General features: G+C 39.2%; 3 protein-coding genes across 4 annotated transcripts; 1 reads left to right on the top strand and 2 right to left on the bottom strand.

The window, feature by feature from the left end:
* Positions 1-7,583: 7,583 nt before the first annotated feature.
* POGLUT3 (protein O-glucosyltransferase 3) lies at positions 7,584-28,115 on the bottom strand. The gene is made up of 8 exons (XM_058858953.1): positions 27,655-28,115; positions 22,717-22,914; positions 22,060-22,346; positions 21,081-21,297; positions 19,524-19,720; positions 18,377-18,571; positions 17,283-17,387; positions 7,584-16,455 (listed from the first exon to the last, which is right to left on the bottom strand). Exons 1-8 carry the CDS (start codon positions 27,863-27,865, stop codon positions 16,330-16,332), a joined length of 1,536 nt encoding a protein of 511 aa, XP_058714936.1. The 5' UTR covers positions 27,866-28,115; the 3' UTR covers positions 7,584-16,329.
* Positions 28,116-30,868: 2,753 nt separating this feature from the next.
* EXPH5 (exophilin 5) lies at positions 30,869-68,122 on the bottom strand. Of its 2 annotated transcripts, XM_058829535.1 has the most exons (7): positions 67,783-68,122; positions 50,864-51,021; positions 46,866-46,937; positions 46,618-46,762; positions 41,999-42,047; positions 40,338-40,464; positions 30,869-38,727 (listed from the first exon to the last, which is right to left on the bottom strand). In XM_058829535.1, exons 1-7 carry the CDS (start codon positions 67,899-67,901, stop codon positions 33,419-33,421), a joined length of 5,979 nt encoding a protein of 1,992 aa, XP_058685518.1. In that variant the 5' UTR covers positions 67,902-68,122; the 3' UTR covers positions 30,869-33,418. The 2 variants fall into 2 exon arrangements, with proteins under 2 accessions (XP_058685518.1, XP_058685519.1); XM_058829536.1 differs by lacking the exon at positions 46,866-46,937.
* A 30,707-nt stretch (positions 68,123-98,829) lies between these two features.
* Positions 98,830-258,863, top strand: DDX10 (DEAD-box helicase 10). The gene is made up of 18 exons (XM_058864478.1): positions 98,830-99,043; positions 103,363-103,423; positions 103,672-103,802; positions 105,426-105,584; positions 106,019-106,139; positions 107,269-107,458; positions 109,486-109,612; positions 110,810-110,972; positions 112,267-112,351; positions 124,915-125,016; positions 131,713-131,800; positions 137,421-137,509; positions 145,414-145,879; positions 196,570-196,683; positions 198,879-199,040; positions 212,953-213,009; positions 247,532-247,689; positions 257,052-258,863. The coding sequence occupies exons 1-18, from the start codon at positions 98,858-98,860 to the stop codon at positions 257,236-257,238; spliced, it is 2,646 nt and encodes an 881-aa protein (XP_058720461.1). The 5' UTR covers positions 98,830-98,857; the 3' UTR covers positions 257,239-258,863.
* The last annotated feature ends 28,163 nt before the right edge of the window (positions 258,864-287,026 follow it).

Here is a 287,026-nt window from a genome sequence, read left to right as displayed (position 1 = left end):
CAGAGAAAATGATGGCTTTGGAAACTCTGTCCAAGAAGTGTTTGGACATACAGAGTTCAGACTTGATAAAATAAACAACTAATAAGGCACTTGTGCTTCTCATGACTCACCTGGAATTTCCAGACACCTTTCAGTCGCTGCACCCCTGAGCTTTCTTTGCCTGGACACTACTGTTGGATTTTGGCCCATCAAGCCAAAGGAAAAGCTGAAATTACACAGTTGTACAGTAGGTGAAGTTTGTGTGCATGTTCCTCTGCACACCTTCCCAGCCCACTGTACTGTTCTTGAAGGGAATTTAACTTCTTACTAGCAAGGTCACACGTTTTGTCAGCGCAATCAGTCGTTGCTGGACAGAGTTACATCTTTTTCTTCAAGTCTCCATCTCTGCTTTCAAGCCCTTAAACATGCCATGGAACTTCTGATAACACCATAATCAAGTTGTTATGCTTAAATGAGTACTCCTCATGGGCATCTCCTTAAACAAATGCTTTCATGGAGGAGAGACTCTTGGAGTGTCCTGACCTGTGTTCAGGCAGCTGGCATGTCAGGACTAGACCAGTACTCCTTGGTTAAGGTTTTCATTCCACAAAGTTTGCCAAGATACCTGAAATAGCTCACACATTCTACAAGTCTTTAATTAAAAGTTAAGTCAGTTACTCTAATCAGACATAAAAAAAGGAAGTAATGGCTAACCAACCTCGCTTAGTATCTCTTACTCTCTTTGTCTTCACGGAGAAAATTTCCTTTTTCTGACTGTACCCACAGACCAATGCAAATGAACACCCCATGCAGTGCTATCCACTGTCCCTTTTGCACCATGTTTCTGAAACGAGCTCTCTGACAATCTAAAGCTGAGAGAAAGCCAAGTGGTGCTGCCCGAGGCTGAGCCCATGAAGTGGGTGATGACTGAGCAGTGCAGAGCATCGGGGATCCAGCTTGCTTGACCCATGGCCCTCGGGCTCCCTAACCCCTTGATTATTTTAGCAATAAAGGCAAAGACTTTAGTTAAGCAAAATCCAAGGTGAATTCCATGGTTCTGTAGGGCTTAGAGCCGATGCTGCAGACACACCCTGTGGTTTGGCTCCATCTTTCCTAAAAGCAACGCTGACTGTGAGAAAACATCCCCTCATCCTCTCCTGAGAAACAACTCTGTGCTGTCAGCTGTGAGAAGAACAGCAGACAGCCTCAGACAGAGAGAGTCAATCAACCGTTTAGAGGGGATTACATTATTTAAGTAAATGTTACTGAAACAGTTAAAGATTAAAACAGGTTAAAGATTAAAAACACTGGTAATAAGAGCTACAAATAAAGGATCACTTTGTAACAACTTTTTCAGCCTTCAGTATAAAATTTGAACATGAACTCAGCAATATACTGAGCAGAAGTTTTGTGCTGTGGTCAGAAGAAATGCATTCTGTAAAACTAAATTATTGCAAATGCGTTTGAGCAGAACATTGACATTGGTGTTTATAAACAGCAGAGTCCACTATTAAAGCAGCTGCTACTTGCTTTTTCAGTCGGGCAGTGCTTGTTTAGTCAGCTTTTCTGCTGAAATTACAGCTCCACATCACAATGGAGTAGAGAAAACATGAACAAATTCTAGTAAAATGACCACTGAGGACTTGTATCCATTGAAAAAAGGTTTTCTCAGAGAAAGTGAACTTACTGATGTCACATCTGCTCCTCATATGAAATCCATTTCTCTTTCTTGAAAGGGAGTAGAAGCCTCTGTTCCACTGAAGTTACAGTGTGGATATGGATTATGTTGTGACCTAATAAACTGAAAGTCTAAAGAGTGGAAACTCAAGTAAATATCTAATTTGCATCTTTAAAATTACACTACATATATACATGCAACAAATACATCACACTAACATAAAGGTTTAAAACAATCAAATAAAATCAAAGCTAGAGACAGTTCTATTTGTGCTGCAGAAATTGAGATATAGGCAAATTAAATTTCCCTAATATGGCACATCTAACAAAGTAGTTTTTGTAATTATGAGACATATCTGATATCAAAGCTCTGGGCTTTGGGTCTTTTTTTTTTTTTTTATTTAATAATTATCACTTCATATTGTTCCATTGCTTAAAATACAAAATTATTTCTCACAAAATAAATTTGTTGGCCGATTTTTTTTCTAGACAGCAGTATGAGTCCTAAATCACACCAAACCTTTTCAATCATCTCAGTGTAAAGGAAAGGAGAATCTGTTTCCTTATATGATTTTGTTTTGGTTTTTAGACTTGCCTCACTACCATAATCAGTTGATTATGTTAACACACCTATGCATTGCATAATGTGTAAGTAGATGATACACACTAAGAGCCCCTTGGCTATGTCAAAACACAGAAACTGATGCCCTATCAGCACACAGCTGTTCTACCAGAGTAATTAAAACCAGTTTCAAATCAATTTATTTAGGTCTGTGAAAACCACTGTGGGTGCAAACCTCCATGTGACACACATCTCATTATAATTATCTCTTATCTGTTCACCTTAATTCTGTCGTTTACACACAAGGTCTCGTAAAGCACTGACAATACAGGAGGCATTGTGTTAAGGCAGACATTATGCACAGAAAGATAAACACAGACCTTTGAGCCTCTGCTTCTCCTCAGGACATGCAACGATTACTTAAGGCAAAAGTGTCCTGTCATCATTCAGTTCCAAATTACCAGTTTTATTTTATGTAAAACATGGAAGTCAGCTTGTGAGCTCCCTGTTCTTCACTATCCTTCTCAACCACTTTCCTTCTCACTCCTACACTATTTTTGAGTCTTTGTTCTAATGGTTATAAAATACACTTTTTAAAAAAAAAAAAGGTCAAAATCCCATACTGAATGTGGTCTCAGCTTGTGCCTCCCCTACTTTACTCATTGCTTTCTGGTTCCATTACAGCATCTGCATTACTGTTGTAGCTGAGGGGTCTTTTTATAGCTTGTTGCTATGAAAGAACTACTCATCTCTTAATTATAGGCATGTTTGAAGCTTTTAAAGTTAAATAATGCTTTAAGAAATTGCATGTTCGCAAAACCATTTTAAGAAACTAATATGACTGTATTAAAAATATTTTTACATTTCTGTTGCATTTTCCAGTTATTCTTTATTAGAAATATGAGTATCCCAGTATGGAAATGATCCAACTGACTATTCACCAAGGAGTTTAATGGATTTCTTAACTGGAGGAGGAGGCTGTTGCAACAAGTTCTCTATATAAAATAAGTAATTTACTTTTATTGCTGGCCACCACAATGTGTTTATCATGTCCAATTTATGAATAACTCATTATTTTGATATTGATCTTCCAAGTCTCTCTATGAGGTAACTAGAATTTACTGAAAATGCATTATCATCCACTAAGAAGAAAATCAGGGATTCTATGTGGTTGAGTTGCTCAATTGTTTATGATCTGAAAGTGATTTATCCTTGTGGATTAATACAAACCAGCTGTTTTTCTTGAAAGATTCATGACACCACTCCCATGTATTGGTGTTTGACCTTTGTCAATTTTTTTTTTTTTTTTTACAAGACACTATTTCCTAATATTGGAAGTGTTAAAGAGAAAAAAAGTGCTGCAAAGGGCTGCATTTGCAGCCATTGATGAATTGTTTCTCCTCAAAAGGTACACTCGGAATCAAAATAAACTTAATTCTAAAATAATTAAGTGCACATGCAGTGGTGTTACAATCTCACTTAATGACACCCCATGCCAACAATAAAACACAATAAAACCAGTTAAATCCTTAGAGTAATTCAAAAGTGTAGATGTACCTAATGCTTCATTTTCCTTGTGTATAACTGAATTGAGGCATACCAATGACATTGTGTGCATAAGGTGAAGTTAAACAAGGAGGAAGAGGTTTGAGACAGAAACCAAATTATTATAGAAGGAAAGCAGAAATTTAGTAAAAATGCCAGACATCTGTGCAATAAACTACCTTACTTCCATCAATTTCAGGTGAGGTAGCCATAATCCTTAGTGAAATATTCCATAAACATTAGACATTTCCATAGGACTGTGATTTCTCAAGTTATTTAAACTCCAAAAATCAACAGACAAGGATTTTATGCCTAAATCAAAGCAGACACACATACTAAGTAAGATATTTCAAGTAAAATAACATTTAAGCACTTCATACCATTTTTCAAGTCTCTCTGTATCACCCAAGTCAGAAGCCTACACACCACAGGCTCCCTCTGCAGCAATCAGAGCTGGAAAGGCACTTCCCCTGAGCAATTTTACAGCAGCCAAGATATTAATTGCCCTGCAGAGATCCCAGTTTCTTTCTGCTGATTACAGAAGAACCTTAAACAACTCTTGCTTCTTGCTGATGTATGTAGCTCTACTAAGGGGACCAAAGACAGGTGGAATAAATCTGGCCACTAAAAGTCTGCCATAAGAGTCAGGTGCAGCTGAAATCAACAGAAAAACTAAGATTGAGCTGGGGAAAAAAAAAAAAGTAAAAAGTGCTGTGGTTTAGTAAGAGCTGAACCCCCAGAAATCTCTAAATCAGTAACATCAACAAGTGGTTAGCACTGCAAAGATTATTGTGGATTTAGGAATCTAGTTTTATCCACTTAGACTTGCTTCGCTGAGCACATTTAGTGGATGCAAATATTCTTAATGCTTTCATGCAGTGGCAATTTTGTGCATCCAGAAGGAATCCCACAGAGAATACCCCATATGGTAAAGTGATTCTTACAGTACCTAGCCTGATTTTGATGACGGTATCTGCTGCAACACCTAGCAGCTCTGTCTGCAAGTGGAAAGATAATGATCTGTAATGCTTGCATCCTACAGAGAAATTAGGTCAGAAAGTATATTACTGTGACTATTCCGTTCCAATTACTTGGCAGTACTTACAGCACTGTGAATTACTCTGCAGTACGTGGCAGTACAGGCTCTTGATCAGGTTGAGGCCATTTAGAAGAGAAACTAGAAAACTTGCAAAGCATAGGGAGGTTTCTAGCAGGCAGACAAAGCTTCTTAAAGAATATACCATCTACAACCTCCCAAGAATAGGGAACAGCAAAGGAAGTCAACTTGGCCTATAAATATTTTTATAATTATGAAGCAGCTTTCAAGTGGGTTGTAAGAAATGAATTCCAGTCCATCATAATGAACTCTACAAGGCAGCTGCCTTCTGAGTTTCTTCTGTTCTTCCTTCCCTTTAGTTTTGTCTTTGATGTTCAGCTTTGTTGTCCCTTGGTTTCAGTTGTTTTCAACCTCACTGTGCATCCGTAACTGTGGGACCCAGAGAAGACTGGGGGCAATCAAAAATAACTGTCTGATTTAAATGACTGTCATGAGCCTTGTTTTACAGCCCTGTGCCACAACTACAAAGCAGTGAGACAGCCAGTAGTAGAACCCAGCAAGCCACCAGTAGAATGTAAAATTGTACTCCCTAACTTGTACAGCCCTCATCCTCTGAGGGTAAATGCTCCTCACCAGAAGAGGAAGATCTGTTCCTCTAACACCTGCAAGTTCTTTGTTGCAAAGGAATGTATGGGCATCCTGTAGAGAAGTGCAAATATACAAGAAAAAATCATTGTAACTTAGAGGTGTGGAAAAAAGCTGAGAACAGATTTTCCCATTCCAACAGTAGAGAATTTAGAACTTGGAACGGTCTAATAAATCATAATCATGTAAGAGAAATTGAACATATTTTTAGAAGAAATGGTTTATTTCTGTATTAGAAGAAGCTAATAGTGAGAAATATTTTAGAGAGAAGTATGTATCCGTGTAAAGTATGGTCCCACATTCATTACATAGCAAGTCAGTTGAAATAGAGCATCTACATCCCTAAATGTATTTTTCCTGAAAATAACCACTGAGTGAAACTCAGCTCTTTTTCTCCAGCTTAGAATTTACAGAGATACTCTGAAAAATAATGTTTTAGTCCTACACAACTTTCTTTTTTAATAAAATTAGGTCATTATATCCATATCCTTTCTTGAATTCTTTTCTAGCTGTACATAACTACTTGTGACCCTTGAAAAATTATTTTCCTCCTCCTTTTTAAGTAATAACAGAGGATACTTGTATGATTGATGAATTAGAGTCATCTGTTGGGCAAGCAAGACTGTAGGACCTCACTTCAGGAAGACTGACCTCTGTAAGTACATTACCCTGAATTAAAAACAAAGCACATGCACAGAAGAAACCAAGCAGGAATAACAAAAAGCAAAGCAGGCGGGAGCAGGTTTGTGAGTGGCCTTTCACAAGAGATGGTCCAGAAAACAGACTTGGGGACCATGAGAGAACAGAAAGAATATGAGAGGTGAACCCAAGGCTGAACAGGACACCAGTGAAGGTTTTGGAACAGTTCTGTGATCATCCTTGAGGATGGGATACACACAGTTTCAGGCTCTCAGGCACATGGTGTGACCCTTGGGGATGTCGTGTGCAGGGCCAGGAGCTGGACTCGATGATCCTTGTGGGTCTCTTCCAACTGGCAGCTTTCATGTAGATCACAGAAAGCCATCCCTGAACAATGAAACTACCCCCATTTCAGACTGCTGAGTCCATGTATCTTTCCACAGTGCTTATTTCCCCCTCAGCCTGACACTCGTGTGTAAGCTGCAGCAGAAGCTGAAACTCGTGTCATGGCTTGACAAATGTGCTTCCCACCAGCTGGGAATGAGCAGAGAAATCCACCTTTTTCTTTGAGCATCCAGCCAGGAGGAGGAGGAGGTGACTCACAGGGAGCTGGCACTCCGACAGCAAGCCCTGTCTGACAGCTCCAGGCTCAGGGTGTCTGCTGGCTGCCAGGGAGTGACTCGGTCATTTTTTAAAAATTTGGTATTTGTTTAGTATGGTACTTCTATTACTGAATAGTTCTGGAGTTTAAATTAAAGTTGCATCAAGAAGATTCAGGAAGGAGAGCATTGGTGAGTATCTCCCTACTGCCAACAAAGCAGATTTTGTCACTGATTTCAATGACAGTTGAAGACATGCAACTGAATCTCCCAACAATTTTGAAATGGATATGTAAGTCCATTTGTATTTTTATGTAATGTCCATCATTTTGCTAAATAAGCAGAACCTCTGTTTCTTAAATCAGAGATTACCAGATAAGCAAATAAATACGTTTGTTTCTGCATAGCCTGTGACCAGCTGGATATGGCAGCAGCATGTGTACTACTTTGACTTCCTTTGTCAATAATGTGAAGACCTGAAGGATGACTATCATATTCACACTGTTGATCCAGCCCCAGATAACAGGAAATTCTAAGTGTATCAGAGAAAGAAGAAACTTTATTTCACTTTAATTTATTAATCCTTCTTATAATGTAGAATATTATCCTGTATTATTTTCTCTATTCCAGGCAAAAAAAACCTCAAAAACACCAAACCCTAAAGTTTTTTTTTTATTTTAAAATAAACCTCTTATATATGGGTAGTGCTGTTAGATCGGCTAGATGGATAAAATCAGCTAAACAAAAGAAGAGAATGTCTGTACTGATTAAGCCATGAGATACTGTTCCACAAAACCTTTTGCCTTTTATATAACAAAGAGTTTCAAAATCCTTGATTGAAGAAGAGGACATAAAGCACAAAACACACCCTAGATTTGCTGATTATATTGCAGCTTTATTTCAAAGACGAAGACTTTGAAACAGTGATCAAAAAGCTGTGAAAGTTATATAAAGTCTGTTTGAAAGCAGGCCCAACTATACTCACAGGATAGCTTTTGAAACTACTCAGGCCAGTTTTAAGAGCCACCTCTTGCCAGAGGCCTTCATCCCCATCAGTACTCCAAATTAAAATTTATTGCAGAAAGCAATTACATGTAATTTAACATTAAATTAAAATGCAAAGCTAAATCCAGACAAGTATTAGTCTGACAATAAAGGGAGAATACAAATGTAGGTGCAATATTATACGAATAAGGCAGCTGTAACTATAAATACATGGCATTGTTCCCTGGCCAAAGAGAGAGGACCTTGTAATAAGCATTGGTTTAACTGAAAATACAGGGGCTGATTTCCCTACTGTGAGTGAATGCTTGATCCTGGGGAAGTGCCAGGAAAGCTGCCACGGCTCTCAGACTGTGAGATACCAGCCAAGGGAATACCTGCTGGCTCCATGAGGGGAGCAAGTGTTCCTGTGAAGTCGAAACAGTAATTTTGTAACTCATGATTTGTTTTCTTTCCCAAAGGAAAATCTGTCTCAGCAATTAGTGAACTACTGATCCTTCATGAATTGATGATTTTTTTCAAAAAGGGGAGAGGAGAAACTTTATAGGTTTAGATTCAACACAGCATACAATATTTTATGTGAGAGCCCTAGCTTAGTTTCATTGTCTTCAGGCAACCACTTTTAAGTCTTTGAGCCCTATCAGAATATATTTATTTAATCGGAAAATATTTCTTTCCCATGCAATGGTTGAGGATGGAAAATTTTAACCATTTATTAACTTGGGATAATGTAGCATAGTGATCCACTCCAAGAAGTCCAAAATTAATGATATGGTTAATTAACACAATTTTGCAGTAAATGCCAGAGCATTTTACGTGAGAAGCCCAAGAAAATGTCTGAATTTTTTCTTACTTACTAAACTGGGTTACTTAAGTGACCAGTATCATAACATATTTTCTCTTTTTATATAGAATTAAGAGTTTTACAGGAACAGACCACTTTGTTTCTCAGAAAGAAGTAGGAGACTACAATCTGATAGGACGCAATTTTCAAGGGAAATGCAATTTAATGAGTTCTTTGGGTGTTGGTGTTGCCTCCCTTGCCCTGAAAATGACAGTTTATCATCCACATTCATTGGGCTCTTCATATCCGAGCAGAGGTTGTTAAAATTTTACTTGATGGTGTAACCATGAGAAATAAATCTAACTGCCAAGGAACTATATTTCATCTCCATAGCTTTTCTCCTTGTGCATATAATTTCTTATTTGCTTTAGGGTTTTAGCTAGTCTTGACAAGTGATGGAGTGGTTCAAGTGAATTGATTGAGGTGACAAATTGTTCAGCTATCAAGTTCTTTGGTATAGGAAACTGATTAGCTAGATTTAGATGTTCTGAGTCTTAACCCTAAAGATTATCAAGCTAATTTTTCATTTGTCTATGAGCAGTAAGTGCTTTTCCCTTCATTTTTTTCATTGGATCAGGTAACCTTCAAGACCTTATCTATTGTTACAAATCTGAATGCACTCAGCAAAAATCCAGTGCTGTTTACTCTAATGGGACCAGAGTCTGGTCTATGTGCACATAATTTGTATTCCCCATCAAAAGTGATTTTTAATGGCCTCCTTAACAAGATAATCCATCAAGGAACTGGTGACAGCTGCAACCAGTAACCTACTTAACAGATCCAGTCTGACAACAATTATGCATTACTGCGTGCCATCAAGGCAGGGTGTAACTTGATATTAAATATAGCAAACACATTTGACAGCGGACCATAGCTGCTGGAAAAGGCTGAAGCTGGTGACTTCTGAGCAGAAGAATTGCTTTGCTTTGGGGTAATATCAGCTTGGGACTGGAATGGAGAAAACATCTACTGCATATGAGGGTAGTTCAGTGATCACCAGATTCAAGTAAAGCCTTGAGTTTGTGGATGGTACTCAGAGCTGTGTGTTCATGAAGGACTTCCTGAAGATTTTATTTCATTAGATTCATAAGAATCTATACCATTTCTATATGATGGTGGAGGAGACCTAGAGGAGACCTCACTCAAATTGGCATCTTACGTGAACATACTGCCTGTTCTGAGCTGATCAGTTCAAATTTTACCAGGAATAGGCAATTTTTCCATGTCTCTCTACCTTTGAAATAAAAGACCAAATGATTGTGTTTTTCTGTGACTGGAATGGAATTGCAATGAGGGAAATATATATATATATCTTGCAAAAGAGTAAATAGCCATTAATTATTCCAGTGAACAATTCACTATACATATAGTATTACTAATATTCAGGAAAAAGTAACACTTTTTCTGGATCTTTGGGAATATTTTGATTTGAGACAACATTTTATCACTGGGAATTCTGCTGTCTCACAGGTAATCAGAATTTGGAAACTATTTCACAAGAAATACTGAGAATTATTCTGCATCTTATCTATCTACTACTTGTATTTCAGTATTGCCAAATATTTACAATTGTTAGAAAGTCATAATCTATGTGATCTCTACCACCTTTAAATGCTTCAGTTTTTTAAAGAGTCAAAAGTTAATTTAGTACAAACCAAGTATTTAAAATTCATACCTACATCTCAGGTTCAGTTACAGGAAGTTTGGGATCAGTGTGACTGTTGGTTACCTTACAGACACAAATAAATCTTTCAGGGAATGGAGGAAATATCAAAGTCTAAATAATATGGAACAGTTGTAGTGTGAAAAGGCATGCTGGATTTTGTCAGAGGGTTAGTCCACATTTAAAGTATCTTTGTTCCTAAGGCAGAAGAAAGCAGAATTTACTGTCAGAGATGCAGCTTCTATCAGTATCATACATTCCTGACATTTTCTGAATAACTCATCAGAAAACTTGCCAAAAAACCTAAATAAACTTCAGGGCATTTGGCAGAATGAGTTGAATCTCTTCACTACAGGACTTTGCTTGAGTGCTTATGTCAGAGGCATAATATCTTCTTGATTCTTCTGTAATTTATGTTTTAGCAAATAAATTCTTACTGTATAATCCAGGTTCTTATTTTCAATGTTTAGAATTACCTAATCTTGGAGATCACTATCAGTGTACAGTAATAAAGGATAGCCTGTTCCTGAAATATCCCTACAAACTTATTTTGCTTATATAGTTCAATTAATGATCTGCCTCTGCTACAAAGAACTTAAAAATGTATCTGTAACAGGTATCTTTTTTAAAAAGAGTAACAATTATTACAGGCAGAGTGGTTTTTATTTGGTTTGCATAAATAACGTTTCTTTTTTTTTTTCATTAAACGAAATGACCTGTACTGACAAAACTACCTTCTCCCTGAGGGAAAAACTGATGGTCCTGAGCAAAAAAAATCATCATTTGGAAGCAAACCCAGTTTTCATTTTAAACCATTTTCACTCTGAGAGCAGATTTCCATGTTAATGTTAATAAGATACTCAAATACCTTTCTGTTGCAAGTTTAAAATTTTGGTGAGAGTAACATGCAAGATGAAATCAGGTATTGGACCTGCAGGATATTAACGTGGTAGGAACCATTTTGGTTTATCGTGGGTATCAGTCATGAGATGGCAGATCTCTGCAGCTGGAGTGGTGAAACAGCTTGGCTGGGCATCTTGGGAGACGAAGACTAGCTGAAAGTGTGGCTACTGTTGACCCAAAGATAGGCAAAATCATCTGCTCATGGTAAATGACCTCTTCGAGTTGCATAAACTACAGGGGAAGTTAAGGTCTCACAAGCACAGCTTGGACTGATCATCTCTCAGACAGGTTCCATCCAGGACAATGCACTTTGTGGGCTTCCAGCAGGAAGGTTATCATGTTTCACATGCCCTGTGGGATGGGTAGGCCCTTCTGGCACTCTGCTGAGCTGTCTTGAGTCTCTCCACACCATATTGCAAACCTGTGGTACAGATGGATCCTGACAGATTGTTTTAGTGCTGGGAGTGAGAGGGGAATATGTCATGTTCATTCACCAGTGGCCTACAGAGTATGCTGGCATTTAAGCCATAAGTATAACTTATAAATCCGTTAATATTCTCACTGACTGCTTAAAATCAATATCTTTGATGGTTCATAACTGTATTCACAATATTTTACAATTGTCTCATACCTGTAAAGTATATATTCGGCTCCTTGAAAGAGCAGGTCTTGCACTTTCAGTCCAGGCCTGTAACACCAAATCAATGTATCTCACTTCTGTCAAATCTTCTGTGTACTGCATGACTAGGATATATTGTGATAATGTACATTAGTAAGGTAAATCATTATATTATACATATTAATATTATGAAATAAAAGTATAATTGATATATAACTTTATAGCCTTACAAGCCAACACAAAAATACGTGCAAAACTTTGTCAGTATTATCAAGGGAGACATAATCATGAATAGTGTCAAAAGTGTCAGCACAGAAAGGCTACCCTGCCTCTTGGAGACACTCAAGAGCTGGGTTCATCCCTCTGCTATGTGACTAGATAAATGCTTGTTGTGTGACTGAAGTGTAGTTCGTAGAAAAATGAACATCTGGATGTCACACAGAACAAGCTTCATCTCCTTGGGGATAGCAGTTTAGGATTCTTTTTCCCTTATCTAATTGGAATTTCCCATGATGCAGCTTGCGTCTATTGTCAGGATTTCTGCTGTGTCCCTCTGAGAAGCCTTCTCTTTCTAAGGCTGACCTAGCCCTGCTCACTCAGCTTGTCCTCATGCACCCTGTGCCCCATTGCCTTTATCACCCTGTTGGGTGTTGACGTATTTCTCGCACAGGGGAGTCCAAAGTTGAATACGGGACTCCAGCTGCAGTCTCACACTGCCAAGCAGGTGGGAAGAAACACCTGCCTCGGCCTGCTGGCCACACTCCTGCTTATCACTGCTCACATGACAGGACTCAATTAAGGAATGTGCTACAGATGTTTGAAATGGCTTCAAACAAACATGCAAATAATCCTTTTTCCCTTATTCTCACAGCAAAACCCAAAATTAGTGCCATAACTGTCTGCAGTATAGATTTTCCTATTAACAACTCAACACAGAAGCATTGTACTCATATAGCCTCATTAAAATGCAATAAAACTTCTCACAGACAAGAAGACTCTAGCTGTTAAATCCTGTGAACTTAAACAATAATATATTTATATAACAGCTTGCACTTCATCACCGCCCTTTCAGACAAAATTTTTGCAAAACTGCAATGCTAAAGGAGCTGATAATATCGTAGGTTTATATAATGCTTCTTTTCCTTATTATAGTTTCTTTGCAAGCTTCTCAGACGTGCTCCAACAGGTGATGTATGTTTTGCTTGTCAGCTCTCCTCCCTAACTAAATAATTTACTTTGTAATGTAATAAATGTCGGGCGTATGCTCCCCGGCATGGATGCTTGAATCTAACATTCCATCAGACAAGCTTTGATAATAGGGTTTTTTAAATTATGAATCTGCAAGGCGGGCCTGGCACAATTCTGTCACAAAACAAATATATTGGTGATGTTGAGGTAAATGTAAAAAAAAAACCCCAGTCTAAAATATATATGAAACTGTATCTCTTTTATGTTCAACAGATCAGGATTTATTAGTTCTCATTTCAAGATGAAATTGAGATTGGGTATTTCCAAACGTGAATGCCTAAATATATTAGGACATACATATCACATAATATAAAAGCAGTGTTAACTGCTTATATGAAGCTACTGTTAAGGCTGAAGAAATCTGAAAACAAAGAACTGCCTTCCCAACATTTCTGGAAGTCAAACCCCTTCTCTGTAGATTCCTGTGTTTGAGAACATTGGCCCTGGACTTTAGGACATACTATTTCAAACAAATAAATCTGCCTCTGTCATCACTGGTAAATCCCTGATGGAAACAGGACAGGTTTTACTCTATTATTTAAAAACTGAAAGTACTATAGCAAAATACTGTGGTATGGTAACAGTTTTCCAAAATTATCACCACCAAGAGATTTTTAAAGCTTTGAACAGTCATTGTTCAAGAACTACCACAGAATAATACAAAGTCCAGTCTATGTATGCCACTTAAAAAATTCTATTTAATGTATTACACTTTACTTGCAAAACCAGGTTTTACTCACTATTTAGCATTTCCTGTAACACACCAGGCCAATGGGTATCATCCTCTCATCAAACTCAAATAGATCTGACACCTTTCCTGGCCTGGTGGGACAATTGCTATGATCACTCTTCATTACAATTTAAATTGCATATAGTAGCACCAATGGAAAGAAGAGAGACTTTGCCTTCTTTTACCTTTGGAAGAGCTCTTTGAACCAGATTTTCTCAAATTACTATAGACTTGTAGTAAAAGTTCCACTATTTCTTCACTATTTTTTTCATTACAGCAAGAAGATGAATGCAGTCATATTTTTCAGGGTATTTCTTGCCTGTAAGCTATAAAAGCAGCTGTAAGGCACCCTGTTGACAAACTAGTCTTTGCTTTGGAGAGATGTTTATTACAAAAGCAAGGACTTTTTTTGGCAGAGAAGAATTAAGAATAGTTTCTTTCCCTTTTTATGAGGGAAGAAGGGAGGGATAAAACATTCACATTATATTCATAATCTGAAATTTATCTGACTCTTCTTTCAGTTTGAAAGACTTCTGCTTCAAGCTAGGCAAGTTTTCCTACATAGGTCCATACATTTCCAAATAACCATGACACCCCCTATTCTCTCCCATTTTAAAAAATATAAATGAATCCCTTTTGGGGTCTTGACTTGAAATATGTGGAAAACTTTGTTGTTCAACCATCTTTTATGCTTACTTGCCTTTGCTGAGCACACCACCTTTGTAAACACTGGTGAATATAAAAAGCACATGGCATAATGGGTAATTTCCCAAAATAAGATCATGTAATACAGTAAAAATGACTGTACACATAGAACAAAAGGGGAGCGCATACTCAGTCTTCAGTGTCAGCTTCAGCAATGAAACCCTGTTCCTGAACTTTGATGTAGAAAAATTTATGTTAGATGAGTTGAACATATATTTATAGCCTGAAGTTCTAGGACTGATTTTCATGCTAAATAAAAATACAACTCCTATAAATATGAGTGTTAGAACCAGAACAAAGAGGATTATGGGTAGAGCAACACGATACGGGTCTTTTTCTGAACTGGCATAATGTAATAAATGACTGATGGACAGTTGCACTGACCTCTTTAGAAAGACAAATTTCTTTCCATATTTAGCATAGTGCCTTTCTAATGCAGAAATTTTATGTAATTTTCAGCACAGAACCAGGAGCAAAGCCTGCATGACATGTAGAGCACTATTTTTGTGCATCAAATCAAATCAGTCAGACAAGTCCACTGTCTGAAGATATCCCCATTCTTTTTAGTGTAGGGAGAATTTGGTATCCATGAAAGCTTTCATCTGACTGTAGTGACTGAGGAGCTGCTCAGGCAAGCTGCATTAGCCAAGATGAAAACACAGAAATGGGTGCTTGTGGGCACTGGTCTTGGTGCCTCCTTCCAGGATTATTTATGCATTTTGAAGCGGACAAACTTGGGCAAAAACCAACAGAGGTATTTGGATCTGCATCCAGGACTAGGATTCTTCTTCTTCCCCATCCAAAGGCAGACTTTATCAAAAAGATATGACCAGATCTTACTGCCCCTGTGAATTTCACACTCCTAGATTCATGGATGCACAGGAACTTCAGTAGAAGACGTGAAAACCTCTTGTCCAGTTTGGAGCTAAGGCACCCTCTGGAAAAAATGGCTTTGATCAAACCACAGAGGACAACCAGCTTCCCAATTGCTTTACATGGACTCTAACCCCTAGACTATTACACAAAAGTTAAACCTAGGTGGTCTAAAACTCTGCTAACAAATTTCAGATTTCACGTAGTCTAGAATACTGTAGATGGTGGTGTTGAACTAAGACACCAGTGTTTCCCATGGCCTGAAATTCCCAAGCCTTTTGTGGATCTGTGCCTATATTCAGTCACTGGCAGGGAACAGATCTTCAGGGTGGTGACCTGGCACCCAAACCACTGTGATTGTGATAGCTACAGGGTCTGTTTTAAAGCAGCACTTAATTCTGGTGTTTCACAGCCATGATGCTTACAAACATATTTTTCTAATCTCTCCCCTTCCTCTCCATTTTCCTCTAAAATTGATGAGTGTTACATCATGTTGTCTGTAACCTGTCATACACCACAAAATAATGTGAAAGCATAACCAGATCTGATATCTGTAAATCTCAAACATTCATTTTTGTCTAGTTTGAAAATTGTTTTGTATACAAGAAACAATCTAACACTGAGGTAAACTTTATGAGGAAATAATAATACTGTTTCAATGTATCACAAATGCTCCTTTAGAATAACTTGCACTGACTCATGGCAAGATCTTTTGTGGTGACTAGTTGCTCATAAAACTTGGGTAAATAGGTCCCATCTGGAACATGAGCAGCTCTGTGCTCCTCTTCCTGCTTGGTGCAGTGCATCAAACAAATCCTCCAGACATTCCCCACTGCAGGCTCAGTGTCTGTCTGGTGGAGGTCATGGAGCCAAAATTGTGAGAACCAACATTGTAGATCAGAACAAGCGTGAAAAAGGGTATGAAAATACAAGAATAATACACAACTAAGAACGTCTGCTACTGTATAAGAGTCTTGGATTTCACAGCTTAATTCCTATTCTTGCATTTTAAGTGGGTCATTGTCTCCATCCAGTACAGTTATAGATCTTCCCTTAAAGGCTTTTTCCTGTGGCAACTGCACACTGAGTCCCTGTCATCAGGCTGAGGTACAAGTTCCATTCCATCCCGTATTTCAGGTTTGCTGGCTTGGCGTTCGGCATATTTCTGAAATATGTAAACAACACTTAAGAATGCTATAAGCACCAACATATAATTCATGAAGCAGTACTTTCCTCCTCCCTTCCACTCAGAAGCCTACCTTTATCCAGGCTCCTTATGTCATTGTTTACAACCTCTGCATGAGGTGTCTTTGTAACACACCTACTAATAGGCTACATTGCCTCTGAAAACCTCCTCTCATGTTTCTGCCTATTATTATGGAAACTTGAATACTGTCATCATTTGTACCTAACCCTTCATGCAGATAATGCATAAAAATGTAATTTTTGTACAATGAACACTTCCAAACTCTGTTAACCTGTCACTGGTGAAGCTGACATCTAACTGCACAGCAGTACAGGAAAAAGAAATCCATACTTTCAGAGAGGAGAACTTCTCTCACTAGAGATTTGCATTTTCAAAGGAAGAAATGACTACTGGGCCTGCTTCACCCCCTACACTACTAGTCACACTTCTTTGTAGTAGGGTAGCTCATGATGTGTGAGAAGTATGAAGGTAAAAAGAAAGAAAACTGGATATACAGATTATCTCCTACAGGGATCTATTGGAAACCAAATACCAAGTGACAGTGAAAACAGGGCTGACTGGGGATGGGGGCAAAGAAAAAATTCCTGAGTTTGTAAAATAACTATTATGTCAGGTAGCTTTTTTTAATGACGAAGCAGGGTTTAGCAAAGCTCTTCACACTCATCTCCTATGAATAATATGTACCATGTCTGCTATCGATTTAAGTAGGGACTGAATATGAAAGTTGTAACTTTGCTAGCAGTAGCAGCTGTGGGAAGAGTAATAAAGTGATCTATTGTACTTACCTGCAGCACCTTATAATAGTAGCAGTAAAACTTGTGAGGCTGAAGTAATTCTCTTGCCATTAGTTGACCTTCTTTAGCAATTTTTCTTGCTTCCTCATCATTTTCCTGGGAAATTCAGAAGAAATAAATGAATAACAGAGCAATCAGTGAGTTACTCAAAGCCTGACTAGCATTTATTAAATGGGCTATTCAAATCTGCAAATTTAACTGCAATTACTGATAGATTGCAAAGGCATGATTAAAATTGCAGATTTGCTTAAAAATACTGGATTGCTTTTATTGTTGCTACTGCTATCTTAGGGCTGTCAATAACAACTTTCATGACTAACTGACCAATTTTGAAAATTCAGTTGATTACTGCTCTACGGTTTTGTCAAAGCCTCAAGCCTTTTCAAAATCAGTTCTGATATCTCTCAGTTTTACAGAGGACAAAACCACAGCTGTTGTCCTGTCCAGTGCAATGGAATTCAACACCTTCTTTTTAAAAATAACTGCATGAATTCATGTACTTATTCTCAAACTTTTTAGGTCTATGTTTCAAAGCTTTTAGTATTCTCTGATTCCTTAGGCAGATCTACAGTACTCTCAGAAGAGAAACTTCTCCTGTGTGTTTTTAACCTTAACAGCACTTTGACTTAAAGCACAAATAGTGTTTTCAATCACACAATTGTATCTGTTTGCTTACAGGATCCCAGCCTCTCACTCTGAGCATGTTACAGAGAGAAGCAATTTTTTGTACATTCAAACAAAACATGCAGTAACTTCTGCCCTAATCAGGGGCTAAAAAAGCTATAGCATTAATTAAGTCGTATCTAGGAATCTGGTTGGTTCTTTCACAATTACCTTAGTCAGTACACCAAGGCTCTGACTCAAGAACTCTTCTGCCCATACCTAAAATGAACATTTAAGTATTGCCCTAAATAGAGATGGTTACTTCAAATAAGGCCTTCCCATTTTATACTAACAACAAAATGTACTTCCTTTATTCCAGGATATCAACAGAACTCATGCAAAATATGTATTAAGAGACTATTAAGAGAAATTGTTTACATGTTTGTTTATCACTTTGAACTTGAATCAATAATGGAACTTACCTTAGCCCATTTTATTTTCTCTAGCAAGTCCTCTAAGTTTCTCTTAACTGGAACATAATGTTTCCAAGGTTTTAATCCAATATAGAAGTGTTCATAGTACTGGGAATCTTGCTTCAATACCAGGCTGTCACCCAGCAAGAGGTATGGAAACCTGTAAGCTGCTACGGTGCCATCTACATTCACTTGGTATTTGTACTACAGTGTGAAGAGAGGGGGAAAAAAAGGTGAAATGTTTTGTATGGGATGTATATAAAGTATTATTTTAACAGGCAAGAAGTAACCATGTTTATTAATTTTCATCTTCAAACTCATTTTAGTGTTAAGCATGTACAGTTTCATGGTCTTCTGGATAACATAATGGAAGAAGGATTTGTTTTCAACACGAGGCTGACAGTCAAGAACCTTTGTGTCATCTGGTAAGTATCATATTGAAGTATCATGCCTGATGAGTATCATATTGAAGTGTCCTGGGATAGAGCAAAGGCTACATCAGGGAAGGAACTAAAACTAATCTATACTTCAATTCAAAGTAAATTTATTCTGACTTAACACTATTATGCAGAATAATCTGAAACATAAAACAAGATGAAACATTATACTAAAACCATGAATGTACTGCTTTGGCAGATGTTCTTGGCTGTTAACAGTGTTTCTGAAATATCGATCTTCAGAACAGAATTTCAATTGCTGTATATTATAATGGCTTTATACAGAGTCCCTTTATTTTTTATATCTTTCTTGAAGTAGAATTTGTATGTTAAAGTACAGCAAAACCACTCATCTATTTTTCTAATTTGTTACTACAAAGACTCATTCTGACATTCACAGTGTACTTGCAATGGATATAAGTTGTTTTCATATTTACCCCAAATAAAAGAAACCCTGATGGTGAGAAATCAAATTTCTCAGACTTTTAAAAAATAAAAATAAGCCAAAATGTCTCTCTAAAGGTCTTTCTTGACTTTCTTTACAAGCGTGTCACATTAGGACATTGATTACAGGTGGTTTATCTACCTGCATGGACCCATGCTCCCACAGCAATGTAATTGTTTTGTTTACTGAAATGAATTAACAAAAGTAAGCCTTGTCTTTTCAGTTGGTAAGAACTTGACGTAAAACTAATCCAAAACCGTAATTTGATTGCTACCTTAAAGAAGTCAAAGAAGCCCATCAGCTGAGCCTTCCCCAGCTCTTTTTCTTTTTCTCTGAAGAAGAAATATCCAGTTATTCCAGCATCTAGTAGCTCTGGATTTTCCTTGGATAACTTGACAAGATGGAGACGTTCTTCTCGGCTGTCTCGACCTCTGAATAAAGCCCTCTCAGTTTTGTTTTCCCAGAAGGGGCCTATGAGCAGTGAGTGATAAGGCAAAAGCAAACAGCAGTGAGAGGCTCAGGATCTGTTCAATGCAAATAAGGAACTTGGTTTGACAGTGGCATTACACTTGGAGACATGGTAGGACTGGCATGGTTTCCCATAACCACTTATTAATCACAGGGTTAAATTCCCAATTCTGGTTTGAATTTTGTGATGAGAAACTCATAAAAGGAAAATTAGAGAATTACTTTTCCACTCAACAATTGTGTATTTCAGTAACTTCAACTATCTTGAAAGCTATGTAAGGGATTATAATAAAATATGTAAGGAAAATACTAATAATTAAAGCAATTTTCCGTCCATAAAGCCTGCCACATTAACCAAATTTCTTTAGTAAAATCCACTTCTGTTACCCAGCAATTTAGTTAGGTCCTTGAAGAACCACTTAATGATGCCTTAAAAAAGAAAATAAATGGCTATGTTGTGTCCTCTAAACATTTAGCAAGAATCTGAAAGACTTCATCTCTGCTTACTGCCTGCTTTTAAAAACATTAACTCTGCCCTTCCTCACCTTTCTGCTGAAAATTTCCCTAAAGGACCTATTAAATGGAGTAGTCTCTTACTGTCTCCTAATTGGAAAAGCAATTTTACTAAGTGAGTTAAACACACAATGCCTCTAACTGATCATTTAATTGAAATATTTAATTTGAAAACTAATAAAGAAAAGAGGATTTGAGAACTAATTAAATAAAAAGAAATAACTTTCCACTCATTTTACTCCTTAGGTATTGCTATGCCATTTATTTGATTCCTAAATATTCTTTAATTTCCTGAGGGGGAGGAAGACACCTGTCAGTAAAGCTGACTCTTCTTTCAAAGCCAGAAAAGAAATTCAGGAGATCTCACTCTGAGGTATTTTTTCATATAGACAATGTTTTCTCATTTGAAATAGGCTGCACTATAGTATCAAGCTTACTTCTTTCAGGATGCAAATTATTTTTTTGTAAACAGAACAGTGGGCCATAACACAGTCAGGAAAAGGGTTGCTATTTGATTAGAAGAAATGTATTTGAGTCCTTTACTGAGGAGAAGGGCTTTTTAATTACATTTAGTTTCCTTTGCCAGGTCACAATAGGTATCTTCTGGATACCTTTAGTGTCAAATTCAAATTGTCTATTGCAAACTGGAGTTCTTAAATTTTGGTTCTAAGTGACACACCTGCTTAGTGGCAGTGTTGAAAAGTGTTTGCAATCTGAAAAAACTAAGCTGCTTGTATTCAGACATGTCCTAGGGCACTTTGAACTGGAGACTTTAACATATTATTTGAATGCAACTTGCATCTTTGATGGAAATCACCAATTCTTTTTAAATCCACAGTCTCTAATTCACCTGTATTTCCTTGAATGGAAAGGAGATCATTGGTGACTCCACGCAGGGTTTCCAGAGTTGAGTGGGTTACATCATACGTTGGCAGGACGATATCTCTGGAATCCACAGAGCCACACCAGGAGATGACAGGTACAGGACCAGGTGTATCATTAGCCTTCCGATGCTCAACTGGCCAGTCTCCAACATTGAGATAAAACTCCACATCAGGAAGACGAACCTAACCGTGTGCCCAAGAGAGGATAATAACACAGAGAAGCTGTTTGTCACTCTTACATCTATTCCTCAGTTCACCTACCAGATAGCTCATAGATTTAGCTGTGCTTAATGTATGAATTCCAAGCTTCTGCCCTGCAAATGAGTATGAAAGGAACACCCAGAGGCCACGAAACAGCTCACAGTTGGGCCTTAGCCCTTGGAGCTTTACAAATGTTTTCATTACTGGCAGGGCCAGCGCCCACACAGTGTTGCCTTGATGGAAAAACAAATGTCAAATCTTACTTCAGGAGTTATACATCTGAAGATACAACAACAATTGCTGTACTTCCATATTTAAATATGTTTAACCTGGACAAGAGACGACTGAGAGAGAATCTTATCCATGCTTACAAATATCTACAAATATCTTATCTTTAGGTGTCAAGAGGATGAGGCCAGAGTCTTTTTAATGGTGCTCAGCGACAGAACAATGGGAAACAGGCACATACTTAAACACAGGCACATACTCAAACACATGAAGTGCCATCTGAATATGAGGGAAAACTTCCTCACTGTGAGGATGATGGAGCCATGGAACAGAGTGCCCAGACAGGCTGTGGATATTCAAAACCCACCCCAGAGGTGATCCTGTGCAACCAGTTCTGGGTGAACCTGCTTTGGCAGGGGAGTTGGACTAGATGTTCTCCAGAGGTCACTTCCCACCCCAACCAATCTGTGATTCTGTGATATTGCCTAAATAGCCTGACATGAACCAAACCGATACCTTCCTGGCCAGTGACAGGAGCATTTCATCGGAGAACATTTTGAAGTCTGTGTACTTCCCTAAGGAGCGCCGGTAGATGTGATTATCCAGAACAGTGTAATGAACAATAGCGCCTCTCGTTTGGCTGAACTTTGCTGGGATTTCCTTAAGCATTCGCTGCAGGTCAATGGTGGGAAACGAAATGAAGTCTTTGGTAATCTGAGGTTCTTGGGATGGACAAGACATCATGGCCTGCCAGACCTCAGCGTCTTCTTCAGGACAGTCACAGTATTCATGATAAATTGGTCCTGTGGAAAACAAAGCACCCAGAGTTGGTGATTCTACAGCACACATAATTTATACATTACAGTGGCTTAGCGTTTTTAAATACCACGTTTTCTACAGTTTTGCTGGGAAACCATCCTTTCTATAATTTTTGGAATTTTGCAGTGTAACTGAGAAAACAGCAACATTCTTCTCTTTTCAGAAATACAAGACTTGTTTCATTTGTGAGGGTGAAATTATTCTGCTGAATGAAGCTCCATTTCTGTGAACCTGCCAAGCCCACGGGGGATTCAGAACTGTCTGTGCAGCCCAGATATTGCAGTTTCAAATACATCCTAATTCAAAACTTGATGTATCAAAACTTTGATACATTACATCAAAAAATACCCTTACCTTTCAAAATATAAGGTGATTGAGCCACATGCTGATCACCATAAAGTATCTCAATTTTTAAGCCTTTTGTGACACTTCCATACATCCGATACCGCATAAGGAATGTACCATCATTTCTATCCAGAGGCCGAGGGGTGTAAACTCTGGTGACTTCTTTTGGAGAAAGTGCTTTAATTACCACTTTAAATTGTGTTTTCCCTGGCAAGAGGAAAATAAAACCAGACAAAATCACTTTAAGCTATTAGAATCACATCTAGTAAATAAAGATAAGGAGCAAACTCCACTGAATTAAGACCATAGAATTTAATTAATTTTTCACTACAATTTTTTAATTATACCAAGTTGGTAAAACTAGTTTCCAGTAAAGAAATATCATCCTACCAAATATTCTTAGTCATTGCACACCTCTAATGGAAAACCTGCTGATATAGATAAAAAGTTAAATATTCGATTACAAGAAAGAAGACTAACAGTATTTTGAAGCTAAGATTAGGTTTTATTCTAAGTTTTCAAGTTAGTGCTCTGAGAAACAATTAATTTCCTCTAGAGTAAGAAAGATGGGAAATCAAGTTAAAGTAACAGGAGAAAAGAATACTTGCCAGCTTGTGGAAAGGCAGTTGCAGCATGCAGGAGTCACATACAAATTTTTCAGCTTTGGGCTGTTGCTGACTGTCTTGCACATTTAAAGTCCCAGCTACTGAAAAGCAGGGATAAGAGAATAATAGTAGAGATGTTCCCTGGACATCTGTCTGACCTGTGCTTAAAGAGCACGAGCATTTCATCATTAATGCACTAAGATATGTTATAATTTATGGACAATATGAGTATGTATAAACATAAGTCTGTTACATTCTTGAATTCTATCACAAGTGGTCATTTGTCAACTTTATCAATAAAAAAAAGAGGGGGACAAATTATTCATGAAGTGTGACAGTCTAAGCATTGTGAACCAAACAAATACAACGAATGCTACCAACAAGTAGTATACGAAATAAATGAAATTGAAAAAAATCCAGAAAAAATCAAGATGTTACTAAAATCTGAATATGTCCCAACATGAGATGTCACAACTAACTCTATACTCTGTATCCACAGATAAATGCACTGATGTGATAAGCACCAGTCTTTTAATGATCAATCATGTCTTCCTTAAATCACTGGATCTTGAAATTGGATTCAAGTCAAATACCATGCAAGAATATTCAGGTTAAATGACTCTCCCAAAGAAATGAACATCTCTGCCTCAAAGGTCACTGCAAATCACAACCACCATTTTTAACTTGCTTCAAAGCAGTTGACTTTAACCAACTAGCCTCTCCCTATGGTTATCACCCAGGATTATTTGGATGAAGAAGTATTCAAATCCAGAATGCGTCATGAGGTTCACAAAGAAAAGTTCATTTTTGCTGGGTATAGTGATTTCCAACTGAAGAAAAATAAGTTTTCAGTTGTCATAAAAATGAAATCACAAATCAAATATTACTCAATTTTATATCCTTGTCCTCACCTACAGGATATTACTACGTGGGTCTTGTTCCCTGCTTGTTATGTACATCCTGCTCAAGACATGAGAAGCCCTTGATCCACCCAAAGGATCTGCTAGTTTTAGCTGGTGTCACTTTAGACACAGGAATCATTTGATAAGGGAAGTGACTGATAACAAAGCTCTCTGGGAAAAAGCTAACTCCATTGACAGTGAAGGGGAAAAAACTCAAGATTGAGTATTTCATGTGCATACAAATAATTCATTGGAGGCAACAGACTTCTTGTTTTTAATTTACAACGTTCATTGTGTAATGGGGCCAAGGCCTCTAATGCATACTTAATCATAACAACTTCTTGCTGATTTTTATTTTTTATTTGAAAGAAGTTACCATGGTACTTTCACTCATGTTTTCTTGTTTTTCTCAATCCAAAGGAATTGTAAAAGAAAAATGTGTCCTTGTTGAATCAGCACTGCTAGCAGTTCTCTGTTACCCTGAAAACATGTCTGGGACAGCATTTTAAGTACAAAATAATTTCCCAGTAATGAAGAGAGACTAAAATATAGACACAGTCAAAATGGGATACTTTAAGAAATCAGGATAATGACACCTGCTTTACACTTCTTTTTTCTTCTGTGCAGCTTGCAAAAGAGATACACCATGCATGGAGGAACAAGTGATGAAATGGAGGGAAAGAGGAAAAAGGTAACAAGATACTTATTTAGGCAAATTGCTAAAGAAGAACATAAAAAACCTAGTCATCCGATTTCTGACATGTATGCTAAAGAGAAATGAAAAGATCTGAAAAGAAGATTTTTTTGATTCAACTGTTTTACTGAAATTTATTGAAAACACAAAATTGATGAAGTCACTAAAGAGACACACGAATTATAAGCCTATGCTTTCAGAGAGTTGGCTGCAAGAGCATATATCAGTAACAAACAAATACAGGTCTTGTGTGTGACCATCACAAAAGCCCAGGGATCATGGTCAACCAAAGACCCGAAGGGAGTTCCTGCAGTGCCCAGGTATGGAGGTGAGTGAACTGAGATGCACAACTCTGTTTGGCAGCAGTGGAATGAAAGCTGGAAGAAGCATGCCCTGCTCTTTGAGAGATTCGGTGAAACCTGCAAGAATACCTGGGAGGCCTTGAAAAATATTTGTTAGCAGAGTATGTAGATCATCTGAACAACAGTTAACAGCTGATTTTATCATGGTCAATAGCATATAAAGACATGGTTGGGAGTTGTTAAAACCTAGCAGAAAAGAAGGATAAGGCGTATCCAAGTATCTAAAGAAAAAAAAAATCTATGCTGTTTACACCAAAAGAAAGCTCAGTTTCTTTCAGCTGGGATTTTCTTAATCTTTGAAATAATTTTTCTAGGGAAAGAATGAATTCTGCATCATTTAACATCCTCCTACAAAGAAAGGTCACACAGTTACAGCCTTCGGGTTGAAATTCCAGTGCAATGTGCAATGGTGCATATCAATTCTAGTGAACAGACTTGACATTCAGAAAACAAATCTGGATTTAAAATCTACTAATTATGCTATACAAATTTTATAATGGAGCCCAGTAAATCCTGATCCACTTGACTGAAATTGTAATGCACATAAAAACCAATTTAATAGATTTGGACAAATTTCACAAATGTGATGCCTTAACCATAGCTCTGCTGCTCTGATCACAGTGTTTCTGTTTTGCAGTGGAGGTGATAATGTGGATTTTTTGCTATCTCAACAGATATATTTTGAGATGTATTTAGGTTATATTGGAGAGTGGTGCCTGAATAAATATTGTTCATTTTAATTCTTAATGACATTTTACAGGTTTGAACATTTTAGATCATTCAAGAACAGAAGCTCATAGCCAGGGTCTCTATGAATACTTTAAACAGTGGTCATGCACTAGAATATGACCAACTCTTCCACTAATTTTTTTAAGAATCCTTGGCACCCTCCTAAACAATTATTGGCATGGGACAGCAGTTAGCACATGCCGAGGCAACAGCTCTTCCCTGCCAGCAGCACGCATGCTCTGTCTTTGACTAGAGGCCACAGCAGGTCATGGGATGAATGAAGATCACTCCATGCCAGATGGCATTGGGACTTGGAAGCTTTCCTGGGACACTGAATTTATTAACATAAACATGAACACACACGAACACACTGTGATCAAAACTAGGTTCTCAATACCCATGTCCTACCAGTTTATTTTGGAAGACTAACACTAGCATGAGAACTCAAATGAACTTCACACCTTTCCACCTCTAGCAACCTGTTGTTTGAACCCAAGACTCTCCCTGTGTAGCTGCTATCAACCTCCACTGCACTGGCAGGGAGCGTGCAGTCGCATTCTGGACTGCAAATACAAAACTGCGCTGACATCCAGCACCAAGGTGCAACAGCAGATGGGGAAAGTCCAGACCAGAAATATCTGAAGTATCCACGCTTCTGTCAGACTGAAGACACAGCCTGTATAATTCACGGATTCACTGAATATTCCAAGTCAGAAGGGATCCACAAGGATCATTGAGTCCAGCTCTTGAGTGAATGGCCCATACAGGGATGGGATCAAACCCAAAACCTTGGCACAATGTATGTCTACTCTTTAATTCTGCAAGCAGCAGCTTTCTAACTAAGAAAACATGAAGAGGCCATGCATACATGGTAGTTGCCCTCTCAGTACCATCTCTGTGAACAAATTAAGTAGCCTCTACCCTATGAAAGTTAGCAACACAGTATTTCCTCTGGGGCCATCCCAGGGTTATCTTCATTATGGAATCTGTGATACAAAAGTAATTTTTATTCCAAATTTAAACTATAAACAGAGTGTGTGGAGTTAATTTGCAGCAGCAAACAGTTGACTGGCATCATACCACCAATCTGTAAGAACAAACACAATTCCCACCCTCAGGAGAAGTGTCATGGGATGGTTTGTGCTTGTGCTGAGTAAACAACAAATGAAAATTACTCCTTAACGGAGCAGCAGTAGGATAACAGAGCCCAGAGGGCTCTGCTGACAGAGACAGAAATTTTAAGCAACTGGTGTGTGTGTGGCATTAAAACTAATTACGTTACCACTTCCCAGCTGTGTACTGGGATTTTACATCCACTAGCTCCAGGAGCACTGGTTCTTTCTGAGCTTACTGTATCTTTGCTGTAAATTCCATACTGTTTAGAGTGACTACTGGTGGGAGCAGAGGAGGCACTGGGCAGCACCAGAAGAAAGGCGGGTCTGACCATGTGCTTTGCTTGTCCTGCGCGTCCCGGGCGCGGCAGCAGCGATGGCACAGCCACCGCACGGAACGGGGAAAGGAAGGAAGGAAGGAAGCAAGGAGGAAGGGAAGAGGGGAAGGGGTGGGCACCTCCTGCCAGGTTCTGTGGCGAAACCGCAGCCCGGGGCAGGTCTCCATTCCGCGCCCCTGCCCGTCCCGGAGCACACGAACGATACCTGGCGGCGAGCGGGAGAAGTTGCGTCCGGCCTCGCTGACCGCCTGGATGTAGAAGTGCCTCACGGGCACGGTGAGCGCCGCGTCCAGCCCGGGGCCCCAGGCTAGGCTCCGCTCGGCGCTGACGGGATCCGCCGACCCCGCCGGCCGCAGCAGCGGCCCCGCAGCGCCCAGCAGCAGCAGCAGCAGCGGCAGCAGCCCGCGGCCCCACATCGCCCCGCAGGCCCCCACCGCACCCTCTCGGAGCGGGGTCCGGGGCCTCCTCGGGCCCTGCGCGGCCCCCGCCCGCTCCCCGCCCCGCGGGGCGGCCCGACGGGGCCGGGGCCGGGTAGAGCCGGAGGGAGGCGAGGGCAGGGCCGGGCTGTCCCCGGCTGAATCCGGTACCGCCTTTCCTCGTTCTCCTCCTGCGGGCCGTCCCGCGATGTCCCAGCCAGCCCAGCCCGTGTGCGCCGGACCGTGCCCTGGCACGGCAGCGGGTCCGGAGCCGGGCGCTTCCCCAGAGCCGCGGGAAATGCAGCAGAGCCGCGGTGGGAGCGGGGAGCGGCTCGGACCCGCTGGTCTGCCGGTGCCCGTGCCGAGAGGTTTATCTTCCCTGCCTGTGGGTGCTTTGCGGGACGCGCTGAAGAGCAGATGATCGGGGGTGTCCCCCACCCCCCAATAACACGTTACCTGTGGTTTAGGATACACCTCAGCCAGCAGCTGAACAGCTGGCCTGGAATTTGAAGAGGAAAATATCATCTATAACTTATTGGTACTGCCTTGTGTCAGCTGATGTACAGAGATTGCTGTAAAAAGGCCCAAGCACCTGACAGAATTTAAAATTCCTCACTGTTTTTTGGGATTTCCCGTAGCAATTGTACTAGCGAAGGACAGAGCAGGGACCCTGTTAGGACACACGGATGCAGGGTTCCCTGTCCTGGAGAGGAGGCTCAGACGCATTTATGGTGTTCCTGAGGTCTGTGGGTGAGATGCTGCTGATGGCCCTCATCAGTGTTGTGATGCTTGGTGAGGACGGAAAAGGGGATCACAGTATTATCCTCTAGAAAACGTAACAACAAAGTAATTTCATGGATTTAAAATGTTGGGACTCCTCAAGTTAAGAGGGTAAAACTCTGATGATTTGTCTCCTAAAGTTGTTTTATCATTTTTACCATTTGCTGCTACTAGTATTTCAAGGTATGAGTAGATGGGAAGGCTTACAAGGCTGTAGGAGAATTAAATCAAGCTTCTGGGCAAGCCTGGATTTTCACATGCAAAGCAATGAGAGCACAAATTAATTCTGCCTGGTTTTGAATAACGTGAACTTCAAGTCTCTGTGTATACAGACCATGAAAAACAGGTTCCTTGAAGGGGGAATTATCAAGTCTGGTTTCCTCCTTGCTTTTGTCTTTAGTCTCTTCAATTCCCTCACTTCATATCACCACAGAACTCCACTGACGTACCGTGTGTGATACTCCCAAGAGTGAGAGAAAGCTTGTGTAGTATTGCAGGGTACAGGGCAGGGCTGAGGTCAGGCAGGGACATCAGTCTGTAGATCAGGATCGGTCCCTGTGAGGGGAATTGGGCTCAGGCACCACTCTGGGATAGCTGCCTGTCCTGGGGTTGTCAGCCTGCAGAAAGGGCCAGACTCAGCAGGGCGGGCTGCCCAGGGACTGATGGCCTCAGGCTGGGCTGAAATGGTGGTGTGAGCCATGGGCAGGGTGAGCGAGGGGAGCCCTGAGGAGGTGGGGGGGGATCAGGGCCTGATGGTGCTCTTAGGCCCTGTTCCTGGCAAGGAGCCATCCCTGTTTCTGAGATGGGCTGGGACCAGTTGCTGGGAGCAGCTCTGAGGGAATGGCCCTCGGGGTCCAGGTGGGCATGGAGGGACATGGGCCACCGATGAGCCCTGGCAGTAACAATGACCAACAGCAGCCTGGGCTGAATGAACAAGGGTAGAGCCAGAGGTCGAGGGGAGTCATTATCCACCTCCACTCAGTACTTGTTAGACCACATCTAGATCCTGCATCCAGCCTTGCACTCCCCAAAACAAGACATCTATAAACTGGATCAAATCCAGGGGAAGCCACTGAGATGGCAGAGCTGGAGCACCGGTCCTCTGAGGAGAAACTGGGGCAGCTGGACTTGTTAAGCCTGTTAAGAGATACCTTCGATGAGGGCGTGGAGCTCACAGAAGCCCCCAGGAAAATGATGAGATGGTGCAGGACAGAAGGATGAAAGACAACTGGCATGAATTGAAAGATGAGATGGTCGCCCTGTAACACCTCCATGTTTTAGGCTGAGGCACAGGTTGCCCAGAAAGACTGTCCAGTCTTGCATCTTCAGAGATTTTCAAGCCTCAACTGGATGAAGACTTAAGAAGGTGGCCCTGACCTCGAAGCCAATCTGCTGTGAGCAGGAGGCTGGACCAGAGACCTTCTGAAGTCACATCAGCCCTGACTTATCCTTTGATGAATCCATGAAATTTCTGTCCCTTCTTTCAAATGTCATCAAGATGGTGGAATGCCCAAAGATCATCTGGGTACATGCATGACCTACTGGGTGGACAGAAGTCTAGACAGAAAAACCACCTTAGTTCATAAGCCATATTTCCTTCTGAAGGCAGGCTGAAGGACTGCATCACTGAGCTCAGGTACCAAAAATACTGGCTGTAGTAATTAAGGCTGAAAGACTGTGATGAGTCTCATACTATTACATGGCACGTGGCAGCCAGGTTTCACTCAGGCCTAATTGCAGCTGAAGGGATTTTCACATGGAGCTCATCACCTTGTAAAAATACTCATCAAACACTACCCTTGGCCCCTACATGGAGTATTGGCACCTCAAGGCAAGTTGTAGGCATACGGCTCCCTAAGGGTTTAATATGTCTACTGTAAAGATTCTACCATGGATGGAAAACTATTTGTGTGCTAGAGACTCATTGGCTGGCAGGGCAAGAGAAGGCAGCACATCCTGCCTGTGCAGGAGGCAGGCCTGAGCCTGGCAGCTGATGTGACTGCTGGCTACAGCTACGAGATGGACCAAGGCTGCCTCCCCTGCTCAGTCCATGGCTTTGTTGGCCATCAGCAGCCTGATGATCTTGGCAACCATATTAAGATGCTGGAATTTTGGGGTTTTTTTATAGTCTACTGCATTCACAGCATGTGAAAAACAAATACAGTACCAATAAATTTTTTAATGTAAATGCAGAATTTATTTCAAACAAGTGTGAATGTGAAAATCCTGTAAATTACCAATGTTTATAGAATATATTTTTGCCAAAGAAAATCTTGGAAGAGTGGAAGTGTCAAAATTTGGCTCTGATAAACTGAATGGAACTGATTGATATTCAAAAGATATTTCTCTCTGTGCTTTCATGCAATTGACTGTTAGAATACTACTATTCAGTGTAAATTTTAGTTTACAGATCCTCAACAGGCTGCAGTCTTCCACAACTGATTTACAATCAGAAGCAGTTTTTACTTGCTTACATTAAATCAAGCCACCTGATTTTCTGTCATACACAGCATAGCAAATGAAAAAAACTTATACCTGCAAGGTGAGCACTTAATCCAACTACTGTTGAATGGATAGGAACTATTTACAAATAAAAATGCTCTAAACCATCTACATCTAGTCAAGAAAAACTGTATGACCATTTACTTCCTTTTTCCACATTTCTTTTATTACTCTTTACCTTATGTAGGCTGGTATCCCAAATTTTTGGATTAATTTATTTTGCAGAAATGTACAACAACAGAAACTCAGCACAGATACTCAGCTGGTTTTGTCTTACTCTACAGAATCCTGTACACACAGAGAATAGAAACATTTACAGAAAAACATAATATCGCCTTTGAATACCACATTTTACAAGACTGCAATTATACAGTAGTCATTTCCTTCCAGCATTGCCTATGTTCTTTTATCCTTGTGAAACAGGCATGTTGTAGAGATCAATTCTGACTATAAATATACAGTTTAAGTTAAGTCTTTCTATGTACAACAAAAGACAAATTACCCCAGTGAAAAGTAATAATAATTATATATCAGTACAGATTTAAACTACAGGCCCACTTCTTTAACGAAGCTTGCAGTGTGAAAAAATAAGGATACCTCTTACCTACTGTAATATTTTCACCTTTTAGATTTTTGTGGAGTAGTCAGTGATACAAGCATTGCTTGTTTTGTGTTAAAAATGTTATTTTCAAATGCCGGTATACTGTCCTTCAAGTTAGAAAAATACAATTATGTCCTACAGAAATTTTATTGGATTAAAAAGCATATAAAAATATGGACCATCATTTCAGACCATATATGAAATCAGAAATAAAGTAGAAGAAAATGTAAAATTATTTTAAAATATACATTCTGGCTCAGTGAGCCAGATTCTGATTTTTCATAAAAAGAGAACAAAGCTTAGTTAGAAATTTAATGGCCAGGGACAAGTTTTGGCTACTGAGTAATAATACTACATTATTTTTGTGGCTGAAGAAAAGCCAATGGAAAATATTTACACCCATTCAGTTTAGAGGACAAAGAGTGCTGTGGTCACAGCAGGAACAGTTGAAAAATACCAAAAAGGGATAGTAATTTAACAAAGGGCAAAGAGACTTTCTTACTGGTTTTATTTACTCTGCATGTAAGAAGCTCCCAGCCTGTATGGTGCAGTGGTGCTGCAGCCAAGTTCCCTCTCAGGATGCCCCAGGTGCTGCTGCCCTGAAGGAGCCCAGTGGCCACAGGTGCCTCATCCTGAGACCAGCCAAAAAGAGGCAGCTGCAGAACTTTGGGATCTCACAAATTGTTTTGGTTATCTTCTCACTACTAGGACAACTAAAGGTTTAACCTATGAGGTTAATACAGGAAATTAACAGGCTAAACTTTTTTATATTTTGAATTGTTAAAAGTGTCTGACTTTTAATCCAAATTAACTTGTTTCTAAGTCAAAGGCAGAAATCTGGCCAGTCATGTCAACTGTAACCAAAGATGTGCTGGTTATGAATCTTCCATGTCTGGAAAGCAGATTTCCATGCTCAGTTGTCTTTCTTTTGGTCAATTTCTCGGTGCTGTGCCCTGTGTTGAGCTTTTTCTCCTACACTAGAGGTACTTCTGCAGCTCACATTGCTCACTGCTCTTGCAATGCTGAAAAGTCCTGGTGTGGAATCTGCCTCAACCGCACAGCAGAACAAATGCCACCAGGGACATTGCTGCTACACTTCCCAGGAATGCAGAACAAGAACATTCATACAGAATACGCTGTAAAGATTTAAGAGGTTTCATTTTGTGAGGATATTTGTTCAGTGGGAAGGATTAGCATTATCATGCTTGATAATGAGGAAGATTGTGTCCTGGTTTAGGAGAAACAGCAAATTATCAGCAAAGTAACTTCCTGGTTTTCTGTTAAGTTCTGTCAGAAAAAGCAGCTCAAGCTAGAATTTAGCCATTCCAGCACTGCGTAGCTGGCAGGAGCCTAAGTACTGCTTGCTGACTCAGAGGAAAGCCATCTCTGGACTTACACTGCCCAAAGCTCCACAGCTGTTTACCTTCTATTATATGGGGAAGGGATTTTTTTAACATTGTTTTTCCCTGCTGAGAGAAACAGGAAAGATGAAGCCACACATTTAATACAAAAGTCAAATGCTCAGCTAATATAACATACTAACTCCCTTGAAACTAAGGAAGCTGCACCAATTTATAGCAGCATAAGAATGGGCTCAGCGTATTTGACATGTTTTTGCCTGCCCAGAAACTACCACACTACTATTGTGCCATCTTAGTACCACAGTCCCTTCATAGCTCTGATTCTTTGTCTATCTCATCTAGGTAATATTCATCATCGGTGGTGGTATCACTGTCCGAGTCCGAGTAAGCGGCTGGGTCTTCCACGTAGGTATCAGTCAGCTCTCGGGGGGATGAAGCAGCTGATGACATTTTGCTCCCAGCAGAACTTGAGCTCAGAAGCTCAGCCCTGTTTATAGAAGAGCTCTCTGTATCTCTGAAAGCACCAGGGTTATTAAGAAGACATGGTCTCCATAATCGCCCTTCTGTGAGTGACCTCTTGATATTTTCCAGGAAAGCCAGTTGTTGCTCTTTGCCAAATATACCAAATTCCACAGACGGATACATTAAATTTCTAGTGCTGTAACATTTTTCATCATCTGATGCCCAGTTTTCATTCTCATCACAAGACAACAGCTCTGAGTAAGATTTAAATCTCTTCCCATGTATGCCATCTTTGGGTAGAATATTGCTTCCTGAGGCAGAGGTCTCAAGGGACTCTCGGGCACAAACGCCCTCAGAGAGGTGACGCTCGCGCTGACTTTTCACATGGCTCTTGCGTAACTGACAGCTATTGAGGTTAGCGTTTTCTAGGCCGGTAGGCTGAGAGGTATTTTGACGCTGACCAAGCACTCTCTGGGAAGTCAAGTTTTGCTCTGGACATGTGTCTGCCTGCAGGCAGCTGTTTATATAGGTGTTGGAGTTTTTGTCAGTCAAAAGTGGGGAGGGAGGAGTGCAGACATGACTGATAGCTCTTCCTTTCTCTTCATCCAGTGGGTATGAGGTAGTAGCACTGGGAGAGATGGGCTGGCTTTTGCTTTCTAACCCGAGATCAAGTGTTCGGGAATTCTTATTTCTTGCGGTTACTGCTTTATCTGGAAACGAGGTTGTGAGTCTTGGCCTATTTTCCGCTTTCACTGCTGTTTGTTGAGGACTGATGGCTTCCCTCTGGGTGTATGAACTTGTAAAAGGCCTCCTTTTGGTGTTAACAAGCAAAGAAGAATCATTCTGATTTCCAGGCTTCTTATTATCAGCTGTTCTTGGTCTTGGAGTGTTCTTGTCAGAGTTCAGACTGTGATTCTGATTTTCATTGTCCAACTCCAGGAATGGCTGGTGGGAATCCATTGAAATCAACGAGTCAAGGGACATGTTGACCTCTAAAGAAGTAGCACTTCCATCATTCTGTGAAAAAATGTTACTTATGTGTGGTTTGGGGGGTAAATTTTTACTTGAAAATTTACGACTTGTTTTGTAAACAGCTGCCAATTTATTTTTAATTGAAGGTCTGTTTTTCCTTTTCTCTATATCTTTGACTTTGTCTCTTGTGCAGTCAGAGAGAAGCTTGTTTTCCTCTTCTGGACTCTGTGTTATGTTCTGATCTTGTGTAACCCTGGGGACTTTATCTTTAATGTTCAGGTTGCCCTCACTATGCCTCTCTGATTCCTGAAAACCACTGTAAACTTTACCCATATGAGAACTCGGTGAGTTTTGCTCTTTTCTAATTTTTGAATTCTTTACTTCGTCTGTATCTGTGCTAGCCACTTTGTCTAGCTGAAGTAGTGGATTGGCACTGGATGCTGTGCTTACCTGAGATGCTTTGCTTGGAGACTCTGGAAGCACTTTGCTACTAAAGTTTAAACCATTCTCTTTTTTTCTTGAACTGTCAGCCCTTAATTGCAGTCCACTGAATTTATTATTACACAGAGGGGTGGTTCGGTGGAGGACACCTGCTCTCTGTTTAACTTGGGCACTATCCCTGTACACATCTTCCATGGGAGTATGTGGCACATCAGCATGCTCTGCATTACCACTCCTTCCAAGGGAACTCTTCTCCCTGGAGCGGAGGAATAAACTGTTCAGATTTTTCTTGTTCACTTTTGGGGGCTGAGAGCAATTTTCAGAGCTTCCCTTCTGTACAGTATTTTTATTTGTTGAATTAGAATATAAAGGATTCTCTGAATGTCTGCCTGGCTTGGGAGGGGTTGATAAAGCGGACATTAGTGGTGTGGTTCTTTGTAAAATTTCCTTCTTTTCTTTTATATGTATTTCTGCCTTTTGGCTGCTTGAAGCATCAGAAATGGCCTTACCTGACTTAGCCACTATTGCCATAGATTGTGGGCCACCAAAAGAAATTTCTTTTGTCGCCACATCAGAAAGTACATTTTCTGCTAATGAAAGATGTGCTGAATTATCTTTCGAGTTAGGTACCACACTCACTGACTTCTCAGAGCTAGGGGATAAGTGAGAATTCTCTTCTTCACTATCAGCAGCAGTTCTTAAATTCTGAGGTGTGACCAGAACTGAAGATACTTGGTCAGAAGAATATGAAGGCACCTCTTTTTCTGAAGTAGTAGGGAAAAAAACATTTTCTAAACTCACATGACCTTCATTTTTCTTGTTTTGTATTCTTGGTGACTGAGCTTTTTCTTTGGGACAAGGTAAATCTGCATCCTCTGAATTATCTCTGAAGACGCTACAAAATGTTTTTGAATGTCTCCGTGGTAGCGTGTAATAAATTGAAACTAGTTCATGATACTTGACATGATCTTCATCAACACAAACTGTAAATGTGCTTGTGGTTTTATATTTCTGCAAAAAATTTCCCCCCTCCTTATAATCTGGAAACACAGAGGATTCTCTTCTACTTAGACGTTTACATCTGTCTGTCAAATCAACTGATGTACTACTACTTACTGAATCATTAATATGTTTGGTTAAAGGACTGCAGTAAGCTTTGTCACTTGTGGCAGCATTCAATGATGCTGATGTTAAAAAGGAACATTTTGGATCTAAACAAGACAAATCTCTTTGATTAGAATAAGAGGTGTCAGCTCTGTGCAGAGTTTCAGACCTTAAACAATCGTATGTTGTTTTACTTTCTCTAGGTAAAGAGATGGGTGTCTCTGACATAATACTACCAGCAATGCTAGCTGATTTTCTAGGCAAAGTGTAATAAATAACAAGGGGGTCAGAAGATTTGGAGCTGTTTCTGCCAGGGGAACCAGTAATGCTGCAGCTACTGGTATGTCTTGGTGAGCTCTCTTGCTTGTGAAATCTTCTGATACAAGGTGAAGTACTCATTTTTTCTGTTCCTTTTCCAAGGCAAAAATAACTTAAACTATTTTCAGAGGTATTGGGGTCTCCATCAAAGCTATGCATATAAATATTTTCAGAATTTCCATTCTGTGGAGAACTAGTGAATTTTCCATTACAGTCCTTAGTAACTAAAGTGCTTGCATTTTGCAGTGTTTTCTGTGAAATCTCTTTGCTAACACCTGTTCTACTCACTTCAGCTGTTTTCCCCCCTTCTGCTTGAGATTCAGTAGCAGTGCAATTTACTGAAGAGCTCGTTTGTGTTCCTAAGCATTTAGCATTGCCTTTATGAGAAAGTGCTTGTGGAGAGTTTTGTGAGAAACTAGATGAGCACTCAGGAGGATAGGACAACAGGCCTTGACAGTTTGCTAATTTTTCAGTGGATAGAGCAGAAGTAACATTCAGCAGTGAGGAATGTCTCTTTGAAGTAGCTTTGTTAAGGGCTTCTACACTCCAATTATCCTGTTTGATACTCTCTCTTTGTGCTGCATAATGCAGATTATGTTCCCATTCTTTCTGACTTGGAAGAAAAGGTTCCTTCCTGCTCCCATCACCTGGCAAAACACAGGGAGGCTGACTGAACACACTGCTGGGTGGGCAATCATTTTCCTTCATTTCTACATTTCTTTTATCACTATTTGATGTATAAATTTTTGTAGCATCTCCTCTGGCAGTAGCTTGGGTTTGTCTCTTTGATGTCACTGTGTTAAAGAGAGATACATCTCTTTGCCACATGGCAGAAGCAGGGCTGTTAGAGGTAAAATTCCGTGCGTTGATGTAGCTTGTATCTGCTTGCTGAGGAGCTGACTGTAACAGCGTGTCTTCATCTGGCTGTTTCACACCTTCAGCCTTTTCCAGGTGTGTAAAGTCTGCCTTAGTACTCCTTTGAGTAACAACTACTGAATTCCTGTTCAGTCCTGTATGTTTTGGTTGGTCCTTTGAATTGGGAAAGACTGACTCATCAGTTCTGATACCAGATGAAGAAACAGAAGAGTTAGAACTCAGCCAAGGCTGACAGCCCTCAGTGAATTCTGAAAAATTTCTATTTGGACTTCTTGTCATTCTTTTGATACTTGTATTTTCTGGAGAGTACATGGGAAAATTGTTCTGCAGGCGCTGTGAACCAAACTTGGCAGTCTTTGTATGTGTCCACTGGTGGTCATTTAAATTAGCCATAAACATTTCAAAGCTGGCATCGGGGGAAATAAACACTTCATCACTGTAACACTGAGGAATATCAGCCCAAGAAGGATAGCTGTCTTTTCTTCCATAAGAATTTTTTTGGTTTGCATACAACTTGCCATGAGAAGAGGTATCTCTATAGTAGGATCTAGAGAGATTATTTTCTGATTTGTATAAAGGATAGTTTTCCCAGTTGTCAAAGGGCAACGGAGAAGGAGCTTTGTCAGGGCAACTAACTCTACTAAAGCAATTACTGCTTGAAATAGATCTTCTGTAGTGGTGTTTTGAGTGGTAACTTGGGTATTTCTTAGTTTCTTGCAAAGAGCTGGGATATCTACCATGGTCTGTAGCATGAAACTCCATCAGTGATTGAGTTCTAAACATTGTTTCTGGAGTTTGTTCTGAAGAGTCTGGTGTGTTGTTCCAAACAATGGAAGACAGAGGAATTCTCTTTGGGTTCTGTCGACCAAGCCTGGGTACAAAGCCATTCTTGCTCTCCCTTGCCAATGGATGTTGTAAACTAGATGCTGATAGCTGATCAGAAGATACTGATGATGGACATCTCCGAAGGGAACACACAGAGTAACTTCTGCCAGCTGCATCCCTGTTCATACAACCCTTGTGCCTAAATCCACTGTTCTGTGTTACAGAAGGGGGATATAAGCTCCCTTCCGAAGAGCGTCCAAAAGAAACCGCAGACAGCCTCCTGCGGTGCAGACGAGGATTTCCATCGACTGCATCTCCATAACTGCAGTCTTCTTGAAAGGCTGTTTGGTGCCAGTTTATATAAGCACTGTGTAACTTCCTTGGTCTGATGAATATCTTGTGTTCATCTTTGGCCCTTAGTGTTCTCAGTCCATCAGGGAAAAATGTGCTAGGCATGTCCCTCCAGTCATTTCTCTGTTGCCCTCTACTAGCAGTCTGCCTCTTTGAAACAGGGAATGCACTGCTACTTTGGACATTTGATGTACTGCTAGTAGGAACTGTCCTTTCCAAAGGGTCTTGGGTTTGTTCCTGGGCCAGCTGATCATCCAGATCACTTAGAACTGCATAGGGAAAAACAAAAAAGATACTTGGTTTTGTTTTCTTTAATAATCTTCTGACTGCTTATGTTAAAAAGTTTCATGTACTACATTAATAATCAGAACTAGCTTTAAAAGGAGACAGCTTCTCAGCATTCAAAACCCTTCCTAAACCACACATTCTTCCTCCATAGGACCTTTCAGCAGTCACTCATTATGACTACAAGAAAAAAAATGCTCTCCTCCATGACTGCTCTTTATGTAAATGTTAGTCTTTATGCTATTTAAAAGAAGAACAAAACAATTTGAAGTATGAGTTCTCACTCACACATTGTATACGTCTGTGTGTGTGCACGCATAAACGTCCCAAATATAATCTGTAAACAAAAAAATCCCTGAAGAGCATTCACTAGACAAACATGGACTTTCTGTGTGTTCACAAAGCAGAGTTATGATGTAACTATAAGAAACAGAATCCTGCAAACCATCAAACAAGCATATTCAACATTCTGCCATGTCTACTGTTTGTTTCATTCATAAAAGAAGTTCTCTTCTGAATTATATGAGCACTGAAAATGGCATTTTCTGGATAAGAAAGGGTAATTAAATAGTTAGGAAGCTGTGATTCAGTCTAGCAACAAATATGTATTTATATAAATATATATAGGCAACCTTATGAACTAGAATTAAACACTACATAGCTTAATTAACCAAGATAGTCAGAAGACTGACAGCAATGTATTAAAACTGTATATAAAAATATATAAAATATATATAAAAATTTATTGTCAAAACCAATTATACCTTTGCTAATTGTATTCTTCTGCTATTTTGAAAATACCACACATAATATACAATGGATATGATTGTTTTGTTACAGAATTTCCTAATCCACTTAAATACATAAGACTGAGTGATCAGTCATTACTGACCAGTGTTAACACTACAAAAGCATTAAGAAAGCATTGAAAAGTATGTACGGTTGGAATGAAATGTGATCCAAAGGTACTAAAATTCTCCATTCTTCCGAAGTTTCTCTTCATCACACAAAAGAGAAGATACCTGAGAAACTCAGCTTAGAACAAGAAAAAAGATGAGTTGTTTCTGAGTCTTCCATTGGGAGGACATGAGTCAAGCTAAAACTCTTGCAAGCTGCAGCTCTTGACTGGGGGTATAAAAAGGCTCCCAGAAAACTAACTGGATGTCATAATGCCTCTTGCTTCTGTGGTTTGTGGCTTTACAGTTTATAAAACCAGGCCAAATAATTCATCATTATCAAAATTATGCATGCAGGAAACTGGGATAGAATTCTCACATAACTATATGTCTGCATCTAAAGGGTGCTGTACGGGCTCCTGGCAGAAACAGCAGAGAGAACTGTGCACAGTTTCCTGGGATTCTTCTGAACTATATTAGTGTGAGATGAAATGCGTTCTGAGAGTGATCACTGACATCTCCTGAAGTCTGTGTTGGAGCAGACATTCTGCTGTCAGACGAAGATAACAAGAAGTAACCACTCTGCTAGAAATGAGCTATGTTTTACAGCCTGTGCTTTTGCAAAAAATTCTCTCAAACCACAGTTGCTTCTGGTAACAATTCTATCAAACAATACCAAAATAAGGACACACACTTACCACTGAAAATCTCCTTCTCTAGCTGTTCATTCCATTCCAGTGTGCTTTTCTCCATTGTTTCATTTTGGTTTGTATCAAAAGAATGAGCACTTGTTTCAGCTGACATTGGGGAATTACACATTTCAGCCTATTAAAAAAAAAATTGTAAGGTAACCTGGTTTCAGTTCTACATGTGGGTTCAAATCACATTTCACATGTCACATCACAAATTGTGTCACAAGTCCCAGAGGTGAGCTAACTCTTTCAGTCCATTAAATAACGTATTATTAAAATATACAACTGAGGTTGTAAAATTGCATGCATTTTATAGACTTCTACACATATAATAAGGAGAATTACTCATCTTGTCCTCATCCTGTAGCACATTTTGGATAAGGGCATGGTTTACTTATTTTATCCAAATGTATCCTCATTGCATTGTATCTCTCAATTTAGTTTTCCACAATCACTTCTTCCTTGACCAGTGTATTTTAAAATTCACACACTGGCCTCCCAACAGAGATTTAATAATTTTACACTACAGTCCACTTGCTTATTGCAAGACAGCACTTAGGGGTAAAAGTGGGGAAAATGTCATCCTGTTCCCCATCTGTGTTTGGATTACATGTTAAACTGAGAGCCTCTATCCCACCTATATTTCTCTCAGCGCACAGTCTCAGATGGTGGAAGCGCAGACAACTGTTTAACTGCTAAATAATTTTAGCTGAAACTCTTCCTCCTTTTTTCAAAAAAACCTACCCTACTACTTTTTTGTTTGCCATATTCATAATATTTTACTTGTCTTGTTATAATATAGCTTTATATAATATGTTTATATAACAGATAGGATTCTCTGATAAGATCTTTGCTCAGTCATATATTAATATAGATTATCCCTTTGTTTTTGAAATATGAGAGAAGGGAGGTGGCCAGTTTACATCCTCTGTGCCTTTGATTATACAGTGTATACCTTCTTAGTCCCCTCTGTGGTTATACCACCCAACTGAAGATGAGGAAAAACATGTTAGTAAAATAGAGTAATAAGGTAATTAAGATAGAAACTATAATCCGTGGAAGAAATTCTGATATTTCAACAGCATGCACTTAAATTACATCAGAAATAAACCTGTTGTTTTATCCTTAAAATGAGCATGTGCTTATAAAATGGAACATACATCCATCAAAAAAAAAAAGAAAAAAATTTCTACTTCAAAATTTACATTTATGTGGTAACTCTGTGCATGGAAATGTTGCACAAACGGTTCTAGCTTACTGCCTGCCCAAGCCAGCTACTCTTTTTCATCCTTGTACAAATGAAATGAAACCAAGTAAATACACTAGATTATTGTTCAGTGTGAGTTTTGATCTATTTACAGGTTGGTTACAGTTGCCAAGATATGTGAAGGTCTTGACCTAGGAAAAGTTCTATGCAATGATTCTGTCATTATGAGAGAACTGAAATCTGGCAGAGCTAGATGTAGGGCCTAGCAAGGAAAGCTTTGGGCTTTAACAGACAAGCTCAGTCTACTACATGCAACAACACAGATATTTTACTTAGCATTTGAAACAAAAACTGCAAGAATACTATTTAAACAGATATTAAAGCAATAGCCTATACCAAGGGGACTAGGTTTTGAAAAATCTGTATTTAAACATTGCAGACAATAAATTGATAAGCTTACCGTTGCCATTTCTTCCACTTTTGAGGGTGGGCTAGCAGAACTGTCATATCTGTTGGCAGAGGTATTTAAATGTTGGCTTTGAAAAGGACCTTGATGTAATTTCATCAGGTAGTAAATATCCAGCTTCTCATTTTAACAACTGTTGAGAAGCATCTTAAGAAAACTTGCTTTATGAAGAATTCATCCTTAACCCACCTCCCCCACCAAAATTCTGCAAAAATAAAGTGCTGGGAAAATGTACCATTCAGTTCGGCCTTGTCAGCTTAGAAACTTCATAACTGCACAGCCAAAAGTAAACTCAGCCTACTGACATCTCAATGTCTGCAACAGCCATAAAGTAGTTGTTTCAATCCAGCATTATGGTAAGATGGTATTTGATCTTTTACCAAGCAAAAAAGAAATTAGTAAGTACTATTCATAGCCAAAGTTATATACTTGTTAATCTCTAAGTGGTTTGCACCTGCAATTCTATTGTTTTTCTCTTCCATTTCACCTGTGCTCTGTCCCTGCAAAGGAGGAGAGACAGACAGCAGACTGGTTTTGGTGGGAACTTTGGAACTTGCTGCTACTCACCCAAAACAGCCTTTATTTACTAATTTTCCAGACATGGTAGAAAGCTCATCTGCTTTCCTAAGCTATTTAAGGTTGCAAGAGCTTGACAGAGAACTGGCTCGAGTGTCCGTGAGTAATGCAGTGGTTAGAACAAGCCAAGAAGCCCTGAACATAAAAAGCACTCTGTTCAATGGGGTGAGTTGCAGACAAACACAAAATAAACGAAAGAAACAAGAACAGGACTAGACTTCCCTGAGTCTATTCGAGTCTGCAGATCCTTGTTCTACAACTAAGCAAACCCAGTCCCTTCAAAAGCCCTGAAGGAAATGTTGTTTAGCCTGTGCTTATTGCCAGTTCTTCCTTGTCTCAGAAACCTTTTTCCCAGGAAGTTAATTCTTGGGAGAAAATGAGGTAGGGAAAGATGGTTCTGCTCAGTCCTGTTTGTCTCAAAGTCTTTTTGAATGACCTTGTTCTTAGGCTCTTAAAACCTCCCTGTGCTCAGGTAGACTACTTTATTGTGCTTCAACAGCAAGTATAAACCGGCTTGTTGGCAAGTTCTTTGTGGCCCAGCCTTTCCTCCTGAAGTGCTTTGTCATTTGTTTGCAATGTGCTTGCAGGCAGGGAAGAACAGTTGAAAGGTGCAATTTGTTTTTGCTTCTGTAATTGTGAACTGTAAAACCAGGATTCCTCTCTGACATGGGGTCCAACTGAAACCAAACAAGCCTGTTGACTTCAGCAGGCTTAGGATTTGGCTAGACAGTCTGAAAATGAAATTCCCAATTTTCCCTTGTAGCTCTGAATAAAAGCAGCCATTAAATCAGAGGGTTACCTCTCCCTTTGAATGAAGTTTACAGAGCCAGAGCTCAGAAATGTATGTAGCTTTTCCTTTAAAAAAAGTTGTGTTTAAATACTTCTAAAAAACAACGAAACTTAAGTTTCAGAGCTTTCACAATGATTTCCTGCAAATTAAATTCAGTAAAATCCTGTGGCTTAGCAAGTTACCTTAGTTTTACTTATATGCATAACAAAAATGCAAAAGCTTTGTTGGAAGCTTTCTTCTTCAGCTTTACTGTGCAAAGCCACTCTTTGGCAAAGCACAAGAGCACAAAGCTTTCCCCACTTGATGTTGTATTAATTGCTCCTTGCAATGAAGCTATGTGAAGTAGACACGTTAGTTAGAAATGTCAGTTAGAAATGTCTTCTGATAGTCTAGGCAAAATTTAAATTTTCATTTGCACCTCTGGCACTATTCAAAATTCATCTGTGTCTTTATTGACACTGTTCTCTCAGAAGTAACTGGTCATTGCATCCTGCTTTATTTTTCTCCCTGCTAACTTTTACTGACGAGGTTATTTTAATCTTTTCCCTATGCCAATCTCCGCAGTTCCCAAACTGCCTTATTATTTTCTATGAACTGTTTCAAATTTTCTAGCATTTAAAAATTAAAGTTTTTCTTAATTTCAGAGAAATACTGCTTAATTTTAGAAAACAGTAATTCAGTTTCTTTTTTGGCTAACAACACTGAGCAATGCTTACGTTGTTTTGCACACAATGCATATACACATACTTGTAAATATTGTCTATTATTCATAAGCAGGAAAGAAGCTAAATTGATGTTCAAGTTCAGAAATATTTGCCATCTGGAAAATACTCCTCACTATGGAAAATGAGAAATTCCATTTTATACTTTTCCACTTACATACATATGTATCTCTTTAATGACAATCAAATGTAAGATTAAAAGTAAAAGATGACTATCACTACTGGTAACAATAATAAAAAAACATGAATTAAAATCTGCTGCAAATTAGTATTTCCACAGAGGCAAGGCACCTGCCTTCTGCAGGCTATCACCATGCTGTCTAATGTCAGTATAATCCATTTTCTTCAATACTATTCTTATCAATACTACATAAAAAGCCAACTAAAAACCAAACACATAACTCACATATGCTGAAAACACAATTAAACAGCATTTTTTGTCCAGAAAATATTAGAAAATAGTAAAGATGTATTCAAGAACATTGACACCTTTGAAACAAAAGTGATCAAACATTTCACTGCCTTCAGACTACAGTTACAAACCTTTTATTAGCATCTTCTGTAACTCCATGTAAGCGCACTCCTTCCTGCAGCATCCATCATTTATTCTCACAGTAAAATACCACTGCAGCTGACGAAACTGTCTCTCCAGAAATGAAAGGACCCTCTAACCAGCCATTAATGTTTAGCCATGGAAAAACTTCTGCCAGTTAGGCTTACTTACAGGATTTACAGTGCTGCGTCCTATAGTGTTTCACTAGCTCTCCAAAATAACTCTACCTGGTGAGAGGCAGATTATTTCAGTGCTTTGCCTATGCATAAAGCAAACCACATGCCACGGCAACACCTAGAAGAGGGTGGGGGAAGTTTTCAACAGAGAGGCGTGACTACAAAATGTAGCAATCAGCTCAGTTACACGTCAGGATTGACTTGTTTATTTTTCAAGTTGTGCTCCGTCAGAAATCAAAGGCATCTGAGCCTGAGATACGATAGACTTTCCATGGAAAAGCCAGATAAACACACACGAGAAAAGCTGATGTAATGAGTAGGCACTGTTTGGGTTCTTTGCCTTCTTAAATTAAGAAATCATTCCGGTGCTTAGATTCTACAGCAAAGCCTCGACCTTCGCGTGTGCTTTGGCTACCTCACTGTGCACTGGGATAAAGCACCCCTGAAATCTGATTCTCAGTTACACAAGTGTCCCTTTATTCTTCAGGGAAGATGGCAGCCCAGCGTTTCTGTGTTCCAGGATGAGAGGCATTATATTTCTTGAGGTCACAAGAAAGAGGAACGAGAAGATGACAGGTATGGAGCAGTGTTAACACTGCATATTCTTTCTCTATGTTGTGTTGTTATGTAAGAGAATTGTTACCAGTGAACTTCTACAAAGCTAACCTCACAGCCTCTACTCAAACCTCTCCTTAAATCTCCTGCTTTGATACAAACACTGTACAATAGCAAGCTGCTGTGTTACAAAACCTATGTATCAGACTAAACATAATTTCTTTAGAGGCTTTCATTCCCTTCCATTGTTTATTACAGCTGTTCCTTGTCTTACCATCATGCCAGCAGGGAGCCCCAGGCAGAGACCAGAATACCAATCTCACTGAGCAAAAATCAGCTTTTTGTACCAAAGATCTTGCTACCTTTATACTTAGATTTCAAAGCACTGCACAATGCAGCTCGAGCTGTGATTGCCAGTCCCAAGCATCACCCTAAGATGCACACAAGAATAGTAAGAATTTATTCACGTGTTGCTGACATACAGCCATACAGGACAAAAGTTAAGAGAGAAGAGATAGCCTAACCAGCCTGACTGTAGCCTCCCCCCACCCCTTTCCTTCTGAATAGCTCCTTCAGTCCTGGGAATGGCAAAGAAGAAGGATGCTCTTCAAACAGCAGCTCCAGAGCTGCATATGAAACCATCTTTGGTTCAGAACCAAAAACCAAAGCAAACCAAAGTACTGAAATCAAAGCACTGACAAAGCACAGAAGACAAAAGTGCCAAGAGCTGTCCGGTTTGCCTGGCTGGAGCTAAAGCTGCAGGGCTGCCTCTAAGCTGCCTCTGGGCTAGAAATGGTGGGAACTGATGCAGCAGAGCTGCCTGGGGCTGGTACTCTCTGCCATGACTTGGGAAAGCTGTGCTTTCCTATTGTATCACAGCCATAGGGCACCAGATCCCCACGTGTCCTCTTGGGAGGGAATTAAATAGGATGCAACAGCTCCTACGTCTACAGTCTCTCATATACTTTAAAAGTCTTTATGCAAAACCTCAACAAAATAAGTTTAGCCAAGAGACTCTACCTACTACTTGTGACTTACTCCTCTTTCTTCTGGCACAATATAGATAATCTCTCATTACAGGACCAAGTAAAAGCCCAGTCTTTCCAATGAGGTGGAAAGCAAGAGACCGGAAAAATAATTTAACAAAGTTTTCTAAAACTTCAGAACTTTGTTCTAAAACACAGAACAATTCATAGACATTTTTAAAGCTGGAAATAATGTATGTTCTGATTATAGCTCACCGTGCTTGCTTCTGAGTCTGAGTTTTCCGTGATTTTCTAAAGGAGGAAAGCCAAGCAAAAGGTGATCTGAACCCCAGAAAGGAAGCTGAAGTGGTCTTTTGTGCTTGAGGATTTGTGCGGGACGACATTTTTATTTCTTTATGATCTAAAAATGTGATAAAAAGTAAATTTGTTTCAAGTTCTTAATAAACACAGTATTAAAATATACATAAATGCTATGTCTTCATAAACAAATTTATTTTGCTTACCTTTTATGTCAGGAAAATCCAGTTTTGACATTTTTGGACAGACTGTGTGACATACTGGTTTATAATGACTAACTAGAAGACAGAGAAAGATAAACAGGTCTAAAGTTTCAAGAGGTATTATTGGTTTTGGGTGATGCACGTGAGATACATGAGGCTGCTTTTCACAAAATAATCAGCACTCAATCACTTGAAAATCATACCTGCTTTAAAATACAGGCAAATCAAACATTTGAAAATTGAGGCACCCACAATCACGACTCGCTTTCTTTTTACATTTGTAAGAAATATAATGTGACAACCCAGAATATACAATGACCTGACTGTAATGTAAGTACCTAACACTAACTCAGACTAATGTGTCCTCTGTATCATAGAATTCCTTACAATGGGATTCCTGTGGCCACTGGGGTACCTTCTTTTTCCTGCTACAAACTGCATATCACATCTGTATTTTCAATGCAAGATATTGTGAATGATTTCTTTAGGAAGGTTATGACTTGTTTTCTTCTAATAGAGCATAAACTCAGTCTGCCTGTAAAAGCAGCTGGAACTTGATGGGAAGATGAGGAATAGTATTGCTTATAGATAAGGGAAAGAAACTGAAGGACCTGCACCACATCACAGTGAACTGGAGGATATGAGGAAACAAGACATCACTCAGGAACAAGGATTTCTTTTTTCTTTTCCATTTAGTGCAACACATGCCTGAAACAATACAACAGCCTGAAAATGGCTTATCCAATGACTGTAGGAGAAAGCAAACCCAGAAATTAGAGCAAAGTGTCATTTATAACAATAGCAAGGAGCAGCATTATGGACATAGTCCAAAATTATTCATGTCATGTAATTTAAATCCTATGTGTAATACATGGCCTTTCCTCTAGTGACAATCTCTGTGTACTTCAAAATGCTGCATTCTTTACTCCTTTCAGAGCCTTATCTCTTGGTGGCATTGACTTGACAGAGCAGGTGACATCAAGAGAATCCGAATAGCACTCTGCCATAGCCAGGATGGTCTAGGGATGTAGACACAGCAAGGCTTGCAGGTAGAAGTAGTACCTTTTATTTAGCCAACTTATACAGTTGAAAATATCAGACAAGCCTCTGAGGCACACAAGCCCTTCTTCAGATCTGAAACAGAAACAGGTGTTTTCAAAGTTAAATACCAGAGAACAATTACACAGAGTTTAGTCAACCAGACTATCTCTGAAAGAGAAAATAGTAGGTAGCTGAGGACTAGAGGGGATGTTGAGGAAAAAAGGTCAGGAAAGACTGAGATCTGTTCTGTGCAGGTCTCTAGTATCAGCAAAATGTTTAAGGTTTCACTTTTCTTTGAAATACATGACTCTGCTTCCAGTTGCTATGAAGCACAAATAGGAAGAGCTCAATGAAAAACATGCGGAAGTGTGAATGGAATAAAAGAATGTATCATGCTGGATAGTATCTTCTATCTGGATAGAAGATGAAAAACAGTACAGAATACCATGCTGTTTACAGAGACACCATGTTTCTTGTGCATGTTCATTTTGGATGGGCATCAGAACCTGTGAAATGAGATCTCAAGAAATTGCTTCCTGGTCAGACCAACTTTTCAGGCTTTGACACTCTCCCACAAGCACTGGCATGCCTTTAGCCCACTGTTACCAGAAAAAAATTTCCACTGGGGTATTCTAACCTTTCTCACCCAAACTCATCTACTTATTCCAAATGTCATTAGGTGCTTTTTTAAGAAAACTAGGAAAAAACAAATTTTTTTGTGCTGGTTTTGGCTGGCATAGTTACTTTTTTTCTGTGGTTGCGTGCATGGGCTATGTTCTGGACTTGTGCTGGAAGCAGTGTTGGTAACACAGGGATGTTTTAGTCACTGCTGAGCAGCACTTACACAGAGTTAAGGCCTTTCCACCTCTCACCCCACCCTCAGTGTGCACTGGGAGCTGAGAGGGGACACAGCTGGGACAACTGACCCAGCTGACCCAAGGGACATCCCAGACCATACAGTACTGTGCTCAGAGTATAGAGCTGAGGGAAAAAGACAGAAGGGAGGGTGTTCAGAGTGATAATGTTTGTCTTCCCAAGCAACCATTGTGTGTGATGGAGTGCAGCTTTCCTGGGGACAACTGAACACCTGCCTGCACACAGAAAGTGGTAACTTAATTCTTTAGTTTGCTTCCTGATGTGCAAGGCTTATCCTTTACCTATTAAACTGTCTTTATCTCAACTCACAAGTTCTCTCACTTTTAGCCTCCTGCCCATCCTGATGAGGGTCATCCTGAATGAGCCACTGGGTGGTGCTTAGTTGATGGCTGAGGTTAAACCACAAGAGTCCTTTAGGATGCCCAATGTAGGGCTTGAAGTGTTTGAGAGAACGACAGATCTCAGTGGAATGTGCTAGACTGAATTTATCACTGTTCTTGCTGTTCAGCTATTGATTGACAGGCTCCTGTGCTTATTAGAGTGGAATGGTTATGTGCCATGGTTATGGTGTACCTCTGAAGGGACTGTGGCCAAGAAGAAGTCCATAGAAGGTACACCTTGAAGCATCTGTGGCTGTGCATGTGGTCATGCTGGAGAACCTCAAGGTGTGTGGCCATGGGTAAGACCACGACAGAGCAAGTACTCCCCTGCAGGGACTGCAGCCATGGGTAAAGCCATGTTGGAGTAGGTGCATTTCTGAAGGCATTGTGGCCCATGGAGGAGGCCATGCTGGAAAAGGTGCACCTCAGATGGACTGGGGCTGTGGATAAGTCCATGCCACAGCAAGTATATCCCTGGAGAGACTGTGGCTCTACTTGGAGCAGGTAAGAGAGACTACACTGAGACTACACTGCAGGAGATGGGTAAGTCTAAGCTGGAACAGAGGCAAGATGAAAGCAGTGGGGTGGTTAATGGGGATAATGTGGACAATGTGGAACCTGAGTGTGATATAAATGGTATGGAACAAGGAGTTTGAATGTGCTGGGTTTGGCTGTGATAGTTAATTATTTCCATAGTAGCTAATATGGGGCTATGTTCTGGATTTGTGCTGAGAACGGTGTTCATAATTGAGGGATGTTTTCCTTGCTGCTGAACAGGGCTTACACAGAGCCAAGGCTTTTCTGTCTCTCTCCTCCCCACCCCCCGGTCCCCCCCCACTAATGAGAATGCTGGGGCTGCACAAGGAGGCAGGCGCCCTGATGGATATCCCATACCATATGGCATCATATTCAGTGTATAAAATCTAGGGGAAGAAGAGGGAAGGGGAGGGGGACATTCACAGTGATGGCATTTGTCTCCTCAAGTCACCATTACATGGGATGGAGCTCTGGAAATGGCTGAACACCTGCCTGACTGTGGGAAGTGCTGACTGAATGCCTTGCTTTGCTCACTTATGTGCGTGGCTTTTGCTTTATCTATCAACTGTCTTTACCTCAATTCACTTTTAGCCCTCCCTTAGGTGGGAGAATGAGTGGCTGTGTAGTGCTTTGCTGCCAGCTGGGCTTAAACCACAAACTTTTTGTATAATGTAGACATTACTGCTTTGATTGGGAAACTACCACTGTATTTACTATAATTATAGCAATTTTATTTCAATTAATAAAGACATTTTTTTACAGTGAGAACAATTAATCAGTGGAACAGCCTCCTCAGGGACATGGCAGAGACCCCATCACTAGAGGTTTACAAGATGTGACTACAAACAGTGCTAAATAATCTCATCCAGGTTCCCTTTCCCATGAAAAGCTGGACTTGAAGATCTTCCGATTTCCTCGCAACCTAGGCCATACTATGATTCTAACTATGGCATAACAATATCAGGGATTTTCTGTTGTGAATCCCAGCTCTGCTTTTAACAGAATCTGCTTAAGGAAACATACCCATTTTGAAAATATAACTGTGGTAAAACTATGATATGAGAAGCTCAGTGCAAAACTCCATAACTTTTACACTCTGACATGCCATAAAACATTGGTTTGGTGACCATTATTATACAGATAAGGAAATGGACAAATGCAACTTACTGGTGTTTTTGCTCTTCCTTAGCTGATGCTCTAATGGTGGTTTTAACATTCTATTGACATCACTGTAATTCTGAAACTTTCTTCTTTTTATTTCTTCAAACCATTCCCCAGTCACTCCCTGCAAACCTTTTTCAGACTTCTTTCTCTTCAGAAGTTTGCTAAAAAGGAAAAAAAAGGAAGAATTACCAGCCCAGCATTAGGAACTCTCCCTGTTCTTCATTTAAATATTTACAGTATATCTCTATATATAATGACTTTTACAAAGTCAGCGAGACTGACTTTGATGACGATGATACATTCACAGCAATTACATAAAAGTTTTAGTGACAGCAACATTCTACAGTTTAACAAATGAGATTATGGTACCAGGTTAAGTGGATGAATCAAGTGGATGCTAGCATTATTCTCTTCCTTGAGGAAGTGCATCTTTTTTCCTTGCAAGAATAAGGCAATCCATACGCATTCTAAAACTAACTGAAAGTAAGATTAAGTTCATCCAATAATCAAATTAGAATAAATAACACTCTAAATAAATTTAAACAAATTTTGAGATATTTATTCACTCATTTAAGTAGAAGCAATAACAAGATTATTTTTATTTATTATTTTATTTTCAAGATTTTTTTTTCTCTATGCCCTGGCAGAGAGGTGTCCACATTTTCCATGCAAAGAAGAGTAAATTGTGAATTCAGGTCATAGACATTCATGCAACATGTTCAACAAGTTTATCACATTTTCCTCTTTCCTTGATGCATAGTGATTCTGCCTGTGTTCAACATGGATGGAGGCAACTAATAATGAATAAGAATGTTCTGACACACTGAGATGCAGCCTGAGCAAGCTACACACATGTGGCTGCAACTGAAGAAGGTATTTAGTAGAAGGTTCAGGTTTTAGACCAAGATCTCATAGGAATGAATTGTTTAGCTGGACAGAAAAGAACAAGGTACAGTTGCAAAGGAGTGCAAGGGACTTGCAAAGTAACTTGTTTTCAAATTACATTAGTGTCGAAAGTATAGATGCAAATACAGCAAATCCACACCCCAACTGATTCTGATGGCAACAAAACAAGACTTCATGCACAGCCCGGAGATTTAATACTAAAGTTTGAGCAAGGCTTTCATGTAAATCTGCCTCCTTAATCAGTGGTAAAAATCTGTGTCTAGGAATACAGATGCACTCAGAGAACATAAGTTACTTCAGTTATCAATTTAAATAAAAACTCATCTGAGACAATACGATTTCACAGAACAAACTTAAATATCTAATGTAGAAATGGATATATTTTGATCTGGAATTTATAGAGTTCACTGTCCATACTAGTCCCTAGACGCACCTGGTGGCGTCTGATGGACAGGAAGGCTGGAGGGAGACATTTTTGGGAAATGAGTATTTCCCTTGAAGAAGATTACACAGCCACATGCACGAGTACCAGCCATTCCAAATAAACTTATTACAAAGGCAAAAATGTTAATCGTCAGAGATATTACCGTACCATGGGAGTGACTAAACACCGTAAATGCATTGTGCAGCCTGGAACGCAGCCTAACACTGATGTGGAACAGGAGGGGATGAACAATGTGCTCTCAAGAGCCAACTCCATGACCTCACTCCTGTGGCCTTACCGAAGGGGATCCAAGACGCTGGGCGGAGTAAAAGCACAGAGAGAAAGGCATGAGCAGCTTGGGCAGTGGCTGCAGTCACAGAGACTGCCTGGCAGACAAGGCGGGCGGTTCTGCTGAAGTCCCGAAAGCGGAGAGCCCGTGTTACGAGCCGGGCCCGCCGGCCCTCAGCGCCCAGCCGGGCCCGCTCCTCCCGCGGGCCGAGGCACCGGGGCCGCCGCTCCCGGGACAGCGGCGGGCGGCGCCGGGCGCCCTCCTGCGGCTGTGCCACCACCCGAGCGCCCGCGGCCCGGAAGCGACAGGACGGACAGAGAAACAGCTATTTGCTGCACATTTACACATTCCAGAGCAAAGGGAAATAGAAAAACCCCGCAATCACTCTGACGTCGCCCATACCAAGCACTGCACGAACATGCCTCGCACTGAGAAACGGACTGACTTCAACCCTGACTTCAATGCTTAAACACTGTAAAGTCTTTACTGGTACATGCGTGGCATTCTATGTAGTCGTTATCTGTGAATATGCCGCTTTTGAATTGTGCTGTCATGCCCAACTCATCAAATAAATCCTTCAAATTGCTTGTGCATATTTATGCACACACACGCGCCCATATATTGAACCTTATCTATGTAGTTATTGGAGTAACGAATAAGAGTTAACGAGTATGAGACACGATATGTAGTTGCAATATTGCAGGACTATTAAGTATTTCTCCTTCGCGATGACTTCCAGCCAAACCGCATCATTTCCCTACGTAGCTGCTCTGTCAAGTTTACGTGCCCCCTCACGATACTAATGAACGAGAGTTGTGAGCCAGAAGGAAAGCCCATCTCAAGAAACAATTACAGCAGGAGATGGTATCTGCAATCAGTATTGCAATGAACCTGCCTCAGAGGCAGCACTATTGTTACTCGGATTACACATTACGGATTGAGACACTGCACTTTAAGAGTGTCACAACACTGCCCTCTAAACCAAATGTACTAATCCTGCTTCCCAGTCTGCTCCATCTGTCCTTACTCCTCATTTGCCTACAACTATTTTGTACACTTGGAGCCACTACCTTTTGAGAGGAGACAATATCATTGTGACTGGGAAAAGTATCTATTAACTATTGCGGGATTGAAGGCAAATCCATTCCCAGCATTACCTACAGGAGACTAATCCACAAACCAGTGCAGGCAGCAACCCTAAATGACCTCACACGCTCATTATCTTTTCCCATCTATTATTCTACACAGCATCTAAACTAATGAATCACTCAGGAGCAACTTCTTTGCACTGTTTTTAAAAACATCTCTTCCTTATTGGCACAAGGATGTCCCAGTATTTCTTACAGACATCTCCAGGGCAAAGTTAACCTAAATATTTGTATGCTCTAGACTTTCATGTGGGTTATCATAAACACTGTCAATAGATGTGTAGCCTCCCCTTCCACTTTCTGTTAGGATAAAAAGACACTTTAATTGCTACTGTAAGAGGGAAGGCATTTTCCTTACCATCTTCACTCTGAATATAAAGAGGAACACGTGTTTGAGGTAGTAGAAACTGAATTGCCAAATAGGACATTTTGGGACAACACTGTTTTTTGCAGAGGACAGAGGATTCAATCCCATTTTTGTTAAAGCAGAAATTATTATTCACACTGAATTTAGCAGAGAAGGATTTGGCCCTAAAGGACTCTTACCACACACACCTCATAAGAGAACAAATAAACAGCAACTACAAAGAATGAGGAATTGCATCAGGTGAAGAATAAGCAGATCAAATTTGCCCATTGGATCAAAGCTCTCAGTGTCTAAAGACTGAAAGGGTTGCAAATAAAAATAGTGTTGAAAGCATTAGATGAAAAATACAGCAGGGCAGATGACTTGCAGTAACCTAAACCAAGCTTTTCTCTTTATTCTGTTCACATTCCTTGCTTTGTAAGGAAGAAAAGGCTAGAGATGTTAAAAAACAATGCCTGAAGAACCCGTTCTTTCCTATTTTTTTTTTTTTTTAACTTCAACTTATCCCCTTCTCACTGCTTTATACATTGTGCTACACTGGTGAACTGTACAACTCCATCATTTCTATAACCAGCTATTTTTCTAGAAAACTCTGGCTGTTTTCACAGCCACAAGTAGCTCTAAAACGCTGTCCTGGGGTGACTTTATGATGCTGGATTGTCTCCCCATTCATCTGTTTAGCCCAGAAATAAGTTCTGCACCTTTAAAACTAGATCTGAGAGCACAGTGGGGGAGAAGGAAAAGCGGTGGGATTTTTGGCACGGCTGTATTCAAAACCTAGAGATTAGCAGTGCTCTCGGAGTTCTCCGCTCCGCAGACACACAGGGAGTTTTCCCTTGCTGTTTTCGCTGGTTTTTCTCTCATTAGCTGAGGCCAGAAGGGTTTTTTTGGAACTGTCCAGCCATTGCTCAGTCCGGGAACCCCAGGACTATTGTCCAGAGGCCCCCCCAAGCTGCGCTGAGACCCGAGCCCTGGAGAGACTGTGAAAAAGCAGAGGACACACCCACAAAAAGTACTCTGAACTACAAAAGGACTCTCTCTGAATTTGCCATCTCTTCAGAACAACGAGAGGTTCCATTGCTTAATATTTTTAATTTTTTTCTCGTATTTGTGAATGCTTTGCTTCTTAAATAAAGTTTTTTCCACTTTTCTTGAAAGAGGTTTATTTTCCAAACAGGTGAGAGGAAGGGCCGCTGAATTTTGCCCTTTAGGGAACATCCTTTTGAAAGTTCCCTTCCAAATTTGTCCCAAACTAGGACAAACATATATGCAAGTGTATTTTTTTACTTATAGCTCCTTTGGATTTTATGAAAATAATTCAAAGACATACTTCTAAGTTGTCATCTTATTTAGAAAAAAAAAGGGAAAAGAAGTATTACTGACAGAGGCAAAGGCTGCCACAGCTGAAGTAATTTGAAAAAAAAAATTGTTATCTGTCATTTCCTAGAAACATATAATAACAATAACAACAACATTATGGTTTCCAAGGTGCCAGAAAAGCTCCTGTGGCAGGTTAATCCTACCAGGAAGAAAAACAACAAACTTTCTTAGCACGTAAGACGCAAAACAGGTTTGTTTTCTAAGGCAGTCTTTATTCCTGGGAGCTGGTATACTTCTACTCACGTTAAAGCACATTTTGTTTATTTTTCTTTCTTACTGTTGTCTGTTTGGCTAATAAAAATGAACCAAGTCAGCCTCATTATTACATGTAAGACACTATGCACATGTGGATGAATCACAGAGGAAAAAAGACTCCTGTGTTTTGGTTGCACATACTACAAGAACATGTAAAAAGATCTAACCAAGAATTCACCTTTTTTTTAATTTGATATTTGTAAAATTAAGAATTTCTTCAGTAATTCTCTGAAAAGTCAAGGTCTCCTCTATTTTGATGAACAAAATGTGTTGCCAATAATGCTTGAATCTAACCTGCTAGGTCGTTGCCAATCAAAGGCTCAAATTTAATTTTCTCTTCCTCTAAAATAATAGTTTTCTAAGTGTTCACCCTTTTTATCCTTCTGTCATTTTTGTTACTATGTCTTCATTTTATAATGCCCATTAACCCACTTAGCTGCCCTCGGATGTATTTATCTGAGTATGCGACCGATAGAACCAAAGATGTGCCTGGGCAAAGAGGATGTGGCACAACAATGCAGACCAAAGAGTGTGTGGGTTCAGTGTCTCTTACTGACCCACACATCAATAAATGTAATGGAAAAGGACTTTAACTCTCCTGAACAGGCACCAGGTCAGGCTGCGGGAGGGAGAGTCCCCTAGTGGTGACACCCCTGAATGGAAAGGAGCAACTGAAGTGCCACGAAACATTCACCTGAAGGACAGGGGTGCCCAGCACTGAACTGTATGGCATATGTGTTCAATTCCACTTTAATGGTCGCATGATGAGCTCATAATTACCCCTAAATATTTAGATTCCAGTAATGTGCAAAACCAAGAGACAGAAGGCAAAAGAAAGTAAAAAGGGAATTCATCTCTTGTTTTTGCTCCCAGACTGCACCTTGTCTGGGATACAGTCAGGGAATATGTGAGCTAAAGGCAAAACATATTTTGCCTTTACTAAAGCAACCCTTTCCATTTCCACCTCTCCTCTTCTTAATTAAAAAGTAGAATAAATCACAAAATCTGACATTATTACACTATTTCTATTCAACAAATTTATTCTTTCAAATTAGAGCTGATCACCTGCTTTGAGATACCCATATCCGGTGGCATCGTGTGCATTCATGACACACAATCCATAAAGACAGTGAGACTATGAGCATACACGAAACACTGGACTCCCAATGGACATTGAATGCTTCCACTCTACAAGTCACAATGACTTTTGTGTCAATACTTCTTTAACTTCATCACCCTCTGTACAGTCACCAAAAGGTACCTCTGTTTTCTCCAAAACATTAACTTCTCACATGTGAACTATTAAACTATGTGAAATTAAAGCACTGACTTACACTAGCTGCTGTTTTCCTTCATCAAGTCCAACACTCCTTTCCCCTTGAAGCTTTTGTCTGCTTTCCTGAGCAAGAGCATGGAAAGACACTTTGCTTTGAAATGGAAACTAGGAAATGTTGTAAGGGCAAGAACAAAGGTTAATTCTCAAGCTGACTACATAACTCCTCTCTGTTCTGGCAGCTCAGGAATCAGAAGCTCTCAGTTAAAGCTCTGAAATGAGAAGCTCAATGGCTGTCTTCAAAATGTTAAGTTTTCAAAACAGAGCATTGAAAACTGAGATCACGGGAGCAGAGGATGATTAATCATGCATCTCAAGGTGTAACAATGCCTCAAAACATTACTTTTAACATGAAACGATTTCTTTAACAGCTACCCTGTGTTTACAGTGAAAACATCATTTCAGCCCTGCTAGAACAAACAGAAAAGACTGTAAATACAGATCTTTTAGCGGTTATACATACGTAGAAAATGAAATCTTTTAGTCCTTTGGGCAGCTGGTCACTAAGAGCGAATGAGATGGAATACCACTAGGAATGTCACAGCTTCTGGTGACTCTCCAGCTTGGGCTGACCCCCTTCGCAATGCATACAAAACCGGGGAAAGCTCTATTCTGTGACTGTTTTATCGATTGGTTACAATGTCTCTGTAGGCTACAAATGACAGTCTAGAAAAGGGGTGTAATTTCACTATGCTGTTAATACTTGCAAGCTACCTACCAATATTATATGGTAATAACAAAACAAACCCATGATGCAATGGAAAGAAAAGCCACCTATCATCTTTCAAGTGTGTCACATAGCTTCTGGATGGTAGAAATTAATGTGTCTAATGAGATTACTTCATTAATAGGAATTTCTATTAATATTAATACATGCTAACAGAGGCAATGTGTATAATTTTCCATGTAAAGATTCTGATTTATTTGCAGTCATAGATGTAGTCTCAGTTCAAAAACACTTTATGCCAGGTTTAAGTTTAGAGCTCCTGAATTTCTGTCCCAGAAATCTTACATGGAAATACAAGATGTATACCATGCGTACCACATGATGGGTTGAAAGGCTGAGGATCAGGTCTCAATAAATCTGAAGCTAATGATTAACAGCAGACGTATTTACTCTGCCAGGGTAGAGCTGCTAGTTGATTACAATCAACTTTTATATTGATAGCATGCAAAGAGACAGTCTATTGCAAGTAATTTACAGCTCAGTCGTGTGCTGTAAAGTTAACTGCCTTACAAAGACATACAATGCAGATGCTATTCCTCATGTTATTGTTTGGCTCTCTTAATGCAAAACCTTTCCTAATAAACAATATTAAAAAAAAACCCAAAAAACAAAAAACAAGAAACAAAACACAGGCCAGATGAGAACCTCTGAGAAAGAGGGGAATTGGATTCAAATTAAAAGCATACCCTCACCCCTACAAGCAGGTTTGTGTATGATGGCCCGTGGGTCTGGACAGCGTTCTGAAATTGAGAGGCTCTAAACAGGATTGTACAGAGCTAAGCCTGAAGCCTAGGGCTCTCAAAAAACACCTTTGAAATCTCAGATAATTGTGCAGAGTCTCACATCGAGCAGAGTTTACAGTTCTGGACAACTGAAGTGAGACAGGTCAGTGTACTTGCACACAGTTTATGTGTTACTGTAACACTACAAAAGCCTCATTTACATTGCTTTAAATTAAGGAAAGAGGTCAAAAGCATTAATGAAAGCTTTAAAAGTAGACACAGTGGGTGTTTTTCATCTGGAAGTGTAATGCTCATATACATGTATGTAATATATACTTAGAGATCCTCTTCTATAGTACCTTAGACTCTCATAATTTATAATAACTCTTCCACTGGAAATTGAAATATTATAGTATAATAATACCTTAAAATATTATATTTACATATGTATAATTTTTCATATATTAAAGAGCACACAAATATACACATATAAATATGCATTTAAGAACACACAAATCTATAATGGAGAAATAGACTGCAGAGCACACCAGACATGCTGCTGCAGCTTCTCCTGACTGCAGCTTTCTGCACTCACATCCCTACTGATCTAAAAATCCAAAGACATGGCAAGCAGAGTGTTACAATTCCTTGATTATTCCAACAACTAAATAAATTGTATGTAATTTATATGCTGTAAAGTATAAACATACTGTAATTTTCATCATTTACTCTTAGCTTTTGTGGTTTTGATGTGTTTATTCACAGTTAATACAGTACCACTATATGGATTTATTTATTTCTGAGATAAGACTGAGAAAAAGAAGATAATTTCAGTTAAGAATTTAAAACACAGACGTTTAAAAACAGTTTATTATACTTAACACTGTAAACATAATAATTTAGCTGCAAAGAAGGATTAGAAATAAATTTCATGTGAACTTTAAGATGCACATGTCCTCAGAACAAATCCCATTTTCCCTACCTGCTTTAATGAATTTCTTGCATTAAATACTTAAGAATTTTTTCAGACTGTAAGCTCCAAGAAAATAAGTAATTTTTCAATTTAAAACAAGTACAGGAAAGACCAAACTGAGGTCAGGCCTTAGTTTACATAGTCCTGTATTAAATTTCTGGAACAGAAAAGAAAATGGGGTCTCTGTGTTCAAAATTCAAAACTCCAGTGGGCCAAACTCCACTTGATTTGAAAGCTAGATTCAGAGAGAAAAAAGATTTTAAAGGACTATTAAATTCAGTATACACAAACCATTGACAAAACCCAAATTTAAGAGAAGAAAAGGAGATGGACACACGTAACAATTTTCAGATGCCATCAGAACAGTATCTGACAGAAACCAGTGAACATCAGCTGAAGTCCTGACACCCAGCCCAAGCAGCTTTGCTCCCAGCTGTTAGCCAGGCTGAGAGCCATGTCTGCAGGAGGTGCAAGTGCTGTATGTCTATCCAGACGCAGGAGTTTGAAGTACATCAGGGATCAAGTCCAGCAAAACTCCAGCACCTTGGGCTTCCCTACATAAAGCAGGTGCTGCAGCCTTTGACAGGTGTATGTGACACTTGTAACCTGAGCACACCACTGGAGCACAGCTGTGCCAGTACTCATGGGGAGATAGGCAGACACTCTGAATATGAATCAGGTGTGTTTCTGAGAAACACTTTTTTGAATTACTGGCATAACCAATTTATGATTTCTGAAATACATGCAAGGACTTGAAAGTGTTTGGACACAATGTGTAGAAGCTGTCAGCATGAGAAAATCATTCTCTTCTCATACAGGCACCTCAATGACTTTCTGCTTGCTTAGTATGCAAAGCTGTCTTCTTCTACCTAATGGCAATTTCCAATTCCAACTAATGTCAATTATTAATTTAACTTCTGCACTTGAATTGTGGAGGAGACAGAGGGTGTTGAGAATATAGAGATTACTATTGGAAAGGTCAAACCTGGGAAGTGTGCAGACTTCCTACAAGGTGCACAACACTGTAATTGGGTCACAAGTCTATGGAAAACCTGAAAAAATTAGACCATTCTGCATTAGCTATTCTGGAATAACTTCCCATATTGACTGTCTACTCCATAGTAGTAGACAGTCTTGCTAATTTGCTCTGCTGTGTCTATTTATTCCTACAGCCTGGTCAATTTATTTATATAGACAGAGTTCAAGAAATTCTACTTTTACTATTAAGCCTGGACTTGGAAAATGTCTTCGTACAACTTAACAGTAAATCTTTGCTTAAATCTCATCAATTTCAACACCATCTTACCTTAGGCAGCCCTAGTGGTATCAGAAAGTGAACTCAATAATAACAATAATAGCCTTTGTGATTTTCACTTTTACACTGTTTGGTCACTTGAAAATGCAAACATTAGTCTCAACAGTCTGAAAGACCTGGCATAAGGCCTGTGTTTGAATGAGCATGGGTGAGAGTGCCCAGAGAGAGTCCTTCCTGCTCCTGTAGGTTTGGCTGCCTGGGCCCTGGACCCAGAGCTGGGTGTCCTTAGAGAAAGGTGTTGTGAAGACAACAGCCACAGGCCTCAGCATGGGCGAGCCCTCCTTCCCCATGGAGCTGTGTTTCAGTGCATGCTGTCCCACTGGGCCGTGCTCCAGTTCCAGCCCCAGATGCATCCCCAGCTCTGTCTCTGTGCCCGTTCTCTTCCCTGGCTGACACCAACTTGGTCTCAAGCCTGGCCACCTCACCCCTGACCTGCCTGGCCATCACAGGGCCACGGCTGACCCTGGGCACTGTCACCAGGCCTGACCCTGACATGGCTTCTCGGCTTGACCGTGGCCCTGCACCATCACTCTAGCCCTGCCTCATGACCAGCAGACCGTGGTGGACCCAGCTGTCCCAGCTGGCCTGACTCAGTCCCACAGCCTGGCCCGGCCCTGCCACGCCACCACAGCCATTGCTGGGGTGCCCGTCTGTGTCACCGGGGACAGGCCCTGGTGGCCAGGCCCTGCCCTGCCAGCCTGGCGGGGAGCAACCGTGGGGAGCCACCACTGCCTCAGTAACCTGACAAAAGAAGAAATACATTCAGTGCCCTACAGACAGGCTCTTCCAAATATTACACACTGCAAAAGGTTCTTCCTTCTGCCACCACACAGACCGTAGGAAACCCCCTGCCCTCAAACACCAAGTGCAAGTCTTCAGAGGAAAGGACTGACACTAAAATTAATTCACTATGAAAGGACCTGGAAACAATGCTGGTCCAGACTCTGCTCTGTAGATACAAAACTGGAGCTACATCACAGACTTTGGTCTAGTTAGCCTAGATGGACAGAGTAAAAACCAACAGAGAAAATGGCACATACAGTGTCTACCTGCCCCTGGCCATTTCTACTTCTCTTTCCCGCCCTCTGTGAAGCCCCAGTCTGTGAGCCTAGACCCCACCATAAGACAGGACTATTAAAAAACACAATGAGGAAAACACTTGATATGCAACTTACCAATTGCATTTGGTTACAGTACCCCAAATCAAACAAGGGAAGTCCCAAAATGGGATTCTTATGAGAGTAATTGTTTACCAAACCAAGTAAAGGTTTTTAAATCCCAGTCTTCCTTGCCATTTCCGCTTCTATTGGCACTTCTTTAGCATATTAGCCCTTCAGGGCTTCAAGGACCTATTTTCATTAGTGTTTACAAACCACTAAACACACTGGTGGCACAGTATCAGTGGTAAGTAATAATAGTATCTCCTCTGCAAACAAGACACAATAGAACACTTGCACCCTGAAACATTCCTGGGTGGAGTATCTCTTATGAAAGAATTTCTTTATTAATGCTTTGTCCAGGGAGGGAGCTCCACTGGAACAACTATACCAAAGTAGTGCTGTCCTGGTATCCTGTCTGCTCTCCTCACCCATGCAGCTCATGTCTTTTGGAGCTGATTTTAAAAATTCTTTGTAATTATGAGGAGTTGAGCTCCAGATCTAGATGTCTAACACCCAAGAAGTTACTCTTGGTCTCCAAGAAGGTAAACAGGACTACTTTTGTGAATATGACAAAATATAGTCTGCAATAGCAGACCCCTCAAACTGAAAGCAAGACAGTATAATTGAAGCATTAAGTATGAATATGCTCAAATACAAAACTGAGTATGTCTGCACTTCTGCAACAAATGTCTTCCCAAGAGAAGAAGGTGAAAAAATGCATTTCCAACACAGGATTTTATTCCCACCTTCCACTGCCAGACCTGTGAGAGCAAATGTCAGTCAAGAGAATACAGTAAGGAATTACTTGCAACAAATGAATTCAGTAAATGATCTGCCGTGAGGCAGTAAGAACAGCTGTGTGCCTGTAACAAGTAACTATGTCCAAATGATTTATTGTAGAGACTGTCTACAACAGTCTAACGAGGGGATTCATCTTTCCCACAACACTCAAATGTTGTTAATGGGTCAGCAAGAGTGGAGCACTGAGTGGTGCTGACTGTACCTCCCAATTAATTTCATATGCTTTTCATCTTCAAATTTGAGGGTAAATTAAAATAAACCTTTGCTTTGCTGCTGTCTATTCTCACTGTCATTTGCAAAATAAATCTACTAACCCCCACCCAAAAGTATAAACCAACCAAAAAGAGCAAAACAAATTAAACCAAATGGAATGACTGCTCTCCTCTCCCAAAAGCTCCTTTCTTTTTCCTCTTTTTTTCATTTCCTACTCACAGACAGTGGCTTATGTGCCAGATATGTTCTAGAGCTGGCAATTATTTTTTTGCTATTCTTCCTACTGAAAAAAAAAAAAGAAAAATTCCTTAAATAATATATGCATATTTAGTTCTCAAAACACGATCTAGAAAGTAAATTGCTGTTAGGGGAGGCAGGTTCATTTCCCCATTCTGTGGCTCAGACTCTCAGTTGTTTTCAATATCTCATTTGAAAGTGAAGATGACAGTATTTCCCTTTTTCTCAAGGATCAATAAACAAAACCAGCACAAGACTACTGCATGCAGTTGTAATAGGAGCATTACATAAAACAGCCAAGTCTCCTAAATAAAATTATTAAAGAATACAGAGCTTTTGTGCCCTTTTACATGCACTTTCTATTTATCCATAGCTCTCCCACTCTATCTTCCAACTGTTCATTTTTGGGCAACTTGCAGCTACACCAGCTACCTGTTCCCATACCACATCCCCCTACCTGCTGCCTCTTTTAAACAGATGGCTCCATGTCTCCTGGCTCTTCTCAACTCAGATGCTTTCTCTGGGCCTTGATGCAGTTCCAGGGGTGGAGATGCATCTCAACACCCAGTGCTCAGACACTATGAGACATCAGAGACCCAAAGCTGACTGGAATGACACCTGCTTGGGCACTGTCTGCCTCTCCACACTCTGCAGGGGGAGGAGCTGCCTTGGAGATAAAAGGCATTAGCTCCACCTCTGAATTCCATAGCTTCATGCCCTAATGCTGCTGAGACTTCCTACAAGGACTCCCAGTTCCTCTGCTACCTGCCAGGTTCTGAAGTGCTACCCTGAAGAGATGGAAGGCAGTCAGCCTCTCTTCACCCTGCCCATTCGCTTCATCAATAAAGGACAGAAAAGAGAAGCACCTACAGGTTTGTTTAGCCTCTGGGACCTGGAGCTCTCTGTGCAAATATTAGCTGTCAGTTCTTTTTTTTATTTCTGTCCCCAACAGCTGCAGAACAAAGCTTAAGATGAGCTGGGTGCACTCTGAAGTCTTGAATCCATAAGCCAAATAGTATCTTGAATGTGTTTATGTTGTGATTTTCAGGCCTATTTCATTACATAAGGAAAGTTGATCTGTGGTATTAATAACTGTGCAAGCATTCATTGTGTTCTTATGGAAACTGAATTGCTGGGGAGCCATCTGAACACGATACTGCACTGTGAACATGCTATATTCCTCCCTGTCTTCCCCTAGGCATCTAATTGTAACTGAAATATTTGTGACAAGGAACCTTCTCCCACAAGCATCTGTAAAATCACCAGTTTCATTAATCAGGCTTATTAAATAGCATTTCATGACCTGAATTTGACTTCTGCCTTAATACTGCAAATACTATTATGGAACAATACACGTATATAAAACCCCTAAATTCCATCTCTCTTCCACACTAACATTTATGATAGATTAAATTTCATTTGAATTGGTATTATGAATGAAACTGGATTGAATGAACAAAGAAATCTGAAGGCAAGTGTTACCCAAGTCCAAAACTAATACGTATTTCTTCTTTTAAATTATTAAATGCTTGATTAATAAGTTTCTGAAGTATTTTCGGTGTATATAGCAGTGAGCAGCCATATGAATTATACCAAAGTTGACTGTTGCTGCTTCTCTGAACTTTTCATGGAGAAGGAGGCAGGTACGGCTGGTTTGTGGTGGCTGCTCAAAGGTGGTGCTGAGAGGAGCCACGAGAGGGCACTGGAAGGAGAGAACAGGCCAAAAAAAAATGCAGTGCTGGGAACCAGCAGGCCAGGAAACAGCAAGAGCTCTGCTCCCTGCCCACAGCAAGAATAAACTAGGGTCCAACAGGACATTGAGTTCATTTCTGTATAAAAGCAAAAGCTACACTGACAGGTGTCCCAGGCAAGCTTAGAGGTCTGAAAGCTGCTAAGGGAGCCAAGAAAATGTGCTGGGGCATCAGAAATATCCCCATTTATGCTTCATTTAACAAAGGCATGGGCTGACTGGATGAAGAAAGATCTGGTTCTGCCCGGTGTAGGTAAGCAACAAGAAAAAAAAATGTATTTGGGAATTGCAAATTCAATGGAATTGAAACAATTGCAAGCTCAACACATTTGAGGAAGTCACAATAAACCACAGAGAATGTCAGAATTCATCTTCGATTTTATTTCTTATTTCATCATTTTTCAGTACATTTCATCACTTTCCAGTACAACAAATGTAGCTTGTTCCTGCTTTTTGGATTCTAGAGTCATATCTGGGAATGAATTTCAATTTTTCATTGATCTTTTAAGAGACTGGCAAACAGCTATGTGCTTGCTTGTATGACATCAAACAATGTGGACAAGATCAGCTTTGGTCTGCCAACAAATGCTTCATTCCCTCTCTCAATCCAGTCTAGATTGGTCTATACAGGAACATGCTATATTGTAAATATAAATGGTCACTGAAAACACTTTACCAATTTGTTACTGACTGCTGGTTGTCATTGATTTGCTCCCTGGCCCTACCCAGCTCCAACTAGCTCTTTCCAAAACCATGCTCAAGAGCAGTTTGAAGGGCAACTCACTTCACTAACTTTGTGCAAAAAGTCTTTGTATTACAAAAAATGTCTTAATGAAATAGTTCCTTCCATTCTACAGCATCTCCTATATGTCTTGTCTGATTGACAGCATCAGTCAAATAGCTTCAAAATCACCTCCTGAAAATATCCCAGGAGCGGGCGGCCACAATTCTCAGGCACTCTTTTAAAACTTTTAAACTGAAAAAAAAATCTATGAAGTTAATTATCAAAACAATAGTAATAAGAATGGCAAGAAGGCAGGTATATGGGACAAAGGGGAACAAATGCAATTTTGTTTAAGCCTCTGAAGCTCACTGTGGTCATATAGGAACTGCAAGATTTGGCCCTCCAGGGTGATCACTGTTATTACTTTGATTATAGTAGCACAGGGTAACACCACACAGACTGGAACCTGTCTGCTCCTGATGGGAGTCTTCTGGCCTGAAGAGATTACAGTCTAAATAAGACCAGGTAGACAAGTGGAGTGAGAAAGAAAGTACTTTTATTAGGTCCAGGAGAGATTAGGACACTTGCCCAAGGACACATACCTTTGACAGATACAGGGTTTAACCTAGATTTTCAGTATGGCGCCTTGGCCATAAACACTTCACCTACCTTCTGCCAACTTGTGAATGCCTCTTCAGATGAGATTTAAACAGACTACATCTCAGTAAAGCATCCTGTTATGCCACGTTTATTTTGACAGCTTTCACATAGAGAACATTTTCTATTCACAAAGTCCTAAGTGCACAGATGAAGAAACAAATACAAATTCCGGCGGCAGGTGAAAGCCTTGAGCTCAAGAGCAGGCAACTGCTTCACAAGGCTCTCTATAGCATTGGAAGTTTCAATGCATTTGGTTCAGCTTTAGTCCCAAAAACTTTAGAGATTTAAACTTACAGCTCTTCAGCCATGTAATTCCCTATAACCAGCAAAATATTTCTCCTTTATGGGAGGTTAATAATAAGACACATGGAACAGAAATTAATCAGAAAGAGAAAAGTAATACCACATTATGGAAGAAAGAAATTTCCAAACTTAACTCAGTCCAGGTTCATGTGCACAGAAGATCGAGACAAGTTTTAAATGTAAGTCATTGTTGACACATAATATTTAACCATGCTCATCATAAAATCCACTTTACTGAAATGAAAAATACACAGTACAAAAATCCACTTGACGCAAATGTTACTCATTAACATTCCCTCCATATCTTACATGAAAGCGTTACTTGTGAAAAGTGCCCACTTGCAAATCTGAGAGGACACTGCCTCACACTTCACAATGTGCCAAAAGTCATACCTGCGGGAAGAAATTATAACCTTCAATAATAAACGGCTCATTTTCCAGCATAATTTCTATTAATTCCTCGACTTTTGCTTTCACTATCAACATAAATAGCTTTGATGTTTGCAGCACAAAGGGGAAATATGAGCTAGAAGCAAGGTCGAGGTGCCCTATATCTTGATAAGGCAGAGAGAATTCAATTAAGTCACTTTCAAGAGTTTTGTGAACTACCTTTCAGGCGGGTGAGCGCCTGGCTTTGTTTCCAAAAGCTGCCAGGATCGACTCAAAAGCCGCAGAGCTGCCACGTTTCCCTGCAAAGTCCGGCACAACTTCCCCGTCGCCGTGGTCTCCCGGGTACCGGTGTTTAGCCCACACCCCATGCCAGCGGCACGGTGAAGCACCGAAGCAGCCTCCTCCTCCTCCCCGGGGAAGGAGAGGTGCCACGGGGAGCCGCAGCCGTGACTCACAGCAGTCTCTGTCACAACACGCATTCCCCAAACGTCCCGATGCTTCAGGTGCCCGGCCGGACGGCTCCGGCGGCAGCCAGCACCGGCGCTCCCCGATGCCCCGATGCCCCGGCAGGACCGCCGGGAGCTCGGCTCTCCCAGCCCCGCAGCCCCGCGCCGCCTTGGCCGGCGCAGAGCTTTCCCCGCGGGGCGCCCACTTTGCACTCCCTTTCCCGCTCTGCGCCCCCTTTCCCGCTTCGCACCCCCTTTCCCGCTCCCCCTATCGGGACGAGCGCCTGTCTCCCCGCGCCGCCGGGCTGGGGCCGAGCGCCCTCCGCAAACCCCGCTCCGCGCCCTCCACCTCCGCGCGGGCGCGATGGGCACCGACAGGACCGGGGTGAAAGCCGATACCTGACTCTGTCCTTCTCTGCCCGCCGGAGCTCCGCGTCCCTCTGCAGCACCTGGAAAATCGCCCTGGCTTCCTCCTCGTTCAGAAAACTGAGATCTGGCCCCTGAGGCGCTGCGGTCATGGCTTGGCTTATCGGCGGGCGGGCGGGCGGAGGCGGGCGGGCAGCGCTGAGCCCCGCGGAGCGCGCAGCCACACCAGCATGGCCGAGCGCCGGGCGGACCGCGCACGCCGGCACCGCGGGACGCGCGTGTCCCCGAACGGCGACAGCCGGAGCCGGGACCGCTCGGAACCGCCCTGGCGCGGGCTGCCAACTCCCTCCGGAGCGAAGGCAGCGCAGCCCGGCGGGGCGGGGCGGGGCAGGGCAGGGCAGGGCAGGGCAGGGAGGAGCAGAGAGGCGGCACCGCCGTCGGGGCCGGAGCCGGAACCGGAGTCGGCGTTGGTGTTGGAGTGGTCGCCGGCCCCGTGCTGGTGTCCCGCCGCTCGCGGCCCGCGGTTGAGTCCGGTGATGCTCTGAGCGCTCTGCGCGGTCTTCGCTTTGGCGCTGCCCGGGGAGCACACGCCCGCACGGGGGGGCCGCTGCGGTTCCCCCACGGCGCTGGCGGCGCGGTTCCCGCCGGGCAAGCCCCGCCACGTCTGTGCCCGGTGCCCCGCGGCACCCGAGTGCGGCCTCGCCGCTCCGCCCGGGCGCCGCTCGGCCCCCGGCAGCCCCTCCGTGAAGCGCGCCGCATCCCGCCGCTGCAGGAGCACGTAGTTTTGCGGAATGGATGCAAAGCGGCAACTTTTCCACGAGGGAACAACAGGACAGTGTTTCCTATTTATTCTCCTTTAAGGTTTTCCTGAATAAATAGTCGAGAATTATTATTTTTCTTGGTCTGGAAGTTATAATCACATCTCGGAAGTAATTTCGTCCTGATTCCATTCCAACAGCTCTAATGCAGCTCTGCCCTGTGCTGGCGGGAGCACCATAAATTGCTGTGTCTCTCCAACGTATGTGTCTGACTAGTTCACCGTATTAATAGAAAACTTTGTAAAATGTCCTTTGAAATTTTTCTATCGAAGAAGAGCTTTATTCAGGGTTGAACTGCAGATGGAGAAATAAAATTACGGTGAATTATTTCAGGCTGAGAAAGTTGGGGCTCTTAAGCCTGGAGGAGAAGATTTGTTGTGGAGAACTTGTAACAACCTTTCAATACATGAAGAGGGCCTACAGGGAAGCCAGAGAGGGGAGACTCTGTTAGGAACTGTAGTGGTAGGACAAGGCATAATGGGTACAAACTGAAAGAGGTGATATTTAGGTTAGATATTAGGAAGAATATTTTTTTACTAAGAGTGGCTAAAGTACTGGAACAGGTTGCTCAGGGTGGCCGTGGATGCTCCAGTCCTGTCAGTGCAAAAGGCAAGGTTGGACAAGGCCTTGAGTAACCTCGTCTAGTGGGAGGAGTCCCTGCCCATGGCCAGGGGGTTGAGACTAGATGACCTTTAAGGTCCTTTCCAAACCATTAATATTCTCTGATTCTATGAAAGAAAACAATTTTTAGTATGGCAAAGCGAGTCAGTGGAAACAGGTAGGGCAGTGTGAAGCAGGAGCTGGGCTGTGATGCACGCAGCCACCTTCCCACCCTGCAGCAGGCTGACGTGGGGCTGCGGGACAATGTTTCCCCACTAGGGAATTGAGTGGTGCAAGTGGAAATAAGGGCCTTAGAGCACAGCAGGAATAATAGGTTCCAGGAGGTTCCTTGTTTTGGCAGAGCTTCTGGCATCATTTGTCTGACCCAAAGAGAACTTACCTGATTCCTGGTAACCAAACAACAAAAGCAAGGCTGAGAGACAATTGATGAAAATGTAAAAAAGCAAACTATGAAAAATTATGATGTGGAGAGGGTGTGTCTCCAACAGACAAAAGACAGTGAATTTTTAATAGTGTATGGGAGACGCTCCAGTAAAGTCCAAGCATTTCTAAGTTGTTTCTAAAGGTGCAAGAGTCACAGCTGTCCCTGGTGCACTAGGAGAATTTCCCTCTAAGAGTAAATGGCCTGTCCTTCCCATTCTGTTGCATTGAGCATACCAGAGTGATTGTTTCACCAGCAGAAGCTGAGTGTATGGAGTTCTCCTGGGGGCTCTCCCAGGCAGTGAATTAGACATCACTCTCCCTTTCTGACTGGCACCTGCAGGACATGGGAAACAGTTGCTCACTGTGCTTCTGCATCATGCTGGATCTGCTCCCAGAGCTGGGGCAAAACATGGTAACATTTTTTTCTGAACATCCATTGCAATGAAGCTCATCAATTCCCACACTTGCCTTAAAAACAATCTTACTGGTGAGTTGTGGTCTTTTAACTTCTTGCGCAGACTTACAAGATGTCCCTGCAAGTTACAGGAGATTGGACTAGATGACCTTTAAAGTCCCTTCCAAACCAAACCATTCTGTGATTCTATGGTGAAAAATAGATACACACATACAGAATATATAGGAAGGCTGTGTATTTTCTTATGGTTTTGCAAAGGAAATTATATATTACAGTTCTTACAAATAAAGGGTGACATTTCCCCACAAATTTGGGGATATAATTGTATCTATCCTGCATGCAAGTCAAGAATGGACTTGTATTTCTAAGCTTCTGTCATTCTCTTTCTTCATTTCTAGAAATTGGATTGATTGGTGCATTTTCCTTTCCATCATTAAAATATTTGTTGGCATATTTTTAGTGCAGAGGGAAACAGGGAAAAAATGTTAATTTAACGTATAAGCAATGTATAGTATTTCAGGTAATAAGAAAGAAATGTTTTTTGTTGTGTACAAAGCAATGGAATTGTTTAGAAGAGTAACAGGTACTACACTAATGGCTTTAGAGGGATGCTGCAAGACTTCCCAATGATAATTATTTCAATGGCTTTTATCCAGAATATTTAGAGACTCGTGCATAGCCATTTGTATAATAAGAAGACCTTCATTTTACGCACCATCTTTAGTACATCACATAAGCATTACAAACTGTGTCTTGGACCAGGACTAGAAACAGCTCCTGTCTATGGAGTCTTTTACCAGAAATTTATTTTGTGAAAAATAACCACTTTTCCAAATGTCTTTTCATTACTCCACCTCACTTACAATTGATGTCTTTTCCATATATGGATCATGATGGCAAGAAAACACTGCCTGTATTCCAGTAGAGTCTCTAGCACCTTATGTGCTTTAATTTCTGCTCCATAAACCTAAGATAAGATACATGCTTTAAATTTTTTCCATGTTTTTTAGCTAGCAGGTGTTCCAGGAAGATACAGAAGTGTTTCTTGTAAATAAGTAGTGTTTTCCAATTTAAAAACCTGCAACAGAGGGCCAAAATAGCATATGAGAGGCTGCAGACATGAGACATCATTAGTAATGTTAATTGCCGATGCCACTAAAGAGGATGCTGACACACATACCTTAATTAGAGGGCAAATTTTTCAAAAATTGCATTTCACAAATACTGCACTACTAATGGGTGTTGCTAACTCCACTTATTCTCAGTGGAGGAATTCAAAGTGTAGGGTTCTGGAAAGCCAGAAGGACTGATTCTAAAAGTTGGTCTGTACCTAGGGAATTGAGAGGAATGTGCAGAAGGGTTGGTTAAATCTTGTAGCAATTGCCCTTGAGGCTCGTATCAGCCTTGAGGCTTGAAAGAACTGTAAGGTCTTGTCTGTTCCTGTTGCACTAATTACTGTCTAAATTGTCAGCCAGATTAGTGAAGGCTGGTTTAATTAACTCCCTGTGTTAAGTGAGAATGGCTTCATGACAAGGCAAAGAATAAATATGAAGCATCTTTCATTTAAAATGTACTAAATCTTCTTATTGCTTTTGAAATAAATATTTCTAACACTAGGCTAGGTGAAAAATACTTGGGCCATACTACTTGTAAGGACAAAACAGTGCCTCTCCTCTGTCTAACAAGCCCATTGTTTATACCCCAGTTTATTCTGATAGTCATTATTTATTGATTTGTGTTAACATCTGCAGATCCATCTGAGTTTCAGGAGGCTTGCAGTTTATGGTTCCCACTGCCACGGGTCAGCATCTCCACTGAGCAGTGGGTGTCCTCCAGCATCTTTCACTGGGCCCTCAACTCCCACTTCAAAAGAGCTTTGGGCTTTTATTTGGGCATTTCAGCTATGAAGTGGTGCACTTTGAAGATTGCCTGGACATCAACATCCAAATGCTGTTTGTGTTTTTGTAGCTGTTTGTGTGCTACACAGCCTCTTGTGAGGCAAGGAGGGAGCCAAGACCAGGCTGAGGAGGCTGCGGGACACAGACCACCACTGACCACCCTATAAAGCCACAGGCAGCAGATCTGCTCCCACAGGGACAGCCAGTCTTCAAGGTACACTGTGTCCCCAAGTCACATCTTGCAGCATGAGTGGCTGCAGACTGCTCCTTTTCACAGTTTCCTCAAGCACTTCCTCTTGCTGAGTCTGTCATTCACCTGCTTCTTTTTTCCTCCCCATCCCTGGAATGTGGGCTGCTCCCTTGCCCAACTTTTAGACTCTGCTCTGCCCACACAGCACATTTCCTCACCTTACAAGCACTGCTTGCTGCTGCTGCCTCTTGCTCCAAGGCCTTCCTACCCCATACATTGTCAATGTGGACTCCTCAATTTGTTTCCTGTGCAGGGTTGTTTCTGCAGAACTAGACTTGTTGATCCCTTAGAATGATGACATAGCAAAATATGATCTGGTTTTGGAAAAGATGGAAGGTAAGAGTGATGTCCCAAAAGCATATTAGCATTGCACAGCAGCAAGGAAAGGTGGTCATGAGAGAGATCTCAAATGGTGGCTGCAGTCTCACCCTGGCACTTCATGACACTATCGTCTCTGTATTTGGTGCTGCTTTGGAAAATAAATCCACGACACCCCATTTGGTTTGCTTTTTCTTTATGACTCATTCTTCCTCCCTTATTTTTAGGATTCAGTTAATCACTAATTTCATTTGTAATACTCAGTGGGACTGCACTTTCTCTGGACTGGAGAGAAGAGAATATTGTGAGTAGGATCCCTCACAGATATATTTAGCTTGTAGGGTGTTGCTGCAGAGGGCTGTGGCCCCGAGAGTTGTATGAAGCAGATTGTTATCTTTACAGCTCTGGAGTATAAAACCACTGCTTGGAATGGGAGGGAGAACATTTTGGTTGAAATTATGCAGGGTTTCTGCTTTATTATAAGTCTGATGTCTTGACTGTCAGAGCCATAGGCAGGCTAGTATTACATATAACATCTGCTCTCTTGGCAGAAACTAGGCAACCTTCTCTTCCTCCTTAACTAGTATGTGCATAAACATAACCACCAGAGGCCAATACCTGGGACACGGCAGAATTATATATTTAATATATTTAGGTCATATGCCAGTGCATGCAACCTATTAAGACAGGTTTGAGTAAAGGTACAAAGGACCAGGCATGACTAAACAATAAGGAAGAGATATCATCAGGAGCAACAAGGCAACCTTTAAAACAGTGTAGTCATATCCAAATGAGGAAAATAGAAAAATTCATAAATACTGGCTGATATTAAAAAAAAAAGAAAAAAAAAGAAAAGAAAAAAAAAGAAAAAAATACCTGGAGGAACAACTTGCTGAAGACCTCTAAATGAGGACTAAACCCTTCTTCAGCAAATCAAGAAGCTCATCAGAGAGGCTGTAAGGCTGATCAATGACTACTATGACAATGAAGCACTATGGAAGACTCAGTATGACTTGTAAAAACAAAATTCCTACTTGACAGTGCTCTTTTTGAAGGATGGCAGCAAATATTTGGACAAAGCCAAATTGTTGTAATCTGTTTGTAGTTTTGAAGACATTTCATAATACCATCATCAACAGCTTCCAAGGGAACTTAGTAGTTATGAGATTAAATAAAAAGTCATTTTATGGGTCAATAACAGGTTACAACTTGGGAAATAGAGGGTAAGAGGACAGGTTACTTACTATAGTGGAAGGTCAGTGGTAACAAGTGGTCACAACCACTGGTAACCACTGATTTTCCCAAAGATCTTAGGTGACCTGGAAAAGAAATGAGTAGTGAGGTGAGCAAGTTTGCTGGTGTGGTGGGAAAGTTTGTGATATGAAGACATTCAGGGTAATGAGGACAAAGGCATTCTGTGAGGGACCACAAGAGGTTTTTTTAAGACAGAATGATGGTGGGAAAAAACCCTGGCTTCACATACAAGTAGCTTTCACTAGTAAGCAATGGACTCTGAGCTGACTATTACCATTTGGATTGAAGGTCTTTATGAAATGCATAACTTGTGAAAACATCAGAAAAGGAACCCAAATACTGGAATTTATTAGAAAAGGAAAAAACTCCATAGATTTCTTACAATTTATATATGAATATGGAATTATGTATGGAACATAGATTATATTAAATATTCCTATACCATATGAACATAGATTTCTGCATATATATTCTGACTATAAATTCATATCTATTCTCCATATAAATGATGGAATTAGAATATGGAGTTCTATATATTCTATATTTCTATATGTTATAGAAATGGTGGAAAGGAATTAACTTAAGCATTTCTTCAAGTACAAGAATGAGGGGCCTTCATTCTGGATTCCAGACCCATGGCTGTAATCAGGAATATGTGTTTCATGTGGCTGTGGAGGGCTTCTTGTCTTAGATAAGAAGTTCCTGAGGATTCCTCTTCTTTTATGCCTTCTGGTCAGCTGTTCTGCTAATGTGATCATGACCAGCTGCCATGAATTTTGTTGGAGTGGCTGTCCTCAAATAGTTTTTGGCTATTTACTACTAGAAGTTGTAACCTTAGGAGTCCACAGATCTCCTCTTGATACCAAACTGTTCTTCATCATCAGAGTCTTAAAAAAATTTGCAGTTCACCAGCAGCAGCTAAAAGAGGGGTGTCAGAGTTGAAGCAGAGTGGTGTCAAGATATGAGGGCATACAGATGGATGAGGCTGTTCTGTATGATGGGACAGCTTTATAGGATTGGGAGTAGACCAGTTCAAATGACCTGTGCATTTTTGTATCCAAAATGCTTTCAGGAATTAAATTCAAACTCAAGACTTCTCTACTTGTACCTTAATTTCTTACCAAGCCAGGCTTCATGCTTATGCTTGATCCAGGTTTATGTGAACCAGCAACATAGGCAAGGCATGCAAATTCAAGTCAAATGTCATATGACAGTGAATACATACTCAAATGTCCTCGTGTTTCCCTCTGCATGTGCTGTTACATAAAATCTGACTGCTGCATCTGACCTGGTTTTGGCTGGGTAATTTTCTTCTTAGTAGCTGGTGCCTTGTTGTGCTTTGGATTTAGCATGATAACACATTGATGTCTTTAGGTTTCTAAGCAGCGTTTCTACCAAGTCAAGGACTTTTCAGTTTTTCAGCTTCTTGTGCCCTGCCAGCAAGAAGGCTGGAGGGACACAAGAACTTGGGAGGAGACAGAACCAGGGCAGCTGACCCTAAAGACCAAAGGGATATTCAGTACCATGTGACATCATACTGTATTATATGTATAAATTATATGTATTATATGTATAAATTAAGGTGAAAACTGGCCAGGGACTCCTTTTGGGAAATGGCTGGGCATCACTTGGCAAGCAGTGAGCAGCTGCATTGTGTATCACTTGTTTTGTATATTCTAATTCCTATTATTATGGTAATTAACACTATTGTTATTTACTTCCTCTTCTGTCCCATTAAACTGTTTTTATCTCAACCCACAAGTTTTCTCACTTTTACTCCTCTGATTCTGTGCCTCTGGGAGTCAGCTTACTTGTTGGATGGGGTTAAAGCAGGACAGCATCATGCCTTCTATAGTCCCTGGAACTGCTATAGTTGTGTAGGGAAATAAATTTGTTTTTTCACAAAAAAACCCAGAACCCTAATACAATTTTAGAGCAGCCAGCATGGCTTACCACACATACCCAGCTGCCTTCGATGATGACTGCTTTGGGGATGAAAGGCAAGCAGTTGATATTGCCTATTTTGATTTTAGCAAGACTATCAAGACCATGTTTGGTTTTATGTTTGTAACCATGTTTGAGAGGTATGGACAGGATGGGTTATCTATGAGGTTGACAAAACAAATGACTGGACCATCAGGCTGGAAGAGTTCTGGTTAGTGGCTGAAACTGGTAGCCAGTTAGCAGTGGTAAACTTCTGCATTAGATTGTGACCCTGGTGGTATTTAACTTCTTCACTAATGATGTGAATGATGAAATGAAATGCATCCTCATTAGCAGTGACATTAAATGGTGGGGAAGAGATGGCACACTGGAGGGCAGGGTAGTTATTCACAGGGATCTCAACAGGCTAGAGAAATAGCCGGACAGAAACTTCTCTAAGTTCAAAAAGGTGAATTAAAAAAAACAACCAACCAACCAACCAAAAAAGTCAGTTAAAAAAGGCGAGTAAAGCCTCATCTAAAGCTCTGTGATATAATGCTACTGTACCATTTGGCAGGTTAGAACAGAGTCTTTCAGGAGAGGACCTGGGTGTCATGGTGGACAACCCAAACATAAGCCAGCAATGTGCCCTTGCAGCAACAAAGCTTAACTGCATGCTGGGCTGCATTATTGAGAGTGTAGCCAGCAGGCCAGGGAAAGTGACTTCCTTGTGAACTCAAGATGCTGCATCTGGAATGTTGTGTCAGGTTTTGGACTCCCAAATACAAGAAACATTAGCATATGGGGACAGATCCAGTAAAGGAGCATAAAGCTGACCAGAGGGCTATAGCCTGTGACACATGAGTAAAGGTGAGATAAATGGGTTTGTTCAGTCTGAAAAAAAAGGTTAGGAAATTTTACTTGCATACAACTTTTTAATGGATGGTTACAGATATCCTTGGAGGTCCAAAACAAAAGGACAAGTAATAAGGGACATAAATTCAATGAAAAAAATTCTGATTCACCATTATTTGAGACATAAAAAAAAATCCTGGATTTATTTGGGTTGAAAAAGGACTTTTAAAGATCATTTGGTCCATCTCCCCCAGCCATGGGCAGGGACGTTATTATTCACTAAATCAAGTTGCTCAGAACCTCACCCTGGCTGACCCTGAACACTTACAATGATGGAATCATGGCTGATCCAATACTATAACAGGTTGTCTATGAAAATTGCAGATGTGTAAAACTGGGGAAGGCACTGAGCATCTAGCATCAGAGTTAGCCCTGCTTTGAGAGGGGATTCAACCTGACAAAGTCCCAGAGTCCATGTAGATTACTTTATGATTCTGTGATTCCAAGTATTTTATAGCATATGTGTCATGTTTAAATCTTCAAAACAAAAATTATCAGAGACAGAAAATGCTTCTGTGTACTGACTGCAAGATGTAAATGTAACCCATTGTGAGGGAGTTTGTTTCATTGTATGTATCAGGTCATCTTTTACTAGACATGAATAACCAGATTATTAGAGTCACTACCAGCAACCGTGATTAGTGTTCTTAGAATTTAATGATTTCCAGTTCTAGGTGGAAAAGAAATAGAATAAATTTTGCAAAAAAATTATTACTTCTTTAATTAAGAAGTAATTATTTAATTACTTACTTATTTAATTAAGAAAATTAAATGAAACACAATAAAAAAGTCTCACAATCTATAATGAAGTTGCATAACAGAAAATCTTAATGATATCTTTAGTAAAATTGTTTTTGAGATAAAACCATATCTTACTCAGTTTAAATCTGAAACAAGTACAATTATTAATACCCCAGAGAAAACTGGCTTTATTTACATGCTCTGTCTTAGAGAACAAAGTACAGCAACTATGATATAGCTAAATCAGAATGCCTCTGTGAATATGCCAGGGAAAATTAATATAAATTGTGGCATGAAAATGTCTTTCATTCCAGCAAAGCAGCAGATTGTCTTGAACTTAATTATATCACAGATAATTCTGTGATCACTTTTAGCACTTAACTCCAAGAGAGCTTTTATTGCAAGAGAATCACAAGAATAAGAATATCACAAGAATAAAATCATTCCTTTATTTTGTTTGCATTGGAGGGGAAGAAGTAACCCATTCACATCCTTCTTTTAAGTAAGAGTTAATTTTGGTGTTGGTCAGCTACAAATACAGTAGATCAGAAGAACAAAGAGTATTATTGCGTAAAAAAACATTTTGCCTTTGTTTTGTGCATAGCAATCAAGTTCCATCTGAAAGATCAGGTAAAATATACATTTGTGCTTCAGTACCACTGCCTAGCTTATCCTCATCCGCATACACCAATGATGAGTCTAAATACCTTCATCTGCCAAAGAAAGTAATCATTTTACTAAATGTAAACACTTGTGCAGCAGACAGTTCCCTTTAAATGAATTTGCCTAATTACTTTTATTTTCAATGAAGAAGACCAAATGGTTATAGTACACAATTTATCTCATTCTAAAGTAGGCATTCAAGTAGGTCAGATGAATCATGCCTTAAAAGAGGCTGTTTCTCTCCATTGAGTATAAAGGGAGTCTGGCATGACTAGCTCCAAATTGTAAACTGTATACGTCTAAAGTTAGCTGAGAGGAATCTCATCCCACCTGTTTGTGCACTTAATAAAAGAAGAATACCAATACAGTATAAAATTGAACAAACTGTCTCCAGGCTTTGAAACAAGTTTTAATCTCGAAGCAATCTGGCTCTTAATTTAGGGTTTGATTTAACTCCCACTGAAGTCCATAGCTGTATGTTTTAAAGGAAATTTAATGAGTCTTTTCAATTACTGCTGTTCACTCTCTAATCAAGTATACTTAATTAAATTCAAGGAGAAATGGATACCCAATGCTTAATGAGAAATGATATTCTATAAATACAGGTTATATTTTGAACAGTTTTTTTTTGTAAATTAGTTTTTTTCCCCCTTCCATCTTATAAATTAAATATGTGAGCAGTATAGATAAATCCTTAGTGATAACTGACTTTAATAATTCTAATTCAAGTAACATCAGGAAATACATATGTTTTTCTCTTCCACAGGATTAGTAGCTCTTTAATTAAAACCTGAAATATATTAAACAAAGTCCATCAGGATGTTATCGCTCTGTTTAAGTGACACCTCTGAAACTTGTTTTGCACTGTCACTTTTGCAGAGCTCCTCAGTGCTGGACCCCTGATAACAATAGGCTTATTGTACTATTCATAACAGAGAGTGCAATGGAGTTGTAGTTGGAAAATCTGATAGAAACTTTCAGGCCCTCCTATCAGAGATGGAAATGAATGGCTATCCAAATGAAACCATTGAAAATTTACTATGCAGCCAGGGTGTGGTTCCAGTCCTGGTCTTAATGTGGGTAACTGAGGAAACAGTGGCTGTGCACTAGATGACTGATCAAGACATGTAACACTGGGGCCTTTGCTGCAGGAGGTGGAGCCAGAAGATTTGTGTTCTCTTTTTTCCTTGATGAATTCATGCTAAATACCTAACTGGCTTCACAGTTCATTGATTTGATGTGCAAGTGGTAATGGAGGTCTTGGAAGAAGAGAGAGAGTGCACTCTGTGAAAGGAAGGAGCTAGCACCTGGGTGAGATTTACAAACCCTGGAGTTAAATGCTACATGTCTATTATCTAACTCAGTTTCTATCACTACCTGAAAATCTGCTTCAGCGTAACACGTTTGAGAAGACAGAACAATACCAGGAGGGAGTGGAGGCTACCTTGCTTTGGCTCTCTGCTGAGAACTGTGTTACAAGTTCCCCAGTTGCCCTTGTTTGACAACCCTGATGCAGAGGTAGAAGAGGTCAGCTTGGAAGGGTTTAAAACCCTTAAAAAACCCTAAAACATATTAAAAACTGAAGTAGCAACTCTGCATATTAATTACAGGATTAAATTAAAAGAAATGGATCAGTCAGAGGGGCTGAAAGCAAAGGACTCTCTCCAGTGCACCTGACAGTAAATGAAGAGGATTTAAGTAGGTGGGGAAATAGAAGCAACTTTAATACATTAGAAACAATGATGCAAAATTGAATGCTTTTTCTTTTATTTAGCCTGCTCCATTCTTGTGGTATGAGATTTTCTGCTAAACAAGCAGCTCTGCTGTAAACTAGCTCTTCTGTTCCATTCCTAGCTTTTATCCACACAACATCCTGGCTACCTTTATTGTGGTGCCTAATCCAGCTACTTATGAATAGTTGGTCTGTGTAAGCCTGCAAGGGAGAACTGTGTGCTCTGCAGAGCCCTTTAGCAGGGAGCACTGGAGATGATAGCTTGTAATATTAGCAGTGTAACTTCAGCCCCTTTGGTACTCTCCTTCTGGGTAAATCTGTGCTTGAATTGTTCTAACTGTGTCAACCTGTATTTAAAAACATTTGGTGCAGACTAAGTAAAATGCTGGGTCCTGAAGGGACGCAGAATTAAGAAGTTTTTCCTGTTCCTATTGAAATAACTACATTGGTAGTTTTCTTGGAAATTACCACCTTTTTAATGGATCATACAGACTTTGTATTTCATACTGAAAAGAATCTGAAGTTTGTGTGCATTAAAAAGTGACTGTGGTATGAAATCCATTACTTATTTTTTCATGAGGAATAAAGAAAAACGGAGAAATTGTATTAATACTCCACAGGGAAGGCGTTAGAGGCTACACACACATACATAAATTATAGTATATAGTCAAGTTATATTAATATAACTGCAGCATTTTTTGGTATTTTTTGGTATAGCAACCAGTGATATGCTGAAAAATGTATATATGTTCTCATTTTCCTGTAATACCATCCAGAAATTTTGCCTTATACTGGTCTATTTCATCAGATGAAAGAATCACACCCAAGTTTTACAGCACTATAAAGATAGGATGAGTGTGATTTCTTTAATTACTAGCCAAAAAATGCTAGTAAAAGTAATTTTGATGGCACAAGAGATGTCGAAGTAGCGTAATCAGTTTTAACTTCTTGTTTTATTTACAAGCTTACAAGATCTACACAAAAGCTTCTTTCTTAAGAGTAAAAGAAAAATACAGAACCAAGATGGCACAGCTTTAGTAATGGCTTGGCTTTAAAGGCAAAGGAATTTATGAGATGTACATGTTTAGTAAACAATCACATTTATGTACTTGGCTGGGTTTGAAGGTGGAAATGTTGCCAGAGGATCAGCATGGCAACCGACATTACCAAATCATTGGAATTGCACAATAATGATTTTGTGCCATATATAGAATGGAAATTCTATTTGCTCTCATGGGCTAATTTGCAATGACTGGCCCTTGTATACCAGACCCATTGCAGTACAGAGATCCTTATATAGTGGTGCTAATCTTCTATTGGTTAATTTTCTCAATCATTCTCTTCTCTTGAGTTGTGGGTTCTGGGAGTCAGTGGGCCCTGAGTCATGGTCAGTTTCCCACTACCAGAATTACCCTTCCCCAGCTGAGGCTGATTCAGCACAGTTGCTGAATTGGCTTTATTAATTTTATCTTGTCCATTCTGCCAAATTTCCTGGTGGCCCACAGATTCTGTGCTCTTTGTGTCCACTATCAGTGGTACACTCTTCTTCCCATGCTTTAGTAACCTCCCCTTGGCTGTGAGATCATTGAAGCTTGTCAACCCCTAAACCTTAACAATGCAATCCTACCAACAACTAATTTATCCTTCTAACACCCAGACATCCCTTAGAACTTGTTAGCTGCTATCTGTTTCATGGATTAAATTTCCTTTCTTGTTGATTAGGCTTAAAATGACACAAAGATCGAACATCGAAGAACATACTTCCTTAAGAAAATTTTATATATGCCACATTTTGCAACGCTGACAGCTTGTTTTGGGGATCAATTGCTGCCCCAAGAAATAGAAAATGTCACTTATGGAATTGACTACTGGCAGAATGGACTACGTAAGTGCTGTAGCACATTGAAAAGTGACACATTGCATTACCTAGGTGACACACTATTACTCGACAACAGCAGCAGCTGCCAGGAGCTGGACAAATAATTAATATGGAGGCAGTTAGGAGCTGCCTATCATATTTAACTTCTCTCCCCTGTGTGGACAGCCTCTGTAATAGTATCTACATTTTGTGTGATCTTAAATTTCATGATCTTGTTAGGAGCTGGATATGCTGTCCAGGGGATTGGGATGAGAAGATTGTAATGTGAAAGCAGACAGTTTCTAAGGAGGAGCTAAATCCTGCTACCCAGAACAGCAAAAACTTTTCCTCTCTCCTTGATTTCCTTGGCACTGTGATGCTTGGTAGAAGATGCTCAGAAAGGAGGAAGAAATAATTTTTGCCTTTGCAATTAATCTTTGTCATGCATGATTAAGTCAGAGTACCAGAAATACTTTTTCATTCAAACACCTCCTCATTCAAGGTGAGAGGCAAAACCTGTTCTTCCTCCATGTCCTGATGGGGACACGTGTACTTGTTTTCCATTAGCCCTGATGGCAAAGAACAGATCTGTATTCATTCAGGACAACAAAAAGACTTTGTCAGCCAAGGCAAAAGTCATTTGTGTGCTGTAGTGGCTGGCCTTGAGCCTAGACCTAGTCCCTTGCTCACTTCTTCCAAAAGGAATGCAGGAGAGACTTGGAAGTGTAAAAGCTGAAAACTTGGATTCAGTTTAATAGGTGAAGAAAAGTTATTTGTGGAAGCAAAGCAGAATAAAGAATGAATTCACTACTTTCCATTGGCAGAAAGTGTCCAACTACTTCCTGGGAAGTAGGACCTCACCACACATTTAACAGTTGTGATGATAAATGCTTTAACCACAAACATCTCTCTTTCCCATTCGTTCATAGCCGAGTACAATGTTGTATGGCATGGACAATCCCTTCATTCATTCTGGGTTATCTGTACTGGTTGTGTCCCCTCCCAGCTTCCTGTGAAACCCCAGATTATTTGCTGGTGGGGCAGAATAGAGGGGAAAATAAATAAATAAATAAATAAATAAATAAATAAATAAATAAATAAAAAGGTGACCTTGGGGCTGTACAAACATAGATCAGCAACATCCTAAATTCTAATGTGTTACTAACACTGTCTCAGTACCAAACAGGAAACACATTAGGCTATGAAGAAAGTTAACTCCATCCCAGCCAGATCCAGTGCAAGGGCCCATCATGTTCTGCTGCTGCAAGAGGAGAGGAGCCCCTGTGCCAGAGGATGTACCTATGGAGGACCCTGATCTGTCTGGGGATGGTGTATCACTATAAGCCTACAAATTAATTAAAAATCCATAACTTGTTGATGTCTGATTGATGCAGCCCATGTTCTCTCTTTGTCTCAAGCAGAGAGAGTTATAAATGTATCTGTGTGTCTGTTTTGTTTGCATTCAAAATTCAACACTTCAAGCACTATACCTTGATGGACCCAAGCTGTGTTCCACTGCTGGGAAAAGGCATGGAGGAAGCTGGCAGGGAAGTACAGGGCCTAGGCTGTGTGGAGGAGCCGGGTCCTGGGCATGGCTTTCCAGGCAGGGCTGACAGAGGTGTTGTGGCCAGGACCAGGAGTGGCTCTGCAGCCGGGGTGTAGAGAGGGGTGCGGCCCCCGGCGTGGCTCCAGAGCTGAGGTAGGCAGGAACACATGAGGTCCAGGGTGGGGTGGAAGAGCAGCATGTGTGCTGGCAAAAGGCCCAGGTCCTGGCTCCATGCCCAGATAATGACAAAAGAGAGAATCAGAAAAGGACCTACGAAATGACCTTCTTACCTGGGAAACTTAATCATGGCTCCAGCATGGGCTGTGGTGAAACCGTGCTGGTGCAAGGTGAGGGTGGAAGCAACAGTGAGGGCCGAGGGTGGAACAAAGCAGGCTGTGAGGAAGGCAAATGTGTGGAGAGATTGAGTAAGAGATTAGGAAGATGCCAACTAAGCGTAGTCTGATGTTAAAGCAAAATTTTAAATTGGAACTTGCAGCATCCAGACCAAATAATCACCAGCATTGGTGACTAGGAGAGAGAGTTGGAGTAACTAATGAAAAGGATTAGACAGCTGCAGATATCACTCACACAGAGAGGTAATGCCTAATGTGACAAAGCCTACTGGTGTGTGGTTGACCCATCAATGTACTTGGAATAACTTTGAACTGGGAAAATACTTTTGACTAGGTCACTGATTTGTGTCATGAAAGTAAAGCATTGACCTAGTTGTGAGAGGTCTCAGCTCCACTCTAGTGGATGATCAGACCAGAGCGACCCTCAGAAAAGGGAGGGGGAATTGATTTGGTTGCATGAGAATCACACAGCGTAGGTATACGAAAGCAATCAGATTAGAAAGAACACTAAGAGAGAGATCTCTAGAACTGTTACCTGAAGGGGGAACCCAAAAGAAAGAGCAAGTCTTTGTCACTGGCTTACAGTCCACTACAAATCTTTTACTGGATTTTTAATTCCTATTACTTAATGACATATAATTTTCTGTTATTGCTCTCTTAGAATGATATACTTCTCATTTAACAAAAAATAATAAACATCAAATTGTTTTAATGCCTATATTCCACTACAAGAATACACCAATAAATTCTATACTTGTAATTCAACATGGATCAAAAATTTTGGACTCACACCTGTCTGGAGAAAGAGCTTAGTCTTCTGAACGTGGAGGTTACCCTCCAGCTGATGTGTATTATTATTGTATTTAAGAAACAGGAATTTGGGTAGATGATTTGCACTACCAGGATATGCAGAGATAAAGCAGGTGTTTTCCTTCCAGTGAAAATGATCAAACAAAATAACCCTGAATACTCTCTAACTGCCTGAGTTAAGAGTAAAAGCAGTTTATGTATACTGAGGTATTTGCAAACTGGCTGAGTAGCTTGTTAAATGGAGATCCACTTAACCATATGCTTACTCTCAATAATTTGTTAGTAACTTCATGAAAGAAGATCTTGTTCCAGTGCAAAGTGACTGTCAATTGCAAGCATTGTTAATAACAATACCAGTGTATTATATTCATGTGGTGATAACCTAAACTATTCTTCAAAGTACAAGGTAATGGAGCCATTGAGGATTTCTCTTCTGTCTAGTCCTCAGCCCCTGAATATTACTATTTTACCCATTCCTCCTAAAGTGTCTTCCTGATAAAGAGATAAACCCCTTATTTCCAGTGCAACTGCATATGTTTACTGAGTTTCTAGCTGATTTGAATCTCCTTATTAAGTGCTCTTCAAGTAAAATTGCGAGTGACTTTTTTTCCATAATGTTTATGTGTATCTGTAGGAAGAGTTTGTTTCTCTGTACGCTGACACATAGAAGCCTTTTCAGAATTCTAATGAAATCAATTTATCTCACTAAATGGGACATCAAGGAAGGTATCCATTTAAACATTTGTGAATGATGACATTTCAACAGATGTAGAGCTTCAATATATCAATCTACATATCCTAGTATGTAGCTCTACTATGCATATTATAAGTGGCAAATGAGATAAAAAACTACTGTGGTATACAGAGCAACATTATTGCTCTAATCTGAAGCTCTTGGAATACCAAAATGACAAATTACTAAATAAGTGGATAAATAATTGTAAAATTATTTAAGAACAAACCAGCATATGCCACTGTGTTTGAAGGATCCATTATCTAAGAAAGAAAAATTTGGTTTTGTTTATTTTGAAACTCAGGACAAGAGAGAAATGTATATATTACCAGCTCTCATCTCTTTATAAGTCCAAGAATCAGTCCTTGAGTCAGAAGAAAGGTCTGTAAAGGCATGCAGATGTATACAACAAACACAGCTTTGATGTCTTTACTGTGCACTGAAAAACTCCTGTCATAATCTGTTCTGCCTCCTTTCTTTTTTCTTTCTTTTTTCTTTTTATTTTTTTTTTCATTTTTCTTTTTTGTTTCTGTATTTACATCCTACAGAGGCAAAATGATGTGGCTAAGTGATCAGGATAATAAAACATGAACTTATATCCAAATAATGGCCTCCTGCTTCTGAAGAAAATCATGACGTAAACCTAAGAAATTTATTTTGAAGTAAATCTAAATCATTATTGGAGTAAAATTTACACCTTGTTACGGTTAATTCTAGACCTCAGAATGTGCAAGGAGATCAAGCTTCAAGGTTTCCAGGGCAGCTTTAACAGGAGGAAGTTAACCCAACACAGGAATATCAAATGAGTCTACTGAGATACTTCAAAAGTAGTACACTGTGAATGCTATTTGCACATTTAAACTGCTAGAAACAACAGAAATAGTCATAAATATACAGTGGAGACCTCTAAAAATCTGCAGCTCATAGTAAACTTAGCTGTTCACTCGAGTTTTAATACTCTGAGTACACCTGCTTCCTGGCAGAAGTGCAGAAGAGTGTCTGTGAACCCATGCTCCTCCACACTCCCTTGTAGTGTGATGCCTGGCTGCCAAAAATCAGGGAAATGCATCGAATCCCATCATTTTGTGTGCAAGTAGGGTTTGAGACCAGGCATATCAAGGAACTATTTGCCTGAACTCTTTGGATACATGCTTTGTACAGTAGAGATATGATTTCATAGTTCACAATAAGGCTACCCTGTAATTCCTTTTAAAGATGCAATTTATTATGTTTCTCACAGGATTAACTGGGAGGAGCTGTTGACTCCCTCCAAGGCAGGGAGGCCGTGCAGACAGATCTGGACAAATCAGAGGTCTGGGCAATCACCAACCAGATGAAGTTCAAGAAGGGAAAGTGCTGGATTCTGCACCTGGGATGGAGCAGCCCTGGGTGTACTGGGGGATGAGATGCAGGAGAGCAGCGCTGCACAAAGGGACCTGGGGGTCCTGGCTGGCAGAAGGTTGAACATGAGGCAGCAGTGCCCTGGCAGCCAGGAGGGCCAACCCTGTCCTGGGGGGCATCAGGCACAGCATCACAGCCGGGCAAGGGAGGGGATTGTCCTGCTCTGCTCTGAGCTGGGGCAGCCTCACCTCAGTGCTGCGGGCAGTTCTGGGTGCCACAGTATAAAAAAGACATTAAACTATTGGAGAGTGTCCAAAGGAGGGCAATGAAGATGGTGAAGGGACTGGAGAAGCTGTATGAGGAACGGCTGAGGTCACCTGGTCTGTTCAGCCTGGAGGAGACTGAGGGGAGATCTCTGCAGTCTGCAGCTTCCTTGTGAGGGGAAGAGGAGGGGCAGGCACTGATCTCTCCTCTGTGGTGACAGGACCTGAGGGAATGGCCTCAGGTTGTGTCAGGGGAGGTTTAGGCTGGATATTAAGAAAAGGTTCTTTACCCAGAGGGTGTTTGGGCACTGGAACAGGCTCTCCAGGGTAGTGGTCACTGCACCAGCCTGGCAGAGCTCAAGAAGTTTTTGGACAATGCTCTGGGACACATGGTGTGACTCTTGGGAATAGTGCTGTGCAGTGCCAGGTTGAACTCGATGCTTTGGGTCCTTTCCAACTCAGCTTATGATGTGATTGTGTGATTCTGTGATTTACAAAGGGTTTTCTGGCTGTCTAGAAAGAGCATATTTTTCAGCGGCTTATTTTTCACTATATTTTTTGAAATCTGAATTGATGTTCATGCCCTTCACGAATTACAATGTATCTCCAAGGTCTTTATTTTGCAAAGCACATTTTTCCAATCCATTCTGTCTAAGAACTGACACAGAATGTTTTCATCCTGTAGAAGACTCTTGGGGGACCTTAGAAAACGCAGTTGCCTGCATATTCCAACATATAGCAGTTGCCTTGCCTGTCTCAGAATTTTGAGGACTCAGAACAGCTTTTAAAAATCCATCTATAACACCAAACTGCTTTTCCGGCTGCATTTGTTGCCAATTGAACCCCTTCCTGGAGCGGCAGTAATTGGATTTATTGCAGAAAGGCATTCAGGAACAGGAAGTTTCTCTTTAATGTTACTGCAAGGAATGGGGTGGAGTGATTTGAATGAGGATGCAAAATAGTTGCTATCAAGAGTGAAGATCAAAGAGAAGGTGATGAATGGGTGGTTTCGGTTGTTATGGCTTTTGAGAGGTGACTGAAGGGAAAACAAAGCAAAACACACACATAAATTGTTGTCAGTAAATTAAAGGTATTGGTCTGGATTTTTAGTACACCAAATTCACTCACTCTGAAGTGTTTAAAACAATCCAACATTAAGGAAAATAAACCTTTTTATTATTTTCTGTAAGAACATAAGTAATAACTCAAATGCTTCTTCCTTTTTCCTAAATTTAAACTGAAATCCCTCACTGTGTATCCCGATTTTTCTCCTCTGATCTCTGGTTTCTTTTCAAGCATGTCTTTTGTTATCTTTGTATCTCATTCTATAGCATAATATGCCATATTATGCTGATATATATTATGCCAATTTTTGTGGCCCAACAGGCAGTAAACACAGATTTACAGTGAAACATAATAATACTGTATAATACATAATAATAAATGGTAGGAAAAAACAGAATCTTTTTGTCAATCCAAATTTGAATCCATATTGTTTTCTTCTGAACCTGTTTATACTATCCAAACAGAGAGGCAATGCCAGGTGAAAGAAAACATTCTTGCCAGGATGTGCTTCTGTGAACACTCAACATGATTAGATGTGCTCGTTACAGTTTTGTTTCTCCCTAAAAGGAGCTACCTTCTTCTCATGTCTGGAGCACTGCAATCAGAACAAAACCTAAGCTTCGTGTACATCTATAGCAAAACTCCAATGAGGACTAGAGTTCAAGTGTTCTCAGTATTTGCACTGCTGTATTAAAAAGGAAGCAAGTGTTCTGAGGCTTCTCTTCAGAGAGGCTAAGCTACTCAGAGGTTCTCTGCTTCATCTACCCTTCCTGTGCAAAGTGCTACTGTTTCCCTGATGTCACAAGGCTGGGTGCTTTAGAAACTCCAAACTGACCGATAGAGAGTGATGAGAATGAATGCCTGCAGTTTTCTTCTGTGTCAGATGAGGAAACCCAGAACACGATGTATTCCCTTTGGAATTTACTGAGTGACACAGCAGTGTAAATTCCTCACAACCTGTTTACAGTCTGGGGCAGAAAGTTGAACACTGTTACCATTAAATCTCTACATGCAGCTGGACAACACAAACACACAGAGGACAGAATGGTACACAGCAGTAGCATTGGGGCTTTTGTTGCTTTTGCTTTCAGTCACTCCTATTTGTGCCTCACAGGATAGCTTCTAGTAGACAGATAAAGAATGCCTAAATAAGAATCTTATGATGGAAACAACTTCATCGTATCACCCAAATTTTATGAGTAGTAAAAAATCAACTAGGCAGCCACCATTGGTACATATAAAATTGGAACAGTTTTCCTCAGGTATAATTTCACCTTTAATTACATAGAATTTTAATTGTTGTTTTATTACCTAGTTAGTTACTCTACTACAGTCTTCACAGAAAATCCCTTGACACACTAGAACATACTGTGGAACAGTGAGCCAGGAGTGCAGAGCGAGAGTGAGGCAGGCGAGGACTGTGTCCTCCTCTCTGGCAAGGTACAATCCCACAGTGCCTGAGTAGGGCAAGCAGAGCAGGTCCTGTGGTGGTGACCTAGCCCAGCCACATGCCAGTGACCACCAGACACACAAGTTTGTGGTGATCCAAGGCCAAGCCATGCCCCTCTGGAAGCCAGGAATCTGAGCTCTGTGGTAGGAGGTTTTTCTGCTAAACCCTATTGAGTGGCAGAGCCTGTTAGCTTAGATACAGCTTAGGCTGTGACTGTCAAGCTCCTGAATGCGGCAGGAGCCAATCCTCTGTAGAGCTGTGTAGCGATTTTATGGGTTTTGTGTTTGTTTTTATGAGTTGTTGAACCCGTCTAATTTAAGTCTGAAACAGAGATGCTAATTTCATTAAATAATACTGAATATTTTCTGAACTGGATCCAAAAAGTAGCCACTGAAAGATCTGTTAGATTTGTTTAGGCTTTGACTGCCTGTGAATCAACCACATTTGCTGAAACAACCTGTTTCCTGAGTGTTATTATTGACAGTGATTTAAAGCATTGCTAAATGAAGTGAAACTCAAATGCTAAACTGCTGAGAAGCTCAGTGAAGCTTTTTAGGTCCATGTCTTCACATGCCTCTTATTGAGTCTTTACATTTGACGAACATTAAACTCTCTGGGGAGGAATAGGGGGCAGTCAGTTCCAGTTTGTAGGCACTTTAATGTCCTGTCTACATGTCATGTTCCCATTATAGTGAGTGGATATCCAGTCAATAAAGCTAATGGACTCTGGAGGGGGATTCAGATGTCTCTTTCAAAATGAGTCAAATAGTTTCCAGTGGGATTGCATATAAGCATTCAATGTTCTAGGGTATAGAAGCACAAGGCTGGCAGATATAACATATGTTATATCTCCCAGATATGGGAGATCTGTTCACTTCTGGAGAAGCAGCTGGAGCTCAGTCAGGATGTGTTACAGCACCTCAGATGGCAACTAAGCAATTGAACCAAGCCCCTCAATTTAGACGCCTATATATACATATATCTGTTATCTGGAGCTGAATCCCACACCTGAGATTTGATTGCTGAGGAATTTTAAATCACCATGTTCATTTGTCAAACAAAAGTAGCCAGAATGTCCCATGAAAAATGTAATTTTTATTAACATAGTTTCTGGTTTTGCTTTTTCCCATGTTCTTACAACCAGAGGAACTACAGAAATGTTATTGTAAGATTTCGAAATCCAGCTATTCAGACACATACTCTATTTACTCCATCATCACATTTACTCCATTGTCATGAGCTGACCTTTGGTAGGGAACTGTAGACAAATCTGCACAACTTCATCACCACACTCTGAAAGAAACCCTTCTACCCTTTCCTTGAATTTGTGATTGTGAAGATGAAGAGATTTATTTAGCACAGCAGCTTTTCTGTCTCCAGTTTTTAGAATGCTGTAATCACTCTTGAGTTTGGGGGTCATATGGCTACTTATGCTATAAGTGACAGTATTCTTTTCATCTAAGCCTTGTCAGCACCTTCTACTTGAGAAATCTAATGCAACTGAAATAATAAAGCATGAAGATAAATTTATTTTTTATGTAACTTTGCAGTTATTTAAGGGATGAATTTAGTTCTTTACAGTTCATGCAGCTGTTGTTCATACAGGTCCACACAGGACTCCTACAAGTATGAGGACTATCAGCAGGAATGGTTGAATGGTAGGGACATGGGCATGGGTCAAGTCTTACCTCTGTCAGCATAAATAGGCGCTACCAGGGTAGTTTATCTTCAGTTTCCTTCTGCCTTCCCACATTGCCTCCCTGTGACTGACTCCCAGCCTATGTCTCTTCTCTCAAATTTGCCTCATGACCCATTACTATGGAATATCAGTCTAAACATTTGAAACAAATTTAACTTCTACAGCCAGAAATGTGCAGATAGATAGGGTAGGCTGGGTGGCTTACATTTCCCAGCCATAAAAAGAGCTGTTATTAAATCATCATAAATAGGAAGGAAATGTACACTTCAGAGTTGTGCAATACACCTGGTGAATAAACTAGAGGATCAAAATAATAAACTATGACTCTTTCTCCAAATGCAAGAATAATCAAAACATAAAAGCAAGGATAATAATGCATAAGTGCCTGTTGCATAAAGGTGCTGTGCCTTTTTTTACATATCTGACAAACGAAATATATTATACTATGCTAACGATCTGGGAAAAACAATACATTAATTGTCTCTTGAAATTATTCTGACATACAGAAAGGCCAAGAACTGTGCTGGGTTTTTTTCTACAGAGTGCCTTTATAATTAAAGGACAGCATTTAAGCATGTCATTTTTACGTTAAGCTTCAGTAGCACCACAGTGTGTACTATTATGTTTGGGGAATGGCATTCTTCCAAAATGTGTGATCATCTGAAAGGTTAGCTCATCTTTTGAAATTTTATTTGTCAAGAATGTATCTCAGTGAGGAAACCAGCTCAGTTGCGAAAGAACTATCAAGCGTGTTCAAGATTAAATGCATATTTATGGTGTTCCCTGCATTGGAATAACTGCCTGTGCCCTGGGATTGTACAGAGATCCCAGCTGGCACGAAAAGGCAGGCTTGATTATTTAATGGTCCTTCTCAGGGCGGTGTGTCTGTTATGATCACAGTTCATTACTCAGTTTTATTTCTCTAGGTGTGTCACGGCCCCTAGTGGCTCAGAGACACCCAGACACCACCGTGGCCCAGGCACCAACAGCCCAGAGAAGGGTGAAGGGCTGCAGGGCAAACTGTGGGAAGGGGTGAAGTGATGGGGCCTGGGAAGCCTGGGCGTGTTACACAGCTCTGTGCGCCAAAACAAGTTCCAGCAAATCCCATCATATATTTCTTGCAAGATTGGTCATGCTTATAATTTTCAACAAAAACATTTTTGTTGACTTGCAGGAGAAATGTTTTGATTTTGTATTTGTTTTAATATTCATCTTGTGTCTTTATTAAAATCAATCTATGTATCATAACATTTTGAAAAGGCAGATGATTTAATTTAAAGACTGAAAGTATGATACAATAAGTAATTTTTAAAATTACTTTCTGTTTTATAGGTTATCTTGTCTGACAACCTGAGCGAAAGCTTTTCCTCTTGTCCATGGAATTGTTCTTGTTGGTCAGAGTTTACCCCACAGCTTTCCCTATGTTCATGTGGGCTTTCATTGGCAAAAAGTTCATTCTATGGGCCCTGCAGACTAAATCATGAATACCAGCAGTTCTCTAGAAAACAAAAAGTCCTCTGGCATTCCAGGAGAAATGTGCTTATGCCATTTTAGTTATGGCACCTTTAGCTTTTGGAGTTACTACCTAAACCCAAATTCTTGTAATTTATATACTTAGTAAAAGCATTTTTGTTTTATCAGTTCCCCAAGAAGAAATGCACCTGAAAATTCAAATTTGTTTAATTGTTGGGAAACAGATGTTCATTACTAGGAGGAAAATACAAACTCTCAATTACACCACACAATATTCTTGGTAATAAATGACTGTTTATCCATCACAATCCATTTGCTCAGGAATTATTGAAGCAGTGTTTCTGCTGTGTTTTTGAAAATCCAGTGTAACTTTCAACTTCAAAAATATAATTTCTTGCTAGCCTTTCATTATAGGTCTACCCAATACAGGAAAAAACAATTATATGGGTTTTCTTAATTTTTTTTTCTCTACCCCGTCTCTATTCATTGACCTCCATCCCAATCACCTACTGTGACTCCTTTTTAGAGTTGCTAACCCTGCATCTGCATGAGAGTATCGAAATTTCTGTTTTAAACTGAGAGCACTGATTTTTTTTCTCAGCCTGCAGTACTTACACTAATACCTCTTAGCTAAGCTGAAATGGAGTCCTGCAACCATGGGCAGGAGTTGGGAGAGACCCTGGCGGAGGCTTAGCAGGGACAATAAGGTCCACTAGTGCCCTCAGGGCCCTGACAACTACTCTAACACCCATTTATTCTCTGAACAATTCTGTCCATCACACCTAATAATGCTCATTTTAAAGTGATTTTTCTTTTTACAAGTCAGATTATCACTTCTCTATGTCATATTGTACATCCTTTGGACAGATACCATTTCATAATAATGTCTGCGTTGGGGGGTTAGGTGTCCTTTCTTCTGTTCCTTCTCACCTATAGAATTTTCCCCATTAATTGTGGGGAAACCTGACTGCTGGTACTTAGTGGGTGCTTGAGAAGACAAAGAGTTTGGCTGGGCCCAGGGGGGAATGGGGGCTGGAAAAAGAGAGACCGGGGGCAGCTGGGGGCTGGTGGTTTCTTCGGCTTCAGAGCAGGACACACTCGGAGCTGCTGTTGCTTGGGGAAAGGAATTCGCCAAAACCCACACGGAGCTTCTCCTTCTCCTTCTCCTTCTCCTTCTCCTTCTCCTTCTCCTTCTCCTTCTCCTTCTCCTTCTCCTTCTCCTTCTCCTTCTCCTTCTCCTTCTCCTTCTCCTTCTCCTTCTCCTTCTCCTTCTCCTTCTCCTTCTCCTTCTCCTTCTTCTTCTCCTCGCACCCCCTGTCCTGCCGGGACGTGTGGCAGTGCCAGGCACAGCCGCGGAGCTGCTGATACATCTCAGTCACCAGCCCAGGATCTCAGCTCGTCCCTGCTGTTTCAGCTGACTGTTCCTCAGAGCCCCGCAGGAGCACCGGGACCGCCCGCCCGAGGGGGTTTGTGAAGCAAAGCCTCTCCTCCATCCCGTCTCAGCCGAGAAGGCTGTCAAGGGGTCCCTGGTTCTGTTTTCTTGTTAATGCTGTAGTTATTGTTGTTTGTGTGCCTTGTTATACATACTAGTAAAGAACTGCTATTCCTACCCCCAGATCTCTGCCTGAGAGCCAGCCCCTTGATTTCAGAATTATAATAATTTGAAGGGAGGGGGTTTCCATTTTTCATTCCAAGGGAGGCTCCTGCCTTCCCTAGCAGACATCTGTCTTTCCAGCCAAGACAGTCTGATAGGAACATTACCTCTGTTAAAAAGAACTTACAAATCTGACTGCTATTTCCATACTTTTCCTGAACTGTTCTGATGCTACATCGTAGTAGTGCAAATATTACATTAAGATCCATCCTTTCACTGTGGGTGTCTCATTCAGAGACAGTCAGGCATGATATTCTCACATGCTTTCTCTCAAATCTTCTGAAGCACAGCAAGTAAGCCTTGGAAGATAAGGGTATTGAGAGCCATTGAAGAAATTCTCCTAGCACATGGTTGTTTTATTGAGAAGGGCTTTAGTGGTATTTCTAACCAACAAGTGGTTCTTCTGGGGTCACTTCCTCTGGTTTGCTGACTACTTCTTTAGGTGCATGATCAAAATTGTGGAAAAATGGAAAGTAAGCAGGTTAGTATAAAATGATGAAGGATTTAATGTGAATGCTAAAGTTTAATTTAAATACATACAGTGGTAATTTGAAAAAGATATTATCAAATAAAATCAACATTTACTTATCTTAAATTCCTGTAGAGATTCACAGAGGAAATGTTTATCTGGGGTATGTGAATGAGAGTCTATGTGGCTGCATGAGGCACCAGGAGAAGTGGTACAGCAGGAGTGTAAGGAGTGATGCACTTGCAGCAAGTCAACAGATCACAACCAACCATGAAATGAAAGAAAGAATATCGGTAAGAATGGGGAATTGGCAAGATTTGGGTGTTGGGCCAACAGTTCTAAATCCTTGGCGTGAAGAAAGCCCAATGAAACATGGAGTGTGGTAGAACTCAGCTTGGCCCTGAGGTTTTCTCAAGAGAGAATGTGAAGGATACCACAGATTGTGAACCATTGTCACCATTCAGGATAACCCCAGACAAAGTGACGAGGGCTTGATTGTCAGGGCACGGCAAGGACTGGCTGCTCTGTAAGAGCCAGGATCTCAGCCTGCTAACACAGCCCCTGAGTGAGGGAGCAGGGCATGCCCACAGGTGGAAGCTGTGGTCAACCAGGAGTCCCACTCATCAAACACATCTGAGGCAGGCCCAAGGTCAAGCTGGAAAATCAATTGCCTGGTCAGGGACAAGATGAGGATGAGGATCAGGATGAAGTCTGGTGGCCATAATCAGGGTCAGATACAGTCATTCATGACTGGGCATGTCCACAGTGACAAAGCAGGACCGAGGTCAAGCCAGGAAGTTATTCTGCAGCTCTGGGTCCCAGCCAGTGGGGTCTATGGCCAAGGTGAGCTGGGGACCAACATGATACATGACATAACTCAGGAGAGGGCCTGAAGCTGCAGGGTGGACCTGTGCCAGGATGTAGGAGGAGACTGAGGTGAGGCTGGTCAGGGCCATTAAGGTCTGTCTATGAGTGCCCTCAGGGCTCTGACCTTGATACTTGGTGCCCCTTGTCCTCCTCACCATAAATAACTCTTTTGAAACACACAGATGTTCATGCTTATGAGTAGGAAAGATTGAGTATGCATGACAGTGAAATCTATGGAGAATGAAATAGGTCTTGTTTAAAGTGAAAAAGTGCTGCCTTCTCTGTGGTCGTGTATAGGGACTTGTTACTTTTATGGTTATAGCTGTACTCCCTCCATTTCTTCCAATTACAAGAAAACAACTGGGCTTGAATCATTTATTTGAATCATTTATCATCTCTCTCTCTCAATCTCTCTCAGAAGGACCTCTGGTTTTGCCACAGTTTTAGGGATAGTATTATTACAGGACAACTAAAATGTTAAATGTCTTATTATAAATTTTACAAGGTAGAATTTGTTCTTGTATAAAAGGAAAACTTTTACAAACCCCTGGCTGTTTCTCAGGTAAGCCCCTCAGGGTGAGAGGACACCAGAGAAATTAGAAGAGTGGTTCCAGAGCCCTTGCAGGCTCCCACACCTCCAGCTTGGAGCTCCATCCAGCATTTTACCTTTAACTGGGGGACACAGGACAAGGCCCTTTTGACTTTCTGTTTTCCTTTCCTGGTATATGGACCTCTTGGCTAACGAGAAAATTAATTATTAAAAAGCATCAGCATGATTTCATGCTTTTCAGATGCTTTTCAAAGCATTCATGACAGCAGCATAAAAAGCTGTTTTAGAAACAGGACAGCAAGATATTATTTTTCTTTTTCTTTCTTTTTTCATTGAGGATTTATGTCTGTCATGACTCACAGACCACTGCTGCTGTTCTGTTATGAAAGAGATGAGCCCTACAGGCAAAACACAGACCAGGTGAGCAAAGACAGCATGTTCAAACACATCACTTTTACCGTACATTTACTTAGGAAAAGAGTAAACTTACTCCTGCAACAGCAGGAACTCTACACAGGAGGGTTTTTGCCTGTTTGTTTTTCTATTACAGCCAGACATAAAATGCTTAAACTGGCAGCTAAGCCCTCTGACAGCCTGTGCTAGACTGGGACTTTGTTTTGTACGGCAAAGTAATGTGCTGTAACTGTGGGAAACATGAACCATTCCCCAAAACACATCCTCTGGGGTGGATCAGCATCTTCTGCAAGCAACTTTTTATCACGTAGCTTTGGACAAAACCATTTTTGTTTCAAGAATAAAACCTTCAGTATACTTACGTATTCATCTGCACAGCAATAAACCCCTAGGAAAAAACCATTGCATTCAAAGCTGTACCTGTGAGGAGAGACCTCCCTGGGGCATATTTAAGGAAGATTTTTCCATTCCCTCCTGAAATTAGTAACTTCATGAATTTTAAAGGGAAACCAAACATTTCTATGATCATAGGTTTCCCTGATCTCAGGGAGAAGGGAAAACATCTTTCAGTGATACACTCAACATATGTATGGCAAAAGTGGAGCTAATTAAGAGACACTCCCTTTTCCCTTGGCTTTCTGGAATTCCAAACCCTCATCAGAGACAGCAATTATTTTGGGAGTCTTTCACTGTTCCCCTCATCAGTGTGTTTACTTCCGTCTTATGCCATTGCATAAATATGTTTGTAATTTTCTCTTCCTGATGTGGCACAATAATTCCACAGCCTGTTTTTGTTTTTAATTCTGTGTGCTGATGAAGTGCTAAAACTGACTCAGCGAATTGTTTCTGACCGCTGAACAGCTGCAGAGCAATGCAGACCTTCCCATTGGGAGGGGTTAAAAATTGGTGAACATAAAGATAGTGTAATATAAATCTGCAGGTTGGGTAAATCTAGTTTGTTGAGAGAGATCTGCCTCTTATAGACACCAGCCTTACACTAAAACAATTCTGTGTGTTTGCAGTTTTCCCTGTGACTTACTGGCAACCCTTTGCATAGTTCAAGGCTCTGAGCCAAGGCCATTAAGACTGACTACAGCTGTATTATGAAAGGTCAAAGCACATGTCAGAGCTTAGACCCAGCACCTTAAACACGAGTCTTTCACTTTATGTCTTTCAACTGAGTTTTGATTTTTCCGAATTTGTCAGTTTCCCCCTGTAATGAATGAGCAAATAAAACATTTACAGCCTTGCCACAGAACTCTTCCTCCTGATACTAGATCCAGAGTACTCACTCTAGCCCTGGGGCCCTCAGTACAAGAAAGACATGGACCTGTTGGAATGAGTCCAGGGGAGGCCATGAAAGATAAGAAAGAGTGGTAGAGCACCTCCTCTATGAAGACGGGCTGAGAGAGCTGTTCGGCCTGGAGAAGGCTCCAGGGAGACCTTGTAACAGCAGTCCAGTATCTAAAAGGCGCTTATGACACCAAGCTGAGCGGTGTGCCTGACACACTTCAGGGATGGGATGCCATCCACAGGCACCTGGACAAGCTTGTGAACTGGGCCTGTGGGACTTTCATGAGGATTAAGTGCACCAAGTGCAAGGTGCTCCACATGGGTCTGGGCAGTTCCCGGTATGAACACAGGCAAACAAATGGAGAGCAGCCGTGCTGAGAAGGACTTGGTGGTGCTGGTGGGTGATTCTGCCCCTCTGCTCTGCTCTGCTCTGCTCAGACCTGCAGGGCTGCAGCAGCTCTGGGGTTCCAGCACAGGGAGGATATGGACCTGCTGGAGTTAGTACAGAGGAGGGACACCAGGGTGTTTAGAGGGAGTGAGAACCTCCCGTGTGAAGAAAGGCTGAGAGGACTGGGATTGTTCAGCCTGGAAAAGAGAAGGCTTTGGGGTGGCCTAATTGCAGCCTTTGAGTACCTGGTAGGGGGCCTACAAGTAGGCTGGAGAGGGACTTCCCCCAAGAGCAGGTAGTGCTCTACAAGGGGTAAGAACAAAAACAAGAACAAAAGGGGAAAGAACAAAAAACAAGGTGGAATGGATTCAAACTAAAAGAGGCCAGGTTTAGATTAGATATTAGGAAGAAATTCTTCACTGTGAGCGTGGTGAGGCATGGGAACAGGCTGCCCAGAGCAGCTGTGGATGCGGCATCCCTGGAGTGTCCAAGGCCAGGCTGGATGGGGCTTTGAACAACCTGGTGTAGTGAGCAGTGCCCCTGCCCACGGCAGAGGGGCTGGAACTGGATAATCTTTAAGGCCCTTTCCAACCGAATCCATTCTGTGATTCCCCCACACCACCCCATTGCTGAGAACAAAATTTATGCCCTCACTTACCACATAACCCTTTTCTATTAAGGCTTTCCGTTTTATAATCTATCACAGCCTATTTTCCTTGCTGCGGCACGAACTCATTTTTCTGGGCTGTGCTCCACACACCCCGACTTCCCTCCGACACCCGCACCACCCTTCAGCCCCGGCGGAGCGCGGCCCGGGCCGGGCGGGGCCTGGCGGCGGCGCGGCCCGAGTGACGCGCTCCGCCTGCGCCCGCCCGCCCCGCCCGTGCGCCAGTCTCGCGGGGCCCGGCAGCATGGGCCGGCCCGGCGGCGGCGCGGCCACGGAGGCCACCATGGACCCCGTGCGCAGCTTCGAGCGGTGGAAGAAGAAATACACCCGGCGGACGAAGAGGCTGCGGCTGCAGCGCAAGGAGAGGAAGCGGCCCGAGTGGCAGGTGGAGCGGGAGAACATCGGCCGCCTGATGCAGCGCTACCCCGAGGTGCGGCCGGGCCGGGGAGCGAGGGGCTGTGCGGGGCGGGCGGGCACGGCGGTCTGGGAGCAAGCGACTCCTCTCCTCGTGTGGCGTGTGTGTGGATAGAACTGGGAGGAGGAGGGATGGTGTCTGTGTGCGGGTCCTGGGCAGGGGTGGGGAGCCCCCCTGTTTGGCAGGGCTGCTGGTGGTGCCTGTAGGTAGGAGGTGTGTTGGGTGGCACTGCTCTGTGGCGGGCAGAGGGCTTTCACGAGGTAGAGATGATGCTGTGTCCTTTTTCCCTGGGCAGAAGAGAAGGGGCCAGTAGCTGCTTTGGTGGAGGTGACTGGACAGGCTGTGGAGCCGGGGGCAGTGGGACCCTCGGGCGGGGGAGTTCGTGGTCAGGAGGGCAGCGAGGAGGAGGAGGAGGCTGAAGCAGGTGGTGGGAAAGGTTCTAACAGGGGCACTTGGCCCTTCTCACCAGGCAATGTGAGTGGAGATAGAACACGTTTGTCTCCATAGAAGACGCACGACAAGCATACCATCAGTATGAATGAATGTGTTTAGCCTTAAGTCAGGAAATAGGTATTTGAGTGAGAGACCTGAAGTGAGTGGTGTTGGTTTTGTCACTCAGATCCCCTTGAATTCCTGGGGGAGATGGTCGGCTTTGGAATCACACTGATCAGTGGAAAGCACGGGTTAGATGTGTGCTGCCTGTGGTGCTGCTCTGCCTCCTGCCGACTTTTGCTGAGTTTTCAGGACAGTTGTACTTGGTTATGCAGCACTCGGCACAGCTGGTGGTAATGATTTTTTGGTGGTTGTAGTTTGATTGAGCAGAAAGTAAGACAAGAGGTATAGAAGAAACACATCTGTTACCATAAAGAGGTCCTGTTAGCTCCGTTAGTTAAGATTCAGCAAGTTAGTATTCTTCAGCTTTACTGGATCATTTGCTTTGCTGCTTGAAAGCAAATGGCATGTTCCTCTACTCCTAGCCTTGGCTATGTTAATGTTTATGGATGTTTCCATTTCACTGTGTCTGCACATCCATCTGTTTCTGGGCATGGGTGGTGATAGTTCTGTTTTACTGTGCAGCTTGGGGCAGCATAGGTGGGGATCAGATAGTGGAAGGTTGTGTTTGTGTGTGGTTTTAGATGTTGAAGAAAAGAGGCTTGTAATGTTCCGGCATGTTTGCATCAGAATTAAGAAAGGGTAAACATATGCTTGTATTAGTATAGTTCTGGGTGCTCTTGGTCTCACCTCTGCTGGGGTTTTGCTGTCCTTTTGCTCTGGGATACTCTTGCCTGTGAACATACAGGTGGGTTGACTGTCCACCTAACTTCTTGTTTTCAGTCCTTCAGATATTCTTTCCTGATCCCTGACAAAGTTTTCTACTGGGTCTCCAGTGTTTCTTCTGTATTACCCTGGATCTAGTTAAAGTGGGAGTGGGAATTGTGAAGAAGTGCCATGTACTTGGATCTTCAGGGGCCTCCAGTGAGTTCTGCATGATGCAGATCCCTTAGGGACAAGGGAAGTAGAAAGGAAAGGAGGTAAGCTCCTCTCTGAAGAGCACTGCCTGGGTTCTCTGGCACATAGGCTGTGTGTGGGTTAGATTTAATTTTAGCGTGCATGGAACAGTGGTAGAATGGCTGATGGATGCACCATGATCCAGCTTGGCCTCCTGTCCATAATTTCGTGTGTGAGAATGACTGTGGTGGATAAACAAGACAAAATTAATAATTAAGACTCAACCACTATACTTTGCTACTGGATTATTTTTTTCCATTTGTTGACATGTGATGGTAAGTGTGTGGCAGCATAGATGGAAAATGTGAAATTTAGTTTCACTGTGTCCATATCATGGGACCATTTTGTGTGTTATACGTTCATAGCTGAGCTGTTTTCTGTTCATTCAGTGACTTTGTTGCCTGACTGTCAGGCCACTGATGGACATGGTCTTTTCCCAGCAGTTGTGCTGATGAAAAGCATTAACAGCGTAACTGATGTGCTGGGGAGCTGTTTGTGAAAAATCCTTTCTAGTCTGCTCAGTGTCAAATTAGTTGAGTTAGATGAGAATAGCACTTGAAGTATTTGAAATGAGCTGGCTGCTCTCACATGGAGGTGATTAGAGAGATCACAGTTACATGTTCCCAGCAGATGAGCAGAGGCAGTAACTTTGGACAGGGAAACAAACCAAGTAGAAGTTGGTGGTGTTTTCCACTGGTGCATGTAGATGTGGAATAGGACTGTCAGAAGATCTACCTCAGACATCAGTCCTGGCTGTGCCTTCAATTTGGACATGACTTAAAAAATATACCCATACCTTCAGACTTTAAGGGTACTACAGCATAAGATTATTCAGCTCCTGGAAGTATGTAAGGCAGAGAAGTAATATATGAAGCTTTGTGACATGTCCTTTCCCAACATTCCTTGGTCTTTTAGTACTGTTCTCACTTTTTTCCTTGTATGTTCCTTGAACGAACTGGGCTTATGCATGTAATAATTTTTAAATTGATTTAGAGAAGTTTGAGGTAGAAGAGTGGAACAATATTTGTCTTCTTTTTCGATTAATGCATCTGTTCTTACTGAGTCATCTCGAGTTAAAAAGAAGTTGACTACTGAAATACTTTAATTATTTAGAACAATTTCAGATTGCTGCAATAGCCCATTTGATGTATCACTGATCTGTTAAAATCTGTCCCTTTGGTTGCACATAATCGATTGCATGAATTTTTTTTGATGTTAGTAAAATACTTTTCCCTCCTGTAGGCCTATTGTTTTTCTATTCAGATAGTCTCTTGGCTGAAATTAACCAGAAACTGTATGCATCAATGAAATGTAAATATTTTACGTGCAAAATAGTAAAACTGGGAATTACCAACTGAATTTGGAAGTACTTGTCAAGAATTCCAATTTATGAAAGTCAAAAAAAGACCTTTATTTATGGTGATTCTGGTAGGATTCTTTCCCTCCTCCAAAATAATGTTTGGCAAAAGTTTTATTGCTCTGTTAGGACACAGTGAAAGCTTGAAATCTGCCTTGCAAAAGCTTTGCCTTGAAATGTATCAAAACCAGGTTTTAATAAGAGCGTTATTGCCTTTTACCTGTTTTCACCTTTTATTTATAGAGATTAAATTAATGTATTAAGTTACTTGTCTTGATGAGAGTGCTGTTGTGATTTAGGTGCTTTAATCAGCTATAACCTCTCAGTTTTCTATAAGAGGCAGAGCCTGTAAAAGGCTTGGTACTTAAGGAGATACAAGGCTGATCTGACAGCTCAGTAGCTCTTTATCTGAAGCCTTCTCTGGAATTGTTAACACAAGATGTCAGGAAGGTCTCAAGACTGTTTTGCTTCGTCCCTGATTTGGGAGATTTTTGTTCAGCAGTTTGTGGGAGATAAACAATGTCTGTTAGAAAGGCATGAGTTGAAAGGTCCAAATTTGACATTTAGAAATCTCAGTTTATGGATTTTTGTCAGCGTGCATTCAAAGCTGTATAGTCTACCTTCTTTTTCAGGCTTTATAAATACAGTAGTCTCTTTTTTTCTTGGGTTTTTTGTCTTGCTACTATTAGTTGTGAACTTTGCCAGTGAAAGCTCTTCACATCTGCTAGAACAGCCTTGAAAATAATTCATTTTTTCCCAAGAGCTCTACTTGGCACCTCATCTGTGTAAATCATTGAACAAACTCATGGACTCAAACACATTTTGTTGGGGACTCTGTGTGTGTGTGTAACTAACAACTCTCAAATCTGGGTGCATACAGAAGGCTAAGTTAGTAGGTGTCAGGACAACGAACTACTTTTTTAGTATTTTTTTTTTTTTAACCCTGTCGGACAACTCTAAAAAATTTAATATACTGAGTGCTATAGGTTGGTGAATCTGGTAAGCTTCAGGACATAGGTGAACTCTTCTTTTCCCAGTCAGACAGATGTAATATTGCTGCTGCTCTGGGTGCCCAAATACACCCTGCAGCGAGGATGAGCGTATATTCCCAGTAGATCCCTGCTGGGATCTGAAAACACAGCTCTGAAGAGGACATCTGGGCTCTAGCAAGGTGGAGACCAGGGGCCTTCTGAGGTCCTCTTCAGTTTGAATTTTTCTATGTTTTCATGTTGGTCTGAGCTTTAAATTGTGCTATTTGCCTGCATTGTTCAAGTATATCATTACTTGCTGAATAGTTTATGGTAAACCAGGGGTTTAGATTAGGTCAAACTAGTACAGGTTGCCAGACTAGCTAATTTGAATCATACTGAACTGCTACATGTTTATGTTAACACCAACTTGTAGAATGCTATTCTATTCCTCTCTTATGGTTGGATTGTAAGCATTGATTAAAATTTTTTTGTTTCAGATAAATGCAAGTGAAATCCAGAGATTTTCAGATTTTCCGTTGTCAAAGAAAACCCTTAAAGGTGAGTATAGAACTTTCCTTTGGAAAATAATATAAGTAAAATTGTTTATCTGCATTGTTTATCTGCATCTGAACTTTTTTTTCCCTTTAAACTAAGTTTTAGGTTAGTATTGCCATGTACATCATTTTCTAAACAGAGCAATGTGGTCATGGGCTAGACAAAATTGAATATTTTTTTTCTCTTTCTTATTTTTTTTGTTCTCTTCTCCTTCCACACTTTCTCTTCTCTTCCCACCCTGCAAATACTAGGACTGCAGGAAGCTCAGTATCGTGTGGTAACAGAGATACAGAGGCAAACCATAGGTTTGGCTTTACAAGGCAAAGATGTACTTGGAGCTGCAAAGACTGGATCGGGCAAAACATTGGCTTTTATTGTTCCAGTAAGTAATATACAACTTTCTACTCAAGCCAAGTTATCTGTGAAATACTGATGTCAGTCAGCTTACATTAGTAGATCCTGAGAGAACAGTAAAAATTCAACTGATCTGAGTGTTTCAGGAAAGCCAAGATACTTAGGAATTGAATAAAGATGCTTGAGCTTCTGAAAGAAGTGTAGTTTTTGTGCTAGGAATATTCTGCAACTTAAAAGTTTCATCTTGATCCTTACATTAGTGGACCCTGCGTGATTTAGGAAGTGCTTTGTTTTTCTATTATGAATGTTTTCCTGGTGCAACTCTAGTTGTCCATTTTTTCTAGCATTTGAAAACTAGATGGTGGAGTTTCAGTTCCTCAGATTTTTTTAGATGACTGGTCTTCACTCCTTTAAAATGTTACAATATCGACCTTATATGACGAAGTTGACCTTAGTGATTGTGGACTTCCTGTGAGCTCCTCAGAAAACACTTCTAGGTGCAAGCAGAAAAGTGGGATGAAAACCCCTGTCATGGATGTACATGTCTGGCAGTTTTACTCAAAACATCATGATCTGCATTTCAGTTCTTCAATTTAAAAGTATAATTGAGACATGTGCTTAAAGTGCACAAATAAGTGGATGCAAACCCCAAAGGGGATAAATATTATTTTTATGAAGTTATTCTGTGTTAAACATTGCTTGCATTTTTGTAAGCATAAGTTTCTTTGGAGTCTGTTATGTCAGTAACTGTGAGAACAGTAATGGGTTCTTTGAATACCCTCTCTAGTAAAGAAGATTTATGCTTTATGCTACTTTTAAGAAAAATATTTATTAGTAGAGAATAAAAAAAATGTAGGTGGCTTCAAAAGTCTTGTGAATTTGAGAAACAAGTGAGATTACTCTATTTAAGGGTAGAAGTACTTTGTTTTACAAACCTTATTTTAAAACAATTTTAGAGAAGAGGGCTATGAAAGATGCTGAAGAGCTGAGGAATGGAAAAAAATTAATTGTGCAAGTATGCTTACTAGCTGTCAGTATTTCAGAAGGCTTCAGATATTCATACCTGTAAAGCCGTTGTGCTGGGATTTGCTGACTAATACAATGTTTCTTCAATATGAATTCATAAGAGGAGGAATAATCCTGGTGTGAGCTGTACAGCAGCTTTAGTTGGAATGCTCTGTATGTAATGTGTGGATAATACTGCTTCAAGTCTATAAGCCCGAATTAAAGCTTCAATAATTAACGTTCTTCCAGGTGCTCGTTCCATTCCTGGTTCCCACAAAACCTTTTGAGCAGGGAAATTTCTCATATTTTTCTGCATTGATTCCTATTATCATATAAATGGCCTAATTTCCAGAATTTGGCAGAGTAGGATTAATAGTGCAGTGAAGTGTTTATGATTTTCCACCCAGTACTGTCTGTCATAGGTTGGTACGGGAGAATTTTGCTAACAGCAAGTATCATTACCATTAGTTAGAATTCATATATCATCAAACTATGTAAAATGTGCACTGATGTTCCTTCATGTCATTATTTTAATTAATGTGGCTTTGTCTTTTTTTTTTTTTAAATGACACTTTCTGTTACCAATTTATTGCACATTTTCCTTCTGAGATTTTTGTGGTGATGATAACATGGTAATTTCCTTCAGGCTTTGGAACTCCTGTATCGCCAACAGTGGACTTCAGCTGATGGCCTGGGGGTTTTGATAATATCGCCTACCCGGGAGCTGGCGTATCAAACCTTCAAGGTTCTACGTAAAGTGGGGAAGAATCATGAATTCTCAGCTGGTCTTATCATTGGAGGAAAGGTGCGTGTCCTCTCTTGCAGTTTGCTCTGGGGAAGCATAGCTGAGTGCTGTATCAAGTGCTTTCCTGGGTTTGAAAAGTCAAGGGGGAGTGTAGTTAGTGGGAACCTATCAGTGACCCACTAATTTTCTTCTGTGTATTCTGTGTCTTGTGAAACTTTTTGATGCATATTTAAATTTTTTTCCGTGTCCATGACTGGATGGACCTTCCTGTCAAGTCTTCCAGGATGATCCTGTTAATTTAGATTACTCTGAAATACTTTTTCCTCAAGCCACAGATGTAAGCATGCTGAAGAAATGGTGGCATATCTGTGGGAAGAGAAAAGGCTGCTCCTTGACTATTATTTCTAAAAGCTGTTAATAGGTTAAACTGGCCTGACTGTCTCTGGTATTGGACTTCTAGTCTGAAGAACTAAGCTGGATTAACTCCATTTCAGGATCTGAAAGAAGAGTCTGAAAGAATCCATCACATAAATATGCTAATTTGCACTCCAGGACGGCTTTTACAACACATGGATGAAACTTCCTATTTCTATGCATCTGATCTACAAATGTTGAGTAAGTTTTTTAAGTACTTGAAAGTACTTGGGAATATTGTAACAGCTCATAATTGTGTGCAGCACTTCCTTGCATAAGTGTTTATTCTTGTCATGGTATGTAGATGAAATGGCATTTAAACATTTAATTTTCGCATGTTCAAATTAAATTAAAGAACAGCAAAACCCCTTTCTTGTGTGTACTTTCTCTGAAGCAGTTGCTGAACATGCCTTCCTTAGGATGATAAGAACAAGCGGGGGATTTAGTAAGGAACCCAAACCCTAGTGTAGTGCCCCATATAATCTTTTACATTTGTCTTTACTAATGCTGAGCTTACCTTTCTGGCTATGGCTCTTGTGCCTTTCCTGACATGATAATCAACAAGCTATATAGGATATACACTGCAGTGTGTGCATTTTGCACCAGTTCTAGAAAACATTTTTCTTTGTGTTTTAAGACAGATTTCTGCTCATTTGTTCTTTTGTTTGCATTGTTAACATTGTTTTCATCCTTCCAAGCTGAACAAAAATTTTTACTGTAATGAAAAGGTTTGCCTGTTACTAAGAACTGCATAATCTTTAGCATAGCTTGAGGAGCTTAGAAGCAATTAAGAAGCTAATGAAGCTGATAAAATGTGAAATTATGCTTGCTACACTTAGTACAATTCATGGCAGTTAGACAAGAATTGCATTAAATATAGGCTTTTTTAAAGCTTTGTCTCTGTGCTACTTGGTTTATACCCTTTATTTCAATGGTAAATTCAGTTTAGGTACAGGAAGGTGTTTTGCTCTTTCACAAATACTACAACACTATTTTACATTCTGTACATTTATTTCAGTAATAGGACAGGGAGTCTTTGTAAATTGCCAAACTGTTTACCTGAGATGCTGATCTTTTTGCTTCTGCATGTGAAACTGAGGGCTGTAGTGCACAGATTATGGGAAATGCTCTAGTTTCTGTTGCAGGTATTTTTAAAAATTTGTTTTATGAAATACAGAGATATCTAAAGAGATTCCTGTCATGGACAGTAGTTAATTTAATCTCTGCATTTTAAGTACAGATAGAACTTTATGCTATATGGATTTAAGGTAGAGTTTTTTAATAACTTAATCTAAACCCAGTTTTTTCTCAAATTTATATTTCAATCCAGTTCTTGATGAAGCTGACAGAATTCTAGACATGGGGTTTGCTGATACAATGAATGCAATCATAGAAAATCTGCCTAAGAAACGCCAGACCTTGCTTTTTTCTGCAACACAAACAAAATCTGTGAAGGATCTTGCACGGCTGAGTCTGAAAGATCCAGAATATGTTTGGGTTCATGAGAAAGCCAAATTCAGGTATGTAGGGATTTTTATTTTTTTTTTCTGGGGAGTAGATAGTGATCCCATTTAACTGCTTTTCTGACATTTCCCTGAATCAGAGGTTGAGTTGTACATCCATCACTGAATCAGTGTCTGATCCTGCTGTGTGCCTTCCTGAAAGCAAGGAATTTCCAAATAAGAGGGAACTAATTCTGACTGAATCACTACAGGGAGGCTGGACCTGTGCTTGTCTTGACTCCTCAGGCAGCTTCTCTGACTGGAAATTTTTTTCCTCAGGAGGAAGCTGCAGAGTGGATTAATGCCAGCATCCTGGGGCTAGCAGCACTCGGTTCTGAATAACTTCTTTTTTGTTGTTTGCCTTCCTTGCCTCCTGCATGTGTGTGCTTACTGTGCAAGACCACCACAAATACAGTTTGTCTGTGTGCAGTTTAGAAACCTGGCTTTCCAAGGACGTGCTTTCCTCTTGGGAAAGTGCAGAATGAAAGTCTTGCTTGTGATTCAGTATTAGGTGCCCAAATGAAAGCATGTGGTGTCAGTTCACGTGGCTTCCTGATGTGTTGCATTTTCTGTGCGTGTTTAGGTCTCTGGCCCTGTGTGCGTAAAATAAATTTGTCCTGCCCTACAGTTTGAAGTAGGATGGGTGGCCCTTGCTGGAGGGGAAGTATGTGGTGTACTATGCTCAAAAAGTTTAATGTATCATTAAATGAATATTGCTTTTTGGCACATAATTTTCTTTTGAAATCCAAATGAAGAATGCAAAATCAAAATTTTGCATTTCTGTGGGTTTGTTCATCTGAGTGTCAAATTACTTATGAGCATGGATGATTCTTTTTCTGTTCCTCTGTGAAATATGCATATATTTCCATATGTAAAGTGTAGGAGAAAGGTGAAGCACAGAGATAAAAATGGCTTTCCTGGGAGCAAACAAGAAATCATCAGGAAAATGTATGGCAGAACCGCATTGTATCTTGGAGAAGTTTTCACTATTTGATTTGATTATCTCTGTACTGTACCGCAAATACCTTTTTTTAATCAGTAGTACTATCAAAGACATCTTAAACATGATTGTCAGAAAGAAGTGTTGTTAATACCATCTTAGCAGAAGAGAATGCCTTATATGTTGCCTTCATTCTGGCAGCTATCTATTTCACAGATCTCCCACGTTAGGTGAAGTCTATTTTAAAATGCATTTAATTTTTCAAAATATTTGGGAGAATTCAATTAGATAACAAACCAAATTAAAAAAAGGGAAGTATTAATTTGTTTCAGAATTTACTGCCTTAGGTTGTTGCCTTATAAAAGCAATTTCTTCTGAAAGACTTAGAAAGCAAAAAGTGCTGTGGCGTAATTCAAGTTAAGTAACAGAATAAAAACTGGAGGAGTCTCCTGTAATTTCATACTCCCAAGTGACCACCTTTAGAAAGGTAATTTTGAATACCCACGGTCTATTTAGGGTGAAGTAGAGGGGCTGTAAGAGATGAGCATTTAGATGTCTTTCAAGGGAAAATATCCCAAGGAATTTTTTTTGTTGTTTTATTTCTGCTTTTAAGAACAGAAATTGAGTTCAGATGACAATTCAGAGCTTTAGAAAGTCACTTTGCATCTCAATATAATCAGTAGAAGTACATCAGTGCTCTCTTTTTGTGCGTGATTAGACTCTGCTTTGACATTGCCTTAAGCACAACTGATGCTTTAATAGGACTAATAGACAAAATTGCATTTTAAGTCAAGGCAATTTGAATGTCGATGCTTAAACATGGAAAACGTTTGCCTCACTGGAAGTAAATGTATTTAGAAGTAACATCAAAAGTCATCTGTCCCTTCCCACTGGCTTTTAATAAGGGAATTGATGTAGCTTTCAAATGAAGCTGCTAAGACTTATTTCTCAAAGTGGGAGAGCTTTTCAGCCTGATTACTTTTCTCCTTTTTCTGAGTATGTATTCTTGGCTTAGACATTCTTGGCTTAAAAGAAAAGTGAGACATTTCTACAATTTATCTAAATGTACCTTTTTGGTGTGGTTTTGTTTTTATTTCTTCTTTAGTACCCCAGCAACTTTGGATCAGAACTATGTTGTCTGTGAGCTTCAGCAAAAAGTAAACATGTTATACTCTTTCCTGAGAACTCATTTGAAAAAGAAGAGCATTGTGTTTTTTGCAAGCTGTAAAGAGGTATGTTTTTGTCCCTCCTTCTGCCCCAGAATTTTGAAACTAATAGAATGAAGATATTTGTATAAATGTCAATGCATCAGAGAGGTGAGATTGTGGACTAATTTGCAAAAGGAAATTGGAGGATCACCTACTGCTATATGTCATTCAGGGCCTGGCTTCGAGGCAGTTCAGTGACCCAGGCTCAATGCAAGAAGGTTCTGGAGACATGAGTGTTCTCAGCCATTTTTGTGGTCTGCTGTTAAAAATGAATGCTAAAAGTTGGTGTCAGTAAGGCTCTTTTGATATGCTTCATAATTAGCTTGCAAAGTATTTCAGTAATTGTACTTGTTTTCCTTACAATCTTTTAAATCTGCATGTTTGAGAAGATGTGATTGTGAAATAGTACAGGCCAAGGTTTTTCTTACATAGCAAGTAATCCTTCAAATACCTGCTTGTATCAGTGTCTTGGGACCATTCTATGGAAGCTATTTGCATGTGTTTGACACAGGTATTTGTACCTGTAACTACTGCACGTATCAAATATTTTACAGTGCAGGTATTGCTTGCTAGTATTCTACAATAATAGACTATTTTACAATGACCTACTAAATATTCATTGTAATTCATTCACTTGTGCAAGAAGTTGCAATATTTTTTGAGTACACTGAAGTGGTTGGCTTAGTTGTACAGAAATTCTCAGAGTTGCAGCTGTTCCTGCAGCATACACAGTTTATGTAACTACTGTCTTAAAAAGATGCTAGATAGCTGCCTGCTGTAAAAAAATGCTGCATCATGGGTACTGTAGGTAAGAGTAAACAGGCTATTTTATAAGAGAACCTGTTGAAACTTGAAATAGTAAACCTCAACTGTAGACTGATATGAATTGAAGTATAAACCCCTCCAGTACTACCTAAAAGAAGTGCTTCTGATGGACTTCATACTTTGGTCCTTTGCATACAGCCTGAGTACTCATGTCCCAAGTTCTTGCTGTTACCTAGTCTGGTTTCCTTTAGGAGATGCCATCAAAAGGCATCACCATCTTTTGCCACAGTTGCTTTTGTCTTTTAGTACCTGGTTGGATAACAAGGTCTCAACATCTCTTTTCTCTGGAGAAATTTTTAATTTGGTGTGCCATGTCAATTGCTATCTGCAATGTATATGTTCTTAACATGTTTAACAGTGACTGGTAATTCTTTTCCCCCCTGATTTGTTGGGTAGGTTCAGTATCTGTTCAGAGTGTTTTGTAAGCTTCAGCCTGGTCTTCCTGTCCTGGCACTCCATGGCAAGCAGCAGCAGATGAAGAGAATGGAAGTCTACACTTGTTTTGTTCGGAAAAAGGCAGCAGTGCTTTTTGCTACAGATATTGCAGCTCGTGGCCTGGGTAGGTACCCACAGAAGCAACACCTAAACCTGTTGAGGCCTTATCAGACTTTATACTCTGAAGACTGACCCAATTTTTGAAAAATGAAGCTGTAGTTTGCTTAGGAGCTCAAAATAGAGATGCTTCTTAGTGTTCTACTGTCTCTTTACTGAAGAGGTCTGCTGCATCTGTTCTTACCTTTTCTTTTTATCCCAGAGAAACGTGTGGTATGGTAACAGTGATGTATTTGTTTACTACATGCTGTAAGGCAAGATTCTAGCAGTTTTAAGTATTTCTGATATGCCTGTATCCTGTGGGTTATTCCAAAGGATATGAAAAATTGCTAACCTACTGGTATGTGGAAATGGAAACCTGAAATTTTAAGGTCTGTTATATGAGTGGCATTGTAGGACTGCACTGATAAGGAGACAGAAAGATAAATGAGGGTAAAAAGGTATTTTTTTGCTTTTAGTTCTTGGAGGCATTTAAGTACAACGCAGGACTTTTCAGGAGTCCAGTCATTCTCTGAGGTAGCAAACTGTTGTCCAAAATGTGAGGTTTTGTCACTCTGTTACAAAAAGAAAGAAGGTGCTCTCAAAGTCAAGTCAGGAACGAAAAAGAGTTCTCATACCTTCCATACTGCTGAACTCTCACGAGTGACTATCTAATTTAGGCATGGTTAGTTTGGATTAGAGTGTGGGTATAATTCTAGAATTCAATATAGCTGCAGATTTGGTTTGGAAGTAGCACTTCAGTTCAAAGCATGCTGCTGCTGAGTGAAGTGCAGCAGTTAGAAAAGGCTTATTATTAATACCATTGACAGTAAAGGTTGTAAAGGTTGACTTTTGTCAGGTTTGGTCACCCCCTCCCATCTTTGAGGGGGCTGTGGTATTTCTGTATGTGACAGCTGAAGTGATGCAGTCTCACCACAGCTAACTTCAGACCCCAGTGATGGAGGATATTAACAGTGAGGGTGAAAAGTAGGTCAGATATTGTTACATAATTGTTAACCATAAGTTGTTTTATCATCTGTGTGACACAAAGCATGTCTATTCTTGTCAAGTGTGAAATTATGTTGAATTCATTGCACTGTCATAATTTAGGAAATGAACACACAATTAGTTTAACTTTCTTTGATGAAGAGAATGATTGTTTATGTATGCTAATGCATGCAACTAATTTCATTTTTATTTCAGAAGTTGCACCTAATGTCTGTAAATGGGTCCAAGTGTTGGTTCTTACAGGAATTAATGCTCTTGAATAGGAGGATTTTGAGTCCAGTGAACTTAATTTGATGTATATTTTCATTACACAGATTTTCCAGCAGTAAATTGGGTCATTCAGTTTGATTGTCCAGAAGATGCAAACACGTATATCCACAGAGTTGGAAGAACAGCCAGGTTTGTTTTCACTTTTCATTACTATTTTAATGTTTAAAATTACATCACTGTAGGGACAGATCATTGGCTAAAGACACACAGATCATTGGCTAAAGACACACTTAAAAAAAATTAAGATATACATTATAAAGAAAAAGGCTGTTATCACTAAAAGACCCTTATGATTAGTTAAGAGTAATGATTTAACTTCATAATTTCTTAGAGACCTTCAGAGACTTGTTACAGCAGACAAAGATATCCTGATGGTTCCATCTGATTAAGGAAGATGAATAGTGAGAAAATAGAAAACCTTTTTCCCATGGCAGGATTACCTCAAAGGATGAGTTGAGTGTGTTTGTGGGTGGAAAAGCTTGTTTTGCCACTGACATTTATAGATAAATAAGATTTTAGACTGTGGATCCAATTTCTTTGTGTCATTGAGGACTCTTCAAAAGAATGGAAATATTTCTTCCTTATTTTAATTTGGGAGGAAGGAATCAAATGTTAATTACAGGTTAAATTTTTAATTTTCTAAGTCTTCTGTGGAATTATATTCTTAAGCATAGCTTTGGTTAAAATATTTGTGGCTAAGTCTTTATGATGGAAGGCAGTTATTTACCCAGATACACTGTTGAAAACCATGTCCTTCATCTCTGAAGTAGATTTTTAAGTGAAACAGAAGCTGTTACTGCATATAATTCAGGAGATCAAAGCCCTCATGCAATTATCTGAAGGATGAAATGCAAGACCTAGCATTATATCTTGTCTCTAATTTAATTTGTTTGTAGTAGAGCTTGCAATATAGGCAGTTGTCAAACCTAATGACAGAGCAGTTGCTTAGAACAGAATTTCAACACCATAAGAATATGAGATCTGTGTTTCTGGATCAGAAGGCTGTAAATTTTGGTCACTGTACAATGAGAGTACACTTTCAGCACTCTTTCAAAATGTAGTTGTTTTAGCCATGTTTTCATTGTAATTGGTGACATTTCTGCCCCATTCTGTCTCTCTGGTCTCCATTTTTCTATAGTAGAAGGGAATGATAAATTTTTAAATGAATTTGAAAGAAACCTGTCAATGAACAAAGCCAGTGAATGTTGTATATAATTAGATAAAACATGTAGCTATTTTGCTAATTCAAAATTTAGATGTAATCTTATGCATACCAATTGAGAGAAAAGCATATAGGCTTGGCTATAATTCTGTAATATTTTCTTTTTTGTCTTTCTTTTTATTTTAGTCCTGTGTGGCTTCCACAGGCAGCTTGTAATCTTGTCTTTATGGCACACTGTCATGATGGAAGGAAAACAATGTATTTGGCACATTGTAATTGGCAGTGTTTAGGATACAGTGTTTAGGTGCTTCTTCTGAGTCCTGTCACTCAGTTAATGCACTCCCTGGAGTTGTAATCCTCAGGCCTTTTCCCAATCCTCATTAGGAGCTGAGAAGAGCAATTGTGAATAAGTTTAGCATGGGGAAACAGCTCTAAAGAGGTGCAAAGACAAACAACTCCCCTTTGTCATAATGCTTTTATTCAAATGTCACTCTGAAAGGACTTTAGCGGCAACCTTAAGGGTCTGTCTTCAGTGGCCTCTGAAGTACAGCCTTTTGTGATTGCTCCAGGGACAGATTTAGACATAAAATTGGGGAAAAGTGTCTGTCTTACGGGCTGTGGGCTGTGCTGGATGCCTTGCTGGATGTAGATTACATTTCCTTCTACGTGAATTTTTCAGTAGAAAGAGACCTTGCAGAAATCAGAAGTACATCTGAGGAAGCTGTGTGAGCTGGAGGGTGTTGAGTGAGAGTGAAAGCAAATTCCTTCTGTAGGAAAAGCTTCATGGGTATTTTCTGTTTCCTTATCTGATACAAAGATCAGTAGGTTCTGCCTATACTGGGCATTAATTTTGAAGAAACCTACAGGCTGGAGACCCATCCTTAAGGTAGAACAGTCCTGGAAGGAAGTTTGTTTAGGAAACTTAAAAAGCATGACATAAATATTTGAAAATGAAACAAGGGAGATGTCTAATAATTTTAAGCAAATACTGTGCAATAAGTAAATATGCTAATGCAGTTTTTGATGTGGGTAATTAGAATGTACTTCTTGTTGAAATCTTGAGTGTTGAGTAGGAAGCTTCACTTGTTTTCAATAGCTACAGTTCGTATGAGAATCTTGTGTTTCTTCTAGAAACTTGATGAAAATGAACTGAACTGCAATTTAGTTGTCCTCATTAATGAGGTTAGATATAATTACAAATTTTCATGGGTTATGAAAATATAATTGCACAGAATGAAAACTAAATTAAATATCTCATCTAATTAAGATGCTGTGTTAAACTGTAATTAAAACTGGGATGCCAAATACTGTTTACTTTTGAAGTCAAATTATTTTGTGATACGAAAGTAATTATGAAAGGAGAGAAATTATGTTGGGGAAGGGGCTGGAAAACTTTTGACAAACAGTCATGTCATGAGCACATGTCTTAAAATTTTGCAAAGCTTGATCTAAAACAAGAGGTAACAGTTTAGTTTTAGGTGGTTAAGGCCACTGTGTTCCCTAAGAAACATTTCATTTGCATTTTACCCTGCTGAAGAACATAAATTGCAACTCCTGCATTTTTGAATTATGGTAAAGTAAGATCAAGAAAATCTGGGTGTAGTCCAGTAATGCTTTTACTTTATAGTAGAATTGACATATATTGAGTTGTTGTTTTTTTTTTTTTTAATAAACTTGAAAGGTATGCTACAATTGGAATGACTGGAAGCTGTTTCTTCCACTTACTTTCAAAGACTTAAATAGTTCATTTACAGAATTTCTGAAATACTGACAATATTATGGTCAGTCCAGTAAATACCTTTGGTGTAATTTTTGCCATACAATTTCTTAGAAAAGTCAGTGGTTTAAAACACTAGATTACAGTGTTTCCTGTGGGATTTAGTTTCAAAAACTCTAAGTAAAAGCTGCTTGTAGCAATTGCCTGCAAAACTAATTTCTTCTGGCTTTTAATTTCTATTGATGCATTCTATTTTGTAAAATATGAAGCCTACATTTGAAAGTGTTCTTTGATGAATTTTGTGAAACAAGTTACAGTGCCACTAGGGGACAGCAGAAGATAATAATTTTTGAAGCACCCTGATGCTCACTTTTTTCCCCAACTGTTTTTCCAAACATAATGTCTAAGTGGTATGGCATGAAAAATGTGTATAGGGATATTTTTCATCCAGTCATGATTGCATTGGTGAGACAGGATGCCAAAAAGTTTATTTTATCTTTTTATTCATGCATAAATACCTTCAATTTTGGATGTACCTATATCCTGGCAAGTCTCACTAATTAATTTCTTTCTTTCCTGGCATTACATTCACTTAATGTTTAATTTTTTTTCTTCTTTTTTTTTTTCCTTCAGAAGCAACTATTAAAAACTGCTGCTTGAGTTCAGTGATTTTTCTGTCATAAGTCTTTTTTTAAAGACACTGACACTAAAATGTTAAAATAAATATTTTTGTTCAGCAGTTTTTATCTGTGATGTATCCAGAGCTGTATAAGATTTGGGTCTGACTGGCTCAGACTTCTGATGGTATTTAATCCAGCCTAGCTGGTTAGGCTTCTTAGGTGCTTACAATGACTTAGGAAAGTAATTGTAATTTTGTTGTTGTCATTAAGCATGGTGTACATACAGGCATGCCTCTTTTATTTTAGTAAATTGTATTTCTGACAACAAATGGAGTAATAAAACTTCATCTTCCCAAAGCAGAGTACTCTGTTACCTGCCATCTTTGTAGTGACTGGTATGATGCTTAGACCCTAAGAGGTATGACTGAAGGCTTTTAAGAAGAATGTGTCTTTTAATTCTTTGTGAATACTGGAGAACACACACATCTGTCAAATTATGGACAGGTGAAAGGAGCAGGTTGTAGAATGATCTTACTCTGTCTTGTAGTGTAAGCTTTGAAGCTCATTAATGCTCTTTGGGGCTCTCCTTAAGTAATTGCACACTATATGTGTGAAAGTGAGACTAATAAGCCTTGAGACTAATGTGGCAATAAAACATTAAAAAATGTAGTGGCTTAATAGTACCTTTTTCTATGGTGGAAGCTTGATTTTTATTTATTTTTTTAATTGGGAAAAGTATTTCAGGAATATGCATCTTGGGTCCTGAATAATCAGGACTTGTTTTGATTATTTTTCTATTTTTATTTTAAGACCAACTGAAGCACTTTTAATGTTGTTTAAAAATAAATGCCATATTAAGACCATCTCATACAATATTGCAGTCAAGTCATCATTCTAACTCAAGTAAAAATAGCTGCCAGTGGAGGTCACAAGACATTGTTGACACTGCATTTAACTTGGAATTCACTTTATTAAATTCTCTAAAATTAAACACTGTATCCTAGCTGCATTCTTGGTAGTAGCCTCTGATGCTGCAGTTGTACTGACTGGCACTGTGTTATCTGCTAGAATTCTCTTCCTAATGGAGTGGTAGGAATGTTCCTGTGCGCTGAACGATTAAGTGGCCAAGGCTATTGCCTGCTGACATGAAGCTATGCTGTAAGCTGGAATAACAAAATAAATAAGCATGTGTATTTTAGCACAGCAGAGTGGACACAGCTGCTGTGGGGAATGGATTGCTTCCAGTGTAGGCTGGAGGAGTCAACAACCTCCCAAGGCCTTTTGAAATCAGTTTATTCTAAGACTAGCTTGGTAAGATTGGTGAGCCACAGGAACCAGTAATGGTTCTTGTCTATTATTTCATGTGACCAAGACTGGCAAGCAGGGACACTCATGCAGTGTGACTGAATGTAGGGGATGATGGTTCTGTGGTAAGAGTGGAATTAGATGATTCTCTGAACTCGCCAGTAGATGTAAATGGGCTACTTCCCAGACAGAAAAAGGGTATTGAATGGTCAATGGAAAAGAAAAAAATAAACTGAATCAATCTCTGACTTCATAGCAAAATTTACTGATAATTTTTTGGGAACACTGAGCTACAGTCTATGCAATGGAGAAATGGAAGTGAACAAAGGATTGGAAGTGATCTAAAGCAGAATAAAAAAATGAAGCTAGTTCACGTTTTGTTGTTTAAGTGCTCTTTGGGCTGTCAAGCTTTTCAGAACCATTGGAAGAAGCTCTTTTTCCTGGGTGAGTTGAGGACACAGCAGTGAACATGGGCTGTCTGCTGCCAGTCAGTTGTGAATAGTCAAGACACTTTCAGGTCTCTTGTAATTTTTATTGGGCTGCTTTAGTAAGACTTGCTGTAGATGGTACAGCACAGTTTCAGATTGCAGTGCAAACAGATCTCTTGTTACAGATTTGTTGTTTTAAACAGAAGTGCATATTACAAAAAGAGGCCATTGATCATGTTGATGGGAGAGAAATTCCAATATGCATTCATTTTCTGTGCTTGTCATTTAAAAAAACAGAATAGCAAATCACCGTATTATGAAAGAAACCTGGCAGTGTAGAAGATATTATCTTATTTATCATAAGATAAATGGTAAACAAAACTCTTTCTATTCCTTCCTGGAAAAAGAATGTTTTCTTGGTTTGAAACTTAGATTTCACCAGTTCTCATTATGTCACAGGGCCCGGAAGTTAGTATGATTGGAAATAAAGTTTTGCCTGAATTTACCCTGATATTGGAGACCTAAAACTGATACTTTGTTTAAGAAATATGTTTAGAAATAGTAGCTTATATAGTCAAATTTAATGGTTGAATTTTAAAATAAAATATGAATTACTGTACTTCTGTGGGAGCCCTTAGGGGTAGATATGGATATTAGTTTCTCTTTGTTAAAGGATAGTGTGTGTGTGAACAGATTTGTTTGTGATGTGTATCAGATTGAAACAGATCTGCTCAAAATAAAACTATCCATTCTCATATGTTTTGGATATATTTTTATAGATGTCTTATATTGTTCCATTACAGAAAAAAGTGCAACACAGACAAATTCCTGCATCAATTGAATTTTTTTTCCTTCAGTACTGTAGTTATTAAAAAAAAAAAAAATGGAAACAGTTTAAAAATTAAATATAAATTACTTGCTAGAAATAGTAACTTGACTCACTCTAACTTTTTTTTCCTAATCCATCTTATATTAAATATCATTTTTAGGTTATTAGCAAATAATTCACTGTCATTTCTTCAGTCTTTGCAGGGGCAAATCTTTGCTCTGGAAAGATTGTCTAGAAAGGAGTCTGTGTTGTTTTTTGTATTTTGCTCACCAGTTTTTCCATGTGATGAAATCATCTTGTTCTTGGTTCTTTGTAGAAACTAAAATTACGTGCAAAGATTTAAAGAACATTAGTTTTGCAAAATCAAGTAGTCCAGATTATTTCTGTACTGTGAAGGGTGTGAATAGTGTGTAGTGAATAAATGATTGCCTTACATAGTGAATAGCTTGGCTTCACAATGGAATTATTCAATATTTTTGTATTTATGGTTTTGCAAGTATGTATGATGAACAAAGGGTCCATTAGAAGAAGAGTGAAAATACGTAACTATAGTGAGTGTATGTATCATCGTGCACGTGCAAAATCAGGCACATTTATTTGGATTGGTTTTAATGCTATTCTGAATTCCTAACTTACTGACCTTAATGTTTACAGGAGAGCAGTCTCTTGATTGCTTCTGGTGAATCTCCAGATTTGATCTGAGTCGAAAAGAGGTAGTTGAACAGTTGATCTGACTTCCCTGGTGCCTGATTTCCTTTCTCTGAAAGGATTTACTGTGGAGAGTTTCTGCAACAATAAAGTATCTGAAGGCGGGTTGTTGGCTTGGAATGCAATACTTTTGGGAATGGGCTTTGATTTAAGCTCACAAGTTTTGCAGTAACACTTTACTTCTATGTCTTTTGACAGATGAGATGACAGCATATGTTGATGCTATCGATGCTGGCCCAGTTAGGCTAAAATTAGATCTTTAATCAAGTCAACCCAGTAAAATCCCATTCAAGTTACAGATTTAAAAAACCCCACAAAATACCTTTTTTTTGAGTATGGTGGTGAATGTGTGATGTCCAAAGTATAAAAAAAATTACAGTTATGGTTCCTTCATGTTCATGTGTGGTAAATACCTTAATCACTTCCTGTATATTGCATTTTCTGTAATGGGAGATATTCCAGTTCAGGAAACTGTTATGCAAGTATCTTTATATCTGTGACCCTTCTCCCCCAAATTTTATGATCATCTCATCATCTCAGTTTTCTCCTTTACCAGTTTTTAAAATAGATTATTTTTTCTTGCCAAACAAAGCAGAAATACTGCCTTTAACTCTGGAAATTTGGCATCAACTTACATCTTCTGAAATACAAATGTTAGGGAAACATGTTGTAATACATCTGTTTGAAACAACCTGTATAACATTTCCTATAAGGTCTGCATATCCATGCACCTTATCCTTACAGTTTCCTTTCTATAACTTTTTTCCTACTGGATATTTGCTTTTACAGCAGAACACTAGTGCCCGATAACCGTCATGAGATGGTTCCCATTCCTATTTTATTTTGTTATGACCACAGCTCGTATGTCACTGACAGTTAAAATGTGGTCCATTTGACTGAACCATATGTTAAAATGGTCAAAGGATGTAGAAGTGCTCTGAATGTAGGCAGAACAAGCTCAACTCTAGCTGCACAGCCATGTGGAATTGATTAACACCCACAGTATGCTTTCATTTATTGCCTTTGTGGTAATGGTAATGTTGTTTGCTTTAATAGTATTGCCTAGGGGTATATACAGTTGTTGACTGGATCTGATCAAGGATGGGTTAAGATAGGTTAAAATTAGGCAACAATTGAGTGTCTATTTGGCCTGCATGAAAGCATTTTTAACTCATCCTGTCTTCACTGGACTATTGCCATTCTGTTTCTTTATGTTTGATACCAGCTGTTGGGTCAGGGTAATTTTTAGCAGAAGTTTAAGACAGATTCTGTCATGGTGCATAAACTATCCTCTTAATTTTAGTGGTTTTTTTTTTTTTTTTTTTTTTTTTTTAATCAAGTGAAGCTATTTGGCAACACTTCGTGTTTCTTTGCTAAGGAAATGGTGTTCTGAACATTTTTAAACCATTTTTCTCTACTTGTAATTAGCTACTACCACATTGTCCTAAGTAATTTATCCCACTTCCTTTTTGTCTGCCTTTGGCACTTGCTCTTGATTGTAGTCATCTTTCTTTTTCTCAACTGCAGTCACTGTAAATATAACCCTTTGCTTTATAGCACTAATGATGATTTTCACAGCTTCCTGCTTGTAAGTCGTGATTGAGTTGCAGAGAAGTTGTTTGCCTTTTTCAAAAATATTGAAATCTGCAGACTCTAGAGAATAAGGCAGATATGAACTAGAAGTGATTTTTTTTTTCACAAAGACTTTCTGCAAGTAAGATGCAATTGTCCATGGACTTGGAATAAATTGCATCTTGTGCCCTTAGAGATGGTTAAGATCACAGTGCAAAGATGAGTTCCCCTCTCTGGTTTCTTGATCATCTTGAGGAGATGACAGGATATCATCAATAACTACACAGTCCAAGAAAGTTTGATTACTTTCAAGTTTTTAATTTTCTTTTCTTCAGCAGAGTCAAAGTGCATACTTATTGAATAATAAATCATCAGACTAAATTAGCATTTTAGGACTGATGTTTGATTTTGGTGATGATGGACAACTTGAAGTTGTCTTGCAGTCAGCAAGAATAAAGAGAGCTTCTAATATTGTCTCATCTGCAGAAGTAGTCATCCTGCTGAAGAATTGCAGTAACCAAGGTTGTTTCTTCACTGCTTTATCATCTGTAAAGGTTTAAAGATTTATATGTGTGCTGAAAATAATTACAGAGATGTTCCTTTGTTTGCTTTAGTGGAGAACTTTATTCCTGTAGGATAATAAGGGATGTTCTTTTCGCCTATGTTTTAGGCATTGTAATGGAAACAAATTTTGAGCAGATCTAACTGTTCTTGTTACTGTTTATACCAGTTTTTAGTAGCTTGTCCTTTCCTAAGATTGCCAGTATGCTTTTAGTGTGAGATATGTAAAGGGAACTCTTTGGAAAACTTAAATTTTCCATTGAAGCCTCTTCTCTTGAGATTAACACCATATTTTTCTGATTAGCATGTTATGAGGTTGGTTTGTTTTTTTGTTTTTTTGTTTTTTTTTTGAGAAATAAGATAGTACTCTAGCCAACTAAAACTCTATTTTTATAGCCTGCATTTTGCTTTTTTAAACTAAATGCCCACTGAACAAACCTTCCCAGATGGTATTTAATATAGTTTGGTTTTTAGCTTTATCAATTCTGTGATGCTTTAATTTTCATGTTTAGCTCTGAAGAACAGTGTTGTTATTCAAATGTTTGTTTTAGTTAAGTCACAATTATGGTATAAAATGGGTAGATACTGTTCCTCCTTAACTTCAAATGTTTTTAAACTATTGGCATTTAAAAAAGAATGTTTCCAAAACATGTAAGGAAAAGGACTGCACTGCGTCATTAGTTACCAGATGTCTTTCAGTTCTTTAGAATTTCTGAAGGCATAGCTCTGAGAAATATTTCTATGTTGCTTTTCTTTTTCTTAATCGGTGGCAAAAAATGAGAAAGTGTAGGTGCTTGAACCTCTCTTCATGTATATTTTCATGTGATTGTTTCTTTACTTAGCTGTAGTACTACTTTGTCTACATAAAGGCTTTGGAAGACAATGTAAACACTGAAATAGTTGTTTGACTTTTTTGATGAATTACCTGTGGAATGTGTCTTTAGGATTTTTACATTCTGAAGCAGTTAATGTCTCAGCAAACAATGAGTTTAGCACTAATAACATAAAATCAAATTTTAAGGGTGAAGAGTTTATCTGATCCTGCATCCTGTTTCAGACTGACCTAGTGGATACTGCTAGAAATCTATAAAAACAAGACAAGCATAGAATGACTTTTCCTGTATCATGGCAGATTTTGGTTTTGTGGCTTGTAGAAGGGATATCTGCACTCCCTGGCCATTGATGAGTATTTCTTCTGTGATTTCTATGACGCTGGCCTTTCACAGTGTTTTGCACACTGAATAAAAGAGATATGATAAAGAAACAATTTAATAATGCAAGCCAGGCACTCTAGGGTAAGAAATACCACAAGTAAAAAAAACTACACAAATCCATGCCTTTGGCTAACTTTAACAAATCTGAAAACATCATTTGTATGGGTTTATGTAGTATAATCAAGACTTCTCTTGACAAATGACAAAGATTGTTAAGGGATTTAACAGACATTTTTTGCAGATACCATATCATTCATGTAGCTCTTGTTGGAGTCCTTTCCTTTGATTTTTTGGAGAGAAAAGGAGAGCTGTGTTATTCTGTACTCTAAATTGGTGAGACTGGTATTGGCAGCAATATTATCTCTGTCTTCCTGTCTGGTAGATAAAAGAGAATATTTTCATCCTTCTTTCCAACGGTGCTCTGAGAGCTCAAGTTCTTTTGATGAATAATTGGCTGTCTTGGTATTATGATCATCAATTTTTACAATAAAATGCAAAGTCCTCTAAGGTTAAGTGGCTTTCCAGGATTTCATTGCTTGTTCAGGTAGTGGCAGTGTCCGACAGGCACCACCTTGCAGATATAAAATTTGTAATTTTTGAAATACGAGCTTAAATATATAGAACTTTTGTAAAAGGTGCACTTGGTCTATGTAAGCAAGTTATTCCCAACCTTAATTATTGTATATAGGGTGCAAACCTTCGTGGGCTGTTTGGTCAGCAGTGACAACATGCTTGGAAAAGATAATAAATTGCCTTAAGCAAAACATATGTATTGTTTTAGAACACTTTTTAGAAAGACTGTACAAGGTGTTATTTTTGTATTAAGAACATTTTAGGTCTACTAATGAAATGGATTTAAAGCAGTATAGTTTTTGTACAGTACCAAAATACTCCTATCAATCCATGTATAATCAGTAAATGATTATATGATGCTGGCATGTAACAGATTCTTCTCTTGTATTAATTTTATTTCCATGTAAAATTTCAAAATCTAGAATGTAAAGCTTAACATTTCATAATGAAAACATTTGCTAGACATTTGTAGATTATCTTTAGAAGTTGGTATCCAAACCCACCGTGTATATCATTGGGGGGAAAAAAAAAATTCCCAGGCATCCAAGAGCATTTTGTTGTGATTTTTCAAGTTCATCAAATGAAAGTAGGAAGATGTAATAAAAGCTGTCAGACTGTTTTAACTGCAGATTTTGTTGCTACTTGCATTGCTTACTGTGCTGTGACAGATAGTGTTTATAGTTTTCAAACAATTCTGCAGTACTGTTTTTGCCAAGTGATAACTGTTTATCCTTTGAGAAATGTGGGCTCCCTGTATTCCACTAGAAATGATTTTTATCAGTTAATGGTATGATTCTCGTTTGGTGTGCCTGAGAACATCCTTCTGCACTGCCTGGCCTCTCTAAAGAAGAGAGTTTAAAGCTGCTCTACAGAGCAACTAATCCTGTTTTGCTTTGTCCTACATATTGCTGTCATCAGTTGGTTTTAAGATGGATTCTGTCCAATTCTGGCATATTTCTGAAATTCAGTTGGAATTTTTTTTTCTTTGTAATGAAGGACTGTGCAGTATTTTCCTATCAATCTGTACTCTTAAGAAGTATTAGTAAATATAAACAAGGGGAACAGTGTATGTGCTACAGTAGATACAGACTTAGTGCACACAAGTTCATTATCGCCCACTTCTTCAGTGGAACTTAACCCCATCGTGTTGTTTGTTTACTCATGCTAATGACTGCTTTTTCCTATTTGAAGGTCCTGAAGCGAAAGGGTGCCAAAAGCAGGAACTGATATTTTCTTACACAAAAAGAAAATGATCAAGAAGATGCTTTAAGCATAAATTAGCTGACTTTTTTAATGTCTTTGCTAACCATGTATCTTGAGTAATTACCAGCTCATCTACATTTGATACAGCTGTTAAGTGCACTGAAGAGTGAATGCTACATGCGTTCTTACAGGGGATCAGTCTAATTTTATCTTTTCTTTTACACCTGGAAACTGCTTCTGTAAATGAAAGAGCTCCTGTTTTCATGCTTTTCTTTAGGTCATGTCACTGTGACCTGTTAGCCTTTACTGAACATGTAAGAAGGAGTTATTTGAGACCAAGGCATTTACCCTTCCATAGCCTTTCCCTGTCTTTGGCTTGCCAGATGTGCATGCAGAATCAGTTTTTACCAAGTGTTAAACCTTACCTGTTGGCAAATGGTGAATGCAAGTAACTGGATTTTCTAGTACTGTAATCAAAGTACACTTTGATCAAGTGCCGTTTGTTTGCCACTAAGTCAAACCTAGGGAAGAAAAGATTCACTGGTCTGAATCCATGTCTTAGCCCCAGATGTATAGAAGTCTAGGTGTAGTTTTAAAATCAGCTCAAGTAGGGGTGTTGGCAAGTTGCTTAACTGATTTGCCTCTTCTTTTCCCTTTGTTAAGTGAGAGGTTTTGTCTGTTCTTTGGACTGCTTACAAGGAATCAAAAGTAAATTCTCATTGGCTATTGAAAACATCAGTAAAAACTTATTTTTCATGTTTGCTTGAGGTTTTTTGTTGTATTTTTTTCCTTCTGATTAGGTACAAAGAAGGTGGTGAAGCTTTGTTGGTATTGCTTCCTTCAGAAGAAAAAGGCATGGTAGAGCAGCTGGCTCAGAGGAAGGTACCTATCAGTGAAATCAAGTAAGTGGCTAATGGCCTGTCTGTTATTTAGCCTTCTTTCTACAAGAGTAATGTGTGATGAGTCTGGGACAATCTTGATAAAGTGCTTTAATTGCCTGGAGCTGGACAAATCAGAGAAATGAATTAGTTTTGGTAGTGTTGTAGAAGGAAAAGACCTTGAGAGGTTACCTATTTTATTGCTGTTCCCAAAGGCAGGATGAGCTGCACAAATCATTCTTATCAGATGCCAATTAATATATTCACAATTTCCCAAAGAGACCTCATCAGTACTCAACAGTTACTACCATTAACATTTTTTCTTCAAGTGTCTGATAAGACTTGTAAGTAATTTAAATGAAATATTTCTTTTGTCTTGTGCCAAGAATATATGGAAAGTGATGTATTCTCTTACTCTCTGCAGCTACTTTTTATGTAATTGAACATGATAATGCTCTCTTTCTCTTTTGCAGATTAAACAATTACAATTTCTTTAATCTGTCCTTGTATGTTTTTATTGCTGTTATCATTTTTGTTTCTCTTATCTGTTTTTTCTTTAGTTCTGGACTGTTTCTCCAATTTGTCATGACCTTTCTGAATCAGTTAGTTGAAGGACAGGAAGTAAAAGATAGTCATTTTACATACTAAAAAGAGGGTTCCAAGGGAAACCTGTAAGGACCTATGCTATCTGTACAAATAGAACTGACTTTGAAGGGGTTGCAGAAGCAAATAACAATACCAGGTAAAAATAGAAAAGCATGTTTCCATTTTCTGTTAAATGCAGAGTAATGGGTATGTAGGAAACACAAAACCCCTTACTGTAAAAATACTAGAAAAAAAGACCACCACCAAAAGGATTGATGGTAGTTTCTTATTTAGCAGCTATAGGTAGGAAGGAGTATACTGGTTTTTGAGCCTGTCAGTCTGATGTTGAATTAAAAGAAAGAAGAGAGTGTGAAGGAAATACGGAAGAAGAATTGAAAACGAGCCAGAAAATGTGATAGGAACCCAGCTTCATTTTTAACGCTTAGAAAGTTCAGGTCACACCATACCAAAAATTGTACAGCAGAGATAAAAGGAATCAGAGAAGGATGACAAGGTAGAAAATACAAGTTTCTGTGAGTGGGTATGAGCAAAGCTGGGACTGTTTTACTTTGAAAAACTGTGGTTTCATGTGAAGATACAGATATCTAAGCAAAAAAGAGAATTAACTATACTGAATTTCTCTGTAGAAAAATTGTTTTCAAGAAGAAATCAAATTTGGATGAAGCTTTGGGTGGTTATTTATACCTCATTGCTTAATCTTCAAGTTTGCTCAAAATTTAGAGATTGACATTTCTTCAGAGAATAGAAACAATGCATATAGCACTTGCTGGATTTAAGGTTTAGTTTTATTATTTTAAGTATATTTGTTATACAGGGTATGCCATTTCAAAAGCTCTTCTGAACTGCACTTGTGGCTGCTATTTCTTTGTAACAAACTGAGTACACAGCAGCTGGTAAAATAAATCCACCTTTTCTGGTCAAACACATGTATCAAATCTATGTAAGATGTGCATATACTTAAAACAAACAACTTTTGCTAAAACAGTGAAATAAGAACTAGAATGCAGTCCAACAACTACTTAATGACAAACCCAAACAAAAACTCACCAACTGAATGTGGACAATATCAGTAAAGAAACTGAAATCTGGTATTTTCTTTTCCCATAAGCATCACAGAACATTAAAAGGATCTGTTGTATATACTGTATATCTGCAGTAAATTCTCTCTTTCCAAGCTTCATCATTTTCCTTCTTAAAATGGTAGTTTTTCAAGTAATTTGTTACTTTTATATAAAGTAAATAAATGTCTAATCTCATGCACATTATGAATATTTCCCCTTTTTTTTTTAAAGCTAAGCTTTTAACTTCATAAGTAATGGTGTTAATTGTTGGAACAGCATATCAAAGAAAGTGGTAAAAAACCCTCTTTAGGCTGTATTTATCTATTTAAATAGAAGTCTATGTTTTTGTACAGGGATAATAATCCAATTTTAATAGGGCAAATATTTCGCCCCCAATAAATGCATGTTATATTTAAAATCCAAATTAGGTGTGTCTCTGGAGAAACATTCATAGCTGCATTGCATCTCTTAACATATTGTTGTTAATCCGATGTTACTTTAACAGAAAACTCTGTTGTTGTTTTTTTTTTAAACAATATCCCAAAAATTCATTATTGTACCAAGCCACAAGGACATACATATTATAAATACATTTAAGTAATATTCTTAATTGTAATGATTATTAGAAAAGTCAAGGGCTTTGACTGATAATATATTTTAACAGCCTGCCCCAAGATCCAGGTTTTCAATGTGCAGAACAAACTTTAATAGAATTTATAACATCATAATGAAGGGGAATTGTTTCACTTAGAATTGTCTGTCTAGTGTGTTAAGATTTAAAAGATGTAGCGTTGTCCTTGTAAGAGGCTTAACTAAAATCCTTAAAAAGTTATTCTTGTAATTACTTGTGGATTGCAATCCAATTTAATTCTAGAAGTTTTTAACTACAGATTTTCTCATGCTGTTTACTTCCAGCCAGTTTCCCAATTAATACAACCCCAGTGTGTTTTGTCAGTTTATAAATTGTTTAAGAAGTTGCATGAACCCATGGATCATGTTCCAGGTCTTGTGGTGAAGTCTTCTCCTGTTGTTTGTGCTTATTCACCTAATTATAGATTCTTAAGAATTCTAGCTTGGGAATTAGAAGATAAATGAGCATTGCTCTCTTCCAACAGAGTTTAACTCTTCGTGTTTCTGAAATTCACTCTGAAAGCTTTTTTTCAAAAGCTTGTTTCTAAAACGTTGTCTATTCAAGTGTTCATTTTGCTGTTCTTATTAACCTGTTGTCTGGTCTAGTATTTTTGTAAGAACTCTGTTACATTTCTTATTTTGTATTTTTTGATTTCAAACTATTTTAAATGTTCTTCTATTTCATGTAGACAGATCTTTTAAAGCAGTTCCATAATTTGAAAGTAGTGGAAGGAAGAACTAATCTATTTTCCTTGATACCTGTTTAAAAGACTAGGGTTTAGGCTCTTCCTTTAATTCTCAATTCTGAATCTAAGCTGCCCCTAGAGGTTTTCTTCTAATCAGCACAAGCTGCCAATTTACAGGTAATGCTTTTAACAGTACATAACTTCTTCATTGCTCAAACAGAGCAAGAGAAGCTGCAAAATATGCAGTAATAAATACCATATCTTGGAGCATTCAGATATGGCAAAAAGATGCTCTGAAAGTATTAAATGGTATGTACATTTTTTAAAGGAGTTTGTAATCTACAGGTTTTCCATGCAAGCTATACATTTAAATTATTTTTGATATTTTGATATTTTGAGGTTACCTTGTTGCACCCAACTTTGTTGGGTAAAAAGATAAGAGCTGCTTCCTCATGGGTTACCCTAACAGATTTTGTGTCTAGAAAATTTTACCAAAGGAAGTGCAAGTATATCGATACCCACAATGTAATATTGCTTTCTTTAATATTATGGCAAAAAGGGTGTTTTTTGAAGAAAGCAGCAATAACAACAAAACACATTTTTCCCTTCTTTTTCTTTATCATAGTGGATAATACTTGGATGTGTATTCCACACGTTGGCAGTGTTAATATGGGGGATCTGTTAAAATTCACTGCCTCCCAGTTGCCATGGTTACTGTAAGACAATACATTGGTGTCACTGATCAGTGTGGTTCTACACCTGTGTGTGATCTGCTGGGGTGAGCCTTCCTTAGGTGCCAGCCCTTCCTCTCTCTCCAGCCTTCAGGTTGTCTAGTGTAACCATAGGGAGCCACGTTCCAGACTGAGAACACAGCACAAAAGCTGCTGCTGCTGCTGCTGCTTGGAAGCTGGATGGAATATGGAAACTGTTTTGCTGCATCAGGGAAGCAGGGTCTTTTAGGTGGTTGTTGATATTTTTTTGCTTAAGTTTTGCTTTGAAGAAGAGAGGGGAAAAGACAGTGTCTAGTTAAAACAGTGCTTTGTATCCTAGTATTAAAACCAGAGAAAATGAGAGGAAATCAAACTGTGTGTCAAACAGGATATTTGAAGATTGCTGTCTGATCAATTCATAAGGCCAAGCCAGCTGAGTTCATGTTTACGTCATGGCACAGTTCAGTGTGGCCATTTATGAAACTGGTAGGCAAAACTGTAGCTTCAGAAAGTTGTACTGCTCCTTAAAGGTAAGATATGTGATCACAGACTAAGAAATAACCAGCCTACTTTAAATGGCAGACAATGTTATAAAATCCCCTTCTAGCCCTTGCGTAGTTGGTTTTAGCTCACTGGTTCTTAGCCATTTAGGCAAGCTTATAAATGATGATAATTCATTTCAGTGTTTAGCTTTTAGGTTTGCTTTTCCTAATAGTCACATATATACAATTTATTGTAAAGAGTTTTATTTGTTCAGAAAGAAATAACATACAAAGTCATTAAAGCCAAAATCCAATTAACAGTGGCCAGCTTTCTCATTTTTTGAATCTCAGTATGAGAGGAAGATGATTGTAGGTGACTGTCATGATACAGTGTTAGAGAAGAGAGAATTCAGTACTACTTCTGTTTTTTTTGATAGTGCTGCAAATTTGCTCATTCATTGACAAACACATAAGCTCAAAATGTGCCTGGGGTACCATGTTCTTAGTTGACATCCCTTAGATTTATACCACATTATCTAGCCATGCTTTTAAATGTGAAGTATCTTGTGGGTTTTTGTTTTTTTTAAACCCTTTTCTTGCAAATTTCAATCAAATTACTCCAAATTTATATGCAGTCTACAAAATGTTGCTGTATTTTGTCTAGAATTGTTTGTTATGCTTGGAGCCTCAATGACATACAGTCTCTTATAAATAATGAATCATATTCCTACAATAATCAAGTCATAGAAAATAATGAGTAATAGCATGTCCAGGTGAAAATGGGAACTTTGTAAGCATTTTGAGTTTGACAGTGGCAGCAGGGAGTAGTTGTCAGTCTCAGCTACTCTTTGAGTAGTGCTCCAAGGCCATTTTTGCATTACTTAAAGATTTCACACTGACCATGTTTCCCTTCTTTATGAGAATGTACAACTGCCAGATGCTTTCCTGACACGAAATATGACATCTGATTTTTTTTTTTTCCCATGCTTAAAACCTGCTAATGCTGCTATGGAAGATAATTAAACTGATGAATCATATTTTGCTTTTGACTAAGCTATGTTAGCTGTTGTGTATTTGCTTATTTTCTTTAGGTCCTTACAAACTGCTTTTATTTTGGTATCAAAATTGGTATTGGTTAATTGTTTAACTTCCTTTTTGCCCATTTTGAGTATGAGCACTGTATTTACATGGCCTGTTTGATAGGAATTTTTTTTTCTTTCATCTCAGATGAGTTCTTAAGATTAGCTACAACTGTGGCTCCAAGTGTTTTTACTTTCTCTAGTTGCTATGGAGCAAATTTCTTTTGACCCAGATGATTTATTGGAGTACTTGGTCTCCCATGATTTGTGATTCTGGTGTGAGCTTGCACTGTGCTGTAGCTGTTGTTAGGTGACTGATTGCAGCTGCCACTTTGAGTGAAGACAAGGAAAAAAGGCACTGGCTAATTTAAGGGCTTTGAGGTCATCTCTTATTAGCTTTCCCATAACTTAGCAGCAATCCAACACTTTTCTGGACTGTCTTACTACTGGTGTTCATATTAATTTTTTTATAATTCATGCTATGCCTTTTTTACTTTTTGTATCATTATGTTTCAAAGATTTGTTGCTCAGTTTGTCCCCCACTCAATTTTTCATGCTTCTTTTTTTTCTATCTTCTGCCTTTACATTTTTAGAACCAATTATATGCTGTCTAGAACTCATGTTTTTTGGTCTTTCACTAAAACTGTAGCTAATAGTGCTTGTGTACACTGTAGTTTTCCCCTGGCTGTATCTGAACAGAGTGAAGAAATTGAAATTGTAAGGGAATGAAGTTTGATACCAGTTTTCATATTTAGTAAGAAGAACCTCCAATGATGTTTGCTAGGTTGTATGATACACTGGGGTGGCAGTAGCAGCTCAAAAGTAGATGAGAAGATATCTGGGCAAATAAACTTGCAATAAAGTAGGTATCACTGGAATAAGTTCAAAAATTTAGACTCTGGGAGAGGACCTATATATCTTTATAGCAGGTTTAATGGCAATTTCTATAGTGCAGTCAATATTCTTTATTTACTTGAGAAGCTCTTAAATCTGTTTAATCTCAGTGTCCTTTATTATTGCTCACCTGGATATTCTTTCTAGGAAGTACTTAAATTTCAGTATTCCTGGCACAATGAATCTTATTTAAACTTTAAAAAATGCTGACAATTTCCTTATGAAGACTTTGATTTCAGTATAAAGTAGTACTGTAATTCATTATGCTGTTTCTGTATTTTTATAAAATCAAGAAGTTCTTTTCTGCTGATTTCTGCTTTGCTCTTCTGCTCTAAGAAGTTTCACAACCTTCCATGAAAACTGTCTGAATAAAACAGCTGCAGTCTTTTCTGCATTATTTGAGGAGTTTAATCTTCATCCTTTATGGTTCCATTCTGTGCTGTTTCAGTGGTAATAGCTCTGTGCATATTAAAACAAGGAAGAAGATGTGATCATGCTCCTGAGAACCTGAGAATGGGTGGTTATTTTGGCATGTTCTAATAATTAAAGTTTTTTTTTTTTTTTAAAATTAGAATTAATCCTGAAAAACTTACAGACATCCAAAAGAAGATGCAAGCGTTCTTAGCTCAAGATCAGGAGTTAAAAGAGAAAGCTCAAAGGGTAAGTCACCTGCTACACTATAATTCTTGGGTCATGTTAGTTGAATTGAGCTGCTGTTTGAGTAACTCAACTTTTGATTGAATAGCTCAGACATGCCCTAGAAGCAGTGTTTGGAACTGAAGAACCACCAGAGATAATTGAGCACTTGGAGAATCTCCTGTATTAGGAGAGAATCATAAATTAGAGAGAACCAGTCTTCTGAGTGATGCCCAGTGACAGGAGAGGAGGCAACAGGCACAGATTTCTGTACAAAAATCTTCATTTAAACTCAGAAAAAGCCTTTCTTGTTAGAGTGGTTGAACAGTAGAACAGCAAGTCTGTGCAGTTTCTAAATGCTGGTTATTAAAAACGGGGTTGCTTCCTGAGCAGCCTGCCCTAGATGACCTTGGTTTGAGCAGATGTTTGGACTAGATGGTCTCTGAAGTTGAGAAGAAACTTCAACTTCTACAACTTTTTTAGAAAGTTCATACAGAAAATTTCACAATAAGGCTGCTAATAAAAAATGTTACTTAAAAATAGCAAATCACATTACTTGACTTGAAAAGTTAGAAGTATGAAACCATGTATGCCTCAGCATGCCCACCTTGATCAATTTTTATTGTCATATATCCTGAATATGTGTGACAATTTGTCCTTTCTCAGGGTAGAATCCAGTGCATTAAATAAAGCATTTTAACTTTTGTTTGGATTTAAATGAGCAGCAAAATAGCTTAGAATGGCTCTTCTGGGTAATTTGGAGAATTATGTAAATAGATTTATGAATGGGATTTCTTGGCTATGCTGGTTAATGCTGGGAGACTTCATGGACAATATGTGAATTTCACCATGTGTTTATCAGGTTTGGGGAAGGTAGGGAAACTTCAAATAACTAAGTAGGTTCCTGGATGAGAATGAGCTTGGTTGTAGAAGACACTTTCCATGAAAGGTAGCCTGTGAAACATTTCTGGAAATTATGCTGCCTCTTGCCATCACTAAACATGTTTGCTGACCTTTGCCTGGCTTTATAATATTTTTAGGCCCTGAACTCTTTGGAATAGAGCTTACTATTTGTTACATTGAATCACTACAACATGTTGGTTTTCTGAGGCTGGTTTGTTTGTTGGGGTTTGGTTTTGTTTAGTTTTGGTTTTGAACTGTGTATATCATTAGCTTGTGAATTCTGTAGTTGTATCAAGTCTCTTCAAAACTATACAAAATCAAAAGCTCAAATTAAGATGCAGAGAAACACAGGTGGAAAGATAATAGGCAAATCTTTCATGCCATTTTTTCTTACATATGTAGGTCAAATTAAGAGTACAACCAAAGGCCACATAGTGAGAAATCTAGAAATGCCAAAGCTTGAGAAATATATGATTGCAGAGATTCTGGATCTAAGTTAATAACTTTTTATTTGTGTGAGCTAGTGTGGGCATTACTGGCACTTGAAGGTATAGTGGTAAACCTGAGTGGTAGGGTAAAATGAAAAGAGGATTGTGAAAACTTAGAGAAACCAAGAGTTTTAAGCTTTTTGTTGAACTGGGATGTAACATGAGCCAAGTTGAAATATTTAAAACTCTTGAGATTCATCTCACCTAGCTATAGATGTCCTCTGAGAGTTAGTCTGCCTGAACTTTCATTTATAGCTGACAGGGTGGAATAAGCACTTCTACAATGCCTCCTGGCACAGATACCTTAAAACCCCTTTGGGATGGATGGATGAATGTTGGTTTCATTGTGCTGCAGAGGTGGGCTATGTGATGTGACCTATCTTGAAGGCCTGCAGTAGGGACACTTAGTGAGTCAGAGGAATGCCATTCTTACTTTCCTACACAAGGAGATTTAAATCAAAGTGCCTGAGGAGCTCAGTGGGAGCTTTGTGAATAAAATGTCTAAGGCAGCGTTCCAAGGGAATGCTTTTAAAACCTATTTTTGGCATTTAGGTATTCCAGGTTTTTGTAGTGCATAAAGCATTACTTGAAGCAGTGTGGAATGTCAATGTAAGCCTCATCCTGGTGTTGCACAAACCTGAGGCACTGGTGATGTGTCACATTCACTTCCACCTGCCATGGGAAGTTGCAGTTAGACCAATTTATGTCAGAAGTGACAGAGCAGCTGGCTGGGGGAGGACAAGAGTAGGAGGAATCCAGCATCATCTTACTTGGAATGAAAACACCAACAAACCTCTGTTTCTGCCTTTGGCTTTTTAACATCTCTTAAAAGGCAGAGAAGGATTGTTCTGAATTGAGCAGAAGAAAATAAAGTTTCAGAGTAGCCAAAGAATAAAATCAAACGTGGACTGTCTGTCAGTATTGTAGGTACAAACTTAAATTTGTTTTGAAAAATTTTAATTGCCATGTAATTACCCTCTCAGGCCATTTTTGTTGCAGTTTTTAATGTATGGATAGCAGAGAAGTGTCATTCTTGCAGTCAAGCTGTAAATACATTCAATTTTTTGAAGAACTTGAAGAATGGGGAAGTGGTTTATCACAGAAGTATCCCTCTTTAATAAGGTTTAACTATGAATGTTCAGACATACTATGCAAATGTGCCCAAGTAGTCTTATATGTCAGTGTGAATAAAACAATAATATTAATGCAAATGAAATCCTGACCTTGGATCCTTATCTGAAATGCTGGATTTCTCAGAGGCTTGCGTGTTGTGTTGTCTAGCCTGTCTGTTGCAAGCCACCGAGTTCTTGACATTTGTAGCATTAGAAGGAATTCCCAACCTGAATGGATGAGATAGCAGTGAAACAGCACAGCTATGCAGAGCAGTTTGGGTAGGATGGTAGTCCTACCATCATGTGCCGAGGGCATGAGGCCTATTGTGTCCTCTAAGCTTGAAGGTGCTTTTACTTTGTTGGAAAATAGAAAGTTCTTGATTACTGATTGTTTCAACAGACTTCATGGTTCATTTGGTAGGACACTGCTCCCCTGTTATTGCTTGGAAAGACAGTTTGAGTCAGACTGAGGCTTCTTTGAAACCTTTGCAGTTCTTCTCATGGACTGATGCTGCCTTTTGGCATTTCTTGTAATTTTAATATTTAATATGTCAGTTCAGCCACTTCTGGAAAACAGTTTAAAAAAAAAAATAACATATGCTTTTCTTGCTAGTTCGAATGTTACTGTGGCACTGAAGTGATATCTGTCCATTAAATTCTTCATCACAGCCAGAGGGATGTGCAGGGTGTTGCAGCCTGAGATTCCAGCTACACCTTGTTACTTTTGAGTTACTGACAAAACAACACATCAGTTGAATTGTGTGCATTTTCATACTTAAAATATTTTTAAAAATATTTTAATATTTTAAAAATATCTAGGAAATAGATCAATAAATTAAAATTTAGAGGTAGTAAATTCATAGAGCTCAGTACTTTTTCCTTATGTATTTCCAGGGCTTATACAATAATCTCCAGTGCTTTTGGAGACCTGTAGATACAATTTTAGTAGAACTGTAATATGTTAATGATGCCCAACCATAACATTTTCCGTAGAAGTTAATGCATATAATATTTTTGCAGTGTTCAGTTGTTTAATAAAAAAAGCCTTGGAAGTGGTATCAAAGAGCAGATATGGCAGGGGACAACAGCAGTTGTAAAATAGCAGGGGAAAGTTCAGACTGACTTAAACTTGTTCTCCCTCAGCTCCAGTGTGTGTGCTCAGGCTGAGGAAGTTTTAGGATAACAGAATAAAATCCAACTGAGATGGCAGAGTTTTAGACAGAGGTTGAAATGAATACACTGAAATCAAATTAAAAAATCAAAGTAAATAGCTTGATTTCTCTTCCTGTAAAGTGGAACAACCCTTCTATGCATTTGTTTGGTGTTTCATTCTTAGTTATTGTATGGCTTGATAAGCATGCAAAAGGTGTGTTCTTTCTGCCCTTTATAGTTTGTTAATTTCTAGACCACATGTACCAAAGGTATGCTAGTAAGGCAAGTTGATAGTTTTATCAGTTATCCAATAGACTCCAATAGAATCCAATAATGAGATTTTAACCTCTAGCACGTAGTGACTCATGTAGATATTAAAATCTGCAAATCTTAGATTCACAGGAAGGATACTTCTTTTTTAACCTACTTTTTTTTCCATCTGTCATTGCAGAGAAAAAAGAGGCTTTCATTGATTTTTGTCACTTGCTAGACAACAAAAGACTAATGAGATCTATCAAATTTGAGGACTTTTCCTAAACATTCTAATTACCTTTGTAAAATGATTAATAATTCAGTGTGAGCAAAGAAGTGTTTTATTCCACATCTCAATCTTCGTGGCAACTGAATGAATTGAGCTCCCACTTTCCACAGCTAAAATTAATTGAAGGACATAATCAGGAAGGAAACTTTACCCAAAAACCCCTCAGCATTAGGAAAACCAAGCAAATGAAAATTTACTTTCATAGTGAAGTGATGGGCAGCTTGCAAAGTATATCTCTTGTCTCTACATACCTTACAATCACTAGTTTTTCAGGAGAAAATAATGAGTTTATGACATTGCTTAATTTACTGTCCGACCTTTTATTTCACCTTTGGAAGTGTTTTTTCTCGTAAAAACATATTAAAAAATCCCCATAAGACATTAATGCTCCTGACGGTTGCATGTTTGCTCCTCTAACTGAGGTTAACAAGAAATATATATTTTTTTCTTAACATTCCACATGAATTACTAATACAGTAATTTTCTCCAGTAGGTGCCTGTACATAACAGACCAAGGAAGTGATTACAGGATGCTTGAATATAACTCTGTGAGGATAACTTGATGTTGTTATTAGTGTTTGATGGTTTAAGCCTCATGGTAAGAGTTCTGGCATGTGTTAGAAATAAGGTTATGAACAACAGAAATCCAAGGATCTTTTCTGATACTTGAAATATTTCAGCATTTATGCTGATAGACTATGTAAAAGAAGCATGAGAAGAATAAGAGTCCTTTTGGGAAGGATGGCAGGAAAATGCAATACAAGATGAAGTTATTCTCTTAGGCAGTGCTTCCAGTTTTTTTTTTAGGGAGTCTGTGATTCGTTGATACTTCAACCTTGGACTGGTTTCAGTAGGTGCTGTATAGTGAATTTGTCTTGGTCAGCTGAGTTGCATTCATTGACTGTGTGTACGTGATGAGCTAGCTGATGGTAAGTGCAAGGTAATAGGAATCATCTTAGACCACAGTGAAAGGCAGCTATATTGAGTCGAATAACTTCCTGCTCGTGGCTAAGATTAAGTCAGGACACCTTGGACTGATGGCAACAAAGTCTGTTCTAAGTTCCACATAATTTAGATATTGGAATAGCATAACAACTTTCCGAAAAGCTAGGAGAAAAAAAATCAAATTAAATCAGTGATGTTTCCTTCTCACTAATCTGTCATATTTTCTTTCTAGGAAAACATAGCATGACATACTGTTGGGAAATTCAGTCAATTCAGCTAATGTGAATGTAATGAAATATTTGAGTACTTGAAGCTGCATCACTTCTGTAGCAGTGATAAATTTTGTCTGATGAGTATTTTTAAAATAATTTCAGTCTGAAATTGATGTTTGACCACTTAATAGTGAAATTCTATTTTGTGTTTAAAGCAACAATATAATGTTTGTGTCTTGTGTTGGTAATTGAATGGTGTCTTTTTGTTGAATACTTTCATTTTTCTTTCAGTGTTTTGTATCCTACTTGCGTTCAGTTTACTTAATGAAGAACAAGGAGGTATTTGATGTTTTCAAATTGCCTCTAGCAGAATATGCCCTGTAAGTATGGCCAACTTAAAATATGAAAGCTGTATAGAGAGATGCTTTGCAGTCTTTAAATAGCTGTTCTGATTGTGTTAACACACAGAATTGGACTTCTAGTCTTCTAGTGTATTTAGTTTCATATTCATGCTGAACTTTTGCATATTTTCAAGAGCGTTCTAAATGGAAATTATGTGTAAAAGCAATATATTGCTGTACAGAGAAATAACTTACAGCAGAATGTACACTTGGTATATGCACTAGAAGATGTAACTTCTGAAGTAAAAGGATAGAGAATATGTTTTGGTCTTTCTCTCCACTCCAGATTTGCCCTTCAGCCTCATAGCTAAATACCAACCTGTAAAGTGTATTATTTAAAAAGAAACTGGAGTAAATAAAGAAGATTTATTGCAGTCTCGTTTTGAGTGTGATTTGGACATTTCTCCTTGGCCATTAATTACTTTTCAAAAGATTGTGTGTTTGGTAAAGATGAAGCATCTGCACTAGACTGAATAGCATCTATTTTGCTATGTCTATTTTTGTACTTATATGTGAATCATTCCATATTTTGTATGGGAGGGAAATTAATTTTGACAGGTTGACTTTAGAGATGACAGCCCCTTGAAATTGTTTTAAGATGTGAAATTTTTGAAATTTCATGGGACATAGGGTAGTCATAAGGGAGCAGGAAGATGTTCAAAGGTTCATTGTAAATTAATTTGATATGTGTGGAATATCACACAGAGAAGGTTAACATGCCAGAACATGGCATAATGAACTAAAATGTGACAAATTACTAGACTCTGGAACACCTGGTCTTGCCGTGCTGTGCTACCATTAACATGATTGGTTTTTAAAATACGTAAGCCTATTATAAAAGGTGCTTTTTAACTTCATGGACTGAAGGATTTTGAAAAAGAACTAGTCTAAAGCTCAAAAATTTTTGCTACATGCAATGGCTGCCCCTTCTCTTGTGTGGTTTGTCAGCATCTTTAAAGTCTGTTGTAGGTCTTACTGTGCTACGAATGTTAGGAATAGCGGCAGTAGATTAAGGCTAAGAGGGATAACCACACATATTCAACCAATGTAAGAAACAGACTAGCAGATGGTGGTAATGCTGAACTTTCAGAATCCCAGTGCCTCTTTCTGGATTTCAGCATGGTTTGCCATCTAGCATCTGTAGATGGAGTAATCTACAGTTCTGTTCTTCTCAGGTCTCTGTGCCAGGATTTGGACCTTCCTCAGAATAATTTTGAGTCTCAGCTTTGGAAAGCTACTAATGTCATTCCTGTAATAAAATGAAAGAAACCAGTCAGTTGTTTGGAGAGAGTAGGAGAGGTTTAGTCAAGGCTGTGAAATACGTGGCAGTATAATAAAAAAGTCAGAAAATAATAAATCTGGGAGATAATTTGGAGATTCTGTTCTAGTTTGTTGGCACTCTTCTTCCCTTCTCTCCAGACTGCTAGTCTACCTAAATATACCCTGCAGTTCCCTAGCTTTCAGTTCAGTGCACATCCACTGATACATGGATCAGTCATCTTCATTTATATGAAAGTCTCTCAAAGTCTGGTGTGTTTGAATTTTGCATCCAGAAGCAACTTTGATTTCCGTTCTGCACACAAACTTATGGCAAAACCTTAAATGAGAATACTTTTTTCCCTTTACCTTCCGTGTGCATTTTCTGAAAAGTACTTCAGCCTTTCTGTGGATATTTACTGCTAGCTTGATAGATGTTACTCCACTAAAAATCCTGCAGAGAAAATAGGCTGCTTAATGCCCCTGTCAGGTTTGCATTGCAGGCTGTTGCCCATATTCCCTGTTGCTCTCCTGCTTGGCATGTCTGTGCAATGAGATTCTCTTAATCTTTGTTGATTGAGTCTGCAGCAGAAAAGCAAGTATTTTTCATTTTTATATGTTACATAAGATTATATAGACACATATATAAAATATATATAAAACAAAATATATAAAAAATGTGTGCATACACACACACACACACCTATTCTGGTGATTGATCACCTTTAAGCTATGGTTCATTACTATTCTCTCCAGTATTCTCTCATTATAAATTGCTATCAAGAATAATTTGCTGGAGGAAGACTTGTGTAGGCCTTGTGCTAACATAGGCAGCCTTTAATTCTGATGAAGGAGAAGCTCAGTGCTTGCATTAAAAAGAGAAATTTGTCTTTTGATTGCAAAGGACAGCTTTGAAAACATAAGAAAATGTAAACAAACAACAGGGTGAAAAGGAATAATTACTTAGTCTGGTCTCCTGCAGAGGAGGCAGTGTTTTAAAATACTTTCTTTCTTGGGCACTTTATGTTGCTAACTGCTAATACATACATACATATATTTACACACACACACACTGTTCTCCAGGGGCAGATCTTAACAGTTGAGTGTGCTGGATAGACAGCTTAGTCACAGTTCTATGGGACTGCCAGAGAAGGTAATTTTCTTTGTGACTGTCTTCATGTCTTTCAGGAGAAATGCAGCATATTTTCCTGGTTCTCCCTGTATTGGTACATAGAGAATAAATAAAACAAGTTGAAGCCAAGTTATTGGGAAAATGTCAGATACACACTCCTTAGTATCCAGATAGTTTTGCAAGTATTGCTTATAGGTCAGTATTGAAACGCAGTAGGTAGCTACAGGTGTTGTAGGCTGAAATGGGTGATGTTAGAATACATGATCCATCTGTCTGTCCTTTCACTAACCAGGGAAAGCACCCAGTGTACTCTCATCCCCACCCCTGGCCTGACCCTTAGTGCATGGTCAGGGCATGTTTCATTTGTTACCTTGTTTAGGGCTGTCTTGTCCTCAGGCAGTGCCTGTTTCAGGCTTTGCAGGTCTTGTCCTCCCTTTGCTGGTTCTTGGCCTTCCTTATACTTACTTTTCTACATGCTAATCTCCTAGCTAAAAAGATGGCTCCTAATTGCTTTTCCCCTGTTGTTTCCAGTCTTTATGCAACTGTAACCAGACTTACTATTTCTCATGCTGTTAGCTGTTTAATGTCAGCCTCTGTTATTGCTCATACAGACCCCAGCATTCCCTCCAGTCATTTGCAGAGTTTGGGCGTTCCTCATTGAGCTCCCTCTCAGCCACCTGAGATTCAGCTGTCTCTTCCTGAGCTTCTGTAACTACTGTAAACTTCTGCTTTCTGAAGAAGCTGCAGTCTCCTCTTTCAAAGTCCAGGGTCATTATTCTCTTAGTCATCATCCTCATTTCTTCTAAGATCTTAAGCTATCTTTTCTCATTCTGCAGCCAAGCTGTCTATTGACCTTCACTCACCTTAGAAGTGAATGTACCTGCATATGCATGAATAGCAGTTCCAGTAGAGTGCCTATCAGAACTGGCTAAGCCAGCTAACTTGGAGAAAGGGTTTTTAATGCACTCTAGAAAACCTTGTTGCTTGTGCTCTGCAGTGTTGGCCTCTGAGCAGGTATCAGGGTGGCTCAAGTACCAAAGAAGACCACCGAGGTTTGGGACTGCAGTGTGGAGTTTTACTTTTGTAAGGAAGACTACATCTGGGTCTTCTGAATTAGTAGATTGCAACCGTGACATCCTCTTTGTTCTCTTTCTCTTTGGTCCTGACCCATAAAGTCTTGAGTAGCTTGGCCCTCCTTATTATTAATAGAGTGCCAGACATTTTTGCTTTTTAATGGAGAGGAATAAAGCTGGCTGGTAAAGTAAATAGCACAGCAAACACAATTTCTCTGTTCATTTTGGTTATTAATCAGACCATCTGGAAAGCCTGTTAGTTCAGATTTGTGTCTTTTCAGTTGATGTGATTTCTCCTGTTTCTCTTGTTTCAACCTCCAAATGGTTGCTCATCCTGTCTTCTGTAAACATTTTAAATGTTAAATGCGGATGTATCATATATTGCTAGGCAAGTAATACATATTTCTTCTCTTGAAATATTTAATCTCTTCTGGGAGTATTTAATCTTTTTCAACCTATTTTAAATCTTTGTCTGAACCTGTTCTACACTAAAAGTAATCCTTGTGCTGTGTTTTTACGTGTTCAAATAATTTTGAAGTAGTTCACTAATGGAATATGTCTATATTTAGTAAATGGACTAAGTTATTATCAGACTGAATCAGTAACGTGTGTAAAATTGTTGTGCAGCAGTTCAGCAGATGTGACCCCGAATTCTTTATAGCTGGCTCATGTTTTAAAAAGGACTAGTAATCTTCTAAGAGCACATTAGGAGCATTTACAAATGCTTAAATACTTAAAAATGTAAAGATGTTACCAGTCTTACGTTTGTTTTTTGCAAGGATAGATTTTGCTTAGAGTGTCTAAGATTAGGTCTTTCTGAAGAGTTGGGAGATGTCCAGTTTTTCTCTCATCCCAGTAAAGTAATGTCACCATTACATTATGTGTTAATATAAACACACTCCAGGTCTTTGTATAAGCACAATTAACAAACCGTAGAAGAGGCATTATTTTAAGTATGTTACACTGTTCATTTAAATTAATTTTTAAAAAAAGTTAATTAATGTTTGATATTCATTATTCGCTAAAAACAAAAGCAGTATTCTCCTTAAAGCCATACAGCGTTATTTCTTTGCAATTTTACTCTTTTAACTTATTTCCTGAAAGTCTTTGTGAACTTCCTACTAAATTAGCAATGGTACTTGAGCATTATAGGTCATTTGTTTAGTTACTTCTATGCATTCCGTAATCAGTGTTAGGGAATGCTGATGTCTGGCCACCTAGGTTTCAGTTGAGGAGTAGAACTGTCAGCTGTACTTTGATTTATAGCAGCAGAACATTCCCTTTGTTTAAGTATTGCCTTTAGAAGCTGATTTCAAACGTCTTTCTAGAAGAGCTTGCTCTTTAGAAGTCATTGCTTTTCACACCAAAATATGAAACAGGATTGTTTAGTTTTTCAGCTGAATTGTTGCTGCCATTTAAGGTCTGCCATAGTCTGAGGACTGCATTGTGGTGTTAGTGTGTTTTTAGTGTTGTCAGGATTTATGAAATCTCACAAAATAGCTTACCTGTTTTTTGTCTGTCTTTATCAGAAAACCCTGCACATTTCTTATTCCAGATGAGTGTGTTTTGCACTAAAGTGAAAAAAAAAAGCTGAAACTTAAGTCATAGTAGGATTGCAGTCTGAGTGGCATCTAATTAATTATTGAGAACTAATAATGCCCATTCTAGCTTATGAAAAGAAAGGCTGGTTCATAGATTTGGTGAATAATTAAGAAATAGTTTCTGAAGAAACTCTCAAATCTTAAAATATGGGAAGTAGAATGTCCAGATTGTCTCAGATTTTTCTCCATTTGGAATATACTATAAAAAAGAGTCAGTAATGAGCCAAAACACTGACATTTCTTTGAAAAGTTATGTAATTAAAAGTATCAAGGAATTATTTCATACACTTTTTCTAAGCTTATCTACTATTACTGTCTTACCAAATAAATTTGGCCTTCTCTCTCCCTTCTGCCTGAGGTCTGTATTCTTTTGGAAGTAATTTGAATTCTGATAGTGCTTGTCTTTTTCGGTAGGCTTGCTAAGCAGTGTAGAAAAATTTTCCAAGACTAACTGACAATTAAATTTATTCAATTATTAAAGTAAGACATCAGTGCAGTACAGCAGACTGGCAAGTGGAATTTCATACTTGAATGAAAAAAAAATCTGGTGTCTTGTCCACATCATGGGCCGCTCTTTCTGTTTTGTAACTTTCGCTGAACAGTGAATAGTTTTTCACCATGTCAGATTTTTCTATGCATGTCTATTCCTGATCTTTGATGCTAGCTCTGGAGGTGTAGAAGAAAAGCTCTGATAAAACCAGAGTTCTCAACCCTGTGTACCTTGTACCTGTCTGCTTGAGTAAGAGAAGTGAACACTGATTGTGTAGTTGCCATACAGTATTGCTGCTGCTTGCATTGCATTGTTAACAATTGACAGCAATACTTTATGTAGAATAATGTGAAATCTGGAGAAGCAAAAAATCGTTTCTCTTGCAAAGGATTTGATTTTTGCTACTTTGATCCCCTTGCTGAAGAGATTGCTGCATTCAGTCTCTTGATGTGTGTTTCACTGTGCCTGGTGTTAAGGCCCAATTCCAGGTTTGAGTGGCTTCCAGCTGCTGCAGTGAAGCATTACATCTGCTGTTTGGTTATTTCCATTACAGTTAGTCAGTAGGCCAAACTTTAACACGTCATTTCGTTGCAAAGGTAATTAGTGTTTGCTGTCAAACAGTAAAACAAGTTTAAGATGGCTAGTTGCTCCAATTTCAGCTCCCAGTGGTGTTGAGGTATCCTTTGCGCTGTCAGTAAATGCACAAAATACACTGGATAAAAACTTCGTTTGAACCTTTCTCATAAAATTATATATGCTTTGTTGTTGTTGTTAATTGCATGTAGAACAGTGCTGAATTATCAGAAACACTAAACCAAAATTTTTACAGTAAAAATAAACTTTATCTGTTGAAAGATTTGTTCTTTATCCTAACAGTGTGAATTGCTGTTTGGGTTTGTGTCTACTTTTAACCTGTGGCTGGTACCAAAATTTCCCTGTTTAACCACAGGTGTGGTTACAATTGGAGTTTTTTTTTTGTTTAAAATTGGGTTTGTTCAAGCAGGGTACTCCTTTTGACTACCCTTTTGCATTGGACCATTAAAAGTTCAAAGCTCTCTAGGGCCTACAGTGCACTCTTGCTGCTCTTCAAAATCTTTTGGGTACTTCATTGACTGTTTATAATGACATTTCTGCCAGGTAGTATGGATTAGATACTTCTCCTGTGCTATAACTTGGGTTCCTTTCAGAGGCTGCGTAGTGAAAAGAAGAAATTATGCTATCTACTTGAACAGCATTGAGAGGAGAGGTAGTGTATAGCTATGCATGTTTGGAATTGAAAGTGGCTGGTCTTCTACAGGTGTGGATGCCTGTGTATATTTGTAGCCACTACACTTGGTTAAATCCTTAATCCTTTGTTAAGTGTGTGTACAACCACCAGGTACTACTTTCAGTTCTGTGTCATGGGTTCTCTGTGTGTTTCTTGCACCAGTACCAGTGTCCCCTCACCTAATGAGGAGGCTCATGAACTCTGAAAGAGTTGCTTTTTATTTTTATTTTTTTTTATTTTTTTAAATTTTGATTTGATAGGGTCAGGCGTAATAACAGTGGATAGTTACAAAGTTAACTGAAGTCAAATGGGCTGTTGGAGTCAGGGTATCTGTTCCCATGCAGTGCTCTCCAGTATTGTTGCTAGACAGGATTTTTGCGTTTTCTGCAATTTTTGCCCCTTTGTGTAATGTTTATTAGTATAACTTCAAACTGTCATGAATAACTGGGTAAACCAATAGTTTTGCTGGCACTGTTAGTTACATATGCCATGGAGGTAAAGCCTTGCTGTAGAGAGGTGGAAGCAGGTGAAATTGCCTTTAAGGAAGAAATGTCTCTCCCCTAGGTTTTTCTGCAGTTAGTCATTCATGCATACCTTATTTATTCTCCTGGTCTCTCAGTCACTGTGAAGGTGGGGGGGATAATGTTCTGGGTGTACTCCCAGTTGTGAAGGACACTTGACAGATCAGTGTTACCTCAGTCCTTGTCATGAAATCCATGCATTTTCAATATCAGATTACATTGGTGTTTCTTCTACCATGTTTTACTGTGAATTGTAAATAATTAATTGGCTCTTACCTACAAGTTACCAGCTTCTTTCTTTGCTTACCTTCCTAGGCGGCTTTAATTGTTATTGAGAGCTCTCAGTTATTTCATCTTGTGTTCTCCTCCAACGTTCCCTTGTATTTTTCATGCTAGATTTTTCTAAATGTGTTGATCAAAATGTATCAATATGAATGGTCATAATTTAAATTTAATCACTTGAGCCATCAACAAGGGCTTCTAATTTAGTCAAATTTTGTGTATCTACCTTTCAAATGTATTTGGTTTATTCCATGTTTTAGATCACTTGGTCTTGCAATGGCACCTCGTGTGAGATTCCTTCAGAGAGTTCGGAAGCAGCTGTGTATGAATGAGGCAGCCAATGGGACAGACCACTTGGAGGAGACAGAGCAAAATGAGAATACCCTCACCTTGGTAAATGAGGAAACAGTGGAGAAATGTGGAACTAGTTTCAGTGGAAAAACATCTGTTAACAAAACAAAGGAAAAGCAGAGAAGAAAAGAAACTGAGGAATGTTCTGCTTCCAGTGGAAGTGCTGAGGAGAGTGGCGAGTCTGAGGATGAGTCAAAAGAGCTGTCTGAGGAGGAGGGAAAAGAGATTCATGTACCTAACAGGGTACCAAACTCAGACTCCATGCAGTTCTTTGAAGATGATGATGATGATGAAGATGATACCGAAGGTCTTGATTTGCTGACAGTGAAACAACGGGATGTTTTTGGTGTGGAAGCTAAAGATAATCCAGCACCGGTAAGTGCTTTATAGTAAGGCTCATGAATCTTAATATTTTTTTATTGGAATTGCTCCAAGGAAGGAGGAGAGGAAAAAAGGAAATTCTGCTCTTTGCAGAATACTCGCTTGAAGTTGGACATGTTGTGCATATGTATCAGAGGTCATAAACATTCCCAAAAGATAAGTGGTGTGACTTAGCTTTTATCATTTTATGCAGTTAGCATAGTTTTACTTGCATAACGAATATCCTTGTACTCGCTTTAATTTATGAATAATGTGACTCGAAAACCTGGGAAGTTTTGACAGTTTTAATTCTTATCCCTTCCTAATTTGCTTGTAAGTCACTAAATAGCTGCCACTTTCAGTCGTAATTTTGATGCTGAACCACGGTTTATAGCACTGAGAACTGAATTGCAATACAGGATGAGCCACTTCCCAGCAGAAGTCATAACAGAATGATCTTTACAAGAATGTAACCTTCAAACAATGACTTTTACTTTCAGCAGGACCATTGCTATTAAGAATTGAGCCAGTATCAAAGAGAGAAAGTGGCCATGTTTCTTGTAAAGCATGGTTATAAAGGTTTATTGAAAGTATTCAGGTAAATACTTCATTTCCTTGGCGAGTAGCTTTATAATTTTGGTTTTTTTATCCTTGATGGTCTGAGAAATATTTTTTTCTTTTAATCTTTAAATACAGTGTTACAGTAAGGGGAATTTTGATGATTTTTCTAATTTTTTTTTTTTTTTGGTAATTTCTGTAAAGCAGATTTGGTATGTGCATATTGGGGTTTTTATTTTTATTTTTTTTTTTTTTGGTGTATCCTTTGCTTTCTAGCAACTGTATTTCTGTAGTAAAAATATACAAGCAAAATAACCATCCGGTTTTGCAAGGTGTTCTTCTGAACTTAGATGCATTCAAGGGGAGCCTCCTGTTAAGCAAAGTATTTATTTTTCCAACTGATATTCTAAATCTTTCTTTTTCTGGGCTGTTACTTAACAACACAGGGCACTTACCATGACCTTGAAGCTAATCAGGCTACTAGCTGCATCAATAAGCAGCATCTTTCCTTTGGTATATAGTGAAGTATGAACTAGTTTTATCAGTTGTCATTGTCAAAGAGGAGCAGTTGCACAGTAATCTGACTGCTGTCTCCACTCTCCTCTCTGCTGTGAGGAGGCTGACACAGGTTGCAATCTCATTTGTGGAATGTGGAAACAGAGTTAACTTTCTGTTCCTGTTATTCTAAGCCTGAATAGTTCTGCCCAGGCATGGCCACTGCCTGGTAGTAGCTTGTATTTATTCATAAATTTCTGATTTGTGTAGAAAAGATTTTTGTGTTTTAAAAACAAAGTGGAGTAAAACATCTGTGCCTTGTTTTAAAGAATGATTATCTCATGGATTTCTTACTGCTTCTACAATTTTGCATGCTGAAATACACAGACATGTATTTATTTCATGCTGTTTTTAGTATGTTGGCAGGTCTTGTTCAGGAAATAGTAAAGGTAAGTTTGAGGTAAAAGAATGAACAGAAGAAATTTGAAAATGAACAGAAAAAAATGGAAATGAAAAGTACAAGTGATTTAGAAAGTAATTTGTAACCACACTGGGTAACCTTTTAAGAGTTTTCCAGCATTAAACATTTATAGGTTAGTTTATGTTCGGGCAGCTCAGACATTATTTTCTGCGATGCAAAGTGGAATAACTGCTGTTAGGGTTAGTAGTTCATGTATGTAGTTCACGTTTGGTGTGCAAGTGCAGAAGACCTTGTATCACTTAGAAGCTCCTGTACATGGGGGCATAATAACAAAATATTAAGTTTCTCTTCTAAGCAGTTGAGAACAAAAAAAATGAAGTTTCAAGATCTGTGTCATTAAGAACTTAAATTATATTTAAATAAACTCCTGCAGAAATGCTTATGGTAATGAAATATGTGATTTTTAGAAAGTCAAAATGCAGTCAAAAGCATACTCTGCTTAACTTGGTTAATGTTTATTGTGATCAGTTTATTAACATATGATACTGTGAAAATTACTGATAAACTGTGGAATGCTTTAAATGTAAGGATTCTAATTTTACTAAGGATAAGAGAGTAAAGGTTTTTGTCACTAAACATATTAACTTATAAAGTTTTGTTATAGAAATGCAACATAGCAGAAATTACATAAAGAGATTTGGGCATTGTGTATTTTTTATTTAACATAACTCAGCACCTCATTTTCTGGATGTTAAGACAAAATTGATAATGTACAGCAGTTTAAGTTTTTTTTTTTTTCATTTCTTTATTTTCTTGGATAGAAGTTCTGAAGTGATTATTATTGCATTAAGATGGATCAGTTCATATTTAAAGCATTAGTATTCTGGGGTGTGAGAAGCACTGAGCAGTGTGAATGCAGTTTTCCTGGTGCTGTGTGTTGCATTGTCCTTCTAGGAAGGACTCAGGAACTAGTTTGCTGCATTTCTAGGATAAGGCAATGCATTAATTAATAGTAGGAAAGGCTGCAGAGAGTCTAGGAATATGAACAAAGAGTGTATACTCAGCTGCATGAGTTAGGAGGATTTTCTGGAAAATGTGTTCTGTGTGCTAAGTAAGATGGGAGTCCTTTGCAAACACTGATATGTGGTCATCTAATTGTGGGTTTTTAAATATGTCCACAAAGACTGAATTCAGTTTGCATTTAAGCTTTTAATGTGTATAATTGATTGTGCAATTTCACTATTCTTGCTTTAGGCTTCTCATCGACAGCAGAGCAGTCCTGCTGTGATTATGGAGCTCCAGGACATTTTTTGTAAATGGAAACATTAGGTTTAGTTTCAGTTCTTGAATTGCTGTAGTTAGAGACACCATTGCTTCCTCATCCTTGTCTCTATCCCAGTCCCTCCAATGGAAGAAGGAGCAAGGGGAAGTATTAGGCTGTCTCTGAGTATCCTCTGTGATGATGTAGTGCCCTGACCTTTGGTTATAGGTGGGGTTGGCTCATCCATCTTTGTACCAAGGGAAAGGAACTGGTCAAAAAGAGCAGGGGTTATTTAAACTGATGGTGGACTTTTTAGAAGGGGATTTGTGGAATTTTTGTAGAACAGTTTGTTTTTGGTGAATGTGTGTGGTACTTAGTCTAGCTGTAGAAGAGGTTATGGTGTAAAGTGTGACCCATCCAGTGTTAATCTTCTAACAGTATCACTTGTGGCTCAGTTTCACTCTTTCCCTTTCTTGGTGTGTGTCCCTTGGCTGCATGTGTACTTTGTCACTTTGTGACAACACATATGAAAGAAAAATCTGTTTTCTGCATTGCTGTATTAAAGGAGAAACCTTGGATAAGGTGGAAGACCTTGGCAGATAGTGCAATTTTATTATGAGCTGCCTAGCTCATTTTTTTTAGAGGTAGTAACTGGCTGCTCCATTTATGAATTTTACTTTGATATGTCAGGATTTTTAGCTGGTGGTCTAACTCATGGGACTTATTTAGATAAGTAGTCTTCTTATGCATGAAAAGAAGGTCAGCTATATGCATAGAGCCATTAGCAGATAGGCAGTATTTAGCTGTTGTGTTAACATTATGGAAATTATTCTTTTAAAGTGCATTTAACAGTATTAGCAGTATTGATGTTGCAAAGACTGTAAGTACTCCCTGGTTACAAACTTTGTTTCTAATGCTAATTTTATGAAATTGCTTTTTGCATTTGGCAATTCAAAGGCTGTACTTGTTCAACTTCTATCATTATTTATTTTGAGAACTGAGATCAAACCTATAATAATTTTTTCTTAGTTTTGTTTACACTTTAATTTTAGTCAACTTGTCAAGCATACTGCAGACTGTCTGACTTCTCTTCTGCTCTTGAATTTTCTGTTTTAGTGTGGAAAATACTACATTACTGAGTTCTAAGGATTGCTCTGACTTCCTCCCTGCTCCCCCATCCCTTGTTTTATGGACTTCTAAAACTTTACAAGTTTGTTTAACAATCACTGCTTGGAACACTGTAACAAGCAAAAGCATAGAGGGGGCTGCCTTGAATAGTACTTGCAGATTCCTTGGAGTAAGTCTGGCTCTTGAAGAACATGGTGTTTGAATATTGTGGCAATAGAAGGAAATTACTTTATATGCTGTGTTTCTGTCTGAGCTATCTGGCTTGCCTTGCAGTCCATTATTATTACATACAGTGAAATTGTCTTAACTTCTCAAACACATAAAACAAACACCATAAACTGACACGTTATGACCTGGATGTGTACATATTGATAAAAGCAGGAAAGAAGAGACAAAGGTAAATCTCCCTAACTAGCAATGATGGGTGAGTCTATACCAAGAAGAGTGGTAGCTCTTTATAATGTGGACTTTGCACATTATGTAGATCAAGGAAACATAATTTAAAATGCACCAAAATGAGGACATAGTCCCCTGGAATTTTCTTCTGTGATGTTGAGAGGAAAGTCTGTTACTGTCCACAGAAATCAAAATTAATTTTCACATACGTGATTTATCTAGATTGCTTCTCTTATATTGTCTTTTCTCTCTGAATGGGATTTCCTTCTTCATGCGAAGTGTTAGGAGAGAACTTTTCACCACTCTTGTGTTTATATACTGCTCTTTTTGGCGTGAAACGTCTTCTCATTTTTCTCACCAGCTCTTGCTACCTATTATTCCTATGTTTTCATATTAGTATATTTTAAACAGTTGACTTATCTCCTTGAAGCTTTTCAGGGGACAGCAAGATAAAAAATACCCGAAGGATGGAAGAAGCAAGGAAGCAAGCTGTCTGACTCTGGTAGTGGCATTTCCCTTAGGGGTAGCTTTCTTTGCTCCTGCTGTAGCAGTGTGTTGTGTCCAAGAGAAGAAAGCTGCCCCGGGCAGGCTGCTGGCTCTAAAGAGAGCATTATTCCTTGGAGACATGTAGCAAAGTGAGCAGTCTGGCAGAGAAAATAGAGAAGTTACTTATTTGTAAGTTAAATAAAAGTCAACACTGTGATGCACTGCATACCATAAAATCTCCTTCCTAAGGAATGTAAATGCTTTAGGTTCTCAGCCCAGTAACAGAGTGTTTATGTATTTCTAGTTGAATTATAGCAAGTAATAATTTATATGAAGAACAAAATATTTGCATACAAGTGAACTAGGCCTACATTTAGATATTAGCGGAAATGCTTCAAGATTCCAGTGTCAGAAAAAATTATCAGCCATGAATTGAATGGTGATGAAACCTGCTGACAGTACCTCAAGCCTCTTTATGCAGAGCAGCCATGATAGAACACATTCTATGACGTGAATAGAAAATTTTAAAGGAGTTACATTTTCTTTCAAAGCAATTTCAGTAACTTCAGTACAACTAAAGCTGTTTTTTAAGTATGTTTATGATGTCCAGTTTTACATTCTGTGTAGTTTTAAAAAGTCCTGTTATACAGGATTGCTCCAGTGAGCTACAAAAAGGACAGACCAAACCTATTTACTTGTGTTCTTGGACAACTTTTACTTTTTGGATTTGCAGAAAAGTTCATTTTCCTGGCTCTACTATTTTTGAGTAGAACACTCGTGACTTGCTTGCTAGATTAAACTGTACAACAGAGACTCTAAAGGCAGTCCCCTGTAGGTAAGTCATTGATTTAGACTTTCTTCATTGCTTTCTCAGGTTAGCTGCTTTGGCAGCCTCCTGTTGGCTCCACATACATCTTCAAATTTCCCTCTAAAGATTTCCATTTCAATTGCATTTTTATCAGCTTACTAAGAACTTCTGTAGTTTATGAAAAAATCACTGTAAGTTTTTAGGTTTCCTGTACCTGTAAGACAGCACTCCAGGTATTTGTGCTAATCCCTGCGATGCTTAGGTTAATTAAAAAAAGTCTACAATTAGAAGTCTCTGAGTTACTGGTAAACTGTATTTGAAACACATGGCTGCTATATATCTCTCATAGGATATCTGCTCAAGACTGTCATCCTAAATACTTTAATCATGTTGAAAACCTGGATTATTGGGGTTTTAATGAATACTTGTGAATTTTATTTGATAATATCTGCCCTTGTCACAGATACTAGCTTTCTGTATCCTAGATATGGAGTACATAATTCTGATGTGCTGGGCTTTGCTTATGTGGAAAATTTGACATGTTGGGGTACTTTTGAACCACTGTGAATAATGGTACTTTTGATGCCCACAATCCGTCCTCTTGGTGTTTGTTACTCTTGTAAATAGGAATCGGGTGAGGAAGGATGGTAGATGAGTAGGAAAGCTGCTTTGAACATTTATGATAAAGATATTTGAAAGGAGCCTGATTTGAGCCAGGAGAGGCATCCTCGACTCTGGGGGGAGTTACTCACTAGTCAGTGGCTTTCCAGCTGGCTGGCATGCCATCTAGAGCAGGGGCTGTTGATAAGTTAGTAGCCGCTGTAGCACACTTCTGAACTAGGCAGTGCCACTCTTTTGTTTCAGCTACTGAATCCTTGAGTTAAATTCCTTATTTCCATGTGCCACCTGAAGCAGCCTCACAAGTTGCCTTCCCTCTGCGGGACCTGCTGAAGTACCACATAAATTACTGCCCTTAGGTGAGGAGGCTGTTTAGCAGCATGTGTTTCAGTGGTTGACTTCACTGAAGTACTTTGAAACTTGTAACTTGTGTGAATTTTGAACCTGGACTGGAAGGTGTACTAAGCAAGTTCCCAGATGACACAAAACTGGAAGGAGCTGCTTACTCACTTCAAGGCAGAGAGGCTGTGCAGAGAGATCTCAACAAATCAGAGGGCTGGGCAATCACCAACCAGATGAAGTTCAAGAAGGGAAAGTGCTGGATTCTGCACCTGGGATGGGGCAGCCCTGGGTGTACTGGGGGATGAGATGCAGGAGAGCAGCGCTGCACAAAGGGACCTGGGGGTCCTGGCTGGCAGAAGGTTGAACATGAGGCAGCAGTGCCCTGGCAGCCAGGAGGGCCAACCCTGTCCTGGGGGGCATCAGGCACAGCATCACAGCCGGGCAAGGGAGGGGATTGTCCTGCTCTGCTCTGAGCTGGGGCAGCCTCACCTCAGTGCTGGGGGCAGTTCTGGGTGCCACAGTATAAAAAAGACATTAAACTATTGGAGAGTGTCCAAAGGAGGGCAACAAAGATGTTGAAGGGTCTGGAGGGGAAACCATACGAGGAATGGCTGAGGTCACTTGGTCTGTTCAGCCTGGAGGAGACTGAGGGGAGACCTCATTGCAGTCTGCAGCTTCCTTATGAGGGGAAGAGGAGGGGCAGGCACTGATCTCTTCCTTCTGGTGACCAGTGAATGGCCTGAATCTGTCTCAGGGGAGGTTTAGGTTGCTTACTGGGGAAAGGCTCTTTACCCAGAGGGTGTTTGGGCGGTGGAACAGGCTTCCCAGGGAAGTGGTCACACCATCAACCCGGCAGAGTTCAAGAAGTGTTTGAACACTGCTCTCAGGCATGCGGTGTGACTCTTGGGTATGGTCCTGTGCAGGGCTAGGAGTTGGACTCTGATCCTTGAGGGTCCCTTTCAACTCAGGAAATTCTGTGATTCTGTAATCTTTCCAGGTTATTGATGATTTGTGCTGTACAGAGTGCTCTGAGCAGGCTGGACTATTTCTGTTACTATTTCATTACTTACATGCTCAGGTTTCAGCATCTGGTGCAAATTTATGCTGAAATGAGATGTGTGCTTTATCTCCCAATTGAATAGACCCAAAATGACTGAGAGAGATGCATGGTCTTGTATGTCAAGAAACACTAGAGTATGGCTAGTATGACTTGAAATAATTCACTAAAATCTTACTAATTAATACTTCTAGTAGGTTACTCAAGTCTCCAGTAATACCCTCAGTTTTAATTGTTCTTTACTGCTGATTTATAGCCTTGTTCAATATATTGCAGCAGGTTCATAGATAAGGGTGAATGAGCAAAATACTCTGCATTAAATCTGCCTAGGTTTAATAAATATTCTCTGAATCCATAGGATTTGTAATTAAAAAAAATTGTTATTAAAATGTCACAACTTTCCTTTAAAATCATTAGTCCTTGAATGGTTGCTGAATGATGGCATTGAAAATATTTATAACGATGACATAATTTTTGATAAATGTTCTGGAAGTTGAATGCTAAAATTGTCAAATACTACTAGAAATTATAAACCACTAATTTTTAAAGGAAATGCTGCTTCCTGAAGTAGTAGTAATGCAGACCGACTATCAAGTATGTATCTGGAGTCTTCTGAGTTTCTGTCAGCAAAGTTAAAATTTTGAGAATTATTCTTTATTGTATAGTGGCTTCTTTGATACAGACATCTGCTACTGTAAGCATTGCTTAACAAACTATCCATGCACATTTTACACAATATTTTGAGGCACATTTCTAAATTCACGTCTGAACTGTGTAATTTTCAGATGGAATTGTTTGATAATTTGAAAATAAAATTTTTGGGTGATGATTCATCAGCTATTAACCAAAGTGAGTCCTGGGGTAATTCATTGCAATATCACTAGCACTCTGCAGATTGTAATTTAATGGCTGTTTTAAAAGGGGAAGATGTGTATACTGTTTTGGAATAGCAACCTGCTGACTGACCAGGAGCTAGGAAGTCTGCTTGGCTGCATGGAGCAGGTATTCCATGTTTCCAGGAGCTTGTGGTTTGCCCCAGCTGTGAGGAATTATACTGTTGGCTTCTCAAGTGGGATGGCGTCTCACCTTCTGCAGCCTGGTCTCTGCTCCCCATCTTGGGTAAAGCAACAGCTACATCCTCTGGGGATAAAATTCTCTGAGAGATGCATTATTTTGTATGAGTGAAAGGAGATTAAACCAATTAAGACTGCAGCCTCTAGCTTTATTTCAGTAAGAAACAAATTAAGTATAAATGTCTTTGGGCTAGCCTGGTGGGGAAGTCTTAGAGGTCTTCTCATTCTTCATTACCTCACCGCTCCTGTGGTAGCTTTGCACGTATTTCAATGCAGGGTGGTTTCTCTCCTTTGCCTGAGCTATGTGTGTGTTTGTTTCTCTTGCCAGAAATCTTCATCTCGCAGATGCTCACTGGATCAATATAAACTGCTTTTCCTGCTCTTTGTGGCCCATATGTTCTGTATGGACCTCTGTGAAATAACAGGGTTGTGCTTGAAAAGAGAGATGGCTGGCAAACATGCCTGAAGAAAATTAGGTGCATTAGTAAATTCCTCAGAAAAGCATATAGATGGGTGCCCTTGAACAGGAAAACAAAATGACACAGGTAGCTTTTTGAGGAGCTAAATGGCAGTATAATTTCCCTTGGATTTGTCCCATATGTGACCAAGACCACAAACCATTTCTTAAAACTGTCTTTCATGGTATTTTTCTGTGGTAATATTGACTACACTTCTTGCAAAGAGGCTGTTCACGTGGGCCACTGGAGGAAAAAAAACCAATGTTAAGCCATGAAACCAACAGTGTTGTGGTTTTTGAAATTAGTTTTAACTGCTAGCAGAGTAGATGAGGAGGGTGTTTGAGGTACTTGTGCAGTGCAGATCTTGCTACGAGTTCTTTGTGAAGGGAATACAAGACAATACCCATTTAAAATAGTAGTTAGTACCGACAATATTAATTTTAAACTGGAGTTGCTGAAAGTGCCTTTCTTGTTTCCATACTCTCCACATTGAGAAAAATTAATATTAGTTGATGTTTTGTTTTAGTTTACTCTTACCTGAGTCAGAGCAGGAGAGTCACAAAACACCAGCTGTGTGGTAGCAGCTTTCCACCAGCTTTGTAACAGTGACCACATCTTGCAGAGCATAAAATGACAGTATGTATTTCATTCTCCATAGGTCTCTGTGCATATACATGTAATGCATATACCTCTTACTTCTGGGAAAAATACTGTTTTTGCAGTCACTGTTCCTCACCTGTAAACCCATACAATTCTAGTCTGAGTTTTGTGTCTGTACTTCTGGGTGATATTCTTGCATTTGGCTACTTCAGATTGCATTAATGCAAAGCCGGGATCCTTCTAGTGAGGTCACAAATCCCAGTGTTAGTCTCAAGTTGTTGTCTTTTTAAATGGAAGGGAAGAGAAGAGCAAGCTGATAATACTAAAATGTATATTATCAGCTGCATCTGAGGCTTGTTTGCATTGAGATGCACTGAATACCAAAATGCACTTCAGCCATAGCTATTTAGGTGCTTGTAAAGCAATAAGCACATGTTCTGCTGGATTCTTACATTCCAAGCGCAGGAACTCACTGATGAGGGCTTGCAGAAATGGGTAATTCCTCAGTTCGCATATTTTGAGAATAGCCTGCTGACCTAGAATCACATCATTTCTGCTAAAGAACTCTGTGTGAACTGTTGCTGTCATTTCCTGTGATGTCTGCTTGATGTGAGATTGAGCATGGGAAGAGAGCAACTTCCAAGGAGTTCCATGAGAGCTTAGGTGCCCTGGTTACATATGAGTAATGTGTTTGCAAGACAGGTCTTCACTGTGTTTTCTCATGTCCTGTTTCTTGAGGTTTCCTCTTCAGGTTAAAATTTGAGACTCGCTTGACACACAGATGAGAAGCATAATTGCAAAATAAAGTTAAAATTTTGAGTCATTGTTTTCATGGTGTTTTAATTGGCATTTGTGGAAGAATGTTACAATCTCAGATAAAATACTAGAAATTTTAGTTGTTGTTTAACAGCTGTGGACTAAAGTAATTTGTAACTATCTCTAGCTGTTGTGCCAGTAGTTTTCCCAACAATGTTGTCTAAAAAATACAAATAGGTTCTTGTTCATAAATTTATTTTTATGTTTTATGTACTTCAATGTTGGTCACAAAAAGATGAAACTTTTTAAAAATTAGCGTACCACCAGGAACACACTTAAATGTGTGATATATGCCAGAACGATGTGATAACAGGAAAATAAGGACCAGTAGCAAGAATCAGAAAGTGCTATCAATGATAGGCTGTGGTAGGTTAATGAGTGTTGAAGCAAAGTGTATTTTGATCAGTGGACTGGAAAGAAATACTCATCTCCAGCTTTAGGATAGAAATTTTGAGTGGGAGTTTCTAGCACAAGTAGCTCTTAAACCAGTTTAGAAACAGTGTTTGAGGATGGAGGCACATTGTGAAGGAAAGCTTTGTGCATAGCTGTCACAGAAGCTCTTTGGACTAATGGGAAGAGGGGTTTGAAGGGAGAGATGAGAATAAGATGAGAAACATGAGTTGAAAGGCAGTAGTTTTGTAAGGGTGTGGCAAATCCATGAGGCGTCTTTAGAACCTGACCATTGGTTAGGACTTGACAGGATACTGTGTGCAAGTTCCTGTCTCTGTTAACTTCATGTTTCATTAAAGCTTATACCACCTCTTTTGAAGTGATATTTGAATATATGTTAGTGTGTTGCTCACTACCACAGTTTTGAATATTGACTATTCTAATATGTGGTTTCTTTTTCTACAGCATTTTAGTGCTGTACTTGCATTTTATCGATGTAAAGGGAAGTGGTCATCTTGTCTGACTTCCCTGGATATTGTAACTGTATTGTGTTAATAACTCCTGTATTGAATACCAAAATTGAATTTTGCAAAAGTGTATCTTTCAAAAGGCATCGTTTTTAGATCTGGAGAGATTAAGAGATTAAAAATCCACCACAACTAATTACTTTTTCCAGTGGTTTTACTCATTTGTTCATGTTGTATTGAAGAGGTGGGTATAGGATTGAGGAATAAATACAACAGGGGCATAGTAAGAGGACAGCAGCAGAGAATAAAGGTATTCTAGCAAATATTCCTTTGGCCTGCAAGAGAGACTTTATTTTAGCACAGAGAAGAATGTGAGAAGAAAATGTGATAATGTTATGGGGGAGGTGAATGACATGATATAAATTGAAAATGCAGTGTGCAAATGCAAATTAAGGCAGCTTCTAGCTTATGGACAATTTATTGCTGAATGTTAGCAAAAGTAATTTGGAAGGCCTCCCATAGTTCCTTAGGTGTGGAAAGGACAGTGTGGGAGTTGAAGGTTTTATGTTTTGACTGAGTGAACTTGAGTCAGATTTCTGATTCTTGTTGGTTCAAGTATTATAATTATCTTAAGAAGGCCAGCCTTAAAAGAAAGAGAAAAATTTTATGTACCACATCTGCAGGTAATTTTTCTCTCTTTGGTTGCAAGATCAGCATTTACTGTAAGCCAAGGAAATGTTATGTTTTCATTAACCAGTTTTGTTCTTTCTCTTTCACAATCTATGTGAAACAATTTTGTTAACAATTTTGTTCTCTACTTTCGCAATCCCTTTTTAACATGGGAAATTCAAAACATAAATTACTTTGATTTCTCTGCATTTTCAAGAAGTATTTTATTCTTTTTAGTACAGATTAATTTTTCAGTGGGTCATTGAAGATAATCAATCTTGAAATTTCTCTGTTACTGCTAATCTTCTTTTACGCTTGGAAAAGAATATTCATATTTTATTTTTCCTTTGAACACTTTTGAAACACGAGCAATAATATACCCTTTTAAAACATGTAATGATGTAATGTAGAATAGCTGCTAGTGATTAAAACCAAGACAGTTATAATGGAATATTTGCTGGGTAAATCGAAAAGAGACTAACCAGTGGTATGAGAAACATTAAATTCTTCTAGTGGAAAAACATCGGAGAATTAGAATGTAATTTTAGCTTGAGTCTTTAATCACGTGTGAGCATCTCATTGAAATGTAAGTGTTGGCATGTTGTTTTCATTTTTTTCTTTAATTAGTGAAATAATGGTTAAAATGTCTTTCAAATTATGCTGTTGTTACATGCTCAACTTAATGTAGCATGAGTGCTGTGGTCTCTGAAATGGATAGAGCTGTCTTGGCATCCACACTGTGCTGGTATTGGGATAGGAGGTAGCTGATGTAGTTGAAAACTGATTGCACTTGTCCTGTTTCTGTGGGTCTTCAGCTAGATGAATTCCTTGCCTATGTGTCGGTTCAGGCATCTCTGATTTCCTTTGCCTCACATTATAGTCTCTGGTATTGGAACTTCTGGACCGTAATATCTACAGAGCCAGGCAGTTCCTCGGATATTTTCTTGAAGGAAGGGTGTGAAGTACATCGTTAGAGATTTTATTTTAAATTATGATTTTCTGCCTCTCTGGACCGTAGGAAGGACTCTAGAAAAGGGCACATTTCCTGCTAGTGCAAGATGCTGGCTACCAAGTTGATGCAGCAAGTGGTGGGAGGCAGGGGGGGATGGGCTGCAGGGGGGGTGCTGTCCTGGCTGCAGGCTCCTGCTGCAGCGAGAGGCTCCAGTGGCAGGGCTGGGGCTTTGCCCAGGGACTCACGGCTGTAAGGACTGAAACCGGCCTCTGGCACTAAAGGGGTCCAGCTACCCTGACAGGAGACATCTCTGCTTCCTCGTATCTCATCTCTCTCTGCTGCTTTAGCTTTTTTCAGGAACAAAATGCTACAGCATTCCTTCTCTCCTGAAGAGGTGGCTTTGTTACCTAATTCCTGATGGATTATGTGGTAACTCTGAAGGTACGCATGCAGGGAGATGGAGGGGCATTAATGGCAAGGAGTTAAGTATTTAAAATGGAGGAATAGTACTTGTACTGCTGCTTCCTCTCTCTCAAGTCTGAAGGTAATAAGGAAGCTAGGTGAAATAAAAAAGATGGGCAAATCCAATTTTTCTGCACATATAACTGTGTCTAAAGATTTTATAACTAAAGAATCATTAGCTCTTCTTTCCAGTTAATCATCTGAGCAATGCAGTGCTTCTAAAAGATATACTCCCAACTAAATTTGTTCTCATTTTTGCAGCAGGAAGGCTCAAATCTACATGGAAGTATTTTTAGCAAGATTAAATATAAATTCATATGCATGTTCAGTACATATTTGGGAGGTTAATGCTTGTATTAACTATGCTGGCTTTTAAAACTGAGTTATTTACTTTATGGTTTAACCCCTGCTGGCAACTAAATGCCTCATAGCTATTTGCTCCCTCCACCTTGGTGGAATAGGGGAGAAAATCAGAAGAGTAAAAATGGAAAAACCTCCTGTGTTGAGATAGAAGGTAGTTCAACAGGTAAAGCAAAAGCTGTGCTTGCAAGTAAAGCAAACCAAGGAATTCATTTGCCACTCCCCATGGGCAGGCAGGTGTTCAGGCATCTCCAGGAGAGCAGGGCTCCACAGTGCATACCAGTGACTTGGGAAGACAAAGACCATCACTGCAAATGTCCCCTCTTCCTTCCTGGTCCCTCAGCTTTATGTGCTGAACATGATGCTGTCTGGTTTGCAATATATTGTTCACTTGGGGTCAGCTGTCCTGACTGTTTCCCCTCCCAACTCCTTGTGCACTTCCAAGCCACTCACGGGTGGGGTGGGGTGAGAGGCAGGAAGGGCCTTAACTCTGCACAGTGTGCAAACTGTGCTCAGCTGTAACTAAAACATTCCTGTGTTATCAACATCGTTACTAGTACAAATCCAAAAAATAACCCTATACTACCTACTGTCGAAAAAATTAATTCTACTCCAGTTAAAAGCAGCACACTAGGCTAAAAATGTTGCCACAAAATTAGTGAAATAGTATTTAATTTCTGAAAGCCAAAACTACTAAATCTGTTTCAGGAATGAACCCAAACTTCATATTCTTAATTCCCTTACACTTTTCATCAATTCCCTTAGAATTTCATCCCCCTTGAAATGTGGTGGGCAGGCATTTGTGATTCACACAAAAAGTGCCATATGTTGCTGAAAGCTGTAAATACGTTTCGAAAGAGGTGTGAAGCTCTCAGAGCTCAATACTGCCTTTGTAGATGTCACTGGCTAGGGTTTTACCTTGAGAATATTTAATGAGGTGGCTCAACATAAGAACAAACCAGTTGTTAAGATAGGGGTGACTTGAAGTTTTTCACAAGTATAGCTCTGTGTTTGAGCATGATGATATTAATGTATGGTGACTCAAGTTCTTCAGTCATGAGAGCTTATATAGTGGTTAAGGACATTTAAGGTGATGGGAGAAACCAGGTTATTTCTAACTATAAAGCTTATAACTTGTTTGTTTTCCTCTATTTGGTGTGTTTACTCTGAGCAAATTCTATGAGCTCAATTTCTGTGCTGTGTAAAACTAATTTTTTTTTGTTTACACATAGGTTACTTAAAATTCATTGTGCAGTTCTGTGTACTTCAATGTCTGGTATTTGTGAGCTGGGTCTTTGCATCTGCAAAATGACAGAAAACTGTTGAAGGTGAAAGCTTAGGTCTCATGGTAACCTATAATGTGAGTTCGAACAGTTCATTCAGGCTTCCTAAACTTACCTTTTTTATTTACTATTTTTGTATATAACAAGGAAAAGCTTTAGGTTTTATCTTTGGAGTTCTCTGAAATATCTCTGTCCTGCCTATATCAGTGACTTATGATTGGGATTCACTCTCCTGGGACAAAGTTCTGCTGTTCCCCTACGTTCAGACAAGGGGCTGATTGATAGCCCTAAACTGCTCTTGTTGATGGTTATAGAATAAAATTATTTTTGTACATGAGCTGTGCCTCACTTTGTGTTCTCTCCTCTCATACTTCGTTTATGTTGTTTTTCTTAGTGCTGACTGTGTCACACATGCAGGAATTGGATGACATGGGAGAGAGAATTTCTCGCCAGTCTTCTTTGTGCAGAAAGATACATAAATAATATAAAATATAAAAAAATTAAAATGCTGGATTTTGCCAATCTTGTATTTAGTCTGAACGTTCATCATCAGCTTTTCAGGAGAGAGAGTTGATACCATATTGAGCTAATTTTTATACATAAACAAGGCTGAATGCAAAGGTTTCCTATTCATTCCCAACAGTGGTAGGAGTTCTTGAACCACTCTGCAGGAATTATTGTAACATAAGCAGTCCACCTTCAGGTGTACATTGAGAAGTGGAGGATATGGCTGTATGTAGTAGTGAGTAGCTAGGCTTGAAGAAATCCAAGTCATCCTTTTTGGGTCATTCAACCAACGTGGCTTCCTTTTGTGTATGTGGTTATGGTTAGTAGCTGGACCTTCTGCAAATGCCCACTGTGTGCCAACAGCAGCAGAAGTCACCTAACTGCTGCTAAGCATTGGCTCTTATTGCTCACAGGGAGGGAAGGGATTTGAGTTTTTTTGTTTTGTTTTGTTCTGTGCAAATTTCAGAGAAGGTATTACTCAACAAAAAGGCATATACAGTAATGATATTAAAAACCAAAAAAGTATGTAGGGATAATAGACTTCAAGAGAGAAGGCAAAACCACACTGATATTCAAAGAGAAAGGGGAGCTTACCAGTGGCAATTAGAATTCTTTAGTTCTTTAGGACGTGAGCTAATTTAAAATGTGTGAATTGTTAATACTTCACCTTTTTATTGTATTCCTTACTTTGTGTTGGATATGCTAATGGAAGTTAAGCCAGTGAAAACCTACTTTCTGTTTTATCAGAAAGCTGCTGCAGTTGTTAGACATTACTTTATGAACATCTGTCACTTTTAATATGGAGTTGGCAACCCCCCAAATTGTTAATGAAAAAATGAATTCTAAGATCTGAGTGGGTTGTGCTTGTATTGGAAAGCTTTGGTGGCTAGCTACATACACAGCAGACATCACTTCTAAATATTGGGTCTAGACTAATTAGGTTCTTCTAATAGATGGGTTGTTCATGAGAGCACTTAAAACTTTAGTTGAAAGAGTCTTTGAACAAACAAACAACAACAAAAACAAAACCCTATCCAAGAACTCCCTCTTGAGCTTCAAATCGAGAAGTGTTGCTAATCCCAGCTGTGTAGTCACTGTAATGTGCCAGCTGTCCCAGACCTGGATTTGACAGCTGACTGCTGTAGGCAGAGTGACAAGCTGTAGACAACTGTAGACACAATTTTTGATAATGTCTGGGCTGGGGGTGGGGGTGGGGGGGAAGGGTGCATAAAATATTTTTTTTTTAAATGGTTATTCAGCACAGAATGAGGAAACACTGAGACAACAGCAACATCCCTTACTCTTCACACAGGTATTGGCAAATTGAGTGCATCCAAGTGCTGCATTGAGTAAGTGTGGTTTTTGTGAGATGAGCTGGTCCGTTCTTGAAGCTACAAAACGGGTTATTAATTTTTTCAGTATTTTTAAAGGCACTACAGTACACGGGTTAAGGTGGATGAATTTTTTTGGATAGACACAGAGGTGAAGAGAAGAAAACTGCTTGAGAATGAAAATTTTCATTAAGAAATGTTAGAGGCCTTTCTGCATGGCCTAGAGCAGGTCAGCAAATCCTTCTGGCCCTTTTGCAAAGTATTTAATGTATGGTATTTCTCTGAGTGCATTCACAGATGATTGGAGGGATAAAGCACCTTTCCTGTGAGGAAAGGCTGAGAGAACTGGGTTTGCTGAGCTTGGAGAAGAGAAGGCGTGGGGTGCTCTAACTGTGGCCTTCCAGTATCTAAGGGGGGGCCTATGAGAAGGCTGGAGAGAGGCTACAAGAGCGTATAGCGACAGGACAAGGGAGAATGGATTCAAAGTGAAAGAGGGTGGGTTTAGATTAGATATTTGGAAAAAAATTCTTCCTGGAAAGCATTGTTAAGCATTGGAACAGGCTGCTGAAGGAAATGATGGAGTCACCATCCATGGAGGTGTTTAAAAGATGTCTCCATGTGGCATCTGGGAACATGGTTTAGTGGTGGACTTGGCCATACTGGGTTAATGGTTGTACTCAATGTTCGAGGTCTTTTCCAACCTAAATGATTCTGTGGTTCTATAAATCAGGTTCATAAATCAGGTCTGTGACAAAGGCTGCAGTACTACAACTTATATAACAAATAGAAATAATACCTTGGTCTTGGCAACGGGAATACTCACAAATTGGAAAACCAGTCTGATTTTATGTGCTTAAATGGTGAGGCAGAAAGACTGCTGCATGTGCACTGACTTTTGCTAGAATCTTTATCAGTCAAACAAAATATGCTCGTATGTGCGTAGCTTGAAATTTGAAAGCTCCTCTCTCTCTCTCTCTTAACTGCCCAAAAAGGACTCAGGACTTTCTCAGAAGGTGTTTATTCTTGGTGCATGAACTTGCATCTTAGCCTTGTTCAGCTCATTTGACCTGTACCCCATGATTTTGAAATAGAATTGGTACTTGCATCTGAAACAGGGAAGTTTAAAGGCAATATCTAAATGCAATGATACCATAAGTGTGATTATTCTTACTTCAAAAGTGCTTCTCAATGGCTGTGCTAGCAGCCAGTTTGAAGCAGCTATGGGTGCATTTCCTTGCATTCACTTGAATGTGAAGATGTACTTCAAATAACCCAAAAGTTTTAAAGCCCTTTGCTTGTTCAGATTTTTAGGAAATAATTGAGTTTGTAATTTTGTAGTTTATGAAGACTCCATGAGTATACTTGTCTTGGCAATATGTCCCAAGAGATCATTTATTATTTCTTGAATGACAATCTAAATGCAGCATTCAGCCACCCCTAAGGAGTGGGTTGAGCATGTTACTGGGGAACAAAGCTGTTACTGACAACCTGTTCCCTTTAGGTTTGTCTAGGGCAGTAAATAAAAGGTACATGATTTGCATAAGCCTATTAAGTGGTATTCTCAAGGGGAATAACAATAATGCTGTTTTCAGTGCTGACAGTTGATCCATTTAAAAATTAGATATTGAGAAGGGTTCCAGTGAAAGGAAAAAGTGGAATGTTTTGTGGCTGTGCCACAGCAGGGTCAGGAAAATGCCGAAAATGTGAGTTCTTCTGTGAGCAGTGAGTGTCCAGGCTTATACATTGTCGGGAGTGAATGTGAAATGTGAAAAAACAAGCCATACCAGTACAGTTGTTTGAAGAATAAAGTAATTTCAGAGATTTAAATGCAGGCAGAAAGAGATTAATGAGCACAGTATAAATTCCATGTGACTATCTGTTTTAAGCTAAAAGTGTACAGATGCTTGTTTTTCCTGCATGAAAGGAGCCAAAATGAATCACAATGAAATTGAACATATGTTATTTGCACTGGCTTGTTCAAATCTGTTTCACAACAAACATTTATTGGAACCACTCAAATTTGTGTGGAGGAAAAATGCTTTTGTGGTCTATGATGTTTCTTGGAGTGGCAGATGGATAAAGTTCACTACATCATCCTTCTAAAGTAGAAAGCTTCTGTATGCTGTCTACTTAAAAAGGGACTTGTAGAATAACTTGATTTGGTAAAAGTGTATGAAAAGACAGAAGTAAACTTTTCCTTAAATCTTTATAGCATTGTTTTTAGTTTCTCAATTAGATTTTCCCTATACAAGTCCTCACATTGTGTTACCTTAACCATTCAGGAGGATGACACAGTGGTATGGTTGGCCAAAGTTTCAGTGTGCTTCTGTCTCCCAAAAGTAAAAATTACTTGTTGATAAGCACAGTTATGGAATAAGTATATCAAAATCCTCCCTCTTTATTCCGAGATGGAAAATGAGTGTATCCTGGATAATGGGAATTGCAGTATGTGCTCCAAATACAACTTTAACATTTGTCTAGAATGTTTCAGGAACAAATGTTCAATTTTTGTTGTCTCTTTACACAAATGTGTAAAAGCATTTTTGGTACAAGTACTTTTTAAAAATCTTGACTGATGTAGAAAAGTGAGGTCTAGAGAAGAAATAGAGAAGATCTGTACTGTATTAAGACCCTTTGTTATTCTAAAAAAAATATTTGTCATAGCTTAAAAAGCAGATTTTAATTTGTAGGATAGTTGAAGTGTTATTCAAAGTCAACACTGGATTGTGTTCCTAGGGTTTGAGACTATTATTTTATTAATGCTATGTAATTAAAATGGCAAATGGAAAATTAGAACTTGGTATTTGGGGGTAGTTTCATTGATATATTTAATTATATATTTTATATGCTTATCCAGCCTGCAAGTGTGCATATCTTCTTAGATTTTTGACTATTTCTTGAAACCTTAATTAGTGAAAGCTTTTTTGAAAGATATCATGGAACAGTAGTAGTAGGTATTGACTTTGTGATAATGGTTCAAATATAATTATCTTTAGTCTTTTCATACATTGTGAAATATTTGCATAAGGCTTACAGAAATCTTTAGAAAGTACAATGTATATTTGTTGAGTACTTTCTGGTTTAAAGCTCTGGTGCTGTTATGCCCAGAATTAACAGATCAGGTTATTATTGCAGCAAGTTTTCGGTTCTGTGCCAGTAAAGCCGGCAGCTTTGATTAGATGTTGCAGTGCAGTCAGTAGGATTGTAGTTTGTCATTTGAGGCTGCTTTGGTTTCAGCATGGAAATTCTTGCAGCAGGAGGAGCTCTAGACTCTGCCAGTGTGCCAGCCTAGCTAAGGTCTACCTGCTGTCTTAAATGGAGGCATTGTTAGGATAAAGGCTGTCATTCTTTTAAGCACTTGCTTGATCTCTGCTGGAATTCTCAGGGCTGTACAGTATCAAGGTAAAATAATTTTAAAAGTGACTATTTTGAAAACACTCAATTTGGTGGTCAAGCAATCCCTGGAACAATGGCCCCACTGCTGGATATTTTCAAGAGGTGGCGGGACAGTGTGCTGGATAATCTCATGTTGGCTCCCTTTCCCATGAGAGGTTGGACCAGATGATCTTTTGAAGTCCTTCCTGATTCTCTTTTGGTGTGGTTATGTGGCAGATTGGTAATACTCCTGATGGACAGGTATGTACACTGAGGAGCATCAGGAGTATCCAAAAATGTAGTGAGGGCACCCAGACATCTGCTGTTCAGTACAGTGACTTCAGGTTGCAGCCCAGTCATCACTGCTGGATGCCTCATATGCTCAACAGTCAGCTTCTGATTTCTGGTCTGGCACTTCAGGATAAAGCAGTACACTTTGATAAGCCAAAAAAAACCATAAGGTTACACTTTGAAAAATTCTTGAGCTAATGACTGAAGTGCTGTATACCTTATTGTAGCATGAACATGGCAGTACAGCCAAGCTCAAACTGTCCTCAGCTGAGACACTGCTGTCCCCAGTCATTAGGGGTCTGATGGGAAAGAATGAGCAAGCCTGACGCACTGGCTTGCTCTGGAGTTGTTTAATCCTTCATCTCCTCTTTTGCACTGATACCGGCAAAAAGGAAGTATTACTACTGTTTTCAGAAGGGTTTTATAGATGGTTTTAGGATTACCAAGTTGCTCTTCTTTTCTTGGCTTGATGTCCAGTTTCTGGTAGAAATTCAAACTGGGGCAGAAAATTGTGCATTCTGGTTTAGCTGTAGGTGCAAATGCTGGACTTGAGATTACTGTAGAGTTAATATTTAGGGACCAGAGTTTTGATTATTCAGGTTGTCATTTTTCCCATGGCTTAATACTGCACTGTCTTCAGGAGACTGGGGGGAGGAGGTGAGCATATTTTAAAAAAATGTCTCCCCAAAGCCTTCAGACCTTCAGAAATATTGCACAGCCCTTAAAATAGACTAGAAAATGTTGTATTTTAAAATGAAAACACAAAAAGTAATTACTTCTGCTCTTTCAAAGAGGGTAAGGAAGGATAGGAGTAGTTAAATTTCAGAGTTGTTTTGAATCTGGTTACTTAAAAGGATCTGTAAGGTAAATGTTGACACTTATAAAAAGAGTCTTCATACCTGTACATACTTTATTCTTTTTTTATACAGTGCTTTGAAATATTTTTGTGTAAACGAAGTTTTTTAAAAAAGAGGGGATTTTCTCAGGATTTCCTGAGATTGCATGGATTTCAGCACCAAGCTGGAATGATTTGCTTATTCTGTACAGCGACACACATGACTGTAGAAGGGTGGTTGGAAAAACCTGAAGTACTGATGATCAAATTTGTGAGATTAATTTTGCCTACTGATTTACTTGAAGGAATGGTATACCATTAAAACATGGGGCTGAAGATGCTTTTCATTCTGCTTATGGTGAGGCTTCCCTTTGTTGGCCTTAAGCAGTGTAACTTAGTCTGCTTCAATTTCCCTTACTTCATGGAACAATTAGATCAAAGCATTTCACTGGGTCAGTGGTGTGTTGATTCTGTAGAACACTTACCTGTCCCTATGTTGAGTCAACAAACTTAAGAACCAAGTCAAGAGCCTTATACTGTACTTAACTTTGAAGGCAAATTGTCCTTTCTAAGTGTTGCTGTATTTGTTCTGAGGAGTTTTTCAAGTGGTACTTCAGTATTTTAGAGAGATACTTAGAGCTACTGTAGAATCACACAGGTTTGATTGTATTTTCAGAGCACCTAGTGAAATCTTTGTTCCTGTAAATGATGCCTTTATTTTAATAAAATTTAAAAGATAGAGCCAGGGTGGGTCCTTAGAGAAATTCCCAGACCCTCAAGTTCATTGCAGACCAAGAACTACTGTCTTAAAATGCCATTCTTGTTTTTAAACCTTCTCCTCTCCCCAGTAATGAACCTAGAGACATGAGCGGACAGTTTATTTAAATTGCCTTTAGCTGTATCTATTTAAGAAGTAGCAGAAAAACCTTTTACATAAATGAAAGCAAATACTAGTTTGCATCCCCTGAACCTGTGTCATTGTAAGCAAGTTGCTGCCTGAGTAGTATGTGTTTAATTTAGGACCTTTTCCACTCATAAATATTGAAAACCTAGCTGATATTAAATTAAATGGTTGCAAGTTTAACTGTACAAAATGAAACTTAAAACTAGTTGTTATGCTTTCTTAATTAGATGAAAATGTGCTTTCATTACAAGGAAATTGTTTTGAATTGAAGTTATTGATATTTAAAAAGACTGTAAACTGAAGGGAAAAGCTGTAGACCTTCTTGATATGCATTCTTGATTTTCCTGTTTCAATCTGAAGCTTTTAATGAATTTAAAAGAAAAACAGGTTCTTTATCTTCTTCTTGCTGTTTATTTTGTCAAGAGGAGATTTTTAGTACTGAAATACATATGTGTGTGTGTATATATATATATATATATATATATATATATGTTATGAAAGCTAAGGGATCTTTCTGAGATACTGATTGTATAAATAGATTATGGAGGCCAGTGCTTGCCTGGCTGTTCTCCATTACAGGATGCTCATGTGTAATCCCATTAAGATTCAAAATATATAATTTGAATTATTTTTTACTGATTATATGACATGTTTTATATAGGCAAAATCTAAATGGAAGAGTAGGAGTCTGACAAAGCACACTGTGCCTATAAAAAGCACACCAAGAATGTTAATAACCTGAAATGCTCTTCTCACTTTTTATTAGGAAAAATGTCATGTTTAAGCATCCAGTTTAAGATCATTTCTCAGCATTCATGTTTGCTCTCCACCTCTTCCAGGATTGTTTTTTTTTCTTGGGAATTATCTACTATATCAGGAACCTGCTTAATTGAGATCTAATAAGGTCATGTCCTAACATAGTTTGGTTAATTCCAAATATGTCACTATCAACCTTTCTGGCAGGTCACCCTAGTAACACCATGTGTACATGTAACAACGTAAAGTGTGTTTCGTTCATCACAAAATTGTAAGGGCTGGAGGAGACCTCTGGAGATGATCTAGTTCAATCCCTCTGCCAAGGCAGGGTCATCTAGAGCAGGTTACACAAGAACACATCCAGGTGGGTTTGGAATGTCTCATGTCACCAGAGATAGACACTCCATGACCTCCCTGGGCAGCCTATTGATGTAAGAATGAATTCCATCTCTAGGGTATTGTCTTTGGTTCTTCAAAATCCTCTGATCCTATTTTATTTGGTATCCAGTATTAGCTACTTCAGGAGTCCTAATTCATGTGCATGGGGTGGATTTTGTGATGAGCCAAGTGATTATGGATTAGTGGGAACTAGTGTTGCAGTTGGAAGAATAAACTTTGTCAGCAGGTGGCAAGGCTTTTTTTGGTGCGTACATGAATTTGGCTAGCAAATACTGTATGATGCTTTCAGTGGTCTCCAGCCTTTAAGTGATTGTTTCCACTAAAATATAGATCACTATGTTAACGCTTTCTCCCATATGTGACAGCACGTAGGCAGGCTGTGTTCTGCTGAAGACTGTATACCAAGCTGGCACTGTGAGGGGACAAGTGGGGACGTATGAACTGGCAAGACATTAAAAATATGTGAAATCTGTTGTCTTGTTTCTTTCTGGTGGAGTGTAAGAACTGTGTGGCTGCAGAGGCAAACAGTGTAATGCAGTGAGAGTGGATCTGCAGAGAGAGCCCCATGTTTACACCGCACTTGTGTGGGGTTTAGCACTGGGGCTGATCCAGTCTATTCCTGCCTATAGGCAGTCAGAGCATGTAAGATACACTCTTAAGAGCATCTCAAAGTCTTGTTTCATCCAAATTGAACCCATTTCATGTGCTCTGAGACTGCTGTAGTGTGCCCACCAAAACGTAATAGGTAGGAATTGTGCGGTGCCCTCCGCCCGGGAGGCAAAGATTTAATTTCAGATAAACATTGTTAAAGTGAGACGCGTGGCTTTAAGCCCGACAAGAGGGAATTCCATCCTTTGCCTCAGGGGATGGGTCCCTGTGAGCCCAAGAATAGTCGCTCCACCCTCGTGGGGTGGCAGCTCAGGGGTTTCGATTGGGTTGGAGCCCCTGGGGTTTCTCCCTTGCTGTGTTTGTAGTGAATGATCAGACACACTCTATAATGCCGCTGGTCTATTTTTTTGTTTACTTTAGGTCTTACTTTTTTTAATACGTATTTTTTGGCTTTTGTCCTCTCATATTACTTATTACCACTGATGTTTATTCAGTGCAAAATGCCATGATGTACCATATCAATTTCCTTCATTCTTAGCAGAGTATAAATTAGGTGAGTACGTGTATATGGATGGTTACAAATATGTATGCACATACTTACAATGAACAGTTTGTATGTCAATAGTCTGATACAGTTACAGTCTGTAACCAATAGAGTCCTGGCAGTGATTAAGGAAGGCGTTCAGGGTAGAGGGATGTCCCAGTGTCAGTGCACACTTGATAATGTCTTTCTTGCACTGAAACCAACTCTGAATGTTGTCCTCTTCAGCTCTGTGTTGTAACTGCGTTCCCCAGGACCAGGTTGTCTTCCTTTCCCTGCAAACAAAGGAGTGCACTGTGCTTAGACAGGATTTGGGGGAATTTCTTCATTAGTCCTTGCCTTATGAGATTTCTTCAAGCAGTGGGATGTAGTGTCTTCTACGCATACTGTTCTCTCTTACAAGGTCAATGTCTTTTCACTGCACATTTATGCAGCTAGTAATGCAATTCTCATTTTTGATATTGAGATGCTACTGAAATGTGACTTCTACTTTAAAGGAGACAAGGATTTATAATTGTTTGCTCTAATTTGCTTATGAGTCTTCAAATGTATAATTTGAATACCCAAAGCTCCTATTAGATATTCAGTTGAAATTCTGTTCTTCAAAGCTCTTAAAAAAAAAAGACTGGGATCACTAATGTAAAATAATTTCACAGCATGCCCAGCAGCAATCAGTGCATCCAGAGGTGAGGCTTACTATATGTAGTTAACTTTGAACCCACACTAGTGTATTTCATGGAATTTAAGCATCCACAGCAATATGAAATGATGATACTTCTCCAGCTGTGTGTGTGACTTTCCAAGAGTGTAGGTGACACTGTCTGATGGTATCAGCCAAATGGCAATCATCTGCAAGGTTGGCCAGTAATGGGACTCTGAGAGCCTAGCAGTTGGATTTCAATATCTTACTTGAGGATTTGCTAGGATCAAATAAAACTGGGATGTTGGGTCAAGCATTTGATCTTTTACACAGGACTATTTGTCCTTGCTGGTGATTGGGAAAAAAGAGGAAGAGTTTCTGCAGACAGTAGCTCCAGACAGTACAATAATTGCAGTAATACAAATCTGGAGAGCTGCTTAAGGTCTTCTTTAGCACGAAGTTCTGCCACAGGTTTTCCAGGGAAGACAGAGCAGATGATGTCACTTCTCTCCTTCTTGAAATATAGGTACATCACCAAAGGGAAGAGAGAAATCAAATCTTTGGTTCTGGACAGCAACACAACATTTGAAATGTTACTGCATATCTGATGCAGTTTTGAAAATAGCATAGTTTGAATTTAACAGTTCTGCAAATTAAATTGACTGTACAAAAAAGCTGTATTTCTAGAATACAGCTAGAAGACAAGAACATTCTAGTAGCAGATCTTCGTTGAAACAATACTGCGTCTGTCAAGTCTTCATATCCTTATCTCTCTTCCTGAATGTAACTGTTACTTCTACTCTGCAAGGTCACACCGAATTCTGTCACCTTATTCATCACTAAATAGTCCTTTGAATTTTTTTCCTTCATGTCACTTCTTCTTTTAACTACTTCCTGTGTTTTGGCTGAAGTTCATGGATTTGCAGCATATTTGTTATGAGTTGTTGCAATCTAAAATAGTTTTATCATCTTTGAACCTTTTTTTGGGAATACAGTCTTGGAATGGACTCAGCTTTCAGGATTCAGGTAACTATGTTTCCACATAGAAGCAACATCACCTCTTTTTTCTGCTTTACAACATCATTGTTTTTTTATTTTGTGTGTAAATTATATCTACCTGTTTCTCTGCAGGCTTTATTTTAAAATCTAAATAATTTCAAATTTTTATTTGCTCTTTAAGTTTTAGGGGCATATTGTTTGATTCTATGTTGTGTGAGTGAGAGTTTTTTATAGGATTTATAATCTTAACTCTGATCCCTGTGGTCTATTTAATATGTAGGATTTGTTTTTGGTTGTTCTATACTTAAAATGCTCCATGCTTCTGATTATCTTTGTTGCTTTATTCTGTATCTCTTGCAAAGTGTCCATGTCTCTGAGGCAAGATGATCTGAGCAGATATAGCTATCAGAATGCAGTGTATCATGAATAAAGATATTGGTTAGTTTTCTGTTTTGTTCTTAATCTGTTTTCCTTTTTGCTTGCACACAAGTGGTTAGCTCATATTTGAAAAATTATGCACAGTAATTTGACATCTTTAAAGAGTGATCTAGGTAGTGTAAAGTTCATTAGTGTGTGAATAGTGTTATATAGCCATTTTTCTGCATTAATTTGTGTTTTCTGTTATTCAGTACATCATTCTGTTTTCAAGTTCAGTATCACTGTGACTCTTCTCAGTAAGTTTGTTGTTGACAGATTTTTCTAACCCAGCTATTCACCCTTGCTTCAAAATTTCTTGGTAATGCGTGGAGCATTATAAATCTTAGCCAAAATTCTTGGTAGTTCCTGTTAACAACCCTCCCACTTCTTGAAAAGTGTCTTTCACTTTTATATAAATTAACACTTTATCAGTGTATAAGGGGGTCTGCCTTCTTACACTGCAGTTTTTCATCCTATAATGGTTTTTACTGGTTTTTCCAGCTGCTGCTGCCTCTCTGATCTTGTTCCTCATCAAATACAGTTATAACACAGTCTTTGTGCAAAAGCAAGTAATTGGAATTTTGAAGAGTAGTGTCAAGACTAATATTTCAGTTGCTGGAATGATGGATGTGTGTAGTGGGCAGCTGAGCTGCGAGCCAGCAGGATGCAGATGCTGACTCTTCTTAGGGAAGCAGCTGCAAGAGAGTGCTTGGATATGCCAGGAAAAGCCAGGCTGTGTGGAGCCTCTTGGCAGGAGTTCAACTGAGCAAAACTGGAGGCAAGTAATCCTACCTGGAGGCACATAATCCCCAGGTGAAAGCTTGAAGATGGGCATCAACCTGCCAGGCAGATTCAGCTCTTCACCTTGTACAATTTTCTACTTCTTTGTGCTTTTCTACTACAAGCAAGCTGGTAGGACTTAACTTTGTCAGCAGTTCATTCCTCCCTCCAACTGTTCAGGTTTCCATACCTTTCCACAGATTTTTTTTGGCTTTTTCCTTTTTCTCTTGCGTTGTGTTTAGGGAGTCTCAAATCACACAGAGGTAGTTGCTGGTGTTGTTTCAGGAGGTTCAGTCATAGGCTACTTAGACTGTCATTTGCTTGTGCCGCCTACAAGCCTTTTTAGGCTGTGCTTAAGGGATGTGTAACCTCCTCTACAGTCCTGCTCTTAAGCTTGCAGTAACGCCTCTGTGCTATCTTCACTAGAGCTAGATTACTTGTGGCTAAATTTCTTTAATTTAAGTAGTGATTTTCCATGTGGTTTTGTATAATAAAAAAAATAATAAAATTTGTATAATAAAAAGCTTTATTGAACAAAAGTATTTTATGCATTTCTGTTCTTAAAACAATTTCTTTGGTAGCTAAAGAGTATGGGTTTGGTCTGGCATCTTTGGTCAACCTGTGCTGAATCTTGTCCCATTTTGTATTTTTATATCTTTTGTTTCTGTTTCCACCAAATGTTGTTTCAGATCCTTTCATCCCATGGAGTCAGCCTGGTGATAGTTGCTCTATTTTTTCCTGGGCTGTGTTTGTGACTGTGCCATATTCTTCTTAAAACACATTCTGATATTCTGTAATCCTGTATTCTTCCTGCATAACAACTCCATTATTATTGTTTTTACTGTATATGCAGTCATAGCAATCAGTTTGATTTCAGTCCTATTAGCCAACTTGTATGATGTTATTTTCTCACTTGGATCCCTGTTTCTGCTACTTGCAGGGTTCCTGGTAAGTTCTCTTGTAATGGTTATTTATTCAGGAAGCTCTATAGTCCTACAGGCTTGGTTTTGCTTAGATTTATATTTTTAAGGATGTCACACTTGCTGGTAAACCATCTTCTCTAATGAAGCTGATCTGTCCTCCAGCTGGTCTCCAGTTGCTTGATTTCTCCATGCTCAGAATATCCAAGGCAGTAGGTGCTGGAGTTTATGACACTAATAGTCCACATCTGGGAAGTGTAGGTAGCTCCAGAGGGACTCATTCTTGGAGAGAATGAAATGCCATCTCCAGGAACTTCAGGCTGTATTTAACTCTGTGGGTAGTATTTGCAATTCCCAAAAAACTGCTTTCCTAAAGTGCAACCTTAGAGATTTTAATTCTGTTTTTATTTGGATCTTATTTCTTTAGCATATTTCAACAGGAGTATGCCCTGCTTTTCCTTTAAGCTTTCTGTAGCTCCTGGGGAACAGAAAATGAGATTTTTTCAGGTCTATTTAATATCAGACATTATTGACCATTAATGGCCAAGGATGGCAATAAAATACCTCAAATAACAAGAATAGAACATGCAGTAGGAAAATTATAATCTCTTAGTTCTTGTGAGAAATAAATAAATCAATCAATCTTTATTTCACATAGCCATGAAATAGCATAATATATTTAATCCCAAACTCTGTAGGAATCTTGAGCTATTTTTGTTCATTATTTAATCATTAAAAAGTTTATTTGATCTCACAGACCTATTTTCTCTCCTTGAATTTTACTTTGCTCTCCTGAAAATTTTTCTTTTTAGTAGCTTAATAATGGGAAACTAAATTTTGTTTAAAATTGTGCTGATAATAAATTTACTTTAGTGTTCCTTCTTTTGTTCAGGGTTTCTTTTTTTGATTATATCTGAATGTCTTTGATAGTTGTATTAAAAAGTTCTAAAACTGGAAGCATTTCTTAGACTATGCAGATAAAACCATGGGAAGCTACCACTGTAGTTGCTATAAACAAGCAAGCATCATTATCATTGGTGGTACACATAGAAGCAAACATTCAAATCTGCTTTCAACAGATCATGACTCTCTGTGTTACAAATGAATGAAGACATATTTAAGTTTCTGTTTATCTCCTCTGGTGCGTCTCCTTATACTCTGTATTTGTCTCAGTTGATGTGCCTTTAACCTTTTGGGTGCCTCTCACATTTGTTTACTTCCAGCCTAGGTTTCGTGGGTTTTTTTTAATAACCTTCCTGTATATAAAACTGGGAAGTGTTGCAGTAAAGACTGTGTTACAGTTTAGCTCTGTACGCTGTGTTGCTTTTGAAAAAAAGAGGATTTTTTCCTTTTCTTTTTTCTCTTCTTGTCACATCTTCTCTGCCTGTGGAAGTTGTTTTGGTATCTTGTGAGCTGCTGTACTGCTCTGTGGTGCTACATCTTAATTTTGTTCACTTTCTGATTGTATTTTATTAAATTGATTTTATTTCTTTTTAATTTTTCATCTCTCCTATCACTTTGTATCTTTTCCCTGTTTCCAGGGAAAACAGGGTAAACGCGTGTTTAAAAGAATTTAAAAGGTCATGATTCTGAGAAATAATAACACTATAAATTGTATATACAGAAGTAGCAAACAAGCAAATGCATGAAATGTCTTGGGGTAAATTGATTTTTAGAGAATTAAAAGAAATTTCAGAAGATGCTTGTTTAGATTAATGCTTTTTAGTTGGTTTTTTTTCAGATAGCTTTTATTCTCAGAAGTTGATATTTGTCTGCTGTGCTTTTTATTTACTGTGTTATGTAACCTCCATTTGCTGAAATTTGCATTTCTGCCTTCATGAATATATTATTTTTCAGATTTTGGGTCAATGAAAAACTTGATTAAATTTCTATTTATTTAGGAAATACATTGCTGGAGGCTCCAGAAGAAACAATATCCTAGAATTTTTAAGCTTTGGTATTTCTGAAGTATTTATTGCTTTAACAGGAATTTACAGAGAAGGGGAATAATAAGATATTAAATTTGCAGTCAGAATAGAAATAGCTTTAGAGATAAAATTTGAAAGAAATCTAAGGTATTAGAGTAAATAGCCTCACTATCTCAATATTCATTAGATGATGTAAAGGCAAAGACAGTAATGGATTTTTAAGCATTGACTCTGCCTCAGTCAGAGGTTAGCAGTTTATAGTCGAAAAAAAAGACTGATATAAAGGCTAAACACTTGCAGTTTCCTTTTTAACTTCTCATTAAAACAGCTGATCAGATGCTTTCTATGAGATTTATTGCTTGCTGTCATCTGTCTTAGCCATGTATTTCACTGATGTAGAGTGATATTTTAGCCGAGCGATTTGGTAATGGCTCACCAATAAGGCAGTGTCTGATCTGGACATAAAGGTTCAGCGTTTGATGTTGTGTTTTCTTATATAGCACGGCATCCAGGACATGGCTAATGAGGGCTTGTAAAGAGTAAAGAAGGTTGGGACACAAAGCAGATGTGCTGCTTTACAGAGGTGCTCACCCAGAGGCACAGTAAATGAGAATTTTCTCTGCAGACTGCAACTACTGCCAAATAACAGTGGAGAAACTGTGGGTGATGAGCACTTACTCTAATTGCAACACTGACAACGAGGAAGCAACAGGATAAAAATAAACCCCTCATACTTTGCTGGGCCTTCCATTGCTGTAGCATTGGAGATTTTTCTATCTTATGAGCTAAGGGAATCTTTGGTTCATACATAGTTCGGGCTTAGTCCAGTAGAATGTAGTGGAACATTTCAGCTCCAAAATACATTTAAGTTACTGATTCCTGAGTTTTATTCTGTCAACCAGCACTAATCCCTGGTGTTTATGGAATGAGGCAAAACCAAACACTAAGTGGCGTTGAAGGAAGTGAAGAGGCAAGATAATGAAAACAATAGTCTATCTTGAATTCTTTAGATTAGTAGTTCCTCTTCTACAATGTAACATAAAAGACTTGCATTTGAAGGCAAGGGAGCACTAAATACCTATTTCCTTAACTAACTAAATAAAAAAAATATAACACGTTATTTCCGGATGTTAATAACGTACATTTTAAATGTTGTATGCACAGAGACGATTAAATGCGATCTTGTTTAGCCTAGATTATAACATTACAAATTAGATTATAAATTATAAAATTAGAGATTATAAAATCTCTAATTAAAGGCTGGGACTTTGTTGCACTGGGCACTTAACATACTACATATATACTGTTGCAGAGCTGCTGGTTTAAGGTGAGAAAACAGGTGGGCACAGAGGACAGATGGGGAAACACAAGGTGATGAAGACAATTATGGGGGTTGTAATAAGCTGCAGTTGCCGTTTACCATCTGCCCAGCTAAAGAGAGAAATTTTGTAATACCATTTTTTTGTTGTAGCACAGTATTTTTTTTATTTTGCCTTAAGGATCTTGCAATGCAGGTCCATATATAGTTACATACCTGATCAACCTGACTGGTTAGTAAACATTATTATTATCATCAACCTCATTACTATGACAGAATTATTCCTCTACTTTCATCTGTGTTCAACACCCTGATTTGCGGGTGCTTGGGATTTTACTGGATTTACAGTTGGGAAGGGGGTATCAGTGAATGTTGATCTCTAGTAATAATCAAGTAATATATTCTCCAGTCTTGCAATGGAGTATTAAGGACATAAACAAGAGCACTTTTATCTTATTTGTGGTGTTCCCAAGTTGTGCCTGAATTGGAGTATTCATGTGAATTTTTTTTCAATCTATCCATTGTTTAGTTTTTCTTGCCTAAATCATCCTTTAAGCCCTGGTCGGTTGACTTGACTCATTTCGCCTAAGGAATGCTTAATGTTTAATCTGAAAGGTACAAAAATAGCAAGGAATCAAGATAGTTGTATGCAAAGAATGATGCAAGTAAGTTCTACTGTTTGAAATACAACTGGTGTTGCACTCCAGCATCACACCACCTTTTCGTGGTGAGAATACTAGCAGAGGGTGTGTAAAGAGTGATGGTTTCTAGGGAAGAGAGTGTTTAACAAGGAGCTGGTACATTTTGAGGGAGTCCAAGTGAAAACGGATAGAGCACATCTTGAAGGGTGGGTAAGACTGAGCTTAAGGAAAATTACTATTTTCTTATGTGTAGCCCAATCATCCAAGGTTACTCCTGTAGTGGAGAAGGAAGATAATGCTTTAGGTTAAATACAAAGAAGAACGTTTTTACAATTAATGTGGTAAAACACTCAAATAGGTTGCCTGGAGACTTGGTAGATGCCTCATTCCTGTAAAATTTCATGGTCAGGCTGGTTTGGGCTCCGAGCAATCTGATGTTTAGTGGAAGGTTCCTGCTTATTTCAGGGAAATTGGACTAGATGACCTTCAAAGGTCCTTCCAACCAAAACTGTTTTGTGATACTAGGATTCAGTGATTTCAGGAGTTGATTCAAAGCCCCTGGTGTTTTACCTCCTGCTTAAAATCACCCCCTTGCTTTGCAGCGGTAGTAAGGAGAAAATAGTTTTCCTTTGTTTCCTTTCATGCTTGCTCTTCCTGTTTGTTTTTAGTCTCTTGTATTCTGCACTTTGTTAGGAAAAGCACTTATGTCTGTAAAGTAGAGCTCTGCTCTCTGCAGAATTCCTGCCCCTTGCTCCACAGAACGTAGAACGTTTGGAGGAAGGAGATCTACGTGATATGCTGGCCCTGGTGATATTTGTACTGTATTACCAATTGTACCAGATCTTCCAAGTGAAAACAGCTCCTTTGCAGCTGCAAACTAACATGGAACAGTGACTGTCTGCTGGATTTTGTGGAGTGAGTGGGCCAACCCACTAATGAAGCAGTTTGCTGTATAGCTGTTAAACTTCTGCTACAGAAAACATTTAGCCAAAAGGATAGGTCAATCAGTGTCCCCTTAGATGTGGAAGGGACATGATTGCGGTTTTTTACAAAATCTGATCTGAAATCTCCTGGTCATGTTTTGGACTAAACTGACCTCATAATAAATAATTCAGATGGCAGAATTCATAACTATCATGTGGGGACCTACTGTTAAGTCTAGTGCTCAGCCCTGTGGTTTTGTCTTGGTTTACGTCAGTAAGAGTTGTTTATAGCTGGAGGTGCAGTGTGACCCGAAGCTGGAACATAGTAATGATGGAAATAATTTTGTGTTGCAGATATTAAAATTCTGAATCGGATTTTTTTCACAAGTTCACCTTTGGAAAAAAAAAGAATAATTTTATTTCCTTTTATTTCCTATCTTTTTAGAAATGTAATTGTTTTCCAGGTAAGATTTTCAAAAAGTTTGAAAGTCTAATGTCTGATTCCCATTAAAATTGAGTTTATTTGTCAAACCACCCAAACAATTGAAAAGCATATTATCCTTACAGAATTTTAACATCCTTGTGATGATCTTTGTAAATCACATACCAGAAAACAAACTCATGGTGGCTTCTTTGGAAAACTGACCGCTGCAGTTTTGCAAGTGAAGGACTTTAATAGCCCCAAATTTCAAAAAGATTAAAAAAATGGGATCTGTCTGGACCACATTCCTTGCAAGTGAGAAATCCATGACAATATGAAGAAGTAAAGCCTGGTTAAGCAAATGTTCATGGAGAGAGAGTTTATTTGTGCTCTGGGATGTGTGCTCACATCTTCAATTGGAATATTCAAAGTCAGTATGTTTTATGTTTTTAATGGGAAATGTCTCCTGCCATTTTAATTTTTTTTTTTCCCCAGGAGGAAGAGAAATATTTCCCTCTTTTTTTAAAAAAGCAGCTTACTGGGTGATGTTTTTAGAAGTGTGACTTTTTTGTTGCTATTTTCTATTTTAAGCACTGAGAGTGGAAATTGTCAGAAGACAGATTTTATTAAAGCAGTGTAAATAAATAAGCAGATGGCTTAAAATATTAATAATTTGTTTTGCATGTATTTAATATAGGTATAAAATGAATTGAGAAGAAATACTTGCTGCCGGACTGGCTCTGTGTAATAAGTAGTTTTGATTACTAAACATTCCAGTTTTATCTTGGATCAGATATCGATCGCTTTGCACTGATGGCCCATAGCTGACTCATTACTTTTCCCATAGCTCTGCTAAATACTGAAACCTACTGATGTTCTAAGCAGCAAAGTAGATAAATAAGATAATAAATTATGGCAGTTATCTTCTGCAAGCTGCTAAACTGGTAGAAAATGTATTATGGTTATGTCCTTGGAAGAAACTGGCTGTTTCAATATAGTGTGAGCTTCTTATCAGGCTACTTGTCTTCTCCGGGTTATTGACCACTGAATACCCTCAGCAGCTTTTTTTTTTCACTTATAAGCAAAACAGTCAAATACCCTTACTGTAAGGAAAGCTCCATGTTAGACAAAGCATAAGAAAGAGTTCCATACCAAAATTGAAACAGAAGACATTTTTTCCGTATGGTCTCTCGTATCTCTCATATTCTCCTGTTGGTATTAACCTAAACTTCGATATGCTTTTTAATGTTTTTTCCTCAGAGCAGCTGAAAATGGTAGATAAAAAGAATCTTACCCACATGTCTGTAAATGGCTACAGGAATAAAATCTATTGAATGCATGATAAAAAGTTACTGCAGCATAAAAAGCTGTATTGTTCAAGCATGGAAGCACTGTAAAAAGTGCTTGTAAAAGCAGTTCAGAAGTCTTTTTTCCTACCAGAGTTAGAAGTAAGTTATATCTTCTCAGTTTCGTCTCTCTTTTGAGAAAAATCAAAGCAATCAAATGCAGCTATACAAAGGGATAACCTCTGTTTCTGTAGATTTAGTAGGAAAAATTACTTTTATATCTATATCTATATATATGAACTTTCATCATCATGGAAATCAATCTATGCATGAAATGGATATGAAAAAAAGCATAACCTCAAAATAATGTACTTTGTAGTTTTAAACTGAGTGACTTGTGCAGAAGGTTGATTTGTATGTTCTTACAAACTGGTCTGTCTGCAACAACTGTATTCTATTACACTATCACTGTTACAGTGTTTGAGAAAATTCTTGCTCTGCAGAAGAGGGATTGAAATTGTTCTCTTCTGTCTTTATTTGGTTCCATATTGGATTACTGTTTTGAATAGAAAAAGATCACTAGCAATGTGAAGTACATGGTTGTCTTCCCACTCAGTAGTGTTTCTTATGTAGAATCTCTTTTCTGCTGAAAGGTTTTAAGAGGATGTTTTTGTTTAATCTCAGGTAAGATGTGTTAATGTGAACGCACTTGTTTAAAATCCAGTTTCCATGTTGGCAGTTGACCTGCTATTCTGGATTTTCTTGCTTTTCCTAACTTTTGCTGTGTTGTTAAAACTCTGTCCAACTGCCTTGACATTGTGAGTAAGTGAAGTGACATCTGGGTTTCTTCCAGCTGTGGTCACTGGGTGGCTCTTGGCACAAAGTGAGAACACTTGCAGTTTATTAGTTTTATTTCCCATTTTAACATTTGCACTTAAAATGGGAAATATTTCTCATCATCCTGGAAATCTCGACTTTTAAGCAGATTATTCTTAACTGAACAAATGTCGTCTGCCACACATGACCCGTGCATTCTCTGAAACTGCTTCAGAAACTGTTGTTTTTTGAAAGAGATGAGTTTTTCCCTTATTTCTTAAGCTAGCTATCTAAATTAATTTTTAATGGAGACCTGTCAGCAACTACCCCATATTTTTTTAAGTAGTGATGACAGATTCATAATCCTAAACATATTTTTTTCTTTCCTTTCTTGTGTCCATTTAAATTTACCTTCTAAAACTTGTGTTTTTTCAGTACACCAGTTTGCTTAAATTAGTGTGTGTGAAGTGTTTCCAGGTGAGCAAGGTGAGCTTTTCTATCATGCTGGAGTGAGAATGAGTGTAGGACAGACTAGGGTGTGGGGTTCATGACTTCATTACAGTGGTCCAGTTGTGCTAACATAAGCTGGTGTGTCCCCACTGTATTGCTGGCTTCAGACTGTTTTCTGTGGTGTGCCTTTCACTTAGGACAATGTAGCAATTTGTGTGTGTGCCCTGGAGTTTAGCTAAGGCTCAAATGGGTAATTCTTCAGTGATACAGAAGTGAAGTCCGGCCAAGAGATAGTCTTTCAAGAGAGATTTCTTAATTTAGAGAAATTTCTCAGGAGACTATGTTCTGTGAATTGTAAGGATGGGATTTAAGCCTGAAAAAGAGCAACTTGCAGCTTATTTGTCAGTGCTCATGCAAACACTTCAGGAATGGGAATGTTGTTTAGTTTGTATTACTTAAATTGGATTGGTCCAGCTCTTGACCTTGGTGCACAGTGTGTCCTGCAACAGACTTCACAACAATTCGCTGTGCTCTTAGTGAGAAGACTAAAGACATTTCTTTGGATGGCAAAAATATCTTCCATGTCCAGCTGGTGAACCTTTTCTTGTGAAGGTTCTGCTGCTTAGAGCTCTAGTCATAATGCCATTCCTATTCTCTTTGTGCTTCTCTGTGGTTTTCCTGCAGTACTGGCCTTAGTGTTAAAATGAGGAATAGGGATGACTGATCAGTGCCATGTGTCTTCCTTTTGGTGCGTTCAGAGCATTTTTTGCTGAAATCAGTGATGCATTTCCATTGTTCCTGGTTTGTGAAACTTCACTGTTAAATATTTATGGATTTTCAGTAAGCACAAGAAATGTCTAGGTCTAAGCTATATATTCTGGTGAATAGCTAACAAGTCATTTGTTCATGTGTTATCCCTCTAGACTTATTTTTCTGTCTATGCAGAATATAAAATCCACATTTATTCAAAACTAGTGCAGTTAAATTTAAGGGAGAAGAAGAGTGTGTAATATTATACAAAGTTAATTTATGATGATGAAATAACTATAGCAAGTAGATTATGTTAATTTCCTAACATCTCTGAAGTCCAGTGTGTTTCTCTAGAAATAATTACTGATTTGATTTCAGCTTGACTTTCTTCCAAGGATCTTTAAAATATGAGTATTATGGCTCAGATAAGATAATCAGAGTATAAGTTTTCCTAAAAGTTGGTAGCAAAGTTGTACATGCAGCTCAGAAGGAGAAATTCAGTGTTAGAGGGCAATTAATTGACTGCTGTGAACTCTAAGACACTGTGTATAATTAATGAGAGATGTTTGTTCCACTTTCAGAACAACTGACACAACCTAATTGATCTTGACCTGACCTGAGAAACTAGGGGTGCACACAGAAGAAGAACCATGGGCCTGACTGAGGAGAATCAGTAGCACCCCAGTAATTTGTCTTTAAACACAGATCATTGTAGTCACTGTAACAGTTCTAATCCTTGATGTCTCTTAACTCTCCTTGACCATTTTTTAAACTTTAGTTATTACTTTTTAGTATGGATTCTGTTAAATGTTCTACAAAAAGTTAAATTAGTTTCTCCTGTTATATTGCCTTTGTCTAAAGAATCAAGAAACTTTTTTTTGCAAATGTGCCTTTGGCATTCTTGGTCTGTAAGGTATTTCTTATTCCAATTTCCATTTCTGTAATCCGTCATTCCTCTAAAACTTGTTTTTCTGCTTTACATGCTTTTGAGTTCAGTCTGAGGGCCTGTAATTGTCTGGAGTAGCATGATTTCCTGACTCTTCACTTTTTCTTGTAAATATTGCTGTTTCCAGTTCTAAATCATCTGTTACTTCCAGTAAGAAAGATTCATTCAAAAAAGTAAAATTGCACAACTGATAGAAGATTCTGTGTTAATGGGATTACCTGATCATTTAATGCCTGAATTGGGGGGAAAATTACTTCCTTTTTTCTTCCAAATGAGTGGACAGTTTTCATATCCTCTTTGCTGGAAACTCAGTTGCCTTTGCCCTTCTAGTCTTAGTGCCAGCTTTCTGCCAGTTCTAAATCCTTGGAGCAGCAGCTTTTCTCTTTGGGGAAGGACCAGTGCTAGCAAAGGGCAGGTGTGGAGTTGTGTAGAACTGCAGGACCACTTCTGGCAGCATTTTAAGTCTGTATTGAATACATGGAAAAAGAAGTCAGAATACTCAACCTTTTTTTAAGAAGAGAAATAATAGAAGTGAAATACCTTTTCCTGGTTATTATTGTGGTTTCTGCATCAACCTTTAGCTGTGAAGAACTTCCGTCTTTTCAGATTAACCTTGACTGACATTTGGTTGAGAGAAGCCAGCTCTGTTCTTCTCGGGTCTCTCACCAGCAGTGAGCAACTCCCTCAGCTGATCTCCCGTTCTTTCCTCTGGTTCCTTGGTGTTTTCCTCATGTCTGTGGTGCTGCTGCCTTTGCCCCAGCTGGGCCTCCTGTTCGCTGGGTGTGTGGGGTTACTGAGGAGCCCCTGGTGCACTTGGGCTCTGCACTCCTTGTCTAGGAGCAAAATTCAACCAAGCCTCGTCTCAAAGATAAACCCTCTCAGACCAACTGGTGTTTGCTCTGCTTGCTCTCTGTAGCAGCGCTGTGTCTGGGTGGAGGTAGGGCAGTGGCTTCACTTGTGTCTGCTCCTGTGCACAGAGATGGAGCATCACCTTCAGAGGCCTCTGAAGGGGAAGGGGAGGAGAATGTGCCATCTGGGTCAATCAGAAGAGGAAATAAAGCTCTTAAAGACAGTGGTGGTTATCACACTAATTACTGCTGAAAAATGCAGTCTGGTCAAATGAGCAAAACTCACGGTTTTTTCTCAAAACATCTGCAGTCTTTGCTATTTGTGGTCACAGTCTGTGGAGAATATTTTTGTGGGTGGCAATTAAAAGGGCATAGGTTGTGGTTTTAGCTTGTGCAAAAGGAGGGAGAGAGGGAGTTGAGATAATATATTTTTATCTTTGCAGAATAATGTTTTTATTACTTTCTGGTGACAGATCAGGAGAATGTAGCAAACAAAATGTTTTGAGTAGCTTCAGCTTTAGCTGCCACTGTGTTCCTGGGGCCAGCTTTTCAGAGAGAAAGGAAGGTCATGCTCATCACACGCTTTCAGCCTTAAAGAAAAACAGCAGGAAAGCTTGGTCTTCTCATCCCACCTTTTGATCTAAGTTTCTTCTGCAAAGTATTTTAAAACCGTAATTTTAACTATGTTTTGACATTTATTTAAGCCTTGGCTGCCTTAATGATTATGCAGAAAAAAATTTTTTTCCCTCTTTTTCCTTAGAAAAACTGTCCTAACTCCTAGAAAATAGTCACATTAAATGCAACAATCTTTATTTAACTAAAAAAGCCCCCAATTAATCAGTTCATTAAATGTCACCTTAGCATTGCCTTCTGGCTCTATCACCAGTGATTACATTTCTCGGAATATTTCAATTTAACTGTCTTACAGTAAGATATTAAGTGTGGCCTTTGAGAGAAGGAGCAATTTCCAGCAAAACTGAAAATTTATAAGGTCCAGAACATAGGATGTACTCAGCACACCTCAGCACTTAAGGATTCTTTTAATCTTTAAGGGAAGGGCAACCTTCCCTTTCCCTTCCTACTTGTCTCCCTTCACTCCCATTTTGAGTGTGGGCCTTTCATGTGGAATATCAATGGGGGATGAGTAAGCAGAACCTTTCACCTGCTGAAAACTGAGAAAATATCTCAACATCATTGTTGTTGGAGATCCATAATAGAACAGAAGTTGCAATGAAGGTACAGATTTTCTTAGTTCCTCAACTCCACATTAATGTGGTATGGGGCTTGGGTTGAGTGTGGTTTTGTTTAATTTAGGGCTTTTTTTGGAAGTGTCAGACAGGAGATGCCTAGGTTTGAAGTAATTTGGGCCAATATCAAATACATGCTCATGCTCTCCTAATTTGCCAAGTTGTGCTGGAAATAGCATGTTTATTTCTTGCTCGCAAAAATGGAAGCTTTGGAATGGGTAGGATAAATAGCAGTCAGCAAAATAATGGGATTTGCATGTTAATTGATGCTGCATTCTCTTGGCTGTAGAGGTCCTGGAGAATTTGTTGGTTCTGTGTGTTTCTGTTGGATTTTGCCAGAAGATTTTCTTATAAGGGTGCATACTTTGTAATGGCAGAGAGGAGTGGAATGAAAGCATTTTGCTCTTTGATCTGGCACTACAGTTACTAGTGAGATTAATCATTATTGTATACTTCTTTGAGATTTACAGTCTGAATTACAGTATGCTGGAATGTCTTTGTCTTCATTTAGTCATGCATACTTGATTAGAATTTAATTTAGTTTTTGCCTATGAAATATGTGAATAGTTCTGTGTTCTCTATTGTACCTCACTTAAATAAGCTGCATGAGAAGTGATGGCCTTGTGTTGCTAAATGGCTAATGCTTTAGAAAGGAATGTTGTTGCCTCTTGTGCTCCCAGATAATGGAGGTTTTCAGCCTAATGCAATAGCTATACTGAAAAGTTCTGTGTTCCAGTGCATTAAATAGAGATATCTTTCAGAGTGAGATATTATCTAATTATTTTAATTCACAAATTTCTCAAGTAGTGGATTTTTTTCATGTTAGATAGTATAATAAAAAATGTAGGGATGGTTTTGAGTTTTTTTTTGTTTTTTTTGCCTGTATTTCTTGTATAATAGTCTTATACTTAAAGATTTGCAAAATGAGCTGCAGTGGTTTTGCAGATGAATGGCAAAAACTGTTTGTTGGCATATACAGATAGAGTTGCATTTACAATTACATAATTTATACTCTGTGAATCAAATGTTTGTTTTCTGGGCTGGGAGGAGCTTGGCTCTTGACCAAAGCATTTCCTGTTCTATGGAGGAGTTGGAAATATGTAATATAAAAATAAAAAGAAAAAAGCAAAGGGAGAGGGTAAGATAGGGAAGGAAAAAAGCATGAAAAATTGATTGTGCAATGCTGCTCATTCATGGTTCCTTCTGGTATTCTGGTATTTTATATCAGGGTAAAACATTAACATTCTATTATTCAGTAATAGAACATGAAAGCATGAAAGTTCTCTCATGAATGTAAGGATGAAAATGCATTTTAAAAAATACACTTTCAAGATTCGGTTTAAATTTTTTAGCAGTTAAATGCTGCTGGGAGGATAAAGGAATTGTATTTCAGGATTAGAAACTGTTCCCAGGCATTTCTAAAGTACCTGTAAAGAAACAAGAGGAAATAGTTAAAACAGAATTAAACTTCTTAAAATGAATGCAGACGTATGGGCATGTATGGATTAAAAAAAAATCCTTTCTCTCATTTAAATTCATAGTTGGAACTATTCAGAGCTACTGATGGAATCCTCAGTATCTTGAAAGAATGGTTTTTGTTGAATATGTTGTCTTTACCATTGTTTAAATAGTTATGATTTTGAGTTGTAATTGACAAATAAGTTCAATAAATTACAGTAAATGTTGCAATATCAACATTTTTTTCTTAATATTTGCTCATTTTACCTGCTTTTCAGAGAAACTTCATCTTCCATCTCGTGTTTATCCTTTGCCAAAAGTCCCATTTTCAAGTCTTGATACCAGCTGCTGGAATGAGCAGTCCTGTATCACATGGAATATGCATTCATTCTTAGGAAAAGTTTAGCAATTCAGTGGGAAATTATTTTAGTGGTTTTCAGTGTTTTAGAAGTATTCTAGAGAAATGCGGCTATGTGGCATCAGGAATGGGAATAAGATTTATCACTGAAGAACCGTTTAATAAAGATTTCTGTACTTAAGCTTGGCTCTTGTCTGTGAAGCTTGGCTCTTGTCTGTGGTTAGAGATAAATACTGGACAGGGACCCATTTACTGGTGCCTGTTTCTCCTTCTTCTCTGCTGTCATAGTCTATACAAGTAAAACAATCTCCTAAATAAATACCTTTTTTAAATAGAAGGAATGGTAGCAAATTCCTGTCTTAATGGAGTGCCAAGTTCATAATGTAAATATATTGCAGAATATTCCAGTTGTTTTAGCAAGTGGCAAGGTTTTGTTTTCCTACCTCCTGTATTTTATTGCATTATTTATGTTTAACACTGAATTTTTAATCTTAAATTTAGTTATTTTCAACTTTACTGGCTTAATTTTATCTGTTTTAGAGAATAGTAGTATGTAATAAGAAATCTATTCTCAGCAGACTCTCGTGCCCAAATACAAAACTGTAATGAAAGTTGGATTCAGATTTAATCTCTTGTAACAGTAATCAAAACCATTGTGCATGAGTGCCATAGTACAGGTCTGTCTTTGCTGTGGTTTGTTTCATCTGTGTCTCTTTCTTTGATCTGAAAGGCAATTTTAACTGTAACACGGTAGTGTGGTGAGCTGCTGGTCTTGTGATCTAAACACAATGTGATGTGCTGGTTTTGGCTGGGATAGAGTTAATTTTCTTCATCATACTGAGTATGGGGATGAGTTCTGGATTTGTGCTGGAAACTGTTGGTAACACAGGGATGTTTTCTTTCCTGCTGAGCAGGATTTTCACAAGGCTTTTCTGCTCCTCACCTCACCCAACCAGTGAGGAGGCTGAGGGTGCACAAGGGATTGGGAGGGGACTCAGCCAGGACAGCTGACCCCAGTTAATCCAAGGGGGATTCCAGACCATCTGACACCATGCTCAGCATATAAAGCTGGGGAAAGAGGAAGGAAAGGCTTGGGACATTTTGAATAATGGTGTTCATCTTCCCAAGTCACCATTAGGTGTGGTGGAGCCCTTCTCTCCTGGAGATGGCTGAACACCTGCCATTCCCAATTCACCATGGGAAGTGGTGAATTTATTCTTCTGTTTGCTTTGCTTGCCTGCAAAGCCCTTGCTTTAGCTATTACATTGTGTTTATCTCAGCCCAGGAGCTTTTTCATTTCTACAGTTCTTGATTTTCTCCCCTCCTGCTCCGGGGTGGGTGAGTGAGTGGCTGCATTGTGGTTTGTTGCTGGCTGAGGTTAAGTCGCAACATGCAGCTAGCAGTATTGAATAGTGGTTATTAGAATGTTTTGTAATTTACACTACTTCTGTTTCTACTGTTGCTGTGATTTTGAAATGATTCATGTCTATGCTATTCTTTATGCTAAGAATGCTGTTTTTCTTTTGAATACTAACCTGGATCTTTCCTTCATAACTGCGACTGTAAAAGCCATATGCAGTTCTTGATGTTTTTCTCGTCTATAAAATGGTCTCTTTTTAAAATCAGCATTATTTCACTAGGTCTAGAAAGGAAATAATTAGTAGATGTAGTAAGTAATTTAGATGTCTAGAATTTCCCTGATCAAACAGTGCTATTATGTAAAGAATTATCAACCAATAACTTTAGCTTCTTGCTTTTTCAGTATCTTGCTTGAAATCTTGCATGATACTAGTTGAAAAAAACATAAAATAACACACATACTAACACTCTGAAGAAAAAATACTCCAAACCAACAAGATCCCCATCAATCCAGCCTTTTAATTTAAGCCACTGCTTGAAAAATTGAAGGTCATGTTGATCTTCATACTTGATTAATGTGCTGTAAGAGTTTATAGAGAAGCAAATCGAGAACATGTAAGGAGTGTTGTTTTTTTCTTTTGAGTATGTCTACTTATTTCCAGATTTTCACAACTGCTGTGGTAAAAGCTGTCCTCAGTGATATATACTAATGATATGCAAGTTGTTTGAATGGTGTCTGTGAATTTAAGCTTCCTAATTTTTAACATTTAATTAAAAAGTAAAAACTTAGAATACAAACAAAATTTGCTGCACTTGTATTACATAAAAAGTAGAACAACACAGGCTAACTAAAGAAACTTGTTTTCCTAGGGAAGATTGAGGGAGTTCTTCTGTTAGAAGCAGCTTTGCCCTGCTGCTTCTTAGTGGCTTTGGCTTGTTCTGATGTTCACAACAGTGCAAAGGCCATGATTCATGAGTAGTCAGCAGAAATTAGGAAGGACAGAAATAACTGTCATTTAGAGAAGTGGACAGGAAATCAAAATAAAGACCACCTAGTTACCACAGATCATGAAGAAAAGCAGCATCCGTGCATCCCCTTGTGGTCATGACCCACAAGGATTTTTGCCTCTTTGGTCCTCTATACTCAATAGGAATCAAATTGTATTATCAAGAAGAAGCTTTTTGGTGTTTAGCATTTTGTAAGTGCTTGAAGTAGAGTCTATTTTGCTTCTCTTGATGTTTTCTGTCTTATCTGTCTTATCGTTAGTATCTTTAGTAATTTAGTAATTATGTGTGAGGAGTGAAGGAGTGAAGTTTGTAACTCACTGCTGCTTCTGTGATACTTTAGATATTTTTCAGAAGTAAAAACTTCTCTCCCCTCTAAATTCCTCTCTCTCCATGATAGGTAGTCAAAGCCTTGTAGTCTGAATTTGGAAAATTTATGTGGTTGGGAGGTAATGCTTTATGGTTAGGCAGTTTTAGATTAGTGACTGGAGGTTAGTTAGTCTTTTCAAAGTTCTGTGGTGCTTGCTGGATGAAAACCATCTCTGTGCTTTCCATGGCACAAAGAGTCCTCTTCTTTGCCTAAGGTTTGGTAGCTTCAGTCTGCAGGCCTTCTGTGGGGAATGACATTCGAGTCTGAACGTGGTAGCTTGACAGAGGGACCAACGTACTTGATAGTACTGCAAATGTGATACTTGCTCCTCTTGTGGGCAGTTTCTTGAAGAACTATGAAAAAAGTCTGTGAAATTGAGTCCCACGTTGATTTTTGTTTCTCAGAGGCAGTTACTGTTAGCTTCTTGGTAAAGTAATGTAATGATGTGAGGGGGAGACTGGAAAGTATTTCCAGGTACACCACCATTCTTCCTAGGAATTGTATGATACGAGGAAGAGGGAGAAGAAAAGCCCACAAACCCTCTAGAAATGCAGTAATGCTTGTTTTAGCTTACAGGACTGGAGAATTGATTCTAACTTTTTTTTTCTACTGATATTTTATGATGCAATACTTTACCCTGCCACAATAATGTCTGTAGACAGCTTTTGTAGTGAGTATTCTGTGCTTGCTTTCAAGGGTTGAGTTCAAATTAAAGAGAAAATTATAGTTAGAAACAAAATAACTTTAAGTTGATGATGAGTAACGCTCGGATGGTCAAAGCACATCTGTTTTGTCTTGGTTATGGTAAGATACTGCTGTTTGATCCTGAGTTACTGAGGATTACATGCTCAAGTCTATCTATTGACTTAAAAATTATTAAAATATTAATAGGAAGAATGTGACATATTACAGTAACAAAATTTACTGACAACTGTGTTTCTGTGCCCTATCTCTTCAGGAAAATATTATAACTGGAAAAATAATAAATCTGATTTCTTAAACTTGTCAGTATCTTTCATCAGTGTCTTATCATTCAGAAAACATTTTGTTGTTGATTCAGCTTAAGAATATCAGATGTTTAAGCCAGAAATCAAAAGCTCAGTCCTTCTTGAGAAAAATAGAAAAGAACTTGCATATTAGCTGTATTGTTAGTGATTCTGTATCAAAATGTTTGCATTTTCTGTGCTTCTAAGAGCTAGTTTTTATTGTTACTCATGAAATAATCCAGCAAGCCATCTGGCATCTACAAAAGGAAAAACAAATTTTGGCTTTAGATTAGTAACAGTAGAAAATCCCCCAAGCCTGCAGCTGATGCTACATTTTATGGATTTTTTTATGAACTTGAGTGACTCTTAACTTATAATGTTTAAGTGTTATATATCATTTTAAAGAGGCTAATTATTGCTCTGGTCTTGTTTAATCACTTTAACTATTGCCACATCTTTATTGAAGAAAAGAAAATATTTGGAGGCCTGTTGTGTTGAGCATAGGGCAAAATGTACCTGCTGATGAGCAGCAGGTAACCTCTTCTCATTGACAGAGAGAGGTGTGTGCACCAGCTGGTGCTTAAACTACTGTTAGCAACTTGAGTTCAAATGCAGAATTCCTTTGGTATCTTAATGGCAGTGTGAAAACCTGTGCCCAGATCACCCATGCTGTTTTGTTTGGATCAATGCATTATCTGATGGAATAATTCAGCTTTGGAAAGGGATTTACTGAGGTAAATAGTAGTTGAGCAGGACCTGCAATGAGCCCATCTGTGCAGACAGCAGCTGTGCCCTCTCAGCTCACTTTAAAATGCCCAGGCCTATGGCTTGCTGTGGCACTAGGAACATGGTCTTGTCAGCAGAAACCCTCCATTCACTTATATCTGCTGATGGGTTGGTACTTCTACCTGCAAAGCCCGTGACCCCAGATTCCAGCTGTTTACTGGGCAGAGATGACTTCTGCTACCTTTGTATTCTCTACAGAATTTAAGGTTATCAGATGGTGTGGGAATCTTCTGGCAACCTCCAGCAGCTGGTGGTGCCTGCTACTGTGGTGAACTCCTTGTGAAGAGGAGATGAAGCAGTAGAGAATGTCAGCCTGCTGCTTGTCTGTGCTCAGGTATCTCCTAGTACAAAAGATGAAAATGGGAAATGAGTAAGCAGAATGCCTTGAAAACACAGAATCAAGGGTTAGCACTTAAATTAGGGAAGCCTGAGGTCTCATATCCAGTGGTGTTTCACTTTTAAAATGGATGAATCAGGGTCCTGCTAGATAGGACATTGATGTTTCAATGTAGCTGTTCAAATGTGAGGTCAAAGCAGACAGGCACTGGCAGGAGAAATTTGGTGAGGGGGTCACAGGGTATCATGGATCGTGGAGGAGACCATGAACTGAGGTGGATTTAAACAACCCATCCTGCATCAAGGCTTAAGCCACTTGGAGAAACATCTGGCACAGCTATGTTCAATATAAAGCAGCAACCACCAAGGCAGGAAGTATAGGACAAGAGGCTCTTGGAATGTGGGGAATGGATCCCCTGAAAGATGCTACTGGAGACACATGGAGGGAGAGGGTTAAGTGATAGAAGAGAGACACTTTAGGATTATGTAGGGACTCCAGAAAAATGTGAGAGATCCTCAGAAGGGAACCAAAGCAGCATGTATGGGAACCCATGGTGGCCCCAGGACTATACACTCCATGGCTGATCCTGGACTCCCCCTTGGAAAAGGGGAGCTATGTCAGAAACCAGTGCCCTAGCACACCAAAGGTCCCTTCTTCTACTGCTGAATACTGAAGTCATGTAGTTTGGAAAATTCTGCCTACATCTGTGATGAAAATGTTTTGATAGCTGAGCCCATCTGGTCTTAAACTATGAGTCAGTCAGGGGGCTGTCTCTGAAGCTGAAGGAGCCTTGATAGCCATCAATTTTGAAGTGGGGACAGAAAGCTAAATTACCTGGGTAGTGTGTTGACCCTGACTGGATGCCTGGCACCCACCAAAGCCTCTCTATCACACCCTTCTACAGCTGGGCAGGGGAGAGAAAACATAATGAGGGGTTCATGGGTTGAGCTAAGGACCAGGAGAGGTCATTCACCAAATACCATCACAGGCAAAACAGAGCTAAATTAGAGATATTAATTGAAGTTATTGTTAACAAAATCAGAGCAGGATAATGTGTAGTAAAACCAGCCCTTTAAAACACCTTCTCTTCACCTCTCCTTCTCAGTTCTACCTCTTCCTTCCCAGTGGCACAGGGAGACAGGGAGTGGGGACTGTGGTCAGTTCATCCATCCTGCCACTACTTAGGGAAGGGAGTCCTTCCCTTGCTCCACTATGGGGTCCCTCCCATGGGAGACAGTTCTTTGTCCAACATGAATCCATCCCATGGGCAACAGTTCTGTATGAACTGCTGCAGTGTGGGTCAGGCCTTCAAGGACAGGCTGCTCCAGCGTGAGTCACAAGTGCTACCAGGTAACCTGCTCCAGCATGGGCTCCTCTCTCCATGGGTCTGCAGCTCCCTGCCAGGAGCCTGTTTCTGGCCTCCCATGGGTTCCCAGCCCTCTGTCAGGCATCCCCCTGCTCTGGTGTGGATCTCCTCCATGGGCTCCAGGTGGATTTCTGCATCTCCATGGTCCTCCAGGGGCTGCAGGGACACGACTGCTTTGCCAGGGGCTGCACCAGGGGCTGCAGGGGAATCTCTGCTCGGGTGCCAGGAGCACCTCCTGCCCCTCCTTCTGCACTGACCTTGATGTCTGCAGGGCTGTTCCTCCCACATGTTCTCGCTGCTCTTCTCTGGCTACAGTTACATCTGTGCCGTAATTTTTTTTCTCTTCTTCTTAAATACGTTATCACAGAGGCTTTACCATCACTTCTGATGGGCCCAGCCTTGGCCAGCAACACATTCATCTTGGAGCCAGCTGGCATTGACCCTGCTGGACATGAGGAAAGCTTCTGGCAGCTTCTCACAGAAGCCACCCCTGTAGTCCCCCCTGTACCAAAAGCTGGCCATGAAAACCCAATGCAGCATCCTGTGTAAAACCCACAGTTTAATTATCTAGAGAGTGTGTAGTGTTTTATACTCATGCCTTTTTCTGCAGGTTTTTTAAAATTTTAATCCCTTTGTGTAATGCTACACAAGCAATATTATAAATCTGCCAAATTCACCCACTGACCTTACACTATGCTTTTTGAATCTATAGTGAGGGAACTTAGCTTCCCATTTTTTTCTTCTTCTCCTCTTGTTCCTTCTATTTGTTTGGAAATTTGCACTGTTCCATTTTCTCCCACACAACTTGGCAGTATCAAACTCAGAGGAAGGAGGGGGAACAAGGTACAACTGGAAATGTTGCCTATGTGTGCATGTAAAGGCAGCTCATTGGATATTTGTGTTTCTTAGCTGGGAAAGCCTTTTTTAAACCAAGAAATGTAAACAGCTGAAATTCACAGTTAAATATAATTTTGCAAAATACTGTTGTACCAATTTCAATCTTACAATATTTTTTTTTTTATAGTAGCATGTTATGCTGATACAAATAATATTGGCAGTCTAGAAATAAAGGACTGTTTAATAAAAAAAGAAAACCAAAAGCAGCTGCTGAAAGAAAATGCTGTGGTAGTGAATAGTATTGTCCCACCACCTTGAAATACATCTCTCTTTAAATTCTGCCTGTGGACAGTTCCTGTTGTTCTACTAAGTAGTCTGTATTTTGAGGCAAGGGTTTTATGCTAATGCAGATTCTGAAACAATTTCTGTTTGTAGGATAAGCAGCAGTAATGAGGGAGTAGTGCAGCTTTCTGGGCTGTTATAGGTGTACCTAACCAGTGCTAGCTGCAAAGTGCAGCAAAAATTGTTTGACAATACTGAGGACAAAAGTGCTGCTACAGTTACTATTTTCTATAATAGATATGGTCATTACTTGATATCACAGCGCAGTAGCTGTCACAAGCCATTTTTCCTGTTAGAAGGACTGTAATTTTTCTCTTTTATAGTTCATATTTCAGTGCATTAGTGTGCTGACCATAGTGACAGTGACTTTCTGAGTTAATGTTTTTTTGCTTCCTTTTATAGTGGATTTTGTATAGAACATGAAAACTGATTAAAATGACCAAAATAAAAAATGAAAGTGAGAAAAAGTTCAGTTTTTCCTTTTTCTTTCTGGGTGCTTTGACTGCTTTCTGTTATTTATTAGAAGTTTAGACAGTTTAGTGACTGTTTTTCAGGCGCTTTTTCCTGAGTAGTGGAGAGATTGCAGTCTCTATTGCACTGGGATGATGAATGAGTTCTGGGCCTTCTCCTATGGAGTCTCCACATATTCCTTCAGAACATTTTTTGCTAAAAAATAGTTTTTACAATGTCAGTTGCTGCTTAAAATGTCCTCTGTGTATTTTGCCCTGGTAGATGTTGGAACACATCTTTGTTTTTGAAAGGAGAGTTCTTGGAAGAGGACTTGGGGGTGGTGGATCTCCACATTCTTTAGTTCCGTGATGTTGCCACCATATGGGTGCCTTGGGGAAACTTATATAGGCCATCTGTGGATTTCACAATTCCTGTGGATTTCTGTGGATTCATTCATTGGTTGCTCTGGTGTCTCTTTTCCCTTTCTTTTCCCAACTTTCTTTTATGATGCTAGTAACTTTTGCAATATTTAAATGGTACTTTCCTAAGGTTGGTAATCACCTGCTGGATGTTCAGCAAGAGACAAAAGTCATGAAGTAGGAATATTCTTGCATGGCCACTTGTGGCATTATTGACACAGAGATAGCTCAAACTGGTTTATTGCAGTGCCTGCGGACAGTGTGATGACAAGTGAGATGAAATTAGTATCTGATCAGTTGTAGTTAATGGCTTCAAGTCATTTATACTGTATTTCTTGTCTGATGAGGCTTTCTAGAAGCATAAGCTGATGAATCTAGTGTCCTTGTCCCTAAAAGGTTAGTGAGATCTGAATGGGCCAGGTGTCCTGGTGCTGACAGGATGTAAATTATACTAAATTTTTTATCAGAGTAAATGAATTTCTGATTATATGGCCTGCTTCAAATGCTTTCATGACAAGGATTGCTGGCTGATTTTTACTGGAAATTAGTCTTACACATGTTTTAGTAATTAAATTTTAATACATCTAATTACTTTCAGGAAAGTTTGAAATATATATTCTATGACTAGTAAAAAACATACTTTCTTTAATGCAGACCACGTCGAAATCAAAGGTGAAGAAAAAAACAACTAAGACCCAAGAAGCCAGAAAAATACTGAAGAAGAAATTTAAAGTTAACACAAAAATAGTTTTTACTGAAGATGGAGAGGTAAGATCACTTAAAAGTAATTGCATTTTGGTGGGAATTGAAGTTGTAGTTTCTGTAAAGTCATAGATGTACTTTATACCTGTATAAAAAGACACTTCTAAAAAATGTGTGGTATTTGTAATTGGCTTACATTTTGCAAAAGTGTTCGGCTTCCATTTAGAATTCAGTTCCATGGGGAAAAAGAGGAATGTTGAGCACTGACCTCTTTTCACCTTTGTATGTTTAAGATACTTGTATGAGAGCTGTAAGTGGATGTACAGAACTGTATCTTTTTTCTGCCTATTATCTTCAGTTTCAGGTGAAATCAAGAGCACGTTTGTTTTTTTCTTACAGACTGTAAAACAATTTTCCTGTAGCTGTTTGCCAAAGCTCTCCAAAGTCTTGAGTTAATGTACTGGAATTAAAAGAAGACCCTGGTTTTCTTCCCAGCATTCACCATTTCTAGATTAAAAGTTTTGTTAGAAAAGCTCAAGAAGTACCAAATTTTGGCCTACTGGTACTGATGTAGTAGCGCTTGGAAATTTGCCAGTTATTTGATTTGTTCTTTTAATAGAACAGTGGAAAAAAATATTGAATTTATACTGAAAGGAACTATTGTGGATGCTAGTCTAGGGTTTCCTTGTGGAAATAACCTCACTAGCAAGTGTCCATGTTCCATGAACTTTTCTATCATTTGATTTCACAGCTTCAGATGCTGTGTATGTTGTTTTTCTGTTTCCAGCAGATAACATAAAAAGTAGGATGTGTTTGTTTTTTTTTCTCTTTATAACAATTTCAGTAAGGCATAAACTGAGAGGTCACCTTTACAAGTATATAATTTTCTTTTTTTCTGACAAAATAAAGCATTTTATATTGCAGGTGAAGGGAATGTAGCCATATGCATAATTACTAACTTTAGACAGAATGTAAAAGGTTGTAGAGGTTGCCCCATTGACCGAAAACTACAATGTCAGATATTTTTAGATATACAGAAGCTGTTGTCTCAACTTAAAATTAATATGCAAATGTTTTAGGTATCTATGCAATGAAGCAAAAAGGAGAAAGGATGGAGAGCAAAATAATCACAAAGATTCTAGTTTGAAAAGCACTACCATAGAAAAGGGGTAACATTTAAGGAAACTCAGAATTTGCATCTATGGATGTTGTTCTTTCTTTTTTTTTCTACCCAAGCTGTGTAAAATTGTACTTTAAAATTTTACTATTCTATTCCACTTCCTTCTCTTTGATAAAGTCCTCTAAAAATGTATCTTTCTAGAAAATACACCTACACAAACTCGATTTTACAAAAGGATATTGTAACAATGGGTTGGATTTATCTGACCTGTTAAATAAACAACCTGTGTGCATTAGGGAGTCCTAAATGTGTTTGGTTTTGCATTTGTACTGAAAGGCATTCTGTATTGTCTGCCATGTACTTTCATGTCAAGATTGAGTACTCTACCAATCTGTGAGCAAGAATGATTTTGCAAAGGCTTTCCTTTTAAAGTGTGTGCTCATACCACAAGGTATAAGCTACTAGGTCATAAGACAGATGTGGATATTTTTTGGTGAATGTGTAGTCTTGAATTTAGAGTTTCAGATATTTAAGGGAAGCTGAATGTGTTCAGTGTGTCGTCCATCAAACATTTCATCAGCATAAATCATCAAACAATACTGTGTTTCCAATACTATCCTAGTAGAATAATCAAAAAAACCCTTCCATATCTGTTCCCCTTTCTTCCCTCGAAACATGAACCTCCAGTCATGCTTTTTTTGTGTACTCTTGAATAAAGGTTGTCTAATTTTTGTCTTGGTTAATATGTCAGAATGCTGATTGTTTAGATGAAAGGTACTGTTTAGATTTACTCACATTTTTTTTTCTGAGAGTAATTTCTTGAGAGCAAGTAGTTTTTTTTTCCCCAAATGACTAGCAGGATTAGAAATTACTTGTTCTAATCAGGAAAGAGGACAAAATAAGAGAAGAGATTTAAGTGACGTCACTAAACAGTACTGTGATATAATACAGACACTACTTTAAAATAGTAATTTTAAACTGATTGTGATGTAAATTAAGGTTCGTTAATTTGTTTCCTTTGCGGATGATCTTTTTATTTAGTCTGGACAAATAATGTATTGGAATATTTAGGCCACAAAAAGTGTGATGTGGAAAAAAATCATTCTAACCATTATTTTTCTTGCTGGCATCTCTAATTCAGTTAGTGCAGCAGTGGCCACCTGTGCAGAAGTCCAATTTGGCGCAAGCAGATGAGGAAGAGGATGCCAGTGGTATCAACCTAGATAAAGCGAAAGAAATACTGCGTGAAGAAGACAAATTTGACAAAGAAGAATACAGGAAGAAAGTAAAGGAAAAACACAGGGTAAGTTGATTTCTAGCACAATTACTGAAGTACAGAAATACTGTACTGAGTGAGGAAAAACACTTAAATACATTGTGAAATAAGTGTAGTAGAAGTTCATTTAAATTTTTCAGTTTTCTTCAGGACTATGCTACTCACAGGAAACCGTTTTAATGTAAGTAGCTGAATAGCAGAAAGCCTTTTTCACCATTAAGTGTTGGAGTTTTATTTGCAACTTTAAAATCTGGTGAATTTAGTAGGAGTATTTTTTTTTTTTAAGCAGTGTTCAGTGGAAGAATTTGTTTCACCAAAAGAAAATATTACCAGGCCTACGTGCTCTAAAACCTGCTGTCAGTGAAAGAGTATCTCTGAAATGTCTTCAGACTACCATTTGTTCAACAGTCAGTATTACATTTCAGCTAGGCCAAAGTGTTAACTTTTTGTGTCAGTGTTGTTAGGGCTATCAGAATTTGCTTAATAAATTACTCAAACTACATCTTAATGATTTTATCATGTAACTTGTGACTTAAGAAGATCAGTGTCTACAGTCTGGCTTCTCTCCGGTATTTAAAAACCTTTAAGTTGCGGACTACAAGTTTTCCAGCTGCTTCTGTACTGTTAGTTATGGACCAAAGCAGGGGTTTCTGATCTTGCTGTGTACCTGTCATACCAAGTATGGTATGTCATACCAAGTCACAGCTCTATGTCTTTGAGCTCAGGGGTCATTCTGTTAGTGATTGTGAGATGGGTATGGCATTCTCCAGATAACAGATCCACGTAAGATCCCAGGACTATATGGTTTTACTCAAACCATATAGTTTGAATTTATGGTTTATACTCAAAGCTTCAAGTTTCCAAAGTGTTAGAAAGCATTGTTTTATTGTCCTGCTCTGCAAACACTGACTTAATTCAGTTTGACTTTCCACTGATTGTTAGTACAAAATCTTTCAGTGTTTGTGAGGGCTTGAATTTGAACAAAATTGTTTGGAAGGAATTTTGAAAAAAGTTTAAAGTTATGTTTCAGCTGTGAAGTATCCTAGCTAATACCAAAGCATACTTTACACATTTAATTTGAAAGTCTACTCCTCTAGTCCTGTTGCAGTCATTTGACAAATATAAAAAAATCTCACCTCATCTTTAGCAGAGGGCTGCAATTGATAGGAAGTGAAAAGAAATCCTGTTTGATGTGCTCTAAGTGAAATAATAGTCAAGTTTACAGAAAACAATGCCATCGGATTTCAAGGATGCACCTAATGAACAAGGAAGGAGAGACTGATTCTATGACTTTGCAATCAATCTGTTTGCTAGCAGATTCATATACTTTGAATAACACTGTTGTAGGTTCGATATCAGACTTCAATGATAAAATAATTAATCTCTTGGTCTGTTAAGATAGCTTTATAGTGCTGAGGAGAACAAGTGATGTTGACCAGATATTTACCTGCATTGAAGAAAAATATTTCAATTGTGAAGATACTGTGAAAAGAGAATGCCTCTTTTCAAAACTGAGTCAAAGTTAAGAGACTGGCAACATCAATGCCATGGATTTTTTTGTAATTATGGAAAGTGCCATATGTGAAGCTTCTTGGAGATTAGTGCATGAGTGTTTTTCACACTCCACCAATTATCCTTTGTGAAATGAAATAAATAAATTATAGTACATAAAAAAGAAGGAAATGTATTAAAGAAAAAATAAAAAAGACCTCTGTTTGACATCCTGTGAAATGACTGTCTAGTATTAAGGGCTGTCATTCAGTCATCGTATGACTGACACATATCTGACATTGTTCAGATTTTTTATTTGAAACTTCACAGTTTGAGGTGAAAAATACTTCATATATAAATTCTCTGTATATAATGAAGTATTCAGGTACCTGATTGTATTTAATTTTTGAAATAGTCTTATAACAGTTTAGAATCCTAACATCCAAATTTAAATGAGATGAAACTTGCAAAGAAAGAAGGGGCAGGTTCTGCTTTTACTCTGGCAGAACCTTATTTGCCTTCCCATTGTCTCACTAACCTTGTGGTTAAAGATGAGCCCCTCTCCAGAGTGCAAAAGGCATTCAGGATACCAATTCATTTCATGTGTTAATTAATACAAGCTATATAAGGTAAGGCTGACATATAGATTGATTCTCTTGCTCTTCCTTATTACTAAGTCAACCATTTATGTTTGGGATTCTTGACAGTGAACTGTTGCTGCTTAGGAAACAGCTGTAGTGGTAATTACAGGGAAAATATGCTAAGCCCTTCTCTTTAGTCTCATCCAAGGAGAGGCAGGCATGCCTCTTTTCTCTTGGGTCATCTAAAGCTTGGTCCAGCGATCAGAAGATGCCTTCTTCCAGTGATCTATGAAGAAGCTACATAGTTACTAGGTGGAGAAGATGCTAACTCAATTTTTTCATTACCAGAAAATGTAAACTTTAAAATTCACACTGTGGGGGAAGTTCTATGGCATAATTCAGAAATCACAGATAAGTGTCATAGATAAACATTATTTTAGCCATTTCAGCCATTGTTTTTTCACTAATGTTTTTGGAATTTATTGTGTTGTTGATGGGACAAGTCATCTCTCCTTCATTAAGAAAAGAATGACAGAGGAAAATTTGAACTGTCTCACAGTAAAAGTGAGTTACATGGCCATTTTCATAGTGACTTCCTAATGGTATTTAAAAATTCTCCCACCTCATAAGGTTTCCCTTCCCAAAAGATTCTTGCTCAGCAGCAGATACTAGCTGAGTTTGAGTCTTTGGCTTACATCTCAGTGATAGGAAAGGAGAACTATGCAAGTCTTTGCATCATGACTATGCTGCAGAAGCCTGATCAGGGGCCTGATGATTGTCTGAATTTGCTATTAAAAGTTTGGTTGTTTAGGTAAGCCTGACAGGCAAGTGGTTTAAGTTATTTCTTATCCTCATTTGGAGTGAGAGGGTGAAACCTAAAAGATGAATATTCAAGTGTGTTACCAGTAAAGGATATGAGAGTAGTAAAAAGACTAAGAGACTTTATTTTCATTACTTTGGATTTTGTGTAAGTTGTGGATGTCCTAGTGCCCTTTCTTGTGTCATTGAAAGAGGAGCTTTTCAAAGTCACATACTTTAATCCCATCTAATATATCCCTTTGCTGGCATTCAGCAGAACCCTTTATACAAAGTCTTAAATCCATCACTTGTGACTGTCATTGCTTCTTTTTAAATCCTCTGTGCTACACTGTAAGCCAAAATACATCATGTTGTAACATGAATTCTTGTTATCTGACCTGTCTTTCCTGCAGTAATGCTAATTATTTAATTCCCGTCTTTGTTTAAGTTTCCTTCCTTTAAACAGACTGCTGAAGATCTTTGTCCATTTGACATGTTCCAATGTCAGATGTGACAACTCTCTGTTTTTTGGTTTTCTGGCTTGGCTGCTGAATTCTACAACTCTCTTTTTGCTAGCTTTTTGAAAAAGCAGTGGCTGAATCTTTCCTCTCTGCTTTTGCTTCATTTTTCATCTTTGCTTAACATTTTCATCAACTTAACTTTCTTCTGTTCCTTCATTTACATCAAGTTTCAAATGTATCTTGATTCATATTTCCTCTTCTTAATTCCTTTTCTTCCCTACTGGTGTAGTGTGTGTGGCAGTCATTTTTGGTTTTTTTCCTTTAAATAAATTTTTGAAACATGCTAAATCTATTATAGTTATTAAGATTAGTAGATCACTGGAGACAAATGCATTTTCGTTCTGTATAAATCAAATGTAGCAGTCTGATATGTGGTTATGTGTATGTAATCATAAAGTTCCCTCAAGCTGAATGTATGTGAATACCTGAAGTCTCTACATTGGCTTTGAAATGGTGACTTACAATAACAAAACAATTTACAGAGGACTACAAATGCAGATATTATTTCATCCAGGTTTTTTTATCTGGCAGGTGGGTCCAGGTTTTGATTTAGATAATGAGTGGATATAGAAAAAGCAGCATTTTCATAAAGCTTGTACTTTTATAGGTCATCTTCAGTTGAGAATCCTTTTCTTACAATTTCTGCAATATAATCTTGAAGATTAGAAGTCTCTGTGGGGAAAAGTGAACTCCTTAAAATCAAAACATCCCCAAAATAGCCTTTTTTTTCTTTTAGGGGAACATGGCATGTAAGCTTATTATGAAGTTTCCTTGCAAAACTGTTTCTGATGAAGAACAAAACTATTCAGAAAGTATCCACAGGCCATTGCTTTTAAATCCATTTGTGAATGTCATTTAAATGAGCAGTTTCCTGTATGATCAGAAAAATGTTTTGATGCATTCATGAGATGCTCGGATTAGAAGAGTAGTGTGTTGCAGTGCCTTAAGGCTTGTGGCAACTTGCAAAGCATCTACACTATAATTGGGTTTCCTTCCTGAGTCTCACATTTTATTATCCTCTCCTTCCTCTGCAAATATGGAAGAACTGAAATCAGATGGATAGAAGTAAATAAAACTCTGAGGTATAATTGTAATGTAATTAATGCTTACTGACATTTTGGCAGCAATGTAAATTTTAGCGGTTGAGCACAAGGGAAGGACAGGAGTACCAATCGAGATGATATAAAAATATTTTTGCAGTAATGGCTATTTAATGAAAGCCATTTGAAATGTGTAAAATGTTATAAACAACAATAATGGGAAAAGTGAATAAACTATTCAGAACATGTTTTGGCACTCCATTTTTCAAGTTTTCAACTGAAAATGCAGTGTTGTTAGGAGGAAAATAGTGGTGGAGAGGGATTCATCTCACTACTTAATAACCTCTCTTTCCCTATACTAACTCAAGCTCAGAAAAATGCCTGTTGGCGCTGAAGAAAAAATGAATAGGAGCCTTATTTCTTACCTCTCTTTCCCATGAGTAAGATGTGCTGTGAATTTTGAATGATCCGTGTGAGAAGAAGGCTAGAAATATTTTTTAAATATAATTTTATTTGGGCAGTATTAGTAGAAATCAAGCTGAGACTGTCTTCAGGGGTCTGATACTGCAAGATGCAGTTGTTCTCTACCTCCCTGGAAGACTTTAAACAAATATATTTATAGAGAGATGACTCAGTTAGACTGCGGGTGATGGGGGATCTTTCAGAAGATACTGTACTGTACCACAAATCTGTATTTTAAATGTAATATATACGTAGTATTTTTGAGACTCCTTGCACAGTCTTCTGGGGATACTGATGTTGCTCGAAGGAATCTGGAGATATTTTGTGGCCCTTGTGCCACTGAAATGATCTTGATTTGTACCACTTGAAGTTTAGGGTTATATGTTCTCAAAGTTTTGCTTATGCTGCTCTTAATTCAGTAGAAAAAAAAAGAATTATTTTAGAAACTGTACTGAAACAGATTACCTCTCTTTGTTTTGTCTCCTGTGCCCTAAATGCATTTGTTAGTGGCATAGTGCATAATTTTAATAAGGAGGAAACACTGCAATGTTTCACTCTTTGTGTGTTTGCTCTCCCAAATATTATTATTCTATTAACTGTTTCCAAGGCTAAAAGAGAAAATTCTTTGTACCAGGCTTTATGTAAGGACTATTATAAAATAAATAGCTTTCAGTTTCATGAAGAGAATATTGAATTCTGATTAAAATTCATTTTTGAAAATGGAAGATTGCAGACTGGTATGGGAAGCCAAATCCCTTGGGTTTAAACTCAGATGGTTTCATCTGCAGGTGTTTTTGATGAAGCCTGCTGCTATTCCAGGCTGCAGAACGAGCCCCCTGCACGTGCATTGCACAGAGGGGCACACACAAGATACCTCTGTGGATGTCCACAGAAACAAGAGAGACTACACTCACATAAACAGACACAGCACAGGCAGCACATGCTTATTTCTTCTTGTTGGCTGATACAGGCTGATGTTTACCAGCAGGACTAAGAAGATCCCACTGCTTTGATTGTTAAGCACACTCACCAATACATTAAATAGTAGAGTGGACCCTAAATAATGTTCAATTTCATACCTACATCATAGGGCCCTTGTGTGGTCACTGACATTGGGTTTTTCCATGTGCTGGTCTTTCTGCTCAGTCTCACAGTGCCTTTCAAATATTCCATTTTAAGTTTGCTCTTTCCTGTGAGACTGATAAACATAGATAACCTGTTTTTTTCTTACCAGTTACAAAGTCCTGTGTGGACCTTCCCAAGGTTGTGCTTGTGTGGTTCCTTTAGTGTTCATCTGTCAGTGACTTAGGAGTTCACATCTTTTGCTATTGTCTGCCTTAGTGCTCATTAGGGTTAGTGCCTTTCATACTCACTTTATTACTTTATTACTTTTTCTCCTTCTTGTCTTTGTCGCATCCTTACAAACCACATTTTTACTTTCAGGGTATCCCTACCACCAAGGTGTCTTGTGCTACACTGCATTCCTTGGGGTTTGCTTCCTGGTGTAATGCTGTAGCCTTTATCTCTCTCCGACCTCTGGCCCTTGCTGCTATCTTCACCCCTTTCCTTGGCTGAGCCATGGCCTAGATGGGAAAGCTCTCAGGGGAGGGCACCCTAGGGCTACTCCTTCCTTTGGCAGCCCCGTTCCAAACAGAACTCCATGCTCTGCCTACTTTTGCAAGTGATTTCTGTTGATAGCAGAATAGTTATGATTTAAACTTACTCAGTTTATAGTTTTTTAAAATAATTTTAAAAGTTGTAGTGTATTGTAATAAATCATTGACTACCTTATATACCAAGAAATGGAAATGGCTCCCCAGGGATTTTCTTTATTTTATAAAATAGATGTTATATAACACAAGCCATTGAATATGGTTGAAAATAAATTTTCCCATGAAAAACAGTATTTTTAGTTTGAAATCAATCATTAGATTTATTCTGAAGAAGGGTTGTGTCATATTTCCAAGGAAGTAATCTGAAGGAGTAAAAAATTGCAATGCAGGATTATAATCTTTATTAAATAAAGCACCTGAATAGTCCTGCACTTTGAAGTGGAATTTGTCAGATTACCATGTGTACAGTTGGTTTCATGTGGTGCTGGGTGAGAATGACAAAATTCTCTCACGTAAAGAATATGCCAGCGTAGGAGCAAAATATAGAGGCAAGAGGTTACTGCTGAGAGGAGCATTCAGCTGAACAGCAAAGAAAAGTATAGGTAGAGAGATGTGTAAAAAAAAATCAGAACATTACTTTGTTAGAAAGCCTATTTGAGCCCTTCCATAGCTTTTGTGTGCAGACAGTGCTGCTGTTATGCTCCAAATGCAGAGCTATTAGGATACGGCGATGGACACTGAGATGTTGGTTGACAAGCATCCTGTTTGAGCCTTAGCAGCAGCATCCATCTGGTCTCCCTGTGGTGCCAGTGGAGGCAAGGGCTTACTTATCTTTCACTTCAACAGCTGAATGGGCTACACTTAGAGCTTGAAGTGTCCTTGGATGTTTTCTAGGAGTCTTGCAGCAAAATCAAAGTTCTTGACCTCATGGTACTGATGTGAAAAATAAGAAAATGAGATCACCGATGACAGAATATTCTGAGTTGAAAGGGACCCACAAGGGCTATTGAATCCAGCTCTGAAGTGAATGGCCCATATGGTGATTGAACCCACAGCCTTGGTGTTACTAGCACCAGGCTCTAACCAGCTGGTTTGTGTACACACTATTCAGATGAATTCTAGGAGGACACGGCTGTGGGTGGAGGCTGAGGTAATTCAGGCATAACCTTAAAGTGGGGCTTTACCAGCCCTAGTGCTGTAAGGGATGTTCCATGCCAAGCTGCTTGTTCTGCTGGAGGATGTACTGGAACAACTGCCCAAAATGTTGACCTCTGTCTGTCAGGCTCTGGGAGGCAGCCTTGCAGCTTTTCACAGGAGCTGCACCCTCTGTTTGCTGAAGATTTGTGTATCTTCTGTACCTTTCTGCCTTCTCTCAGACCTGGTGTTTGGGCTGGGTGTTTCTTTATGGGTGGCTGCATAAAGACAGCTTAAGAGCCTGTGACCTCTATAGATTATGAATTTTTAACTCTTTCATTTTAAATGAAATTTGAACTCTTAAGCAGCATCATCCCTTGAAAACCTAAAGCAGCCACAAAATGAGATGAAGGGCATCACTGCTGATTTTCCTCTATTTTTCTCTAGAGTATATTAGCATGGTTTGCAGTACAACTTCCATTGATTTGTCGTTAAGATTTTAGTTCACAGCTTTAAACATTACTTTTAAACAGTATTAACTATCTTCATTAATCATATAATTCTGATGAAACTGTATTTTGAATTAGTGTTACCTTTATCTCTCACTGTGTGTGTTTATGTATGTGTAGGTTCAGCCTCACCACGCTCACAGTAAACAATTTCTTTGTAATAGTTAATCTAAACTTAGTCTCTTTTAATTTAAAACCTTTACCCCTTGTCCTGCCCAATACATACCATTGTAAAAAGTTCCTTTCCAGCTGACTAACTGGAAGGCCACAATAAGGTCTCCCCAGAGCCTTCGCTTCTTTAAGCTGAACAACCCGAACTCCCTCAGCCTGTCTCCACTGGAGAGATTTTCCATCTTCTCTCTGATTATCTTTGCAGTCTCCTCTGTACTCTCTCCCACAGGTCCATGTGCTCCCTTGTGCTGGGACCCCAGAGCTGCTGCAGTCCTGCAGGTGGGGTCTGAGCAGAGCAGAGCAGAGGGGCAGAATCCCCTCCCTGGCCCTGCTGCCCACGCTGCTCTGGATGCAGCCCAGGACACCTTTGGCTTTCTGGGCTGGGAGTGCACACTGACAGCTCATGGCCAGCCTCTCATCCATATACATTTTAAACCAACTCACTTAAAAGCTTCAGAAAAGCTTTCCATCCTTAAAACATACTCAGTGTGTTCAGGTCTAAGTGGGAAAAGAATAATTTTGATCTTTCTCCACTGGTTTCCTGTGCTGGTTTTGTTCCAAAAATGTCCTTTTAAGGGTCAGTTTCTGCTAGCTTCTGTTTTCCTCTTTTTAATGAGAATGCCTTTTTTCCACTGCCTGTAAGACTTTTCCCAGTTCTAGTTTAATGTTTAAAATTGTCCCTGTGCTGTTTTTCACATGCCTTTGATGCCTACTCTGTGTTGCTTTAAATTGGTGATTACGAGGTGTTTCAGTATCCATGGCTTTAAGGTAAACATTGGCTTTACAGATGAGGCTTACATAATTATGTTTATAGTTTGTTGCTTGAAGAGATTATTTAATAGGTTTCTAAAACCAAACATTGAGATTCCAAAAAACTTCACAACAAAGCAAACACAAAACAATAAAAAAGCTTTTGCTTTTTTTCTTCAAGGTATTAAGATTTGTTTATTTAATGGTAATCAATTTAACTTAATTTCCAGTTTGTTTTTTTTTTAATTATAGTCAAGGAAATACTAATAAGTTGATTCAGTTTTATCTTTGAGTTAGGAATGTTAGTTTGTTTTGGTAGTTGGAGAAATGCTTGCGTGTAGACGGTTTTCTAGTCTCTGTAAGGAGAAATAATTAAGCTATGTAGCAATATAAATGTAGCAATGGCCATGAGCATGTAAACAGTTCAAGTTTGGTGTAAAATCTTGGGGTAGAAAAATGTGGGAAACATGTTTATTAAGTAAGTTTTCAGAGCATATTTGTGCTTCAAACTTCTGTTGGAAGCATCTCTTGGCTATTGAAATGCCACTATATGAGAGCTGCTCTGAACTACTGAACAACTCTGTTTTCTGCAGCACAACTGGCTGAATTTAGCTGTGTCCCACTAAAATAACAAGAGATAGTCAGATACCAAGACATGGTATCCGGTTCCAGTATTGACCAATTGCAAATGACAGCCAGATTTTTCCAGGCAATGGAGTGATTTATTCCACGACACAATCACCTGAAGATCTGTTGTGTGGTAAACCATTACATCAGCTGTTAAATAGAATGGGTTGGTAGCTCCAAATTATGGCATCAGTACGTAAAGGAATAGTTATTAAAAATCTAGTGTGAAAATGATGGATCAAAACCTGAGGGAGTTCTTGAGTATTTAAATAAAGACTTCAGAGGACTCAGATGAGCATGAAATTTTTACAGGAAATAGATTTGCCACAAGCTTTTTTAATTATCTCGGAGCTAAATATGCCGTAATACGCATTAGTTGTGGTGAGTGAAACTTTTTTTTTGAATTCAGGTAAGGAAATGTAAGAGGTCAGTGAAATTTTAGGGTGAGAAAACTGCAGCTTATCAGATAAAAGAATTGAATGTAAATCTGACCTCTGCATAAATTCTTTAAAAGATAGAAAGGAGACTTCTATTGTACAAATTTCTTACACATTAAAAAAGCGAGAAGAAAAATTACTGTATGAAACAAAACTGTAATAGAAATAACAGAAACAAATGCTGCATTTTTTTATATTGCAGTAAACCCTCTGTGAAATGTAAAACTAACTCTTAAATGTAGAAAGAGGGAGAGTCCAAGGAAGAGGAGATTTCCTTTGGGAGGGAAGAACCCTCAAAATTGCTGGACTTACTTAATTTTTTTATAACTAAAACCTTGGGATTTAAGCTGTCTATTTATGTGTCTTTCACATATTCCTTACCTCTCCAGCTAGGGAGAGCTGCCATCCTGCTATTCATTATTTTTTTGTCTCAAGTTGAGAATATGGAATGTAAATGTTAAAATATTTAAGTGTGTTGGAGTTTTAAGAATTAAATGGGGTACGAATTTTTGTTTTAAAACCCAGCAGTAGAAGGAGGGGAAATAAATGTGAAAAGAAGCCAGTGGCAGACTTCTTAACTTCACAGTTAAGAATAGCGAGTAGTTCTTCCATATATTATACATGGCTTTATCCATGGTTTGGGATCCTTTTAGGCAGAGCTGTTTTTGTTGTCAGTTCTAGTGCAGAAAAGGTAGAAGACTTGCAACTCTTCTTTAAAGGCAAATGATTTAGCCATATTACATGATGATGGCTAAAAATTTTCATCCCTTTGATTACTGAGGTTATAACCATCCTTTTTAAGTAGCTTTGTAAATGTGAAGAAAAAAAGATAATTTGCAGTAAATTTTAAAAGGTCTGACCAAGAAGGTGTCTGATCTATGTAATACTATTAATGAAAAACTAAATGAAAAGAATATAATACTATATATAGAATATAACAGAATATGTAGAATATAAACCCAGTGTGGGTTTGTGGAAATTAGATGTATAGTGAGTTGTATTTATATATTTTTATCAGAGCAGAACCTGGTTTGTAAATACGTCTGTGGAATACACTGAAACTTCTATATGGTTTTTCACTTGGGTGTTCTGCTTAGTAAATTGACATGTCACAAATTAAATGGACCAAAACCTCTGACAGTGGCCTTAAGTTAAAGCAAGAGATTCAGCATGGTTTTATGGGGAATTTTTCTGTGTGAGAGCAGTCAGTCTGTGGCACAGGCTGGCCAGAGGTGATGGGCAGTCTCCAGCCTTGGGATTTTGAAATGGCTGGACAAGGCCTTGTGCAGTATGACCTCACCTCTTTTGTAAGCAGGAGGTTGGACCAGAGACCCCTTATGTTCTTTCCACTTGGGATGATCCTGTGACCCTGTGAATGCCCAGTGTTGTTTGGAGTGTGTTAGTGTCAAGCTGCAGAAGCGGGCCTGATGAGGACATTGGCTTCTGAAATGCACTCCTAACTCTAGCTCAGTGCCAACAGACCTGCACTCTGCAAAATCTACTTTTGTTTCTTGTTGACAAAGATCCAAACCCTCTCTCCCCCATTTCTGGGGAAAAAAAAGGAGATCTTGACAGCATCTCCTGGTGATTGCTTCTCTGTCTTGTTTTTCTCTTGTGCTCCTTATTTCAGACCTATTAACTTCAGAATTTTTTGTGTCTTCACCATTCTTTAGAGACTAAAGTATATAATGATGTCTGTGTACACCTCTTCTGTGTCCTTATGTCAATCTTCTGCTTTCATAGCTGTCTTCTGAGTGCTCTGTTATAAATCCCTTGAGGAGGAACTTTGCTGCTATATTTGCTGAAGCCTGTATCTGCAGTTAAAACACATTTCATACACTGTAGAATTTTCCTATCAGAATTTTTCTATCCAAAATTTTCTAGACTGTCCAAGTTAAAAGTTGCTTTCTTACATGTCGTGTATTACTTTCTAGCTGTGTTATCTCTGTTTTTGAGGGGTAAAGTTTGAATATTACCACAGTTTTAGCAGAAAATTGAGATAACCCCGATGGTTACCCCGAAGAGTGGAGAATGTGCAGCATTTAAAGCAGAGGAAATAGAAAACTTAAGTAAATAATTACAAAAACATAAGTAAAAGTGATAAGAAACTTATATAAATTTGGCTTGGCAGTGAAGGAATCGTAACCTGGATGATCATGTTATAACCATGATGCATCGTTCTACCTTATTGGAGAAACTGCATGTAGAGCAGACAGTATTTGGTTGTGGTGGCTTTTGTTGTCCCATATGATGCACTTGTGGCCTTAAATTTAATTATTTTTTCTCTTTCTTTTCTTTTTTATACTTTAACATATCTGAAATAATAAGACAGCTGTGTGTTTTTTTGTTTTGTTGGTTTTTTTTTTGTTTTTTGTTTTACAGCATGCATTGAAGTCTGTATTGAGTTGTTCAAGTCAGACAGCTTTGCACAAAGCATTGGGGAATTGTTTAGTTTTGATTTGGAGAGAAGAAGTTGACTTATGCAGAAAGGGATTTTGAAAATAAGCTAACACATTTGTTGTTTAGGCAATTGGGAGAATAGAAAATGGCGTGTACCAGACAAATGTCTCAAAAGCCCCTGAATTTAGGCACCAACTTTGAAAATCTTGGTGGCTATGTTCTCCTTTTCCCATGTCTGCAGTCAAACACTGCTTTTCCAAACAACTTTATGTGATACCTTCCAATATGTTTTGGCAGTATCATTGTGATGAAGTGGCACTGGGACTGCTGAAGCTGTAGCTTTCTCATTACTCCCATGAGTGAGCTGATATGTAACTGCTCTTCAGCCTTCTCTGTGTTGAAGTGCTGACTCTGGACTGATGTTAATTTCTCCTTTTATGTGGACTCGAGTCTAAATGTGCTGTTGTGAGGATGGCCTATATTGCTCAGAGAAACAGAGTTGTTTTTCAGAAACATTTTTGTGCTAGCATAGAAGATTTTCAATACCAATGTCATCAGCATCACTAAGACAAGAAGAGGGAGCCATGTGCTTTTCTAGAGGATGTGCTCTCACCTGAATTTCTGTCCTTTCCTCATGAAATACAGAATTTAAAGGATGTTCAACTGCAAGGACCTGACCATATAAATTAGAGATAATACTTCAGTAGGCGTAAGAATAAACAAAACAAGCAGCAATAAATGCCATTTGATTTAAATATCTTGGGCAATTCTGTATGCTGACAGATCTAGCAGGCAGCTTTGGATGAGTTTTATGACTGCATTTAGGTAATTTTCCTGTAGCAGAATTATTTTGGTAAAGAGAATTTTGTAGTGGTTTCTGAATCGATGCAATTACTAAGCAAATTCTTTTGTAAAGTGTTTGTTGGTAATGGAGATATGAAAGGGTTAAGATGTGTTAGCTTTCACTCTCCAGTTACTTCAGCAATTCTGGTTAGGAAAATTTTCATTTTAGTTTGTTAAGTGGATTTGATTTCATTTTAAGTCACTGAGAAAAAAAGAAAAATTGGATCTCTTAGTACCATTTTAACTACCTTATTTTACAGACTAATACTTACTCTGTTGAATTCCTCAGCTGCATTATTCCTTTAAGAGTAATAAGTCTCAGTAAAATATGAGCTTCAATCATTCTTGTAGTTTTATGATTTCCTTTAAGAGCAAGAAGAATGAGTAGTATCTCATTCAGATTTTTCATTTATTATTTTCAATAACATGTAGGGTGAATACCACCAATCTAACATGTATGCTTTAAAAATATCTAGATGGCTCAACATTAATCTTAAAATATTAAAAAAAATAATAACAATGCAGGAGTTTGCTTTAAAATGATACATCTTGTTTATTTCAGGAGAAGAGGTTAAAAGAAAAAGCTGCAAGGAGAGAAGCCAGGAATAAGAATGCACAGGTAAGGGGTTTTGTTGTTTTGATCAAGCTACTGGTTGAGGTTTGAAACAGTTTTTAAATTGTTTCATTCCTTTCTTTAATAAGCAATGTTGTGAATAACGGCTCTTTAAAGTAATTTTCTGTTTACTTTTCTTTTCTTGCTCCCTTGCTCTGATGTGGTTGTAATAACTTGGTATAGAGGGATTCTGATAAAGCATGAATATATATGTTTGTGTGTGTATAAATACACATAATAATGTAAAATGTGTGTAAGCCTTTTGGAATTTCATCCTCTTCATTATGTGTATCAGGTAAGTTGCAATTTCAGCTGAAGTACTGATGCTATTTTTTTCTCTGACTTGGGTCATGCTTTATAGTTTGCAGGCAGTGAGATTATTTTTTTGTGTGCCAAATCTCGCTCCAACCTTTTGCTGCTGAATTTTTTTTTAAATAGCAAGTATTTACATTGAAGTTGATTCCTTCCCCTCATTACCCCAGACAAAACCTTTGTTTTCTTTTTCTTCATTTGTATATTACTTATTTCCTGGAGGCTGTTCCAGTTTTTCATGTTGCTTGGTTTTCCATAAACTGAGGCTTCATTCAGCTGCTGTGATTTTTTGGAGTATGGACATAGCAATGTTGTTTCTCACACTGCATCTACTTTTGCTACACATGAATAGTTACAGTTTCTTCTTGGCAGTCGGCAAATATCTTACTCCCTTGAGAAAATTGATAATGTTCTTTGTCCGATTTTTGCAAGCTGGCTGTGCTCTGGGAGGCTTAAGTATAGGACCATGTTTCATTGTGTATCTCTGAAGTGGAAAGTAATTACAGTTTCAGATGAAAAGCCTAGTTATACTAAGTTTTAAGTATGATTCTGCCTTCAAAGATGGCAAGCTATGAGAGCTGTTGGCATCATGACTCCCCAATCAAGCAATAGAAATTTTCTGCCTGTAATTGAATGTATAAGGATGCATACTTTTTAAAGTATTTAGCAAGCATTTTAGGAAAATTATGGAATGAATAATTAACAAACATTTTAATAAAGAGAGAAAACATTGATCAAATCAGGCTGTATCATATTCATGAATACTGCTTGTTAATTTTGCCTCTTTTTAAGAAATAAAATGTTATTCAGCAGCTGTGGAAAGAAATCCATTTCCTTCAAAATGATCTGCTTGCTGATGTACATCTCCTATCCCGTTCTTGACCAAGCAAATGAATCTGTCAGTGCTATTGGAAAGTGAAGTTGATCCCTGTTGAGGAATGATTTGTGTGTGTGTGTGTGTGTTGGGGGGGGGTGGTTGTGTGTCCATGGGCATGATATGGGTTAAATGTGGAGCCTTAGCCCCAAGCCCACAATTTTATGCACCTCTGCCTCTCTTCTGTGCAGCACTTGCACTTGGAAAGCTCATTTATTAGCACTGGTCTGGTGTGAGATTGGCACATGCTCTCCTTGTGGGTACCAGCTGTGTAAACCTGCTATTGCTTTGACTTCATTTTATTCCTGCAGCATTTAGTTCACTCTCTGCAGGAAGGTACAAGCCTCAGGTGCTGACATGTCTCCTTGGTGAAGACTATTGGGCTTTTCCTGTTGTTTAGAGGCTATTCTTGCCAGAACCCTGTGCAGCTGAGTCCTGTCATTTTCAGTGTGGCCCATTTCAGCTAAAATACTTCCACTGGGAAAGGCTGCCAGCTTGGACCTGGGCTGTTCATGCCTGGAAGTGGAAAGGAGCAGTAGACAGTAGATAAAGGTGCCAGTTTCTGTCTGCTGGGTGTCTAAGGAATTAATTAAGAACACTGCCTGCTTCACAGGATCTTAGACATGAAGCCATAGTAGTTGAAGCTCTCTGTAGTCTCTGGGGGATATGACTCAAGCACCTCGTACAAGATACCCAGGGGAATTAAGAAGGAAGAAACAGTAAAACACAAGCTATTGAAACTTAAACCAGTTGAGAAAATATATGCTCCCTGTATCAGGAGTTAAAAAAATGTTAGCATTTTCACTAGTGCTTTCATAATACGTCTTGTGACCCACTTATTCTGCCATACACTACTCCTTTGGTAATTAGTGATGTTTTCTTGAAAGGGAAAGCAACAAGGAGAGCCAAAAAAGTATAAAAGGTATTTTAGCCATGTTAATGCAGTTTAGCAGCTGGAGAAAAGGACTAGATCAACAATTATAGGTAGCCAGCCACTTCCGAGCAGCTGTGGTCATAATTCGTTTTCCACATCTATCTGCTTTATCCCTTTGTTTGTTTTATTAACTGTCTCCCTTATGTTACAAACTCCTTGGGTTACAAAGTATTATTTTGCTGTCTTTTACTAGTACACAGCCCACCAGGTCTGACATAACCAAAACAGAAATTTGCTTTCCCATTCTTAGTATTAAAGAATAATTCTTTGTGAATTTAGGAAAAAAAAAAAAAAAAAAAAAAGACAGGAGAGAAGGACATCCTCCCTTTTCCTCTGGTGCTGCAGGAGCAATTGCAGGGAAGATTTTGCTCAGCCTTTGTCATGCTGGGACAAACCAGGCTTGCTGCAACTGGAATTTACTAACCAAATTCTGGCATGCTCTGCTGAGTGTGCCTGAGCAGGAGATCAGATAAGTAGGTAGCTGCAGTGTTATTGACTCCACCTTGGATAAATCTCCACGCAATAAATAAACTAAGTAAGAAGTGAAGACTCTTAAAGGATGCTTTGGAGGAAGTATTTCTAGGTATTTATGACCATTAATTAAATTTTCATGCAAAAGGCTGTGAAAACAGATAAAAGAAGTCTTCTCATATATTCTTATTGAAGAAAAAAATGTAGGGTTTTGGTAATTTTTTTATCATAAGATGTTTAATTGTCTCCCATTTTATGAAAATTTGATGTGATATGTACAAATGTAGTGGTTTTTAAGATGAAAGAAGCACATACTTTGTCCTCAGTAATGATTAAATTATAGTCCTCAAACCCTCAAACAAATTTTGATACTGTTTACTTGAAGATAGTGTGGAGAAAATTAGGCAAGAAGTCTTTTGAGCAAGAAGTAAAGCACTGAGCAGCAGCAGCAACAGCTGCCCTGGGACAGGAGCTGGGTGTTATTCAATGAAGCCAGCCCCTGGCACCAAGCAGAACATCCCTGTGCTTGTGGCTTTCCACTTTTTCTTCTAGAATCTACATACTGATTTCTTAATCTGTGTAAAGAACTTTCAGGTTTCAACCAGTATTTAGAGGTCCTTGCTCTCCTAGCAACTGTTAGCTGCAATGAAGCTAAACAGGACTGTACTTCTCCTTTAGTAATTTTAGTCTTTTGCTACCCTGATGCCTTAGAGCGCTACTGGTGTGTTGAGAATTATGAAGTAAGGAAGATTTTGATTTCTTTTAAATAAAATTGCTTTAGTAGGAAAGGAATTTTATGGGAGCAGCTAAATAGGTCTGTGCTTCAAGGTGGGGGAGCAGAGCAGGAGTCAGGAGAAGGTGCTGTTCTGTGCCCAGCACTGATGTCCCTGGTGATCCTCAACTATCAGCTCCCAGCACCATGCAAGAAGTGATAACTAGTCCCTAGAAGAAAGGATTGGTTGCTATCTGCTAGAAATAGTTTGGACGTCATCTGTAAGCAGTGTCAGGAAGTAAAATTTGCTCAGTCATGATGGTTTGGTGCATTGATTCTGGTTTTGGCAGTCCTATAGCAGTTACACCATGCTGGTGTCCAAAGCAAAATAAAAACCCGAAGAAGCTCTGACTAGCAGAGCAAGAGCTGTTTATCCAGGGTCTGCAAGAAAAATGTAGCCTGCTGAAAACTTACAGAAATCCAGCTTGAACACATATTCCTTACTGAGATGTTTTTTCGTATTTTCACTGGACAGAATTTAGGGTGGAGATTCTAACCCTGCTGGAAAACTGACTTGTGGAAGAAATCCAAGAGCTTGGTTGTCAGGGGTGCTTGTTCTCAGGAATAAATACTTGCTGAATAATTGTAGAACATTAAAAGATCAACAGCACCAGCAGGATAATAAATATGCTTTAGCTTCTCTTCACCCTTTCTCTCCTGTTCTCTCCTTAGTATATTTTGCTATTCCCAGAGAAATTAGTGCTTTCATATGAAGGTCTACAAAATATATACTATATATATATTATTTAAGATTTTTCAGAGTTGCAATGAATCTTTCTACTGTTATGAAAGGATTTATATGTGCACATCTACAAAATACATGCGGGTGAGCAGGGGGCACATACTTTTAGATTCAGGCATTGATACCTGCCCATATCACATCACTGCAAGCTGTAATGCTCAATATAGCATTCTCTTTTCTGTATTTTGTCCCATACTCTGTTGAAATTTTAAGCAGACAAATGCTTGAACACACCATTTTCTTTTAATTTCCGGCACCCCCAGGGAATTTGAGATACACTTGCCATGGTGCAATTTAAACAGGAAAGGGGAAGTCAAAGCCCTTGGGTAGGTGTGGCTGATAATCTACTCATAGAAATACACACTTCAGAATGTTGTGAAAATTCTTCATCCATTGTGGATAATTCCTGTAGTTACTGGGATTATATTACCTCTGCTTCTGCCTTGAATTTCCCTTTTCTTGAGATCTAGCCCATGGCTTGTGCTTAGGCTGGAGATGCTGGATTCACTGTGAAAGTGAACAGTAATATCAGTGTGGAAAAGAGGTTTACAGGAGTGAAGGAGGAATTTGATCTGTGTCTCCTGTGAATCCAGATTCCCAAATCCCCTTGATCACTGGGGTCACTGAGTATTGTTGTGTATTCTTGAGTGAAAGTCTCATGGGAGACCTGATAACTGGTGGTTAGTGGTGATGATGCATTCTGGATCACTTCTCATGACCCTCTCATGGATGGTGTTGAGGAGGCTCCCTGTGATTTCTGGAGCTGGAGCAGGGTTTCAGGGCCAGAACATTCTAATGCTGAAATTGAAGAGTTCGTTGTTCTTAAGGAGGAGAGGGTTGTGTTTTGCTGGTGTAACTTCAGGACAGGCTATGTCTGGTCACTGCTGTTTGACAATCTGCAGAGGACTTAAAATTATTCTTCATCAGTAATTATTTTTGATTCTGAAAACCACAAAGAACAGCAAAAAATGAGGTAACGTTCATCTGCAAAAACTTCCAGAGTGTTTAGTGTGGGGAGCTTACAGCTGAAATTACCATGTCAGTTTTATCCCTTTTAATAAGTCAAACTTATTTCGTAAAACAATCTCATTAACCTTAGTTTAGAAGTAGTTCTGATCTGTTAACTCTTGCATTCTGTATGCATATCCAAAAGCTGTAAGTAGCTTTATTTATTCAATGCAAAGTTTGAGTGTTTTGAATTTCCTTGAGAAGCTCTGTGAATAAACAGAGTAATTTGGGATATCAACATCTTAACCTACTAATTTAGTCATTTCATTTCAAAGTCAAGTTGTGAAATGGAAAATGAATTCCTGATTCTGAACTACTCCTATGCTGAAACATTTTTTAAAATCCAAGTATTCTATAATATTTTAAGTTAATATTTGGAAATGGGTATTATGTCCCTGTATGGAAATGTTACCTGTATTTTGCTTTTTGAAAATAACATATTTAAAGTAGCATATAATATAACAATTGAATTGCTTTAAGTAAAGATATAGTAAGTCCCATCTTTTCCATAAATAAGAATTTATATGATTAAACCAATATTTTGGTGTTGTGGCCCTGAACAAGTTACAAGTAAGGATTCTGATAGATTGATTTGCCAATTACACGTAGTTCTGTAAACCTTTTCATTGCAGCCAATAGCACACTAAGGATTTCAAACATATTTATCAGATTGACCATTTAAACTAATTGACCATGGCTATAGCAATTGAATTTTGAGAGTATAATGTTCACAACTGTTATTTTTAATCATATGTGGTGTGTGATGAGAGTTTGCTGCTCTACATGCCAAAAGCTGATATTTTACCAGTAACTGAGGTGATTTCTTCATAGGCTTGGCACAAAAGCATATTAGTGGGACTGTTGACCTTGCAAATACTCTTTTATTCCCTGAAGGTCTGCTGGGATGAGGTGGATGCACAGAGGATCAACACAAGTGCGTCTCCATTACCATATGTGATATACCTATACCTTATTCCTTGCTTTGTCTTCACTTGCAAATTTATGGTGAAGAGAGGAAGCTTCTTTTTTCTTCAAACTTTTGGGGATTTTGTCTAATATTGGTGGGTTGCAGTTCTAGGGGAGCTTTTGATGAAAGATATAATATGGATTTATAAGAACAGATTAACAGGATTTCTGGCATGTTGGGAGCACAAAGGTTATTGTCTTACTTGATTGTAAATGATTGTTTAAAATTTCTAGGGCAATAGTGATGAAATTTCTCCAGTAGACTCCAGGAATATGACACTATTGTTCTTCAGGAAAACCTTTTGTTTTCAGAATGTTTGCATAAGTTTAGTATCATTGGAACAGGGGTTTTGGTGACAACTGCTGAGCTTCAGAGCTTTCAATGTGTTAAAGACTACACAATTTTATTTTTTTCAGCATCAACAATATTTTGGCATTTTTGGGGGAAAAGAAACAGGTTTTCTTATTGAAAGTTTTGTCTATGAAAATTGCAAACTGAATAAATATGCATTTCACTCTTCCTCGTGACTTATGTGGGTTTGTAATCATTTATTTGTATCGTACAGTTACAAATAACTCTTGGTAGTTGTAGAATTGAGGAATGCTTTGGCAGCTTTCCACCCAAGCTCTTGGATGGGGCTCAGCAAAGACCAGAGTGTTTACTTGAGTTGCTGCTTCAGATCCATCCCTCTTTAGAGCAAAGGAGGTATATATTACTCTGCTTCATTCTTACTCTTCCTGTCTCCGTGGATGTTGGGAACAGGATTCCACCATCAGGTTCCTGCATATGGCAATGTGGTGGAGCACGGGGAAAGCAATTCAAGAGCTCCCTAGTCTTGCACAGCGGCATCATTTCTTCCTGGCTTTCAAAATTTCTTGTTCAGTTTCTTCATTGATTTAACACCCTCCTCAGTAGTCTCTGTCTGATTAGAACATGGAAGATTTGCTTTGCCCCTCCCTGACTCTGGCCAAGGAATGAGAGACAATAGACAGTACTGGAGCAGCATATCTACCAGTATGAAAAGAAGAAAAACAATAAAGATGTTCTAAAATGTTATAAACCTTTCTCTGAGCATTTTCATCTTAGTAAATAGACCACTATATGAAATTAATTTTAATGATACTTCATCTCTTCATCTGCTCCATGTTACTCGTTAATAGTGTTTAGTAACCAGTGTTTGAAATTTCTTTCTCTCTGAAGCACAAAATTTAAAGCTGTTACTCCCAGCTCATTTGCTGTGTTCCATACATGTGTGGAACAGCAAGCTGTTGTTTATTAATGTGGAATTCTTCTTGCCTTTGGCTCACCACAGTCCTTTGATGCCATAATCAACACAGTACAGAAGAATTGCCTGGAACTGAGCTTCTGGAGATCTTCACCCTTCTTTCCACCTCTGCACATTATCCTGAAGAAGTGGGAAACTCCAGCCAAAGCAGACATGATCATCTTAGGCTTACAGCAGCTTTCACACAAAGCTTTTATTTAGGAAATGGGTATTCTCTCTGTGTTGGGAGGTCTTGTCCTGTTCTGTTGTGAAAAGCCAGTTGTATTCACATTGCTCAGTTCTATCTGTATAAATATTGTGCTGATGATTGCATTTCACAAGTAGACTGTATCAGATTGTTCAAACTTATTTATTTTGCACCTTGGTTTGTTCTGGTAGTACTCTGAGCTTCTTTGCAGCTTTATTTGTTTGAAACATTCTTAGATTATAGACTTGAGATGCAGGAGTTCTACTTTGCTCTGTATTTCAGATGTGAACTTAAGAATGAGTTAACTGACTGATGAGCAGGGGTAAACTTTCAGATGTGTTTTGATGACATCTTCATGCAGTAAGCAGTGGTATTTAGTTTTAAATTAAGCAGTTTTGTTTTCTCATCATCCCCCCTGTTTATATTCTTGGTATGAGTTGCTTGCAGTATTGTACGTAGTCTGCTATAGCAGTCATAATTGCTACTAGTGATGAAAATTGATTAGTGCAATCAGAAAACTTTTATCTGCATTCTGACTGATAATGCTACAGTTACCAACATCTTAAAATTCTTCTGGCTGTTTCTTCAGAATGCTCTAGGGTCATGCAGTCACCAGGATTCCAGTTTCTTTATGCTGATCTTATGTGAGCATTAAGAGAAAGAAAAAGCTTTTGGTTGTTCTCTCAAATACATTTTTTCCCAGAGTTTTTAAAGCTTTAGTGTTTTGTCAGTTCTCCCTTGCCAAATATACTAGATCAGGAGTAGTGCAATATCCCTTGTTTTACCACAGTGTGCAGAGATTTTTAATAAGTTTTCTGTCCTTTCATGCTATCAGCTGCATTGATAAACCAAGGAGTTCATTAATAAGAGATGCCAAGCTAGTAACTAACGTGGTTATTTAACAGTTCATGGGAAATCCGGGAAGTCCATGCTTCCCCAAATGAAGCTCCATCTTGTATATGGAGGTTTAGGATTTGGGTCTTTCTGTGTAGGTTCCCTCTGTTTCTTTTCTTTAATGCCTAATGTTTATTTTCACTCTTTTTTGATTTGTTTTGGGTTTTTTGTTTTTTGGGTGGTTTTTTTTTTGGTTTTTTTTTGGTTTTTTTTGGTTTGTTTTTTTTTTTTTGGTGTGTGTTGTGTTTTGTTTTGTTTTCTTCCTCTGCTCTTTCATGAATTTTTTTGTGGACTTACAGGTTTCTTATCTCTTGCTGTTGCCTTATCCTGCTTTCTGTTTCTCTTGAGTAGCTGAATTCAAACTACTATTGCTTCTATTTGGTTACTTTCTGCTGTGGAGAAACCAAGAGCAGAAGCAAAGGGGAATAACAAGAAGAAAGATAATAGCATCATCTAGTAGCAAAGCCTTAGGAAATGTGCTCAGTATTTTAGAGTAAAGTTTTGATGGGTTTTTTTTGTTCATTTTGTTTTCTTCATACTGTAAGGTCTCATATTTTTCTGACATTTCTTCAAATGAATATATAGTGGTAATATTTTGCTGAGCCGTTGCTAGGATTCAAGGTTTAAAAGATGCCTCTGTCCAAATGAAGGTGCAAACGAGACCATATACCAAAGTCAAGGGTAGAGATCTTATTTAACAGTAAATGTGAGATACAGGGAGGAGTGGTGGGTGAAGAGAAAGAGATAAGTAGAGAGTCACCACCATATGGGTCCTGCAGTGTCCTGCTGGCCCTTTTTCTTCTGGTCTTCTCTGTGATGGGGGTCCTGGAGTGTTCTTATGGAGGCACCACTTTCGTAGTGTCCGGGTCCTAGGTTTGCACAGAGTGTAGGTGTGTTGCTGCAGCTGGAGCTGCATGTGTGTAAGGAATTGCTTCCTTTCTCACAGTTTGTCATGGTGGGAATTTTGGTAGATTGACAACTGATCCTTCCTCATACTTTAAGGAAAATACTTACAAATAAGTAGAATTTTCTTATAAGCAGTTTTGCAAAGCAAACAGTTATGGCTGATAATAAGGTAGGTTGAGCATATGTCAGTAAGGCAGTCAGCAGCATGTAATAGGATTAGACCTGCTTTATACAAGTATATTACTCTCCTCTCTTCATTCTCTTTGGACAATCTGCCAAGGCTTTGAAATTTTCAGCAAGAAAAATTCTGGGTGGACAAGGGCTGGTGATTGATTAATTACAGTCACAGTAAGCATACATTTACGTGATGTACATGAGTGGCTGTTTAAGGTGAAAGCTCATAAAGATCATTAGGTTTCAAAATAAATGGCAGTCTCAATCCATTTACTTTGCTAGTTCATATGCTGTTAAAAATGCCAAAAATTATTAGCTTTTTTAATTTCCCACCACCTAATATTCTAATAGACTATGTATCTACAAAAGTGGTGCTAAGGGTCATTATAACTATTCAAGGTGTTTACTAACTTAAGAAATACATAGAATTTATGAAATTCATCCTTCTTAGTAGGTACCTGTGCAGCATAACTCTATGAATAAAACCGAAGGTTTTTGTTTATGAATTAATTTAATTCATAGCCAGCCAAATTAGAGTAGGATAATGAGAAAATTAGAACATCTTTAAACACCTTCTCCCCACCCCTCCCAGTTTCCTGGGCTTAACTTCAATCCTGAGTTCTCTCCCCCAAGCAGGACGAGTGGGCTGTTAATGTGGCTGTGATCAGTTCATCACACAGCATGGGTTTCCTCCCAGGGGAGAGTCCTCCGTGGACTTCTCCAGCATGAGTCCTTCCCCCAAGCTACAGTTCCTTACAGAGTGCTCCAGCGTGGGTCCCTTCCACAGGGTGCAGTCCTTCACGAACAGGATGCTGCAGCATGGAGTCACAAGTCCTTCCAGCAAACCTGCTCCAGTGTGGGCTCCTCTCTCCATGGGGCCACAGGTCCTGTTGTGGGTGAGAGGGGGAGCTTCAGACAAAGTTTATTAGAGAAGCCATCCACTGAGTCATGAGGTGCAGAGAGGACCCCCTTCCTTTCTCAACTCCTTTGCAGAGGGAAGCCTTGGTGAGACTGGATCTGATCTTAGCCCCAGACTGTCAGCTCTTTAAATAACTTTGTCTTACAGGATTAAAGATAGCAAATCAGATATAATTATGTAAAATGAATTATTTATTATGACAAATGATTAGATAAAATATTTTAATCAGAATTATTTACTACACAGTATAAAAGCTAAAACTACTAGTACCGTTCAGTATAGTATAGCAGTCTATGTTAAAGCAATTTATGAAAGTTGGCAAAAAGAAAGTTATTAAACAGAGATTGATGTAACTCACCATACCAGCAGTTGTGGGCAGACCTCTTTCACTCAGCCTGGAGGAGTATCTGTGAAGGGACATTCCCACTTCAAAGAAGGGAACTTCATACACACAGTCTAAGAAGGAATATGTTGAAACAACCTAAGGTATGAAAGTGGACTGGACTGCTGCAGTGTAAAGTGATTGGCTGCTGGTCACATGTCTTCAGGTCATCTTAGGGACTTGTCTTCCAAGTCTTTTTTGCTCACTATCAGGGTTTTAGTTTAGGGTTGGTGAGACAGACTGGTTTTAGCACAATTCAATGCCCCATCTCAGGCCACCACTAATAGCTTGCAAAATAGGTCATTGTTTGAGTTGTTTGACCACATTCCAAGGGTGAAGAGCCCTGCTACATCTTCCAGGAGCCTTCTGGATGCGTGCTTCCCACAAGGTTTACAGCCTCCTTCAGGCATCCATCTGCTGTGACTTGTTCTCCACAGGCTACAGGTGAGTCTCTGCTCCCCCATGGAGCTCCATGGGCTGCAGATGGACTCGCCATGGTGCACCATGGAATGGAGGAAAATCTCTGCTTTGGCATCAGGGAACTTCCTCCCTGTCCTTCTGTGCTCAGTGTCTGGAGGGCTGTTTCTCACAGATTTTCTCAGGCCTCTTCAGCTGCAGCTGTGCAGTTTTTCTTCCTTCTTTTAACTAGGTTATCACAGAGGCACTGCCACCATTGCTGATGGGCTTGATTTTGTCCAGTGGTGGATCTATCTTGTAGCTGGCTGGCATTGGCTCTGTTGAGCAGGGGGGCAGCTTCTGCTGAATTCTCTCAGAAGCCCCTGCTGTAGCTCCCCTCACTCCCAAAACCTTGTCATGCAAAACCAAGACAGGGCCCCAGATGACAGATACAAAGCAAAGAAAGCGCTAAAATTAGAAGAGGTAAAAATAGAGGTTGGGAAGCTGCCTGATTGATCTCACAAGCAACACATTTATGCTGAATTCTGTCAGTTAGGTTTGCTGGATTTGTTAGGTCAGACTGTGGCTCAGACAGAGTTCACAGAAAAGCAAAAGGTGTCATGCTGAAAAACATTCATTTAAAATTTCTTGTAAAATCTGTAAAAATGGACATGTCTTTAAAATTGTTGATACAGCCAGGCTGTTTGGATTTGTCCCATGACAGAAGGACCAGATCACTGTTTCAGCCTCCAGACAGGAAGACAAATTATTTATTAACTTTGAAGGTAGTTTACTTATAACTTATCAGAAATATTCAACTGTATGATGCAGTTGGTGAAAGGACTTTTGATTTCATAGCATTGCAGTGCAGAAAGAAATTTTCTAGTGAGTGTGTCTGTGGGGGAATTTCATCCAGTTCCCTCTGTTGCCAGTGAATGCAGAGTTTGTCTGTACCGTGGCAGAAAGATTGGTCCTGTATTTGATTTCCCTTTTTCAGAGTTGCCATATGGACATAGGTGAGGAGTAAGCTTGGGGCTGTACCCTGCAGAATGCTGGCTTCACTGTATGAATGTATTTATTAATTAAAAGCTAGACATCTTTTTTTGTTTTTGTTCTCTTCTGAGATTGACCTGCTCTGACTGGCATGCGTTCAAAGCACTTTCTGCGTAGTCAGCGAGGGATTATTGAGAGGTCTTCCTCTAATTCATCCTGAACTGTTTTTTAATGTCTCCACTTGCATAATTAATAATGCCAATGATACTGAAAATTTCAGAAAACACCGAAATGTAGATAAAGAGCAAGAGATTAGTGCAGGTATCTGATTCACCAAGTAAAATATGAATTCTGTTTAATTTGTCCTGCTTACAGTGAGATGACATACTTAATTCATTACGAGAACTTGATAAGATTAGTTTTTCAGGTGCTAAAGAAAATCTCCTGTGTTGTTTGTTCTGAAAGGCATTTGAAAGACAATTTTCTGTGTAATTCTTTAGGCATTGCATTTCAAACCCAGTCTTCAGTTGAAATTGTTTTCAGATTTTTACAGATTCTGTAATTTTAAAAAATTGCTAACTGCATTTGAGTGTCAGACACTGAGTGAATTAAACTCCTAGAAGGCTTCTTGGTAGCAGCATAAAGAGCATTAAAAAGATTAATACAGCATGCATATATAGAAGTGCTTGGGGGTTTTCTATGTCACTAAGAACATTCACAGTAGCATCAAAGTATTCTAGACTTCTGGAAGGGTATCACTTTGTAAAACTGCCTAAAAGATGTATAAATATCACTGTACCTAATAAAAGATGGTTAAAAGAATATTTGATACCTAAATGACTGTATAATCCAGGGCTCTGATCTGTCTCAATAAGCAGGTGTTGACTTAATGTAAGGATGATTTTGTGGCCATCTGAGACCTATATAATTCTAGAGGATTTCCATCTTAAATTCTATGAGTATAAGGATGGATTTCTGTGTTTAAGGATTCTGTTTCTGCTTCAGATTTTGATCTTTTTATGTTAGCAAGAGGAATCAGAAAAATCTTGTTCAGTTCTGATTCTTGGTAGTCAGAACAAAGATAATGGCTGACTCAGTAGCCCATTTTCATTTATGGATAATATCTAGTGAAGTCTTTTCCAGACTGTAAATGGTATGCCAGTTTTGGAGCAGGTCTGTAAGTCTGTCTGGAGAAATGAGGTAGACCAACGTGACTTTTACAAGTGGGCAGGGAGTGCCCCTGGCTGGGGTAGAAGATAAGCAGCTTTGGTCGAGTGGATCTGCTGAAGAATTTCTAGTTGAGAAGTAGAAACTAGGAGAGTGATTCACTTAATTCTTGTTGATGTTCTCTTTTAATAACTTCCAGAGAAAGGCAAAATACAGTGTAAGCTCTCTAGCCAGCTTGTATGAGTTTTAATTCCCTCTCATGTGGGGGATGTGGTTCAGCGACTCCTACTGATCATGCTGTTATTTGCTGTCTCATTTTAAGCCTGAAGTTTAAATATTAATAACAGTACTAATAAAATACCAATTCTCAGAAATACTGTACTTTCACTGTGTATGAGAAATGTTGCCATAGTCTTTTGGTTTCATGTATTCTGTGTGTCTTCTGGCTACAGCCTGAGCAACAGGGTCCCAGGAGGAAGAGCAAGCTCTTTCTTCAGTAGGTAGTGACAGTAAGACTTTCCCTGGTTGCTGAAGTCATGGAATGAAAGAGTGATTTGGGTTGGAAGGGGCTTTAAAGGTTATCTGGTTCTAAATCTACTGCCACGGGCAGAGACACCTTCCAGTAGACCAGATTGCCCAGAGCCCCATCCAGCCTGGCACTGAGTACTTCCAGCCATGGGGAATCCACTACTTCTCTAGGAAACCTCTTCTAGTAAGTCTGGAAGTATTCCAGAAAAGGACACTGTTCTTTAATTATGTGTGCTATTGGACAAAGATGATTTGGCCATAGTGAAAAATTTATGTTGTACATAAATTGTTCCGAAGTTTTATAATTTTTTTAATGCACGTCGTGTAGACCTCAAAGCAGACTGCAACTATTTTCAATGTTATCTCCAGAATATGCACAAGAGAATAGTTTCAAACACACAGCGAGAAATTGAAATTTTCAAGTTTGGCTTTATTTGTTTGCTTGTTTATTCTGCTTTGTGGTGATGTTGAGTAGGACTTGTGCTTTGTCCCTCTGCATACTGATGTCTAAAATTACCTTTGGCAGTAAGATGCTTAGTGTGTTTGAAGTTGTCTTAATATAATACTGTCCTCAGAAAGGACTTTTAGTTCAAGCATATTTTCAGATATTTGAGTCACGAGCTCAATACTAGAATGAAATAGTGTCATAAACAGTATTAAAAAGAATGAGCTACTTGCCCTGATATTTTTGCCCTGATGTGTCACTATAAAAGAAAACCACACAGCATCTTTCCAGAACCTTTTACTCTTTTCCTGGCTCTTAATTGGTAGCTTGAAAGATCAGGTAGATCTACAGCTGCTAGAGCTATTACTCTGTTACCCTCACCATTCAGTGGAAATATCTTCAGTCTGTTTTTGCTTTTAGGCAGCTGTAAAATGCTGAAGATGTCAGCACAGAAGTCACTTTGCCCCATAACCACTACAGATGTGATTTTACTATAATTAAAATACATGCACTGTAATTATGGTATTTGTAAGCAAAGATAATGAGTTGCCTATTGGAAAATTGTGTCAAAGGCTGGTGATAAACTACTTCTGTATTGCAATACCAACGACCATATAACTTAGTGAAGGAGTAGGAAATACCCTCTGTAATTCTAGTCATATTTTCCAAGCTGGCCTTAGAACTGCTTTCTTACTGTATGGAGCTTCTAAACCAAAGGAGTCTTCCATAAGTCTAACTGAAGGTATTTCTAGAGCACTCATTGCTAGTGAATGCAAGTGTTATTTAAAATAGTGTTATGTAAGTCTTCATGGACTGAATTTTTAAATTGCCATTTAGCTTTGAATTCTGAAAAGCTTTTCCTTGCAGGCTACCTTGACAAATTAATAAACTGTTATCCAGTATGTTAGACTGTCTAAATTTTGCTGACCTTGTGACTAGTACTAAGCGCCTCGTGATCTTTCAGTGTGTTTTTCTTCACAGCAGTCTGTAATCAGGATTTACTTCTGTTCACATGTGCAGGCAACAGCCGTGGGATATACTGAGTGAATTCCTTAGTCTTTTTTTCTGACTTGGGGCTGGAGCAGAGATTTGAGCAGGTTTTTCCACTTGTCATGCTAGTTGCTTGCTTGCTTGATAGTCCTTCCTCTGTCTTATCTGAAGCGCTTTTAGAAAGAGAAACAATATAAAGATGGAGTTAAAAAGATATTGCGGTATATATGTGATGTGATGATGGTACAAGCTTTTCCTCCAGTAACTGTAGGCTTGTTAGGTTTCCATTGCTCTCTGTATCTCTTGCTGGTAACATCATCTTCCTGTTGAGAGGTGTTTTCCAGGCCATGTTATTACACAGAGGGCATCAGAATTTCAGCAGCTTTGTCAATTATTTTGTAATGAACCATACAAGCTGTCAGATATGTGCAGATTACAATTAAATGTGTAGATATGGATTATGGTGGCTTCTTGAAAACAAAAAATGTTTCTGTAAATGTGTTAATCCTTTCCAGTTAGAATACTGGATACTTATAGCCTTAGCTTTTCACTAATTGACTGCCAGTGTTTTTATGGCACTATTGCCTGAATTAGGGCAGTAAAGTTTGCTCATCACAGTGTCAGTCCAGCAAAACAGAAGAAACATGGTACTCAAGCTCAGTAATAGATTCTACTCTCATTTTGAGAGCCAAATTGCAAAGGTATAGAAAATGCTGCTGCAATGCTTGAAAAAATCTCAAGGCTCTGAATACAGGGGGGCATCTTTTGTAGTACATATTGAAAGAGAGGATAGAGTCTGTAACTTACATTTTATAGTTTTGACTGAGATGTTCTGAACTCTTCCTTTGGAAGAGGATTCTTTGAAACTCTTCAGGGAAGTCACCACTGGAAATTTTGGTGCTTTCTTGTTGTTTGTGAAGCATCCTCATGAGTCATCTTTTCTGGGAATGTATTTTAAAAGGCAGTGGGATAGGTTACATAGGAGCATTCTTTATAGTCATCAGGCAATATCTAGTAGTTTGAGGAACAAATGTAATTGTTAAAAATTTTTGGCCATTGCGTATCTATTTTGTAAGTTTATTCGTCTGTCCTGTCTTGTAGTTTGAAAGCTATTTAAAATGAAAAATTCTGTCCTAATGCACTATTGGAGGTAAGGCCTTGACTTTATAGAAGCTCTTTTTAAATGCATTTTTGAAAGGAGAACTTGCATATAGTTTTACATTTTTTAAATATCTCATGATAAACTTTAGTTTTACAGAAAGAAGTAAAGGTATTCATTTGGACAGTAGCAGGCTGGGTGTTTTCCGAATCAAAATCTTCTTGTATTATATGTTCTTGTACAAAAAATATTTTAAAGTAGCTTAATAGTAGTAATACAGCTGTCTCTGAACAAAAATACTGATTTATTAGCTGCAAACGGTCTTAAAAAGTAATTAAAATGATTCATACCAATGGCATGTGTTTCCGTGGTCAAATGGTTAGAGAGGCAATCAAAAACTATATCAGTAAACTGCGTTTAAAAGAATCAGGATGAGATTCATTGGTTTGATGACCATGATCAGGTCATTAAGTTAGGACTAACGTTAAAAGCAAGCTACTTGTTTATCTTTCACATTAATACAGTGGTGATACAATTCAGTGTTAAATTTTGCTTCTGACTTTCTGCTTCCTCTGGAAACTGAAGTTGGAATATGTTGCTGAGGAGAACTTTAAGTCTTTTAGCCGTGCCTCAGGGGTACATTTTGCTCTTGGGTTCACGATTCAACCTGTCGCCAGATATTTTATAGATCTGTTTCTTTCTGTCTGAATCATGAGGATTGAGGGTTTCTTTTTGTTTTGCTCTGTAATTAGAGGAACAGCACCCTCTGAAAATGTCCCTCTAATTTCTAGCTTTCATGAAAACTAGGAAAAATCTCAGAGGTGTTTCATAGCTGTGCTTTTTTGGTACTTGTGGAGGATCTGAGGTTTCCCATGTTAAGTTTTGTGAGGTGTTTTAGCGTGTGACAGTAGGGTTGTTATGGAGTGCCTGCCTGTGCCTTCCATTCCTGTGTTAGTTGAATTTTGATGCTATCTAGGTTTTGTTTCAAGCAGTTGAATTATTTCTGCATAGTAAAAGATAAAGATGTTGTTGATGTAGTGGCACTTTTAACATGGTACTGCTTATAAATATTCTTGCTCTGGATGTGATACTGTTTCAGTGGTATAAGAGTTTAACTAAAAATTGCAACCGGTTGCATCAGATATTCTGTTCTTTAATCTCAATTACCTGAAATCAGGTATGATATGCATGGAGTAGGTGTTCTAATTTCTCACTTTTCTCATTACATTATATATATATATATATATATATATATAAAATCAGACAAGAAAAAAGCTGAAATGGTTAATCCTGACATTATTTTTGTGTACTGGTAGGTGATTTCTTGTTGATGTTAAAAGTCCTAGGACTTTGAAATGGTTTATTTCTTCTGTGGTTGTGACCTTGCCTATTTTAATTCAGCTCCAGTTGAAAGGAATGCACAATCATTAGTCTACAAGGTAGCATTTCATAGAAATAAAGAGAAAACAGTTGTCAAGCAAGTGTCTTGATGCAAATGTATTTAGTTGAAGGTGCTGCTCTGGCTTCCAGTCATCCAATTTTTTAATTGGATATAATTGGAGTAAGTTTTTAACAAATTAGACTGTTTTTTGCATATGCCCTCATGGCAGCTTCATTAATTATAGCTCTACCAAAATAGTTGTATGCTGGTAACAGTTTTTAATTTATTTTTCTTTTATGAGGTGTTATTAAAAAACCTGCTCTGTAGTATATTTCTTGGAGTGTTGCAACTTTATAAATTAAATAATACTTCAGCTGATTCTTGTAGCTACCTCTTCAGTGAGACACAGTGGACTTCGTAGCAGAGAAGCTTGAACCTGACACCCCTGACTAGGTCATGTGGTGGCTGACTAAGCATTAAGATTTCTTAAGATAAAGTAAAATATCCTTGTATATTAAATATATTTTTTGAGTCTTAAATCACAGACTGTTTAATAGGGGTGATTTAATTGAAATTTAATTTTAGTTAATGTGCAGCCAGAAACAGTTAAACAATGAAAGAGCACAGGTCTCCTCTGTCCAAGGTGCTTTCAAAGAAAGAATGGTTGGAAGCATAGCCTGTCTCAGATGTTTCAGATGGGTTTTGTAATTTGAATTTATAGGTTTCTTCCTATCTTTCAGCAAGGAGACTAAATGAAAAAAAGTAGCCTTGTGTTTGTTTTTTTTTAAAAATTCAGCACATTTGTAGTAGCCTGTCATATTTGTCAGATTGCACATTGATTTCTAGGACTATTTTTTTCTTTCAACAAGTCAGTGTAAATATTGTTTCCATTAAAGTGGCACCTTTATTTTATGGAACTAGACTCTTTTTAGAAAAAATGTGCTAAAATTAAAACAGCTTGTGACAAAACCATGAGAAATGTGTTTGATCCTGAAGATGCCTACAAATATTTAAGTGAATAAGTGAGCACACTATAAATTAACATTTATAATTAGGATTTATTGTAAAAGCCTACAATTATTCAGGTGATTAGCTAAGAACAATTGAGCCTAGTCTTCTTTTGAGAATCATCTGAGCAAGGATTAAAGGTAGGGCACTATAGACAACATTTCTTTAAAAAAAATTTTGCGCACAAACACTACCTGAATAATTATGGAGCAAAAAGAAGTACATTCTAGGCTTCTCTGTGACCAATAACCTGCTTAGTTTGATATATCCACAAATATGAGTAGTTTGTCTTAACTTGATTTTAGAATTTGTTTTGATTGGAAATTTCATCAGCTGAGTGTAATAGCCGATATGCCCATTTTAGCACTTAAAACCGGCAGATTAAAACAAATATGCCTGTTTCCCCTGAACCAGTCCTAACTGGAAACTGGTTGCTTTCTGCTTAAGACTTACATTGTGAATATTGATTACTGATGGAGAGATGTCAGTTCATTTAATTGAGTTGGCAGATACTGAGCTAATATTCTGACTTAAGATTGCTGCTGACCATCTCCACTGGAGTGCTAGGCCATGCAGTAGTGTCAAGAAAGTTCACCTGTTCCTGAAGGTGACTTAAGTGGTTGCATATTCTTCCACATTGGTCCATAGGGAATCCTTTTCTACTGTGGTTCTGAGCAGCCTCAGATAAGGTAAAACTTTCTATGAAAAGATACTTTGTTGAAGATTATGCTCATCTCTGGTTGGAAGTACTCTTGGAGAAGTAGGCATGCTGATTTAAATTGGAATGGATAATAAACCTAGTTTTGTTTCTTATGTGTGAGTTCTACTGACCTAATCAGTAGAGTGTGCTGGGTTTTCTTTTCTATACTTTCATTAAATACAACTACCTGATTGTAGGAAAACATTTAATTGGTGTAGCTATGCTGATGCTCTCTAAATACCTCAAATATGATGTAGTAAATCACTGCTCTTACTAACAGATTAAACAGGAAGTAGTTGAGTTTAAAAGAATGATAGACCAGGTAATTAAAAGCAATAAAGAAATCTTGAAAATGTCAGATGTTAACATGATTATTGTTGAATGGGCAAGCAAATTAGTAATGATAATTTTGGAGAGGTTAGTTGTCCTGGTTTAGGGAAATTTCTGTTAAAGCTGCAAAAGCATGAAAGGGGTCAGTTCATATGCAGTTCACTCTTTCTTAGTTATTTTTCTTCAGCATCAGAAAAATTCTTCAGGCCTGTGTGCAGAGGGAAGGTGAAGCTTTTTTATGGCATCTGTGAGGAACTAGTCTGCTGTTAATAAGCTGTCATTTTTGGAATAGTGTGAATAGTGACAATCTCTTTAATGCCTGATACAATTCTAGTAATCCCAGTCTGAGCAATGCATACCTGCACTGAGCAATCCCATCTAATTCTCTGTTTTTGAAAATGAGAAAAACAATGAGCATTAAGTCTCTTTCACAAACATGTATGACCTGCTGAAGAAGCATGGCTTGAATTGGATGAGCCCTTCAAGATAATCCAGTTCCACCCCCTCCCCTGCCATTGGCAGGACAGCTTTCACTAGACCAGGTGACTTAGAGCCCCATTCAGCCTGGCCTTGAATGCTTCCAGGGATGAGGCATCCACAGTTTCTCTGTGAAATCCGTTCCAGTGCATCACCACTCTCACAGGAAGGAATTTTTTCCTAATATGTAATCTAAATCTGCCCTCTTTCAATTTGAAGCCATTCTCCCTTGTCTTGCATGCTCCTGTCAAAAGTTCATCTTCAGCTCTTGTAGGCCCCCTTCAGATATTGAAAGGCTGCAAATGTTTCCCAAAGCCTTCTCTTTTCCAGGCTGAACAATCCCAGTTCTCTCAGCCTTTCTTCACAGGAGAGGTTCTCCATCTCTCTAAACACCCTGGTGTCCCTCCTCTGGATTTGCTCCCACAGGTCCCCATCCTCCCTGTGCTGGGACCCCAGAGCTGCTGCAGCCCTGCAGGTGGGGTCTGAGCAGAGCAGAGCAGAGGGGCAGAATCCCCTCCCTGGCCCTGCTGCCCACGCTGCTCTGGATGCAGCCCAGGACACCTTTGGCTTTCTGGGCTGGGAGTGCACATTGTGAATGAATTCAAATACATATATAATATTCTTCTCTAAAATATATATATGTGTATACACACACACACATATATATATGAGTTGCAATATGAATAGGTTACAAGGAGTTGAACATATACACAGGACAACACTATTCCTGTGCTCAAATCACCATTCAGAAAAAAAAAAGTCAGTCACTGACATCCTCTCAGTGTTGGAAAGGTTCCAGAATTAACTGCTGTCAACTACATTTTGTACAAATGTGCCATGATGACATTTATTTTTTCCTCTAAAATGGCAGTACTACCCATCTGTGTAATTATTCTCTTTAGGTTATTCATTTAATTCTTCTACACCTTTTGGAGAAAGCAGGGCTTTAAGTCCGAAACTTCTTCAGACTTAGAACAACGTATGCAGTACATTGAGTCTTGCCATTCTGCCTATTTTAGAAAGAAAATAAGAGTCATAAATGAGGTACCTGCAAGTGAAACACTTTGGGAAACTTCCATTTCAGGTTTGTCTTTATTCTACCTCATCTTAATGAGCCACATTTGTTCAAATTCAGAGGTGTCAGTGGAGCAACAGCAAGAATGTTTTGGTGCAGCAGTTCTTGTACATTGTGTAATCGCTGACTGTATTTAGCATGCAGGGGGTTTACTGTTTTTTGCTTCTCATTCTTTCCAAAAGCTATATAATTGGTGCATCTTCATTTTCAAATAAGTGTTCTTTAACACAGGGAAAGTGACTGCAGCCATGCATTCTGCAATCCATATCAAAAGAATTGAATAGATGGTAAAGATGAGGGGGAATAGGAAAACAGGGACAAATTTGACAAACTGCTTGTCCAAAACTCTTTCCAGGAAAATTCTGTATTGAAATTCTAAGTATTTCATATTTGCAAAATAAAATTAATTGATCTTGAAAATACTGTGTATCCCATGTCTGTGATAAAATGGATTTAATGTTTTAGCAATGAAACACAAATAGCAAAGCTAGAACTAAAATTGCTTTCCAGTATTTGCATTTATTCTTACGTTAATTATTTTGAGGTAGTTCTCAATTTAACAGAACACATCTTTAAAGCATTTTATTTACTTTGTGCTGTTTATGTATGTCTAGCATTTTGTCAGCATGTGCTCACAGTCTTGTTTGTTATAGGAAAAACATAATCAAAAATACTATGTAAAGTTTGACTCATCCTACAGATTATTTTCTGCACAAAATCTTGGCTTCTTGAAAACTTTTAATAAGTGCTATATATTCATTTGTTTGTGACTATCATCTGTTCAAGATGCTTGTTTATCCAACTTGAAATGCAGAAAAAGAATTTCTTTGTACCAATACATAATTGTGCCCAGCGAACTTGTGTGATAAGCAGGAGTTTCTAAGTGTTGAAAAGCACATGCAGAACTGTAATTTTCTTTAAGTACAGATTGCTTCAGAGATATTAAAAAAAAACTGTTTAAAGCACCATTTGTGCAGAATTAGTACCAAAACTTTAACAGGTGCTGCATTCTACCTGTCTGAATTTCAGGAAATGCAGTGAAATTGCTCAGATAAATCTGAAGTTCTTAGTTTCTTTTCCTGAATAATTAAGTAGGTTTCTCTCCAGCAGGAAAATAGCTTTCTGCTCATCCAGTAAAGCTGTTTTTCCAAGACACAGTTACTTTCAGTTTCTATTTAATACATTAGCCAGTAAATCTGTGCTTGTTCATTTGATTGATATCAAAGGAGTAATGTAGAATTTGTATACACAAATGTGCTGATTTAAAGGAATTTTAGTTTGGACTTTTCTGGAAGGGTATTTGTATTTATTCAGGTCAAAATGTGAATACTATAGTACAGGGCTCTATTAATACAAATTATTTCCTGGAAATGTAGGAGGAACCTTTAAAGAAAAGTATTATCATGGTAAAAAAAACGAAACAGAACAAACCCACCCCAACCCTCACAGTGTCAGTACATCCATTCTCATAGGTTTCTTGAAACACAAAATACTGAATCCTTTAAGCTTTGCTTTCCTTGTTAGAGAAGTGTTTGGTTTTGGTAATGTGTCATCGAAATTAATTCTAGTTTCATTTCTTGCTTGAGACTAATTTGAAGCAGTTCATATTATAAGTGGAATATTTAGAGGGATGACACTGGATAGATTTGCTGCAAAACCCTGTGGCTTTTTGTTGGATGAGTGGTTAGTCTGGTGTATCAGAGATGTCTGAGAATGTTTTTGGGTTTAGTTATTGATAATTTATTTCCTGGGGGGGAGGGGAGAAGGGGAATATTACAAATAATCTGTGCCCTCTGTTACCCATTGATACAATTTTTCAGCTTCTTGTCACTGGAAGTAGTATTTCAGGTACTAAAATGGATTGCCAGCAAGGTGCTGAAACTCTCAAAGAAACTGATCACCTTCAGAATTGGTGCCTCTTCATCACAATTGTGAGAAGTTATGGAACAGTGACTTGAATTACGCCTTAAAGAAAAAGGATCTACAAATTACTTTTTAATCTTTTTTTTTTTACTTATGCATAATGTTTAAAGCAGGATTCTGTACTTACTTAATAAAAATAGACTTAATACAAAAGCAAGTTTAATTAAAACTCATAACTGGAGATGTCAGAATGCTGATCATAGGTCTGAATATACTTCTTTCTAAATTTAGTTATATAGTCTGAATTTCATGATGGATATTATGTACTCAGTGCTTTTGGGAAGTCATGCATAATGTAACAAGGATATTCAGTTAACAGTACCTCTAGCAAATGTTCTCTGTGCTAATGTTGTATGCAAAGTACAATGTGATATAACAAATTATTTATTTATTTTCAATAGATTATTAAATTTTATCCTCAATATTTTGTGAATTTGCAAGAACTTAAAAAGGAAGCATAAGCCATTTAAGATACATGTGTGAGGAGATAGGCTTGTGGATGCAATCAAATCATAATTGGATTTTATAATCAGGTTGCTCTTCTGAGGCAGAAATAATTTTAGCGACTCCATAATGCTGAAATCCTACACTTGTCTGTGGCAAAGACTTGTAGTCTTGAAAAAAGCAAAAATCTTACTTTAAAAATAAAATGTTCCCATTGCAAAGATGTGTGACTGTGCAAAGAGAACCGGGCACTTAAGGCCCACCATTTCTTAGTGGAGAAATACTGCTGTCTCTGAAAATCAGTTTAAAAGTCACAGTTCTTTTGTTTGACTGTCTTTATTTAACATAACAGATGCAAAAGGTTTCTAAGAAAAAGAATGCTGATTTTCATATTAGGTCAAGAATTGAAGAATGATGCAAATCTAAATCATCTACCACATGTAGTGGAGAAAGTAGCATTTGAATATGACTTCTGTGCTTGGGGTGTGTTATGCTTCAGATTTTTGTCAAGATGGAAATACTGAGGACCAATGACTGCTGACTGATCCTTGAGGATGGGTCTCCAGGAGGAATTAATGTGGCCACAGGAAACCCTGTCTGACCCTTCAGCAGTTCAGGAAATACTAAACATAGCAAGTTTAAGTATTTGTTTCTGCCAGAGGTGTAACACCCCAGCAGGGCAATATGTGTTGGTGTGTCTACACTCAAGGCAGTGGCTGCTGTTTCAGTTTGCTGGTCCGGTCCCCAGTACTTAGTGATGGATGGCAGATGGTAATTGCCTGCGGACTGCCTAACACCACAAAGTTGGTAGAGCAATTGAGCTGTTTGCATGGAGTTCAAATTGAGTGGTAAAGTTAGGCTGAAATTACTTCTCTTGACATCTTTCTAAGCATTTTATGATCTATTTTCAAATCAGGGAGATTAATATTTATCCTTCTTGTCTCCCTTTCCATCACATAGTCTATATATGTTGGAAATATTTGGGGGCATGTGGAAAAAACGTCTTATATTTATTAACAACATGATAGAGAAAAATCATCAGCTCAATAACAATAACAAAAATAATTATTAAAATGTGTATTTTAATTTGTTAGGTACATTCTACATCTAAAAAATTATTCAAGAAATAAAGTTTCTGAATAAATTTCAGATAGAGATGTGATTTAGAGAATAGTTATTAACGGGGAAAATCAACTGCTTTTTCATAAAAACTTGTATCCTTTCCTGGTTCTGAAATACTTTATTAATTTGATGTATTTGATAAATTAAATTCAAGGTGCCATTAAAAGTTGAAAAACATATTAGGATTTGAGGAACTGGTTATCTTTGTTTATTCTAACCATCCTCTTTCAGCTGGTGAATGTAAATTAGATTTGAGTCTTTTAGCCATACCAAAATCTGATAAGATACGATGCTTGGAAGTGGTAAATTTTGCTAGGAGCAGAGGATGTGTACATAAATGTTAAACTTTCAATACAACATCTGCCTGGATCAACTTAATTTTGCCTATATGTATCTGCTGTATTTAAGATGGTTCTATTTAATTAATAACTTCTAAATAATATGCACATAACATACATATTCTAGGAAATAATTAAAATTCTGGTTGGAATGAGTTTCAATTTCAGATGGAATAGGAGTCAGCTTGACACTAACCGTGATTAAAAAATGAGTAATAATCACTTGGCAAAAAAGTGATGGCTCTTTTATCATTTGCTAATGCAAAAGGAAAAACTAGGACTTTAAATAATTAGCATAAAATAGTATGTACACATTTTGTTAAGTCCAGTACAAACAACTGTGCCCTAAAATACTGACATTAAAAAAACAAAGCAGCAGTGATTGGATGTGTAATATACTATGGGAATTAAAAGTTTCCTGCTTTTAATGGGGTTTATAATTAGTGATTCAAATCACTGATTTAAATTGATCCCCCTGATGTTGCTCTCTCAAATTCCTTGTGAAATGGATGTAAAATAGCATTGCTTTAGTTCAGTGTGAAGAGTGAAAGTTTGTACCTGCCTGTGCAATGTTAACAACATTGTCTAACCATACCTAAGTTTGATCATTCAGACAGTTTTACCAAAATGTAATTTTCAGGGAGTTAGATAGAGCCATGTTCCACAAAAGCTGTCCCCACGGGAGCTAAATGCCAAGGTAATCAATCATACAGCATACTGCATCCTGTTGTTATGGATATAATACATTATTTATGCAGTATAAAGGTTTTTTAGATGTTGTTGAAATGAGCAGGCGAGTACATGACAAATCTAGGTTGCAATAAGTTACATGAGCTGAAAATTGCATTTTCCTAGGTTAAAATTTGTATAGATACCTTCAGTGCTTGCAGCAAGTTAGAAACTGATTTGCTGCAAGTGTGGGCTTTCGGGGAGCAGCAAGAATTCTGTTAGAAGTCTGTTTGTAAACTACTTGTATTTCTTACTGAATCCAAGAGTTGTTACTCAGTCACTGAAACAGGGAAAACTTTTTTGGCAGCAGTACAAACCCCAAGGACTGTTTGAGATAGATAGCACAGTTTAGGTTCTTCAGTGAGCCATTACATAAGATACAATTAGGCACAAGCTTTTGATGGAAAATTGTCTCAGCTTTCAATTTTCTCTTCACTGTATTGTTCCAAACATTTCAGTTTTGCTGAGAATGAGATAGTCATCTTCACCAGGTTCATTTAATAAATTGTTGTATTTGTATGAGAAGCCCTAAAAGACTGATAGAAAACAGAACAGTGGTGGCAAAAATAACGGCTTCCATGAAATGAGGGTGACCTGCTTCCCTTCTTCCTGACAGATCTTTTTGTTGATGGGAAATTTGCAGCCGTACCTGTAGAGTGGTTTTCAAATTGTGATCATTACTCCTCTGTGGCTGAAGAGTTCTGAAGCTGAGAGACTTCCAGGGTTATTGGCACAGTACTGCTACTTACCGTGCCTTGATATATTTTATTACTTGAGCCTGTGTAAACTCCTGTATACTTTGGCAAAACATTCATGGCTTTGGCAAAGAGGAGAGGTGCATTTGTGTATTCCACTGTGCATTTTCTAGTTCTGTTGCTGTTGATTTCATGCTTCTATAGCTGGGACTGTTCTTCCTTTTTGCTGTTTTTCTACATCCTTTGAAGTCATATCTTGTGCCATTCTCATGCCTTCTTACTCTCCCCATTTCCTACTCTCTTCCATTTTAAAAATAGGTTTGAACAGCTCTTCTCACCCCCTTGGCTCCATTTGTCATCACTGTCATCTCCATCAGATCTTCTTGGTAGTCTTCTTCTCTTAGGCCCTCTCACTTTTGCCTTACAATTTGTCCCTATTTGTCTTTGATTCCCACTTCCACACTGGTATTTTGTACATTTGAGCTACCACATTTCTTCATGCTGTTTTGTTAATTTGCAATGTAGACATGTTTCAGTTCTACTCAATAAATATTAATCAGTTTTCCTCTCACTTGTTGGTCATTCACTTGGCTTTTTCATATCCACTCCAGTTTTACAGGGTTTGCAAATGTGACCGCACTCTGTTCTGGTGTCTTTCTTCTCTACTAGCTCCTCCTTTGTAATTTCTGGAATCTTAGAATCTTCAGTCTCCTTCTGTGATGATGTTTTGCACAACCTTTTGCTTTTATCCCTTCTCTTACTCATGGAGAAAAATACAAATTCATGTCTGTACTGAGGAGTCTTATTTCAGTCTCTCTGCTCCCGCTGTACCTTCCTGCCTAAATTAAAATCTTAGCTGATGGATTTCATGGGTTAGGTAATACTCATGAAAAAAGTTCAGGCTTCCTTGCAAGTTTCTTTCATAATAACTCTGTGTATCACCACTTTCTCTCACTTCAGCCTATGCCTCAGCATTGCCATGGTCACTTAATTAAATCCTTCCTAATTCTCCATTTGTCCTTTTGTTTACCACAGATGGCAAATGTGCTCTCTCTCTCCTGAAGGTTCTCCTTTAGGTTCTCCCTGTACTAGCATTCCCCAAGCCTGCTGCACATATGTTATTGCATTTTACTCAATTTCTCTAGTAACACTAACTCAGCAATTATTCTTAATTTGGGTTGGATTTTTTGCTTTGAAGTTGCTTTACATTATTTTAGACCTGAAAATTTGTGTTTCTTTCAATTAGTTGGCCTGAAAGATCTTGTCTCACATAAATCTTTCATGTTCTTCATACTTGTCACTTCTAAGACATGCCTGTCATATTTTTTTCATGTAGATAAAATTGTTATCAGGGGATATTATAATTTTCTGTCTGCTGGTAGATGGCTGCCAGTCTACCTCAGAATCATATTCAGTTTCCTCATTTATGTTCCCCTTTGCAGCAATGCTTGTGGAAATACCAGAGGGCAGGTCTCTCTACTGTGTCAGGCCCATTGCTCAAGTCTTCCCCAGGCAGCTTGCTTCCTTGTCATTCATCAGTCTGGATTCATCTGTTCTCTTGCGGCTTCTACTTAGCCCTTACATTTTTGTGCCAGCAGTTTTGCAAAATTTTGTGGGAAGAGATTCATGGCTTAGGAAGGTGAATTCAACAACAACAAAAACAATTAATAATAAATGACCCCGCAATTTTGCAGCATCAGCCAGTGCTTTTTGATTTGCTGGTTGTTTGTTTTGAAATTTGAACAAATATAAACTGTTGCCGCTGCTACTTAGGTCTGGAACAAAGGCACACAAGGTCTTGTTCTTACAGCAAGCAGTTGAGTCAGTGCCATGAGCAGCAATACCCCTTCTGTGTTTCTTTTCCTCAGTTCTTGTCGAACCACCGGGAGTTAAAATAACTTTCACTGCCTGGAATTAATTTGATTCATATTTTTCTCCCTGTAAGTATGCTATTTTATATGCGTATTTTGTACAAGCATTTAGTGTACGTGACTTAAGCAGTACAGTGAAAACATCAAAATCGTGTCGTTGGACAAGCACTTAATGCCAGTGGAGCTCTCCATTGTGTACTGAATACAAATCAGTTGTTCCAAGAAAAGAGCAGAACTAACCAGTTTACAGAATTACGTGACTTAAAAGCCTTCCCTTCTGATTATTTCTTGCCAGTGCTGCTGTTGACCTGTTCCTTTTTGAAAAATACCCGTCACTAAGCAGAGTGGTCTCTGCCTGCAGTCTCTGCTGTGAGTGGTGGTGGGACACTGTTGTGTCATGGCAGGGATGCAGCTCCCTGAGGCTTGTGCAGAAGTGCTGGAAAGTGATACGGAGAAGATTCTCTCATGTAGGTACCACCTCTGTGGATACATGCCGAGGTTCCCTGCAGAAGACAGATGTGTTGAAATGTTTGAACACAGACACTGCTTTGGAGAATTTCTGTATTTGAGCTGACAGCCATGACTGCTGTGAACCTCAAAGTAGAGAGGAAGAAGTGTAAACACAGTCCAAGGGTCATGTGTTGAGAATATAAGTTCAAAAACATTGTTCTGCACTGTAGTTTTCTAGTTGGGTCTTTGCTGGGTTTTTTTGTTTGTAGTTTTTTTGACAGGACCAGAGACTTTTGGATGAGGACACTGGCATGTTTACTTCTCTCAAACTTTAGTAATTTCTTTTTACCCTGCTAATTTCCAGAATATAATGTATTTCAGTGTGTATTTTGCTTCTAGAGCTACCTACCTAGTAACTTGGTGTCTTTTCTGTTGTATTTTCATGTCTGTAACATGAAGTACATTTAAGGTAACAGTATAGTTGTTTTATCCTAATACTAGTCTTCTCTATTGTTGAAATGAAGTTGATAATTATGGCTAATAACAACTTGAAGAAACTTGTCTTTATAATAAGTATTCTACATGGGTTCTAAAAGAAAAAATTAGAAAAGGAGAAATGTAAGGTCTAGTTCTGAGACATATCCATTATAATTGAAATCCAAATACATTAAAATAAAAGGTCTTTGAGTAGATTTAGAACTTCTCATCAGTTTCTATTAGTTTTGTGTTCTCAGTGCTTCTGAGCTGTGCTTGTGACAGGAGCCATTTCTAGCACAAATTGCTTTGCTATAGTCACACAGAAATTTGAATGTCAGAATAAATGCATCAATGTCTGCTAGTTTGGAACACAGGCTTACCCATTCACTGACCATAAAATGCGGGGCATTTAGGAAAGCCAAGAAAGAAAATTAAGTATTCTCATGTGCATTGTGTGAGATTGCTGGTAAAACTAAGGTTCTGCTGGCTGAACGAGGCATACTATATTGTTTGAGATCTCGGATGGCTTAAAAGAAATAAAAAATGACTGCATGAAATTGAACCTGGATGTGACTACCACTGATTGGGAATGGTGAATGATTAAAGGTGAAGCTAAGAGTTATCTGTTCCTTCTAGTGAAAACCAAGAATTAAATTCTTTGAAGTGTTGTAGAAACCAGGAAATGTGACTGACTTCTTCCAGAACCCAAAGATCAGCAAGATCATCTTAGTGCAAGGATCACGTGTGGCTGACTAACCTGGAACCTTGGTTTCCACAGTTTTTGGTTACCAGCCTTTCTGGCCAGAGCCACGGAATGTTGATGTACCTTAGATGGTAGAGAGGGGAGCTGTGAGTTTTGGCATAGCTTGGACAACTCCGTGTGTGTCAGACCACACGTAGTTTGCTCCGCTGGCTCCCAGTCAGTTTTTAGTATAGGCTAAGGTTTTTGTCTTGATCTTCAAAGCAACTGTTGGATCAAACACCCTAGCAACATCAAAGGCTGTATTTCATTTTTGAACTGCCAGAATAGCTGTATTCCTCTGGAGCAGTGTAGATGATGAAATACCAGAACAATCATTCATCAGCTGGGGACAGTGTTAGGTTGGGCTACAGGCTAAGAAAAAAACCCAAACCTACGAGGTGATCAGGTGAATCCAGAGTAATTAATTTTAAAGGAAATGCTATAAATGGCTTCCATCATAAATATGGTGCAAAAACAACTTCTGTTTTCATATAAAAAAAAAGAAAATTAAGAAAAATTGAAATGCTGTCAAGTCTTACAAGATATTTCATTTTTAAATATCCTCTTGTATGAGACATAATATGCTAAACTTTTAGAAGTTGTGTACCTGTGTTGGGTACCCTCCTAGCAGTATTTAGAACTTAACTTTTCTTGGCATTACAATCACAGGCACCACTTCTTGATAGAGGTGATAGTAGCAAAAACTAAAGGATGGCATAGCTCAAAAAGGACTGAGCACTGTGTAAGTGTGATGGACTCAAATTAAGTGTGATCAAATTCTAAACAAACTTTAAGAGTTTTGTTTCCAGCTAATTGGACGTATTCTCCCACCGTGCTTTGTAAAATACTGTGGACAGAACTGATAGTGCCTAAGCAATTATTTCTCCTCTCTCAACCTCGTTGCTAGAAACTGATAGATTGCTTAAAGGGTTGAACATCAAAAGTGCAACTCTAGACAGTTCAATTAGGGGGAAAAAAACCACTTAATAAATTAGATATGAATTAAATACCATGATAAACATGCGTTTTAGAAATTAAATCTTGGTAAATAACAAAATTTTTCTATGTACAGGTTTTCATAGTGGCTTTTTCAGTTCTCCTTTTTTTTTTCCTTCTGATGATAGATAGTTAAAAAAATAAGCACCTGAGTGCCTATTGCCTAATAGAAATGAGACATCATTCGAGTCCCTTGGGCGTCTGAGGTACATCAGTTTCTTCAATTTAAGTTTCTTTTAGCCTGCCTAACTCATTTACCTGAGCTCCATCAGCCATCCAGGCCTCTTTAGGAGGAGAGGAAGTTGTCATTACATCTTGTAACAAAGACAGAAGTTGAATTGGAGGTATTCTGTTGGTAAGCATGGCAAAAGCTCTAGAGGAGCCTGTGTCAGGGGGTGTGTATTTTCAAAATGACTGCAGTAAGGTCAAATGTGAATGTTGACTTGGTACAATGTGGAATGTTGAAGGCAACAAGGTTTCCAAAACATCCAGCGCAGAAATTTTGCTGAATTTTTCTAAAGTGTTGAGTTTGCATAAGAGGACTCTCTTGTCAGAGGGAGACTGCGAATGCAAAAATGTTTTCATTTCAGTGTCATGTTCAGACTGGAAGTCTTTGTGCAGGTTTCTGTGGAACTAGAATTACAAAACAACATGAGCTGGTGTGGTACAAAGAGAGAGCTTGTCATCCCTGAGCAGAGAGAAAAGATGATTGCCACCAAATTCAGTTCTCTTGGCTGGCCTGATTTGATGTCTTTGGTGTCAAGCATGGCAAGTTTCCTTCCACAGTTAAACTTCACAATAAATACACACTCCAAAGTGTGTGTTACGTTGTAGCCAGCCTTAGACCTAAAGTACAGGCCATCAAAATCTCTTCTAATCTCTTTTGATGGCAATTGCCTTAGGAGAAGTCTAGTCCTGAGTCTGTAAGTTGCATCCTGGTTGTGTCTGAAGAACTTTCACACGTCTTTTTGAACTGTGATTTTACTTCTTTTCTCCAGCTCTTGTGGTGAGTAATGTGAAGTCAAAGATTTCTTTTTCCTGCCTGGCTGATATAAATTTGAAGTGAGAGAGGAAAAATAATGAGTTTCTGTTGTTCAGCTGTGGATGATAAATGTTCCTGCTCAGGTTCTTAACATTTTCAGGGTCTTAGAAATATTTTAATGAATATGTAAGCAGTGATACTTAAAAGAAATACAACCTCATGATTCCTGATGAGTGAAAGAGGCATCTTTGCCAATTATTTCTTTTGCTATAGCAAGCATTATGTTTAACACTTCTCTGCATATTTTCTGCTGGACAAAATTAATATGAATGTGTAATTAAAGTGCAGGTCTGGTCTGTGTGTCATAATGGAGAATATGAATGAGCAGCCCAAGTTTTAAAAGATGACTGTCCATAAATGCTAGTATTACAGAACTCTGTTGCATGGTGTCACACACACATATTAAAAAATACATTGTTTCATACCGCAGCTTTGAATGCTACTTCTTTTTTTCCTTTCTTTTTCAATAGAAGATTGGTATGCACCAGCTGTATCAAAATAAGCACAATTGGAAGGACAAGTAAAGAGCAAATATTGAATGTTGTAAGAAATTAAAATAAGTTATAATTTAATGCAGAACGATTTTCAAATAAGAAAATTAATTAGCAAAAAGGTGACCTTCAAAGAAGTTTTCTGCAGATTTAGGAATGCTCTGTAATACTGTACTAAGAGACAGGCTTGAATATATTTTCTTGTAGGCAAAAACCCTGTAAAACCAAAACCAACTTTCTTGTGAAGTGGTACCTGATGTTCCTGAGAATCAACATGTTTTTCTCTTGGTGGTTGTTACCTTAGGAATCTTATAGTACTGAAGAGTTAGACAGTGCTTTTAGTAATTTTATACATCCAGTTATATAATTACTTTTAGTGGTATTTAGAGTAGTAAAGAACAAAATGTGTGTTCAGTATGTTTTTCCTCTGCCCTCTGATTGGCTTTTGTCTCTTTCTTCTACTTGCTTTCAGTACACTGCTAAGTGTCACTGGTCAAGCAAGAATGGACTCTTGCAATGGTGACTAATCTTACCCTTCAGCAACTCATTGCCTTTCACTCACTCTATATGCAGATATAAAAGAGACCATTGGTTTCTGTTTGCCATTTTAATTTTGATTTATTTTTATTGCAGGAAGGTATGTGCACGTAAAGACTGTTCTTTAAAAACTTGGTGATAGAAATGATGAAAAATCAAAACAAAAATTAAGTTTAAATATGTAATGATGTGAAGTTATTCATAGAATGAATGATCATTTAAATGAGTACTGTTTTAGAAACTCAGCTGTGTGAATGTTGATTAGATATATAAACAAAAGGTAGCAATGTCTTTAATTATAATTTCTTGGAATTTGTTTTTGCTTTCCAGCATAAATATGCATGGATCTAGGGTTCATGTTGCTTAGAAATGCCTGTAAGCTTTCTGTCTGCATTTCTGTGTGCATATACAATTGCATGTGCCCTCCAGTCTATCTTGTTTCTTTGAGCCTACTAGCAAAAATTTACAAAAGTGGTGCCAGCAGTTTAGGATTAAGTGGAGCAGAACTTGTATCTGCAAAATTAGTCAGCTTTTTTATATTACCCAGTACTTTTATGGAGCAGCGTCTTCTGTGCTCTCTTTGTTAAGGAATTAGTGAGGCACTGCCGTGCCCTGGGGAAACTTGCCAACGCCATCAGCCCATACTGAGATGTGCTGTGGGGACAGAGGGAAGCTGAGTCCCAGAGAAGAGGGATGAGGGGATCTGGGAAGATGCCTGAAGAACATGTATCTCTTGCAGAGGATGTCTGAAAGTCCCTTAGAACAGTTAATTCAGCTTAAGCAGCTTTTTGGTTTTTAATGGCAAGGATACCCAGATGAGTTTTAAATCAGACTATTTCATTAAATTCACCTAACAGCAGTGATTTATGTGTCCACATGTGAGTATCTCTTTACCAGTGTGTTTCTGGGGACAGTAAAGCTGCATATTACTTAGACACTTGGTCTCAGTTGGCTGTTGATTAGTTGCTGCCTAGATCTCCTAGATTTCATAGATTTAAGATTACTATATTGAAAAGTAGAATTGGAACATAAATCCTTGTGCTTCCTTTTTTAATAATGTTTCTTCAACCTTTAACAAACAGCCTTGGAGGAGAGTACTGGTGATGACAGAAATGATTATCTTTTCCTGGCTATAGTACTGGTGGTGTTTGACTGCATTTGGGGGCAGTGGTTTTTGTTACAGCCTCCCTTATTAATGGGGTTGTGACATGGACAAGTTTGCTTCTCTTGTAACTCTCCGTTTGTTGCCTCACAGGCTGAAGAGGAAACAGTGGCCTTTCTTGCTCACAGTGGAAGTGAAGAAGAATTTGATCCAAGCACTCTCCCAGATCCTGATAAATACAAAGACTCTGATGCAGAGCAGGATTCAGACTCTGATGCAGAACAGGATTCAGAAAGTGAAGACAGCTATAGGTATGCACCATCTTCCATGTTCATTTTAAAATTATATTTTTATATTGCATGTTAAGAATTCATCTTACAGTCCTCTTTCTCATAGAACTTAGTATTTGACTTTTAAAAGTTTGTGTGTTAGGTGCTGAACAGAAATCTCATCTAAAGACTATTGCTTTCTTCTATGAAGTTGTACAAGAATGATTTTTGTGTCAATCTGGAAGGGATCTTGGTGAGATTATTTCACATACAAAAATCTTGACTAATACCCTGGAGGTTTCTGTGGTGGGTTTACCCTCTCTGGATGTCTGGTGCCCACCAAAGCCACTCTATCACTGACCTCCTCAGCTTGACAGGGGAGAGAAAATGTAGTGAACAGCTCAGGGGTTGAAATAACACCAGGAGAGATTCCTCTACACCAGCTATTGTCACGTGTGAAGCAGACTTGACTTGTGAAAAAATGCATTTATTTATTACCAATCATGTGACAGTAGGGTAATGAGAAATAAATCCAAATCTTAAAACACCCTATCCCCACATCTCTCTTCTTACCAGGATTAACTATTTTTTCTACATCCTCATCCTCAGCAGCACAGAAGGATGGGGAATGAAGGTTTGCAGTCTGTTTGCGTGTTGTTTCTGCCACTCCTTTCTCCTCAGGGGACGATCCTTTCCCTGCTCCCATGTTGGGTCTCTCCCGCAATCTTCTTCAACTCTTTCCTGTGGGCTGCAATTCTTCATTAACTATTCCAGTGTGGGTCCCTTCCATGGCATACAGTCCTTCAGGAGCAGGTTCCTCCAGTGGGGACTCAAGTCCTGCCAGCAAATGTGAACGTGCTCCAGCATGGGCTCCTCTCTCCACGGGGCCACAGGTCCTGCCAGGAGCCTGCTCCAGTGTGGGCTTCCCAAGGGATCACAGCCTTCTGGGGCTCCATGGGCTGCAGGGGCACAGCAGCATCGCCATGGGCTGCTGGGGAATCTCTGCTCTGGCACTTGGAGCACCTCCAGCCCTTCCTGCTGCACTGACCTTGGCATCTGCAGGGCTGTTTCTCTCACATATTCTCACTGCTCTCCCTGGCTGCTTTTGTGCTGTTTTTTCTCCCCTTAACTATGCTATCCCAGAGGCACTCCCACTATCACTGATGGGCTCAGCCTTGGCCAATGGTGGGTCTGTTCTGTTTCAGAAGTGCATTTGTCTTCTGTCCTGTTGCAGTTTCTTTCTGTGTAGAAGGAAAAATGTTGAAGTAACTTAAGGATTTGATGATCCCTTTGCACCTGTGCTGTGTTAAATAAATTTGTGCATGGTAAAACTTGTTAAATTCTATGATTTGGTATTGTTCAGACTCTTAAAGACTCATGTGGACTCTAAGTAGAAGTAATTATATAGTAATAAATTAAATTAATTCAAAACAGTGTTTATAAGGGTATGAACCAGAAGAATTTGTTTCATGTAGTTTAATAGAAAATAGTTTAAAGAACAGGGTGGGAATGAGGATCTGTAGTTGACGCCAACATACTCTGGGAAGATGAAGGGATACCACATGAAGTCCTGTGTGGGTCACTGCAATAAGAAGGCCACTTGTATGTTTGTGACGAACAATGTATCGTGTAACAGATGGAGAAGGATGATCTTGACACTAAAATGGGAGTATAGATGTCTAATTCATAAAGCTCTTGCTTTTCACATCTGAATTGGGTGAATCCTATGGGCTAGATTGTCCTTACCCATGTGTCTACAACTGTGTGTTGTGGAGTCAGTATGCAGAACTGGGTGGGGGACATGGATTTAAGGATTAGATAGCCCTGAGTTAGCAGGCTGGTGGCCATGTCCCCTGGAGCCTTTTCACCCATGAATGTCAATAGAACTGACAAGGATGGGAAAAAGCATTACTTTTTCTGAGCAGCAGTAAATCGCTCCTCCTTTGTGCGAGGGGGAGTGTGTATTCATACATCATGTTTTGTATTGATCCTTCCCTCAGAATGTCAGCTAGACTCAAGATTAGCTGCGCTTTAAGAATAAAAGTTGACAGAGATGGACAGATTTTTGGCAGTGGTAGTAAGTGCAGACTTGTTGGATCAGTGGCTGATCTGGTCCCCCTAGAGTCAGGTCATGTGCTCTTAAGGAGAACAAAGACTCAAAGAAAGTCAAGGTCCTTGGTTATTTTCCTTTCCTATGGAGTAGATTAGGAAAGAAAGAACATACATCAAAGGAAACCAGGGAGGTTTCCTTTAGTGTATCTCTAGGTATACCTACACTGAGCATCTAAGCTGCCTTTGGAGCTGGAGAACAGACTACTACACCTGTTGAAGAAACTTGGTTTCATCAACACTGCTTACTGGAAACAGTCCTTGGCCTGTCCTACTGCACCAAAGTACTGAGACATTGCCCAGAAGAGCTTTAGTTGGCACCATCTGAAGTCGCAGCAGTTGTGGACAGTCACACGCCAATACTCGTGCCTCTACCATGGCCAAATCCACTTAGCCTGTAACAACTTGACTGATATTCCCTGGGCAGGCCATGGCCAGTACAGGATTATCCATCACATGCTGTGCTGTCACTGGAGTCAGCAGTGGTGCTGCCTTCCAACACACCCCGCTCAGGCACCCTAAGAAATAGAAAAGTTGTTCGCAGCTGTTCCGAAGGCAGCTTTGATGATGCTCAGTGTAGGTATGTCTGGTGAGGTGCTCCGAGAATCCTGTAGAAGGCTTTTGAGAAGGAGCAAGATGCAGCGAAAGAAATTAATTTGAGGCTGTTAAATCAACACTTGTGCCTCATGCAGCTCTCTTAGAATTGCTATTGAATTGTATGGTGAGTTGCTTTGGGGGCTGGGAAATATTGACCTAATGGTTTTAACAAAAACAAATCAGCTGAGAGCAGCAGACAGAAAAATTGGGCTTTGAGATTAGAAAACGCAAATCTATTCTGTTTTATATTTCCAAAATCCAGATACTTTGCTCAAACAGTTGGATTCAAAAAGAAATAAGTTGGGCTACACTAGCTGCTCCTTGCTTTAAGGGGGGAAAAGTTGCTTCTAAAAGGGATAATTCATAGTAAGTATGAGACCTAGGGTGTCATCCTTCAAGAGTCTTTAAAAAATAGACCATCTGTCCATGGTTTCAGGAGTCAAAACCATTGTTAATCTTCTCTGTCCTCCCACAGATTTTTTTTTCTTTTAAATGGAGGAGCTGTACAAATCATGAGTTAAATTTGCCTTTGCATAAAAAGTCCCTTCCAGCCATACCTCTACAAGCAGAGTAATTAATGACTTCAAGCATGTAATATGAGATTAATTTTTGTATATCTAGCAACATTCATCATATTTGGTTTAAGGCTATCAAATGTAAATTGTTAATGAGGTGAAAAATCTAAGAATATAGAACAGGGGAAAAAAAAAGTAGCTGTATTTCTTAAATACTCATTTTGCAGTCACATTGAGTTTTTGGTATTTCTAATTTCTCAACCTCTTTAAATAAAAAAAAAAAAAAAGAAAAAAAAAATTGGACCAAAGTTCCGATTGACCTTATCCTTATCTTCTTAAATCTTTAATGGGTATGACTGATCACATTAACTCCTAGATCAGCATGGAGAGACTCTTGGGCATGAGGGGAAATATCTTAGTTCTGGTACTGTTTCGTTTGTGACTTTATGGACAGTCACCAGTTGGCAAGTGTGCAAGTTAGTAGCCAATGGTACCTTGTTGTGTGCTTTCCTTTATTTATGAAAATTATGGGCAAATTGCAGTTTCTCACAGCTTCTTCTACAGCAGGATGATGATATGGACATGCTAAGTTTTAGGTCATTCTTGATGACATTGACATTACATTGTCTTTTGAGATGATTTATCAGCAAATCATGGTGCTCCTTCTAAAATGGATTATTCAGGTCATATCTGTGACTTTGTGAAAGCCAGAACTTAATGTTGTGATGGCCAGAAAAGCACCATAGGAGAGACATTATAAAAAGTCTCAGTTTAAAAGCCTTGGTCATTCTGATTAGCTGCAAAATTGGACATTGAGATATTGAATTGTTCTTGACAGAGGCTTATATATTCAGTTTTAGAGGTGTTTTGATTTATATCAGTGGAATGGCCAATAGGGGAATCATAGAGTCAATTAGGGTGAAAAGGACTTCTAAGATTGAATCGTTAACCCAGCACTGCCAAGTCCCACTAAACCATGTCCTTAAGGGTCACATCTACAAGTCTTTTAAACACCTCCAGGAATGGTGACTTCATCACCTCCCTGGACAACCTGTTCCAGGGCTTGACAACAAGCCTTTTGGTGAAGAAATATTTCCTGTTATCCAACCTAAACCTCTACTGGTGTAACTTGAGGCTGTCTCCTCTCATCCTGTCACTTGTTCCCTGGCAGAAGAGGCTGACCCCCACCTGGCTGCACCCTCCTTTCAGGCAGTTCCAGAGAGTGATGAGGTCCCCCCTGAGGCTCCTTTTCTCCAGGCTAAACACCCCCAGCTCCCTCAGCTGCTCCTCACAGCACTTGTGCCCCAGACCCTTCCCCAGCTCCGCTGCCCTTCTCTGGACACGCTCCAGCCCCTCAATGTCTTTCTTGCACTGAGGGGCCCAGAACTGAGCACAGCATTTGAGGTGTGGCCTCAGCAGTGCCGAGTCCAGGGGGACGGTCACTGCCCTGCTCCTGCTGGCCACACCACTGCTGATCCAGGCCAGGATGCCATCGGCCTTCTTGGCCACGCCCTGCATCATGCTTAGCCACTGCTGACCAGCACTTCCAGGCCCTTTTCTGCTGGGCAGCTTCCCAGCCACTGCCCCCAGCCTGTAGCACTGCCTGGGGTTGTTGTGACTGAGGTGCAGGACCCCACCTTGGCCTTGTTGAACCTCCTAGAGGTGGCTTCGGCCCATTGATCCAGCCTGTCCAGATCTAGAAAATAACACAGGACAATATATTTTAATTACCATTTTTATGTGCTGTAGCATTCTGACAGCAAGTAAGGAAGAAGCTGCACTGGGCTTTATGGAAGGGACTGCAGTAATTAATCTTCATTAGGATTGCTGCCATGGCCTTGTGAATTAAAATTTATTACATGGAAAAAGTTTTGGGCACAGCATGTTTGATTAGCAAAATGCCAATATTTATGGGACAAATTATTCCTACCTTTTCTGAACTGTATTTTACTAGCAGATTCATTCATTATTCCTGTACATTTCTTTGGGAAAGAGCCTGTGTGTTTTATTGCAGCCTGGAAACTTGACTCATGCCCTGTAGTTCAGTGGCAAGGGTGGTTTGTTACCAGAGGAATGCTAGTAAACCTCTGTTGCAAAGCATTCTCTGATAAATGTTAAGTGAAGCAGAGCCTGTCTAAAGATCTTGCCAGGACTACGTTGTTTAAACAGCAGCAACTTGGCTGTGTGACTGCACATTTCACATGGCTGTTTCTCAGGCATTTAAAATCTAAACCTTACAGCTTGTTAAAAAATTAACATTGCTTAAAGCCCAGAAGTGGGTTAAATACTAACAATTAAAGCTTTCTATTTTTCCCTGGTATTACCTGAAAACATGCTAGTGAGTTTATTTTGTAGTAGTTTAAGAGTTTCTTGGTGTACAGCTATCAGGGTCATAGTTAGAGCCTGTTTTCCAGATGCCATTTAGATATGCTGGCATTTGTTTCAGGGACAGGATTCATAAACTGTACTTTAATGTTTGAGTAATAAATATTTTCTACCAACTGATAGCATATTACTTAGGTGTTACAGCTGTGCAAATAGTGGCCACAGAAATTACTGTGCCTGTTGATCAGTTGGCTGTTGGTAGCTCCTCACCTGTGTAAACACAAAGTAAATCCTTTGATCAGGCAGCCTCAGACTGCATGGATTGTTCAGGCAGCTGAAAAGCTAAATTTCACCAGATGATAAAGGGAAGGAATTGTAAACCAGATGCATATGCCACTTTTGAGATGTTATTAGTAGAAGACAAAAAGATGCACTGGCCTTGGTTTGGATCTGAATTGGGGGTTGCTTTCTGACTGAGTTGTTCTGCTAGAATCAACCTTAGCATAACTTTTTTTTGGCTGTTTGTGAACACTAGCTGGTAGTACATCAGTTTGTAACGAATGAGGGGCCATTTGTGTCCATGGGAAACGATAAAAGGACTGGCTCTGCAGGGTGACAGGCCTTCAATTAATGGAGGAGGAATTCATTTGACAGTAAGTGCAGAAATTATTCCCATACAGCTGCTTTTGCACACTCAGTCCTTTCACATGTGGAACCGAGAGTTATGCTTGTTACAACTCCATGAAAGAGCTTTCTGTCCCTACTGCTGAGGAAAAGCAACCTGAATGAGCACAGGATATCTCTGAGCATCATGATGCCACATATTTTTCATCTCCCTTTTAAAATTGCCATTATCACCTTTTGTAAAACCTACAACTCAGACAGCTCCTTCAGAGTAGTGGAGACCCTTTCCACACCACCCAAACCCATGGTGGTAAAAATCCATCCTGGAGGAACAGGGATGGGGGTTGGACTTGCTGTTCTTCAAAGGCCCCAAATCATTCTATGGATAGTCAGTCTGTATTTCTTCTGCTCCTCAAAATTAGGAACACCTTACTTGCACATTTCACACGATTCTCTGTTTACCTTCCAAAGCTGTTGTTACCAAATACTGTTTTGCATCTACTTTTTGTGCATCACAAAACCACAACTATTTAGCTCTCTTAATTGCTTGTTGGTTTTGCTGCTGGTTCTGGTGTTTTACATTCCTCTTTATTCACCTCTCCAGTTCACAGTCCAGCTGGGGTCAAGTTAGTGTGAAAATACACTTGCCTATGTGTAGAGATGCATCTTCTGTTTACACTGCTAATCAAGCTGCACAATCCTTCAGTAATAGTAAGAAGCAGCTTGACTCAGCAGACTCATCCCACAAAACTTAGGATGCAAATGAATAATAATTGTGTTGATGTGCTTTTGTTTGTGGAAAACATTGAAGAAACTCAGTTCAGTTCCTTCTGAATGTGTTCTATATTTAAATGTTTTACCTTATAGATATCTAGGCCTGTGAGCCTCTGAAACTCCAGAAGTGATTATAATTTTTGGTGTTTAAAGTCTGCTGTTTCATAGCTTGTAGGTACAAATGCATATCTTGTGAAGTTTCTGCAGTGTTTTAATTGCTACGATGTTTTTAACTAATGTCCTAGATGAAGCATTAGTCAATTATGAATGCAAACTGGGCTTCAGAGTCCATTCAAAGACTGGAAATAATTGGCTCTTTCGCAAACAAGCTAAAATGCTTTTACTTAGTGAGGCCTTTCTTGTGCTTTTAAAGTGAACCCCTGTAGTCTGTCCTGATCAAAGTGAACACCATGAAACTCCAGCCCAGACCCACACTGTCCACTTGGAAAAGTGAGAATTCTTTATGCTTCAGTATATTTTCATGTACTGTCAGTATGGCTTCAGCATTTATGGAATATCTTAGAGCCACTACAGAGAAAAACATGAGAGTCCTTTCCCCGGAAAAGGAGTAAAATGTTGGTAGTGAGCCCTGAAAAGCCACCCCCATGCAAATGACAGCTCAAAGGCAGCAAAGTTGCTATATCCTGTGAATTATAGAAAAAGTGAGTATTTGGGGCAGTCATCATCTATTCATGGAATCACTGAATGTTTTTGGTTGGACGGGACCTTCTGGATCATCTGGGTCCAGGACACCTTTCACTAGACCATGTTTCTTTACACTGTTTCTCTTGGGTAGGCGGGGAAGTACAACATAAAGGTAGGGTATTTCATTTACCTTTATTGTGGAAATGCAGGGTGTTTCTTACAGGATTTCCCTCTTTCCTCTGGGCTATAATGAGTAGGCAGAAGATGGCACTGTTTTTTGACAGGTGGGATGGACGAGAAAAGGAGGCAGGTCATACTTGTGCAGCTCCTGTAATAATTCCTTCTCTATGGAGGGACAGCCAGAAAGTGCAGTGTACAAGGTGCATTGTGCTGCTGATCCCTCTCCAAGAGCACTTGGGCACTTGCTGAAAGCTGCCATGTTTGGGGTTAATGTTTGGGTTAGCCTGGTTTCCAGTGAGTGGTGAAACTGAGACTGTTAATTAGTCCTAGTAATGGAAAAAAAACTAAGGTGGGCAGCTGAAGGTGGGTTAAATTGGGCATTGGGTTCCTTTGCTGTGTTGATTCTCAGGACAGTATTCCCCAGTTAGAGCTATTTATTGTAACTGCTGTTTCTAATTGTTAAGTGTCTAAACAGTGTTTCTGAATGGAACATGTCACAAACATTATATTTACACTTAAGCAATTGTAAAAGTTATGGACATGAAAAAATTCTTGTTGAAACTTTTATGGAAGGAAACTGAATTTTCTGAGTAGAAATTTGGCAAATTTTAATTGAAAATCTGAATTTAACCAACTTTTTTAGAAAAGCCTTCACTCCATTTTTGAAGTTCCATTTCTATTTTTGTTGTATTTTTAAAAATGCAAACATGAAAAGCTGAGAATGGTGTTTTGTTCCAGTTAGCTTGTTTGGATGGAAGGTTTGAAGTATGAGGGTTTGCATTTTACTGGTTTGAGGGTATGAATTCTACCCTACAGCGTACAACAGCCAGCTCTCCATAATCTGGTTCACAGATATATCTTAGAACAGATTTTATTAGATTGTTTTAAACTTAGATAAGAAGATTTTTAGCATGTTTTCTATGTTTTGGACAAAAAACACATGAAGATGCATGTAAGCTCTGTCCTACCTCCCATTGTTGTCACATGGGCATATGGTAGAAGCCAGATGAAACAGATTGACAGCTGTTTCATCCAGATTGAAGGCTGCAAAAGGCAGTTCAAGTCTTTAAAAAAAACAGCAGAAGAAATAGGAATTCACCAGGGAAAGTGACTGGGTTTGGGCTTTTCCTCTCGTGGCAAAGAGGTGTTTAGTAGCTTCCAAGGGAAATACCTCAAAGAAGGGGAAAGAGTGATCAAATGAGATAGTCCCAGATCAAAACAGTATTAAGTGTAGGATTTGCTAATGAAAGGACAGTTCTTTTATTTTTGGTGCATATTTATTGTAGGCAAGCTCTTGGATGCATGTCAAGGTCCACTGACGCATCACTAAATCAGTTTTGTCAAGTTGTCTGTTGCTGTGTTAGGCAGCAAATATTAGATAAGACTTATAGCAATATCTTGATACAATGTAATCAATTAAGACAGCAGAACATCCACCACCACCACCTCAGTCTGAGAGCAGCTCTAATTTAGACATTCAGAGTTTATCAGCTTCCATTGCTTTACCCTTCTGAATTATAATTTTGTTTGCTCTTATCTTGACACAAATTTGCCTTGTTTAAAAGGAATTGTTAGATTACATGATGATATTGATTACCACAGTTGTTAAAAAGACTAATTGATTTTTTTCTGCAGTGAACTTGAGGAGAAGACTGGAAGAAAGAGGAGAAGCTATAACAACAGTGTCACAGCAGAAGAAATGCCACTGAAAAGAAAGAAGCAATTCAGCCAAGAGGAGGACCCCTGTTTGCCATTAGATACTGGGCTTTCTCTGGCAGAGGATGAAGAGCTTGTACTACATCTGCTCAACAGTCACAACTAATTATTTTTCTGCAGGTTTTCTTTCCTGAGACATTTCCACAATTTTGTCAGTAGTTTACACAAAATGAATTTGGCATCTGGGCAGCTGGGTACCAGTGAATGTAGATAAATGAGTTCCACATGCAGTGGGATTGCCTTGGATTGGCTCATAGGTTATAGACAATATTTAGTTTGATTTATAAGGCTTTCTAAATGAACTTTTCAACCTAAATCCCCAGGTGTAATTTTGCAGTACCATGTTCATAATTTTAAATCTCCAAGTTTTGAAACCGTTACCTTATTTTATTTTCATCTTGCTTAACTGAAAACAGGATGTTCCTTTTGTGACTATGCCAGGTTTGTTATTTTGGAAGATATATGTGTACTAAAATTTTTAAGGAAGAAATACTGTTGGCAGCTCAGATCATATTACTTAAAAATAAAGTATATACTTTCTTCTGTGTATAATGCACATATTTTAAGAATATTTTAATAAAAATTTCTAGAGCCTTGATGTAAACTTAATGGTGTCTCAGCTTTGTTATGAAAGCATATATTTATCCTTCAGGTATAATTTGTGTTATGATTCTGTCACTGGTGTTAGGCAATTCAGAAAACAACTTTAAAAATCTAAAAACTGAGTCTTGTATTTGAATCCCATACGAATGAGAACATGTCTCATAGTTGCATCTGTTTGGTCTTTCCATATCAACATATTAAATACTCCTTTTTTGTCAGTATCACTTTTTTTTTTTTTGTCACAGGAATCTGTCATCACCTATTCAGTACAACCCTTTCCTCTTTTCCCTGTACTCTATGCTGTCTTTTAGCTCACTTACCCAAAACTGAAAATATACTGCAAATTCTTGCCTCCAAATGTTTCTTCCACTGTTCTGCCAGCAGGCAGGATATCATAAAAACAATATTATAGGCAGAGCACATCTGCCATCTGCTCCTTCCTGACAATGTGGATTGAGAAGAAATGACTGAGTTTCACAAACAGCTAAACATGAAAAATGGGATCTGCTTGGCAGCTGATGTACAGTGTTTGTTTAGTCTACAGTGCCACAGTGGGCCTTGAAAATGTTGTGATCTGGGACCAGCATCACTGATGAATCTGTTAATGAAGAAGGATCTGCTGTGGTGCTGCTGTGACTTGTGCACGTGTCCCATGTGCCATCGTGTGAATGGCTGCAGTGAATGTAATGAGCAGCCTCAGCAAATATCTATCTGTGCTGGGATAGCAGAGCTCCTGCTCCTGTAGCTGTGGAGGAAGGCAGAAAACTGCAGTGCAGAGAGCTCCGCCAGCGGAAAGCTGCTCAAAGATGATATGCATACAGTGGTGTGTACTTCTTAGAGATATTCACACATTCATAGTGTACTTGGTGGTGGTCAGTTGTCTTGTACATCACCTGATGTCTCTCAAATCAAAGCTTTGCTCTAAGAAGCATGAATACTTGCTGTTGAGGCAAGCATGTAAAAATCCAAAAGACTTACTGTTTCTGACTAGAATATTCTTATTTATATGCTGAAGTGGGAGAGAAATATTCTTATCTACTGAACAGTAAGACTAAAAATTAAATTATACATGTTGGAAGGATTGTGGTGCACTTCTTATCTTGTGATAATTTTTTGTCTGCATAAAAATAATTTTTCAAGTGCTTTTACTTTTGTATTTTTGGATAATGAAGTTTCTAATGTATTTGTGTTGTTTGATATAGAGACTGTTTCTTGAATCCTTAGGGAGTTTACTTGCTTGAAGCAGAAGTAAGTTACTTTACTTCCTTGAAATAGAATCCCATCTACTTCAAATGTGTCTGTCCTTGAGGCAATGGTGTGTATACAAAAATGAAGCCATGTGAAAAAGAGGAGGGAAGGGGATTAAGGCAGATGCTCCATGCCACGAGTGTATGTAAGAACAGGTAACTGCTGCATATGCTAGAAGCAGTAAGACAAAAAATCCAGCATTCAGCATTTTTGGGAAGCAGCTGTGGTCCTGTGAGCTGTAGATCTGCTTTAACGGGCTTCTTGCCAGCCCTGCTTCTAGCAATGTTTTTCTGGTCTAAGAAAAGCACAAATAGACAAAACATGCCAGTCTCAGGACTCACTTGACTGAAGGGTGTTTTCCAGGGAGCTTGTTTCAACTCACACCCGGGGACCTCTCAGTCTGATGCCAAAAAACTTGGCTTGTGTGTCCAGAGCTAATGGGCAGGAGGAGCAGGGCTAGTTGGGCATGCCACCCATCATCTGTCTCCTTTTCTCCTGGTCCCAGATGTGCCACTGTAGCATCAGAATAAATGCCAAGCTTTTGCAAGGTTGCATTTCATAAGCATTATAGTCCCAGCTTTACATGGGAGAAGTGGAAGCAGGGAAATCATAGCCAAGACTTCCTTGGTAACTTTATGTAGTTGATCTGCAACTCCTAAATCACTTGTGGTTTATCAAGAGCAGCCTCCCACTTGGCATCTGAACTGCCTTCTGTGCAGAACTGTAACCTTTAGGTGTTGCACTGTCTGCTGGGATGGGTTTCAGGCTTCTTCACCCTTGTAAGTTGCCACCTATGGAAAACCCCCTTTGGAGGCTCCTTCAGGAGGGGTGGAAAACTCTTGAGTAAGATGCTGAGTATTTTTCAAGGCCGTTGGCCAGGAGACATTCTTGAACTGCCAAGCAGGAAGTCTTGTTTAAAATAATGCCTTTTCAGATCAGTTTGCATTTGTATATCATATTAATAGTGGTTGATTTCCTTCTGCTGCTAGAATGGTTCTAGTGTGTTGATTTATAGCTGGGTATAGCATTTAGATCTATTACATGCAGCTAACTCTGAAGATACACATTAGGCATTTATGTAATGAATGGCACAGTTTAGTCGGCTTTTCTTCAGAATAAATTTTTCTCTTTATTGTGTACAAAATAATGAAGACATTTGTTTGCCAGATAATTTATTACAATTTGTTTGAATCCTCTTTGGATGAAAACTGGAAGTCAGGTGAAAGTCAGGAGAGCATTGAAGGGTTTGGGTTTTTTAGATCAGTTGAACAGACTGACACTAGATGTGCTAGCTACTGAAGATACACAGCTTGCAGTATTTTCATGAGGCACATAAAATGTGTCATAGCAGAGGTAGTGTTGACCTCAGCATCATAGAAGTTTCTGTTCAGTGTTCACTTTTTAAAGACCTTATTGATGCTGCACATTCAATTGTGTGAAGATTATAAGAGATTTAGGCTCTAGCATAAGGGATTGCAAATTAATATTAAACATTTTAAATGGGTATGTTTCATTAAATATTATATGAATAGAAATAAAGAAATCATTCCTCCTGCAACTGACTGAGTTCAGCTGGAGCATTGATTGGTGTATCCTGGCGTCTGGCTGTACTCATAAAGAGAGAGAAATGCCTGAAGCAAAACATTAAAAAACAGAGAACTGTGGTAGAGAACATTCAATTCAGACTATAAAACACAGTACAAGATCTGAAGATACCGAAGTGACCCTGTGGGTTCCTGTAATCCTGGATATATATGACTAAACTGATACTAAATACAAAAAGAAAATGTCTCTTAGTAAAGGCTGCTAATGGGCATTTTTCTTTATCGTGCTGCTCTCTAGTTTGACCTGATTGATGGTTATATTCTGTGAGAGATGGAGTATGCTCAGGGATGCTGAGCTGTGGTAGGCTGCAGCTGCTGCAGAAATGCACTGTGGCACAGGGTGTTACTGCTTTTATGCTGCAGGTCACTGCCCCGGCTGTGACCTTCCTGTGGGAAATAACTTGAGGTTTAAAATAAGCTGGTTGGTCCTGTCCTGTCCTGGAAGTGATGACTCCTTATGCTGGCAATTTTGGGAACTGAGCAGAAGGCTGGTGACAGGCAGCTGAAGGACAGTAGCTCTTGTGCAGCAGCCACTTCTGTTGTTAATTTGATAGGGACCCTGCACAGAATGGACCCAAACCTTGCATCCAGCGTGCTTCAAGCTACAAGATCCAGAACACAGTTAAGGTAACTCCAAGAGACATACAATTTTCAATAAACAGTTCTAGTGAGAAAAGACAATTACCTTCACTTTAGGACCACATTTCATTAGATTTGTTTGTTATATTGCTCTCTTCTCTGGTGTTTGTAGCTCCTCTGAATTTTGTCTTATGCTTCCAAATGGATGGTTTATTCTCAGAAGCATCTGCAAATTTTATCTTTAAAGGTGGAGCTAGATGCCAGAAAAATGGATTGCCATCATCTTGCAAGTCATAAAAATTGCTATCAAGGCATTAGTTTGTGCCATGTGGACATTTTATAATAAAGCAGTGCACACTTGTATAATGAAATGCTCTTCCAACTTCAAAGACAAATCAGTCAGTCAAAATCATCAAGGAATTAGAAAGCCTAATGCAGAAAAAGATTATTTTCAGGTCTGTTAGGAGGTATTGCTACGATTAAATCAGTAGAGAGAAGTTGATCTGTTCCAAGAATGCCTTGTTCATTGCCTATTTTTGTCCATGTCTGGCCAGAAGCCATTTTTCACAACGAAAACTATTCATCAGATTCAGTCATGTAAAAATGATTGCTTAAATTACACTGGGCTATCAGCTAGCAGCTTTACCCAGGAGTGGAGTCCCTTGGGTCAATGCTATCTGTAAGTTTTGCACTTTGTCTGAGATGTGCTTTGTCTATAAAATGTAGATAAGTTTAATTAAACTAAATTAGTTTTGTTGAGCAGTTTTTGAAATCCTTTTGAGCTGAGAAGTAGCTGTGCTGAGATTTCAGCTGCACTAAGAGGAATCTAATGAGCATTGTTCTCCTAATCACGTATGGGGTCTTGGAGGAAGATAAAATTCCTGGCTGTGGCCTCTCTGGGACTACAGGAGTTCTCTCTGTCATGCACAGCTTGTCCCTCTGATGCTAAAGCTATGCTTCTGCAAAAAAAGCAATGTGTAAGTACAGGCTGTGAATTGAACTTGCTGTAAATTGAACTTGCGGTTAAGTGTGTTGATGTGCTTGAGCTTATCACACTTGAGGTGAAATGGAATATAGCTCAGGTTTTTGCAAGTCCATCATATATACATTGTGCTGCACTTCCTAAGGAAGTGAAACAGTTCCTCTGGTCTGGATGCTTAATGGCCATACTCATGTCATCCTTCCCACCAAATGCATTTGATTATGCTGAAATGCAACTTGTTTTTATCCCATGAGCTCAGTGAAAGCTAATGAATATGGCTTGGGAACTATTTGAGCTTGCTTGTCATCAAAAATGTCTTAACAAATCGCACTTCAGCAGGTTACAGCCTTTTTATGCCATTACCCTGAGTACAGTTCTCATCTGTTTGAAGAGGCTACCAGTCCTTTGTGGAATTTGGTTTTGAGAGGGCTTTTTCTGCTTCTTAAAGTAGATACAAATATGAATCCTTTCCCTTGGAATGAGGAGAGTCTGCTCCAGTACACTCTCAGTTGCACTCAGAAACTTGCCAGTGTGCTTCAGACTGGTGCCCTGGCTTGCCCATAAAAACTCCTCATGGGTGGGAAGAGGCTGCCACAAGGACCCTTGGGATGGAGACACTTGTTGCCACCAGAAAGGGGATAATCATTCAAATGGGAGATGTGATTCCCCATGTCAGTGTTACCCTGCACCTGTTTCCCAAAAAATTAGGGTTTTTGTTCTTGAAGCAAACAGAGTGTCTGTGCAAACCTAACCTGACTGATTTGACTGAAATGCTCATTAGTGTTTGCAGAGAAAACAGAGAAATGCTTGGAATTAAGTAAATGATTTGGTGTCACCTCAAATGATGACAGGTCAGCTTGCAGATGGACCCTGTTTCCAAAGGGAAGCCAGATGTCCTGCTCTCAAATCCCAGGTCATGGTAAATGGCACAATTTCTGCATGGATGCTGCTAGGCTTGTCCTCAGTATTCCTGACCTGTGGGGATGTTCGGTTGGTGAAGACCTGGGACATGGTTGAGAATCAGAATATTGAGCTAGCAGTGAGGTTACAGTGAGCAGCAATCATCCTGTTTCACTCTGTCTGGAATGTACACAAGCCCTTTTTGTCCTCCAAGAGATAAAGAATGATACTTCTCTTTATCTGACTATTTTTGGACTTTTCCTTTGTAAATCTCTCCATCCTCCATCAGGAAAATAAGAAAATTCAAAAGAACACTGTAGGGAGCTACAAAGCTTGGCTTTGGCATTCTCTTGCCAAAACTTTTCCTCACCTATCAGAGGGGGGAAGCAGTCCCAGGCAGAAGCACAGTGCTCTGGCTGGTGTCCCTTGGCAAAGGTGTGCTGCAGCGTAAGGCAGTGATGAGGTGACACAAGGATGTCAGCTGTCAGGGGCTGGCCCAGGAGATTTTTTTTTCAAGCCTCTCATTGACAGCATCTTTTTTTTAACTCTGTAATTTGTTTTCCTACTGCAATGTCTAGCAGAGAGGCAGTGAAGTGGATTGCAAGGGATCAGCGTGTAGGGGAAACAGGGTGTGCAGGGGAAAGTTCCACCGCTGCCTTCCCCCAGGCTAAGCTCACGTACAGCACCTGCTCGGTGGCTGTGGCTGCTGGGAGACATGGTCCTTGACCCACACAGCTGTTCAAAGAGTCCTCTTTATGAAGATGGGTTATCCAGCACAAGGAAAAAAGTGCACTGGGTAGGATTAAGAGCTTGTATTTCTTAAATATATGTAAGAACATGTTAATCCAGTTCCTTGTCTAATGACTAATTAAGCCCATTTACTCTTTTTGTTGTTTCTGTGGATGCTGAGACTTTTTTTTTTTTTGCAAACTAATTTGCTTCTTCAGCACCCAGTTTCAGCATAAACAATGCCAATCTGTTAGTGATGCAGAATTCCCCTGGCTAAAAGAACAGCTCTCCTCCATAAACTTGCTAAATAGAATCAAGGGAGGGTAAAATTCTGTATTCAGCTCTCTTCTTTTCCTGCCAAGCATCTGAGGTTGTAGTTTCTATCCTATTTGATGTGGAAGCAAAGAAGTGCAGGATTGACTAAATATGGTCATTTAGTATTTTCTGGAATTCAATCAAATCCTCTCTTTTTTTTGATGAGTGTGATTGGCCAGCTATGCCATTTTGAAAGAGTGTACTTATTATAAGCTCTTTCATTGCATTAGCTATTTAGAATTATTTTGGATTTTCAAAATACAACTCCCTCTGTGATAATATAAGATTTTATACATTTAACAACAATTCCACTCACATTTCTGTTGGATAATATTCAATATCTCACCTAAATAGTCTCCTCTGTATTGTAAATATTCATAATTTTCCCCATCTATTCCTGTCTGCCTGCACAGACACTGAAATTTCCTTTCTGTCAGTCAAGTCATAAAGCATTAAGAGGGGCAGTTTTTCTCCACTAAGTGAAAATATGATCTTGTCTATTTAGCTCTGCAGAGATGTTAGCATTCATTCTGTGTTCAGTTAATGTGTGTGGCTGCAGCAGCCACAGATTCTGCAGGAGCAAGCAGCACCACAAAATCACATGCTGAGTGTTTTATTAGGGAAATGCAAAGCTCAGTGTTTGATCCCCTATGCTAAGTCATCTAAAATACCCCCTCCTCTCTTCTCAGCCCCCTAGCTCCCCATTTTCTAATCTGCTGTGTTAATGAGCATTACCACACGTTTGACAGGAAACATCTGCTCAGTGACAGCCCAAAGAATTGCCCATGGTCCTCCCTCGTGAGGGGCTGGTGGCTGCCTGTCCACCCTCCCTGGCACGTTTGCCACTGCCCTGGCTCCTCTTGGCAGTCTTTGTTCCCTGCGCACCTGCTGTGTCCAGTCCAAGTGCAACCATCAAAGCCAGGCTGAGGGTCCCTCTGAGGCTGGAGCTGTGCAGGGCAGAGGACGATGCTGCAAACCTCTGCACTGCTCCTGTATATGTGTGCCTGTGCAAGGATGACCTTTTCTGAAATGTGGGGTTTCTGCCTCCCAGGTCAGGGTCGTGAATTCTCCTTTCACCAGAGGCAAATCTCCCCCACCTTAGTCCTTGCATGCTTCAGTGACAGGATCAGTCTCCAGGCAACTCACAGTCTGTCTGCAAAGGGTTAATTGGCGGTCTGTGAAGAGTGGGTTTGGTTATTTGTGTGTTCCATTTATAACTACATCAAACTTTGCAGGCTCATCATGGTTCATATGTGCTTGAAGTGACAAATGTGTCACCTCTCCACTGCCAGCTCTTGCTGTTGCCCCTCGTGTGTCATCTGAAAAGTGTGTAAGGTTCTTCCTTTTAAGATTCTTAAGCTTCTGCTTCTGTGAAGCAGCAGCTAATGAGCAGAAGAGCAGATGTGCTCCCTAACACTCAGTGTCCCCTCCAGCAGGACCACTGCTCTTGGGTGATCTCTGGTCCACTGTGAGAACTGTTAAGAGAACATCCTAGTTTTATTTTGCAACTCCACAGTGTATCCCTGGTGCAACAGGTGCTCCTGGACAAGTGGTGCCCTACAGGGACACCAAGACTCCTGGCCAAGCCTCAAGGAAATGATCTGCATTCTTAAGACACTGATGTTATGCACAGTGTAAGAAAGATTACAGAGAATGGAAATGAGCAGTGACTCACTTGGAGAAAGAAGAGGAAGTTTTCACTTTAAGAAATATGTTTAATTGAATTGCCACATCATTAAGAAAACCATGATCATGATCAGATTAATGGACGACTGCTCTATGAAGAGCAGCTTTAGTATGAACACTAATGCAAATCTATCATGACTCATTTCAATTAAAAATAGGTGTTTCAGCTGCTATTTGTCAATCTGGGATTCAGCTGTTGCTAATGAAAGTGCATAGGCTCTGCTGAGGGTTTTAAGGATGGTATGAGCAGGGCTGTTATCCCCAGGTGAATGCTGAGCTAGTGCCAGTTCTGGGAAGAGAGCACATGTCTTTGTGCAGTGGTCTTTTAGGTGCACATCCTGCAGCTGCCTCCGGCTTTTGTTCCAAAAGAAGACATCAGGTTTATTGCCTTGGGAGAGTGTCCTGGTAATTCCCTCTTGGGCACATCAGTGCCTGGAGAAGTGCTGGCATCAGCCTACAAGCCTTGTTTGAAACTGCAGGATGAAGGAGGAACTCTCTGTGTATTTAAATAGCGCTTTAACTACTGCTTGAAGCATCTGAAAGGGACTGGGTCATCTCTGAAATTTTCAGTACTTTCTGTGCCTTGAGGTCAGTGATAAAATTCCTGCTGATTTGTTAAGAGCAGAGGTGGCCTCAGGGCTGATGTTGCTGAAAAAAATGCTTCACTTTTGATCCCAACTGCACAGAACCTGAGCTCAGATCTGAAAAACCCATCCTAATCCCCATTCTGCTGCTGGACTGAATTTTATCTATTAAACACAAGAGAGGCTCTGCCAAACAGAAGACATGAATCCACTCAGGCTGTTTCTGGGCTCATTCTCTACCTAGATGAAAGTTGCAGGGCAGGTGGCACAAGTCCCCAGAGGGGTATTTCCAACCTCTGCTGCAAAGCAGGGCATTTGAAAAGATTGACAAGGGCATAAAGCCTATTTGCCTGGGCCAAGAGACTTCTGTGTTGTTTCTTCTCCATCCAGAAGTGTAGCTGGTGTCTACCAGCATGACCCCAAATGGAGCTGTGTCAGTTCAGACCAGACATGGGTTTTTCTGCTCAATGTATTCATGTGAGACATGAGGAAAAACCTGGAGTCTTCCATGCAGGAGATGAAGGGACTGAAATCAAAACAGATTGGCAGGAGAACAGATGGTCAGGGAGCAAGGAGAGATGGGGAAAGGGATGCCCTTTTGGGAGTAGTGGATGCTGGGATTTGCACACTCTGAAGCCCTCTGATTCCTGTGATCTGCGATGTTACTGCCCTGCCTGTGCACTTGCTGCTGTTTCTCAGCATGTATTCAAACACTTCACACTAATGATCCTTCATTGCTAGCAGTAATGCAAATGTGTTCTTACCAGAAATATGAGAAATCTGCTGTTGTCTCAGCTTTTCTTTTGGTTTGACAAGTATTCATAGCAGGTGATAACAGGCTCTGACACAGCCAACTTGCTGCTGAAGTGTTTTGAGTTGGTTTAGCTGAGCTGACTCGTGATCCATTTTTGGGGCTGATGAGAGATTTCTCCAGGATTTTCCTTTAGTGGTACAAACTTTTCTGTGAGATATTTTTATGGGGCAACAACCTCTTGGCTGATCCCTAATGGCGTGCCATGGACAGTGTCACTCTGAGAACAAGGCTCTCCTGTGCTGGAGCTCATGCCAGCTATGACAGGAGCAGGCATCCAGAACAGACCCAGGTGAGCCTCAAAATGAAGTGCAAATGCAGCAAACCTGGCTTCAAGGCGCTTCAGATGCTGCTCAGATGGCCATGAAATACATGGAATTCTAAAGAAGTGAACATTAGTAGCCACTCTCTTACCAGAAGTATGGTTACTTCTAGAAGGAGCGGGGCAAGTGCAAAGGGATTGTAGGCAGATGCAAACTTTATTCATTTTCTTTTTTTCCCCCCTCCTCGTATTTCATACAGATCTCTTTGGCACTAAAGTAGCACTGGAAGAGAGCTTCTCAGAAAAATAGATGGCTTTGCCATGTATTGCATAGATTGAAGCTCAGGACAGTGATTATCTACATTAGTGCTTTTGCTGCTGCTAAGACAAGTGTAATTTTTCTTCACTAATAAGTACCAGAAAGAAAAATATTGCTTGAATGTATACAACTGATGTTCTGTTTTGGGACTTCTTCAGGACTGATAATATTTATTTGATGACTGGTCCCATTAAAATTGCCATATTGATTCATTTGCCAGGAAAATAAATTGGTGGATATTTCATATAATACAGTTGTATTGATCTTCTAGAAGCTGGTGAGACAGAGGCTTTCATCACTGGAGAGCACATTATACTTTAATTGATATATTCTGAAAGCTAATTAGAGGCCAGCTGGATTCCTTGGGGGAATAATATTTATTTTTGATGTTGACAAAGTGCTCCAAAGCACAAGTCATATGGTGTGATTTAACAGTGATTAAAACTTGGCTAAAGACATAGACAACTTGAGGAAACTGCCAAGAAGCTGAGACCAGAAAGAGTGAAGACTTAGATGTGTGCAATCACTTTGTGCTCTGTCACCTACACACGCCTCTCTGTATATCTATCAGCCACTGAAGTATCTGGAGAGAGGTTGCAGCACTTTAATTATTCAGTGTCAATTATACACCTGTGTGCTTGTGCCATGTCCAGCCTTGTCTGGAAACTCTGCAGAAGAGGTTATTAAAATCCCACAAATAAATGCAAGCAAATCAGGAAACCTAAACTCTTCCACTCATGGTATCTTACAGTGCAGCTTCTCCGACATGATCATGTTTCTTGCCTTATAAAATAAAACATCTATTTTTTTCCCCCATAACTCATATATGTAATCTCCTCTATGCATATGGTTTACACTGGTCACAGGGGGCTGAAAGAGGGAAAGACACGAGGAACCTGTTGCCACAAAAACACACAGAGCAGCTGGGATGTTTAGCTCAGGTGTACACATCTGCAACTCATCAGATGGATCCAAACACTAACTTTGTGCTGTCTGGTCTTTTATATATTTGCCTCCCAATTTGCTATATGAAGAATTACCTTTCCAGATTTCCTCCAGTGCATTGGATGACTCTGGCAAAAAAAATTCAGTTTATTATGTTGGAGCTTTTATTTGATTTCTTTAGAGGGGAGGTGGTCTTGATGACCACCAGGTTAAAGGGTTTCATTGAAAATTGCGGGTGACCTTTACCCACAGCACGTCTGTTCTCCTGCAAAGAGCAAAGTCAAGCAGCCCTGCCTTATTCCTGTGTGCTTCTGCAAGGCCTGCTCTCAGCCTCCCATCCAGAGACCAAACCATTTTCTTTTTATTACTATTGAAGGCTGTGACTGTTTTTCAATTTTCTTTCATTTGTGGCAGGTATGAGCCCTATCTGTTTTTCTGTAATTGATTCCTGTTCTCATTTCTCCCCACCTGCCTTCGGATGAGCTTTGTGCCCTGCAGAGCTCTGTCAATGTCTGCAGTCGCTGGAGCTCTGCCTGTGCAGCAGCTGCCTCTGCCCAGCTGCCAGCGCCTACCTGCAGCATCCTGGCCACTGCCCGAGCTTCCTCTGCTCCCTGGGAACCACCAGCTCTGCTGGGATTCCTTCATCCCATTGTGTACCGTCGTGCCTCTCTCCTGTGCTCTGGGCAAACAGCTCCTGGAGCAGACTGGAGTGCTTGCAGAGCATCTCTGATGCTGGATGAGTGTCTCAGTTTCCAGTCAGCTTACCTGCAGCAGGTAATTCCAGGCTCTCAGGGCGATCTTCTGCACCTCTTACTGCTCTAATAAGGCCACACCCTGGTGCTTCAGAGGCACCGAAGGAAGCACTCGCTGGCTCCTGCAAGCTTGGTTACCTTCCTAGGAGCTGAGCTTATCTTCATTTCAGGGTTGCTTCTGCTGTAGCCTTCTTGATTTTGATAAATTCCAGTTGTGCCTCCAGGAGCTGCTGTTGGAGAAGGAGTCTGGAAGAGCAGAACTGTTTTGCACAGGACACCATCGACTGTCGCACTATATTGGGAACGGCGGAAGCACGACACAAACTCTCCAGCTGGGTTGCACAAGACAGCAAGTTTTATCATTCCAGATCTTCTTTTATAGACAGTCCTGAGAAGGTCCAAAAGGTAAAACTCTCATTGGTCATTAAACCAACACATCACCATCATTGGACAATTGGAACATCACCCCTTGACTGTTTTTTGCAAATAAACAAGGCAACAAACAATACCTGCAGAGGTTGTTTTCCTTCTCCAAGGACTGTTTGGATTCCTCCTTAGGATGAGAACCTTGTGTGACTTAGTTTCACACAGGCTCAAGCTAATGCCTGAAGCCTAAAAATCTCTTATTTGACCATTGTCAGTTCCCACAACCAACCACTGGCATCAGTCCTGTACTCTAACAGTAGCTGCAGCATCCTCCTGAGATATTGCTCCTTAGTTGCTGCTAATACTTAACCTCTTCTCTCTCTTTCATGTAATCTCACCACCCTGACAACTGAGCAGCTGCAAGAGGAGAGAGAATTTCCTCAGTATTTACAGAAAGATTTTCTGCTTCTGCCCAACAGCAAAAAGCCATTAAGAAAAGATTTTGGTTCTGTTAGTCTGGGCAAGGACTTTGTTTGTGAAACTAAATTTATGTTTTTTTCCTGGCAATGCTCTCTTTTGGTAAATCTTCATGAAGCCAGTATTATCATTCCTTTCCCAGTGGCTTCCCATGTTGCCATGAGCACAGACTTACAGCCATCCAGCTTTGACAAGTTCCTGGTGTGAGTAACCTGTGGGTTTTCCTCCTTTTGAGCCTGGAAACAAAAAACTTTTCAGATTCTCAGCCTCAGCATGGGGCTGACAGCTCTCAGTACCTTTAGAAAGTCCTCTGAGACCTGGGCTCCTCTTACACTTGTAGTTCCTGAGCTGGAATATGTTACCAGTGGCACTTCCAAATGGCTCCATCCTCCTTGGCTGATGGGACTCACAGGAAGCCTCTGCCAGAGGAGAGCCCTGAGGTGAGCAGGGTCCCCCAGCCAGTCCTGGTGAGGAGGCCTTGAGTGCTGTGGGGCTCTGTCCCTGGAAGGGGGGGCAAGTGTGACTAAATTGTGCCTCCATCTCCCTTGCTGGAAATGTCTGGAGGGATTTCTGTCACTCCAGAGCTGCTAGGCATCAGCTAGTGCTGTGTCCTGGTATTCCCTGAAGAGTGAAGCTTAATGGCTCTGAATGAGCCATGGATTCACTGAGCCTGCCCAAGGCAGTCAGGTTTGTGAAGCCTGTTTGCAGTGGACAGTGGGCCAGGAGTACCATACTGTAACAAATCCCATGACAGGTCTGCTGGTGTGGCTGAAAGCCTGCAGAGGATGCTTGCCAGGGAGCAAATTTGGGTTCACCAGGCTGGCTTCTTGCACTGGGTAATGCGGTCCCACAAAGATGAAATGGCTGCTAGAAACCCCAGGGAAGAGGCAGACCTAAATTCTTCACCTTGCAACAGGTAAAACATATTAGACAGCAGCTATGCTTGGTAAAGCTGTAATACGCAAGCTGCCTTTTTGTGCATGTGCATGGAGCTTCCATGTGCTGCTCTCCACCTCACCTGGGCTGTGGTTTAAGGGCAAATGTGCAAATGTGCCATGGTAGGGTGACTCATGAAAACAAGAGCCTTGCTGGGACCCTGTATGTACCTGCAGGTCGTCACTTCTAGTAAGAGGTAGGAGCTAAAAACGTTTCTGGATTTGGGCCTGCCTCCTTAGCCAGGAAGGATGTATTTCTCGTCTGATAAAGGCCTGATATATGATTAAAGCGGTAGGATATCACCTTTGGTAATTCCAGTTACTAGCTGTGTTAGAAGCATGGGAATGATGGACAGAATCACAAGCACCTCCAATTTGGTCTCTGCGGTGCACTGAGCTGGAGGAGGGTGAAAAGGTCTGGCAAAGCACTGTACAAACTTCAATGGGGAATGATTTTTTTCCCCCTTTGAAATGGCACGTTCAGCTAGTACCTATTTTCTGTTAGGAGAGAGAGGGAAGTATGTTTACTCAGCCTTTCTTTCCTCCTTGAAGTTTTCCAGGAGAAATGGTGCTGGGGCAGGTTAGTGGGTAGGACTGCCAACACACGTAGGAGTTCTGTGATGCAGAACACAGTTGTTTTGATGCAACATCACAGTTGTTCTGTTTTCTCCCTCCCACTGGTATTTTCACACATGTGTAAGAGAGTTTGAAAGTAGCTTTTTTGGGGGAGTTACTGACATGAAAGGACCCAGAGTCAGCGACCATGATGTCAATATTCCTTACCAGTTGCCAGTGCTCTTTAAATAACAGACACTATGGCTACTTTGGCATATCCTCAATTAAAAGCAGTGGATTAATTAGAACATTTGAAACCCCATAATATCATGAATATGCTTGGCTTTTTCAGAGGAACAGAACTGTTAAGATAATCCAATTCTAATTTGGCTTTAAAAATACTTTGCACATTTTTATGTTCTGTTTGAAAAAGAAAAACAAATATGTATTTCCATGAAAATCCATTTGTTTACCCGGGGTGTAAATGTCCAGTATGAAATCCCAGAGTGAGCAATATGGTTTCCTTTGGACAGAATGTCTCAGTTTAAGTGTTGTATAACTCATACCCTGCTCCTGGTGTGGTGGCATAGAAACTGTTCCTTGTATATAGCTTTATATAACTGCTGTATATAACCTGCTATAGCTAAACTGCAGCAATTTAAAAGCAATGACAATTTATTCCCAAGTGTGGTCCCTGATCAAAGTTGGAGTCCCCATTTTAGGTGTTAAATATTTATTCAAAGTGCAGATCACACATTTCTGGTACTGTGCAGGGAATTTATGATAAAGCACCAGGCGGAACTCCAAAATGTCTTCTACTCCAGGATTTTATTTCTTTTTTTTTTTTTTTTTTTAGAGCAAAGTAATTGAATACAAAATAGAATTAGACCAGTCCTTTTGCCAGTAAAGCTTCAGCTAGCTCTCATTTCTACAGTATAAGTGTGCAGGCCCAGAAGCTGTGGGATGCTGGGTGTGTTCCTCCCCACCACGCTGGGTCTCCTGGTGCCTCTCCTGGTTTGTGGTGTTGCCAGAGCTGACAGTGCTGTGGGTCTGGTCACTGCTTGTGGTCATGACTGTGCTGTGCACCTGCTCTGTCCAGCCAAGGACAAATATTCCTTTGCGTGCCAGACAGAAACTGGACAAGGAGTGACTGGTACAGGGGGCTGCAAACACAATGGACAAGGTGAGCACACACCTTCCATACCCAGTGTAGAAATAAGGAGGGTGAAGGGTGGGAGGTAGGCACCATCAATGAGAAACTTCAGCCAAACTGAGGGAGGAATCTGAAGGTGTTTCGCTCTCCATTTGGTACAGGTAGAGGCTGGACAAGCAGATGACTAAATTTAGATATCTGAAGTTAGCTGAGGTGAGTCAATCTGAGTACAAGGACACACAGAACAGCTCTGAAAAGGTGGAAACAATAATGCAGGACTCATGGCATTCCATCATTTGTAACTCAGCATTCACCTGGAGGAAGATTGCCCTTTACTGATTGACCCATGGTCCTTTCCACAGTGCTGACCCAGTGCTCTGGCTCGAGTGAAGTTTTGCCTTTTGGCAAAACTGGGAACAGTGTACACTGCTGCAGGTAATGTGTCCAACAAAATTATTTGGTTTGGCAGGTAGAATCCATTTTCATAGTCCATAATTTTCTTTCTTCTATGAGCCTTATTGTTTCTAATTTCATTAATACTGATACGTATTGTTTGCTTCATGTACTGTGCAGTGTGTCTTCAAAAACTCTGATTTACCCTTTTGTTCTTACACCTATGACACTGAGTCAGGGAAAGAAAACGACCTGTCTTTGGGGTCAATAAATGACCAGTTAGCTGAGTGTTGACAAATTAAAGAACTGATAACTCTTGTTCCACATGCTTGTGAACAAATCACAGAATAATTTAAGAGGGGCCTCTGGAGATCATCCAGTCCTATCCCCTTCTTGAAATGGTTTGAGTTAGGTTAGGTTGCTCAGTCCAGTTGAGTTTCAGATGTCTCCAAGGATGGAGATTGTCCAGCCTCACCATTCAAGGAAAGGCAGCAGGCAAAAGCATAGCATAGAGAGGTGAAAAACACCTCACAACAACAGGACAGTGCAGTGGGCAGTGACCTCAGCTCTCCAGGATAACAGTCACCATAAATATTTCGCTTATCTAGTTCCTAGTGACACACACCACTCAATTTAATGCAGGAGCATTTCCATATGCTACTGAACCAACAGGAAAGCATGGCAATTTTTAAGCTTTAGGCAGCTTTATTTAGAAGTGAATTTCAAATATTTAACCACTGCATCGTCTCTACTAAATAGAGGTCTCATGTTTGCACAGCTAAGGGTGAGGGTCATGCTCTGTATCTGAGGAAATTAATGCCAGCTCTGACTCTAAGGATCAAACCCCGAATGACTCTATAGGAATGATTTATCATCACAGGAGTGGAGCATCATCTTCTTTCTTTATGTAGCAGAGGTTAGGACAGAGACTCATTGACCTTCTCCAAGAGGAGAACTGGGACACATTGAGATTCTGATCACTGTCATGTTGTTGGAAATTGAGAGAAAATCCTTTGAAATGACATTGGAGCAGAGCAGCAATAAGCAGCCTGAGGATGAAGCCCATAATCTCTCTGTCCCTATGTTGTACATGTTTTTCCTGTAGCCTAGTTTAAGAACAAAATCTTAATTTGTTTGAGAAAACAAAAAGTGGCTGCTGTAGTTAATTTATCTGGGGACACACTGGTGCTGATGAGCTGGAGGAGGATGTTATCTCTGTCCTTTTACAAGGAGACAGATAACACCATGATGTATGCGAGAGCCAAGCTGTGGCACGTAGGTTAAGAACGAGATAGGTCTTTTGATTCCTGCAAAGCAGAGCGCAGGGCAGCTCTCTGAGGAGTACTGAGGCATGGGGAGCAATGGGAAATGGAGGATATATGTACTTTTATTCCCTTGTTCCCACTGCACCTGCTTGTGACAGTAACAACCACTCTGCATCTTCAGAGCAGAGCTGCCAGGAGTAAACCTCCTCCTGATTATCATAAATGCTGAACAGGGTGGCTGTAGTTCACTTAACCATTTCATCCTATAGCTGACTTTATGCACAAGGACCTAACAGGTTTCCCCACTTGTTAGACACAGTGATGCCCAAGCTTTTAGAGCATGACTGCAAAGGTGTAAATGTGACCTGTTCTGGTGAGCCAGGCTGCCTGTGTAATGGCACAAAGGGGATGGATGAGGAAGAGTTTGCTTGGTTTTCCTATAGAAGCAGGGAAAAGGACTCCAGGGATATCCAGCTTGTGTCTTGTCAGCTTCAGTTTGCCCTTCTAGGATCTTATTGTTTTGTGTTGGTGCTCTGTCCTGGTATATTTTGGGCGTTAAAGGAGTAGAAGGGTGCAAGGCCATCAGCACATTGCACTAAAAAAGTGCAAAAGGCAATGGACCTTAATACAGCTCTTTACTGTGCTGGTGGGTGTGGAGGCCCAGGGGCCTGCTACTAAAATGCCTCAACTCTGGAGGGGCAGAGGCAAAAGGAGAGAGACACCCTTTGAGAATAGAGTAAGAAAAGGCCTCCCTCCCCATGGGCCTTTTGCAGCCACATGTTGATGCCTTTTGGGTTCTGGTGTTCTGACAGTGTGTGGGGATTGATGTCACCCTTGTTCAGCCCCCATTCACCATTCATGTACCCTTCCATAATGTTCTTCCTTCTCTTAACCCCCATTGGCTCTGTTTTGCCTCATTGTTCCACCCCTGTTATCCCCTTGGTTCTCCCAACCCTTATCCACTCCCCTGCATCACTTTCCCTTGTCCCTATTGCACCTTGACCCTCAGATCCGCCCCTTCTGCCCCTCATTTAACCCCTTGCCCTGAGCCCAGTCCTTGGTTCTCATGTCTGCACTTTTTGAGGCTGTGTTCAATAAAGCACTTGTTGGATTGCCAAACAGGAACCCATCCCTTCATCTTAAATCATCACCAGTTCCTACGGTGTGCTCCGGGCCCTGAGAACGCTGGTCGCTCTGGGATCTCATCATGGCGCGCACCGTAACAGGCGGGTAAACAGGAGTAATCAGGATTTTCTTAGGAAAAATAGTGCCAAAGACTATTCAGAGGAGGTATTGTCTGAGAAGTGCTCTCCCCAGGTGAGAGGAGCCCTGCCCCAGTAAGCCAAGGGAAGGTCAGCAAGAACCTGATGTGTCAGAGCATCGCTTCTGATTTTGCTGCAGACCTGCACAACCAACCCTGGCAGCCCCAGGCAGGGTTTGAATGCTCTCCTCTGTGGATTGTAGTGTCTGAGCTGGACATCTCTGGCTGTACTTGTGGTGCTGTGCACCTGAGCCTGGTCTTCTCTGATCAAAACCTGAGGGCCAGTGGTAGGGTGAAGTAGAGGAAGGCTGCCTGCACAGGTATCTCAAAAAAACTCCTTTATAAATGGGACTTGGGAACCTTAGATAAAGGGGCATGTTTGAAAATTATATCCTTCATGTTTAATTAGCAAGAAATCAATGCAACGGGACCAGAGAGTTTGAAGAAGGTATAATGAAATAGAGAGTATTTGACATCCCCTTTCTGGTCCCAGTCTTCCTTCTGTTCCCTGTTCAGATTGTCTAAGCTGTGCATGCTTGATGACTGAGGTTTACTTATTTGTTTGGTGAGGACCTCACTCAGAGGCACATGCACTTTGGCTGAGGTTTCCAGGTGATAATGAAGTAAAGATCCCTCTTAAGCTTTTGGTTACCAATTCTAGTTTTGGTTCATAAGCACCAGAAGAGATGGCAGTGATTACATTTATTCTCTGGTTTACACAGAGAGAAAACCTGTTCATTGAACTGGATTTACTATATCCCAAAGAGTGCACATGTGGAAGAAATGACAATTGTTTGACAAAAGGCCCTGCAGTTAAATTCCCCACTTTGCACCCTCTGCTCCAGATAAAATGATGTTAGCCTGCTAGGAAGCATAAAACAGCAAACTGCATAACTACACAGTTAATTACAGCTAATGACCAGAGAAACGAGTAACCCTTGGTAGCATGGAATCAGCCAGTGGCTTCCTCACTTATTTTACTCCTAATGGAAAAAGTAGGAAAAATGTCCTCTGTCCTGTGGTCCAGTATTTGCTCTCAGCGTATTGGATAGCATATTGTGTCATATCAAAAGAGCAGTAGGTTGTGACTGGATGTGACACAATCTGGGTTTCAATAGAAAATAGTCCTGCAAGGCCCCCTTTGTTCTTTCCTTGTTAACTATCAGAAGAAAAGAAATTTTCACAAAATTCCTGTTTTCCCTTCTCAATTATTTTAAAACACTTCAACACTAGAATAAGGCTGGAACACATGGGAAAAGGAATTGCCCCAGAAGATACCCTCCTTGTGATCAAAATTCCAGCAGAGGAGGGCGGAAAATTCTCCCTGTGCTAAAAAATATGTTGAAGAGTAGAGCTGCAGAAATATTTAAAGTCTATTGTATTGCAATGTCTCCTTATCTATTAATGCACCTCAAATGTAGCCTGTCAGCTTGCTTTAGCTCTGCAGTGAATCTTTTTTGTCATTCTGAAATCTGTAAATAATGAAGGCCATTTATTACGAAAGTATCAAAGGTCTTTTTTAACCCACTTCATAAAGGAGTCCTGCAGGCTATGATTTGGAAAGGGTCTGGGCTGCTGTAACTTGTTTGAGCCCTAATGTGATAAAATTGGGTGTTATGAGATGAGAATCTTAAGTTCAATCTCAGTGTTGGCACAAATCAGACAATGAAAGTGTCTGTCTGATTAGGCAATTAAACAAGGAGAGATGACTCAAAATATCCTTTCCATTTCAATAACTCCTGTGAGATTAGGGGCTCTTTGAAAACCACATCAAACTCCCTTTTTCTTAAATACACCTGCATTTAACTGAAATGCTATGAAAGAGGATGAAGGCAGGTGTAACCTGAGGAGCCTTGGGTGTGTTCCAGTGTCACACCAAGACTTTAAAATGGTTGAGGAATTAGGAGTGACAGACAAGTCCCCACAGCAATTGGTTTTTATACCCCATCTTTCTGCTTTCTAGGTCCTGCTGTGTTCCTCCTGTCTGGTGCAATGTGTTTTGTGGGTTGGCAAATCCTCTGGGTAAGTCAGAAATGCTGCTCAGACAGAGCGGTGAAGTGAAGCTCGGGGTCTTATCCTCAAGTGCTCGGCAGGGGATGCAAGATAAACTCAACTCCAATTTCTCCTACTCCACCCTTTTAGTGCAATCAGATGTGCTGCTGTGATCGTTGCCTTCATCAGATCCCTCAGTCTTCACAGGAGGATACAGGCAAGCCTTCTCCTGCCTCCCACAGGCATTCCTGCTGTGGCTGCAAGGACCATGCTCTCATGCAGGGAGACTGCCTGCTATGTGAAGTGGGAATGCAAAGGGAGATGGTCCCCAGCTCTCTGTTAAGGACAATGATCCACGCTCCGAGCCCTCAGGTGGCAGGACAAGCCTGGCTGCCCTTTGGGAAGGGTGACATGCTGGTAGCAGGCAGAGTAAATGCAGAAAGGGCTTTGCAAAGGAGATCCCCAGGCTGCTTATAAATGTGTCTCTTCTTACTCCTCTGTGTTACAGTGAATTATTTGTCCTGGTTTAGGTATGGAATAAATTGCTCTTGTTCTCCTGCCTTATACACTGCGTCCTGAACATCTTGTTCTAACGGCTTTAGGCCGCCTATAGTTTCTGGCAGGCTGAACAAATAAAATGGGTAAAAGATGCCATAAAATACCAAACAAATTTTTCAACTAGCTCCACTCTGTTGTTTGTACTTGGCTGGTTATATTACTGTGTTGGGTGGTATTATTGTGCAAGTATACTGTGCTCTTTGGACGAGGTTGACTCAGTGCCGCTCCATGGCAGAGCTTTTATGGGATTGACAGAAGCTGCTCTGCCAGGGCAGGGCCAATTCTATTGTCCAGTTTGAGTCCTGCTTTACTGAATTTCCTGGCAATGCAGCCAGCATATCCCAGGAAGTTCTACAGAACATCTGCAGCTCTTGAGCGAGGTCTGCAGTAGGCTCAGCTGTAGACACTCAGCTGCAGCTGGACTGAATAGGGTAGATCAGGCAGGATGGAGAGAAAACAGAGATCACCTCTGAATGCAAGTGAACAAACACATGATGGAACCTCTCAGAGACAGAGGTTCTTAGTGGATGGACAGCAAAATAAACTTAAAGAAGCTGGGAGATTCACAGTCAACGTAAGAGCGCATTTTGTCCCAGTTAGATCCTAAATAAACACTTAAATGTTGGAATGATGTTATGTAAAATGAATTTAAAATCTGTTTAATGAGTTTTGTGCCCAGTGAAGTTCTCTCTTTAATCTACAAGCTTCCCATAGGAGACTATCTGCTGATTTCTTTTTCCCTTCAGACCTTTAGGAATTCCCACAAAGTACAAAATGTACTCACGGTTTTTGTATTGAATATTGATCAAAGCTTTGTTTCTATAAATGCAAATGCTCATGATTTCAGTCTAAACCTAGATTTTGAGTGAGAGCAATTTTTTGTACTGCCTTAGAAATAACCAGTTGGCATGTTTTTAATGTGCTTGATTATTGCAGAATGTCCAAGGAGAGAAAGAAAGAGGATGCTGGAGTAATCTACAGACAATAATAATTAAGGATTTGTTACCACAAATTTAATGAATACATTTGAATTAATACCTCCACAAACTCAGCTGAAATTCGTCAGTCAAACTGGTATTTTCACTACTGTTTTGATCCAGATACTGTAATGCCTACTCTGTGGTGTGTTTGCAAAGTTATCTTTTTATCAAAAGTAGGATATGAGAGGTGAAGTTCATTGTCTGATATTTATTTATAAAGAAACAAAAATGTGCTAGTCCCTTCAGAGTGCAAACAAACAAGCAAACAAACAATAGCTATTCCCTGTCCTAGAGACCTTATACTCTAATCCAGACACGCGAAGAGGGGTGAGAGCATTACACATCATGGAAAAAAGACAAAAAAAGACAATTTTTATAATGAGAAGTAGGTAAGGCTCTGTTGTTTTCTTACACATACACACTTTTATAGGCTTAAGACCTTGAGGTGATGCAGAAGGTTAGGTGTTTTGAGAAGACATCTGGCTAAGGAGAGATTATTAAGAATTTTCCTCTTTTGGTTCTTGCAATATCAATTCCTGGTACTGTGACTGGAATGCTGATCTGTTTGTAGAAGAGGCCTTAACTGAAGAATCAGTGCCCCAATGTGTAGAAGCTAAAGCCCAAGGGTACGAATCACCAAGTGGAGGAGCTCAGCTGTCCCCTGCAGACCTTGGCTGGTCCTGTGCCCCAGCTCTGGGTGCTGGTCTGCTCCACCCAGGTCTCATGGGGCTGATGCTCTGAGGAGTGGTGTACGTGATCCTTATGGCAGGAATCACTGTCCAAAAAAGGACTTGTGTGCCATGATGTGGAGTGTTTTGTGATTTTACTCTCAGGTCAGAGTCCCGTCTCTCTGCAAGGCGCAGGGGAAGATTGAGGCATGGGAGGGCAGGAGCAAGAGGCAGCACACTGAACAGACAGTAGCTTTGTCACTGTCCCTTCAAATGGGGATGTGTTTTAAATTGTTGCCTTCTCTGAGACTTGGATGTTTTTGCAGAGCTAAAGGAAGCACATTTATAAGTCTGGATTTATGGTTGATGGCTTTTCCTGAAGGCTAGTACTGCAAAAATAAAAGGAGAAGAAATTAATTTTTTACTTTATTTTACAACCCAGTAGGTGGGATGAGAGAGATGCTCTTTCTGCTCTGCAGAGGACCAAGGCCAAACTTACCCTTGCCTGATGAAATTCAGTCTATTTATCTTCATCATCAATAAGGGATTTTTGTCCTGCGCATGAAAAACTCATGGGATGAGAGAGAACACGAGTGCCAGTGACAGTCGTGTTTTCACTTGAAAGATTTGGGTGCTGTCTTGGCTATATGAATGGTTTGTACATGAATGCAATGTCTGCTAGACATAAACCACCCTGAATATGCCCCTCTCAGCAAGCCTGGCAGCTGGGCCCTTGTAGATAAGGCTTTTCCACTGGGAGATAGGGAATACATTTAAATTATTAAAATTAAATTTTACTTCCCCTTGTTTGGAATAGCTTCACAGATAGAAAAAGGATAGTGATGTTTTCTGTTTAAAGTATCCTTATGCAATTAAATATTATGGGGGAAATTTCCTGTTTCTGTATTATGGCACTTATCCAGTGTATCACTAAGGCATTCATGCATTCATGTATCACATGCATTCATGCAGGGCAGCAAGGATGGTGGGGGCAGCCCACCAGAATGTGGTATAGCAGTCATTGAACAGGCAGCTGGCATGGATTTAAATAATTTAATTTTTTTCTGGAGTAACATGCTTTTTATTTTCTGATCCTCCATAGATAGATTCATTGTGGAAGGTACAACTGCAATATATTTTGTTTTACTACTACCTAAATAGGTGCCTGACTTCCTTCCACTAAGTTTTAGGTATAACAGTTTGAACATTTTTATTTTTGTTTACTCACCCTTAAAACAAGGTGTCTTTCAAGTCCTTTGAAACCATCTCTTTGGTTAGTTTTTAACAAATAAATGTTTCTGCTTAGAAGAATTGTACAATGCATCAAGCACAATTAAAGTATTCAAGTTTAAAGAGAAGCAGTTTCCGGATTTCTTTAAAAAATAAGCTGAGACTGCAGTCAATTGTTCTTTCTTTTATTTTGACAGTGTTGTTTATGTTGATTAGCACTGTGCACTGTACTCCATGTGTGTTGCCACCATAATTAATTTGAAAAGGATCAGGTGTGTGGCTCAGCTCAAAAGATGACACTTTTTCACCCCACTGAAGATTGGGAAGCTGCTCTGTAACCAAGCAGCTCCATGACCAGAGGAGGAGCAGCAAGGAAGAGACCAAACATGGTACCAAGCCAAATGTTCTGGGGAGGATATCCAAGGCCTCCCTTTTTAATGCTTTGGTGTAGAAATGGTCCTCTACCCAAGCAAAGACATTTCTGTTTCCCATCTACCAGTTCAGCAATTCTGGATGTCCCTGGCCCAACAGGCTGCAAGCCGGCTCTGGCACTGGCCATCACTCTTCCATGTGGCCACTGCTCCCCAGCTTCAGCCACTGCAGGCAGTGGTACCTCTTGGCTCTGTGACAAGCTGGAGCTAATTTCAAAGCTTACCTTTTTGCTGAGCTGCACCTTTCCTAATCTGGAAAATCATTAGGAGATTCCCAGTGCTCATCTCTCCTTGTGGCTCGGTGCATGTGTTTGCTTCCTACAGATTTCCCCTTCTGTTTTAAGATGCAGGAAGTTCAGTCCCAGCAGTGGGCTTGGGCCGGTTTGAGTTTGAAGCAAACAAGGCAGTTTTGTTCCTAAACGCCCATAAACACACTTCTGTCCATCTGACTGTCTCTAATGTCTTTCTCTGCTCCGTCACTTGAACTGTGAAATGTCTGTGTGACATGGGGACACGATTGTTCAGCGAATTTTCTCTGTTTATAATATCCTGTGTATAATTTGAAGGCTATTACATGAGTCAAAACAGTTGTGTATGAGGCATTTGCCAGGCCTTGATTCTACCTTACAGAAATAATGGACTGTGAGCCTAAATAAGCAGAAATAGTTCACCCCAGCTTTGATCATGAATCTATTTTACTTACTGATGACAGGTGACTTAATTTTCTGTCACTTTCCAAAATCTTACTTTTATATTTTATTCACTTTTACTATTACCCTTATTTCCCTTCAGAGTAAAAAGACACCTGACCTCTCCTTTGTCCCTCTCCTTTGACTGCAGGAAGGTATTTCTAGCAAAGTAGGAGCCCAAACTGAATCCTTTCTTCTTCCATCTAGCAGTGCTAGTGTTGCTGCTGGTGATGGTCCTTGGTCAGAAGTCAGGATATTGAGTTTGTATTCCAAGCCCTGGATTTCACATGCATTTTTCCTACTGTGGAGTGCTTGGATTTGGGGCTAAAACTGATTTTCACCTGTTCCTCATTCATCCTGGAGACTTTTCCACCTCCCCAGCCCCAGAGCAGCTGTCAGTGTTGTCTCTTGAATGCTGGAACCACAATTTGGTCCAGCTGATGTAATCAGGTCCTTGGGTTATTTTCTGAACCTGGTCCCTGCTGCTTTTAAGCCCTTGTTTGTCCTTGGCAGCATTGCTTTCCCCTCTCCTCTTTGCCTGGCTCTGAAATCAATGTTGCACTGTACAGTTGACCTTCACATACTGTTATTAAATTTTAGAAAAGCTGTAAAGGTCCCAGCTTCTGTGTTTTAAGGGTACAGCAAATGCCTAAACCAGTATATTTTACTGGCACAGACACTGAGGAAAAATATTTTATGTTTGTCTGTATTTATTGTCTCAAATGCAAGGAGAGAGTACTGCAGTCCTTCACTATATTGCCAGCAATACAAGTTTTGCAGTAAGCTCCTCAATTTTCTCATAAACTACCCCTCATACATCTTCCTCATCACCAGTTTTTTAAAGGGATCATTAAGCTTCTCTCAGATAGACTCTTCTGATGTTGCAGGATGGGACTCTTCCGCTTTATTGCACTGCTTCATGATGTATGGGCAGAAATACTGCTTACTAAATAGGTGAAGTGAAGCGCTGGCCCTGCCATGCTGTCATGCATTGTAGAACCCACCTAACACTCCTTAACACTGTTTTAATGCAGGAAAAAAAACCCCAAATATATTTTGAGTGGTCTGAAATAATTCCAAACAGAGAGAAAAATCAGAGCTGTGATGAAGCCCGCCAAATGCCAAGCATTCCAGGTCCTGGGACTGTCCCTGCAAGGGGCCAAGCAGCCACATCCACCACCTGAACCCTGTGGCTGCCACGGACAATGGTAGGCATTGCTCAATAGCCAATGCATATTTCACATGAAGGGGAAAAACCAGGAAGAATTTGTTGTTAATTTGAAGATCAGAGGCACTATTGGAGAGGCTCGTACTTTTTGTCTCAAGGGCCTGAGATCAGGGTCCTTGTAGGAGTTATGTGTGAGACGCGTCGAAGTGTTCTGATAGTCAGGTGGAATTGTTTTGACAAGTCTAGAAATATGTGGGTGAGGAAAGTTAATGAAACAAAATCTCCCTCAATGAAATTAAGAAACTTATTAACTCAGCAGCTTTGGGAAAATACTTTCAATCTAGATGGACAAGAGCCCTATCGAATTTTTATAGATACAATTAATTCTTTCCATTTAGAAACACTCCAATTAGGTTTAGAAAGCTTCCAATTAGGTTGCATCATACATCATTAAAGTGCTATTAACCCTCCAAACCACTGCTACTGACAAGACATCAGAGAAGGAATGATTAAACAGCTTGATCTGAAATGAAAGTAGTTTACCTAAGGCAAGCCCTATGCTGCCGTGAACATTTTTCTTTTTTCTTCTCTTTCCAAAGCAGATCATTTGTACAGTGGCACGTGGCAGTGCTTTGCATTGCAAGCAGGACCAGCCTGTGCTGAGCCCATCCGCAGGCCAGGGCTGCTGAGCTGTTTGGGAGCCCCACTAAGGCTGGTGGGAAGCCTGTTCCAGACCTGGCCTGGCTTCCTTGTGCAGTGCCACGTCCTGCAGCACAGTGTCACCCTCTGGCCTTGCCAGCACTCTCCTTCCCAAGCCTCCCATCTTCTTAGAAATGCTTAATGCCTCAGATACTTCCTATGATCCTACTTTTAAAAATACACAAGTGACTTCTTTAATTTAATGCCATCCCTTTGGGCAGAGTGTTTTCTCACTGTTGGCCTGAGCTTCATCTGGTACATATTTGGTCTTTAATGGATTCCTGAACTTTTCCTTGCATATAAGGTGGGGATAGACATAGACCTCAGTGAAAGACTAGCTGAAAGGTGTATCTTACAGAAGTTGGTGGAAGTGGTGGTCTTTTCTCAACTAAAGTAGAGAAAGTGTGTGCTTGTGGAACTGAAAATACACTATTAACAAATGGCTTAAATGTTTATTATTAAACAGCTGTGTGCAGTGAGGGGGGGAAGGGAGTAAGAGTCCAGGTAAGTGGTGGCTTGTAGGAGGCACTGACCATATTTAAATCACTGCTTATCCAACTAAGCAGGTCTTGTCAAAGCTGCTGGTTTTGGCTGGGGTAGAGTTAGTTTCCTTCACACTGGCTGGTGTGGGGCTGTGTTTTGGATTTGTGCTGAACAGCGCTGATAACACAGAGATGTTTTTGTTATTGCTGAGCAGGGCTTACACAGAGCCAAGGCCTTTCTGCTTTTGTACTGCCAGGCTGGGGAGGGGACTGGGGGTGCATCAGAGGCTGGGAGGGGACACAGCCAGGACAGGTGACCCCAGCTGACCAAAGGGACATTCCAGACCATCTGATATCATGCTCTGTGTACAAAGTGGGGAGAAGAAGGAGGACAGGGGATGGTGAGTGATGGTGTTTGTCTTCTCAGGTAACCATTGAGTGTGATGGGTCCTGGCTCTCCTGTGGATGGCTGAACACCTGCCTGCTCACAGGGAATGGTGAATTAATCTCTTGTTTTGTTTTGCTTGCATGCATGGCTTCTGCTTTCTCTTTTAATCTGTCTTTACTTCAACCCATGAGTTTTCTTGCTTTTACTCTCCTGATCTTCTCCCTGATCCTGCTGGTGGGCGAGCAAGTGAGTGCCTACATGGGGCTTGGTTCCTGCCAAGCCTGGGGTTACATCCCGACACCAACTTACATAGAAAGATTGGGGGTCACAGGGAGCTTCTGGTGCAGCCAAAGTTTGACACATGAATGTACCTGAGCTGACTTGTGAAGTCTGGATTGCTTGCCTGCCTCTGTGGGATCCATCCTGGTGCCAACAGGATGACTTTGCCAAATGTACTTGGAAGCAGCTCTATGCTTGATATGTGGTATCATTAGTGGCTCAGAAATTGATGGAAGCTCTTCAGTTAATGCCAATGTTGAATGTTTTGGTACTCCAAATGTCAGAACTTATTGGTACTTACTGGAACATTGTAAAAGTTGCTGAATGTGCCTCCTAGTAGATATTTCAGGCTAACAGATCAAGTGTTTTTAATTAATTGTATTTCCATACACCTAGAGATAGCATTCTCCATTCTGAATTAATGACCTATGAAATCCTGAGCTTAAATACAGAGGTCATTTGTAATTTACTGGAGGGCAGAAAAGCGTCACCTCTCCCTTAATGATTCTACTGTTTTTTTATTTCCCTTGACCTCAAACAACCAGAAGGATTTTTCTCTAAAAACCTTTTGCTTCCAGTGATGAGACTCTGTATGTTGAGTTTTAGCTGTGATTGAATTTATACTACAGCCAAGTTATAAACCCTCGAAAATAGGATTTATAATGGAAATTCCAAGTGCAATCTTAACTGTAACAGCCAGCTTTATACTCAATAGTACTATTAACATTCTTCAAACCCAATGTTCAGGATGAGTCATACTGATCTAATTCTTTACATAACCCTTTTCTTTTCTGCAGCACAGGCCTACTCCTGAAATTACTAGTCATATGCCAATGGATAAGTTTCTTTAATTTGGGGGCACACAGGACACAGCTGATATTCAGTGCTATGGAAATAGATACTCTTTCCAGCAGGGGCATACCTTCTACACATGTTTATTCAGTTAAAGGACAAGTTTTGAACAACTTTCCCTAGTCTGAATCATTAATGTGTTTGTTGCTTGCATAATGTCTATATAACCTTCTAGTTCTCATTTTCTAGTGCTTAGATAATCATGCAATATTTAAAATTACAACAACAAACAAAAAGTTTCAGGAAACTGTGAAAGTGAAGATAGGTGAATTGTAACTCCTTTTGCTTTCTACTTATTCTTTGTAAGAGAGGTGAAGAACAATTGGCATGATGTCGTGCCCCAGGGATGAATATGACATGCACTGTCCTCAGTGGTGCTGTGCTGCTATAAATGCATAAGGTGATCCTAAGAGGGGAAGGTGAATATCAGGGATGAGAACAGTGGTGATGAAGCCGCTTTTCTTGTCCTGGCCCCTGCAGCAGAATGTTTGGATGACTGCTGGCCAGAACATAAAAATTCTGGTTTGTGAGTATTATGGAAGTTTTGTAATTTCACAAGAAAATAAAACTTAGGCTTTGTATAAAAACTCACAAAGACACCAGCTAAAACAACTAGCAGTTTGGGAGGAAAGGGCCAAACTGACACTGTGTCTGAGAGAGGAATTGGTGGGTGAAAGAAGGGCTTGTGTCACACAGTTGTCACATGGCAGGCCCTTGCCTCCTCCTTGCCTCTGTTACCTTTTGCCAGGGAAAG

The sequence above is a fragment of the Poecile atricapillus genome, chromosome 1, assembly GCF_030490865.1.
Source record: "Poecile atricapillus isolate bPoeAtr1 chromosome 1, bPoeAtr1.hap1, whole genome shotgun sequence".
NCBI classification, from domain to species: Eukaryota; Metazoa; Chordata; class Aves; order Passeriformes; family Paridae; genus Poecile; species Poecile atricapillus.
Note: the sequence above shows the minus strand (reverse complement) of the source record. Positions and strands in the feature narration are given on the sequence as shown.

Bases quoted from the DNA above. Each gene is read 5' to 3' on its own strand.
- POGLUT3 (XM_058858953.1), bottom strand. From the start codon at position 27,865: ATGTGGGGCCGCGGGCTGCTGCCGCTGCTGCTGCTGCTGCTGGGCGCT. The intron at 18,572-19,523 runs GTAGCAATCAAA...TTCACACTGTAG, and splicing joins GCTTCTTTGACTTCTTTAAG to TACAAATACCAAGTGAATGT. The intron at 17,388-18,376 runs GTAAGTTCCATT...TGAATTTCCCAG, and splicing joins AGAAAATAAAATGGGCTAAG to GAAAATGATGAGGAAGCAAG.
- EXPH5 (XM_058829535.1), bottom strand. From the start codon at position 67,901: ATGACCGCAGCGCCTCAGGGGCCAGATCTCAGTTTTCTGAACGAGGAG. The intron at 51,022-67,782 runs GTATCGGCTTTC...TTTCCTTTTTAG, and splicing joins GCAGAGAAGGACAGAGTCAG to CAAACTTCTGAAGAGAAAGA. The intron at 40,465-41,998 runs GTAAGCTTATCA...TTTTTTTAATAG, and splicing joins AAGTGGAAGAAATGGCAACG to GCTGAAATGTGTAATTCCCC.
- DDX10 (XM_058864478.1), top strand. From the start codon at position 98,858: ATGGGCCGGCCCGGCGGCGGCGCGGCCACGGAGGCCACCATGGACCCC. The intron at 107,459-109,485 runs GTATGTAGGGAT...TTTCTTCTTTAG, and splicing joins CATGAGAAAGCCAAATTCAG to TACCCCAGCAACTTTGGATC. The intron at 131,801-137,420 runs GTAAGTCACCTG...TTTTTCTTTCAG, and splicing joins TAAAAGAGAAAGCTCAAAGG to TGTTTTGTATCCTACTTGCG.